The sequence below is a fragment of the Phoxinus phoxinus genome (assembly GCF_949152265.1).
Source record: "Phoxinus phoxinus genome assembly, chromosome: 16".
Taxonomy (NCBI): Eukaryota; Metazoa; Chordata; class Actinopteri; order Cypriniformes; family Leuciscidae; genus Phoxinus; species Phoxinus phoxinus.
The window spans coordinates 25,371,232-25,609,059 of record NC_136891.1 but is presented as its reverse complement, the minus strand read 5'-3'; the positions used below and the strand labels follow the sequence as shown (position 1 = coordinate 25,609,059).

The window sequence follows — 237,828 nt, the reverse complement described above, 5'->3', positions numbered from 1 at the left end:
TTATTTTTGGACCAAAAAGTATTTTCGATGCTTCAAAAAATTCTAACTAACCCACTGATGTCACATGGACTACTTTGATGATCTTTTTATTACCTTTATGGACATGGCCAGTAGACTGTATATACAGTTTCAATGGAGGGACAGAAATCTCTCGGACTAAATCTAAAATATCTTAAACTGTGTTCCGAAGATGAACGGAGGTCTTACGGGCTTAGAACGACATGAGGGTGAGTCATTAATGACATTATTTTCATTTTTGGGTGAACTAACCCTTTAAGTTATGAAAATGTAATTGTTTATGTACTCTGAATGTTTAAAATGAAAAATAAAATGTACAAAATGGGTTTTAAATTCTTGTTTTAGCAAACATTAAGGAAATGTTCGATTTGATTATTCTTCAAACACGTAACTGTGAACGTAATTTTTGAATGTTTTCTGTAATTATATATTTTTTTATACCATCAATAAAATAGCAGGTGTGTCTGTGTGTGTGGGGTGTGGTATTGTGTGTGGGGGGTGGGGGTGGGGGTGGGGGGTTATCAACTTCCAAAATGTATGTTTGTACACTGTGGCTCGTCTGTTTTCTCGTTTAATTTCATACTAATAATAGTAGTGATTCTGGTGATTATCCAGTGGTGATTTTTTTACTGCATGAATCAATGAAAATCTTATTATTAGGATTTCCAACAATAGTCTTTAATAAAGTCCTTTAAAGCTCCAGTTCTGCGGAGTCTTGTTTTTCAAGTGTTACAGTTGTGAGTCATGTGTTGTTAGCTTGACAGCATTCCCGTTAAGCCCGAGGAGCTTTTTCAAAAACAAATTAAATTTTCTCTTTTCACGCTACCAGCTGAAACCTGCCTAACCAGCATTTTTTAAATGCAGTCATAAACCTACCAGCTTTTAACACGAGTCCTCATGCCACAGGGTATGAGCTGAAGAATGAGAATGACAACTTTCCGCAAACATTACTTTGTCACTTATGATTTAAGATCGTGTGAATCACTATGATCAGAGCATGTCTGACAGTTGCAACTATCATGTTCATGTGGTCTCATCAGGAAATATTGAGAAAAAATGAGCCAGTCCAGAAGCATCCTGTCCTTTCAAAGTAAGTTGGCACTTATTCCTGACACAAACACTTTTTTAACTTAAAGCTACACTGTGTGAGATTTTCTCCCATCTAGCGGTGAAATTGTATATGACTACCGACTGAATATTACTTTCTAGCCCCTCCTATTTCAAGGGTTGTATTATTCCAAGATTAACATTGGCTTTCAGTTCGACTTTGTCCATGAGTCTTCATTGACGCGAGGAAAAGTATCCTACCTAGACGTCGTTCTAGCGTTATGCACAACCATATCTATTAATAGTTAGCCAAGCTAAAACTGCGAATTTACACAAATAGGCTGAATTACTAGGCCACTAGTCATCCAGAACCATCTTGACTGTGGATTTAGAATTATGATGGGTAAGCCTATTCACATTTATTGACTTTTGGGGCATATTGTGTGGAGTAGATGTTTGGTGTCACTCCTATTTTTCCACTTGGAGATCTCTTATTTTGCCTTGTAATTGTATTTAACCTTTGGCATTAGACATTACCTGAACTATTGCCTCTATTGGCCAAAAAATTGTGTTGCAAGTGCCAGAGTAGCACACCTGAAATCAATCCAACTATAAGTATTGATTGATTCTGTCTGTTTGTTACAAACACCCTGATGAAGGCCAGTGGGCCGATACGCGTTGGTGTTTTAATGCTTTAGCCCAAAAAATAATAAAGGCTTTTTAACTTTTGCATCCTACTGAGTGCCTGGACTTGGATTTTTTTTCCAATTCTTTCTTATGAACATGTAACCCTTCCAAGAGCACCAGAGGATACAAGGGATACCAGCAGCGCTCCAGCTCCCCTTTGTCTAGGCTGAATAACAAGAAAGCAGGCAACTTCGACGTCCCTCTTAAAATCCTTGCTCCTCGTGAGCTCTTTCCATCTTGGAAAAGCCACTCCAATATTGACTATTAACTTTGGTCTTGATGATTTGCCTGTTGCGTTGTCGTTTTAATTCTTTCTTTCGCTTCCATGGCGACTCCGTTACATGTCCTCGAGAATAGGCATGATCCTCCAAAAAATATATTGATTTTTTTTTTTTATATCTTTTAAAATGAATATAGACTATGTATTTTTGGTAACACTTTACAATAAGGGCGCACTAATACGCATTAATTCATGCTTAACTAATGCACAGATAATACTGAATTAATGTATTACTAATGATTATCTAAGCTATTCATTAATGATTGCCTCATTAGCAACTAATGAAGAGTCTGTCTGGTTAATATATTAGTTCATATATGAATTGTTATGAATTAAATATGTAATTGTGGATTAATTCCATAATCACTTATTTTATTAACTAATAGTGTTCATTAATTTGTTAATTACCATAATGAGCCTAATATGCATTATTATTAATTACAACATTAGTAGTGTGTCAATTACTACCATTATGATAAGTTAATAATAATGTGCCTCAATAAGTAAAGTCACAACATAATGATTGTTAGCTAATGATTAATTAATCATTAATGACCATCACTAGAGTTTATAAAAGCGGTTTATTAAACACTGGTTTCCAAAAACATTGTAGTAATTGACACACTACTAATGCTGTAATTAATAATGTATTAATGCATATTAGTTTACCTGTATTATCTGGAAGTTGAAATATAAGGCTTTGGCTCATTGTGGTAATTAACAAATTAATTAACACTATTAGTTAATAAAATAAGGTATTATGGAATTAATACACACTTACACATTTAATTAATAATTCATATATGAACTAATATATTAACCAGACAGACTCTTCATTAGTTGCTAATGAGGCAATCATTAATGAATAGCTCCTTAGATAATCATTAGTAATACATTAATTCAGTATTATCTGTGCATTAGTTAAGCATGAATTAATGCTTATTAGTGCACCCTTATTGTAAAGTGTTACCGTATTTTTTTCTGCTTTGAAACAATCTGTATTGTGTAACGCGCTATAGAAATAAATAAAAAATAACCCTGGAAAGTAAATTGCATAACCCTATTGGTCCTCGTATGTCGCGGTGGAAAGTCTTATTCATCCTAGTAAATTGGTTAAATAATATTCCTCTCTCTATGTTGCGTTGGAAAGTTCAGTTGATTATAGCGAATCGATTCATTTTAAACCGTGGTCTGTCTCATTGTGTAGCATTGGAACGCATCATCCATATGTAGCACTTTACGGTTCGATTTAGTGAATCGCTTCAGATAATTCATGTAAATCAACAGGTTCAAAATAATTATTCACCTATATTGAACTCTGCACATACTATCGACTTGCCGAAATTTCGATGTTTTTGTTGCGTTTAATGTAAATTTACATGTTGAAATTTGGTATTGTCATACTAATTGACTGAATTCAAAACTCTAATTTTACTACACATCATTATTATAGCTTGTAGTTTGGCAGGCTATAAAGTTTAAAAGCAGCTCCCTAACAAAAATAATCTATTACCATATCCAAATTTCATCAGTGCAATCAAGTTGCACTTTCTGTGCATGAGACAAACAAGCCAGCATTTCGCAGATACAATGGCACCAATTAGATTTATTTAACCTTTTTCCTTCCCCTTGTTTTTTCCTTTTCCTTGATGTGCCTAAATTTGTTTAAAAGAACAATGAGGTTGACTTCTGTATGACCCAACCACGGGCCAGTTGTGAATTTGTTATGAATCTGCTCATAAGCAAAGGAATTCTGCTGTTCTCCACTTATAGATTCAATGCCTTGAGCAATACAGCTACTCATGAAAATATGTTTAAAAAAAACAAGTGTGCACTCGCCTCTCAATGGGTATCTGTACACTTTCTTTGAACTGTTAATAATAATAATAGCTCAGACCCTCAAATTTGTGCTGCCCAGAAATATTTCACCAGTGGGCCTGAATTAAGGTCCTTAAAAAGTAAACAGACAATGAATCAGATCTCATACAGAATGGAGGAACTTTGGGAATTAGCATTCATGAAATGCACAAATTCCAAGGACAGGGGTGCTGTTTAATAGATATGGGCTGATGCCCTTGATTGTTTCCACTGGATTAACCAAATTGTATGGAGTTACTCATTCCCCTGTTTATTTACTGTGTCAACAGGGCGCCTCAGACACCCCCTCGGGTCATCTGATGACAGGGTCGGCAACTGTATAAAGGGCATTTTGGGTGTTATCTCCCACAGTTGTGCTCTAACATGGCTAAAGCAGTGATTTGTGTGCTTCTCCCATCTCTGTTTGCCTTCTGTAGATGTGCTCCAGTGGTAAGTTCAATTGTCTATAGAATAGAGCTACCACAGAAACTGGCACATTTTTTATATTTTTTTATTAGGGCTCAAATAATATTTTAGTATCATTAAAGTAACCAGTTCATTGCTAAGAGAGAAAGAAATTGTATGCAGTCTTACATGTTGTGTGTCACGTATCATATCTTATATGGAGTTCTAACCGCACTCTTAAAAATAAATGACCTTTAACGTCCATTGAATCTTTCTGACTTACTAACGTTTCTTTAAGTGGAAAAGGGATTTTTCAGATTATTAAGATGTTCTTCATACGAAGAGAAAAATTTTACTTTTAAAAACTGAACGTTTGTTGGGGGGAACCAAAAAATGGTTCGTATCGCTGTCAAACTCCCCTTTTGGAACCCTTATTTTTAAGAGTCAACATAAATGGTATTTATTTATTAGTAAAATGTCTCATAGTATCTAACAGTAGCTACATGAGAGGTCACAACTGTCTGTGGCAGCCATAGGCTCTGTTTCAGCTAAATGTGCTGGTTTAAGCTCTTGAGAATAGCCAATCAAAAACGCTTTCTGCCTCATTTTGCATGGCACAGGTCTGCTGACGTCTTTGAAGAGCGTGATTTTGGAAAGAGGCTGTGAAGTTAAATGACAGCACCTTTAAGTTATATTTAACTTGGCATTGCATCAAAATCTATGAAATGTATTTGAAAGATAAAATGTCTCCTAAGTTGGCCCCTTCTGGGTGAGACAAGGTACTTTCTGTTGTTGGACAGGTTAACATAGGTTGCAAGGTTATCTGGACTCTGCCATAGTGCTGCAGTACACTCTATACCTGGAAAACACACATACACAACTGTACGTCCAGGTGGTCACTGACCCAACAAACGGCTCTGTGCTGATACATCTACTTCCATTACATTTTACATGTATTTATTTAGCAGACGCTTTTATCCCAAGCAACTTACAAACAAATTCAACAAGTGGTTCATCTTAAAGGGATAGTTCACTTTGAAATTAATTTTTGACATGTTTTAGCTTACCTCAAGGGCATCCAAGATGTAGGTGTCTTTGTTTCCACAGTATTTTCAATTTTGATATTTTTAGGTCAAACCGTTGTTGTCTGACAGTCATATCATGCAGGTCTATGGGGTCCACCTCAAAGAGCATGCAGAAGTCAAAATTAAACATGATTTAATGACTCGTAAATGTAAGAACACATTGATGCCCTAAGACACGAAACGAGCGGTTTGTGTGAGAAAACGAACAGTATTTATATCGTTTTTACCTCTTGTAACACAGCCACGTCCAAAGTGATCTGAGGGCGCGAGCGCATCCTGGTGTGTGACGTGTGCGCAGACTGGTGCATAGATGTATACACTAGATGTCGCCTTGGCTACGGCAGTTCATTGGAACGAGTGTCTTTAATGCGACATCTAGTATATACATCTATGCACCAGTCTGCGTACACGTCACACAGAAGGAAGCGCCCGCGCCCTCAGATCACTTGGACGTGACTGTGATTACAAGAGGTAAAAACGATATAAATACTGTTCGTTTTCTCACACAAACCGCTCGTTTCGTGTCTTAGGCCATCAATGTGTACTTACATTTACGAGTCATTAAATCATGTTTAATTTTGACTTCTCTGTGCATGCTCTTTGAGGTGGACCCCATAGACCTGCATGATATGACTGTCAGACAACAACGGTTTGACCTAAAAATATCAAAATTGAAAATACTGTGGAAACAAAAGACACCTACATATTGGATGCCCTTGAGGTAAGCTAAAACATATCAAAAATTAATTTCAAAGTGAACTATCCCTTTAAGACGAGATCATTAAAGTAATGATCAACTGAAGCACTAAAATCTGTTTTCAGGCCTAAAACAAAACAAAAAGCATAAAGCCTAACAAAAAAAAAAGACTAAGCACCATGCTTAGACAGAAAAACTAAGGAGCATTTGAATGCTTATCGATTGTGAGCCGCTTTGAATGTGTTCCAGGGTTTTCATGGTGGTTCAGACGCTCACTGCCCCCTGACGGTAAAGATCCTGGATGCAGTGAAGGGGATTCCCGCTGGAAATATTCCTCTGGGTGTGTATCGCCAAGAACAAAGTGGGGCATGGGAAAAGATTGCCAGTGGGTAAGATCACACTAACCAGCATGCTCTATGTTATACTAATTCTAGTATACAATAATAATTTCTATACTATATATAATATAATTAAATCAATAATTTAAAATATTTAATCTGACCTATTAGAACCCAGCGGACAGATGACTGAAACTTTTCACAAATAGTCAGTCATTTTTAACGGGAATGTTGCTTCTATTCTTGCTCAGTTTGACTTCAGCAATGTCCGTTTTGACATTCACATTTTACATTTACATTTAGCAAGGCGCTTTTATGCAAAGCAACTTACAAATGAGAAATTCAAGTCCTTGTAACTCAAGAAGTGCTAGCAAAGCAATTGTGTAACATGTGTAAAGAAAAGAGTGTGAAAATATATACATTTTGATCCATCTTTAATTCAAATGAGAATTCAAAAATGTTTAGTTCCAGTGTTGGCAAAGTTAGTGCATTTTGCCTTTGTAGGAAAGGTCAACACGATCTCATGAAACTGCGCATCTATACCACAAATGTTATTTCTCGTGCCATTTATACACCAAAAATAGTTTTTGCGTAAATACGCACTGAAAACCCTTGGATAGGATTAGGGGTGGGGAGCGCGTGCGTATTACACGCCATAAAGTGCATATTATATGCATGCAAAAACAATTTTTGCCGTATAAATAACATTCGTGGTATAGATAGGCCTACACACTTTCAGGAGATTGGGCTGGAAAGTTTTGCCTGCTCTATTTACTCTGCTCCACATTTTCATTTTAGTCACATCCGCATGGTTCCTCTTGCCGGTTGCTGTCATGCTCTTCCTCTTACACAGGAAAGTGGATATGACTGGTGAGGTGCACAACTTGATCACTGAGCAAGAGTTCACTCCTGGTGTGTATCGGGTGGAGTTTGACACTAAAGCCTACTGGAAGGAAGAGGGTCACACACCATTCCACCAGATGGCTGATGTAAGGGCTGTGATGACACTTCTATATTCATGAGTATTTATTGGTTGCTAAGTGATAGGTTATTGTTGTATCAAGGCACCATTAGGATACAACATTAGGATGACTTGGGATTACTCTATCATTTTTTAATTATCCTTTTTAAGAGCTATCTATAGATTTGCATACACTCTTGCAGCAAATATGTTTAAATGAATACCCCGAATGATTGTCTTGGATGTGAACCAAGAGCTAAATTAACTGTGGGGAGGTAAATATTTAAGGACCTATATCTTGTTTTCTATAGACACAGTAAATGGACGAGTTTTAGATAAGAGGACAGAGCATTCAAGGACAACGCATGCATGCATGAACAGACATACAGAGCACACAGACACTGACATAAAAGAGTCAGTGACGTGCCAGATATACGCATGAGTAAAGACCCTTTTGTCTTTCAGGTGTGTTTGTGTTTGAAGGTGTTTCTCAGTGGCTCTTGTGTGTTTTTGCAGGTGGTGTTTGAGGCTCATGCGGAGGGGCATCGGCATTACACTCTGGCTCTTCTTCTGAGCCCCTTCTCGTACACCACAACAGCTGTGGTCGTCAAAGCACATGATTGACATCACACAGAAAGTTGGTCCACATCAACTTAAACAGAGAAATTACTTTACATCCAGGGTCAAAGATTAACTCCTTGCAACACCTTGTAATGCCAGGTTGAGAAATATTACAAGCGATTAAACTACATTAAAAAAATATATCATAATAATCGATTACTGACGTTTTAGCTTGCACATTTGCGAATATAATTCAAGGAATAATACACACATTTAAAAAACGCCTAGTCCAAAAACGCTTATGCATCCTAGATAAACATTTTAGGCCTATAGTAAAATTCAGTAAGAGTCTGGCAATTATTCAATTCAATTTAAACCATGCATTATGTTGCTGTCTCTTTAATCAAGTTTATTTGTATAGCACTTTTCACAATACACATCGGTTCAACGCGGCTTTACAGAAAGTCGTACTGTTGGGTCAATAATGCCTTTTATTGTATACCATAGAGCAAATTTTAGGGCAGGCGATATGATTATATAAAACGATCACACAACGGATCTATTTAAGATATAGTTATATTGTATTTAAACTAAAGTGTTATATAATGTAGGCTATGTTACAGCACATCAGTGCCACATTGACTCATGTCTGAGCGTTCAAAGGCAAAGGGATAGTTCACCCAAAAATGAAAATTAAGTAAACAATTACCCTGGTGTTCTTCAACTGCCATAAGCCCATTTTTTATGGACCACAAAAGGAGGAAAAAAAGTCCCACTCGCGTTTGACCATATGATGGCAGTGATCAGCAACCAGCATCAAGCTTTTTTAAAAAGATGCGAAAGTATCACGGAATGATCTCATGCGACACATGCCATATATTCCAAGTGTTCTGGGTATTCGAGGTTTCTGAAAAACAAACTAATTGTATGCATTAGCCTATTTAACAAAATTCTTGACCTTGGCCGTAGGTCTTCTGCGCAAGGCTGCAAGACGTGCGAGTTCATGATACTCGCAGTTCACTCCGTTTTGACCAAAAAAGTCACATGTTATGAGAAATCAAGATTAACAAAAACATGTTACTGTGAACTATCCCTTGAAGAGATTTAAATATATGTTTTGCTCAAAGCAAGAGTAAGTGATTTAAAAATATATACTAATTAAAATAAGATTGGATGTTGCAGTTGAAAAGATGCTTGGGAGAATGTAAGGGATTAGAAAAAGGTTGGTTTGTCATTAAGAAGAGTAAACAATTCTCAGAACGCATAAATGAAGATTCAGGTGATCAGGTGTCTTAAGTAAAAATTAGGCAGTTATCAGAGAGTCTAATGTGAGTTTAACATTTTACAAATTTAATTACCAGTAGAAGTCATTTAAGTGGCAATGTTGAAAAATGCAGGGAAATTTTAATTAACATCTCTGATTTCAGGCAGAATTGCTATAACATGATGACGTTCCTTAAGGGGAAGAAAATTACTTAAATCATTGTAAAGACTTTGGTCGAAAATTACTTAATATAAACAGGAAGCTTCTAGAAAATCAACCGTTTTAATCTCTCAGTGAGCAAGCCAGAGGCGACAAGGAATGAACAGAATGAAGAACGAAAAACTCCACTTTGGTGGTACCAGGCTAAACTCTTTATTTTCATTGCATGAGCCGCATGGAATGGAGAGAGCAATCAACATGATTGATATTCAAAATGGTAAGCTTTGTTTAGTTTGTTTATCTGCAGTCCTAGTTTTGGATTCTCTTAATGAATGAAGAATATAGATTATTGATACCGTCTATATATACAGTAATTATTTACTTGCACGCAAATGCAGAACGCACATGCTAGTTGGCAGTCAGCTGTAGTCTTTGCACTCAAGCTCTTTGACATTGTTTAAAGGTTGTGACACACCAAGCCAATGTCAACTTAAACATTAACAAATAATGTCTTTGTGGCTTGCCTGTAATAAAAGCGGATAACTATTTATTCAACAAACAAAAAAAATAACGCATTTGGTGCTTGGCAAGAGTTATTTTGGACCCTGAATACACCCGGTCACCCTTAGACCAATTGAAGATATCAGACTCAGAATAAGTTTTCAACTATAAAGTCTTTTAATGATCATTACAGAGTGAAACGCAGTGAACAGACCGGTACAACAAAAACAAAACAAAAAAGTTGTCTGGAACCATCGTACATGTCAGTCGAAGCAGCTGGCATCTCAAGACATTCTGCTTCTCATACTGGTGTTACAGTTAAAGTGGACCCTCAACATTGGAGATACAAACACGGGAGAAAATCCTCATGTTTTTCAGTTCCCACTGAATGACCAGCAGACATTTTAGATTTATAGACACAGCTCCAGATTTAAATAAAAAACTTAAAGAAAAAATGTAAATGTGCTCCCAATTCTAACTTTAAACACCATCCACACGCAACCCACTGCACATCCCAACAAACAATGCGAAATTGAAGGAAAAAAAGAAAAGAAAAATCAAGGCACAAATATGAATACTGCAAAAATGTAACACTCTACACATATGTAATGTAAATAAATTATCTTTTAAAATTTTCTATCTTTATATTGTTTCTTCTGGATATTTTCGAAAGACAGCTGAACAGGATGAGGCAGCAATGAGAGGGGTCAGTTTGGGCTGGAAAATGAGATGATGAATCTAAATTGGCAGACAAATGACTGCACTGAACAAATCTTCCTTAAAAGCTACAACTGATACCACCAGATCCAAACACACCAGGGCAGTCTGTTTCCCATAATAATAATAATAAAAAAAAAAAAGTTATATCCAAAAAGTAAAAAAAAAAAAAAAAAAAAATCAACTTAACATTACCCACCTCACTTTAAGAACGTTGTGACAAATTTCAGTACCAATCTGTGTAACCAAATAAAAGCATTTTGCAGTGGCACAAAAGCTAATGATTAACACAATCCGTAACAGGCCTACCCGACTTATTGCAGAATAAGACCACTTTTTCACTCTGTTAGCACACTAAAGTGTGGCCTACTGCCTGCAAACAAGAAAACAGTGCACTGTGAAGATGGAATGATACTTCTTTAATTGAGCATTCAGGAAACTAGTACTTGTTAACCACACTTCCCCTCTTCGAAAGCCTATAACCGGTATAAAATGCCTCTATTTCTACATTAAACAACACCTATTAATCCCATTAGCTGCCTCAACACAAACACAGGGCGTAAAACAATAGCTTGGCATCCCATATTAGATGCCAACTTTGCCTAAACTTTGCTTATGTAAATTCGTTGGCCCTGTGCGGTGGAAAAGCGAGGCAAGGGTTTTTTTCAGCCGTGTTCCACTTCAGTCTCTAGCCTACAGCAATCCTCTTACACTAGACTGCATATGACACATACTCATACACAAACTCGCTTCATGTGTACCAAAAAACACACTGGCAGACCTTCAAAGCGACTAGCTCGTAATGTTTAGATTAAGATTAAGTCCTAGAGCTACATTTTACCACACAATGCTGAAAGAGGAAGAGAGTAAAAAGGGAGTGTTTAATGAGAAAAAGCAGACTTTGGCACCAGTAACCTCCATTTAAGTATATTATATTCAGTTCATTTCTGAAATGACAGAATTTTTTAATTCCTCGGAGTTGGTCATATGTTTTTTTGTTTTTGTAACCCGTAACCACATTAAACAGGTCTGATTAGACCCAACTGCTAGTCTGATGGTTTAAGAAGAGACTGTAAACAACAGACTGGGCACTGGAGATCACGTCGGGAACACCATCAATGGGAAGAGACCATACTAGGGTTTCAGGAAATCATCCACTGAAAAAAAGACAAAGCAAGCTGAGGACCTCAGAGATGCCATGGCTCATCTACACTTCAGAGACATGCAGATGGAAAGAACCAACAAAAAGCCTTGAAAGCAGGTGCAATAAAGCGTTTTTGTGAGCTGAGTGTCTCAACTTCAAGTGTCATTAAATCCAGTTAATATCGCAAACCATGCTGCTGACAAAATCTCACCTTCAATGTGTAATTCTGAGTGGACACATATACACACGCACACAGATAGCTATGAGAAGATATGAAATAGCAGTTTTAGGACATTTATATGATAACTTAAAATATACACAAAAAAACCTAAAGCAATGTATGGTACATCGACAACTCAAAAAAAAAAAAAAAAATTATATACAAAAGGCAAACATGTACAGCTTGTAATGCTCAAAACTTTAACAGCATAAAGTCGTCATGGCCCAAGGGTACTCCGAATGCCATTCAAGAGCAACGGCGAAGTCGCTCTCTCATCTCGGCCCTACCGGAGCGCAACATCACCCAGTACTTCACACTGAGAGCTACACACACAAACAGACAAAAACACACAGGTTGAGACACACGCCAAACCCTGCGAAGGGCGTTTTGGCTTTAGCAGCTGCGAACCTGACTGACCTACAGGTCATCCTGCGAACGACCTGTCTCCTAAACACCTTGCTATCATTTCAGTCATTTCTTTTACTACCTTGGAGTGCACTTCAAAAGTGAGACATGAGAATGATTATGCTATTAACAAAAGACAAAAAAAAAAAAAAATCAATACGACAAAAAATATAAATTCTTTAAGACAAAATAATCATTTAACAAAAAATAAATTAAGGCATGCAGCAGGTAATGATATCAGTATTCTGTTTTTGATTCTTTTTTTGCATTCTGCAGTCATCGCTGATATTTTTTTGACTGTCAGTCGTGTCCCACACCATTGAAGAATAAAAAAAATAATTAACAGATGTCAAAAACAACAATTAGCTGCCAAAAAGAAGAGTGTTTCCACTGGAATCACAGGCGTCTTTTGGGGGACAAAGCTAAAGCATTGTTTAAAAGGCCAGTTATTTACAGGGGAGACAGGGTCATGCACGCAACTCGTCACAGCCTTCTGTTTAGCCATGGAATTGGGGGGAAAATAAACTTAACACACCACCAAGGTGAAATGTATATCGTAATACAAGAAAAAAAGTTGAAGTGAAGGACAGATTTAAAATACATCCATTTAAACTGCATTGACGACTTCTAAACAATTTGTCTCTTAAAAAACGATATGTATAAAAAATTATACTAACAGAACATGACAAAATGTCTATTGGCGTCAAGAGTGCTGTTGTAATGTAAAACCAAGCTTTCTACAATGTAAGCACAGATGACTAGATCTAGAGTTTGATAGCCTATAAAATTAAATTAAGGCTTCGCAGTAAACATCTGATTTGTTGACGCTGGCACTCCACACCTTTTTTTAAAAATGTGTTGTGATCTGATTCGCTAAAGCCAGCATGGACATAGGAACATGCAATTAAACGCACGCAGTCACACTAATACACTTTCACAGATATGATCCAGTAATCGTACATACGCACACACACTCACGTCACACAACTAACTGTGCATTAGACAGGCCTTTGCCCTCCTCACTCCTGTTTTTAAGGGCATTTGGCATCGATACATCACATTTTCTGACTCGGGGTCACGCAGAGGGGGCGAAGCCTGTCAGTACTCTGCTATGAGGGCGAGCTCGGGATTCAGATTGACCGTGATGTTCTTATACAGGCTGCTCAAAGAGATCTCCGGAGAGTACTGCAGATTGTTCAAACCGTCCAGATGCTGCCGCTCTTTAGAGTACCTCAGCAACTTGTACCTGAGGGGAGGGCGAGATGAACGTGGGTTAGTGTGTCCTTGAGATAATCTGCTACAATTTGCAGAGATCTATATACGTATGACTGCAAATGTGTTTGTCACACATAGGTCAATCCACTCTAGGCTACATAGCAACAGATGAATGCAACTTTTGTTTAAGGTCAGGTGAAGTGTAAGCAGGTCAGAGGTAAAGATCGAACAGTGCAGTAAAAGAAAGCTATTTTCCACCCTCAAAATCTTAGTTCTTGAAGTCCTAGCCTCCAAAATTGGAGATAAACAGAAAGGAGATTGAGGAAGAAGGTGGAGCAATGACAATTTTCCTTCACAAAGATGCTTCCACAGTGTCGACTTGACCCTCTGCCAAGCATGCAGTTCCTGTTTTTAGGGGCCAAGCCCAGGGGACGTGGGGTCCTATTGTTTTCTAAGGATTCTCATTATTATAATTTTTCTTTCAACCTTTTGGGGGCCTTAACATGCTCAAACTCTTGAAACTTAGCACAAACGTTGGAATTGTCGGCCATTAAAGCTGGGCACAACTTGACATATTCTGGAATCAAATACTTAAGGTCAGGAATCGGATACTGGATATAAAATAAAAATTTCGATTCCTCTTAACACGGTAAGAGAGGCAAGGAGAGTTGAAGTCAGGTCAACTTTATGGTAATGAGCTATGGTTCGGCGGCAACCGGCAGCAACCAATCGGAATGTAGAAGTGCTCTGTTTGAGAGGACTCCAGGGAACGCAGTGTAAACTTTGGTTCCGTAGGGCTGGGTTTCGATTCAAATTTCAAGAATCGATTTGATTCCGATTCTCAAGATCTTGAATCGATTATCATTATTCGATCTGATCCGATCTTATATTTTTAAAATCAAAAGTTTTAACTGTTCATGAACAATCAAGTGTTTGTATTAAATAACATTCACAAACATACATTAATGTTGTAAAAATATATTCTTCACTCAATGTGTTGATGTTAGATCAGGCATTAAGTAATGTTAATGAATGGTATCTTAATGTAGTGTTACCAACTAAACAGGAGATAAAACGTGTTTTATTTGACTTGACTGTCCTTTTATTTAATCCAAAACTGCGTTCATATTTAAAAGGCCTTTTAAACTAGATCCAACCGCACACCATACCACTTTAGGGGCCGTTCACATATCGCTTTTTATGCGTGTGCAAATTCAGTGAGAAGCACTTCAATGCATCTCAATAGGTCATGTGACAAAAACCAGCGGCCTTTCCGTAACATGGAAAGCTCGGCCGAACAGCTGATCATAGCTGTACAGGGCGGCTTTTTATTTCTCATCATCTCAATGAATATATCTAGTAGTAAAGCTAATGCAAGGGCTAGAAATCAATAAATTTTTTGATGATACTTCCTCGTCATCATGGAGAGCGCAGTTGGCACCGCTTTCTCCTCTCCACAAGCGCGTGCTTTCCCGTTGCGTCTGCCGTTGCTATGCAACCATGAACAGAGGCGCGCCTGGAAAACGAATTTGCACGCGCTGTGAACGGCTCTTTCCTCCTTTCTGGTCAACAAGTGATTCAGAGAAACCGCATTAGCAGCACCGCCGGTCGCCATGTCTCAGTGTGTTTATGGGGAAAATGTAGGCCTATTATTAAATCGATCCTCTGAGTTACGGATCGATCTTTAGAAATTAATATGAAAATCGATTCAAATTGGTGAATCGATTTTTTCAACACAGCCCTAGTTCCGACCACATTAGTTCCCAAACAAAACAGAGGAGAGGTTGATCATTTGAATTTGATAAGGCGGCGCTACACTATTTATAGGCAAGATTTTCGTGCTTGAACGCTTGTTTTTCAGCGGGAATGCAAATTAGAATAGCACCTAACCATGAACACAAAAGCCACACCACACAAATGGCTTTAAATTGGTTTATTTCGTTAGCAAACATGTCACTATGTTAAATTCTTCTATCAATTTTCTGCAAAAATAACGATCGACGTGCTTGTTTGCTTTGCGGTCCCTTTAAATAAAGTTGTAAAAAAGACCAAGCATTCGATCTACGTCAGAGCATCAGAATTTTGCCGCTCTCGCCAGCGGCGGTGTGAACGCACGGTTAGTGTACATTTTAACATGACTTTAAACCACAAGACCTGTGCGCTGTTTTCTGTGCTTCACACACATTCAAGGCAAGCTCACATTCAATTGGAATCAAAATTTGGAATCAATCAAAATTAGAACCAATAAGCAGAATCAGAATCATTCAAATTCAAACGATAGCCAACCCTTGTTATGGAAATTTTACATTTAGATGTGTTTCTTTTGCTTTTGTATGGGTACAACTTGTATTAACGTTGAACTTTCATTTACTCATAAGCATTTAAAGGAATATAATCATATAAGCAAAAAGCACATTATTAAAGATATAAAATAAAGCTTTTTTAGAAATGCATAAGGTTAGAACAAGCTTGCAGGAACAATATGTTCTAAGAAGAACTAAGTAGCAAGTGACTTTTTGTACAAGTGTGAAAAGTGTGTGCGCAGCTTTGATCGAAAAGATAGACAAGATGTGTGAACAAGAGCAGCAGCTAAAGAATAGGAAACTTTTGCAGACATGACGTTGCTCAGACCAGTTAGAATTTGGGTTGGACATGAGCTAATGAGCTAAGACATCTCCATTTAAGGTAAACGAGAGACAAATCTTTATGACAAGATGCAACCCACTCAGGGTGTGTTAGGGTATATAAACTTGGCGAAAGGGACTAGCCTTCGCCTTCTCATGTCAGATGCTCTCTGCGTGAGAATGCCATGGGCCTTCTCATACTTAGACACTGTCTGTATGTTGAACGCCTATTTCATGCATGAAATAAAATACTTTGTTTAATCTCTTGAGAATCGACTTTGTCTCCTTCATCCAGGTTTTAATATTGAGGTAATTTTCCACAACAAATGGCGACGAGGATGCGATTGCAAAACCGATGATCGTCGTGAGGGGAACAGTTGACTGGCCATCCCGAGAGAACACTCTACGGCTCAATATCCTCAAGCTTGAGGAAAGAGAATTGTTCAACTCCTCACGACGACCTAGGTGGACGCAATTAAAGAACTCACAGACAGTGAGACTCACAAGACGGTGAGAGAAAATTTAAATTATTCACATGGTGGATAAGAAAATTATTTGCGTATTGAATATTTTTTCTAAAAGGGTCAGAGTTTTGGAATAAGCGTTTCCAAACAGGGTTTGAGAATAAGCCTAAAAGTAAGTTCTCAAATGCCATGTGTTAATTCTTCTCTAAAAGGGCCAGAGTTTTGAGAATAGGTCTGATAGAAAATTTCTCAAACACCAGACAAGGTGCTCGTTCGAAGGTTCGGACATTAGAGGAGGCACTTGTTTGGGAAAGACCTGCATCGACGGAGACAGGCAATTTTGAAAGTCCTAGATTGACGAATTTAGGCATGTCGTGGTGGCCACGCTGAGAGAAGAATTAACACAGTAAATATAGTGCGTGGTGACCACGCGGGGGAAAATGTTTAAATACGCAAATATAAATACTGTTGATTAAGAAGAAGGAACACAGTACCCTTTTGTATGGTTGTATTTGAAGTGCTCTGTAGTGCACCCCTTTACACCTACAGTAAGGGTGAATCCCAATTCTCTGTCTTACCCCTACCCCTTAGTTCACGTTCACATGAGAGTAAGGGCTATCCCAATTCTCGTTTTGATCGAGAGCAAAACTAAGGGGAAGGGGTAAGACAGAGAATTGGGATTCACCTAAACTTCATAGACTAGTGTTTACATACAGTACGTGTGTGTGAACTGACCTGCCCAGGAACTGCACTTCTCCTCGGTGGTGATGGGGAATAGATTTGTATTTGCCAATATCACCTTCTGGCCTGGTCACATTGAAACCTGCATAATGAACCCTGAAAAAAAGAAACCCACCCACATTTCTGTTAAATATGCATCTATTTATTTATGATAACATGACACGTACTTTAGTCATGCACAGAAATATGGTGAAGCAATAAATTGTTACACAAAAGTATACTGGATAGTTATAAATATATATGTGTTATGCTGCTCTTAGAAATCTAATTAAACATAACTGACCTGTTCCAGAGGTCATCGTCCTCTCCGCCCCAGCCCCAGAATGCATTGGGAAAGCCATTGATCTTGAGGAATTGTTCGACAGTAAGTCCACTTACTCCACCGAAAAACTCATTGTAGGGAAGACTGAAAACAGACACACACACACACACACACACACACACACACACACACACACACACACACTTCAAAACCAAGTAAACTAAAGTACCAATATGCAATCACTTGTATGAAATAAAAGAAATAAAAATATCTAAACGATTAAACAAACAAGAGAAGGAGCGGGAAAAAATAAATAAAGAAGAAACAGAAACCTTACCATCAGGAATCACTTGAAAGCAATAGGCAACAAAAAACAAGCCTTTTAATAGCACAGACTATCATGCTACTTCACAAGGTGATGAGGAGATAAAGCACATTTACTTCCTTGCAATCTCCCCACAAAGCATTTTAGTTTCAACCAGAACACGTTCACACGAACAACTGTCCTTAAAACTCAACCAAAGCAAAGCTGAACCACGGGGTCTTAAATCAGTCCTTGGTCACATGCAAAATAAGGGTAAATTCTCCAACTACCCCAAATACTTTTGAGAGACAATTAGAGCTGCGTTTACACCTCATTACACAAATTACATAATCTGCATAACAAACAGTCCTAAAATCACCACGTCCCAAAACCAATTCAGTCTTCTATGAGCTGCTGTGAAAATGCTAAAATGCTGCAGCCCTGCATTTATTTGACCAAACATGTGAGCTGATCTCTCATAAAAAGACACACGTATGCAGAAACAATAGACCAGGAAGTGAACTAAGAATTAAGGGTTTTCAGCCCCTTAACATCTACATGACACAGGTTTCTGGAAGCCCATGAAAATGATTTGGACAGACATTGATCAGATGAATGAGGAAAAAGGGAAATGTTTCAACATTTCTTAAAAATATAGAAGAATATATAAAGAAACGACTCTAAACCATGGCATGAAAGAATGGAGAAAATAATGGTTAAACAAGATTATTTAGGAAACTCAATAGCCACACAAAAAAAAAACATTCAAATCAATGCAAATACACCCTGAATATTAGCCCAAATGTAGCATGAATTTGATGGACTCACACTTTCTCTCAAATTAAAGCTGAAATACAAATGCTAATGTTGAGGAAATCACAAAATGTTTTCTTCATCTAGTTTTGTCTTAACACTAAGCCAGTTAGTTTTGCAAGTAAAAAGGCAGTTCACACGTTTACATCTCATGATCAAGGAAGTGGCAAATCTAAATGGTGAGAAACTATATTGTTTTCACACATTATTTTGTGGCATTCAAGATTAAGCTTTGAACATTCTTGAATAGGTTTGTGAAAACATCCTGGTTTTGATTAAACTATTAAAAAAAAAAAAATCTTTGTTTCAGTGAAAAAGCTAATTTTAGATCTTAATTAGAAAGATAAAACCGCACAAACACCCAACTAACTGTAACTAAACACAAATACATATCCCTTAAAATCCACAAGGGTCTATAGGCGGTGGATAACATCACAACAGTTTATACACTCAAACACGACAATGTTTGTGCTCAAAAACACTAGAATTGTCTAAAATACGCACTTTGAAAAACTGAACTCAACTTATCTGCATTAAAAACCTGGAACATCAAGAGCCGGGCAATAAAGAAAATAAACGTTAAACAATCAGAAAAAAAAGCAGAAAGAGGAGGTTAAAAGTAATGAAAAGAGAGAATAACTAAAGTAAACCTTTCAGACGGATCACTTACATGTACATGTACTTGTCGAGCTTGGCGGCGAAGTGACGAGGCATCTGACCACAGCCGTAGTAATTACGGTCGTTTTCTGGGATGTGATCGACGTCATGAAACACCATACAGTCCCAGTCCAGGTCTTTCATGGCCTCTTTAAAGCCCACGTTAAACAGCATGGCACGGTTAAACGGCTGAGTACCCGCCTGAAACCACAAATGCATGACTGAAAAAATGCACAGACTAGACTAAAAGGCAACTTCAATTTCATCCCATTTACATCCCATATAAATGCCTCTCTGGAAGTCCACATGCTTATTAGGCTAAAAAAAAAAAAAACTTATTGTATGTTATTATTGTTGATTAGCTCACCAGGCAAAATTACAGACAAATATGTAATGGCAATAAAGTTTTGAAGTATTAGAGCACATACCTGTTCAATGACATAAAAGGCAAACTGCAAGCGTTGGCGTTGGAGCATAGGGGCGAGATGCTGAAAGAGGATGGGAAGATGCTCATGTCGATTCCTAAAAGGGATTAGTATGGCCACCTGAGAGAAAGAAAGAGAGAAAGACTAAAGCAGTCACGCTGATGTCCTGATGACCTTTTTTGAATGATGTAACCACAACAGTGACACACCTTCCAGCGTGGTTTGCAATCTTTGGGCTTCCAGTGGCCTCCAAATTTAATGTCCAGACGTTTGAGCCTCACTTCAATCTCCTCTGCAGGAACCTCCGTCATGTTGACTTCCATCTGACCCTCTGCAAGGAAATACAACAGCAAGCAAATAAGAAAACGATATTTTTGAGAATACAATTAAATTTTTGAGAATACAATTTTGTTAAAAACTGTTATTTATTTTTGTTGTTTATACTATTTTTATTTCTATGTTCAATTTCTGGAAAGGTGTTCAATTAGGAGGCCACACACAGCCTCAATCAGAAGTTCTGGAAGTGCATAATTCATGTACAGTAAGGTCTGAAGAGATTCATGTGAACTCATACAGGAGCCAGTCAGTTGAGTTCGTGGCAAAACCTTTTACAGCGCTTATATATTGTTGTCTTTTAATGCATTTGTTAATTCATACTCAAAGTAGAATTGAAATGACATTCATTTTACAAGATTATTAGTTAAAACATTTCTAAATGCACCTGCAGACTATTTTTCCAGTGATGAATTTTGTCATTGAGGATTTAGGCCTACATAAAATAGTGCAAAAATCTTGTCTCGTTCTCGTGAGATAAGTGCGTCGTCACACCCCTAGTGAATACCAGTTAAAAGCTTCTGACAGCCAATTTGATGGGTGTTACTCACAGAGAGACGAATGAGATACAGAGCATACAACTGGGATATCTAGATTAAGAAGCTAACTGGCTAGAAAGTATTTTAGAGAGGCAACAGTCACACTCCTCAAACAGAGGCTGTTTTACAGCAGACTGTAAAAGACTGTTTTTACTAAGACCCTTTAGGATGCATTCATTTGGCCAAAAGAAAAAGGGGCACCACAACCCCATAAAGAACTGCACCAAGTTTAGCACACAAAAAAAAAAAAAAAAAAAAATCCAACAATAATCACAGCAAGAAAAATGTCAATACTGAAAAGTAAGGCAAAGGCTGCATCCAAAATCACATACATTCTCAGGGTAGATGCTTAATTTGAATAAGCAATTACTTCATGACTGTTAAAAAGTATGTTATACTATATTGTATGAATGTAATCCGGAGCCATGTTGGCATTGTTATGTGACCTACAGCATCAGTTGCGTCGCTACCTACACACAAATCCTCTAACGTAGCCTGATGGGATAGTAAAGTGTCCATTGGATGCGCACATCACATATAGCCAGAAATATTTGATTAACCATGTACTTTTTGGCAACTGTTTTATGTTGGGACATTCGTCGCCCTTTCTGTCGAAATGGTCCCACAGAGTAGGCTTCTTTTCGCTTGATTCATTTAGCTTGCTCAGCGAAATATGTCTTTAGGCGCGTGCGGTTGCGCGTGTCGACGCACCCCGTGAGTGAGACAGTGAGTTACCAAATATAGGCTATATACTATTTTTTTTTAACCATGCAGCAAACAAACAACAACAAAAAAGCTAAAAATATATATTTATTTTTTTACTTTTAAACAGTTTAGGCTAACTGATAGTATTAATCTGTCATTTTTTTTTACTTTCGGTTAATGGTTAAACGGTCAATATGAGCATCCCTATGCCTAATCTTAAGCTTCTTCAGAAATGGTGACCAAAAAAAAAAAAAAAAAACTTAACTTTAAAAAGAACGTCTTTTTCGTTAAACGTCATTTAAATAAACAAATATTCGAATATTTGAATTTTATGAGCCCAAATATTCGAATGCAATATTTTTGAAAAATACCCATCCCTAGTGTAAACACACGAGTACCACCCCAAAGTTCCTGCGGTGGAAACACGGCTTTAGTTTATCCTATATGTGCACTTTAGTCAAGAGTATTTGTGTACTTATTTGAGTATCACATATTTGGCTTAGCAACATCTAACTGTTTTCAAATAATTTGAGTCAAGTAGACAAGTTAATTTTTGAACTTACTCATAGAAGGTAACCGTTCAGGACAGGGCAGGTTCTGAGCATATGTGAAGTTCTCAGGGAGGTATGTGGTTGGTTGAGCGATATACTCGCTAGAATTATTTCCATCAGGATAATCTGTCAAAACAAAGACAGAGAAGACATGTTAATGTGAATTGTCGCTCCCATTTTATATATATTCATGAGTGAAAAGGTATTCAATGAGGAAAAGGTATTCAACGAGAAAAAAATGTGCAGCGGCACTTGGTTTTATCCATTGGGAATTGATTGGACAGTGAAAAGAATTGATTTTGTATTTCAGAAGAAGACCAAGTTATTATATTCTGACTTCTGAGATTACAAATACTTTTTTTTTGCCTTGGAACAACATAGTGAACAGACTAGTTCACAGTGAGACCAGGAACATACGGTCAAATTGACTTCATGTTGACCTTGAAGCAGAGGAACAGGATCCACTTAGCCGAAAGTGTACTAACTATCCATGTCAATGTTCCGCTCCAGCTTGTGTGATGTAAATTTCATCATCCGCGCAGTTCTCTGATGTCCGCATAAACACATTTTTTTGTGCACACGGTCAACAACAATACATGAGCAAGTCATTTGAGCGCTCAAAAACAAAGGTCCAGGATGTAGTACGAACTCACTGAGCACATCCATCCGCATTCACGATCAATGGAGTATATTTTGAAAGACTTGCATACTAAACTGTGCGCTACACAAAGCAAAATGCAGAACAGTATACCTGGGCCTTTGCAATAGGGTTCAGTTCAAAGTTCAGCCTGGTCAATGTTATTATGAAGAGAAGTTGTCGTTGACTCTTACCTGTGCCGTTGAGAGTACTGTTCTTATTGGTGTATAGCCTGATCATGTGACCAATGGTCCGCACATTGTCTCGTAACATGATACCCTGAGCCTGTACCATGAAGAAATATGTGTTGACTGAAACAGAGAAAGAGAGGCAGCATTTAAAGCATTTCCCAAATGATGTAAAGAGGAAACAGTGTTCATTTAGTGTGTTAAAAGTGCAATGACCAAGTACCTCGGAGCTGCTGAATTACAAAAAATATGTCATAACAGCAATGTGAAAATATCCGTATTGTAAAACATTTGTAACTGGACAGCAAAACTGAAAGCTTTTCTCCCCTCTTCCTCGCACTGAGAAGCTTTAAGAGCATGAAACTATACACAGCTATCATTGTAAGCATCAATGGCTGTCTGTGGTTTAGCATCAGCTCTTGTCAGTGTAATGTAGTTATGTTTTAGATTAACTACTGCTACAATAAGATTATGTCAGCAGAGCAGCATTCCTGAGTCCAACATTTCCGAGTCCAGATATGAGAAGAAATGAACCGAGATAAGCAGCATGTCAACCATTACGCATCAACTAAGTCTGAAGGGAAGTCTGAACTGAGATTCACATCCTGCTATGGGACAAACTATGTAAGCAGACAAGTATACACTCTTGAAATATAGGCTAGACTAATATCTAAATGACTGAATAATCTTTTAATTACTGCATGCATGTAAAGGACAAGCTCGCTTGCATATATACACATAAATATAAATATTTATTTATATTTAACTGTTTAAAAGTTTGGGGTCAGTAAGATATGTTTTTGAAAAGAAATTAGCCTATTACTTTTGTAAGGAATGTATGCATTAAATTGATTAAAAGTAACAGTAAAGACACTTATGTTTCAAGATTTCCATTCATCAAAGAATCCTGAAAAAAAATCAGAACCAGTATCAGTTTTCTGTATATATCAGATTTCACAAAAATAGTAGCCTAAGCAACAACTGTTTTTTAACATTGATAGTAATAATGAATGCTCCTTGAGCATTAAATCAGCATATGAGAATGATTTCTGAAGGAACTTGTGACTGAAGGCTGGAGAAATTTTTCAGCTTTGCCATCAGATAATTAAATTACATTTTAAAATATAAAAACAGAAAACACTTATTGGGTCATTCTGTGTCAAATCAATCAAATTTCAAAATTTCCCCCAGCTTTTGTGAATCCTTTTTAAGAAGAAAGACAAACATAAATAGTGATGAAAACCAACATTTTAAATGTCATGGCCATGGGTATATTATTTACTGAGTAATTCACTATTTTGAAGAGGGGGGACAAAATTATAATTTTTACCTGAGAGTTGGAGCCAAATTACAGGGGGGTAAAAAATGACTTTAGAAAGATAACATCATCATTATTTTATTTTTACACAGAGATGATGCCAACGGTGATAGTTCAAAAATGGAAAAAAGCATTTGAGTTTTTTTTGCCCAAAGTTGATTCTGCCCGTCAACTTAAAAATAATAAAAAATAAAAATATTGCCAACCCCAAACAATATATAAGCTATAGGCTAGGCCTAATATATTTTAAAATGCACAAAGCTACACAACTTTGACAAGTGTACTAAAGAGGGCCAAAGACAGGCAACAACAATACACTGTACATTTTAGAAAAATACATCAGTTGACATTTGGATAGTTTGAGATTATCAGTATTGGCCGATAACTGCTGTACTGTTTAACAAAAATCATGCAAGCTAAAAATGTCCTGTTCTCTCTCTTTAGTTAATTTAGCTGAAATAGTGTAAAATAAAATAAATGTAATTAATATTATTCATTTATCACATATAAAATCTGTAGGCTATTTCATATTTAAATGAAAATATAGGCCTAGGCCTATATTTAATTAATGTTGAAAGTTTTTTCTTGTTTACCATTTAGCCTAACTTCTATACGATTTATTTATGGACCTCACTAGCAGGGGAATCCTCACCTTGTAAACAAAAAATCTCCATTCCACTATATATGGGTGTAGTCCAAAGAAAAAGTATTTTATATGTAAATTATAACTGGTTGTCCACATAAATGTGTACATGTAGTGTCTAGACAAGACATCAGATTTGCATAATGCAAAACAAATATTGTCCATTATATTCCACATAAAAAAATGTGTTGTAGTATAGGCTAGTCTTGAAATGAAAACAACAGCTTTATTTGGCTGTCATATATATATATATATATATATATTTTTTTTTTATAGCTTTGCTGTATGGAAACTGCACTGCAGCAAGTAGATTACAAAACGCTGATACACATCTTCAAGCCAGAATATAAACAGCAGCCATTAATGGTACCAAAAAATTTAACTCCAAGCCAGCCAAGGGACAAAAAAAAAAAACACATTGAATCTTCCTAACCACACAGAGCTCTTCATATTAGACACAGTCCAGTGAACACTGGTCAAACAACAGTGAGGAAAACATTACCTTTCTTGGGCACTGATTATACAAACACAGCAAGAGCTATTAAACAGGATTTGGTTGTGTGTTGCTGCTGGTGTAGTGCATGTGTTGGAGGGCTGCCTGGAGTTTTAGAGTGAGATTTTATTTTAGTACAGAGACTGAAAAAAGAACTGCAGACTGATGTGTCAAGTCCACAAATCAACACATAGGCCTAACTCTTATTCAAGGCTGTGGATGCCTGCTTTCTTTGAAATTCTAACAGGTCAACAACAGTCAGGCTGATGTTAAATATTACAGCTGGTTAACAGCGACACAAAATGTGTGAGGACAGTAAGTTAAGCAAGTCGAGACAAACTGCAAAGGATTTAAGACACACTTGTGCAAGCATGCCAATACAACTAGTGTAAAGAGAGTACATTAACACGAGTGTTTCTTAACACGCATTGTAGTAATGACAAATCAATGGTTTTGCTTTAAAGTACACTTTAAATCAATATGCTTAATCTTTTGTCATGCTTTAAAGTAGGCTCCACTTATTCTAAATTGACTAACATGCTAAAGCACATGTAAAGTCTACTTGATTCTAATTTTAACTGTAGTGTGTTACTTAATGTTACATTTAACATTGTATGTACTAAATTGCTATTTTACCACTGCTAATTACGAATATATTTAAATACACAAAAACACGTTTAAATAGAAATTACATTAAAGATTACCATAAATACTTGTCAGTATATTTGGCACTTTAACCATTTCAAAGACAATAGAAGTAGGCCTAATTATGAAATTGCATAGTTTACATACATTACAAGATGTACACAAGTCCTACTTGGGTCAGTTCACTTCACCCCAAAATGAAAATGATACCATAATTTACTCACCGTCAAGCTATCCTAGGTATGACTTGCTTCTTTCAGCCAAACACAATCAGAGTTTTATTAAAAATATCCTGTCTCTTCCAAAATTTAGATTGGGAGTGAATGGTACCTTAGATGTTGAGGCCCAAAAAAACTCATCAATCCATCATAAAAGTAATCCATACGACTCCAGTGTTTTTATGCGTTTTTGAAAGAAAAATATTCAGATTTATAACTTTATACTATAATCACTGGCTTCCAGTAACGGCCGTACGGGAGTGTAGGCTAATTCCAGCTGAAGAGTGACCTATGATCCGACACATGATGTAGGATGTTGGCGTAGCCTACGCTTAGGTGAGAGTAAATGCCTCTCGGTGTTCAAACAAACCAGGCAACAAACTCAAGCTCCTCTGACATTTCTCTTTAAAAATTATAATTTTAGACTCTTCTAATTCGTGACTGTTGTTTTGTTTTGCTCTGCACTTCCACATTCGTCAATAAGTAATGCATCAGAGGTCACTCTTCCACCGGAACTAGACTCGCATACACCCGTAACCAGAAGGCAGTGATTATAGTTTATAAAGTTATAATTATGGATATTTGTCTAACAAAATCGCATCGCTTCAGAAGGCCTTTATTAAACCCCTGGAGTAGTATGGATTACTTTTATGATGGATGGATGGATGTGCTTTTTTGGGCTAAAAAATATAAGTTACCATTCACCCCCATTATAAAGCTTGGAAGAGCCAGGATATGTTTTAATATAACTCGTTACTCTGATTGTGTTTGGCTGAAAGAAGAAAGTCATAGGCTACACCTAGGATGGCTTGAGGGTGAGTAAATTATGGGATTTTTTTTTTTTGGGTGAATTGCATTTCATATCCATTTAAACTATACCAATATAGGCCATTTAATTGTAAATATCATAATATCTAAGCTAACCTACCAACCGAATTAGGGGAGGGAATATACTTCCATGTTTGAACTAGGACACCATTGATAGTTTTAAATGCATTAGGTAACGTTATAATAAAATTTAAAAAAAAACTTGTGGATAATGCTCAATGACAAATTAACCTTCCATAGTCATGTGGTTTATGATATGAGCAGGTCCAACAAGAGGCAATTGAGCTTTACATAAACAGATCGTTATTCAATATATTTCAAGGAGGAACATAAACTGAAAGTCAAATCCGAATATACTGTGTTCGCATATGGCATATCTAACACCGTCTGCGTCTCAAAACCTAGTTACTGAGCCGCCTAACTGGGTGGCATTGTTTGGCATTTCTGGGCATCACAGCAATAGCAATTCAATGGCTGATTAGTTAGATAGCAGCTCACTGGGTTGTTATACACATCCTGTCACTAGTGCTTGTTTGAGAGGTGATGATCAGTATCTGGAGTCAGTGATGTATGAAACACGATTAACACGTTTAATCACATCACTCGTGATGCTGGGAGTTATCAGACGGACTCACCTATTCCAGGAGCCGCATAAATGAAGTAGAGGCAGGTCGTGGACATGGAGAAGAAAAAGATGAAGGCCATTAAGGAGCGGTTGGACAACCGCATCAGCCGCCTCCACTTCCACATTTTATCCCGGCTACTAGCTATCCGTCACTCCCATAAAAACACAGAACGGAGAAAAGAGATGCTGTTTGGTGGGGTGAAACGGTCATCCGTGGGAAATGGGGAGATAAATCAGGGTGCTGGTAAAGTCCGCATCGTTCATTCAGTTGGATGCAAGGCCGCAGTGCTCGATCGCTCTCCCAACAAAAGTCAAGAAAATTCCAGATCAAAATAAATAAATAAATAATAAAATGTGCTACATCAAACGGCGTCCGGGCTCGGCGTGCGGTCAACGCGATTCATTTTGTTCGGAGGTGCTGCTGCTGCTGCTGCTGGTGGTTTAGTGTTGCAGTGTGTTTCTAGTGAGCGCAGACACGCCTCGTCGCGTTGATGATGATGATGTTTGGAGATGATGAAGGGAGTGAAAGTGATGGTGATGAGGGACCTGCCCTTCCTCCCACTTCTCCCTCTTCCCCCTCTCTGTAAAATCCCCCCACGCTCCAGCGATCAGTCCTCCGACACGGCGGCGTGAAAAGGCGATCGACCCGCAGAGCAAACCGCGATGAGCGGGATGGGAGAGCCGACAGAAACGTGACGAGGCTCGACCGGGATTCCTTCGATTTCGGTTCTGCTGTCGGTGCAGGTGCAGACACAGTTTCCGGTAGGCGTGACCTACAAAATGGCTGCCAGTGAGAGGCTCACGCATGAGGAATGTTTTCAAAATAAAAGTCTTCACCGGCCGGTTGCTCAAAACCAAACATACAACTTTTATCAAAGGCTAAAAAAAAAGCAGCTTAAAAAAAATCTAAATACAGGAAACATTTAACAAATTTACAATTTCAGCAAATGTACCTATATGATAGAGGTGCTAAAATATTTTACTTATTGGCAGATTTTAAGTTTTATTTTGATAAAAAATGTTTTTGAGCTCCTACTTGGTATCACACAATCTATTTGTATTCAACGTCGCATCTAATGGATGTAGGCCTACAATAAATGCAGATAATACAGAGAAGAGGGCGAATACTGTGCAAATAACACACATTTATATGGCCACTCATGTTTTCAGATTGTGAAGAGGCTTATATATATTTACACTATATGCAGATTTATTTCTGCATGAGATGCTAAGACATACTGCTGAGCAAAAAAGTCCATTGGACATTTTGTCCCCACAATAAGGGCTTAGCAGGACCACACCTCAAACTCAGTAAGGCCACCAAACTCCACACAACTGCTGTGAGATTCATTGCTTTAGTTTGTGTGATTTATTTCATCATATTTTTCAAGTGTTTAAATCAAAACAACACAAGGACCGTTTCAGTTCTGAGTTTAGTATATGGGCCATTCTACAGAATTGGTTCAAACTGCTTTCCAACAACGAAAAACACATTAAAAAAGCATTTAAGTATTTAAATCTTAGATGTTTACTAAGATCATTGAATCCCACAATAATATTAAAAATATCAGTAAGCTTAATGTAAAAAACAACAACTGTTCAGGTAACTGATTACCATATTTGGGCTAGGCCTAAAAGTATCTGAAATTGTCACTGAGTCAAGTCACACACAACAAGCATCTCTAAACTCTGATAGTCTTCACTCTTCAGGCATACAGGACAGAACCAGAGAAGACATGGAATGGGTTATGTTGGCATCCATCTTGTGCAAACCCTGAGACTTAAAGGTGCAGGTGAATTAGAATCAGGGGTCCCAATGAAACAATGTGTTACTGTTTACACCTGCAATAAACCTTATAAAGAGCAAAAATAAAATTTAAAACTATGTCATGTCATAACAGTAAAGCACATTCATCATTCAATAACATTATAAACTCAGAACTTAAACTGTAACCTTGTGTTGTTGTCTCGATTTAAACATCAATCACTGAAGAATCACGCAGCAGTTGTGTGGAAAGAAGAAATAAATAAATCTGATTATAACTGTGTTAAAAAATAATCTAAGTATTAAAAAACTGAAAAATACATTTGAGTTTCCATATTAAAGGTCATGTTTCACATATTTGCCCTGTTCTCTGTGTTTCATATTATATTTAACTCACTGATAGTGGTTGTTACGGAACTGTTCTGCATAAACAAATAGGCTACTGTAGTTTCCTCGTGTGGTCTCTTGAGTGAAAGAGTATTTATTTGAGTATTGATGTATAGGCTATTGTTGAATTTTCTAAAAGATTTACTATAAAGTATGGTCTGTCTTACATTTGTAATTAAATTTTTATTTATTTATGTGTGTTAAATGAGAGAAAAATCAATATGACCTACTGTATTTGTCATTACTTATCCTACTGTATATTACTGTATTTGTTATTTGTCACTGACAAAGAAAATCACTTGACAATAAAGGACAAACAATAAAGGACATCCCCAAAAACATAATAAATTTTTTTGTCTGTGTAAATATTGTAACCACATGACTAATAATTCATTATGAAGTTAAAACTTTTTTTTTATTATGCAAACAAAGACTCTGACACTATTTACATGTGACAAATACTGTCTTTTTTTGTGAAATGGCAGGCCACTCTTTATGATTTGTTTGAGATGTTATCTATTCCTGGAAAATACAAAATAGTAGGCTACTGAAAGAGTAACATTGTACATTAACTCATTGTCTACAACATTTGTAGGCTAATTTACAGAGTAGGCTAGCTAAAATATTTTAATATCTTAAACAGGGCCTTTATGATGTTTTTTCACAACTAGCATGATTAGACAGCTCTTCTCCTTATCTCAACACCCTTCGCACATAAAACAGCTTCAACCACAATCTGCACTCTAATTTGACCGCCATCTGCACTCATCTGGTCTATGGGCGTCATTGGGCGGGTATATGTATGGGTTTTGATCTAATGGGCAAAATGTGCTTGTGCAATACATTTGAACATACGGAAAGCAGCATTCGTTTCTGCTCTGACAGCCGCAAGACCATGCTGAGCTGTGAGTCCGTGTTAAAAAAACAGGAATGGTGAGAGAACATTGTGCTTGTACATTTCAAACCAAACTTGGGTCTTCAGCTGACAAAGTTTAAATCCCGTCTGACTAGCAAGCTTGCAGTAGGCAGAGAGTAGGCCTAGTCATTTGTGCCTGTTTGAACACATTCGACCACATAAAAGTTTACACTAAGAAATTCGGTCGAATGCGTTTTCATCTGGAAGAGGTCGAGAGTGGACAAGCTCAAAATGTTTTAGACCTCATTTACACATGTATTTAGCATCGTCCACTTGTGATCCGATTGACCACACCGCATCTTAATACCAGGTGTAAACAGGGCCTATACATAAAAAAAAACAGCTTGCATCAATATTTTACATTTTAAGTTATGCAAACTTCCAATAAAATTAGGTTCAGCAACAAACTTAATATCTTAATTAAACTTACTAAATATCAAACACAACAGCATTAAAAATAGGTTTTCCCTTTACTAAAAATACGTAAAATTATGCTTCCTTTCAACATTTATTCTCCTTATTTAGTCCTATGCAAAGCATTCTGGGAACTAGAAATCCTGTCCATTTTTTCAAGTCCTGTCCAAGTTATCAAGACTATTTTAAAATATTGAATGAAATCAATAAATTCAGATTTTTAACGTGCAACCATGCATTTGTTTAATTTGTGGCAATAGGTCCCCTGAATTTATTTTTGGAGAGTACATAACTGCTGAAACTAACACTACAGATAACATCTGTGGTGGTAACACATTCATACTAAATAACACAGAGTGCTTTAGTATGACCTCCAACCAGACTTCCTTGCACAGAAACTATTGAAAGGGAGGCTGATCATTCGAAGCAGGACCTCCGTTCATGATCAGATCCCATTTTCATCCAAGGTCGTTCTAAGGTCCTACAAACAGAAGATTTGCTCTAGATTTCATATCTTCATAAACAAAGCTTTATGGCTGCTGGAGGAATGCCAGCCGGCAAAGTGCCTTTAAAAGCAGCTGATGTATCACTGGAGATCAAGGTGAAAACGAAAACCAAAGGACACTGGAGAAATGCCATGATTTTTTATTTATTATGTTTGCGCAAAGGATAGATAGGAAGGGAACAAACATCTAAATTGTGGTTATAACTTCGAAAACGAAGCTTTTGACTAACATGAATAGAAGATCATGTGGGGAGAACATGATAAAACAGGACTGCAATCAACCACTGAACCTATAGCTGGTTCACTACAGCATTCTTGAGGTTACAACATAGTCGTTACAGCACTATAGTTATTTAATATTCTCTGCTGTCTCAAAAAAAAACATGGTTTCTAAAATGCTCAGAACTGGAAAGCAAAACTTCATATTGGTCTGTATGTGTCAACACCTAATGTCATTTTTTGTCATTTTTTGCCTCTTTGGTCAGAAATGACCGATAAAGTTTACGCTGTAAACATTTTTTCATTTTTTTTTTTTGCTTCATCGGAATGGGATGACACTTGATGACACTTTTGTGTGTTAGCAAGTGAACACACAAAAATCATGGACATGATTCGGATAAGGTAAAGGGTAAAAAAGAAGTCACTTGCCTCCTTTGGACCTTCAGAATCGTTGGCCACCAGCCCTGGACCTTCCTCAGAGTTGGCGTTGAGGGTCGAGGCTCGTTTGGACCAAATGGAGCTACGAACTATGTTACTTGGGAACGCCGGAGCCTCACAAGCCAGCGGCGGGGACACGGTCAGCCCTGTTTTCGATCACGAGTCCATGAAGGTGGGTAGAGCTCGGCTTTCCCGGGAGGAGAGAGAGAGGCAGAGGTCCAAAGGACTTTGCCTCTATTGCAGAGCAGCTGGCCATTTCCTGTATTCCTGCCCGTTTTTTTGGATTGGGTCCGGTAGTCAAGATGAGGCTGCTATCGGGTGGGATCTCCACTGAAAGGACCTCATCATCAACTCTCCTCTTGGTAAGACTGCGATGGGCAACCCGGTCACACAGCTGTCACGCTTTATTGCACTCAGGGGTGGGGGGTAATTTTATGGACTTGTCCTTTGCACAAGAACTTCAGATTCACAGGCCTCAATCACAAGATTTCCGTCAACGCTCTTAACGGTCAAGAACTTCCCATCATCTCTTCCACCACCGGACCTATAACACTCATCACATCTGGAAACCACACAGAGACAATATAATTTCTACTTATTGACTCTCCATTGGCACCCATAGTACTCGGTCACCCCTGGCTGGTAAAGCATAATCCCAAGGGTTGAATGGGGCCAGGGTTCTATCTCTATCTAGAGCAATCGTTGTTATGCGTCTTGTCTTATGTCTGCATGTTCATCTGTGTCTGGTTCTGTGTTACAGGAGGAGGCAGTGAATTTGTCTAATGTGCCCCCTGAGTACCTCGACCTGAAGGAAGTGTTCAGTAAGTCCCGTGCTACTTCTCTTCCTCCGCATCGTCCCTATGACTGTGCTATAGATTTACTCCCAGGTAAGTCTCCACCTAAAGGCGAGTTATACTCACTTTCTGCTCTAGAAAGGGAGGTCATGGAGAAATACATTTCTGATTCTCTAGCATCCGAGTTCATCAGTCCTTCTTCTTCTCCAGCAGGGGCGGGGTTCTTTTTTGTCGGGAAGAAGGATGGTTCTCTGCGACCGTGTATTGATTACCGAGAGTTGAACAACATCACGGTAAAGAATACTTACCCTTTGCTGTCGATGTCTTCAGCCTTCGAACGGTTGCAGGGGGCCTCTGTCTTCACGAAATTGGATTTACCCAATGCTTCTCATTTGGTTTGCATCAGGAAGGGGGATGAATGGAAAACCGTGTTTGACACCCCCATGGGCCATTTTGAATATTTATGCTGTTCGGGCTGTCCAACTCCCCAGCGGTTTTCCAGGCACTCGTCAATGACGTGCTGGGAGATATGGTAGACCAGTTAATATATGTCTACCTGGATGACATTTTGATTTTTTTTCTCCTTCTCTCCTCTTCTCCACCGGCTCTGGGTCTGTGCCTTTGTACGGATACCATCGCCACCGGGGTCTCATCGTCCGTCTGTCACCATTCCTCCGCCGCCTGCTATCACAATCCTTTCGTCTTCTCCTCTTACCATCCCTCCACGACCTCCTCTTAAGCCTCCGCCTTCACCTCTTCAAGCCGTGAGATCTCGCCTTCTGGGAGGGTGGGGGGAGTACTGTCACAATCCTCAGTCACCAGACTAGTCACCACAACAAAATACATTTCCCATAATCCCTCCTGGCTCACACCTGCACACACTCATCTAATTTTCACACCTGTTCGTATTTATTTAATCATCTGTGAATTTAGTTCCTCTGTTTTCAGTCTTTGGTTGTCGATTGTTGTTTGTGTATGCTATGTTATGCACACTGTTATGCCTGTCTACCTTTTTGTTTTATTTTATCACGTTTATATTTGTATCCAGTCTTCATCCGTCTTTATCCTCCTTATCCTGTGACAATCACTGTATTGCTGACTTCTGACCTTTAGATGGAGACACTGCACACTTTATGTAATGTAAACATAGTTGAATATAAATGACGGATTATTGTAGTGACTACTGTGTATGACTGTTCATTAGTAGTTACTTCATAGTTATTTTTCTTGAACCTTAATTAATATATAATTAATGGTAGTTCTTCAGGAGGTATGACAGAATTCATTAGTTATTGATTAACTAACTGTTACATAACACAATCAGAAAATTATATTATTAGTTAACACATCTTCCTTAGTACTTAACAGTAGTGAAGAAGTAGTTAATGAAGAATTACCTACTAGTTCTTCAATAATTTCTTATTAGTTATGCAGCAAGTAAGATACAGTATTCTAAAGTGTTACCTAGCAAATCTCTAAGTACTAATTCAATATTGATTTTATAATCTGTTATCTTTTGTTTTCATTTTGATACGTTTTCTGAAGGACCAAAGTGAATCGATGCATCATGCAATGGTCTATCTTTAATAAAAAGAAAGCAAAAATTCAGCTGATGTATAATAATAACCATTCAAGTGCCATGTCACCAGGTTGCCACCAGAGATCACTATAGTATGATTTCTAATGAATCATTGTCACCTATTTCTCATCATCTTTAATTCTCATACTTTTACTTTGCATTCATTGACACATTTTCAAGCCTATCTAGATGACACAGAAGTATGGTATATAGTACTGAATGATACTGTAAAAAAAAAAACGGTTTGAAAAAAGGTGATATGTAGGCTACTTTTAGTTTTAGAATGGTCTTTGTTTTGTTAGTTAAAAGTTTTAACTGATTAAATATTCACTTCTTACAGCACTCTTTTTTTGCTCTCTGTGTTATTAACCCTCCTATTCAAACAGCTTAAAACTGCTTGAACTGCTGGTTATACATTTTTTTTCTTTCTTTAAATTGTGTGACCTTTTCTCATTTAGGGCAATGAATGCATGCAATGTTGACACATTGCTGTTTTGGAAAGGCTGTACAATTTTGGTGACTATGACTGTGTCAGTGTCAAAAGTCAACCCATTCAAAAACAGTAGAGACAGGAAAAAACAGAAAAGCTTTATTGTAGTTTGTCAAAGACTAAAATATGAGAACTTATGAAAGGTAAAGGCTGGGAAAACACCCGGAACAATTATTAGTATATGTATAGGCCTATAAAAATAATTTCTCATGTTTTGTTTCTCATATTTTAATTTCTCATATGTTTTTAGATTTGTTTTTGTGCCATATTGTACATTTTTGGAGAATTGGTCAAAGTGACCCTCAACACAAATACCACATCTTCAACAAAAGAGAGTTCAAATAGGCTACCCAGTTACTGAATGAGAATTCCACTGCAAACGATTCAGTCCGCTCGTGAACTTTCCGAATGATTCAGAGTCAGACTGAAGCAAGCACGAATCAATTCACACTGCTTTGATAAACAGACATGATGATAAAAAAAACTGAAGAATATTAATTTGCGAATCAGTCAGGTTCTGATTTGAATCAGAAAAGACACATGTTGTCAACATGACACTTGAAAGTCTGTTATGAAATATAATAACCTATACACTTTTCTTGATAAGAGACTGGTTATAAAATTGCTTTCGTCAAGTAAATATTTCTCACAAGGGCATGTAAAATTACAAAAAGTTTAAATATCTCAAATCAAAAATCCCTGGCCAACTTTTGCAGGTGTGAAGTAGTTTGAAAGAAGTGTTTAGGACCTTTACTGGTTGCCTCTAGCTCTGCAGTATCAGTTTCACTTTTAATATACAAAACAATTTAATGTTCCAGTTCCCTGAAACCCCACACCCACATCTTTTTCTTGATAAGTGTGATCTACAGAATGCGGAAACTATTCCATCAGCTGAAAGAACCTGCAGTGTAAGTTATTGTTGAGCTGTTGTTTGAGTCTCTCTGACTGAGATCATATGCAGTGAAATGGCAGAAGCCAGTATTTCAGTGGGACAGGACCAGTTCATCTGTCCAGTGTGTCTGGATCTACTGAAGAATCCAGTGACCATTCCGTGTGGACACAGTTACTGCATGATCTGTATAACCGGCTGCTGGAATCAGGAAGATCCGAAGGGAGTTTACAGATGCCCACAGTGCAGAGAGACCTTCACTCCAAGACCTGCCTTATGTAAGAATGTGGTGTTTGCTCAAATGGTTGAAAAACTGAAGACGACTAATCTGCAAGCTACTGGATCTGGAGATGTGGAGTGTGACGTCTGCACTGGAAGAAAACTCAAAGCCGTCAAGTCCTGTCTGGTGTGTCTGGAATCTTACTGTCAAACTCATTTTGAACGTCATGAAGAATTTCGCTCAGGAAATCCACACAAAGTGATCGATGCCACTGGACGACTCCACCAGATGATCTGTCCTCAACATGGTAAACAAATGGAAATCTTCTGCCGCACTGACCAGCGCAGCATTTGTTACCTGTGTACAATGGATGGGCACAAAAACCACGACACTCTAACAGCTATAGCAGAGAGGACAGAGAAACAGGTAAATTACTGTCTTGGAATATATAATTGTTTTTTGTTGCTTCAGTCTTTTTTTTTTTCCTGGTTTAAGAATAATTCATATTTGTGCACCAAGAAGAGGCCGTAATGAAACAGAGGAGGAGGGTAAACTAAAGCTATGGGTCAGTGTGCTAGTGATGACATGACGAAATGGCCCATGCATGAATATTAATAAAGTTATGCACAAAAACATGATTGTTTAATAGGGATAAATAAATATAAAATATTAATCTCGCATAACTTAATATCCTTTACTTTTACATTAGTCGAGTCTTTCAGAATGAGTTATTAAATTATTACTTTACGAAAAGTGGTCTATTTAGATATAAATATCACAACAACATTACACTTATTTACATTTCATATGTCTCTTATAAAATACATGCTCATAGTAAAAATAGTCATAGGAATGCACTGAAATGAAAATACTTGGCCTAAAATTATGAACATATTTTGTTTGTGAATGGCCTGATTTTGAATAATGAATGGCCGAATATCGCTTGCGACTTAGGCTAATTATATGAATAATATATTTAAACTGTATTTGGAGTACTAAAATAAATGTATTTCAAATAAATTTTAGTATATTTTTTTCCTCTACCAGGTGTCTGCCTCAGCCACGTCTAAAAAATGATCCTCAGGTTTTCCCACTCAAAATTATCCTCAGGTTTTCAGATGATGTGTTGTCATATAAACACTACACTGTAAAAACTAACAAGTTCATTCAACTAAGAAATCTATGTTGCCTGACCTACTGGTTAAACGGAGTAGTTGGGCACAGGTAAACTTGATATCTTAAGTACACTCAACATTTTAGTTGAACTGACTTATGAAAATGAGTTGAGGTAGCAAAAGCCTCAAATGTTTTTTTACAGTGTATTACTTGTGAATTCAGAATCTCTAGTGTTCCAATAACTTGCTGCGCAGCAGTAACCACCACAAGACTTCAGACAAAGAATATGCTTTAAATCACGACTGGAGTATCTAAGTAAATCACAGAGACCAAGATATCACAACAGTTTTTATAGAATAGGTGCACGGGCAAAGGGAACATTACACAATTAAATAAATTTTCTCTAAAATAATTGGTTTGATATGTACAATTCAGCAAACTCCCCCATGTTACTGGGCAAAAGCAAATTAGACTTTTGATTAGCTCTGCTTGTTGCCGAGTTAAATATATATTATGTTATGTTAGGTTAAAAATAAATTCAGACAGCCATCTAGTCCATTTAGATCTCAAAAGCATAGAAATATTATTCCTGCAAGAATAATAAAAAATTCCTTCACAACTGTTATTCACAAAAGTCAATATTGTGCAACCACAGACACAGACAAGCGTATATTGAGTGGATAAAAGAAAGAAATGTTTTTTTGTTTATACATATATATAAAAAAACTGATTTCATTCAGAAGGACATTTCTTAGCTTTACTGTCATTTCTTCGTCAACAGAAACATCTGGAACAAACACTAGGAAACTTCCATCAGAAAATCTGTCAGAGAGAGAAATATCTTCAGGAGCTGATAGAGGTTGTGAAGACTTATAAGGTGAGTTTTGGCAACTGGTAGAAAAGTTTCATGGTTTCAAACTCTCCTCCAATCGGTTCACTTCCAGTCTCACTGAAACTCACTGTGTAATGTGTCCTGACAGCACTCTGCACAGACAGCAGTGGAGGACAGTGAGAGGAACTTTACTGAACTGATCCGCTCCATTGAGAGAAGCCGCTCTGAGGTGACACAGCTGATCAGAGATCAGGAGAACGCCGCTGTGAGTCGAGCTGAAGGACTCTTGAAGCAACTGGAGCGAGAGATTGATGACCTGAGGATGAGAAACACTGAGCTGGAGCAGCTTTCACATACAGACGATCACATCCATTTTCTGCTGGTAACTGAGCCTGAGAAAAACATAGGACAATTACTATATGTCTCTTTATCTGTCTACATTTGGTTACACTTTATTTCGATAGTCCACTTCAGACATTCTACTAACTATAAGTTACTTTTCAACTACATGTCAACTAACTCTCATTAGAGTATTAGTAGGCTGTGGTAGACTGTCAGTAGACTGTTAGGGTTAGGGTTAGGGTTAGGGTTAGGGTTAGGGTTAGGGTTAGGGTTAGGGTTAGGGTTAGGGTTAGGAGAATAAGTTGACTTGTAGTTGCCAAGTTACTTATAGTCAGTATAATGTCTTAAGTAGACTATCGAAATAAAATGTTACCCTACATTTTAATGTTGTTTGTGTTTGTATGGCTTTCTGTAGAGTGTCGAGGCTTGCTCTGTTCCTCCTAAAACTACTGCTGTGCCCAGAATCAATGCCAGTGCTCACCTCGTATATGAAGATGTGGGAAAATCTGTCCTTCTGCTAAAAAAGAAACTTGAGTATTTCTGCAAAGAAGAGATAAAAAATACATCTGATAGAGGTACAATAATGGAGATATTCAAAATTAGAGATGCATTATGCAAACAATATTTGCAAAAGGAATCTAAAATTGGTGTTTCTGTAGCACTAAATGTTTATATAATCATTTAAGTCAAATGTTTTTGTAAAGCATCTAGTGAACCTAATACTTTTGAACATACTTTATTTGTGAGCTTTATCAGTTCTCCGTTTACATCAAAAATAATACTTTAAGTGCTGTTTGTTTCCATAGTGGCACACGTTGAGATCGTTTCCACTTCTGAGGAGAGCATTGAATGTAAGTCTTACTAATAAATGCACATACAATTATCTTCGATTCCCCCATTATACTCTTGCAACTCATGCAACATTTTTGTATCAAGTGTTTATTTAAATCCTTGTTTTAAGATGTATACAGATGAAACTCGAAACATTAGAATATCGTGCAAAAGTTAATTCAGTTTATTACTGCTTGACAGTATATTTGCTTTCCTTTACAGTGCCACCACCCAGACCAAACCCAATGCCAAGATCACTTTCCATGCCCTACCAAACGGCAAAAGTTAAGCAGAGATCTCTTACAATACCAGAGCCACAGCCAAGAAGACCCTCCCTGACGAAATCAAAGTACTGGAACTTCCCTTAACCGTGAGTCCCAGGCCAGACTCTCCACAGCACCAAGGTAATGGCCCAGACCACCGCTGACTCCTGCTCACCAAGACAAAGGTTATTTCTTATGCTGATCAATTATGATTTTTAACATAATGATTTTTGTCTGAATAAATACAAAGAAAATTTGTCCTATTATATCTTACAAACATTCGTGATATAGGCTAACCCCATTATTCTTTGGAATTCTGTAATCTCTCCACCATTATGTGTATGTTAGAGAAAGTATTTACCATTTCTTGATTCTTCATGATTTTTAAAATATTAATTAAATGATATAATTTTCTTTATCTGTAATTATGTATCTAAAGATTTGGCAGTTGGGCAGTTTATTAAAACTGTATTTTAATTATTTGTAGCCTATATAAATGGTGTTTTCTTTTGTTGGAATTTTTTGGGTCAATATTGTCTTTATATTTAGATTTTTTTTTTTACTTATTAAAGTTACTGAAGTGCAAATAAAGTTTGGTTAATGTGAATAATAACTTTATTATAATTATAAAGTGTTTGACTTAGTGATAAACCACTGCTAACCATTCAGTCCATGAGTGAACTGTCTGTATGAAGCAAATAATCCATTTACACATGTTGCTAAGCCATTTGACCTAATAAAAATAATAATAAAAACATATATAAATATATATATTTATGGTGCGCTTTTCTAAGAAACACCAAAATAAAAAGATTGGTTTTTAGCAACTTCTTGAAACTGGCTAATGTGGGTGCATTTCTAACAGTAAGAGGAAGTGCATTCTATAACTTGCGTGCAGCGAGAGAAAATGCTCTCCCTCAAATATTTTAATCAAGAGGCTGCTGAAGAGTAAAAGAATCAGAAGAATGAAGAGAATGAGAAGGTGTATATACTGTAAGGGGCTGTTCCATGTACAGCTGATGTTAGAGTAAAAGGTTTAAAATCAATGCGCAACTGAACAGGAAGCCGATGCAGATTGGGAAGCAGGCCTGTGATGTGCTGACATGAGAGACTTTCGCACCGGGTAGTTATAGGAACGTAGACTAGCCACCCGGGTGGTTCCTGGAGAACAAATGGTTCCTTTTAGAACACTTTCCTTTTAGATGAGCAAAATCTGCGCAAAACCAATCAGTGATCGCCGTGAGATGCATGCCGGTAAAAAAATAATTCCGAGTGTGCTCCTCACCCAAACACATAACGCACGCACAGGTTGTGTGTGTCCTCAGGAGTCAAAAACTGGGACTCAGAGTCACACACTACCTGCAAAACTTGTTTGAGTGCTTCTCCATAACAATCGCCTTCAACATGCAATAACATAAACAAATGGTTCCTGAAGACAAAAAAGCCACCCACAGGCACTCCGGTGATATCGTGGACTGTCGTCGGCCAATGAAACTGTCATGTTTACACACATGCTTCAGATACCGATCATGCTGATGGCGTTCACCATAGCGTCAATCCAAGATGTAAAATCTAAAATCCACTATGCAGTTTCTTAACTTTACAGCTTTATCATAAGAGAGATGAGTTTACTTTTAGTTGATAAAAATACACATGTTTATTTTTAGTTAGCTACGGAGTCCTTAACGGTACGTTCACACGGGGCGTCAGCGTCAACGCTTGACGGAAGGCGTGGCTGAAGTTTGGCACGATGCCATGGTCATAGCAGCGTCAGCCAATGAAATTAGACAGGAATGACAGGATGAACGTGATGAACATGATTGGCTGCCGCCTGGCTACTGAATTTGCATAGAGCGATCCTGATTGGCTGACGCTTCCGTCTGCGGCGATTCACTGGCGTTTTAAAAATTCTCAACTTCTGCCGCGAGCAACGCTAGTGAAGCGCCGCCGACGAATCCACAATTCTTTTCGGCAACGCTTGACGTCACCCATTCAAAGTCAATGGGAAGCTTTGACGCTGACGCCCGTGTGAACGTACCGTAAAGGGACATGGTGAAGGAAAAAAAATATGAAATGGAAGAAAAAAAATGTGAGCAAATGCAAAGTTTTTCAGGGAAAAGTTTCTAATTTTTCTTCCATCAACATTACAGTTTAAAATAATTGTTTTCTGTTTTAATATTTTAAAATGTAATTTACTCCTGTGGTGGCAAATATGTGCTACATTTTTTTCAGGATTCTTTGCTGAATAAAAATGTCAGAAGAACAGCATTTGAAATAGAAATTGTAACATGTAAATGTCTTTACTGTCACTTCTGATCCATTTAATGCAACCTTGAATAACTTGAATAATTTCTTTCAAAATAAAATAATCTTATTTTTGAATGGTAGAATAGTTCTGTAAATTATGTAAATGTTTTATCCCAATATATACACTATTGACGTAGAACTACTTCCATGTTATTTATCCAGATCCTTCTGCACCACTTTCTTTCTTCTGCTGAACATAAAATATATTTAGAAAAATGTGTCAGTGTTTGTTTTTATTCATATAATGAATGTCACTGTGCCTTAAGAAGAATGATATTTATTCCTCAGACACCGATTATCACTTCACAACTTCACATCACTTTTTCTGCTTCCCCTGATTTAAACCACAGAGATTATATCTCACATTAAGAGGTAAGATCTCACTTCTGACTTGGGGGATTGCTAGTGTACATTAGGATGACCACACATCTGGACACCTCAGGATGGTTTGTGGTGTTCCCCTATACCAAATCACATACACATAATGTTCAACATGTTCCTTATGTTCTCTTGTACATATTGAATAGTAGCTATTGTACTTTACTGTTCTTGGAATGTGGCTAAGGGTCATCTTAGGTAAAATCATTTTAAATAATTTTCTTATAAAAGACAACATGCCTATAAAAACCACCACAGCACTTCCCTAAACAGCTGTAGTGTTGAAAATAAAAATTGTGGAGAAGAATGATTTGTTGTGATGGAAGTGCAAAGTGGCTCCATATCGACTGTTCCAGTCACAATGAGACTTATTTGTGAAATATACACATGAACTTGTGCATAAAATTACTGCATTGATAAATGATGTTTTATTAACAAGGTTCGGGATGAGCACGTTCAGATAATTAACACAGATAATAAACACAAGTGGAGAGCACTCAGCAATCAATGGTAAGAGGTATATATATACACTCAGCAGTCTCACTTCATTCCATTGACAGTTTTTGCAGCATCCCTCCACCACCCCTTCTCCACGCTTCTAGTCCTAAACACTACATACGGGGGGAGTACTCTGGGTTCGGGCCGAACTCTGAGCTCGGAGCCCTCCCTCCGGACAGCACGCCAAATACGCATTAAACCTTACCCCTTCAAATTATATGTAAGTGTGAACTCGTGAAACAGTGTTATTAACTCTTTAGTAAATAGCATAATTCAGAATTATATGTAAAAAAAAGTTACTTTATATACATCTTATATACATTTTTTTTCCTTCTGTTGACACACATCAACACACACACACACACACACACACACACACACACACACACACACACACACACACACACACACATCAACACACACACACACACACACACACAAACATCAACACACACACACACACACACACACACACACACACACACACACACACAGCAACACACACACACAGCAACACACACACACACACACACACACACACACACACACACACACACAGCAACACACAGCAACACACACACACACACACACACACACACAGCAACACACACAAGTACTGTACCAAACCAAGTACTGAGTACATATGCATGATTATACTTTTCAGAGGGCTGACATTTCTGTATTTAAAATCCTTTTTTTTATTGATTTCATATTCAAATTTTCTGAGATTTTGAATTTGGGGTTTTCATAAGCTGTAAGCCACAATCATCAAAATTATAACAAATAAAGGAGATAAAGAGATAAAAATATCTCACTTTGCATGAAATGAGTCTATATAATATATTAGTTTCACCTTTTAAGTTGAATTACTGAAATAAATGACCTTTTGCACGATATTCTAATTTTTCGATTTTCACCTGTGTATCCTGCAAAATGAAGCACTGCAACCACAACTACATATAGCATTTTCAAAATCAATTTTTTGCACGAAATGGCACACACTTCATTCATATTACCAGATTTGTGTCTAACCAATACACTGCTGGGCATAATGAAAAGCACTCTTATCTTCATGCTTTGCCATAATACTAAAATAGTTCAAATTGTAGAAAATTCTTCAGATTGTTCACATGCACAGAAATATTTGCAGATACACTGTTGAAACATTTTTGTTTTATTTTTTCACCAAACAAGTCAGTGCAAAATATTGTGCACAGCAGATATATTTACATCGGACTCAACACAAATATGCTCACAAAAAAAAAAACAGTAAACTGAAAAAAAATTGCAGAAAAAAATATATATATATAAAAAAAGAGGCAAGAAAAATAATAAAGTGGTCTTTTGATAGTGCTTAATATAATAATAAAGATTGACGTTAACAATTAACCATTGAGGTGTTTGGCCGAGATACCGGGCTTTCGACTACGCGCCTGTGTCTGCCATGTAGCCTACAGAACCCGGTTTTGTAAATGTTCTGATCTTCCTTTGCTCTTTATGTTTTATTTATTATACTTAAAAGAAAATTGTAGGCCTATATTCGTTTATTTAGTTATTTTCTTTTTTCACAAATGTATCTTTTGCAAGTGCAATTTGATTACCATATAGTTTTAATAAAGTTGAATTAACGTTACCTTCTGTAATTTTTACTCTTCACTTGCAATAGGCGTATTTACCATTGCAGTATAGCCTATTGTTAGGACCATGAAATTACTAATAATAATAAGGATAAACAATATTTAAAAAGTATATAATTAGGCTATCTAACATCTAATTAAAAATGTACCTAAAAAACAAAAAGTGTCAGAACGTCGTCTCGCAGTTGCTGAATGTCGCGAAACAACGTTGCGTAACAGCCCTGTAGCGTCTTACACAATTCTACGTTCTTACAATGTTTCGTAGACAGCGACGTTGCCATAGTAGAATTGCAACGTGCCACAGACGTTGCAACAACGTAAATGTGTTTGCTGGGCACATAGCCTCGTGACATCTTGATTTGGTGGTTCTCTTCCATAGTGTGTGTGTGTGTGTGTGTGTGTGTGTGTGTGTGTACTGTTTTGTATTCACTGCTGGTATCTGTCGCCAACAGCCGATCTAAATTTAGCCTCACGTGAGGCAGCAGGAGACGGGGGCAATGCTGCTCTAAAAATATCCCCTGCTTCTACACTTCATTCTTCTCTCCATTCTCTTGAACATTTTTTCATCGTCAATCTTTTTACGTACTTCCCCCCTTCATTCTTTTATTTAATCATTTCACATAGGCTACATGAAATTCACGAATGCATTACTTTTTTACTCAAACATAGGCTATTCTTAAAACTATTTTCAACATCTTCAAATTAAATATTTTGATTGCGGACAGCTTCTTCACCAGATCCACCATCAAGTGAAAGAGACACTATAATATTTGATTGCACGTTCTTGCTTTGCAGTAAATCACTGAGTCATTTCTTTAATGATTCTTCTTCCTTTTTTTTTCTTTTCTTCTGCCAGCGGTGACTATGAGTGGATCGTCACTTCACCATTGTGTATCAGACATGACCGCCTTGTGGAATAAAGGTGAATTGCACTTATTCAGTCATCAAAGATTCAAATTGTTGTGCAGCAAAAATATACTTACACTGTTACACACCTCGGGTCGTTAGCGACCCTAACATTTGTTCTTGTTATATTGTTTAATGAATTGATTGAGGAATAGTAAGAAGGTTGATGTCTAACTTTAGAAAACGAATTAGGAGGAGGGTGGTGAATGACGTCCGGGTTCACTAAAGACCCGAGGTATGCGTTTTAAGGGTTGATTCATGTGGCCTCTCATCTTTAATTAAAATAACTTCCTCTCCCTCTTGCTGCGACAACCCGTCACTCACGACATCAAAGCCAATAACAAACCACAAACGCCCAACGATTCAATACATTTCCATTAAAACAAATCAAGTGCCACTCTACCTGTTTGAGAAACCCTTTCTCTCAGACAGGCCAATACGTCACAATAAGGAAGAAAAAAGTTTCATGCCAACATGACCACCGAGAATCATTAAAGTGAAGAGAAATATTGGCTATTTCATTTCAAATAGGCCTAAAGCCAAAGCCAAAACCTTTTTGCATTGCACATTTTTTGACAGAAACTACCATACATGCTCTCTTGTCATGATATAGGATACAAGTTGCATTAGCAGTCGATGTCAATAGAGTTTTCCATTAGCATGTTGCTAAGATAAGCTTAAACTACTCTCTGATGATGGGCTAAACAATCACTATAGGAATCTGAAGAAACTCATTTACTCTTTTTATACACTTTCTTTTATTTGTAGGCTACTATTCAGTATAAGCTTGCTATCAACATTTCTCTCCATTAGTTGCATTTTTCACAGAGCATGTCATAGTGCATTCTGGGAGTGTATTCTCAGTAAATTACATTTGCAATGCTGCCTTAGATCTTGGCTAAAACAAGGTGTCAATTAGGCTAGCTTTTGGAAAAGCCTTCCTGTCAGCGTCTGACACTCTCTAAGTCAGTTCGTTGATAATTTAAGATACTCAGTGTTGTTAAAATGTCTTGGCCATGAAAAGTCGCTCTATAAACTGAATATGTTCATCTGTGTGGGCTGTGCATTGCCTAGTTTTCCCTCACAGATTTTCTCCTCGGAGTGCATAAGCTGTGCGAGTGTGTGCGAGTGTGTGCATGTGTGGGATGCTCGAGCACGTGCCGCTTGTTGGGAGAATTTTATCAATTGAACCAACTACACATACAGTATTTGGTTAACACACACATTTGCTAACATACAATTACTGTATTTGAGCGCACAAGTCTGCTTTCTCACTGTCAAACACACACTGTAATGATTTGAATGTCTGGGTCTCTCTTCACAGTGTTCGTGTTACATTAAACAGCACTTTAAGAATTTCAATTAATATTGTAATTCATTTAATTTACACACAGGCTATAGACCCTGTAAGATAATAGAGATGTATGTGACCATATGTCAAGGAAATGGTTTGAAATACAAATCAGCAAACAGATTAAATGAGTCCAAACAGATATTATAGATTAGAAATCAAGCTTTGTTGATTATATGGTTAAATCGGGGACTGAATCAGGATTCATATGGGCTTACAGGTTTGTGTTTGCTTGTCGTCTTACTGCATCGGTAAGAAATGCCACATGCTGATAAACAGTATGGTTGCCATGGTGATGATACCTTAAATCCACATGCATAAGTGTCTTTCGATGTTTGCAGGTTCAGATTGTATTTATCATGCCCAATCACACACAATCTGTCCAATGGAAAACTGTATTTGAGGTGCAGAATAAGTTCACTGCCTTGGTGTTATTTAACATCAAAATTGACACCGCTCTCATTCCACATTAACGTTATGCTCTGTCATGAAGGAATGAAAGAGTATCAGGAACTGAAAGCATCTGGCAGGATTAAGTTAATAGCAAGATTACAGTTTTAGAACTTCACAGAGATATTTTCCAGATTTAGAGTATTAAAATGGATACAGTATGTACTATTATATAAAAAAAACCTTATCTTTACTTACCAGCTTTATACAAAAAAATGGCCTTGTCTCACTGGATTTTACTGAAACTCTTTGATTTTGAAGCTTATTGAAATTAATCTATCTGTATTTTGTAAATCTTAAACATGCATGCATGAAACTATCATGTGCATTTTTTGTTTTAAATCTCTCCATATGCGTTTATCCGATCATTTCAGGATCACACTGTTGGCATAATTAGGCTATCATTAATGTCTTCATGATGTAAAAATGCAGAAATGTTGCATTACGGGACAGAACATATTATTCGCTCAGCATGAAAAAAAAAAGTGAATTAGATTGACAGCATGGTTATAAAATATGATCATGGAGAAAATATGCAGTGCTCAAAATGCTCATGGCCACATATATCTTCTGACCCACTCAGCTGAAATTCACACGCAAAAGCACTTTTATTAGCTTTCACATGCATGCTGTCAGTCAACAAACATTGCAGATGAAAAGAACAAAGAAAAGGTTACTAAAATAGCACTTCAAAAGAGTGCGGAAAAAATGATCAAACCAAACACATCCACAAGCACAGAGGTTCACATCAGATTTCCCAAGTCTTAGTTTCTCACTATTTCTTTATCCACATCACATAGAAGTTCATGTACAAAACAGTATGCATTGAATCATTTTTACAATGTACTACTACTGTAAATAACTATTCATTGGCTTTTTAATAAGTTTTAAGTTGAAGTTATTAAAAAGTAAATATTCATTGTTACTCATTGTTTTTTGTATTTCTTATTTGTGTGAAGTGTACCTGCTGTCTGACTGTCACTGGGGGAAAAAAACAGACTGACATTATAACAGTTTACTCTTCTTTTTACCCTATTTTAGTCTTATTTTTTGCAACTGTAATGAGGCTTTATAAATAAATAAATAATAAAAAGCCAAGTTTTAACTGTTCATAAGCAGCACCGATAAGATGGGGCTGATGTAAATTATATTCCTCCAATCATGCAATGCACATCACTCAGATACATTAGCCACATTTAAAGGGTTTTACTTAAATAATTAAGTAACAGTAATAATGATCTTTCAGATTAAGGTTCTTTCCACAGGATATATATACACTTGATCAAAATGCATAAATAAATAAATAATGGAATTTATAAATAAGCAAATGCAGTGAATTTAAATAAATAATCCAAAATACTTTTGATTGGAATAGTAATCAATAGATAATGATATTAATAAATAATAAAAAAGCATATTATATGTGGTACATCTTATTTAAAGACCCTGTTGTTGTTGGTTTAACTTAAAAAAGTAAAATACCTGGTTGCCTTAAAATTTTAAGTTGAGTGAAAAAAGAAGAAGAAAAAGAGTTAATACAATAAAGGAGATTGGTTTAAGAAATAGAAACTCAAAACATGTTTTCTGAATCTCATTAACTAAGTTAATTTGACAAAAGATAAAAAGGTGTGATGAAATCATAATTATTATTTTATTTTTTTACAGTGCAGATCCAGTGCAGCTTTTTGCCACATCTGCCAATAAAAGTGAAAATTCACTGTACATAAATATTTTATATCATTGATTAAAATGTATTTTGCGTGTTTTTTTAATATCAAAAGTATATTTTTGTCCTTTAAACAAAAAAAAAAAATCCTGCATACTGTGACAACCACACAAGTGCCTTTACAGCTTCATATACAAACTGGTCTCCATTGCTGCGTCCGAAATCGCATACTGAACTATATGTAATTTGAGACGTACAATGGTTAAACATTTTCTATATGTGATTGAATGAAATGCGGACTTACTACATCCGTCATATTATCACTCTCATGTGATCTTCAGTTGTGTTGCTTCACTGCCATTCACAAATCATCTCCCGTGGCCTCATGGGATAGTAAAGTGTTCACTGAATGCCATTGAAAGTACTGTTTGCATACTGTTTTATGAATATGAATTCGGACAAATTACTCGGCTCACATGTTTTTCGCATACTGTCTAGTATGGAAGTACGGTTGAAGTACTCAGATGCAGTCCATTTCTCAGTAGAACTGCTTACAGAACTGTGATTTTGTTTATCATTTTCCAGTTTTGGTGGCTTAATGCGAGTAATATGTATTATGTAGCAGTTCTCAATTATTTTATTTATTTATTTTTAAGTGTTTAAGTTTTAAGTTTGGACCCTGTCTGAAAGTCTTTCCAAATTGTCTGGGCCAGATTTTCATATTTCATGTTAAACACTTTCATGTTTAGTTATTTCTATTTGTTCTAGTGATAAAGTACGTTTACAAGGGGTTTAATTAATAACATTTTAATTTTTTCATAAATAAATTTTTCAAAAATCATTAAATAAAACCAAATCCATAAAATTATCCCATTATGGGAACAGGAACACCTAAAAGGTTCTATATATGAAGAGCCTTACAGAGCCATTTCAGGTTCTAGATAAAATATTTTCTTCTAAGAGTGTAGATACTTCATGAGTGTGAATGAATACAAACATGAACGTCAATACAGTCAAAATTTGAAGGATATCTGAAGGAAGTTTCTCCAACACGTACACCTTTATCAAAGCGACTTGTTTGTTCCCTCAGCAGGTAGCTTAGAAGGCATAACACTTCATTTAAAAATTATATGTGCTAAAAAATGCATATATTGTGTCAGTTGTCCATAAGAAACCTCTTTTTACAAAAAAAATAACTTAAAATACCAAAACAATCATTATGTCAATACACACAGAAATTTGTTCAGAAAGAAATTTGTTCTCACCGCCTTAATTGAGCAATATGTGAAAGTCTATTTACTCCCCTCTGAGGCAAGCGAATACACACACACACACTCACCGCACGAGTATAAATACACACCCATGCATAGGCTCAGGTGTTACGGTTTGGTGTTTTTGGCAGCTTTGCAGTGAGCAGGCACTGTTTCCAAGGTGATCTCCAGACTGTCAATCTCGGAGGATTTCCGCCCCCTCACGATCACCCGCACGGACTTCTTACACTCCATTGACTGGCTCTTTGGTTTTACTTGTGTAATCATTCTAGGTTCTTGTTCCGGCTCCAATTCAGGTTCGGTGCTGTCCTGCAGAGACAACTGCACAGTGTTAACTTTGACGGGACAGCGGCGTGGGTACTGTTTAAACTGCTCAAACGGGTCATTGCACCTCTCGCAAGGGCAGTGACATGGACCTACAGGCCCCCCTGTTGAATCTGAGATGGATTGGCCTCGTCGCCGCAGGGGCCGCAGACTGAGGGCCAGTGACGGGCGGGAAAAACACTGGCACAGGCAGTGGTGCACGCAAACCCCTCGCAGGGAGCGCATGTCCTTGCAGAGGAGGTGGCGGAAGTTGGGTTTGAGCAAGAGGTAGATGAGAGGGTTATACAGGGTGGAGGATTTGGCAAAAACCGCAGGGATGGCAAAGGCCATGGGCGGGATGTCCTCAAAACGGCCGAACGCCGCCCACATAGACACCAGTGCGTATGGACTCCATGCAGCAAAGAATCCTATACACACCGCCACACTCAGCTGAGGAAAGACAGAGAAAGACCCGGCATGAAGAACTTACATCATGCGATCATTTTACAGTATTGTAAAGTATTGCAAAGCCAAAAATCTTGATATTTAATTAAAATAATTATTTAGTAATTAATATGGTTTTGAGTGGAAAATGGTTAATTTGCCTAATTGTGTGATGTAGGTATGTAGCTGTCAAGAGTTTTTAAAAGTTTTTGTAAATGCTTGTTAGTAATTGTAAAAAAAAAAAAAAAAAGGATATTACCATCAAAAACCTGCTAAAACCGTAACCTGTGTAAAACAATAAAGACTGCACCTTCACTATGATTGCCTGGATGTTGCCCATGCGTGTCTGCACTGACACGTGCTGCTCCACCGCTCTGCGGGACTCTCGGACCGTGAGCAGTATGCGCGTGTAGGAGACAATGATGATGCCGCACGGCAGCAGGTAACAGGCGATGAAGAGCACAGTGGTGTAGGAGCGGGCAACTGAGTCGTCATTGGACCAGGACCAGTCGATACAGCAGGCCGTCCCGTAGGGTTCGGGACCATACTGCCCCCAGTGGGCGAGAGGAGAGCAAGCGAACACAAGAGCATAGGCCCACGCGCACGCTATTAACACACGGCCGTGCTCATAGCTGAACCTATTACCTACAGAGACACACATATACATTAGAATAGAATAGAATAGAACGAATACAATAATAGGGGGGGTTCAGTTACTATTTTTTTTAAGTGACTATGGCCCTGTCCCAAATGGCACACTTCATGTGAACTCGACAATGTGCGTGTCCATTAAGTCCACAAGACCATAGGGTGTTAACAAACGCCCCCTTTGCGGCCAATATGCACCCTTGATGAAAACGAGTTCACACTTAAAAGCGAGTTCACACTTAAGCCGCGTTTCCACCAAAATTACCCGAAACAATTTGTCCCAGTAACTTTTTTTCCCCCAGACCTGCTGTCTGCGTTTCCATCGTGATTTAAAGTACCGGGAAGATTAGGCAAATTAGTCTGGTGACGTAGGACTGCGCGCTACTTTACAGTTCCCGCTGGATTTCATCCTCTGAATTTAAGATTAATAAAGCCAGAACCTTGTCGTCGGTCCATCTGTCATACTTTTTAAACTCCATTGTTGATTCGAATAGCAAACAACTCTTACTGCACACACCAGTCAACCAATCGAAATGCTGTGCAAACTCAACCAATCAGCATTTTCAGCGCCCATGTCCCCCCCGAAAGTTCCTGAACTTTTAAAAAGTACTACCTCACCAGCAGGGACTTTCTGAGGTGGAAATTGTTACCCGGAACTTCATTTAGACCCTGGTCCCTGCACTCGAAACACACCGAGCACCACCCCAAAGTTCCTAGTTCCTGGGTAAAGTTCCTGCGATGGAAACGCGGCTATACATAATCAAATAGAGTAAAGAGTAGAGGACAGTGAGGAGTGGGGCCTATCTTTAGGGCCATCTTTATTGGGCAAAACATTGAATCGTCCATTCAAATGATTCATTAAAAACTGTGATTCATTGAGGAACAAAACAAGTAAGTGGTTGAATCACTCTCAACTGAAGTGTTCACAAAACGAACGAAAAACAAAAACAAAACGCCAGTACTGTATGTTGATTTGAGACAATAAACCCCCCAAAATTTGTGGACTTTTGGACACCACTGCATTTAAAAACTAGAATGTATAGGGTATGAATACCGTGAAGTGGATAGCAGACTTTGAGGCAGCAAACAGTGCTGAGTATAGTGAGAGTGGTCAGAGAGCAGATCCCGAACAAAACACCACAGAAGGCATAGATCACACATACTGTCTTTCCATAAAGCCACCTGCAAAAAACAGAAACAGCACTCATAAGAAACAGCAAAATAGAGATCAAGATCAAGGATAGATGTTTGATGTAACATTCAGAAGCTATTTCAATATAAAACAAATACAATTCAAAACAAAAGTGAAGATTGCAGTTTTAGAAGAAATGTAATATTTATATAATCTCAAAACCCTGTAACCTCAGCAGGTTGACATAAAAAGTAAGAAAACAGAATCAATGTCATTTACCAACTCCAGACCTATTAAAGGGATGCCCCACCGTTTTTTTCATATTAAAGTCGAAGTGCTCCAAGTGCTATTCCGCCATACATTATAGTTATCCTTTTTAACCCTCTTAGAAAAACGTAACGTTTTATTTTGTGTCACCTTACTTGGTTGTGTAACTACTCGTGTAACTGTATTTAAATAGGGAAAACGTGGAGGTGTTTGGTCGCTTCTAACTTCATCTTTGTTTGGTGCCTATGAATGAACTGGGCTGAGCTAAGCGCTATCAAAATGTCGCGGCGCGCCAGAGCGATTAAGTGCACGCACTGAGACGAGAGAGATATGCATCAACTCGTATTAGTTAAGGGAATGACATAGTTTAATATGAAAAACCTGTGGAGTATCCCTTTAAGCCCCTTTAACACATGGATGTGGCCTAGACCTCCTCAATGAAGGATTTTTTGCTTTTTTCTTGCCAAATCAGCATTTTTTTGCATTGCAAAATGTATAATAAAACCAATATTTTTGCCCTAAAATAAGACATGGCAAGTTTTTTGATATAGCAAAATTTATAGACAGAAGTAATTGAAATGGCTTTATGTATGGATAACCATGATAAGGAGTAATATAAATGTATAAAATCATTTAAGAATAAGGCATATTTAAAAAATAAAGACATTTTCAATTTAAAATGTATTGAAATGAATACAAATAAATGAAAATAACACATTGAAATATAAAATGTTAACAAAATAGAAAACTGAAATTAATTAATATTCTCATGAACTGCATTAACATAACAATTTGTATTTTGTGGGGTTAATGCAGTTCATGATAATACTTATATGGCGTTCCTGTTCTCAAATGAAAGGGCATAGCACTAGGATCAATGCAAAGGTCATGGGTTTGATTCCCAGGAAACACACACACAGGGAAAAATGTAAAAAGCTATGGACATTGAAAAAAATCTGCCAAAGGCATGAATGCAAAGGACATAGACTGAACAGGAAAAGTGATCATTTTGTAAATGCACACAACACAACACAACACAACACAACGTAATGTACCATCTTAACAAACAGGCAGTGTATTGTATCAGTATAATCCACATAACCAAGTGACCGATGAATTTATGCCAAAATATTGATATATATTTGATTGGACGCAAGTCCTCTGATGTCAACAAGTAAAGATAAGGGAAGCATTATTTTCTCCCACTTATTTATTGTGCTATGCACGGCGATTATATGACTAGTTGGCATTTTATCTGCTGTCTTACACACAGCCACCCAACAAATGTGCAATAAATAGTGCATAAAAGGACATTCTCCCCTTGTAATGGATTTAAGTTTATTTGCCTGATGTACAATCCACCACTGCCACAAACCGAGAAATACATAAATAATTTGTTGTGTACATCTCTGACTTGAGTTACATTCCAGCATGAAGTCAAACAAACTAGTAATTGCAATCGTCATTCTTAACCACAGTCTGGAGTTAAGGACAGTTTAACCTTGATGGCTGTGGACTGGATTTGTGTGTGAGAAGTGTTCTGGCTGTGACACAGAGCCGCTCTGTGCAAAAGGAGCCATTGGATTGGGTCTGTCTACTGCATTCTTTACATGGCTGCTTACATCACCATTATCTTTGAGTTTACCGGCCGTTTTCCTGTAACCTCTTTATGGAGCATTGAACTGTATGTATGTGTGTGCCTGTGCCTTTTTGGTTTGGTTTATATGAACCATTTTGCCTTGGTAACATGAAGTACAGTATGCGTGTATGTGACACAGAGAGATGACACCGGAAGAAAAGGAGGAGATAGCAAAGAAAAAAAAAGAAGAAAAAAATCTACCTTTAATTGTTTCTCATGCATACGTGAGGTATTTTCAACATTTACAGGGGATTAGTTTATATTTTATTGCAGTCCGAATACAAAATTGTCTCCCACCACCCATGTAAAAAAAAATCTGCCAAATTACATACTGTTTTTTGTTGTTGTTGTTGGTAATTTACTTGCTGTCCTAATCCCCATCTCTAAATTAGGAGTGGATCAATCCAAAATCCTTTTTCACCATATAAACAAAGTTACCACATTTTTAAAATGGCATCCATCATTTTTAAAAGATAAAATGCAACACAGAAACCCATTTAAACCAATACCGTGTCAATTGTCATGTTCTGGGTTCATAGGACCACAAACTCACACCTCCACCATGAATGTATCTTCATCAAGCATGATTCAGCATGAGTTTTATCACTGAGGAGCCATGTATATTTATTTTTATAGTTGTCCTCATGAGAAACAACTCTTGGTATAGGACTTAAGACCAAATACTAAGAACCCCCAATAAAAAATTAAGGGGTCTCCTGATGTTACCGTTACGCTGCAGCACAGCTTGCACCTTTTTCTATGTTTTTTTTTTTCCATTTATTATTTTTGAGCTTTTCCTTCTTTGTGGTACCTGTGAGCGAAGCTTGAGGTGACCGCGAGGGGATAGAGGCTGAGGGTCATGCCCAGGTCGCTGATGGCCAGGTTAATAATGAAGAACTCGGCTGGTTTTAACAGGTGCTTCTTCTTGTAGGACACATACAGCAGCATACTGTTTCCACATAGTGAACAAACACCTGCAGGACAAAAAAATGTGAGATGAATTTGTGGTATATGATGTGGCAGAAAATCTTACTGAAGCTTCTTCTTTTTTTCTTTTCTTTTTTTTTTATCAACCAACATATTGGACTTAATCCAGAATTTAAAAATTCTTGATAAAAGTAGAACAGTTGCAGAAAAGATATGTCAATTGAGGCATTAGTCCCCAAACCTGATGTTTTAGTGATGAGTTTCTTCAGGAGTTTTTAAAAAGGGCGTTTATGATTTATTATAAAATAACGGTAACGCTTTAGATTACTGCCCGGAAAGTACTGCGTAATTAAGACGAATTTACAGTGTAACTTTCTGTAATTATAGTGTACCTACCTAACTTGCATGCAAGTATAAGGGAACAATATGTAAAGTTTGGGGAATACAGGGGTAACAACCAGGTGAATTAAACATATATTTATACTGTAAGTATTATAACTAAGCGATACTTATTCTAATAAGTACCCCTTATTCTACTATCAAGGTTTCCGAGTCAGTGATATTGGATTGTGTGTATGTATTTTTATTGTACTTACCCTGTAACTACATGGAACAAGAGGGTAACAAGCACCACTACATGAAACAAGAGTATCTTTCACCAATATTTAAGCAAAAGTTGAAATCGTTTTAGTTTTCAGTGCACTTTTGTTAAAAAGATTACTGTATAAATGCATACATGTACCCTGTAATTTTTAAAAAGCCTAGTATTGGTACACCATTATTACAAATAGGTACGGAGTGTGCCTTGGTAACAAGAAGTGACAGCCAAGTACAGTATGCGTGTATGGGACACAGAGAGATGACACCGGAAGAAAAGGAGGAGATAGGAAATGCAAGAAAATGCAGACGGAAGGTATTTTCAACATTTACAAGGGATGAGTTTATATTTTATTGCAGTCCGAATCCAAAATTGTCTCCCACCACCCATGTAAAAAAAATCTGCCAAATTACATTAAATTATGTTTTTTTTGTTGTTGTTGTTGTTGACAACACCAAGGTCATGTAATTTACTTGCTGTCCTAATCCCCATCTCTAAATTAGGAGTAGATCAATCCAAAATCCTTTTTGACCATATAAACAAAGTAACCACATTTTTAAAATGGCACCCATCATTTTGAGAGATAAAATGCAACACAGAAACCCATTTAAACCAATACAGTGTCAATTGTCATGTTCTGGGTTCATAGGACCACAAACTCACACCTCCACCATGAATTTATCTTCATCAAGCATGATTCAGCAAGAGTTTTATCACTGAGGAGCCATGTATATTTATTTTTACAGTTGTCCTCATGAGAAACAACTCTTGGTATAGGACTAAGGTAATTATCTATTGAAATCGTTTTAGTTTTCAGTGCACTTTTGTTAAAAAGATTACTGTATAAATGCATATATGTACCCTGTCATTTTTAAAAAGCCTAGTATTGGTACACCATTATTACAAATAGGTACGGAGTGTATGTTCTTGCTAAATTGGTCCCAAACATGATTGTTGTATCATATTAGTAGGATGTACCCCTTAGTTCTATAATATTTACAGTATTTATTTTTTTCTTCTGGTTGTTACCCCTTTATTCCCCAAACTTTACATGTTGTTCCCTTATACTTACACAAGTACTTTATAGGTACACTATAATTACAGAAAGTTACGCTGTTAAATCGCTTTAATTACACAGTACTTTCCGGGCTGTAATCTAAAGCGGTACCAAAATAACATTATTTAAAAAGACTTTCACGCTTGTTCTGCTACATAAATTACACATACACTGTAAACTAAAAAGTTGCTGCCTTAAATTTTTTAAGTACAATCAACTTAAATGACATTTAACTGGTTTTTAAACATGAGTTGATCTTGTATAACTTATAAAAAAGTATAAAATTGCTTAACTTATTTTGACGAGTTAATGCAATGTAAAAACATGTTGTCATAACTTCTTAATCAAATAATTTTTACAATGTAGGCCTACTTCAAATGTGACGATAAGAAACTTTACAATAAGATCCCATTAGTTAGCTCATGCAAGCTAACATGAATAAAAATGAGCAATGAATTTGTTATAGTATTTTTTTTTTTTTAGGGTTTTACAGTTTTTATTAATAAAGGAAATGGTATTCAATCAGCGATCCAACTTGTGAAGTTGTGGCTCCCGCTGGCTCGTTTAGAGCCTTTAAGATGATGTCACTGTCTGAAATCAAAGAGATTATGTGTACATTAAAAGTCACATCATCTCCAAATTATGTGATTTTAACAAGACTTTTCACTGAAGTTAATTTTTTATACTTTTGGTATATGTATTTTATCAATTATTAACAAAGGTCTGACTCAGGGTTGTGTCCCATCAAGCTTGAGAAAAAAAGAAGAAAAAAAAACTGGTCTGGACCCTTCTGGGCTTCAAAATGTCCATCCTATTTCTAAACATCCTTTCATAGCAAAAATTCTAGAAAAGTTGTATTGTGACAGCTCTCTTCATTCTTAGCCGAGATAAATATCATGGATAAGTTTCAGTCGGGTTTTAAAACCGTCCATAGTACTGAGTTTGCCCTTATTAGGGTGTTACATTTTTTTTTTTTAGAAGCTACCATGGAAACTGTTGGCCTTGTCTTGCTAGACTTGAGTACAGCTTTTGACACGCTGGATCATGTAATTATGTTAGAGTGCCTTGAGCTGTGTGTCGGGGTAAATGAAGTGGCCTTATGTTGGTTTTCTTACATGAAGTGCAGAACATTCAAGATCGGGAACTGTCATTCTTCTTCTGCTCCTATAACTTACGGGGTACCTCAGAGCTTTATTCTAGGGCCGCTATCATATCACTGTTATAAAGATCATACGCAGTTGTATCTTACTTTTAAAGCAGGAAATAATGTTGAAAATACACTGCTGATTGCCTTGAGGATGTGAAATAATGGATGAATTCCAATTACTTAATGTTAAATGATAAAAAAGCAAAAATTGTAATTCACTGCAAAAAATAAATAAATAAATACTTCAGTAAAGTACAGGGGACAGTTCACATCCTGCATTAAAAGTCATGCCACTAATCTAGGGTGTAATTTTTGACTCAGACATCAAATTTGACTCAAATATATATAGTGGTAAATAAAATTCTTTAAATTAAGAAGGATTGCAAAACTGAAAAAGGTTTTATCAGGTAATGATCTTCAAAAAAGTTATACATGTTTTTATATCTTCACAACTGGATTATTGCAATGCTTTACATGCAGTGGTCTGTCAGTTGTCTCTGTCAAGGTTAAAACTTGTTCAAAATGCTGTGCCGAATATAGACGTTTAGAAATCACTGAAGATTCTGCAGACTACATGAACGATTTTGATTCTAGCAAGAAATTAGTATTGTAGTAATTCAATATTTGCTTAGTAATCACAAGAGCTCTCTCTCTATTTTGTTGTACATCATTAAAGCATTATGCTGCCTCAGAAGTCTGTCTGAAATCAGTTTTGTGAGGTAGCTTTGTGCGCAAACACTGTCTGCAAAGTCATTGACAACAAGTCAGCCGCAGTCCTGTGTTTTTGGATGAACATTTATAAAATTTATTAAAAAAAAATATGCTGGGGAATATATTGGTGTCACATGGTAGCCAGATAGTATAAACATTATATTTTTCCATTTTCCAAATGTTAATTTCTTTTTTGAGAAACGCACACCATGCTTCTATCTCAGGTGAAGGCAGATGAATGTAAAAATGCATGTAAAAACATTCCAAGGTAAATTCATTATAAATATTTTAATGGTAATTCATTCACTTATTGATTCAGGTAGAGGTGATATAGCAACAAAAGAGTTAACTACAGTTTTTGCATTTTTTAATTATGTTAAGGCATAAGTTAGACAATTTCTTTAAAGAAAATGGCAAATAAAAATGCGTTGCAATACCACACTTCATTGCAGCACATGTAAGAATAATAAGTAGGCCTAGTTATTTTTTTTCCCACCACTTTATGAGCAAATTTTATGAGAAATCTGTAATTCATTCTGTTGAGAGAATGAATCAAGCTGAGCGGGCAACAGTAAACAAGAGGACGGAGCTAAGTGAAAAGCCAATTATTAAATTCTTGGAAGGGCTGTTGTGTATGAAACTTTGTGGCCAGAAAAAAGCCATTAGAAATAGCTTGGTGCCGTATGTAATTTCCCCGAATTGCGCGCTAACAAGGACACTAAAACACTGCATTCTTTAGTGTCAGTCTCCAGCGCAGGGCAGAGAATTTGACCTGCACAGCTATAGCTGACCTCAGTTACACACGCAATGCAAGAGGGGATGTCTGCAGAAGCAAAGAACAAATAAGATGATGAACGAACAACAAGCACAAAAAAAGAAAGAAAAAAAGTACTTGCAGTACACAAGAGTATATACAAACAAGAGTTGGTTGTTGGTCTCCAGCAGCAGCTCCAGACAAACAAAGACACTCAAAACTGTTCTGTTACTATATTACAACAACAGCATATCTTGGTTCTGTGAAACTGCAAGACCAATGTTACTCACAGAAACAACTAAACCTCCGCGTCTGTTTTCAGGTCTTCCCGCTTAGGTCTATCCAGCATTGGAAAGCTTTTCTAATATTAATGTGGGTCCTAAAGCTCTTGCCTGATTATAACCCTTAATTTTCCAGTGATATTCCTCTCAGCTTTTCTCTTTTGTAATGTCTCTCGGCCATCTCTCTTTCTACAGTCTTTCTTCAAAACTCCCTCTTGCTCTCTCTCCTCCCCCACAATGAGTGGACACACCCCCTGTTGCTGATTGGCTACATGTTTGTTGTGCTGCTTGGTCTGACAACTTTTAAAAAAAAAATCGCTTACTGCACCTTTAATGTTGGTTGATATAAGATTATACTTTTTTGTGTCAAATTTATAAACATTTGGATTGATTTTAGATTACTAAACATATGTTCCAACCATTTACATTATTATAGATTTTATTTAAGGCTTTACGGCTTAACAACAATGATTTGAAGGGATATTCCTTGCCTGTCAGATTTCCGCATTATTAAATCAGCTTTAATCAGATTGGAGAACACAATGCCTCAGCTGGTTAGATTACTTCATAAAATGGAACTTGGAAAAAAAAGAAATTCTATCATAAAATACATTTTCGGTCTATTAAACATTTTGACAGATATGATCAGCAAACCACCTTTAGATCATGAACCATACTGTCAGAAAATCTCATCAAATGTACGCTGATATTGGCTAGCTTCAAATGTGCTCTGAGCTCTTCTGTAAAGGAACAGCAAGCACACAACCGAGTTATTTCATCAATAAAATACACCATGGTAATATTCCCATTACAGGTATCATGTAAATTAACCTGACAGGGTTGTCTTTTATCACCCTGTAAAGTTGTATGATGACAGACTGACTGTACATTATCCCTCTTGGTACAGCTTCTTATCAAATAAATAAATAAGTGGAAATGAAATATGGATTTTAGAATGATTTTGTTACTTGTAAAGTATATAAAAGCTTCCACTAACAGACCTTTTCACATTACTCCACAACTTTCCAAAAGAGCAAGAAAATGCTGAGAGATGGATGGTGGACTTTAGAGAAAAGATTTACAATCAGAATTATAATCAAATTATCAGTCAAAACTACAGAAATTGTTCTAAAACCCTAACACATGATTGTTAGCTATATTATTAGCAACGAGTTTTGGCAAGTGTCCAGATAAACTTGCGCTGTGTGATTGACAGCTTGGGCAATTGGAAAGGGATTGTTCTTTGATCGCTTTCTTCTGTATATATTTTAATAACAGTTTAAATAAGATTATTTTCATCCTACTAAGAGAAACGATGTGAAGTTGATCTTTTAGTCTTTTGTATGTTTGGACCATACAAAACTTTAGGAAGTTGTGTTGGCACATTTCCAGAGAAAATAAAAAAGCAGAGAAAGGGCAGGTAACCTTTCCCCGTATGATTCCAGATTCGCCCATCTGAGCTTTCATTTTCTCTAAGGCGGAGCAGGTTACCCAGGGCTTGGTTGAACTTGCACCCATCACAATCTCTAGCCACTGGGGGACCATAGGTAGCCTTGCTCAGCCCTCCTACGTACTTCCGCTCATTTTCATTTTCCTTCAGAACTACGTCTGGGATTGTGGTATATTCTTGGGTTTTCTCCAGTCAATTTTTTATCGGTCCAATCAGCGAACAGAGGGAGTGGCTGAGAACGATGACGTTGAGGTTGTGCGCTAGTTTGAGTCATCATACGTCACGACCAAACGTTAGCGATTGGTTATGGTAGATCCAGAGTGACTCTGTTAAAACTATTGGATCTGCCCCCGCCTTCGAGGAAGTTAACGCTTGTCAATGGAGAGAGGCCAGACTCTCTGTACAAATGAAATGTATGAGAGTCTGGTAGAACCAGGCTAGACCATATAGGCAGGCTAGGGGAAGTCATATTAATGTTTAAAAAAACCCTCATAAAGTGGAATTTTCATGCCATGGGACCTTTAAGGACTATCTTTTCTTTCTTACTGATTGATGTTTCCTTTGCCTCTTTGTATTTTTTCCTTCCATCTTCCTTTTATGTTCTTTTGTATGTTTCAAATGCAGTCCTTTTTCTTCTTTGCAATCAACAATAAAAGACTCAGATACTCTATACAATGTAGAAAACAATATAGGAGAAGTGATACGAGAAACATTAAACACCAAAGGGATGTTGCCAAGGGCAAATGTAAAATATACAGTTCAACAGTCACTATTCAAGTATTTGATGGTTCAATAGTCAGAATCAAGTACAGATGCAACGAGGGAACAAAAGAGAGCGAGAAGCAAGAGACACCGAAGAAAGGAGAAGGTCAATGCTTTGTATGTCGAATTGCAAAAGCCAATTAGCATTTGGCACTCAAGTATTCTGGCATTCAATCCACCTCCATTGTTTCTGTCCCGAACGCATCAGTAATTATGATGCTAAAAGTGAACACTTTCATCAACCACATGTCTAATTATTTTAATCACGCTGCAATGAACTATGCAAGGAACTGACAAAAAAAAGTAAACAAATAAATAAATCAGTTAGACCAAGAAGGAGGATCGTAAGTTGTTCTGTAGTGCTGAAGCTTTTTCTTTTTCCACTTGTGTACTTGTGTTCAAGCTTTATGTGCAGGCATAGGTGTTACCTTCAATCCAACCATTCATCAAACAGAAAGGATGTTTGCAGAGATCTTTGTTCGAAGAAGAATAGATGACAGAGTTGAGTTTAAATCACATGACTACACACACACACAGCCTACAGAAAGTCATGCACAAGCAAGGGTGAATATGTTGAAAAATCAGCAGTAGAAAAACAGTAGAATAACAGGCTTTAATTCATTTTATAAATGACGTAATTCGCAAAGCACACTAAAGGCCAAGATAATTTAGCAATTGTAGAATGGAAAACCACACTATATGTATTTTAAAATACATATATGCATTGCATGTCTGTGTATGTGTGCTTTTTATCTGTTATGATTTGCCTTACCGCAAATTGCACGGCGTTCAAATTGCGATCAGATTGCGCAAACAGCAATCACAATTTCATTTTAGCGTTCTGATAATCACAAACCTAATCCGTATCACTTACTATCACCTGCATGTACAATCATATACCATACACCTTTTCCATTCACTTATGTTAATTTAAGAGCATAGGATGCCAGAACACAGCCTTGCAATTGCAAGTGCAGTCCACACATTCTCTCAGTGGCAGATGGAAAACCTGTAATTCGGTTATGGTTCATAGAACAAATTTGATGAAAAAATAAACGAATTCTCGCTCTTACCAAAAAGGGAGTAAACCACGCCCACTGTGATGTCAGCAACCACTGGGATGTTAGACTGGAAGCTGCTGTTGTCCAGTCCTCGCATCTGTAAAACAGAGAGAGAGAGAGAGAGAGAGAGAGAGAGAGAGAGAGAGAGAGAGAGAGGAGAGAGAGAGAGGAGAGAGAGAGAGAGAGAGAGAGAGAGAGAGAGAGAGAGAGAGAGAGAGAGAGAGAGAGAGAGAGAGAGAGAGAGAGAGAGAGAGAGAGAGAGAGAGAGAGAGAGAGAGAGAGAGAGAGAGAGAGAGAGAGAGAGAGAGAGGACACATGTCAATTACAGAAGAATGCTACGGGTTTATAATGTATTGCCTCATTCTTTGAATACATTATTTTGATGTATCTGGAAATCATACGTGTCCCCATAACTCACTACTGATATAATTTATAGGATATTGAACTTAGTCTCATTAATGGATGTGACCATTTTTTTTTTTTTTTTTTTTTTTTTTATGCCTTCTGGATTTCAAATAAAATAGCCTACATATGCCACTGCATTTCTGTTTAGCTAAATTAGTACAGCATAGGCTTCATGTAGTGCATGCATTGGATCATGGGTTTGATTCCCAAGGAATGCATGAAAAAATATGTAGCTAAAGCATCTGCCAAATGCATATGCAAATGCAATTAAAGTCGTTACACAGTTCTCAGTTAATCCTGACATCAACCTTGTCATGTTCATGAGACAAGTACGGTATTGTTCGAAGATTTCTAAATAAATGAGTCAAAAGCTCTGAGTCAGATGATCTGGCTCTCAAAACCAGTCTGAATAAAACAAAAGCATGACAAATTGTTCATTTTAACGCCAGCTGTTCCTTTAACCTGTGGTGATTGTCTATATGTAAAAATATGCTGACAGTTCTCTAAGTTATTCTTCTACTTCATAGCCTCCTTATCTTGAACAATCATGGGCATGCTTGCTCAATCCTCCCTATTAATCTTCTTTTTAGTAAATCTGGAGCACATAAATCGTTTCTCTGAATTTTGTTTTATTAAACGTGATGTGCATGTGCTCTAGACCCTTTTAGAAGCACGCTTTGCTGAGAGTAACAGTTGTGCATGATTAATATTAAAAACTGTGTCTATAACCTTTAACTTTCATTAGGCTAATTGCCAGGCTCTTTAAATCACATCTGTATAAATATTCCCTCTTTTTCCTCCCTTCTTCCTTACCTACTTCCCTCAAACGCACACATGCAGCATACTGATCAGTTGTGGAGCGAAAGGCTGAGTCTGCACACACAAACCTCTCCGGAGATTGAAAATCCCAGACCTACACTTCCTCCTTCTACGCAAATTCAAGGGTCTTAAAAAAAAGTCTGATCAGCTAGCAGTCAAGTCAGTCTTAAATTCAAATAAGACTAATCAACCTTTTTATGTAAATATCTATTTCAACCATTAAAAACTGCATAGGGTTCAGGCTCATCCTTTACATGCAATTTACAAGCAATCACAGCATTACTGCATGGCACAAGCTGATTGGTCTCTGCTGATCCTGCAGCCAATGAGAGTGCTTGCTCAAAATTGAAATAGTCCGGATCAGTGTTTGCTGCAAGCCAGTCCCAGCACGCTATCAGAGTTCCTCTGAGACCCTCCACCTCCACCTGCCTAGATCTGTTGCAGGATTTATGCATGTCTATTTATGCAGCAGTAGCATATATTTCATGCTCACATACGTGTTTCTGTGTATTTATTAGCTGTAGCAAGTCCAAACTTGCTCTGCAGTAATATTCAAATATGCCATATTCAATAACATGCCAAAACTATTCCGAGAGTTGTCATGATTGAACTGACTTTAAAAAGTAATTACCAGTCTTTAAAAAAAAAAAAAGATGACTAACTTGCAAGACTATAGTCTAAGGATAAGAAGTTTATACTTTAAAATAAAATGACTGGAAGAATGTTTGCTCAAAAGAATAAATGAGTGCCACCTTTGCCTGTATAAATTACAGATATCATCAACATCTTTTGAAAACTTGCTTCTATTCTCGCTTCATTTCATCTTTGGCGAGTCTCATCACTGCGCTCGAAGTGTTCTTATTAATGCCAAATATTCGCACAGTCGAAGGCTGGTTGGGCTTTACATTCCCCAAACCCCTATGCCAAACGTAATAACCAAGTGAAAGAATTACCAAAACTAGATTCTGCTCCGAAATGACTTTCACTCCACACCTTTACAACAAGATTTTAAAAACACTGCAGCCTGGAGTGTTTAGTCCCAGTGATATATTTCTTATTAAAAACAGCTTCAGAACCACCAAGTGGGCGTGAGTTTGTGAACGCCATTTTATACTGTATAGCCTGCTGGGCAAAGAGCAATATTAATGACAACAGGACACAAAGACAGGCGGAACTGTGTACGCAAGCCTTAGTTTGCCAAGCTCTCAACTTATTAGGCATTAAAAACTCAGAAATAAGCATAATTAATGATGAACGCTCACAGCTCAAATTGTAAAACTCTATGAGGCTACACACTCATCCCAACTCACACACAGACAGTGATAAATCAGAGAATGTCTTTAATTCATCGAAATGAGGATCAGTCAGCCAAACAGTCATCCATTGATCACACACACACAACACATGAATATAGGTATGAATGCAGTGCCGTTCACAAGAGAAAGGTCTGAGGTCTCAGTCTGTGATTTAATAAAAGGAGGGACCACGGGGCTGTCTCCATCAGATTGTTCTGGCGTGGGCAAAGTCTTCATGTCTCCAGATATGCATTCATAACTCAATCTATATGTATTCTAACCCACTCTCAGGGCATGCATTTATATCAGTCAGCCGCAATGATTCAAAATCCATCTGAATTTGAGGTCGATTCCAAGGAGAAAGTGTGGTTTTGTCATTTGTGTTTGCACTGTTGTCACGAATAGACTGAGAAAACATCTTCCTGAATTTACCACGGAATGATGAACAGTTCTGAAGATATTCTCAAAGCTCATTAATGAGGAAAAACAAGTGGTAAATATAAGAAACAAGTCTTGTGAAAGTCATATGATAAGTATGACTTAACCACAGTAGATATTGAGAGAGAGAAAATATTTAGATAAGTGGTCAGCTGGCCTTTCCCACTGGATGAGACTATGATGTCGGGACTTCAGACCCTCTGGGGTCCCGTAAAATTGTTTTGTACATTTTGAATGCATCAGTTCTGGTGCACTTTGAGGACACATTTAAGAGAACTGGTAACACTTTACAATAAGGTTCATTAACATTAGTTAACTACCTTAGTTAACATGAACTAAGAATGAACAATACTTCTTCAGCATTTATTAATCGTAGTTAATATTAATTTCAACATTTACTAATACGTTATTACAATCAAAGGTTGTATTTTTTACATTAGTTAATGGACTGTGAACTAACATGAACAAACAATGAACAGCTGTATTTTTATTAACTATTAACAAAGATGAATAAATACTGTAACAAATGTATTGCTCATTGTTGGTTCATGTTAATTAATACATTAACTAATGTAAAAGGGGTGGTAAAATGCTAAATGTAATATAAACGATTATGTAAAATAAATCTCTGATGTCCCCAGAGTGTTTGTGTGAAGTTTTAGCACAAAATACCCCACAGATATTTTTATATAGCATGTTAAAGTTGTCACTTTTTGAGGGTTTGCAAAAACGCACGCTTTTGTGCCTGGCCCTTTAAATGCAAATGAGCTGCTGCAGAGGGCGGGGTTTCAAGAGCTCGTGTGTTAGCAGCTGCGATTACCTCACACAGACACACTAAAATGACAGAAACTGTTCTGTCTTTAATGTTAAAACGGAGTCAGACAAAGATGGAGAGACTCAAGAAGTGACAACGTGTAGAATGCAACAGGACGTCTCTGAAAGGTTAGTTGATGAATTTATGTTTCTGATGTGGAGTTAACTCTTCAACTATATTCTGTCATGGTAATCTATAAATCGCTCGTATAGGAACTGTTGTGAGATGCACACAGAGTGACTTTCTATTGCATGTGAAAAGATGGATGCTAAAGTTTGAGCTGACTCACACATACAACTTTCCCTCTTCTCTCTGATGTCACTAACCCGGGAGGAATGTCGTGTAGTCCATACCAGCCGTTTGTTGTAGTCCTTTTCTTTAAAAGCAAATATCTTCCTTTGCTTTGAACTTTGAGCGTTGTAACTTTGCAGATGTTGTTTGTGCTCAAACAGCAACATTTCACACTAACTAAAGTTAGAAAAGTGAAATCATCAACCACCCCTTTAACTAATGAACCTCATTACGTGTTACCAGAGAGCCTTTTCAGTGATCAAATTGAACAGTAAAAGAAAAATGTCTTTGCATTCACTTTTGCCTGAGCTTTTTAGTTGAGACAGTCTCAGTCCACATCACATTCACACTGGTTTTATAATTTGACTGAAAAGTCATCATTGAAATATTTATGTAAACACAGAAAATAACTGTTTAAAGTAATTATTAAATTAAATTAAATATTTAACAATTAACTTATCGACTATAAATGTATGTAAACAATTTACAGGCTCCATAATGCATTAAAGGTCACGTTTTTCGTGTGTTTTTGAAGCTTTGATTGTGTTTACAGTGTGCAATATAACATGTATTCATGTTTCGCGTGTAAAAAAAAAAAATGTATTTTTCACTAAATGTACTTATCTGTATACCGCTGTTTTCACTTTCCTAAAAACGGGCTGATTACTTCCTTGTTCTATGAAGTCCATCCTTCAGACATACGTAATGAGTTCTGATTGTGCCAGCGAACGGCTGGCACAAGGCATAAGGAACCCTGTGTTGTGATTCGACAGCAGCTTAGCGCACCTTGCCCGGAAAGGTCACACCTCTTACCATAGTGGAGATGCATGTGCTCAGTGTTATTGTAAGGTGATTTGACTCCGGGATGAAAATAACAGCATCTCGACGACATGGCGACAAACACACTCTACAAACGCAACTCTTCCTCTTCTCTGTAGGAGCGCAAGACCACGCGCCCTTTTTTGTGTATTCCTGTGGGCCTGAGGTTAGTCAAAAAACTGTTCTAGTGACGTCATTAAAGCAGGAAGTAGAGGGATATAGTCCAAACCGGCCGTTCGCTGTAGGCTTTGAAAGGGGACTTCTGTTAAACAAAATATCTCGCTTGGCATTGAACTTTGAGCTTTATAATTTTACAGGTATTATTTATGCTCTAACAGCAACATTACACACTATAGCTAAAGTTAAAAAAATGGAATCACGAAGAACGGGACCTTTAAGACAAGCTTTCAAATATTTTGGACACATTTCACCCATCTATCCCGACAAAACAGTTTATTCCATCCTGATAATAATAGTATTTAAATTATGATTAACCCTAAGACAAAAACATATTACTATTGTAGTACAACTGCACTGTAAAATGAAAAATAAATAGTCAATTACTAGGACAGGAGTAAAATTACAATACTTATGTCTTGATTTCTTCGCTTGCAGCTTTTATTGTAGGGGAAAACTCCAAAGTAATTTCTTTTAGAGCAAGGGTTTTCAGCAGGGGTGCCGTGTTCTGAAAGATTGAAGACCCTTGTTTGAGTGAACTACAAAACCCAACTAAATGCTTACTGTAAGAGTCAATCATTGTGTGAGTATCAAAGCTTGATTTAAGAATTATTACCTGAGTTTAAGATTGACAAGAAACAGACAAAATATCATTAACATTGCGGATTATAATCACACAAACTGATTGCATTAACTGTCTACAGAGGATTTTATATAAAAGGTATTATATGCTTTCCTGGCCGTTTTGATATACCCCACTTACTGGCACTCTCGTGTATTAATCAGAGTAATATACTTCTTAAGTAATATGCTGACCTGTTACATCATCACCATAAGAATACATGTCAATTTACTATATTGATAGGAGGAGGGGCTGCAGTCAGGGACAGGTGAAGGAGGAAAGAAAGCGTCACATGAATCCCTGCTAGAGCTCTTCATCTATGAGTGTTGAGTCTGAGATTAGAACCACAACAGACTCCAGGCTCAGACCACAGGCACAGCTAAAGGCTGTTAACAATGAACTTCAGTGGGAAACGCACTAGTAAACTTCAGATTTAGAAGGAAAGGGCATTAAAGGTGGAATATTTTAAATATGAGCAAAGTAATAACAAAAAATGATCATAGTATGGTTGAAGAAAGTTTCATTGCAGCAGGGAGTGTTGTAACACAGGATGGGAAATGAGCTACAGATGGGGAGAAATCACTATCTCACATGACCTTCATCCCAGGGGACAGTATAAGCTGTAATTCTCTGTGTGAGAAATATAAAGGTTTACAAAAGTAACAAAAGTGGCTTACAATTTGAGATCATGTTGATGGATTTTAAATGACATAACTGGTTACATCTTGTTTAGTTTATAATAGCCTATGTCCACTTCTCATCTCACTGCAAAAAAAAAAATATATATGTTGGTTTAACTTAAAAATATAGTGGTTGACATGAAGGGTTTTAATTATGTACTTCTATACAATGTAAAAAAGCGTAGGATGTCTCAAGTTATGACAACATATGTTTTTACATTGCATTAACTCATCAAAATAAGTTAAGCAATTTTCCATTTTTTAAATACACTATAATAGATCCAACTAATTTAAAAAAAAAAATCAGTTGATTTGACACTTTTACTGAAATTTAAGTTGAAATTACTTAAACACCCAAGTTGATAGTACAAAGTTAAAATTTTAAGTACAGTGTAATGGATCCACAGAGTGTACAAAATGAGACAAAAGGGTGCGCACACACAGGTTTCCATGTTTTGTGGGGACTTCTTTTAGACAATGTTTTTTATACTGTACAAACTGTACCCTACCCATCACAGAAAACTAGTTTATCATTTTTTATTAATATGAAATGAGCTGATGATGCAACGAACATGAGGCAGGTGATAATTATTTTGAAATATTTGATTGCCAGAATAATTTTCATTTGAAAACTGTAAAATGTCCATGTTTATTTGGTGTTACAAACACCCAAGTACAGGGGTTGATTGTAACAGCACTCTTTGTGTTTGACAATCATTTACGCAGTTTATGAATAAGTTACAAGTAGATTTTGAACTTGGCAACATGGAGATTAAATACAATTTGAATCAGTGCAAAATAACACGGAGATACAGACGTTTAAGAACAATGTTACAACACTCCCCGATCTCTATGCGAAGAGAAGCGCAATACTCAGCCAATTAGCGCACAAGACTTCAGCTTCTTTCATTTAGGCTACTAATAAGACCAAAACCAAAGCCTGGGAAAACACCAAATGAGTTTGGATTATAGCCCATCAACAAGTGTATTGGGTAAATGCATGCAGAATAGCATCACTAAACCATACAATTGAAGAGAAAAGCGGAATAATCGCAGACACTCGGGGTTCGGGCGCGCGCGTCTCGGCACCAAACTCTCGCGTCCACACCTGCTCCCTTTGCGCGCTATTGATCTACATGCACCTGCTCGCTAGGACCTATTCGATGTCATCACTCGGCAAATTTCTTTAATGCAAATTGGGTTCAAAGAACCATGACTGCCCTCTTACACTCAACATCCCCAGCATCAACCCCTCTTACCGTGACAGCCGTCAGCCTCGCCTCTCCTCGGGAAACCGAAGGGATTCATTCGCTTTATCCGTGATCAGTTGTCAAAGCTCCTCAGTTCGGACCCACATCGCGGTGGCACGCGCAGTCGTGTGGATGCGCGAGGCGGGAGATCAAAAGCGAGATCAGACCTTCCGGTGATCAGATGAGTTTTTGCGCAAGACTGTGTGCGCGCAAATTCACTTGCAGGTGATTCCGAGTAGTGAGTTGTGAATGACCCCCCCACTATGGTGCGCTCCACGGTTTGGAAATACACATACACATTTGACGACAACAGCCTCTCGTGCCTTTACACACACACACACACACACACACACACACACACACACACACACACACACACACACACATCTGGATTCTCGTACTGGGACAGCAGGTTCACCATTCCCGTTCAAGTGCAAAATTATTAGTGTTTTAAGGCTTCTTTTTTTTTCTGAAGGTATGAATAATTACAATAAGCAAATAATAAAGAAGAAAAGAGAATGCATGGAGAGGAACGGAAAAACACAAACGGATATGAGAAGGAAGGAGATGAAACGGAGGAAGGGACAGAAGAGGAAAGAACGAAACGCAACAAAAGGGAAGAGAAAAGAAAGGGGGGCAAATTAGCATTTAATTTATAAAACATCGGTAAACATTCAGCAAGATATTCAGAGATTAGCTTTAACCTATTAAATCCCACGCACCATTTGTGAGCAAAATTTACTTTTGAGGATAAAGGTCTAAAAAGTAGTAATTAAAATACACAGAGTTATGAGTTAAAATGAAGACAGACGGGCTTTCAATTACGTTTGACGACTTTGTTAAGATACATCAACGTAAAAAAAAAAGAAAAAAAGTTACTGTAACCGTGCTGCGTTTCCTCACACGAGCGCGCACGCACATTAAATTGCACGTGAGCGCTCGCTCAATCTGAAGCGCGTGGATGCAGCGGCGGGAAGCGTGTACACACGGAACATCACCGGGCTGAACAATCCTTCCCTCCAGCGTCATTACGGTTGACAATTTACCTGAACATCTTACAGAAAGACGTATGGACTATGGAGGAGTCAATTTGCAATAATAAAAGTTAGGGAAATGCATATGTGGAATTTTGGAACTATAAAAACCAAGACAAAACAGACATACAGAGAAAACCAAAGGTATATGCTATGAATACAACACTGTGAACATGAACATAATATGTTAAAGGTCTATTTGTAGCCAAGTCTTTATTCAGAATAACTTTACAATTAACGTTAACTGTAATTGAATCATCATCATAGACCATGTGCTTAACAATAACACTCAACTGCGCCATTTAATCTATCTATCTATCTATCTATCTATCTATCTATCTATCTATCTATCTATCTATCTATGAGCATGAAAAAAAGTATAGAGATAAAATAGTAATTTGTGCTATAACAAAGTATGAAGCATTAAGACCAAAATTAAAATACGCAGGTACACCGTTATGTCTATTGCTCTGAAATGTCACATTCCTTTCACTGATGTGTCAGCTGCCTTTGTCCACAGAATGATGTTCAAGCACGTCGATTTTTCCAGGTAGTTTTCGTTTGTTTCAGGGACAAAATGCTAAATATTTTAGACAAACCTAGAGGTTCAAATCAGCTGTCCAGCCTAAATAATAATAAATAAAAGCACAATACCACTGACAGAACCAGCCGCGCTGAATGATTTTAGTCACGAAAAGCATTTCTGGCAAAATTTTGCAGCTCAGTTTTGTGCAACACTTGTTAAAAATTCAAGAAGCTGATAGCCAGGCACACAAAGAAAAATACTGTTATTAAAAACAAATCAAAAACCTCACATTCATCATTTACCACCACATGTTCAATTACATGCTTCCCAGGGATTGCATATTAGAGAAAAAAACTAGCATGTTGTGCTTGGTAAATGGTACTTGCTAAATCAATATACAACTTTTAATATAAAAAATTAACACCTAAGGAGGCAACAGGCAGCCAGGTTCTTGGTTATTGGTTACATTTTATTCTATGTACAGTAATTTGTTATAAATATAATACATCATTTTTTTTCCAGAAAAGCAGTCATGTAGATACATTTAAATAACAGTTTGATCATAGTAGTGGAGATGAAAATGAGAGCTGAGGTGGTGGGAGAGGATGATTGGTTTGTAGAAAATTAAAAATTTCTAGAGAAAACAGCACAGCCCACCCACACAAAGATGCACAAACAAAAATACGCGCTCAAACAGTGATTTTTACCCTCTTGATGTTCTAACAGGTCCTTAAAAGTCTCTGCTGTTTGACTTGGCAACATGGATTCTGCCAATTCCTTACTGGGTTACGAACATTAAGATGGCTTCTCATTGGACTTCGCCAATTCCACTGGCTTCTCATAAGGTGATGTTGAGTTCCACTTAACTCCACATTTGCAGACTAACTGGATTTGGCAGAACATGCCATCCTTTAACAACCGGTTACAGCTCATCAGTTACAGTGTTTCATCTTCTGGTTTCAAGACAGCACTGGAGATGTTTTTTTGTTACTGTGGCAACAGATCACAGTGGGCAACCATGAGACATCCAGCAGGGCAGTATGAGGCAAAGATGCATAGCCATTTACATTACCACATGTTTGGGATCTTGAAAAGAATAGTTCTAAAAACAAAAATATTTCATAAAACAAGCAATAATCTTCAAAATAATACATGGACTGACATGAGAGATAAATTAACATGGGGAGGGAACAAAAAAAACAGATCCAGTCACACTTCAGGTGCATTTAAGACAAAACATCTAGAGTCTGTTTGTGTTTAGCTCACCATGGCAAGCACATCAGATGCAGTGTTAAGTTGAAATATTTGTGTTCAAGTCTTTTTAATTACTTATCTCTCTCAATTAGATTTTGTTTTAGCAAGAAGTAAAAAAAAAAAAAAAAAAAAATCTTGGACTCCGGTCCGTTTCATTTATTAAGGTGGGCAGAGAACAGGGAAATATTGCAGAGTTACCTCAAACGCTGTTGATGATAATAAGTGCTGGCATGGCGCTCTGCTGGCTGGTCTCACACATAGCGCTGGTCTGTGCCAACTTGGCGAAGACACGAGGTGTACCCAAATTATAAACTCCAGCCTGGAAGAAACAGGCTTTCAAGGAAAGCATGTACACCTCTTGAGCTTGGAGTTGTAACTTATATTGGGTCTGGCCCAGCCAGCTAAAGGAACCATGCACTTCCAGTGACTCCGGGCTGCATAAAAAGACAATGAGAGTGTGAGACAAATACCTTCCATATTTATAACATTTGCACCTGAAGGCCCCGATATACTCATGGTGAAGTTCTTTTCATTCTTCGCTTGGGGTAAAAATATGTTCAAAATACGTGACCAAAGGTATACTGTTAGTGAACATCCCAACACCGCCCACACGGCTGAGAGTGACGTTTAGATGAATATGTACATATATGCTGCACACTTTCAATAACAATATAAATACAACAAAAATGACAGCGGTGAGAAAACAGTTAAAAAAGCATCTGATCATAGTGATGTGGATGTTTGCACCAGCTCGGCAATTCGGCACTTCAGTAAAGTCACGTCACATTAATTTATTTAGCCTGTATAGAAATAGATTGTTTAAAGGGGTCATGAATTTGAGCAATCACATTTTCCTTGAGTTTTGGACATATAAGTGGTCATCAAACTATACAAATATCCTGCAAGTTTCAGAACTGAAAACTTCCTTGATTTTATTGTAACCAAGCCCAGAAAACGGCTCATTATTGAATGTCCCCATCTACAGGTGAAAGACCGCCTCTGCAGAAGAAAATCAATGCCTATTGGCCCCTCCCACTAGCGAGAGAAAAGAGATACAGGATCACTGGAGTAAAAATAACATTACCTTCCAAGGGATCCTAATGCTAAGAAAGTGGTTATTTATTTTGAACAATGTGAATGTCTCAGTTGAGCATTATTTATTTGTATGCGGTACATTTCACTGTGGAATCTTTGGTAAATCAGTCGCAATTTCGTTGCAGGCTTTGCAAACAAACTTTTACGATATGGACTCGACAGTAATGCGACAACATGCAAGTAACCGTGTTAATTCTAATGCCTGATTTCTGATATGTAATGATTCATGTAGCAACAGTCAGATGTTCTTTGTGTCAGTAAATCAAACCAGTGACTAAACAGTCAACTTCACAATGTTTCTCTAAGTAGGATGAAAATAACCTGTTATTTAAACTGTGATTAAATGATATATAGAAAGCCATCAAAGAACGCTCCCTTTATAATTGTTGGAGCTGTCAATCAAACAGTGCGAGTTTATCAGTGAAACTCCTGTTATAATCACTTATCTCTTATTTACATCGTGTTTGCACTGTTAGCTATGATGATAGCATTCATGAGAGTGCAGAAATCGGTTACAATGACGAGATCACTGCATTCATGCGCTCAACATGTCTGTAATCTGCTACAATGCTCATCGCTTCAACCTTTCATGCCTTCAACCTTTTATTTTTTTAATTATGACAATTTTTTATGTAAAAATCATACTAACAATATAAGTGAACCACAGGAAACATTATAAAACAATTCAGTTCATGACCCCTTTAAAAGCAAGCAGCTTTACATTATTAAACATGAAAAAGTGTTAGTATCTCTTTCAATTACAAATACATATTTTTTTATTATAAAGCAGCTCCCCAGTGTTCATGTTTTTACTCGCAGATGTCTGACCTCGGCGGATTACAGCGAATAAATTAACCACAGAGGATTTCCACATCAAAGGCGGCGAAGTCTAATTTACAACATTGTCATGGACCAATGGTAGTTTGAAGGCGTTTACCAGCCAGGTCGTACTTTTCTGGAAAGTTCACCTTGGCAAGCGGTTTCGAACTTCCAAAACAAACACCGAACGAACTTCGTTTTGACCTGATTTAGTTTGAAATGACGTCACACCAATTTGTTTTTGTTAAGTATATCAGGGCCTTTAGGGATCAGGAAAAGCAGACATGTACCTGGTCGTTTTATGCCGCAGATCAATGATGACATCTACCTTAGCCAAGGAACAGTTGGACAACGTCAGGGTGACTGGTACCATACATAAACTAGGGGAAAAAAAGGGAAAAAATGTCAAGTACAGCAAGACTTGACAGATGGGTTTCAGATGTAGATGAAATTTCTCCTCTTGACGCAGTGTTTGTGCATCCTCCATAAAAGCAAACCAAATTTAATTGAAAAATGCACTAGAAAACAATTTTTTTTGCCTCTCATGACCACATATCATGAGCCCAAGTTTTCAAGCTAGACAAAATTGATTATTTGATTTTCATCTGGATATTACTTTGATAAATGGTTCTCATAACTTCTGTTAATCTTATACTGGTGCGCAGCAACTTGAAGTCATTTGTCCTGAAGCACAAATATGGATGGACTAACCCTCTGTCCTGAACATTCATCTCATCATGCTACAAAATGTTTAGATGTTTAATTTCCTGGCAAATGTAAGTTCTTTATGTCGATGCTGTTGCGCAGTGGGATGTTTTAAGTTTTTCAGTTATGTTCCCCCACTTTCCTATCTCCCTCCCCATCCTAAATTTAAAAAGAAAATTATTGAAATAATTTAAAATAATTACTTTAAGCGTTTTATGTCAGCATGAAGCCTATATATTTTGTAAAAGCATGTTATAGATCTTTTGAATGATTCATCCATATATGTGTTTCTCTTTTTTCAACCTTGTAACATTTAATCAAAATGTCAATTGGATTTTTCAGTGAAAACAACAGATTTCTGGTTAAGTACTGCAAAACTTCAAGCCATTTGTCTGTTCACACTAAAAGTGACTATGCAGCAATACGTAGTCTATCTTAATAGATCTGATTTGCAGTATACAGTTATGCTGTGTGGGATTTTTGGCCAATCGACTGTGGGCAGGGCCACCCAGCAAAGTGCTGCCAAAATAGAAAGCAAAATGTCCTAACGCTTGTGTTTGGTTTGGTCTAAAACTTGACAGTAAAGAGCTTTTAGTGCTTGACAGTTGGTCAGATTTTATTCGGACACTTTGTAAGGGTTGCTTATAGTATACGTCAATAAATAAACTCAGAATTGCATGATATAAAGTCGCAATTGCGTGTTATAAAGAAAGAATTATGATATAAACTCGCAATTCTGAGGAAAAAAGTTTATTCAGCTCATTCAAAATACTTTATTTCACACAATTCTGAGTTTATAACACACAATTACGACTTTATATCTCGCAATTCTGAGTTTATAACACACAATTACGACTTTATATCTCGCAAATCCGACTATGTAAACTCGCAACTGTGAGATAAAGAGTTTCAATTATCTTTTAAAATGCTTTATGCTGTGGCAGAAACAAGCTTCCATACTTTGTTCCTCACAGAACGACCAAACAAATTTATGTGAGCACATTCGCACAAATCCAAAGCTATGAGTGATGACTGTGCGCTTAGAGTGCCATAACCACGACATGGTCCAGTTTATCTCCATCTTTCACACTTTCATGCGAACACACCTACTTTCCACGCACCACTGCAGAACTAGGCCAGACAAACGCTCCTGTGGGCGTGACTGGGCATTAGTGTACGTCTCTGCAAGTCTTATCACCTCTGAAACACAGTCTGTGGATTTCGGGCAAACTGACTCAGGTCTCTGAGGTTTTCAAGAGTGTTTGTTTGTGTGCGCTTCACCTCTTTTGTGGGAAGGGATGATCATAAGACTCTGGGTAGTGGAGGCAGGTCTTTATGAGGTGGGAAAGCTGTTCCAGCGAGGGCTTGCTTACAGGAGGTGGAACGTCAGGCTTGAACTTCAGAAGCACCATCTCCTGAGTTTCCTAATAGACATAAAGCAGAAGTTTTATTTAATCTGAAAGCTTAAAGGAAACAGCAGAGGAAATTGCTTTTGTTAAGTTTTTCATTCAGTTTAAAGTGCGTGTGTGGCTGAGAGAAGGGAACGGGGTGGATGAGACAGATTGAACTCAAAAGGGAGAAAAACACAAGCTCACGTGAGTGTTTCTATAAAAAGATTTTGAGATCAACATGTGTGATGCCATTCCCTCACGTGAGGGACATCCTTTGCCATGAATGAGTGTTGCTATGCAACGCGTGTAGAGGGAAATTTCAGACTGGATGGATCCATCAGGCCCAACAGTAGGAGGGAAGCAGAGGGGGAAATAAACAACTGACAGAAAAAGGGAATGAATGAAGAACTGAAATGGAGAAGGAACATTTGAAACCAAGAGTTTGAACACTGATGATTTCCAAGGGAAATTGTAAAAATCAGTCCACACACACACACACACGAAGGTCAGAGCCTGTATCTCTGTGCTGTCTGGCTCTCTGACCGTTTAAAGCACCTTAGAATGCATCCATCTTCATAAAGAGCAGGACTCACTTATAATGCTCTCAAAGTCACTTTGCTCTTGCACTCTGTCTCAAATGGAGAAAATAGAAAGTCAAATTATGAGGGGAAGACTTGAGCGAGAGCCAGAGCAGAGGACTCTGTATTTGTCTTGTATTTGAGGGCTGTAGAGTACGCACTTCTCTTATCATGGTGTAGGGATTTCAAGTATATTTATTTAAAATAGAGTAGCATCATACAGCCTAATATGAAGTTAATGTGCAGTACACACTATCTTGCACATTACAGGGAAAAACTATCAAAGCCAGACACCTCACAAGGAAACTGACTGTTCTAATGTGAGAAAAAGAAAGGGATAAAGACAAAGTGCATGGTGCGAGATGGTGAAAAAAAGAGATGCAATGCAAAGGCCAAAAAAGTCCATCTGTGTTGGGTTTGGTGTGTCATATTTGATGTGCTCTAGGTATGTGCATCATATAAAGCAATTGAGTCTTTTCAGAAGACTTGGATTAAACGGCTTGATTCACGTCGATTGCTTTAACCATCTTTTTACTAATGCTTTGAAGTGCCAAAGTGTTGATGGAATGAACTTTCAATGAAAGGACAGAAATCTCTTTAGGTTTAAAGAGATCAATGAAAAATGAACAGTATTATAGTTTCCGTCAATGTAGTGAACTACTTTTTTGGCTTCCACAAGAAGTATCGAGGTCTCTAATAAAACCACACACTATGATGATCCTCAAGGTCTGTTTCCTCCATTTGATCCATCCTTGTGCAGTGAACACCAAAGAAACGTCCTTCCAACCTTTACCCTTCTTCATAAAAAAAGCCAGCGGATTTGTGTACTTTTCCCAAGATTGCAAGGTCAGGACAGGAGACTGAAATTATTTATTTTTTCACATTCTTCAAAGTGCCTTTATAACCACACATGCACTTCAAAACCATCAAGGCTCTGATGCACTCCTGACACAAAGCATAAAAAAAAAAATATGACTTGAAGCGAAAGTGTCAACAAATGCCTTAACAATTCTGACTTCCATTACTTCTTCTATTTACTAATTACGTCCATTACTGCAATTTTGAGTTAACAGTATGCCAGTCGGTGATGAATTGACTCACTAAATTTTAATTCCAACCCTACTTTATGAGACAGACGTTCTAGAAAGGTGTGTTTGACTACCGCAGGTTCCGTAAGACACTTTTCTTGCAGTGTCAGAAGACAAGACATTAAAATTGAAGGCCAAACATTTTACTAAAAATTATAATTTTAATGTCTTCTGGCGATGCAAGAAACATCTGTATAACGTATGATAGAGTTCTGAGGAGTGTCACATTGAGTTCACTCACCAATTCTCTTTGAAAAGATATAGTGGTCTCCTGCACTACAGGAAGTATATTCTTTATAGAGTGAATCTATATTTATGTACATTAATAAAGCTCCCACGTGAAGAGCCGAATAGCAAAAGCGTGTCATTGTAAGATATTGTGTTCTGTATGTGTCGTACCTCTTTCTGCGAGAGCGAGCAGGCCTCTTTGCCAATGGTTTGCAGTGCAACATGAAGCTGCCCCTCTAAAATGAGCTGTTTGTTATCCTCCACAACATATGCCTAAAATAAAACACCATATGATTAATACGATGACATTCTGACCTCAAAACATAAAGCATCAATACTGTCACCAAGCATTATTCACGTCAAAAGTTCTTTGAAATAAAGGAGCCAATTTTGTATTGACAGAAAAAGTCATCAACACCAGTAGTGTTAAACTCTAGTGCATCGATCCAAAACCAACACTAGCAAAGTGCAAAATAGTCAAGTCACTTACTGGTAGTTTGGCTGGTAATATTTTTAGGAATCGTCTTCTAATATAGGGTTTAAATTTCCCGGGGGCCAGTTGAACAGTTAAAGTGCTTGCAAACATTTGTTATAACTACACGATTGGTACAGTTACTGATGGAAGGTGACAATATGTAATAAATAAGGTAACAATTCTAATCACTATTGGAGGAATAAAAACTATATGCAGATTTGGACTGTACTTCTTATGCTGCGTTCACACTGGCGACATGCAGCCATAAAGTAGTACTGGTAGTGTGAACGCAGCTTTACGGTTAAAAAGCAGTTAACAGAATAAAATAATCATTATTAAATCTCATGAATTCTAAACAGTCTTTAGGAAACAGAAAGAATAAGAAAGTCATATCAAATTTGGTAAATGCGTTATTGTGCTATTTGGTAAATGGTAAATTACTGCCTTAGACATATCTTAGGCTAACATGTTCACTTTGATAGTACTAATAATAATTGATTTATAAACAAAAAAAATTACCTGACCCCCGCTCCAAATATAAATATATATATATATATATATATATATATATATATATATATATATATATATAAAAAAATATATAAAAATGTATATTATAAATAAAATATATTTAATAAAATATATTTTTACAATTTCTCAGCAACTGGTAGGAGTTACCTTCCAAAGGATGATGATGTCAAGCTCTACTTCGCTGCATTTTCTGACGATGTTTGTAAGACCTTCATCAGTCCCGTTCTGATGCGCGAGGCTGTGTCTCCGCATTTGACTAGCACCGCCTGCAGACACGCCTCCTCTCCTGGGTTCAGCGGGCAGACTCCTCCGGAAGAAAAAATCAGCACATGGAGTGGTAGAGCTGACAATCTAATTGAAGAGGAAAAGCCAAAGAGAGAGAAATATGTTAAGGACAGTTGAGAAGCTGAATGAGGATGACAGTCAGACTCAATCAGAAAATCATTCACGAAAAGCGTGCCTTTAGTAGGCACTTCAGTGCTCAAGTGCATTATCTTGAGTTAACCATCTGCCAGACAGGATGAATCAAACGGTGATTAATCGAGTCACTAAAATTCAACAAAATTTTATTCGAGTCAGTATCACTGAAATAGTAGTGAGAACAAAAGGGCTTTCTTACTTGTTCATTGCCAAGGTTGAGGTCAGCAAAGGTGTATTTTTTTGCTGCATCTGAGGTAGCTTAGACGTTGAGAAAAAAAAAAGTCAGCATGTTCAAACATCAATATGTTAACCACAGTTTGCTGCATTTTAATTGGCTGAGAGCAGCTGTGATTGTGGATTGAAAGTCACATCTAGGAATATATTTGGTAAACGTGATTGTAAGTTTATGCACGTCGTCTTAGAACAATGAGCAAATAGTTTTTAATGTGCATTTCAGAATTTGAGGCTGTGAAGCCTTACCTTCCTCTGTTCTGCATCTTGTGGCTTTGAAGCACAGCTTTCCCCTCTCCCTGCTCGCCAGCTTAGAGTCTGCAAACATAACACGAATTGAAGGAAAAGACAAGAAAGAAGATGAGTGTTCATCCACTTATTCTTCGAAAATCTTTATTTTTGATTCTCCTACATCACTGAACCCCATACACACAAACAGTTTAGATGCCAAGGCCAGTTAATCAAGCACGTTAAAGTCAAATAATTTCAAAGTAGATTGATGAATGCAGGGCACTTTAAAAGTTGTCCTTGTTTCTTTATTATTGCTTCAAAGGACAAGTTTTAATGAACCATTATTAAAGAACCATCTTGAAGAACATATTCAGCCTTTTTGTATGCATCTTTTTAATATCCGGAAAAGTGAAAGAGATCTAAAAGATGCAGAACATTTTCAGTGTATAATAACTCAAATTCTCACACAGACACATTGTGCTCCACATTGAAAATAAGTAAAGAGGGATTGAAACAATTAAGCTGAACAAATGATGACTGAATGCCTATTTTTGAGTTAAATGTTAAAGGATTAGTTCACCAAAAATGAAAATGTTATCATTATTTACTCACCCTCATGCCATTCAAAACTCATAAGACTTTCTTTCATCTTCAGAACACAAAATGAAGATGATTTTAAAATTCTTTCATCATTTTTGTTAACAAACCTCATTGGTTCTCAAGTATCAAGCAAGCATGTTTGAGCCTCTGTTTACTATATATGATGTGCTCTATACATGTCCAAAAATGAGAATAAAAGTGTACCGGTAAATTAAATCTGTTCGTCATATAAAGTGATCATGTCTCTTCAGGAGACTTTGTAAAAGTAATCCATATGAGTTTTACTCCAATGTCTTTATGTACTTTTTAAAGTGTCAACATTTTGGTAAAATGTACTTTAAATGGAGGGACACAAGTCTTCATTTGTGTTTCGAAGATGAACCAGTCTTATAGGTTCTGAATGACACAAGCATGAGTAAATGACGACAGAATTTTCATTTTTTGGGGAACTAACAATTTAAGTGTGAGAAGCAAACAAGAGTATGCAGCTATTGTGATAAACAGATCAAACGTTCAGATTAGATCTTCAGAACTCAAGATCTTTCAATCCCATGATGCCTGGTGTGCTTTCATGTCTTAATTCTTTTTTTTCTTTCTAAAATAAAAGTATTCAAAGACTAACAACATGGCAGTATTCATTATTTGTTTGTAGCTGTAGGTCCGTCCTCCATCTCCTCAGGTTAAAGTCACTCTGTTCCAGAAGACATATATTAATTAAAACTACTGAATTAATAAACTTACAAAAGGCGATGCAGCGTAAACACAAATACTGCTAAACAACAAGCCGCTGGGCTTCATTGAAAGACTTTGAGAGTTCACACACCTAACAAGCACAAGCAGGAAACTGCTTTAGCCTTGGAAGTTTTGCACTCGGTAAAAGATGCATTGTTTAGAACCCATGAATTCTTATCCATATTTTCACATTACATTTATTTACCCATCTGAAGCTGACACTACGAAACAAGCGCACACGCGATTCAATTTGCAATTTAGTGAGCCACTAAAATGCATGCGCCTGCATGTTTCACACACTCAGCACAATTTGAACGTGACCTAATTTCATCTCAGCATTTCAGAGTTGCTGCATCACTCTCTGCAGGGTGTGTAGGAGCACACGTTTCTCGCACGTAGGGTATCAGTGCACCCGTCCAGATGACTCCACACAAACACAATGTGAACCATTTTCAAAGGGCCACTAAGGGCTGTCGTCACGGAGTGCATCATCGTGTGTTTGTTCCCGTTCCCAGCTTCTTTTGATACTCTGCCCGCTTTTCTGGCAAGCAATCAAGTTCCTCTCCGTCAATATTCACAGTGCTGCCGGTATGTATGGATTTATGTAGGCAGGTCGCTCTTTAAACGGCACTTTAAAGAAAGATCCGTGTGATGTTTCAAAGGAACTACAAATGTGCAAACTAGTAAAACCGACTATAGAGTTGTCAAAAGTACCGACTTCGGTACCAAATCGGTACTGAAATTTTAAAAAAAAATGTGACAATACCAGCATTTCCCCCTAGCATTTTGAGCGCTGTTGAACGGATTCTTAAACGCCTCTGATTGGCCAACATATATTTCTCTGATTGGCCACATTTTAAAATTTCACCCACCCACCAACAAGTCGGTACTTTTTGACAACTCTAACCGACTAGTTGGTGGGTTGTACATTTTTGAAGCCACGGTTCTTCAAACATGATGATTTCCCCCTTTCTAATAATAACCAGCTATATAATATTTACAAGTAAAGAAACCTATTTGTGGAAAAAATCCTAAATGTTTTTAGGCTGTAATTGGGAAATGTGTGCAACGTGTGTCAGCACATTTGATAACCTTTCAATTTCATTCTACTATTTTATAAAAAATTGTATGGCAATATGAGATTAATGGCAGTTATTTTGTCCTGCTGGAGGCAGCACATTTTTTTGACCAGTCAGAAAAAGAAAACAAATTTGCATAAAAAAAATCTATAAATTAGTCAGTTTCTGGATGACCATTCTGCCAACCATTGGAAGAAATATCTACACAAATCATACACACAGACCAAATTTCCCAACCACCACCATCATCATTATCTCAGCCAGAAGGACCAGTCATTTTCACCACCTGAATGGAGTCACTGTATCCATAGTAACTATAAAAAAATCAAAATGATTATACTTATGATTATACTGAACACCATATGAGACAAGAGGAAAGGACAAAAGACTCAAAACACATATAATTTATGAAGGACCACCATTATTCGTTTTTGGACATTCCTAGTGTGGACATTTTGCAACATTTCCTTTCGTGTTGGATGGAACCAAATTCGATGTTTGGATGAAATACTTCACACAGTTGCTGTTAATATTGAGTACCTATAGAGTAGTATTGCATCCTTCATATCTGCAAAGAGTCTTTAGTTTTATCAGATTTATAAAAGACAGATACGCTGTACCGATTCTTTCCGAAAACAGCCGAGCTCATGGAGGCGTGCCGTGGCCGGAGCAAAAGAGTCACGCACTATCCTTGGATAACTTTTGATTCAACATACGTTCGTTTTGTTTACATTTTATGCACTTGCGCTCCAATTGCCAACAAAACAGATATTTTATGTTACTGACCGCCTGCGATTCCGACTCATGACCGGGATATTTTAGCGCTGGTGTCTTCTTTTTATTTGAGCGCTATTCTAGCCGACGGCTTCCGTAAGCCGAACGAAGGGCGTTGATGGGCGTCGCTCTCGCTCTGGTTGATGAGTGCACGCGCTCTTCCAGGAGAAGTGCCCATACAAGGAAATACGCCCTTTATGATGCCAAACTGGGAAAAAAATTCCGAAACTTGAAACTCAGTCTTGAAGGAGTGTATTTGGCACAGAAATGTATGTCCAACTATTTTTTTTGAAACGTTGGCCATGTTTAGCATGAGAATCCAACTCTTTAACAGTGTAAATAAGACAAAATGCATGAAATAGCATTAGACATCCCCTTTAAAGGAGCGATCCGCAGTCTAATAAGCAATGTTGAGACTTAACCACCCCAGGTGGCTGAGGGAGGAATAAAAGGAACTGAAAAGCGACTAAGTGCATGTTTCCAAAGCATTCTAGAGGGTTCATACCTTTCTCTCCCACAGGGTTGATGCACTTGTGCAGCCTCCATTGCCGACTGCTGCTAGACACCTGAACTATGTGGAATTCACGAACACCTGCTTCACTCTGAGAGCACGAGAGAAAAAGAAGATTCGAATACACACAAAAAAAATCACCTCAGATTACAGAGGAATGGGTGGGAACTGTGCAAACACCAATCATTTGGGCGGTCAAAATAATATGACAATATACTAATGTAAAAGACAGTAATATACAGATATATACTAATGTAGTATATCATATAATATAATACTATTCTCATTTTTTTGAAATGTCTATTCAATGCTTTACCTCATATTCCACAATAACGTAATGCATTTTAATATGATACAGTTGACACGATTAATTGTACTGTATTAATATTTATTAATTTTGAAATCAGCTGACAGCGCTTATGTTTATCTTAACCTGTATGGGAAAAGTAGTTAACTATAAAAATATGAATGTGTTAAAGCGTGTCAAAATAAGTTATTGGTCAATATTAGACTTTTGTTTATCTGTACGAGCAGGTATTGAGTATTTACTAGTGTGTGCTCAATTACCTTATTTTAAAATGTAGATTACCTCTGCTGTCATCTAACGCTCGCTTGAAGATTAAATTGAAAACAAATTTGTGTGTAGATATATGTGTATATATATATATATATATACACACACACACTGTATATACACGCAGATATATTATATGAACAAAAACTTTTATGTTAGATGCGATTTGACAGCACTATAATTTTAATATCTGTGCATCCTTAATGCCATAGTGCAAAAAGAGAAAGTATTATTATAAAAAAGACACAGCAGCTCTGCATGAGTCGTCCATGTGTGGGAAAGAGCTCACCGTGTTAATGTTCTCCACGTCTACAAAGACCAGCATGTTGCCGTTCTTCTCCTCCCTTCCTCTGCCCTCTTCTTTCTCTCTCTCTCCGCCGTGCAGCGTGTTGCTGCGGCTGGCCGTGGCTCTGACGCTGAGAGAGCGACTTGCGCAGATGAAAACCGTGTGTCGAAGAACTCTGTGACTAAAAGTTTCAGAGAAAGATGAGTCACTGGAAGTCGTGTGGTAATTTTCAAACACTAAATGATGTAGCAGTTCAATTAGTCCCCTTTAAACTTCTGACAGCAAATTTCCAAATGTCTGCGCTCATGCTCATCAGCCACTTAACAGAATTGCTCAGCATCAACAGTAGCCAATGAAAGGAAATGAAACTCTTTCAATCTGACACAAACACAAAATTAAACAACATCATAACTTTTTCTTTAATCTTTAACACTCTATAATATGCAGAATAAGTAATATTGTTAAATACTTTTTATTAGATGGTACAGTCAAGGAGATAGAGGGATGGGGTGGAGAAAGGACCACAAACCGCGACTCGAACTTATGTTGCCCGTACTGTTGCGCTATATGTTGACACACTACCCACAAAGCTATGTCTTCAACTGACCAATATTTCTTACTGATATTTAAAAATGTCTTCTTAGTTATACATTTTTTAATACCAATAAATGCTGCCATTTGGGGAGTCCCTAAAAAAATGGCACCCTTTTAACAAGAAACAACAGGATTCACAGGTAAAGTATCTTACTTACGGAACATATTGTTTGTTTAAGTACTTTTTAGATTAGAGCAGGGGTGTCCAAAGTCCAACGCTTGTCTATTAAATACATTGCATGTGGACCGCCACGTATATTCTACAAATCATGCAGTTTCACAGTGTCAACACAAGGTGACAGCACTAGATTTTAGGCCAGGAGTTGCACTAAACCATGAGTAAAACAAAATTTGATAACTGAAAAGCACTGCCATTTCTGTTGCTTATGAGAAACACTGAAAAGCGGAACGCTGACCGGTCTCCAGCACGTGACCACAACACTGCGCAATGTGATCCAGTGAAAAGCGTTCGAGTTTGGCGCAAAGATCTCCGATACAAACCTCAAATGTCTCTGTGATTTAAACTAGTTTAAAGCTGAATGGAAACAGCTGTGATATTCTCAGCAACACTGACGCGGAAAACAAAAGAAACATTGAGCCAAAACTAATACTTTTCAATCCACAAATTACCAACATTTACCATGGATTTACTAGACGTGGGATATTCATATATAATTGTATTAGATAATGTAGACATGTTTTAAATATTAAAGGAGAAATGAAAAAATAGGGCAAATGACAGAAACCAATGGTTAACTTTAATAAAAGTAGTAAGAATAAATAAAAATTAGGCTGTTAAAATTTTAATCAGTGTTATGAAATATATTTACGGTACATAAGTGTCTCAACTCAAGCTACTGTCGGACGGACGGATGGAATCTTTCTAAAAATACCTCTTTTGAACCCATAAATCCAAGTGCAAGTAGTAAATCAATGACAGTCCAACAATATTTTCCAAAATGACAATTGAGTGAATACAGCCGAAAAAGCTGCACTTGCCTAAGTAAACCTTCTCAAACAAACCCAGTTCATTGTATTGTCTATTATTAATAAATAAGTAAATGGCCACGCACCTGAGTTTGGCAGTCTTCTCTGTACTTTCATAGTAAAACAGGAAGTTGATTTCATGCACACCCTCTAGTTCAGGCCCCCTCAGCCACAGCGGGATCTGTAACACCTCCCCTGGTCCCAGCACACCTCGTGACAAGGGAATCTCCGCCACCATCGGCCGGTCACCGCTGGTGACCCCGAACGCTGCTGGTGACACGAGCGACACTGTGGCCACTGACGGGGGCATGGACACAGTCTTGTAGGCGGAACAGTGCTCTGCTGCTGTGGGGGTCACTGGGGTGAGGTCAGAGGCGGCACTCCCGAATGTGAAGAACTCTGGGTGTGTGGACGCCACCCGAAGACCAGTAAGAGGAACTGCACTCACGTTCACAAACTCCACCCACGCTTTTCGGATCTCACCACACAATAAACCAGTGGGGAAGTTAATAAAAAACACCTGAGAGGAAAAGGAAAGAAAAATAGTGATTACATGCTTTGTCTCACAGAGGACTGACTACTTGCATAAAGTCTGGTCCACACGTAGGTTGTTCTCGCCAAGAGCCGCCACTTAACCCTTTTAGGCGCAGAGAGAAACTGCCAGTTTATTTAGTTACCCCTTATATATATATATATATATATATATATATATATATATATATATATATATATATACACAATCAAAAATCATCTGGTCCTTAGTAGGTCTTAAAATTACGTAATACAACCTCAGATGAACAACATCACATAACATATTACACTATGTCATTATTTATTTAACAAAAACTAGGCCAGAATGGAACCCTTACTGCTTCCATAGGAATTAAGAGTGTGAGTAGCAGTCAGACGCTGCTAATCAACTGTCTTTGATTAATTGATCATCAGCAAGTGTGATCACCTCTATAAAGCAGAAGTTTTGGCAGTTTGCCGGTCTGGAGCATTCAGGTGTGTGTTAACAATGCCAAGGAAGACATCAGTAATGATCTTAGAGAGGCAATTATAGCTGCTATCAATCTGAGAAGGGTTATGTGGCCAGATTATTCACAAGTGGAAAAAATTCAAGACAGTTGGCAATCTTCCAAAAATTCACCCCAATGTCAGACCGTACAATGCTCAGAGAAATCACAAAACACCCAATAACTTCAACTGAGACTCTACAGGCCCTAACATGTTAAATGTTAAAGTTCATGGTAGTACAATTTGAAAAAGACGGGACAAGTATGGCATGTTTGGAAGGGTTGCCAGGAAAAGCTTCTTCTCTGTAAAAAGAACATGACGGCACGGCTTAGTTGCATTTGAACAAACCTCAAGAGTTCTGAAACAATGTCCTTTGGACAGATGAGACCAAAGTAGAGATGTTTCGCCATAATGGCCAGCGCCAAGTTACGTGTAAATAAATGATGATTTTTGGCTTGTTTTGCAGCCACAGGACCTGGGCAACCTGCAGTCATAGAGTCAACCATGAACTCCTCTTTGCATACCAATGTATTATAGAGTCAAATGTGAGGCCATCTGTCTGACAGCTAAAGCTTGGCCGATATTGGGTCATGCAACCGGACAATGATCCCAAGCTCACCAGCAAATCTACAACAGAATGGCTGAAGACCTCAACCCGACTGAATTACTCTGGCGGAACCCTTAAGAGAGCTGTGCATAAACAGTTGCCCACAAAACTCAATGAACTGAAGAAACATTGTAAAGAAGAGCAGGCAAAAATTCCTCCAGAACGATGTGAGAGACTGACATGGTCATACAGAAAATGATTCCAACTTATTGTGGCTAAAAGTGGCTCTACAAGCAATTGAATCATAGGGTGTACTTAGTTTGTCACCCATGGCTTTTCAAAGATTGGCTGTATTTTTGTTAAATAAATAATGAGTGTAATTTGTTGTTGCTCATTTGAGGTTGTATTTACTTAATTTTAAGACCGGCTAAAGACCAGATGATTTTATTATGTGCTGATATGTAAAACCATTAAATTCTAAAGGGTGTCCTTTCTATTACACATGACTGTGTGTGTATACTATCTATTTATGATGTAATTTTTTAAAGCAACCTCACTATACAACATTTTAAGTGCCTAAAACTTTTCACAGTACTGTAACTTAGCAGGTAGGTTTCTTCAAGAGTATTTAAATCACTGCAATATTTACACCATAGAATCATTTATATATACACCACCATCTAAATCATTCTCAATATATTGTGAATATTCAATATATCCCAGACTTGGAGTGCAATCTGAGCACTGCAAATCATTAAACGGTCTTGATTTAACTGTGACTAATGCTTTTATACTAAATCTGCTCTTAGTTCTCAGGACCAGGTTAAGTTCTATAGCTTATTAAAGTCAGCATGAAATCAAATTGTCAAATCTTATTTGTTTTTTAATTCATGTGCAGTAAATCTTTAATCAAAATAACTTCCCCTCCATCTTTCAGCAACATCTCTTCTCTGATGATAACCTGTCACTCACTTGACATCACAGCAAGAGCAAACCACAACCATCCAATCAATTCCTGATTCACAAAATCAAGTTCACCCAACATTTTTTTATTGTTCAAGCAGTAGTTTCACTTGGATATACTCCACAACTTGGGAAAAAAAAAGACTATGCCGTCTTTAAAAATTAAAGTGCCCCTATTATGCTTTTTCGGATATTACGTTTTATGTAGTGTGTAATATTTGTGGCACTTCAAAAGAGTCCACACATTCCACAAAAGACGTCAAAAAGTGAGATAAAGTCTGCTTTTACTGAGAAAAAAGGCAAACGGTTCGGTCACATGCGACCTTTCTCAATGCCAAACTTTGAGTTTGCCTTTTTTTCTCAGTAAAAGCACTTGACTTTATCTCGCTTGTTGACGTCTTTCGTCTTTTGTGGAGTGTGTGGACTCTTTTGAAGTGCCTCTGTTATTGGATTTTTTTGTCTATGCACCTCATATGGACTAATTTGAAGGCGCTGTGAGTTCCTAGCTACCCATATAACCGTTTGTGAAAGGTCTGCAAAGTTTACAAATTTAAAGTGCACAATAAATGGAGTTATTGCCTCCCAAAAGAAATTCTGAACTGCCAGATCGACAGTAATTCAAGCCTCACTTCCTGCACAAATTTGCATAATGGCAGCCTATTGTTTTCACTGCCTGCCTGCGAACAACGTCTACTTTGACCTTCAGACACTGTACTTGTAGCTGAGGCCTGGAAGAGTTTGGTTCATGTTGTTGACATGATGAACAGAAGCTGTTTTCTGCACTGCGAAAGCAAATCAAGCCAAGGCAAATCAGAACTCAAGCTCGAAATGATACAGTAAAACTGACACCATTGGTACGGTTCGTACCATCGTGTATCAAGTGCTCCAAGGCTGAAATTTAGATACGGCAATTGGAGTTTCAATTCTGATGCGCTGTAAGCAGTTGACCAATCTCAACAGACTGGGCCACCTGACCAATCAGAGTAGAGTCGGCTTTCAGAAATAAGAGGTTAAGAGAAAATGAATGCTTTATCGAACCAATTCAGACACAGTGAGAAAATAGGTGATGCTTGCCAGACACTTTATTAGGTACACCTTTTCAACTGCTTGTTAACGCAAATATCTAATCAGCCAATCAAATGGCAGCAACTCAACGCATTTAGGCATGTAGCCAAACATGATCAACTTTGAATGTGGCATTGTTGTTGGTGACGGGCTGGTCTGAGCATTTCAGAAACTGGGGTTCTACTGGAATATTCATGCACAACCCTCTCTGGGGTTTACAGAGAATGGTCTGAAAGAGAAACCATCCAGTGAGCAGCAGATCTGTGGGTAAAAATGCCTAGTTGATGCCAGAGGTCAGAGGTGAATGGCCAGACTGGTTCGAGCTGATAGAAAGGCAACTGTAACTTAACCACTCGTTACAACCGAGGTCTGCAGAAGAGCATCTCTGAACTAGGGCTGCAACAACGAATCGATAAAAATCGATTATCAAAATAGTTGGCAACGAATTTCATTATCGATTCGTTGTGTCGCGCGACGGGGAGATGTTTAAAAAATAAATCAAATAAAAAAATTTAGTTTAGCGCAGAGCTATGAGGCCAGAGCTATGAGGCAAGAGAGGCCGAGTGTGTCCGAGAGCGCGCGATATAGGGTGTGTTTGCGCGCGAGTGTGTCTGCGCGCGAGAGAGATCGAGTGCATCTGAGAGCGCGCGATAGAGACCGAGTCTTTTTGCGCGCAAGAGAGACCGAGTGTGTCCGAGCAGCACTGAATTTTTCATTCTTTACTCTAAGTCTAAATGACTCTTCACTATATGGTCGGAAAGGATGAGCTGCAAAATACACACCATACGAGGTGGTCAATCCATTGTATTTTTTTGTGAGTGTGTGCGTCTGTGAGTGTGAGAATTTGTGCATCTGTGAGTGTGTGCGTCTGTGAGTGTAGTGTGGAGAACAAGTTCTGACGTTTAAATAAATCCTGTTAAGTTTTCTGATTTGTATTTTTATTTATTTTTAACAAATTATTTATTGTTCTGACAGCTCAGGTCCCTTAAACAAAAATATACATCTTTTTGTGCACTTTATTTAAAAAAAAAGTCATATATATTTGGCAGATGTAAAGCACATGTGTATGTTTTTTGTGTTAGTCAATTAAAAAAAAAAATATTACTTTAACAGCTCAGGGATTTTCAAGGAGCGACCTGTTTGTGCACTTTCTGAAGATTTTTTTGCACTGTGAATTTGCACTGTCAGTTCTGTTTTTGAATAAAGGGTTGGAAATGAATGCTTTTTTATTTTTTATCCGATTAATCGAAAAAATAATCGACAGATTAATCGATTATTAAAATAATCGTCAGTTGCAGCCCTACTCTGAACGCACAACACGTCAAATCTTGAATCAGATGGGCTACAGCAGCAGAACACAACAGAAAGTGTCTGCCAAGGACAGGAATCTGAGGGTACAATTTGCATGGGCTCACCAAAGTTGGACAATAGAAGATTGAAATATTGCCGGGTCAGAATTTGGTGTAATCAACATAAAAGCATGGATCCATCCCTCCTTGCATCAACAGTTCAGGCTGCTGGAGGTGTAATGGTGGGGGGGGGGGATATTATCTTGGCACACTCTGGTCCCCTAAGTAACAAATGAGGATCGTTTAAACGCCACAGCCTTCCTGAGTATTGTTGCTGAACATGTCCATCCCTTTATGACCACAGTGTACACATCTTCTGATGGCTACTTGTAACACATAACACACCATGTCACAAAGCTCAAATCATCTCAAACTGGTTTCTAGAACCAGGGTTCCCACACCTTTGGTTAACCTCAAATTCAAGGACCTTTCAAGGACTATCCAGGTCCAATAGCCTAAAATTCAAGGACTTAACCCTCTGGTCATCTTCATTTAGGGGTCACACTTGGCTCTGTCACGGTCAAAATTGACCGAAGCCTTGACATGCGACTTCTTTTTTCCCCCCAGGAAAACCAATGTAATATATTTTTGGTCAATAATATTTTTTGATTATTTAGAATTTTGAAGGGATTTTATGATACTACGCAATATTTATAAAAAATGTATGAGCAATTTTTTTTCCATTTGAACTAATATATATATAAAAAATAATTTTTTATTTTCACATTTCACATTAAAAGTGGAAGCCTTTAAAAAAATGTTTGAAGTGAGAAAAGTGCCATTTGGAGGTGTTAAAAAAATTAAAACTTGTAATGTCCAGTAACCAACTATAGCTCCCTATATAAAGGCTAGGGTGGCTTGAGGAGAAGTAAATCATGGGCTAACTTTCATTTTCAAGTGAACTTCTCTTTTAACGAAGCGCGTAAATGCACGTAACTAACGTAAATCAAGCAAGCTAGTACGTATAGGCCACAAAGTGTTGCCGAAGTAACACATTAGCGGAGCGGAGGGAATAATATGGATTTTTTTCCAGAAAACTTCTTGCACAAAATAAATTCAAGCACTTTCAAGGACTTGTATCTATTATGATCGTTTTCAAAAACTTTCCAGGGCCTTGAAATCTTTTTTTCCGATTCACAAACTTTCAAGGATTTCAAGTACCCGTGGGAACCCTGTAGAACATGCCAATGAGTTCACTATCCTCAAATGGCCTCCACAGTCACCAGATCTCAGTCCAATAGTGCACCTTTGGGATGTGGTGAAACAGGAGATTCACTTCATGGATGTGCAGCCGACAAATCAGCAGCAACTACTTGATGCTATGAATTAATGTCAATATGGACCAAAATCTTGGAGGAATGTTTCAAGTACCTTGTTGAATCTATGCCACGAAGAATTAATGCAGTTGTGAAGGCAAAAAGGGGTCAAACCCAGTACTAGCAAGGTGTACCTAATAAAGAGGCCGGTGAAGGCATATCATGAGAAAATACCTTGGATACATGTAAACCTATTGTAGGAGACATTAAGACAATATATATATATATATATATATATATATATATATATATATATATATATATATATATATATATATATATATATATATATATATATATATATATTGGGGCACATTAAAGTCAAGCTTTGATTGACAAACACACCTCTAGTGAGGGCATTGAAGGGGTGATAATGGGGTCAAGGCGGCGGTCTGGTCCATATTTGACTGAAGTCTTTTCTTCTTTGGTTACATTGAGTCTAGGCCCCTGGATCTCCAGATTCTGCTGTCCACGCACACACATTAGATCACCAGGCAGTGAACCTGCAGCACAAACCGACCGCATCTACAGTTAGTGTCACATTACATAAATCACATTAACTGATTGTTTTATTGTTTACATGCGTGTCAAAGAATGTATGTTTGTTTTACACCTTCACTGTTGCCCACTTCTCCAGTGTCCAGGTTGTACACCACACCGAGAACATGTAACTCTCCTGTCTTACGAGGAAGCAGCTTCAAACGAGCCTGAGAAAGTGGGAGAGAGAGACAATAAAAAGCCAATTCAGTTAAAGCAACGGAAAAAAAAGAGAGAGTAGAAGGGGAGAGAGAGAAGAGAAAAAGGTGCTCGAACCACTTTGGTCTCCTCTGGACTTATGTTGAACTCTGGAATGACTTGCGTTTCAATGATGTCATTGAGGGCCGTGGTCTGGAACGGATTCAAATGCAGTGAAGTTAATCAAACTGATGAAAAAACCCAAACCTGGATGCCTTAGGCATGATGAACCAAAAGAGGACTAACAGCCTTACTTCTTTTAAAGACGCTGCCTCTTTCTCATTGGTGAGGGTTTCTCCGGTTGTGCCACCCTGAGAGCCTGAGAAGTCTTTCAGAGTAAACTTCCACAGCAGAGACAGAGCCGACAGAGCCAAGGGAACCTTCAAGGGGTTACGGAAAACCACCTCCACAATAATGGGTTCTGTGACGCAAAATGATAAAGAAGCCATTGTATTAATAGCAAACGACATGACAGAAAAGGATGAGGAGAACAAAACATGACTCAGGATGTACCAGGTGAGCTGATACTGTGAAAATGCAAAAGGCTCAATAAATCAAAGTATCCTGAAGCTTGATAAATCAAATAAAAATACATAACTATACACACATATACTTGAAAATGTATTACAATAGGTTTTTGTTGAGAATTGTTTTGTTTATTTTCAAAGTAGTTAAATACCATGTTCTGTAAATAATTAGTAAATGATCTTAATAAATGATAAAAAATCTACAAACATCTCATTTGTAGTTTAGGCCTACATGATGACTTATACACTACAATTTCAAATATACACTACAAAAGTTTGGGGTCAGTTAGATAAAAAAACAAAAATTGAGGATTATTTGACCAAAAATTCCAGTAAAATAGCAATATTGCACAAAATAACAATAAATATATCTTAAATATCTTAATAAAAATATCTTAAAATGTAATTGTTATGGCCACTTTGTTTTTTTTGTCATTTTGCCCTGAATAAACGGAGTTATTGATATTATAATTATGATACATATTAATTTATTTGTATTATTTACTTTTGTATTTTGTGTATATTTCTATTCCGACATTTCAATGGATCCTCGACACACTTGGAACTTGAAACAGGTGGATTTGAAACTATGGCTTGCTTCGGTTTGTGAGTACAGAGAAAATTAAGATATTAAAACATTATTGTATTGAGAGAGCTGAATGGACTGTTGCCGAAACCTGGTATGTTATGAGTGAAGGATGCCTCAAGAATGTGACGCCTATGTGGACAATAAATGAGATTGCGTTTAACATAGGAAAGGAAGTAAACAAATGTGCAATAATTATAAATAATAAGACTGCATAATTAAGATGATAGAAGGAGAGGATCAATCACTTGTTGAGATGAATGAACAAAAACTGTTAAAACTAATAGGCTCTCGTAGAGCAAGACTGGGCACTTTAACGAGAAAGGTAAATTAGCTTCAGAGTTTTATAAAGAAAGGAAATTCAGAAAACGTTTTAAAAGGTGTTGATGAATTCAACGAAACACTAAATGAACAATGATTTGCATTGCACAGAGGCTTTGCTTCCAGAAGATGAGAAAAATGCTGATCAGGTGGATTTGGTATGAGCCAACATTTCATCGCTTTATTGATTTTCAAAGGGAATCGGATAAATGGGTGGATAATATGAGCTCATTAAATGTACCACCCCAGCCACAAGCTCAAACAGATATTGTGCAGGCTCAGTCTAATAACACTGGTGCAGTTGATTTACATGAGAGACCAAAGACTGTATCAGCCGCTTCCAGCAAAGCATCTAATACTGGGTACACACCAAAAGATTTTTTTACATCTTATACGATTTTCAAAATGTGATAGACCACAAATATGAGGACAAAAAATCCTAGATTTAACCGTTTTGCTCCTATACTGTGTGGTGTGCCATGATGTGACAAAGACAGCACACCACACACTAACAGATTTTCAACCAGTCTCGACTATGCACACAGGAAATCTTGCAAAATCTCACGAGACTTCAGAATAAGCACGGCAGGAAGAAATTGCGATGAGTGTTTTGAAAGATTTTCACAGAAAAATCACGGGGGAAAAAAACATTGTACCCAGCATTATATAGAACCTTTTATACAGAAAGATATTCATTCTCTATTGTCTTTATTCTTTATTGGATTTATTGTCTCTTAATCAAACCCGACAGGTATAAATCGGCCCAAAATCAGCCCGATTATCTTTTGGCGTGTACCCAGCATAAGTGTACTTCATCTGCCTGTGCACAAGCTGAGGCTGAAGCTGAGAAAGCTGCAATAAATGGCACAAGCCGCTGCCTTAGATGAGAAACATGCCCAAGTTAAAGGTGATTAAACAGTTCAAAATATCAACTCAAGTTCGTCCTAATGTGCCTAGGGATGGCATGCATGCTTCAAATGTATGAACCAAGCTCACATTTGACAACACCCCAACTTCCAGTAAGTCATATTCGTAAAGGACTCCGGAAGCAGTTCAACGAGCTCAAGTGAATTTTGCGATCCTGTTCTAACTGGAGTTTTGAAAAATAATTGTTGACTTAATTGCAAAGCAACAGAGTATCTTCACTTCCAGTAAGGAGTAATGCCAGTAATGCCAGTGTTTGATGGCAATCCACTTAAGTATTCTATGTTTCCTTTATAAAAGCCTTTGAACACAGAATTGAGGAAAAGACTGACAATGCCAAGGATAACTATATGTCTTAGAGCAGTATACATCTGGTAGACCAAAAGTGCTGGTACAAAGCTGTCTGTACATGGATCCTAAGAAAAGATTCCTTGAGTGATAAAGGCTTCTTAAATGGCACTTTGGCAATGAGGTCAAAGTGGCTACTGCATATATTGATAAAAGGCATTGCACTGGACTGTTATTAAGTCAGAGGATGGAATTGCTCTGCACAATTACGCACTATTTTTGAGAGCTTCTCTGAATGATATAAAAGACACTGAAGTGGACACTTCAACCAACATCAGAACCATAGTCTCTAAACTTCTATTCAAGCTGAGAGTGGAGAAGGATAAGTGGAGAAGCTGTGCATGTGATCTGTATGATAAGCAGAACAAAAGAGCAAAGTTTAATGACCCAGTGGAATTTGTAGAAAAGCAGGCAAGAATAAGTCTGGATCCAGTTTATGGAAATATTATAGATCCTGTGCAGAAACACAGCAACCTCAGTGCGAATCCGGGTCAAGCCTCCAGAATGACGCCTCAAGCATCAAAGAGCAAAGGCAATCCAAAATTGCATCCACAAATAGAGAAAGTAGTTTTGCCACAGCAATTCAACTGCCTCATGATGTTTCAGCAACAGTCTTCATTTAGTATATATATATATATTAAAAAAAGGAAAACTGGCCATTCAAAGTGGTACCCCTCCGAACCGTTACCTTAAATTCCTGTTAGGAGTGCACTTGTTTCCAATTTGCTTTGAATGGGCCTGGAAGACTGTAAATTGGCTATTTTACCAGTAAATGTGGAATTCCGAACATTTGTATAGATAGATGAATGAATGGACCATAATTTCTCACTAACTATGAGCTGGAATGGCCTAGTTCATCAGAGAAGGTATAACATCTCTGCCAGGATGATCCTGAATTGAAAATGGAAGTTACCGTAAATAGCATTATTTACAGAACCCCAATGTCAGATTTCTCACCTATTATTCAGACTGAAATCGTATTAGAAGGGGAGTCGCTTGGATTTATAGGCAGAACACTTAAATCAAAGTAAAGGTATAGAAAACAGATGAATCCTAATATACCTAAGGTAAGATCTGATATCATTCCTCAGTGCCTTTCAGTCGAATATATATTATAAGCAGAGAAAGCTATCATTACCATATGAAAGAAACCGATACTTTAAAGACGAACTGACCAATTTAAACCTGGGAAACTCCTTTAAAACGAGCGCTGTGTACAATTTGGATGCTCAAATTGACCATGGAATCATGAGGGAAGGAGGCAGGCTCATTAAAACGGCAATGCCAATAGAAATGAAACATCCAATCATACTACCTAAAGAAAGCCACATATCCCACTTGATTCTAAAAGACATCCACTCATGACATGTAGGCAGAAATTACATACTTCATAGAAAATACTGGATTCCATCCACTAATGCTCTGGCCAGAACGCTCATAAAACACTGCATCATTGGTCTCAGACACCAAAGTCCTCTAACCGAACAAAAGGCGGCTGATTTGCCTTCTGACAGTCACACCTGATCTTCCACCATCACTTCAGTTGGTGTCGATTATTTTGTCCCCATCACGGTAAAAAGAGGTTGCGGCAGAGCCAAGAGGTATGGTGTGATATCCACTTGCATGGCTGTTCATCAAGAGACGGCATACTTGCTTGATACCGATATTTGTAGGTGTACAAGATGTAGAAGATGTATCTGCAGAAGAGGCCAAGTTCCTACCATGCGATCAGAAAATAGCACTTAATTTCATAAGTGCAGAAAGAGAATAAAAAGGAGTAGTTCACTTTAAAATTAAAATTACCCCAAGATTTACATCCTAGGTGAATATGACTTTCTTCTTTCAGACAAATACAATCTAGAGTTATATTAAGAAACATCCTGGCTCTTCCAAGCCTGATAATGGCAGTGAATTGCAACCAACAGTTTGAAGCTTAAAAAAGTGAATCCATCCATCAGAATTGATCTCCGCATGGCTCCAAGGGGTTAATAAAGTTTGTGTAAGAAAAATATTAATATTTAAAACTTTATAAAGTAAAATAACTAGCTTCAGGCCAAACGAAGTGGTGTTTTAAGTGGTGTTTGGCTCGAGGTCATGGTGGAAAGGACCCTAGGTTGATTTTTACTCCGGACAAAAAAAATCCCTTTAACAATCTCTTTTAACCTCAATGACCTTAAACCTTTAACACGCAACCATCTGCTTCTTCTGAAAGAAAAACCTATAATGCCAACTGGCCTGTTTAATAAAAATGATATGTACTGCAGGAGGAGATGGAAGCAGGTTAAATACATATTTATTCTGGGAACGGTGGGTATGCGAATACCTCCCACTTAAGCAGCTACGACAAATGTGGATGTATTGTTCTAATTGCAGACAACACTGCAGTCATCGCAAATTAGCAAGGTGATTGAAATATTTCCAGACAGAGGAAATACTGGACTGCTAGTTTGATACTATAGCCTCCGACGGAGAAGCCAAAGCTTACTGATCTGATGTTTCAACAGGCATTTATTCCTGTGTTGACAAAGCTGAATTTTCAGCCTCATTACTCCAGTCTGCAGCATCACATGATGCTTCAGAAATCATTCTAATATGCTGATCTACTGCTCAAGAAACATTATTTCTTATTATTTATTTGAAATAGAAATTTTTTGTAACATTACAAATGTCTTTAATGTAACTTTTGATCAATTTTATTTGTACCTACTGAATAAAACTTTTGAACGCAAAATGGCTATAGTTACCGGTACTCAACTACAAAAAAACAACATGGTGTAACAATATAGTGTGTAATATTCTAAAAATAACAATAAATTGTTTTGTTTTAACTACAGAAAAGTGTGCACTTCATTAGTTAAATATTTTTAACGGATTCAAACCCTATATTAAATTTATAGCAGATTCATTTTTTTCAATAAGCTACGTTTTTACTGAGCATTTAAAAGAATGAAAGCGCTTATATTTTTCCTTGTCGCCTGTATTTCACATCAGGAATGCTATCGGACAGCTTTCTCCAGGTATTGCAGACTTCCTTGTCTAAACCACATCAGAAATAGGCAGAGAGGGTCAAACCTGTGCAACAACCAAATAACTACTTGATCTCACATAAAATCTATTGAACCCTGATGTTTACAAATAGTATGGTTTATTTTATGTGCTTTGCAGCTGAAATATTTGCTAATAAGGAATACAAATCAATAGGAACATGGCAACATCACCAAAGGGTGTTTGTTTGCATGTTCTTCCAGTTCCTCTATAATCTTCCCCTACGAGGTGTTGAGAGGTGAATGTTCATGCATTATGATAACTAATTAAATTCTACAATCACTACTAGTCTCACTTGCACTACTGAATATTCAAACAGGTCAAATTCAGGTAAGGGTCTCTCTGCTTCATTGGTTCTCTCATAGGAACAGTCAGTTTATACAGATTTCATGAAATAAAGAGGAAAGCAAATGGGAAATAATTGATTTCAGCCCAATTAAAAATTCACTAATAAACCAAAAACGCAGCCACGGAAGGCATCAAACGGAATAATGAAGACCCTTAAGTGCATCAACACCTCAACAGAAACCAAGAGTTTGTGTCAAAGGAGCAATCAAAGGAATGGAGGAATTAAAATTGGGAAGACCAGATATACAGCACAAATAAAACTGCTTAATAAGCAGATGGAGGGGGGACACGTACCCTCCACCACGGCGAGGGGGTATCTGAGGTTATCCGTCTGGCTGTTCAGGCAGCACTGGGAGGGCTGGAAGGTGGCGGGAACCGTCCCTCTGTTCGCCACAGCCACGACCCGCTCCTCCAACTCCCTCCACATATGGGAAAGAGCAAGGTCAAACTCCTGGTCCAAAGAGACGTGTGTTGCGGCCTGTTTCTCACCTGTTGGAAAACAAGTCAGAGATGCACAATGCCAATGATTACATTCTGATGACATGGGCATAAATATCTAGAATTTAAGATCAAATTGGCATAGATGTGTACATAAAAGTTTATATTTTAATAGCGGTCATTGGCCATTAATATTAATCACTAACTTGTTTAAAGGCCTGTATTCATAAAAAATATTCCATGTTGTCTGCATGTATAACTGTACAAGAAAAAATATATAGGTTTAAAATATTTTGATTAAATTGATTAGTAGTCAAGATAACAATAAAAAAGGAAATAAAAAAAACTCTTAATCCGCAAGGATGCGTTAAATTGATCAAAAGTGACAGAAATCTTTTCTAACAATATAAAAAATCTTGAAATAAATGCTGTTCTTTTGAACTTTCATCAAAGAATCCTGAAGAAAAAAAACTGTTTTCAACATTGATAAGAAGAAGAAATGTTTCTTGAGCACCAGATCAGCACATTAGAATGATTTCAGCAATAAATTACATTTTTAAAGTATTAAAATAGAAAACAGTTATTTTAAATTGTACGACGATGTGCTGAATCACACTAAAAATCTGGGATTTAAAACTCAGAAATAAGCAGGACATTTTAGGATTAAAAAACAAAGCAACATTACAGTATGACATAAATAGTGAAGAATCTTAAATGTTTCTTCATTCATTTTATAGGTTGCTATTCAAATAAGTAAATTTGTGACATTGATTATGTGACACTTTACAGACGAGCAGATGCTCTTCTTCCACTGAAGCTCAAGACACTCTTTGGATCAGTCCAAAGATTATGGAGAATATGATCATCAGGTAACCTCACACATTTCATCTCTCCTTACAAATATGACTGACAAATTTATGGCAGTGAAAAAATTATATTTTGGGAATTAACCATATATAAACTCAACAGCCTTATGTCCGTTCAGCCGGTGTCTCAGAGGACATTTGGGATTCAGAGCCTAAGGCAAGCAAGGCATTGGAACAGACAACAGTTACGTTTATTTATCATTCAACAGACACCAGTACATCCCCGCTCCCCTTTCAGTGCGAGATCCGGGCAAAGACTTTAATTAAATAGGTTTTCACACCTCCTCGGGCCTGTTCTCTTCACTCCAACATTCAATTCCCTGCTTCGTTTTTTTTTTTTACACGCATCTGAGTTTTGTGATATTCCTGAAATTAGGCTTTTTGTTTGCTTCTCTTTAATTGAAGCGAAGCTCATAGCAGATATCGAATGTGGTAGTCCATGTTCTTTCTCTTATTTTAAAATGTAATTTATTCTGTGATGTAAGGAGCAGCTTCTCAGCACTGATCTTCTCTTTTGAAGTTTTCACTGGAAATTACTTTTTTATCAGAGTACATAAATGGTGCTGTGTTCATCTTCATTTAACTGTGGGTATGATGGGAGAAAGGTCATCACAACTTAATGTGGATGTCAAAATGTCATTCGTAACAGTTGCGCTGTGCTGTGTTTATTCATTCAATTCACATTTATTTGTATAGCGCTTTTCACAATACATATCGTTTCAAAGCAGCTTTACAGAAAAATACAAGAGATTACTAAAATTGTGTTTGTATTATACAGAAAAGCTTGGAATATACACCACCGTTCAGATGTTTGTGAAATTTTAATTCACTATTTTAAAATGTAATTGTTATTATTAATTCTTACACAAAGCGTTGGTATTATTGACCCATCTTTCAGAATGGATGACCCATCACCATAATGGATTGACCAATCACAGAATACACACCGTGTATACACATCCGTGTTCAAACACCTTATAAAAGTGGATTTTGCATAATGTACCCTTTAAGACTTCATACTGGTTATCTTAGCAGCATGAAACACAAAACGGTTAATCAAACTGGGAATAAATTACATACAGAGAGCGAGCAAAGAACGTTCCCCATCAGTGAAGCAGTCAATGACTTCAGTTCAGCGCAAGTCCTGCACACTCAAAAACTCCCATTATGATCAATGAAGCGGTCTACACTGCAAAATCAATCTCTAACTTCCAATGTATCGGCATTTTGTTAAGATGAGAGAATTCACGAGCGTTCAGAATTGCAGTGTGAGTGTTTTCAGCAGGATTTCTTCAACGGGATGCTCTAGACACTCAACAGAAGTGCGTAAGATTGGCTGTAATGCACAATGGTGCAAAAAAAAAAAATGTGAAAATTATACTTTGATCAGATATGCACTGATCTCATACATGACCTCTCTGCACGCCAACTGATATAAATTTGTTGCAATGATGAATAACTTTAATCCCTGATAGCGAGTAACTGACACTTTTATTTCTGGTGATCTCTCCCTTCCTTGTGTCTGTGAATGAGAAAGACACACAGAGGGTTCTTACCTTCGGCGAGTCTGCGTTCATGGCCGAAGAAGACGCGTGTTTGTGAGCTGTGTAGGCAGGGCAGAGGCAGCTGCGGGAGGGAGCTCTCACCGGTCACCTGATTCATGCTCTGAGGGCAAAAGGTCAAAGGGTCATAAATATCAACATCCTTTGAAGAACGCCTCTTCTTTTCACCTACAATTTGTACTCAGTCATCCACAGAAGACCCTTCAATGGATGTCTTCTGATTGGCAAACAAAGGTCATGTGATCCCGAAAATATAAAAATAAAAGCTAATTCAAATATTAATATATACTAATAAATAATAAACTAAATGCTAATGTATAAACACTAAAATACCCAATCCCAGTCTCATTTAATTATGCAAATTCGTAACAAAAAGTCACATACGGTATCAGTTAACTGAACAGATAACAGCCGTTTATATGAGAGACTGATTTTTTTACACGACTGTTCCTGGAGTGGTAGATCGGCACCATAAAACTCCCACTAAGAAACGAGGCAAAGCAAAATGTTGTAATTTCCTCTTGTTACGTATTCAGGCGCAGTGCTTGAAGTTGATGGAGTGCTGTGGACCAGAACCACCCAAGGACAAAGCGCTGATGAGACAGACTCAACCAAACGATGACGAAAGAGCAGTCTCGCGCAGACACAGACAGTTAAACTCAGGGCTAAAGTCTGATTGTGGTGGGGAAAAAACTGGGTCAGGGGCCGGAATGTGACACTATCAGAGTCTAGCTGCTTTCTGAGAGCAATAGAAGAAAATGTAGCCTGGTTCAATGTGAAAACTGCTCTTATCCTATGACTGAATGGGTAAATGGTAAAAATGGCATGTGGGGAAATTTTTTTATCTTTTTCCTTACAAACATGTGTACACAATTCATTTTAGAAAAGTTTTTGAATACGCACTACTGTTTTTTTTTTTTGTTTTTTTTTAAGAAGTCTCTTATGCTCACCAAGGTTGCATATTTTTGATTAAAAATAAAGTAAAACCAATAACATTGAGAAATATTATTACAGTTTAAAAAAAATATTTTAAAACATTCAATAGAAAATAGTTAATTCCTGTGATGCAAAGTTGAGTTGATCATTACTCCAGTCTTCAGTGTCACATGATCCTTCAGAAATCATTCTAATATGCTGATTTGCTGCTCAAGAAACATTTATTATTATTATCAATGTTGAAAACAGTTATGCTGCTTAACATTTTCATGGAAGGTGTTTGGATGACTTTTTTCAGGATTCTTTGATGAATAGAAAGTTCATAAGAGCAATATTTATTTGAAAAAGAAAACTTGTAACATTATAAATGCATTTACTGTTACTTTGGATAAACTTAACGCATCCTTGATGATTAAAAGTGTTATTTTCTTAAAAAAAAAAAAAAAAAAGAAAGTCTTCTGTACAAATATCATTAATTAGTAATTCAGAAATATCATTAAGCTTTGTTGGTTGCACTACATGACTTTGATTTGCTAGACAAAAACTTCTTATCTTATTATTATATTCTACCTAAGGTTTTCTTTTCAACAATGTCATCCTTTTAATTAAACTCAAAGACCTTGTGAGACCATCAAAGAGGATGTACCATCCTAACATTTTTTACTTCATGAATTGTGAACAGATTACTATAAAAAGCTGATTTTAATATACATTTAAAGTCAATATAAATATTTAATTTTTAAGTAATGTGATACGTGTGTGTTTCTTACCTAGTAATATGACACCTGTGTATGTGTGTTTGTGTGTTTCTAACCTAGTAATGTGATACGTGTGTGTGTGTGTGTGTGTGTGTGTGTGTGTGTGTGTGTGTGTGTGTGTGTGTGCGTGGCTAACCTTGTACACATAGAGGTATTCCCTGAGGAAAGCAGCCTGCTGTACTGCCGACTGTTTGCTGTCGTTGATGAGAATGTGCCGGAAAGCAGCCACAGCGTTTTCCGGCTGCCGCAGAGTGAAGGACTGCCGGCCGATGGTGAAGTTGATGTGATCTTCAGCCAGTGTCCAACCTTTACCTTTATACACCTGCAAAGCCTGGCAGTAGCACCTCAATGCATGTCTCTTCTGTAACAGAGAGAGAGAGAGAGAGTGTGAGTGAGTGAGTACAGACACATTTAAAGAATACCTCCATCCATGAGCGCCATCATGTTACGTCCAATAGCTTTCACAGCTGTTCAAGCAGCATCAGCTTCCAGGTGAAAATTGATAGCCTGACCATATCTGACCCATTCCAGCAACATTTGACTCTCAGGACGAGGTCTAGCATCATGGTCACATGATAGAGCAAGGATATTTCGGTTTCCTCATATCCGCAAAGTCACTTTTAGGGTTTACTTACTAAAAGTAAGTAACTGCATTTAAGCCCTGACCATGACTGACTAATGGCAGAGATGATTGGGTGTAATGACTTTAAATACTTAGAAAGTGATAAATCTATAGTCTAATGCGGGTTTCATCCACTTTGAAGAAGTTATAACTAACCATAATGGCAATTTTAGCAGATGGCAGGTCTCCGATAAATTTAGATTAAAATTTTCTCAACACTTGATCAATTTAATGCAGTGGTTCTCAACCTTTATGGCTCCAACAATAGGTGTAATTAAACTTTAAATAAAGTTTTGTTGAATTTTTTTTCAATCTCATGTTAGTGTTTTACCTTATCCATAAATGTATAATATCCAAGTATATTATATTGAACTATTTTATTCATAATGCATACTTTTAACTTTCTAGTATATTGGTAATACTAGTTATTACATACTTTATATTTGTTTCCCGGTACAGTTTTTCCATGTCTGTTTATTATATTGCATTTTTAAGGGGCTTGTTTACTTTATTTGTGATTTCTGGCAACCCATGGAGCTTTAATGAAGACAGGGAAGAGTTCAGAAGAGAGTAGAAGGAGAGCAGCGGTATGCAAACTGAACAGCAGCTACTGTTAGTGGAGTTATTTAATATGGTAGTTTAAATTCTACACATCTTGTAACCACATTATTATTTGACTGAAACGCCGTCGCTGCTTAGCCTTTCATATTCGCCTCTCACAGCATGAGTATGCTGTGTTGCATCTTTTGCATCATTAAAATGTGTGATTATCAGCTGGTTCTGATCAGTGGCCGATCTTTTGAAGTTAGAAAAATATAATATGCGCAGTTGCATCTTAATATTTAGCGATTTAGCCTCAGATACAGGATATGTTCATTTGCTTTTACAAGCAGGCATTTAAAAGACAACACCACTCATGTTTATGTGACACAAGCACAAAAAAAAAAACAATGTCTTACATTACATCTACATGCAACCCAACAAAACTGAAAAAGAAAAAAATATTCTTTCATCAAGTCTCTGACGCTGTTCACGTGAGCACCACGACGCAGTATCCGGCCAATACTGAGACGGAGTTCTGACGTAGAACCCGGAAGCGCTGCACTGTTTAACGTGAACAGCGTCAAGAGACTGACACGAAAGAGAAGAAATTGTTGAATAAATTTGTTATTTTTTTGCGCACAAAAAGTATTCTAGTCGCTTCATAACATTAAGGATGAACCACTGGAGTCACATGGACTATTTTAACGATGACTTTACTACATTTCTGGGCCTTTGAAGTGGTAATTACGTTGCAGTATGGGGGTCAGAAAGCTCTCGGATTTCATCAAAAAGATCTTCATTTGGTCTTACGGGTTTGAAACGACATGATGGTGAGTAATTAATGACAGAATTTTCATTTTTGGGTCAACAAATGACAGTTGTTGAGGGAACAAACTAAACTGAGAAATATGATTTCAGCTTTATCTTGATTTTTTTGCGGTTTTATTTAGACCTTGTTTTGTCTTATTTTAAATTATTTTAAGCCATCTTGTGGCCTACTTGTTATTCAAGTTCAAGTTCATTTTATTTACATAGCACATTTACAACAGTCACTAAGACCAAAGTGCTTTACAGAACAACCACATAAGAAAATAAAACACATAAAACAAATAAAAGCAGCAAAGCTAAGAGCAACCTTAAAACAGGAGTAACAAAAAAGTATCAGACTCAAATATAAAATAGTAAAACAGAAGTGACAAAGCAGTATCAGACTCAAATATAGAATGGGAAAACAGGAATGGCAGGTAGGTTTTTAACAGAGACTTGAAAACAGACAGGGTAGGGGCCGTTCTAATCTCTAGAGGCAGTGTGTTCCAGAGTCGTGGCCCTGTAAAATCTGTTCTCTGTCGAACTGGCAGCCAGCGTAGAGATTTGAGAATCGGAGAGATGTGGTCTTATTTGCGACACTTATGAAGTGGATTTTGGACTAACTGAAGACGGGCAATTTGAGAACTTGATATACCGCAATATTAGGAATTGCATTAATCTAACCAACACGTAATAAATGCATGAACAGCCATTTCCAGAGTTTTCGGAGTGAGAAAGCCTTTGATTTTAGACAGTAGACGAAGTTGGTAGAAACTGGAACTGATTACGGATGAAATGCGTTTATCAAATTTTAAAGACTGGTCAACAAGAACACCTGAGTTCCGCACTCCTGGGGATTTAAAAGCAGATAGACTCTCTAAATCAGGACTTCTACACTGAGAATTTTCATTTGGGCCTAAAACAATGACCTCAGTCTTATCTTCATTTAGAAAGAGGAAATGTTGGGCTACTCATGCTTTCACCTCCTCCAAGCATAGCAGAAGAGAATGTAACGCTACAGGGTTGTTTCTCTTGATTGGAATATAAATTTGGGTGTCGTCCGCATAAAAATGAAATGATACACCGCGTTTCCTTAGAATAGCGCCCAGAGGTAACATGTAGAGAGAAAATAGAGAAGGAGCCAAAATAGAGCCCTGTGGAAGATCACAGGTGCCATAGAGCTGGAGATTTTACCCATCTTTACTAAAACCTTTCTGTCAGACAGGTATAGTGCCATACTTGTAATGTTCCAGGGCCCATCGAGAGACCAGTGATTTAAAGTAATGGTGATGAAGACAATTGTGTGTATTTTAGGACAGTGTGTTCCCTGAATCTGCAAACATACCTGTCCAGCTTTACTGTAACGATGGCCAGCCAGTATCATGTGGAAGGCAAACTTCCTCACCATTGGGCTGCGCATATTCATGAAGCAGTGAGCCGCCTGCTCCAATAGGAGTGCACTCCGCAGGTCAGAGTCCTATTAGAGAGGGAAACAAGAAGTTTGAACTGAATTAGGTTAATGTGAGCAGCATGACACAGAAACAACAGATCAGCCAATAGTGTGAGTTTGGGCGGGACCACCTGTTTGCCTCAGGGTTTGTGCAGATACTGTAAAATGAAATTGAAAGACTTAAGGACTTTGAAGTCCTTGAAAACCAAAAAGTACTGCTTAATCAAGAGATCTCACTTATCAAACATTATCACGACGCTAAATGTCATGATCGACGTTCGATCAATCCGCTGAAGTGCCGACAATCCGCTGAAGTGCCCGTTGAAAATGAGTGAGCAAATCAGCGCCAGATCTCATTCAAGTCCCATGCCTTTGTTGAAGCAGAAAAGTCCAGTTTGCCATGATTACGTTAATGTTTGTTCGGTGGTTTCCGAGTCAACACACTTTCAGGTTTGTTCATCGTTGTTGCTGATGTATTACTGCACTGTTAGTTCTGTCTGAGAGAATGCACAGTTTCAGCGCTAGTACTCAAGTCTCGTATTAAATGCAGGTGTGTGCGAGTGACCGATCTTTGTGCTACATGCGGATAACCTGAGACAAACGGGGTGTGTTGTATAATTTAACCACTCGGTGAGACTTTGAATGCTTGATTTATCTTTAATTGTCATCTCTTAATTTTTTACAAGTCTACTGAATGTTGACCTTACAAATCAATCGCAAAAATCTTTGGAACAACGGTAGATAGCACTTTTCTGTGTTAGTTAGTTATAGAGTAATTGCCTTCAATTGTATTTTCTGGTTTAAGTCAGCGTAGTTTGTTTACGGCGTCGTATACGTTGAAGATCTGTTTTGTGTCTGCTTTATTCTTTTGGTAGGAAGTTTAGAGGCTTGGGATAATGGTTATGGGGATTTTGTTTTGATTATTTCGGTGATTTTCCGACACTTGTTTTCTTGGTTTTCGGTTTCTTCTTATGTTTCTAATCTCTTTTTGTAACCACATTGCACCTCTTCTAATAAAACATACTTAAAGCTAGGGTAGGTAATCCTGTTCAGAAACATTTTTTTTTTATACTGGGTGAAATGGTCCTTCCATTCTGATAGTAGTCAATACATTATGTGTTCAGAAAAAGGAATGAAAAAAATCTGACCTATGTAGCAGCTGTAGGACAGTAAAGCACTGACGGAGGGGGCGGCACTGTTTGGACGGAGCACTGACAGGAGGGGGCGGAGCTTAGAAGAGGTGCCACTTTCAAATCTGGCTAGCTCTCCAACATTACCGACCCTAGCTTTAACGTTAGCTGTACTTTGTTTGTTGGCTGTCTCTGCAACTTGTACACACTGCAACAGTTAAATCTCACTTAAATGTTGCGCTATCATCTCATCCTTTTTATATCAAGCATGTAACATTTGCAAACAGGGAAATAATTTTCACTTTGAACAACACCTTATAAGGCGCAACCAACAAGCAAAGCGGCTCCAGGGTGAAGATATCAATTGACCAGCACTGTCCAAGTAATTGGAAATCTCCTTAACCCAGTTAAGTTTTTGGTCACGCCCCCCTTTAAACCTTTAAAAAATATGGTGCTTGTCTATGGCATGCAACTTTTTGGGCTTGTTCAAACAATGACAAGCCAACGGTCTGAAGAAGAACGATTCAGTGGAATTGGCGTTCGGTGCCGCTTTATAAAGGCAGAGCTCCAACCGACATTCACGCTGTTGCGACTTTTTTTTTTTTTTCAGATTGATTTTAACAAGTCAAATTCAATTACTTCAAGCCATTTAAGCACCTTGTATTAACCCTGTTGACTGATTACTGGGTGATAATGGTGAAGAAATTACTAAATATTTGGTACAGTCTTCAGATGTAGATGTGTCAATGGGGACTTGAGCTTACCTCACTGGTCATCTTGATCAGAAGTGTGGCAGCATCGGAGTATTTGGTTTGACTCTTCAAAATCTCAGCACTTAAAAGACAACACCGCTCAGCCAAAAGCATGTTTCTGTGACACAAGCACAAAAAATAAATAAAAAGTCTTACACATGTTATATACATGCAAAATGTTTTCATTAAAAAAATTTATATAATATATATAATATATATATATATATATATATATATATATATATATATATATATATATATATATATATATATATATATATCCTTTCATCAAGTGCTCAAGTATTAAAGCAGCATATACTGTCTGGCCTAAAAACAGAAGCAACAACTAAAATTTGATTTATTTTTTATTTAAAATACATATTCTATATATATATATATATATATATATATATAAAGGGATAGTTCACCCAAAAATGAATATTTTCCCAAGATTTACTCACCCTCAAGCCATCCTAAGTATATATGAAGATATACAAAAATAAATAAATAAATAATGATAACCAGCTTCTGACAAAAATCTGTATGCAAGTCAACTTACGGCGGAAGCGTAACCTCTGACGTGATGTATGATGTAGGAATGGGTGAGAATAGACGTCACTCGCAGTTCAAACAAATAGGCCTGGGCAACAAACTCAAACTCCTCTTCTCGTATATAAAAATCCTCTGAAATTTCCTTTTTAAAAATTATCGTTTTAGACTTCTAATTCATGACTCTGCATTTCCGCTCTCGTCATTATGTCATGTGTCGTGTCAGAGGATCCGCTTCCGCAGGAAGTTAAATTTGTTTGAATGATCTCAAGGTCATTAAAAGGAAATGAAGGAAACTCATGTAATGTTATTATTTCACTTTAAGTTGAAATGCAGCCATGAAGCTGAATGGTTTAGAATGGAACCATTTAGAAAAATGGTTGACAGAACGTCAGGCTTGTGGATTTTGAGGTTCATTTTTTAGAAACAACGTTGTGTTGTCAGCAAGCTGTCTTTTACCTTTCCAACACTGTTAAACCATCAATACCATTATTTTAAAATCAATATATATATATATATATATATATATATAATAGCTCTGCAACCATTATAAATAATAATGGTGAGCTACCACATCCCTGACGAATCTAATATTATTATGGATTGACCTTCCTCCCAAAAACCCTGGTTGTGTCTCACTAATTATAGTAGAAATCTCTTTTTTTCAGCCTAGCAGAGATAGCTCCAGAATTTTTTTTTTATAATCGGTGTTAAGAAAAGTGATAGGCCTAAGATGGTCTAAAACTCTTTTATCTTTACCAGCTTTGGGAATCAATGTAATCAAGACTTGCTTCATACATTCTATCAACTCTTTCTTTTCAATACCTTTTAGGGCACAGAATAATAGATTTCTCAAATCTATTTTTAACAAATTATTAGTGAGCCCATCTGACCCTGGGGATTTGTTTAAAGGCATCTTCTCCACAAATGAATCCAATTATTCAATCCTAATATCTGAATTACATAAAAAATGAAAAGAGTTCTCAATACGTAAATTAGAATATTGTTCTGGATTTTAGCAACAACAAAAAAAGAGAGATCCGACTCATCTGAAGAGAAATCAGAAGAATTTAGTTTAGAATAGAACTGAAACAGTTCTTTTTAGATTCTTCCAAGATCTTGATCATAAAACTACTGATAGAGTTAATTTGCTGTCTATTTTTTCTAAATTACTGACATATGAAGAGTTATTTTCACCTTCCTCAATCCACTTGGCACACAATCTTCTAAAAGCACCCTGTGCCCTCAATATACAAATGATCTAATTTACTTTGAAGGTCCACCATCACCCTATAATTTGCATAATTATTTAAAACTGGTTTGTTACAGCACTGTCTGACATTTCACAAATTAAATTCCTTTCATACTCCATTTTTTCTTTGTTTAGTTTCTTAGAGAAACCCATCAAAAAAGAAATTTTAGAAATTCACATTTACTTATATTACAATCAAAAGAATCATTTATCTCTATTGCCCTTATTAATTCCTTAATTTTTATTGCAAAATTCTTCATTTGTTAAGAGAAATGCATTGAACTTCCAAAAACCTTTGTTTCTAAATTGCTTAAATGTGGGATCTAAAACGAGATCTATAATGCAATGATCTGTTAACGGCGCTTTAGAAATTGTAGATTGTGAAGCATATTTTAGAATGTTCTCACTAACCATCCAATAATCAATTCCAGATTTGCTCTCCCCATTACGTTCAAACTACGAAAAACATTTAGGATTTAAATATCGCTAAACATCTTAAATCTGGGAGGCCATCTATCTTTCCACTCGTCTGGAACCTTCCAGTCCCCTCCTACTAAAATATTATCAGATGAGTACAGCACTTTAGTTTCTGATTGCCATCACAAATATCTTCTGGTTTTGAGCTGCATCGTTAAAGCCATAAATATGAATTAAAATGAAAAAAGACCATCAATGTTCAGTACCACCATCAACCAAGGGCCGTTTCCATCAGCTTTATCCATCACTTCACCCGTCAAAAGCGATGTCGTCCTTCTATGAAACCATATGGACCGCGATAAAAGTAAGCTTTCCTGCCTCCTTGCTTGTTCGATTTGAGGCCACAGCTTTCGTCCGTCTTCCAAATCCTCTCGAGGAAGCAATCCTTCCGCCTTGCAAATAGGAGAATATTATGCTTCGACGCCAGATTTCACCCTTCACCCGCCTTTGAGTGAACAGCACGATCCTTCTTCCCAGCCTATGGATGATGTCAACAGCCTCTTCCATCTTTCCCTCCATCTCAGGTGCAATCTTACTGAGGATCTGAATAACATGTGATCTGATAACTTGATCTTTTTTTCTTTGATCCAGGGACACCACCTCATTCTATATCTTTCTTGTTCTCTCACCCTCTCCTTAAGATCATAGTTCTTATTGTGAAGATGCTCATGTAGGATCTCCAAGTCCTTGACTCTTCTTCTTGCACTCATTTACCTCTTTCGAGTTTTCGATTTCGATCCCCTCAACCAGTTTTCTGAATTGCCTTCTTTAAGCTTGCAATCATAGCGCTGCTTTGCTTGGATTGCTCACGTAAATCGGCCAGCTTCTCATCCACCCTTCCTTTCTAGTTTTAAAATTGCCTTCAAAGTTGTTTAGTTGGAGATTTCAGCCTTCTCTCTTTCAACTGTTGGCTTAACACTTTTTATCCACAGGAGTTTTACTTGCCGTTGAAGGAAGGGAGCCATCTCAGCGTTCTCTTTTCCTGTGCACAGAAACCTCCATTGCGTAGTCGTGCTCCGTTTCTTTGGCCTCATCTTTCTTTTCAGTATTAGGCGATAAATCTTTCCCTGTGAGGCCTAGTTTTAGTTTGACAGGTTTAATCAGTTTTTATGAAGACATCTTGAGAAAAAAACAGTTGGAATTACTCTTCAAGCAAACTTTTGGGAATAACTATTCATGAGCATCGGAAAACACGACTGATCAAGCAGTCAACTTCACACAGCCGCCGTAAGTCGACTTGCGTACAAATGTTTACCAGAAGCTGGTTATTATAGTTTATAAAGTTTTAAACACAGATATTTTTCTTACAAAAACCCATCGCTTCAGAAGGCCTTTATTAACCTCCTGGAGTCGTATGATACTTTTATGATGGATGGATGCACTTTTTCAGGCTTCAAAATCGTGAGCGCCATTTACTACCATTATAAATCTTGTATTTTTTTATAAACCATGATTGTATTCATCTGAAAAAAAAAGATTGAGTAAATTAGTAAACTATCCCTTTAAAATACTGAACTATATTTTAAAAGCCACAAACACATCTGGCCAAATAAGAAAACGCATTCTTAAATTTTATTTTAATAATAATAGCGCTGTTTCCGACAAAAGATTTTTCTAGTCATTTAAGCCATTAGTTGACTGATCGCACATTAATATTAATTTACTAATATACTGAACCATAATGATTTCAATATACTATACAGGCGTAATATAAAGCCTATTCCACGCTCAAGCACACAGAGAGACCACATCCGGTCTTCTTTGGCCAGTGGATAATGGCTTGAGCCATTACAACTTGTGACATGTGCCCATGGATTGTGTCATGTGCCACTGACATTATTGCGGAAAGTTGCCATTCGTTGTGGCTGGCTCCTCCAGTAGTGACTGACAGAGGGGTTGAGCAGATTTACTGACATAATTGTGACAAAATCCTACATAAATAGCCTAATTTAGTGATATTTTAATAAATGTCAATTAAACACATTCAAGTCAGTAATATTGTTTCAGTTTGTGGCACATCTGTATAGGAGTCTCATGTGCTCATGTGTTCTGTAATATCCTATGAGTGCTATTGTATGTTGCTTATCACATGATCTGCCCATCCTCGCAAACACAAGGAATAAATCTATCATAGGTTTACTACGAATACTGTCGCATCCGTTACTGTAAACCTTTATTTTTGCACGATGCAGCATGCACGCCAGTAGGTGTCAGTATAAGTGTAACATTAGTCAGCGCAAGATTCTCATATATGGCTTTAATATTTCAAATAGAATTTTATGGAACGTCCCAACATCTCCAAGACGCTTGAAGAAACCTACCTCCAAAGCTACAGTACTGTGAAAGTTGTAGGCACTTGTGTAAAAATGCTGTAAAGTGAGGATGCTTTCAAAAATAACGTCAAAAATAGATTTTGTTTATCAATTAACTTCTATTACCTAAATCAAATCAATATTTGGTGTGAGCACCCTTTGCATTTAAAACAAGTTTTGTCCTCTAACATTTGCGCATAGTTTTTCAGGTAGCTTTGCTGGTAGGTTTCTTCAAGCTTCTTGGAGACGTTGCCACAGTTCTTTATTTAGTCTGTCTCAGTTTTTTTTTTCTGTTTCTTCATGTAATCACAAACAGACTCGATGCTGGTGAGATCAGATCTCCGTCTGGATCATACCGGCTGTTGTCAGACTCCAAATACAAAAATTACAAAAAATGGGAATGTTTGGAAATGTAAACTGATATTTCCCACTGACACACTACAACAAAAGACATAACTGGCTTAAAACCATTTTTGGGTGAAAATACTAACATGCCTAAGACATGTTAACATGCCAAGTATTTTCTTACTTGCACACGTCTCTGTAGGTCTGAATGGCCGTGTCCATGTAGTGTGCAGGGTACGGCCTCGCTACCCCGCTCTGCAGAAATGCAGCGACAGCAGCCATCTCCTGTAGAGACAGAGACACCAGGCAATCCCTCTGAGGCATGTTCAGACAGTATTACTCTTTATAACCACAGAAACAATGCCGGTGTCCCTATCTGTGGAGCTTTTTTCAAGCAGCAGCTTGGTGTGTGTCTCACCAGCGATCCCGCGGCATACAGCATGGCCTGGTCGGAGAGGAAGTCCTTCTTGGCAGTGTGGTAGCAGTTGTAGGCCAGCTCATAGTGCTGAACTAGGAAGCAGAGGTCGGCCATCTTCCTGATCTGAAGCTCTGGAGCCTCTGAGGGATAGCTGATATCACAAAGGGTCAATGATCAGATGAGATGTATAAAAGAACAACAAAAACGTTTAAATTCGTACTTACAGCAGCCCTGCAGTGTTCTTTAGCTCAGCAATACTCTTCTCTGGGACCTTCCCTCCACCAAACAACTTCTTAGTGGCGGAGAAAAGTGATCGGCTCAGACCTTTTCTCGAGACAAGCTATGGGAAATAAAGAAAAATGAAGGCAAGATGAAAGAAAAGCTCAAAAGCTGTGCAGAACTTTTGGAACTAAAAAAATATTTTTTTTTCATCACTGTCAAAAGTTTTAAATATTAACAGATCCTCGGTTTGTACTCTTAGGTAATTTAAGCCTATTAGATTTATTTGAAAGTATGAAAACCGATTTATTATATAATAATGCAGCCAAGATATGCATATTTAAAAAACAGCCAATAAATCAACAGCAAAACAATGAAATAATACTAAACGGCCAACAAGAATGAATTATAAAAGGTATATATATAATGTAAAAAAAAAGATGCTGGACGCAATAGTAAACCATGATTTTTTTGAGTGATTTTAATGTAGAGAGGGATTATAAAATAAATATTATGCAGTGTACTGTACAATTTAAACAAGACAGATGTGGTTTAGCTTCTGTTTTTTTTTTTTTGCTCTGTAAATTTTATCACAACCGATTATTTTGTATGACAAAAAAACAAATTACAAAATTATATATATATATAAACAATTTTACATAATACAATTTTAAAATATTTTATTATTTTGTCAAGAAAATATATATATATACTACCAGAAGTTCATTATCAATTTTCATTTCAAAATAAATGCAGTTGTTTTTCAAACTTTCTATTCATGAAAGATCATAGGAGCACAACTGTTTTGAATATTGATAATAAATTAATAATAATAAATGTTTCTTGAAGGATCATGTGACACTGAAGACTGCAGTAATGATGCTGAATTATGCTGTGATCATTCATAATGCTGTGAAGCTTTGCATCACATAAATCAATTACATTTTAAAATATATTAAAATAGAAAACAGTTATTTTAAATTGTAATACTATTTCTCAATATTTTACAGTATTTTTGATCAAATAAATGCAGTTTTAGTGATTTTTTTTTTTTTTTTTTTTAAATCTTACAGACCTCAAACTTGGTATTTCCACCAAACATAAGTCTAAATTTACACAAATACCTGAAAAAATCATAAAAGAAAGTCAATCAATACAGACACTTGAGATTAATTAGATCTAACATATAATTTGTGTGCGTTTATGTACCTGGTCATTTAGTTGCCGTATGTTTTTCTCGATGTGTGGCAGTAATCCTCTGAAAGTGAACTCCTGGATGAACTGCCGGATGTGGTCGTGGTCATTCAGGGTCAGGCAGGTTCCACGAGGGGTCGGGGTGGAGTGAGAGGTCAAGCTGGCCTTCGTCACATCCACGCTGTTTATAGGGTTGTTGCTAGGGTAACTGGCATCAGCGGGCTGGTCCAGCTGCAGAGGATGAGACTCTGAGATGCTGTCTGTGTCTGCAAAAATGAGTGGAACATCTAATTAACATTAGACCAATATTTCTCATCAATATGAGGTTTAGAACCAAACTCAGTTGGAATGGACTAACCTCTAACTGAAGGATCAAGACCATCTTCCTCTGCACCAATGTTGTTTTCAACCGCATTATTCACTGCACATTCTTCATACAGCTCCTATTAAACATCACCAGGGTTGGGGAACATTTAATTTTTGCAGAACAAATTAAATTTTTTAAATCCAACATAGTCACACAACAGTAATTCCATTAGGGCAACACATTTTTCCACAAAAACTAAGAACAATTTTAATCATTACATCATACATTTTTCAGATAACTCTCAAACATCAATATTGTAAAAGAGTTAACATAGCAATCAAAATTGATTTTAGATTTACCAATAGTTCACCACACTGCTTTCAGATACATTTATAAAAAATAAAGACTGAGATAATTCATTAGAGGAAATAATAGTAAATTAAAGTATTATATTATATTATATTATATTATATTATTATATTATATTATAGCAGGATTTCCCAAATGGGGGTCTGATGAAAATCAATGAAAAGCAATTCATTCTTTATTAAGATATAAAATTAAATAAATAAATCGTTTTAAAATAAAAAACTAATAAAAAAAAATTGTTAAAAAAGTAATGAGAATGTATTTTTAAATGATTAAAATGTACTACTTCAAGAAAATGTTTAATTATAAAGATAATTATAATTCAATCATTATAACAAAAAATTTGTAACATTTAATTACTAATTTTAAGGACCATGGTGGGAGAACACTATAAAAGTGTACATTATTATGTATAATATTTATTTTAGTAATATAATAAAATATTTAAGTGTTCTTCCACCAGGAACCATAAAATTAACTTATAAATAAAAAAATAAAAAAATATTACATTACTTGTACCCTGGATTTGCAAGGTTTATGCCATAGACTGTAAAAAAATAAAAATCGTTAAGTCAAAACAGTCATCGAGGATGAGGATATTGGGCCCTCAGAGCCATAGCAGTGCTGAGAATTTTTCTATAAACAAATTAAAATATTCAATCAGTTAAGCAAGCCCAATTAGATGCGAACATTAAAAGGTAAGATCAGATGTTTTATCAGGATATAATTATTTTCACATTTAAATACATATGCAAGGAAGAAGGCCATGTGACTGAATGGGGGTTCAGGGTTTTCCTTTTGAAGTCTGGACCATTTTTATATTTTGCTTAAAATAAGTATCTACTAAAAACAAACATCATGAAAAATACTAAAACCTCCCTCATCATGAGCAGAAAACAAAGTTAACTAGTAATTTCAAAGTTTAAGTTGTCTTTTCTTGCCATCTACAAATATTTTTCCCAATTATAACATTGTTTATTATGAAATGCTTTTAACATGCTGATTAATAATGTTAAATTAAGAATTAAAAACATGGCTTGAACGGTCAGAGTCATATGACAGATTAAAAAAAAACTATATTTGCTGCATTCTCATTTTTGGCAGTGTTTTAGCGTATTAATCTATTTTGCTGCTCACTGTGTTTCTGCAACTGTTGTTAAAATAACCAAAGTTTGGCTTTAGATAAAAATATCAGGGGATTTAGCGCAGAAAGATTATTACCATAACAACCCTGAATACTTCTTGGTGTGAACCGCTCAGTTGTTCAGATGCGCTGCTAACTGTAATGTACGGTAAAACGGTGCTACCGTTGTCATACGTCTAGTGGTCCAGTTGGAACCAAGCTGGAATCCGGAACCAGACCACGGTTGAGGATGCCTTGTATATGCCATTAAAACTTTTTTGGCTCTTGGTCAGAAAACAATGCAAAGTGGACCAGACTTTAGGACGATAATCAGAAGTTTATGATTTGCATGGTCAGTGCCTGCAGTGAGGTTGTGGCACTCACAGGGTTGTGTACGCTGGTCTTGTGCAAGTACTGACTCCAGGGGTCCGGCATCTGTTCGTCCGCACCAGTGCTACCGCTCCGGGAGTTTATCTTGAGCAGATAGCAGCCCTGAGTACCATACCGCTGTTTCATGTCCTCGTACACCGAGTCCGCCCTGAGAGACACCGAGATAGACATTAATAGTTGTTCTATACCATCATAAATATATGTGACAGCCTAATCCTTCTCCCCACAGTCAAGTTATCTTATTCATCAGACCTTGAGGCTGCAGGCTGCGCACGATTACCGTGATTGGCAACTTATCTACATGCAGTAAGTGGAAAGGAAAGCAAGCATGCCTGTCGCTCAGCTGATAGATATTCAATATTCATAGAAAAGCACATTGCAAATGCAGTTCGTGTTGGCTTAAATGCTCATTTTATTCTACTCATGCTACTTCCTCTAATTAAATGTACACAATTGCAAAAGAAAAGCAGAAATGTTTTCTCCTGACATCACTTTCGTTTTAATCCCTGAGGCAGGGTTGGATACATGCTTCCAGTGTTAATCAACTCTTTTCGTTTAATTGGAGAATCAGAACAAGCAGTGGGAATATCAGAGGCTTTGAACGGCACATGGAATAAAGAGCATTTATGACTCACTCGGCACTGGACATTTAACTTTAAAAAAAAAAATACAACATTAAGTATGAGCACAGTTCAGCTAGAAGCAGTTTAATTAATAAACGTATTTCAGTAACAGTAATAAATTATGAATTGGGAGTGAACAGTCTTCATGAATGTAGATCTATTTTCCTGTTTCCTTTTGATTTCTAGCTTAGACAATTAAAGTAGAATCTAATTAAGCACCTTACAAATTTAAAAACTGCCTATAGCAAGGAAACCCCAATTATTTGAAAGAATGTGCATGTATTTCTGTGCATATTTTTTGAATTGCCCTCGTCATATGTAACGACTGGAACGATCAAACACACCATTGTTCCACTTAATCTTCACAAGCGCTCACCCAGGAAGACTGCGTGATGTCTGGTTTCGCCACCGAGAATGATCATTATACCCACTCAAAGACACTTGGGACATTGATTGTTCTCAATAACAGAGAACCGTACCGGCCACAAGAAACAGACATGCAGTCCCTTAGAAATGGAATTATCTCCACTAATCCATTGACAAATCTGTCTAATGAATGAACATGCATTTCCCCAGTACTACATTTTGTTTATTATTACTTTTTGTATATTATCTTTTCATATTGTATAGTGTTATGTATGCCTGATGATAAAACTACAAGTTAAATGTAGCCCCATCTAGGTGGTGTCTCCTATCAAAATATTACTTGATTAATGACTCACACTTTGGTGGACCTCACCTTCTCATAGAATCCAGTGTGTGTTGTTGCAAACAGAGGAACTTTCCTGCTTGAGAATTGCACCTTTTTCATTGGTCAAGCCAAAAGTCAAAGGTGTCACCTCCGTGCGCTTGCAGTATTTCTGGGATAATATGAAAATTTGTAACATAGAAATAATGATACCGTGTGGCTGAAAAGACTATTTGTGAAGCTGTTTCATAACCTAACTGCTCTCTCTGGGTCAGTGTCAGCGCGAATTTAAATGTTCCGCTGTGTTTGTTCTTGAGAAAAGTTTAATAGACATGGCAGAATTGTTGTCATGTTGGAATGAGATCGTGTGAGTGTTTGAATTGAGATCACAATCTCTTAACGATTACTCGTGCAGCTCTAGTTTATAGTGATCATATGTGGGAGCTCTAGTTAAAAATTAGTTAGTTAAAAATCAGAAAGCTCTCGGATTTTTCAAAAATATCTTAATTTGTGTTCCAAAGATGAACGAAGGTCTTACGGGTTTGGAACGACATGAGGGTGAGTAATTAATGACAGAAATGTAATTTTTGGGTGAATTACCCCCTTTAAGGATGTTAAGTTGTTAAAGGTGGGTAAGCGGTATTTGAAAAACGCTGTTTCGAAGTTAGTCAGACCGAAACACGAACAAACAACAACAAATGCATGTAGCCAATCGGCATTAAGGGGCGTATGACGGTGGAGAAAAGAGAACGAGCAAGAGGGAGATTTGAAGAAAGACTGCAGAAATAGAGATGAGACAAAATAAAAGAGAAAAGCTCAGAAGAAATCACAGGAAAACGAAGGGTTATGACTGGGCAAGAGCTTTACGACCCGCGTTAATATTAGAAAAGCTTTCCAGTGCTGGAGAGACCTAAGCGGGAAGACCTAAAAACAGACGTGGAGGTTGCTTTGATTTGGGTCCAAATGTGAGTAACACTGGGTTTGAGTGTCATTGTTTGTCTGGAGCTGTTGGCAACTAACAACCAACTTCTTGTTTGCAATTATTATTGTGTACTGTACTGTGCGTTCATTCATTCATTCATTGTGCTTCCTTGTCATTCGTTCATCATCTACGCTTTATTTTTCATGAAGCATTATTTTGTTGTGCTTCTGCTATGATAAACAGACATCCACTCTTGGATTGTGTGCGTAACGGAGGCCAGCTAGAGAGAGTCACCCTGATGACTGCTAGAGAATGTGGTGTTTAGGGTCATTGTTAATGCACTCGTCTCGCATACCGTGGGATTGGGGTTCGAGACCAACTCGGAGCAGGGCGGTTAGGATTGGAGGGTGAGTTTTGGAGGCGGAGCAATGAAGAGAGGGGTGTGTTTGTTTGGGTTGATTTCAAATATCAAAAATGTTCAACAGCGTTTTTTGAAATACCGCTTACCCCATCTTTAAGCAATTTCCTTTAAGCAATTTAAGGTTCATTCTGTGTGTTTTATATAATGATGACCACTAGGAGATGCTTGAGGCATGTTTTTTTTAAATTGGTTTTCCCTGAAGAGATATACGTTGTTGTTGAAACTGAAAGTTATCCACGTTCTTTGCGTTTTATCGTGAACCGATAGCTCTGTGTCATTATTAAAATGAACACATTAATGATTTCTCTCACATCCATCCGCGACCCACCCGCTATTAATTGGAATGTTATTTTTTAATACTTGGCCCACCTGAGCCGCGTATTATCAGCAGACATAACCGCATCACTAATTCACACAATTTAAGCGTGAGAGCTTGATTAAGCACGGGGAGAGTGCCAAGCTCAAGAAATGCTGAGACAAGTGTGTGGCAAAGAATATAAACATTTTAAAGTTTTGCTGGTGCTCCTAACTTTTTGAAGTTGTGAGCACAAGCGCTACTAAGTAAAAAAGTTAATTTCGAACCCTGTACAAGGAGAAAACTTGAGACTGACGTGCACACACACACACAAACCTCTGCTCGTCTCCGTCACTGATATCGTGAAGCAGCACGTAATATTTGAGCGTGTTGGGGATGAACCATTTGGGGTGGGTGTATTCTCCACTGTGCTGGATTCTGTGCTGTTCCTGGGACAGCTTGAGGAACTGCTCCGTCGGCACCGCCTCATGGGACGACACCACCAACATACCTGCAGCCGAGTTCAGGAGATCTCTCACAATACAGATGGAGGGAAGAGCAAAACAGAGACCGAGAGAAAAAAAAAAGTGGAGGAGGAGAAGAGCGCTAAATACAAGAGTGACAAAATATATATTCTTGCCCGAAACCAACAGAGTCAAAAATCTGGATAGACTGGGCAAGTAAGGATATTAGAATTATGTGAAATGTAATAATATTTCACAGTATTACTATTTTTACTGTAGTTATGATCAAATAATAGCAACCGTGGTGAGCATAGGAGACATCTTGGTTATTCTAGACTTTTGAACGGAAGTATATATATATATAGCCTTTTTTTTGTATCAATGGACATCCATAACTATAATTTATAATTAGATTAAATTTATACTTAATCAAATAATAGAAACAAATACTTTGACATTTTATAGCATTCTTGGCAGAAAGTTTTATACAGTCAAAATTTCGGTGTGTCCCTTGTGGTAAAGAAAGAATACGAGCATAAAAAGAAGCAAGCAAGGTCGAGTTATTAGGAGAGGGGCAAAGAGAGTAGTTCTGTGTTTTGAAGGATACAGGCCAGGTAGTGGCTGAGGAACTCGTGCTCTGATGCCGGCATGGACTGCAGGAAGTTCTCGCGGTAAGTCTCAAACCATGGTGTTGTGGCTGTAAGATAAACACACACACACAGAAATATTATCTTGTTTCAGAAGCAAGATTAATACAGGCCAGTGAGGCCACATGACCAACCCTCCAGGCGGAATAGGAGAGAAGCACATTATGAAAGGCAGGACGAATAGGGGGGGAAATGACATTTGATATTCAATAGAAGCTTAACAGATTACATTTTTAGTCTTTTACAGCAAAATAACAGATTGAAAACTACCTAATAATTTTCCAATAATTTGTTCAAATGTAAATTCAGCTCTTCAATCAAATGGCACTTTTAAAGCATAAAGGTCCGGTCACATTAGCAAAATTTCAGTTAAATTTTGAGGGCAAAAAAGGTCCATTGTTTATTGTCAATAGTTTAATGATGTCTGAAGCACAGCTCACACAGAAGTTAAACCAAGCAGCTTTCTGTTGGTCAACTTAAAACCACTGGGAAATCTGTGTGGGGAAATCTTTCATCTGCACGTGAAATTCCCAATCGTGTGTATTCCTCCTCAAATTACTCGATTTCGCCCACAAAAAAATAAACAAAATTCACCAAAAGACGGAAAATGTGACCATACCTTAAATCGAGATTACAGCACCTAACATCACTTTGAAACCCTTTATGATATCATTTAGATTCAACCTAATTTTGCTTAAAGAAAAGCAGGATGTTCAAAACAGGTTGTTTTGAACGCACGCATCACGCATGATCAATTTCCCCCTTTTAGTCTATCCAGCACTGAGGGAAGATGAGGTTGAACTGATTTTTATGCAACAGATTCATTAGTTCAGTTCCTTGACATTTCGTCTCAATCAATGGTCCACTCTGAATCATTCATGACAATAAGCAGACGGCATGATGCACTCCACTCTGGCAGCCTCACGATCAATTCTTTATCTGAATCTTAACAGAGAGGGTAGAGCTGAAACACCATGCCGACACTGCAATACAACAAACCATATCTAGCACACTATAATCAATGAAGCACATCACTTGTTTGCGGTGTAGCTCTGAGTATTACAATGGCAACTTTCTAGTGAGAAGAACTAGACTAATTTACCCGTTTCTTCATTTATTTATATATATATATATATATATATATATATATATATATATATATATATATTATGATTATTATGTGTGCTTTAAAACAGGAGCTTTTAACTTTTATCAGTCCAAGGACCCCCTGATGGTTTTATAGGGACCCCCTGTTGCATACTGTGTAAAACAGACTGTGAAATTATGGCCTGGACAATTAAACATTTAGCTGAACTTTAGCTGTGGTTACATGAATTTTTGCATAATGAACATTTTAATTTGTTTTCAAACTATAATTAGCACACCCCCTGCAGTAATGCTGTGTATCCCATTGAAGCCCCATGCTAAGAAGACTGTGTTAATGTCGCGATAAAGGCTAATCATAATTACAAATATTGTAAGTAATTTCCATAAATAATATAAATTTAGTATATCTCCTGGTGTCTGATTTTGTCTCATGAACAAAACATTAAACAAGTCTATTATATAAGCTTCTTACTAGTTCAGAAAAACCACAAGGCATTTTTGAAAATGTGTTTTGCATATTCTAAATCCAAAAGTTTAAATAATATTAAGCTAACTTTTTACTTGTCTGAGAGCATTAGTGTATTGATAGACTGTAGAAATATCTGTAATGTGTACAGAAAGTATATAAATACCGGTATATGCAAGAGTAAAAACCTGTTAACTGCAAGATAACCTTGCCATATACGATGAAAATCTGTAAAGGTTTTAACATTGCATTATATGAAATTTCACTAAAATAAAATACTGTTCTGTGTTTTTTGAAAGTAAAAACTATGAATTAACATACAAACCCAAATCCAGAAACGTTTTGACATTTTGTAAAATGCAAGAATCTGTGATCGTTAATTCTCTTTACCCTTTATTTAACTGACAAACGTACAAAGAGAAGATTTTCAAAGTTTTCACTGCCGAGTGATGGTGAAAGACATAAATTCTTTGCAACTTGCATTGAGAAATGTGATATTTGAATTGTTTGAAAATTATCTCATGATATTTGGCACAAAGTGGTGAGCCGTGACCCATCTTTGCTTGCCAAGACTGAGATGCACATTTTACACCCAAACAAAATACCATCACCTATTACCAATTCACCTGCTCATTGTGGACTCTTTCAAGAGTTTAACTTTAAGCTTTTCACTTTTATTTTGCCTCTGTCCCAACTTTTTTGGAGTGTTGCAGCCATCAAAATCAAAATGTGTTTATATTTGCAAAATATACTCAAGTTGGTCTGCAAAACACTTCAAATATTTTCTTTGTACTTTTGTCATTAGTCTCCCTGTAGTAAATAATTGTATCCCTTAAAACTCATCTTTGATCTCCAAAATTACATAATTTTTTTTATTCATGCCTTAAAATAGCTTGAATGTAGCTCTACACTCGTGCCTTGTTTAGTATATGCGGTTCTATTAATATGCAAATTAGCCCCGCCTCCACTCACTCCAGCACAGTGATCCACTCGACGATCACACGTTGACCTGATTGGTTACAAGGTAGTTTGTGACATCAGAAACAACAGCGATTTCTTTAGCCCTATTCGGACGGTAATTGTTTATCATGTGGACGTCTGTAAAAATACATTTGCATGGCACCTCAGTGATAAAACTAATGCATTCGTTTATTCTATAAACCTGGAAACGCACTGCTCATTTGGTCAGTCGCATGATTGTCCGTTATAAATAAAATGTCAAATGCTTGAAATAAAAATAATAAATTCATATTTCATTTTATAATAAAATAGCTTAATGTCCTATTTATTGTTTGATTATTTAAATCTGATGTTTAAACATAGGAAGATATCCGCACTAGTTAAAATGATTGTCTGTATTGTAATTTACCTCAAAATGATGGATGTCATTTTAAAAATGTGAAAATGAGCGGAAATAAGTTAATAAAGCATCTTATTTACATGAGGTAAAAACATTTTTTTATGTATATAATTGCTGCCATAATAAAGGCCCAATTTAAATTTTTACTTGCTTTTCTTCTCTTTCTCTTTTGAGCAGTGATGAAATATTGTTCTTGTTAATACTTTTCAGCATTTCAGTAACAAGTGGAAGCTAGATCTTTAAAATGCATATAAACTAGTTGCAAAGCGCAACAGTTATTGAACGGTGCTTGGCACTGGTGAAAAATGATTTAAACAGTGAATTTTGAAGTGATCTCTTCTTGTAAACTCAGAGATGTGGATTCGGGCAGCAATTAAATGACCAAACGCCCTTGGTGTTTAAAAAAAAAAACAGTAGGTAATTCGGCCGGGGATTTTCAAGCGGGTAGTGGGAGAAAAACACTTACATTCTGTATTTGGACCGCAATAAAAATCACAGACTAGCCCCTGTAAATGATGAAAATACCTCACGACCCCATGAGAAACTATTACCGTCTGAATAGGGCTTTTGGTTCACTGCAGTTAAGGAAAAAAAAATGAGTACTGGTGTTGACATGTTTACACATGGTTTGTCTTAAAGCATATTAAAACCACTGGTCACATAGACAAACAATATTAAAACCTTGATTTCTACCACAGGGGGGACTTTAAATAAAGTTTAAAGAGAACTAACAAATCACAGATCCTTGATTTTATTGCATTTTACAAAGTCACAACTTTTCTGTATTTAGAGTTGGAAAACTTATGTTAAAAAAAAAACAGCATTCCTAGAAGTCTTTGATTGACTCATCATATATGATTATATTTTATATAAATACTTTACAGGTTATTCTCCTTTTCAGTATCAGTGATGTTCATTGGGGTGTTTTGAGTTACATTTTCTGTTATTCAGTTAATGATTATTGCATTATTTTAGGGCCGAGTGTTTCCCAGATGGTTTTTGGCCAAGTTTAATGAACAAACCACTTACAATGAACCCTGATTCGTCATGTGGCTTTCTAGCTTACCACCTGTTCATATTATTGGTGCATCAGTACACTAAGGTAAAAATCTGATTTTAGTAGTTCAAGTTGATTGGTTTATTAATATCACTTAATGAAATATAGGGTTATAAGTTGTTAACTATACAGGCATCAATATGCCATCCTGTAATACCTGAAACATTGTCATTTCCAGCAACCACAGCTGCCAGTATTTTACAGAAAATTTGACAGGATATATCTTACAGTGTAGAACAAGACAGATACCAATATTTCACATCAAATCAAACTGATTTGTAAAAAGTGCATGTAAAGTCAATCTCTACTTCACAGCAACAGGAACAGTGGATCTACAGAGAGGAGGAGACACGAGACTAGAAAGTGAAATGGATTAAATGACTCATTGAGCTGAAAATCGTACAAAAGACGGTCGAAACGATCATTAAATATAGTCTGACTCTCAACTGGAACACAAACTGATTGGATATAATGAAGAAATCGCTAAGCCATTATATGACAGTTTCAGCACAATGAGTCATTTCCCTTGGATCTATCTCAAACACACACAAGAAGCTATAGGACCACCACCAACATCCTGAGAAAAAGGAGGAAGCTGGATTGGAAAGAGGAAAGGAGATTTAGCGGCAGGTGTGCTACGGAGCGAGCTAGGCCAGGAAATGATTTGGAGAAGGCGTCTGAGGAAAGCCCTCTCACGCACTCCCAGCACGGGAAGGACGGGAATACCTGTGTAGTACTTGGACGAGCTCAGTTGGGTGAGTGTTTCTTTCCAGTCAGAGTACCAGGGAACGCTCGCTTTGACCGTGCGGTCTGAGAGGAGAAGAGACAGGCAGTCTGGTTAAAGCTCACTGACAGGAACCACAAAAGCGTAACACATCCAAAACCAAAAACACAAGACACAGCCAGCAATGTGCATTCATCTACGCTCATTCAGTTAAAAGGAATGAGCCGGCTGGTGTAGTTTGGTGTGTTAGTGTCAGGGGTTTGTCGGGGCTTTAAGCCCACCTAAGTGATTGGTGTAGCAGGGGGGCTACGTGAGGGGACGGGCTCTACTGGCAGCCTATGATCTGAATGGGGACCAAACACATCACACTCATTGTTTAAAGGGTTAACAGCATAGCACAGCACACGTGTGTGAGACCTGGCATACACACACTGAAGGAGAGCATGTGTATGACAGTCAGAGCTCTTACCAAAAATACATCCACGAGAGAAGTGTTGGGGGGGGGGGAGGGGGAGAAAATGTGAAAAATTAAAAACAAGATCAAAAACTGATAAATCATAAATGTCTAATGCAAACCAAACCCTTTAATTTCATGGACAATTATGATATTGGATTCTCACTCTTTTCCTCAAGGGCTCTGCTGCCCTCATCAGGTGCTGATATGAGACACTACTATGAAACGAGTTCCATAAAATAAAAAAAGTTGATATTATAAAACGGCTCATGAGTCAAACATTTTTTTTCCTTTTTTTTCATTTAGAGAAGTCAACCTTTTTCTGTGTAACACATTCTGCAAAATCATAAATGTCTGTAAAAAACAATAAACCAGTATAAATTTGCAAAACATGTTACCGGTAGTTACAAATTAGGGGGAAAACATATTGAACAGACATATATAAAACAATATAGCATTAATTTATTTGCAAAGCCCTTTCACTACAGTGTTCATGACTATTTAAATAGTATACATTTTGTATTAATTCTATAAAATCTAAATTTAACACATTTTTGATAAGTCTACCATTACTTTGCCTTTCTGATCTGATATGTGACAAAAGGCGGATTCGAACTCGAGTCATTTTGCGTCAAAACTTTCTACCACACGTCTTGCCCTATTGCTGCTGTTAAAAATTGTAATTTTGTCTGACCCAACCAAACGTCAGCCTCTGCCAACAAATAATATATTATTTTGAAAAGTGTAAATGAGGCGGAAAACAAAATTACTTAATTTTACCTCAGACCTTGCATGCGTTTGTTTTCTCCATGTCATTAAGCAGGCTATTTCAAATGGATCACTGAAAAGAGACCGTTTTCTTAGACAACTCGGTTACAAAATTTCAGTTTAACATTACGGCAATTTGTCATGACATCCCTAATTTCCATAAAGAACGTGTATATTGTGATATACATTGTCATCAACCAAAAGGAAGCATATTGTGATATGATGCTTGTTTGTATTGCCCAGATTCACTTATGGCTACTGAAAAAAGGCAACAAATAACCACATATAGATTCTGCAAGGGCTATGTAAACGTATGAGTAGAACTGTAAATATGTTGCATTAGGAAACAATCTGTCAGTTCCAGTTTCTGTTCACTTTAGGCCATTCCACTTTCCTCCTTTAAAAAACGTGGCAGTAACATAATCAGGTCCTCTACGGATTTCCCCAACGTGAACAGAAAACTCTCCACAAGCACTTACCGCTTATGTTGAGGTCGTAGTCTCCAGCCGAGATGACGTTGGCAGGCGAGCCTTCAGGAGGCTGGCAGACAGAAACCGCCTGGCTGAGGAGCCTTTCCAGCTCTGGGGTTTGTGGAGGACGTGTGTTGACCCCAGTCACGCTGATCCGGAGACCCTTCACCACAACCACCTGGTTGTTGGGATCACGCAAATGACCTACAGTTCAGTAACGGGGGGAAAAAAAGGAAGAAGGGAGAGAAAGAGGAAGTTTGTCAGTTGAACAAGCTGATGCCAAATTTATAATAGTACTGTCATTTAATTTTCTTGTAGCTGAAGCTTTTATCCTAGCCAACTTAGTGTCCGGCAGAATCCAAAATTGGTTGTTCCTGGACCATCAGTTTGTTATCAAAACATTTATTTTAATATATACATTTAAGTTTCCTGTTTGTAATATATTTTAAAATGCAATTTATTCCTGTGATGCAAAGCTGGATTTTCAGCATTATTACTCCAGCCTTCAATGTCACATGATCCTTCAGAAATCATTCTAACATGCTGATTTGATGTGCAGGAAACATTTCTTATCAATGTTGAAAACAGTTGTGCTGCTTAATATTTTCATATAAATACCCACATACACAAGAAACACGATCACATGGAAAAGAATCACTTCAATGTTTCTGACTCTAGTTGATTCACATGGAACACTGAAAAACATTTGATTTATTTACATATTTATTTAAACCTTTGCGATTTTGTATAACAATATAATATAATATATAAACGTACTTAATGTTGATATTGATTAATGTTTTGATTACTAATATTGCTGATATTTATGTTAAGGTACAGCTCTGAAAAGGTACTATTCTATTTTTTGTATGCTTTTGAAATTATATTAATACAAGTGCTATACAAATGTAATTAATTATTAGCAGTGGACAAACTTTGGAGAGAGTATTTAGGAAATAAATGGTCAAGGTTAAGGAATGCCACAACACAGCTGGGTTTCTAAACTTATGACATCTGCCCACCTCTAGACCTCACCTCATCCCTCTTCATCCACCCTTCCCTGTTCAAATATGTTGCCTTGCCACCCCTTCATGTTCACACCCTCTTCTGAACACTTTCCAATAATGCGCCCGTGTTTTCTCGCTCCACACTTCACATGATAAGCATAACATGCAGAATAAAGATGAGACTTTGCTCCTCTGCTCCCAAGGCATTCCTGAATAAATCCAATCACATTACCGAGGGACAAACACACACACACACACACACACACACACACAGACAGAGAGGACTGTGTTCATTTGGGTCACCCTAACTGTGTTAATATCATTTCTACGAATCCACAGCTCACTCCAACATATGAATAGAAGAAATTGTTCTTAGTGTCTGAAAGAGTTATCTGATAATAACAGACAACAAGTGAATCGGAGCAATAATGACTGACTATGAGCTACAGCAAACCATGCGTCATATTTTCCCACAATTCCTAAATGGCCGATATTCTGTGTGTGATGTCGTAGCTCAGACAGGGATTTAAAAGCTGTTCAACAATGACCAGAAGAAACCGAAAAAAAACACGAATAAAACTCTTCCAATTGTTCCAGACTACATGCTGGTAACCAGCTAGTAATGTTATTTTGTTACAATAATTTTTCATTAAATCAAATAATTTGTTGCAGTAAGCAGAATTACACCCCGTCCGGTCTGCAAATATTTGTATTGCCCATCATGTCTCCTTCTGAGGGGTTCATGTGTCCAGTGTCGACAGATTCTGAAGCAAAAAGGTGATTCAGTCCTAATCGGGTTGATATTTGGAAAGAAGGCCAAAGATCACAAAAATATATTTTCTGCACATTTTGTTTCTAATCCCTGGGGCTAATAGGAATACTTGAGCGACTGACATTTTTTAATGAACCATTTAAAATGGCATCTGTGGTCAAGTGTACACTACCTTTCTTTCTTTTTTTAAGAAATAAGGTAACTAATAATTGTATTCTGCAAGGATATTAAATTGATCAAAAGTGACATTAAAGACATGTATAACATTACAAACAATTTATATTTCAAACAAATATTATGTCAAACTTTCTATTCATCAATGAATCCTGGAAAGAATCCTAAAGTATTATGGTTGCCACAAAAATTAAGCAGCACAACTGTTTGTTTTCAACATTGATAATAATAAGAAATGTTTCTTGAGCATCAAATCCGCATATTAGAATGATTTCTGAAGGATCATGTGGCACTGAAGACTGGAGTAGTGATGCTGAAAATTCAGCTTTACCAGCACAGGAATAAATTTCAAACATTTGAAAAATATTTTCAAATAGAAAGCAGTTATTTTAAATTAAAATATTTCACAATATTACCGTTTCCCTGTATTTTGATGAGCATAAAATGCTTCTTTAAAAAAAGCATTAAAAAAATCTTCCCGACCCTAAACTTTTAAGCAGTAGCGTACATCAGTATTGCGTTGCGATTTAACAGCAACATTACTATCACAGACTAGTACGCTAATGTAAACAACCGCAGTCTTCATAAGTTGAGCCAGTTGATCTGATCGCCTGCCTCTTTAGGATTATCCCATATACTTTATATAGGCTGGTGATTAACAGCACAGGCCTTTATTTGAGTGGTAATCTTACCCTCACCAACTGAGGAATCTGATCTGTGGTGTGTCTGTCTGAGTCTCTGGTCACTAAATGCTCAGATGAGCGGAAATCAGATCCGATTTCAGGTTGTGTGAGTGTGACCCTTTCCTGTCATTTGACTCAGACTCAGGGCTGGATTATACTTACAAAGGAAACACTAAGGACATCTAGCGCAGGGGTTCCCAAATTTTTTTTGTCAGCTGAACCTCATAGATGTTGTTTACTTGAAGAACCCCCTGAGATTTTAAATTACTATCTCAATAATTTTATAAAACATTGACATGTTCATGATGCTGGTTAATGGTCACATGACATGCAAATACATAGATAAAATGAATCTTCTGTTAGTAAGTGTTTATATAATATATATATATATATATATATATATATATATATATATATATATATATATATATATATTGTTTTTTAATCTAATTATAAAAATGAAGATATAAATATATTACTTTTGTAAATTACAATTGTCCTGTGAAATAAAATAAAAATATTATTTGATAATTGTAGTCTTTAAAAAACAATTTTTTTACACTGCAATGCTAATATTTATGCCTTAAATTCTTCACTTTCAAACGTTCAGATATTTGCATTGTTGTTTTGCTTTGAAATGCTGTAAACGTCTGTCCACAGAAATGCTGGAAATGAAAGCGCACATTGTGTTTCCAAAATGCACGTTAAACTCACTGCACATGCAACGAACTGAGAAGCAGCATTTACTGTGAACTGAGCTGAAATCACTGTAAGATGTAATACAGTGCTGAGCTTTATTCTAATATAAAACATGCAGCACAACAACAGACTATACATATTTAATCAAATTGCAGCCTTTGAGTTGATAATCACACTAACTTATCATATAATCATGTCAACCATATCATGGCCAGTGATGCCCCAGGGACTCAAGGCACAGAAAGCTCCAAATTTATAAACACACACAGCATTTGCCCAAAGGGCCCCAGGACCCTCAGAATACAGTGCAATATAGGGCCAAGAAAACCATACAACTAATGCCATCAACCAAAACATGACCTTTTCACTTAAAGAAAGGGGTCTGCCACTATGATTGACAGTGGCTGGGGAACCTCCAATGACGTCTGTCCAGGGGCCTCACCGGACAAAGATCTGGCCCTAAAAATCTATGGAGCTGCCAACCTAGACAGCATTTTCGGGATGTCTCTCTCAACACTTAGTGACCCACCTATTTAGCATTTCGGGGCGTGTGACTAAAAATCCAGTGAGCGGTCTATCTAAACAGCATTTTAGGGCGTGTGTCTCAAAACCTACTGAGCTGCCTGCTTCCTAGACATCATTTACAGTGTCTCTCAAATCCTAGTAAGCTGCTATCCAAGAAAGTATTTTAGGCATGTCGCACAAACTCTACCGAGCTGCCTCTCAAAGCATATAACTAAGTTGTAATTGCACCTAGTCAATTTTAGGCAATGTAGCATAGGCAGACAGCTCACTAGGTTTTGTGAAAGTGTAGAATGCGTGTATGTATAACACACAGCCTGAGTGTGTGTGTGTGTGTGTGTATATAACAGCCGTCTTCTCGAGTGATAAGCAGTTGTGATGTGTGATCCGCGGTTGTCTGCTCAGCTGGGTTCTTACCCTCGGACGTCAGGCGGCAGAAAGGCCGCAGCAGCTCGGGGAAAGTCAGGTTGTTTTTGCGGGTCACTCTCTCCGCATCCTCGCTGCACAGGACGGCCACCATCGGCACGAACGAGTCCTGGATGAACTCCTGCACTGACTGCACACACTGAGCCATGAGCGCGGCCTCGTCTGTTCTTCACCGAGCTCACGGGTCTGCTGTTGACTTGAAAACAAATACCTCCTTTACTGACAGCCGACGGCAGACATGTTGAAATCCACTGCTGCCTGCTGATCGATTTTGCCCAAGAAGCTTAGCGGCGGTCAGGTGATTTCACTTCCGCAATGAAATAAAAGCTCTAAGTTACTTCTTCCATAATAAAAGCCCCGTTACCCGTAAATAACCTTTTACTTTCGGTATTTATGACAGACTGGCAGATGTGTAATACATGGTGTTGAATAAACACAACATTTGTGTAAAAAAAAGTGTGACATTAAAACTGAGTAGTGTGAAACTCTTTTCCAACACGAAAAAAAAAGACTTTCCTCCCCCTCAGAAATCCGAGTTATAAACTCGGAAAGGCTAGAAATAAATTCAGAATTGCGAGATATAAATTCAAAATTACAAGAAGTAAACTTTTGAGGCAGAAACAAACAATAGTGGACATACCGGTAGGCTATAAACGAACCTGAACATAATCAATGTTGATTGTTGATACATACTAATGGGTGTTAATTTGACATTGACGATTTTGCGTTTTAGACAGAAAGGTATAGACACTTAACACACGGATAGACAGACAGACATGTAAAGAAAAGTTACAATGTCCCAGGATTTGTGAAGGTGAGTCCGCAATAGAACGGTAGCCTAGCCTACACTCTTTAAAATAAAGGTTTTTTTTTTTTTGCACTGATGCAGGGTTCCATGAAGAACCTTTCACATCCATTGAATCTTTCCATTTCAAAAAAAGGTTATAGAAAAGTTCTTTAGAATAAAATGTTCTTCACACTAAGAAAAACATGGTTCTGATCACTAAAGGTTATTTGAAGAACCAAAAATGTTTCTTTTATGGAATCACTGCAAAAAAAAAAAAAAAAAACTTTGGGAACTATTATTTTTTAGAGTGTATCAACTCTGTCAATATAAGATGCGGCAGATGAATTAAGTCATATTGGATAAACGTGCCTGTTAAATGGCATAATTGTTTTTTTATTTTTTTTTATTGCATGTCCAGTGTAATGTAATTCATCAACAAAACTCACTTCTCCTATCAATTTATTAGTGTGTTGCTTTCATTCAAAAATGTTCATTAACTATAGACAGATTTTGAATTGCATAAAAAGCTTAAAAGATATGCCTATAGGCCTACACATTTCTTTCACAGTCTCTGAGTCACGTCACTTTATTTAGAAGATGAGTTCCGGTAAAGGCGGTCTCATATTTATCACCAAGAAAAAAGAAAGGAAGCTGACGTTACAGAATACACTCCCTCTTTATGCAAATAAGGAAGTTGACTGTATAAGCAACTGCAATCTGAAAGTGAAGATATCAACAGACTAGACTGCCAGCACAGCAGACAGCTGACAATTTGGACATGTCAGCTTCAGAGGAAGTGTGTCCTGTGTGCAGAGGGAATATAAGTAATCCTTCTCAACCTTCACCATGCTGTGGAAAGGTGTAAGTGTGATTTATATTTCAAATAGTGATTTTGGTGCCTTCATGTGGCCACTTCAAACTGACAAACTTAGATCAATCTTGTACGTTTTTTTAAAACGTATTGAACATAACTTAACGTGCCAAATATTTTGTCATTTTATACAGAAATGTCTTGTATATATAAATATATATATATTTGTAGAACTGATAATCGCAGTAACTCATTGAAAAGCCTTTGTATTTGGAAACAGTGTTTATGGTGGAAATTTCTGTTATTTATTTTATAACTCTTTTTTCATGTGCTATACATTTACATTATTTCCTCCACATAGCTATAAATATAATTTCTGATAAACAACCTGAGCAAAAGTGAAAGGATTTCTAAAGGGAAATTCCATCACATGACGTCTTGACTATGGTTACCTCTATTGACAGCCACTTTTGTCTTCTTCCTGGTAATAGTTGATTATTTTACTTTCTCACACACACTCTTTGTCTTTCTCTGTACTTCTAGATTTTGTCAGAGATGCCTCAATCAATCTTTTCGATACAGGATTCATTGCCCATACTGCAGAGGCAGTGTTTCTGCAAATAATTCATTGGTAATAAATTGCCCTGCATGTGATAAATTAATACCAGTATTTCTGTAAGTGGAGTTCATTAAAGACCGAATGCTTATTAATATTTTTCTCGCAGCCTCCTAGTAGAAGGCATCTGCGCCAAATCCTGCCAGGGAATTTTCATGCAGTTAATTCAAGAAGACCTGTAGGCTCAAACATACATACGTAAGTCTCAGGCAAATTTCAACATTTAGTGCCTTTTCTGTCGAACTCGAAATAATTTACCATGCTTTTAAACCAACAGTCTCATCAGCCAACTTCAAGATTCACTGGCACAAGAGACAAACACTGCCGCTCCAGTCAGTCTGCCCAATCAGGCTTCCCTGGCACCTGCCCCACAAAACCAAGCCCGTCCTCTTTTAATTCCTGCCACACGGCCCGTTCCAATGCCCCGGATTCGAGTTCAACCTGCAAATGTAGCAACCTTTAATGCTGCCCCAGGGGGTCTTTTCCAAGTCACCCAAAGACCTGCCCCAGCTCCACTGCTGCCAAACCTCGCCCCACTGCTGCCAAACCCCATCCCATGGCTGCCAAACCTCGCCCCATTCCCGCTAAACCCTGCCCCGCCCCGGGAAAATTTGCAGGCGGTGCTTGATGATTGGTAAGTCCCATCAAGAGGATCATCGTTTGATTGACTTATATGGCTTGGCTAACTCATATTTTGCTTCATTCACAGGCCATGGCAAACGGAGATCACTCTAATGGAAAATAATCTTCGACCTCAAGGGTGAGGACATCTGTATTTATACTTCCTTATACACTCCTTTTCATAAACAGATGCACTGCACTGCCAAAAGCATGTGAAAAACCCCTTCCAATGAACCCCTCTGACTATTCCAGTAATTCAACAAATCCTACACGTACAGCATACAATGACATTCTAGAGCAGGGGTTTTCTTTTAGATGCCAAATATGTTTATTGCCAAAAAAGTGTTTATTTCTACTCATAATAGCTAGTACTATATATTATTTAATTATTTATTTTATTTTTCATCAATTTTTTTAGTATTTATTTTAATCTACTTTTTTATTTTAAGACATTTTTAATATTCTATTTATTTTAATAAAATATCATAACAATCTAATTTTATTAATTTATTTAAATCAAATCTGTGTATCACTCCACTAATGTGCACGATTTTGCTACCTCTTGTTATAGCCTAAGTTAGTGCTCATTTTATAGAACATTTTTCTGATTTTTCTTGTCGGCAAAAATTTTGGCCAAATAATGCGCCATTGGGCTACATAATTCTAAAAATAGGGTTATTTCAAATTTAAATGCATTTAGGATCATTTCGGCATTTAATATCAGAACGAACATCAATCATTTTTATTATACTCTTAAAAATAAGGTTATAGTTAAGGTTCTTTATTGGCATCTTTGGTTCCATTAAGAACCTATAACATTATATTGCACAAAAGGTTCAGATTAATAACATGTTTTTCCACACTAAGAAAAAAAAAGGTTCGTTCAGGAACCCAAAACGGTTCTTGAGTGGCATTGTTTCATACAGAAAAAAGAAAAATGCATAATAGGCTATAGGCCTACATAATATAGGCTACTTCGGTCTGCTAAATTTATTTTTAGCAGACTTGAAGCATTATGCTATAAAATAAAATAAAAACGTAAAAGTATTTTACTCTTACTAAATTTCGCGATTGTTTTTCTCTCTCTATCTCTCAGTTTAACTGCGAGGATATTTGTGTGTCCATACTGCCAGGATAATGGACTGGATGAACTCGGTCTACGCGATCACTGCAATAACCGTCATGTCAATGACAGCAGACGTGTGGTCAGTCAGGGTTCATAGAGTGATTCTAATATCCAATGTGTTGAATTAAACTTGCAGCGCATTCATTTGAAACATTAACTTCCTTTTCAGTCATATTTATCTGCGCAATCTAATTTGAGAAAGTATTTTAACTACACCCTTCTTCAGTTTGAAATGACTCAGCAGTGCTGACTGCTACACACTCAAGATTGTTGTGTGTCCTCTGGCGCCCTCTAGGTGTGTCCAGTGTGTGTGGCGACACCTCACGGTGATCCGCAGTACTACAGCCGCGACTTCGTTGCCCACCTCAACATGCGCCACTGCTACTACATGGACGATATAACTGTAAGTCATATACACGTACACAAGTCAAAGAACTTTCCCCAATAAATATATATTCACACACACACACTGTCAATGTTTAACTGTAATCCTTTATTTCTCTGATCCAGAACCTGCACCAAACCGATGAGATGAACCTTCAGTGTGCAATTCTAGCATCATATAGCCTATGAAAAACATTTAGAGCTAATTTTCAGAAACATAACATGAACAACACTGTTCTCTGGGGTTTTTTCTGGACAGCATCTAAAATAAGTTTGTATTCAAGAGTATGGCATAATCGTGAATAGTTGAGAAGTGAAGAAGTTGAAGATATGATATTGAAATTAATTTACAAAAAAGGCTGTGGTTAGAAATTTTGAATGAACTGCTATTAAAGCAGAAAAAAGTTGATTATATGATTAAGATGTATTTTAAGCTGTGTTGTGTTTTCATATGACACCATTTCATCATATAAATTGAAGTTATTTTCATTTTCATAGCCTATATTGATCATGCCTTTAACAAGATTCATCAGCTGAAAACATTTTGCACAATTTAGCTGTTCTTGCACTTTCATTTTAGATATAAGATATATAGTGTGCAATACACACTTTTTGTTAGATTTAGGATGTATTTTTTGAATGTCTTCAGGGTCTGCATCCCACTGTAATATATAGGCCTATATATTTGTGAAATAAAAGTTTCTACTAAACAACATACTGTGGAATTGTTTTCATCGCAGACTTCAGGAAGTGTGTGTTTATAATTTATATAGTGTGCAATTAAACCTCAAACTCTTAGCCATGTCATTATCAATAACTACTTGTATCATGTAATATCATGGTGACCATCAGTGTTATAAATCTGATCCTATCAGCTGCAGGCTCTTATCGTTGCAGACTAAGCTCTTTTTGTTCTATAAATTGGTTCATACACACACACACTGATATTTTGAAGAGAAGTAAAGTGATCATGGCATTTCTCCATACATTCCTCATTTTATTCTTATGTACCGCAGTCCTGGGTTTGGTAAGTCCAGAATTCAGTACTTTCAGTCATAGAAAACAATTTTGTGATCATATAATAAACAAAAGGAAATTATTTTAGACCACAGCTACTTTGTTATTTGGAATTGGTTATTTCATACAATATCAAGGCTTGCACTGTCATTATTTGTTGATGTAAACACCACCTTTGACACTTTCCTCAAATGTTTTCTTTCAAAGCCAACATCTTCACTGTCAGGCGAGTCATTATAATCACATTCTTTCAAAATAACATTTGATTTGAAAAGCATTTTATACTCTATGCTCTGAACTTTGACTTCTTTTTTTTATGTAGGCAAAACAGAGATTGATGTAGATAATGGAAAAGACCAGGATATATTTGAAATAAATGAAGGTTTGTGGAAACGTCATAAATCTAGCATTATTTCGATTATACTTTTGCAGTAACCGCTGTGTTGTTCAACAGAGGCAGGAATTCACCTGGTGGAAGGAGACATTCTGATAGAGAAGGTCAGTGTTTTAGAAAACAGGTTCTCGTGGTACTTTCCACGAACAGGGTACAAAATAGGACCAAACAAATATATTTTAGGAAATGCTTAACCTTTTAGAAAATGTGTAACAAACCTCAGGATGTCAAACTAGTTTGTTTAACCATTCATTTTTTTATGAGGTCTGTAACTACAATTTAGGACGTGTAAATACAGTTTGTGTAATAAACAAACTTCAAAATTAAATAAAAAATTAGGAGATGCTTATCTGGAACGAGGATCCATCTGCAGTTTTATTAAAAAGTTATGCAGTAAAAGTGCAGTCTACAGCAATGACAGCGTAAACAGAAACAAACAGTAGTCCGGGAAGGCAGCAAACGTACAGAGTCCAAACAACAGGCAAGGGTCAAGGCAGGCGGGCCGAGGCGGCATATCAAATCAGAACAGTCCAAATAAAATCAAACACGGGTATAACAATACACAATGAATGCATGCTCAGAAAAGATCACCGAGGCAAATCAAGACTTCGCAAAGTGATCTGCTTAAGAAATGTGTGTGTGATGAAATGCAGGTGAGAGTGCAATCAGTCCCAGGAACGAGGGCCTATGGGAAATTAAGTCCAAATGAGAAAGTCAATATTCGGGTGATGGCTCCATCTAACGGTGCGAAGGAGCCTCGCTTGTAACAATAACATTCAGAAAATGTCAAACTAAATAAATTACGTGAGCTGTTTTCTATGAGGTTAGTAACTAAAATCTAGGACATCTGAAAAAAATATTGCTTTTGAATTTTAAGCAATAAACATGACAAAACATAAAAATTACTAAATAATTTTAGTAGATGCTTAACCTTCAGAAAATGCTTAAACCTCAGAATGTCAAACTCAATATTATTTGACGTTGTTGTTGTCGTTCATTTTCTATGAGGTTTGTAAATAAAATATGGACATGTGTAAATGTTCTCATTTTTCAAAAGCCATATATATATATATATATATACGAATAACTTGCCTATGAAATAACAGGGATGTGTAAATGAAGCTAAATCCATGTTTGGTTTGTGTTTAACAGGGAGAAGGCAGAAACACTATTCTGGGTGAACAGTATCGCTGGCCTACCACTGTGCCGTACTTTCTTGACAGCAGCCTTGGTAGATGAATCTATAAAATTATTGATTCGGTTCAGTTGAATTATTGCTTTGATCTTTATCTGACATTTATTCACTTTAACTTAATATTTTAAAATCTCTCGCTCACTGTCTTTCTCTCTTTTACATGCTCTTTCACTCGTTCTTATGTCATTTTCAACAGAGATCAATGCCAAAGGCGTGATACTGAAAGCATTTGAGCAATACAGACTCAAGACCTGTATTGACTTCAAACCCTGGGGTGGAGAGCCAAACTACATTTTTGTGTTTAAAGGCAGCGGGTGAGGAAACTTCAAACATTAAACTCCAACTCTATCCACGTTCATATTAATGGATGTAACATATTGTGCTCTGACATTTTTGCAATACAAAATCCTTTTTATACATATACTTTTTTGGATTTAAGTAATTAAAAATGTAACAATTTAAAAAGTACCAAATAATATTTGGTAACACTATTTTGATGGTCCACTTTATGCAACTTTGCAACAAAAAGTGTTAGCAGATATTAAGCAAACAGTCTACTAATTCTAATGACGGGTAGTTGACATGTACATGCAAAGACAGGCCAGTAAACGTCTAAAGTCGACCTTCGAAATAAAGTGTTACCTAATATTTTATGCCAGTAATAGCATTTTAAAACATTACAGGCATGTGCAAGCTGCAACAGTACGAGGGACTTTTTCTTTCCCCCTTGCACTGACTGAATCCGAAGGGGTGTTTACTTTTGCAACAACGTGAAATTCAGGATTTTTCTCTGTTCCAGATGTTACTCGAAGGTGGGGAATCGACAGATGGGGAAACAGGACTTGTCGATTGGTGCAAACTGTGACAGTTTAGGAACAGTGGAGCATGAGTTTCTGCATGCGCTGGGTTTGTGGCACGAGCAATCCAGAACTGACAGAGACGACTACGTCACCATAGTGTGGGACCAGATTGAAGAGGGTAATAACTGAATTCATAAACATGTTTCATGCCATTGAATAATAAATCGATTTTTAGTGATATCATTCTATCATGCCAAACTCTTTACTTTATATATTCTATTACATGCAACTGTTTCCTGGTTTAATTCTCACTTAGGTAAAGAGCACAACTTCAATTTATATGATGAAACTGTGTCAAGCTCTCTCGGTGTGCCCTATGATTACGCTTCGGTCATGCACTACAGTAAGACGTCCTTCAACAAAGGCCAAGAGCCAACCATCGTTACCAAGATACCAGAATTCTTGGATGTGATTGGTCAACGCATGGAGTTCAGTGATAGCGACCTGCTCAAGCTAAACAGGCTATACAATTGTAGTAAGTTTAGGATTATAATTTATAACACTCTCTGTGGGAGACTGGTTGACCTTGATTGGTTAAATAATCCATTATTTTTTATAAATATAATTCAATTAGTCTGACTGGTTAGATAAAGACTACTTGCTCAACTAATACTTGGCTTCTCTCACTAATCTCCTTCTAAAATATCTTTCAAAATTCTTCCAGCTACAACCTCGAGTTTTCTGGACTCTTGCCACTTTGAGGAACCGAACATCTGTGGTATGATCCAGGGAGATGGTGGAAATGCCAAGTGGGCTCGTGTACAAACTGTAGAGGGCGGTCCAAAGACGGACTACACCACTCTGGGTCAATGTCAAGGTATGGACACCCCTAAACACAAAAAGCAGGATTCAACCCGACATTGTTTTGCATTGAAAATGTTCCTTTTTTTTTTAGCCACAGAACTGTTGGTGACGAAACTTCATGAGTGAGCTAACAGATGCTAACAGAGCTAGCATGCATCCCCGCCCATTGTGAAATCTCATTGGTCCAAAATCCCCATAACATAACCTCAAATTATTATTGTTAATATTTTCTTATTGGTTGTGATTAGTTGCGTCAAAAATCGCATAATGTCTAGTTGGTACTAGTTTTCTAAGTTTATAGTTGAAACTTACTTGGCGATCATTTACGTCGCTTCACTGCTATTCATAAATCCTCTCCTGTGGCCTCATGGGATAGTAAAGTGTTCATCACATGAACTTTTGAATGTTCAGTGAAGATTCAGAAACAACGTTTTCATTACTTAATGGGAATGTTAGCAACAACAACAAAAAAATTATATTTTTGTTAGCTGGGGTTTCACGTGAATAACACTCACATAGCAAATATTTTCGCACAATTTATTTAAAAATATTTAAAAAATGTCAGTTGACCTATTTGCATCTTTTTTTCAAGATTATTAAACAAAGTATAATGTTAGGAATGTACATTATTGTAAGATATTTAAAATATATATATATATATATATTTTATATATATCTTATATATTTTATATATATCTTATATATTTTATATATATATATATATATATATATATATATATATATATATATATATATATATATATATATATAGCCTATCTGATTAACGATGCGTGAAAAATTTGTCTTATCATATCATACCTAGTTAGGCCAAAGATTCTCTTAAATGGGACAGTATCATGTGGAAACCATATTTGTTTATTAAATGTTGTCTGTTCACTGGTATACCACCACTGTGTAAAAAGTTTAATAATTCAAAGTCCATAATCCTGCAGTGATTACTCTTTTATGATATTATTATGGTGGCACTTTGGTCTTCATGATAAACATATTTTACCGACACAATAAGGAGATCTCATTATTTGACCTTATCTAGACTCTTCTTGTCAAGGGTTGCTATATCACATGCAAAATTATCTCCATCCTAAGGTTCAAAGAGGTGTGAGAAAGTGACAAGATTGGCTTAGTATCTTATTATCTGATAAAATTTATGCTTTTACAGGGGTTGGGTTCTTCATGCATTTCAGCACAGCCACGGGTACCCAAGGAAACATGGCTTACTTGGAAAGTCGCCTGTTTTATCCCAAAAGACGCTCCCAATGCCTGCAGTTCTATCATTACAGCAGTGGGGGCGCCGATGACCAGCTAAACATCTGGGTGCGCGAATACACCGCTGAAAATCCCAAAGGAGACCTGAGACTCATTAAGAAGATCAGTGGTAATAAATCCAATTATTTAAAATCCCAAATCAATAATTATTTACTGTGAAAGTTGGAGTCACATGTAGCCTACCGTTGCTCAGAGAAAATTCGCAGACAAAATCCAGTCGTTCCAAAAGGAATCTGGTTGATTGGGAATTTCGTGTGAGTGCAAAAAAGTTCCCCATGCACGCAGTGTTCAAGTTGGCCACGTAAATTCAACGTATTGACCAACAGAAAGCTGCTTGGCTTGAAAGAGACTTCTGTGTGAGCTGCTTTATAGCAAAACCTGATTTTACCAAGTACAACATGTTCCTGGATCAACGTCTTTGTTGATCCTGGAACAACATTCCAATCAAACAATCAGATTTGAAGGAGAGTTTACAGTTTGTGTCAAGTTTAGGGTTAAAACCAGGGTTAGGTGCTTATACATCAGTGTTATTCACCTATAATTTCCCTCTGATTTTAGGGATAACTTATGGGTAGGAATACATAAGGAATACATTTTTGGACAGGAATGTTGTTCCAGGATCAACAAAGCTGTTGATCCAAGAACCTGTTGTACTTGGTGAAATCACATTCTGCGCTTTAGCACATCTCTCACTATTGACAGTGGACATTTTTAAATTTGACTAAAGTGACCACGCCTTAAAAGTGCAGTCACATTTATCGTTGCGGTGAAATCTAGTCGTTCCAATCGGGATCTACAAGTTTGGGAGTTTTGTGTGGGGGCGACAAAGTTCCCCACAAATTTATCGCTCGTGTCCAAGTTGGTTACATGAATTTGACGCACTGACCAACAGAAAGCTGCTTGATTTGAAAGTGACTTCTGCGAAATTTAGTGACCATACCTTAAAGGAACGCTCCACTTATTTTGGAAATAGGCTCATTTTCCAACTCCCCTAGAGTTAGACAGTTGAGTTTTACCTTTTCGAATCCATTCAGCCGATCTCCGGGTCTGGCTGTAGCACTTTTAGCATAGATCATTGAAACTGATTAGACCGTAAGCATCTCTCTCAAAAAACTTGACTCTTCTGTAGTTACATCGTGTAGCCCACTAAGACCGACGGAAAATTAAAAGTTGTGATTTTATAGGCCAATATGCAATGATATTACAAACTTAGTGTCGGTCACGTTGGAAGTTACCAAGCTGGGGACTATTTTCAGGCGCTGCGTACTATCATTACGCCTGCTGGTATGGCAGCACAGATCCTTGATTATTATTATGCAGGAATGAGAGTATAGTTCCTAGTCATAATTTTCTGTCGGTCTTAATACACGATGTAACTACAGAAGAGTCAAGTTTTAAATAGGAAAAATATCGAAATTCTTTGGACATTTTTTTGAGAGAGATGTTAACGGTCTAATCAGATTCAATTATCTATTCTAAGCTATGCTAAAAGTGTATCACCAGACTCGGAGATCGGCTGAATGGATTTGAAAACGGTAAAACTCAACTGTCTAACTCTAGGGCAGTTGGAAAATGAGCCTATTTCCAAAAAAAGTGGAGTATTCCTTTAAGGATAAATTTTTATGCTATGGGTAATGTATACTTGTGCTATTTAGGTGGACTTAAAGACTCCTGGGAACTATACCATGTGACACTAGATGTCTCTGATAAATTCAGAGTGGTGTTTGAAGGAGTTAAAGGAAGAGATGCATCAAAGGGTGGTCTTTCTCTGGACGACATCAACCTCTCAGAGACCCAGTGTCCTCAGTTCACTTGGCGTATTCGAGATTTTACCACTCTTCTGGCTACAACTGCTATCGGCGCCAAAACCTACAGCCCCCGCTTCCTAACCCCAGATGGTTACTCATTTCAGATTGGTTTGTACATTAATGGCTTGAAGAATAGCCCAGATAAAATGGCAATTTACCTCCACTTGACCTCCGGACCTTATGATGACAATCTCCAATGGCCGTGTCCATGGCGACAAGCATCCATGGAGATGATGGACCAGAATCCAGACATCCAACACCGCATGAACAACATGAGGATGATCACTACTGATCCAACCAAGACCTCCACTGACTGTAAGATATAAACAGAGTTAGGGAGGAAAGAAAGCAGCCGATACTAGGCATTTTAATGAGCCATAAATGCTTCAACAGATACAGTACGTTGTTCCAGATTATTTAGTATACATTAATTTGGATGTTTGTAAACTGCGTATTCATTTCCAAATACTCTCCATCCACACTAGCGTTTTCAAACATTTTCCATGAGTTTCTCATAGACTGTAAAAAATATGGACGACACCTTCACTCTAGTAGAAATTGTAGAAAAGTGAAGCAGCCAATGTCCAAATATGGTCACTACCTGATTGCCTAATCTAACCCCACCCCTAATCCTAACCCCTCTCCTAATCCTAACCCCTCTCCCACAATCCTAAACCTACCAATACTAGGGGGGTAATAATGTGGCAGGGGTCCAGTATAACCATATCTACTATGTACTGTGGGTAAAATAATGCATCACATGACAAAAACATCCATAATATCCATCCAAAACATAAAGAAAAACATCTATCTGGATTAACGTAGACGTAGCCTTAGAGATAAATGACAAAAGACGTTTTATAAATAGTATATTCTCTCTTTTATGCAGCCATGGGTAATGTGGAGTATTTCTGGGATGACCCACGAAAAGTAGGCAGTCGCGTCACTGACACAGACGGCAGTTCATTCTACCGGGGACCCGGTTATGGTACCAGCAATTACATCACACATGATCGGCTGAAGAGTCGGAGCTTCATTAAAGGAGATGATGTCATCTTCCTCCTCTCCCTTGAAGGTTTGTGAGCAGCAATTTGGTATTCCATTCCTGTGAAATTCCTATGAAATATGACAGAAGTTGAATGTGTAACTTCGTCAATAGATGTGACTGGACTTTTGGAGCCTCAGTCGAGAGAGTTTTGGAGACCGGAATTCAGAGATCAGCGATTACAGATTGAGGACTCCAGTAGAAGCTCTACAACAACGGTGGCAGTAAGCGTTTTTGTGGGTGTTGCCATGTTCCTTGGTCTTGTTGCGAGTGTATTGTTCTACGTGCAAAGGAGAAGACGACAGATGGAAAGAGAGATTGAGCCAGAGAGGACAGACGGTTGTGAGTGTCCATTTACCCAATTCAGTTCTCTCATTCCACACCTGATAACTGAACTATTAAATGCATTAACTCCTATTATACTGAATTTTCTCTTACAGAACCCCAAATGTCCACAGTGGACAGTGGACTAAAAGGCAGGCCCTAAGGACATCATGAATTCAGAATATATCATGAAGCCTCAACGGAGAAAAAAAAAAAAATTCCTTGATCTATGGAATAATAACTTGCCTTTAAAATGCATAAAACTCAAAAACCTAAAATAAAAAAGAGAAAAAAAATACATAAAAAGAATGGAATAAAATGCAATCAAAAAAGCACAACCATTAATGCTCACACAATTTATTAGTCATTTGTTACAAAGTGCTGGCATATAAATATCTGCAATGTTATCTACATTTCTGAATTTGCAAAAGCTGCAGCGGTCTATTGGCAATCCTTCAGATGAGAAACACCACATCCTCTGAGAGCATGACCTGGTTGTCATCCTGCATGCGCTCCAGCAGAAGGTTAATCTCGTTCTGGTCAAACTCCTCATCCTGGTCTTTGTTAATGTGAGTCAGGAGATCAGGCACTGTCACAGACTGAGTCCGGGTCACCTTAAAGGCCTTCAGTAGAGCCGCCTTGAAGACTTTCAATCTAAAAATGTTGCAAAAGGTCACATGAATGTCAAAAAACAGTCTCCATATCTAATGTCCAAATAGTTGAATTGATCAAAAAAAAAAAAAAAAAAAGAGGAAAAAGAAAAAAGGGGAGGAACCAACCCAATTATAATTTATTATTAACGTCTTCATGTTGGACAGAGATCAATGTCAAGGAGCAGAAAATATTTTTCATACTTTATTTAAAAAGCAAAATTGTAGGAACACCCATATAAACTATAATTTTTACAGTTTTCCACAGTGGATTTGGGGGAGAGAATGAGAGATTCCAAGTGTAATCTGGTGGAGAATAATCGTATCAATGTAGTGGAAACTAGTAGTGGAAGAATAATGTGTGAATAAAAAACAATACATTCACATTATTGGCATAGGCAAGAATCTGACATGTGAAATTGAAGAAGACTGTTGTACCTGTCCTGACTGATGTCAACCTTCTTCCTCTGACTGCTCCTCTGAGACACTGGCTTGCTCTTCTGACTCGGCTGAGCTGTCGTCATTAACATCATCATCAACATCATCATCACATTTGGGCCAATTTCAAATATATAATGCCTCAATATATTCAAAATAATAACCCTGCAAAGCCTGACATATGAAAGTCTGGGACAAACTGAACAAAAATCTGCGAAATTTGGTACTGTTGCGGATATTGTATGGCCAAAAAGAAAGATGAATTTATGATTGATTGTAATGCAAATCAATAAAATATTTATAACAGTATACTTGCACAAACAACAGTAGACTAATTGCATAAAACATTTCAGTTATCCTTCTATATATCCTAAATAATGTCTTAGATGATATCTAAATGCTTTGTTATATGATTAAAGATCTGTAGTTTTTATTGTTTAGGGCAATTCAATACAATGACGTTTGAGAGATCTACAAATATACGATGACATTTTTCTAAAAATGTATATGGATAATCAAGTAAACCCAAGTTGCTTGAGTCCAGCAAATATTCACCTTAAAGTATTGCTAGCAAAATAAGAGTTATTCTTTACGTTTAGTTTTGAAGCTCAAAAAGACTGTCTATGAAGGGAGTGTAATTAGAATTAGACTAAAGGCCTTTTACTTTATAATTTTTTTATACTATCAATCAGAGGCATGTAGAACAGTTTTTGTTTTCAACATTTTTATCATGTTGAAAGCTTGGAAGTCTTATAATTTTACGTAACAGATATGATACAGTATAGGCTTTATAGGGTTAAATTCAGTGTAGAGAAAAAAAATTGAATAGCCTTGACATTTGTGACCCTGGACCACAAAACCAGTCACAAGGGTCAATTTTAGTTGAGACGTATACATCATATGAAAGTTGAATAAATAAGCTTTCTATTGATGTATGGTTTGTTAGGATAGGACAATATTTGGCCGAGATACAACTATCTGAAAATCTGGAGAAAAAAACTAAACATTAAGAAAAATCACCTTTAAAGTTGTCCATTTATGTTCGCGATTCTGCTGCATTCACCTCACAAAAATTAACTTTTTATACATTTACGTTAGGAAATTTACAATATATCTTCATGGAACATGATCTTTATTTAATATCCTAATGATTTTTGGCATAAAAGAAAAATCTATAATTTTGACCCATACAATGTATTGTTGGCTATTGCCACAAACATACCCGTGCGACTTGTTCAATTGTTGTACTAAATGTGACCCTGGACCACAAAACCAGTCACAAGAACCTGCATTGGTTTCTAGCAAAGCGAACTAAGAAAGTCAAACTGAATCAGTTGACCTACTGTTTTCCTCTTCGGTGAAATCATAAGGGTCAGAGTCTTCTCCTTCTTGAGTCATTTCCACATCATCATCTTTAGAGATGCGAGAACGCTTCCTGTAGACAGAGTCAGCTCACACCTGCTCCTAAAACACTTTTACTGCAACGTCAACCTCCCATTCACACTGACCTGAGGTTCCTTTGACTCTCCGTCTCTTGGCTCTGAGAGACGTCCATCTCCGAGTCCTCGGGTACCTTCCTCTTCTTATCCTTCTCCAGAATCTAAAAAAGTAATACCAAATTGCATTAAGCACAAATGACAACGAACTACTATCAGTTCTAGATGTGAACAGTCACGTACCTTTTTGAAATATGCGAACTGCATGAGTTCAAGTGCAGCTTCTGCATCTCCCAGATCGATGGTTTTACTCATGCGGGCCTTGGCGTGGGCTGTGGACAATCGAATCATGGTCTCCAGAGCTCGAGCAGTCACAGGCATCGTCTGTGGGAATGGACACAGTTGGTCTACACCAAACCAAGCAATTCCAGAGTAACAGTAGTATGCTGCCTAATATAAACATCCATGCATGTACAAAACGTTGTTGTGTGATGTGATGCTCTACAGACCCTGGCCGAGTCACTGTTGACATGGTCATGGCTCCGGAGTCTGGAATACTCCTCTGCTATGTAGTCCGACGCCTCCTGTGTGAGGACGGGCTTCACCTGCTTCGCAACATGGATGTACTTCCTGATGAACTCCATGGTAACAATCTTCTCCCTTTCAAAAATGATGATGAGCACCACAAAAACACAATGGATTATGGTAGACTGACAATGTTACACAGCTTTCTAAGGAAACGTGTAAAGAAACATGTACTTTTTCTTCCTGTGGCCATGCAGGACGTTGTCTTTTTTCTCATAGATCTGTAGCTCCTGCTCGGCTGCTTCTGTGATGTTTGGGTCTTCCGTGGCGAATACATCTACTGTACTTCCCAGTGGCATTGCTGTTGGTATAGACATGACAGAATGAGAGCAACAGCTGACTAAAGCGCCTAAAGATGAACTGAAGAGTGTAGATCTCAAACAATAAATGTAATACAATGTAATGTATGTGTGCGTGCGTGCCTGTAGAGAGAAATAATGTAAATGAAAGAAAATTAAATATTTGACTGTCTATACACGTGTACATACAATATTTTACATAATATATTGCTCTCATTAGATGCACGTATACAGTATATAATGACATTTATTTTACATATTTTTTATACTCTCTCTATTTACATACACAAGTACATATGAAAAAAAGTTTTATTTTACATTATTATATTTTCTTTCTCCCTCTCATATTCATATATATATATATATATATATATATATGCAAACACACATGTGGAAACACATGATATGAAAAAATAGCATTTAAAATGCTATATTTTCATAATGCGTGTTTGCATACGTGTGTATGTGTGTGTATACGTGTGTGTTTGTGTGTGTGTGTGTGTGTGTGTGTGTGTGTTCTGACGCCAGATAACATTGGTGGTAAAAGTGTATGGGTGCATTTTTATTTCAGTTTTAAAGGCAAGAATTCTAGAAATAATTCATAGGCTATGTTATTCTATTTTAGCATATTTGAAATGCTTTAATTAGTTTCAGTTTTCGTTAAAACCATAACATTGAATCAAACAGGTTTATTTTATTTCGAATCAAATAACGACACACAAATATTCAATCATGCCCCTTGTCGTTTATTTGTGACATTTGGAGAAACATTTACGTATTACCAAATGTTTACTTCATATTTCTTTAGAAAGTAAGGTAATTTCTATTCATTCTCCAGGCGAGTCTGCCCCCCCTCAAGCTACGCCCGTGAGCCTCACCCGTTCCCTCCGGCTCTCCCGGCGTTCTGTACCGATGCATCCGCAGCACATGCTCCGAGATCTCCCGATCGCTATCTGCATCCATCTGATCCAGAACAATGAAGAGCAGATCAAATCTGGAAAGCAAGGAATCCTGGAGCCCGATGTTCTCCATTGGGGTTTTATACTGGTCATACTGTGTGAAGAACAAAGTAGGATTATTAGAAACTAAAGCAAAGCAACTACCGCCATGTATTTTAACCAATAGTCATATTTACCCTTCCATATACTGGGTTAGCAGCAGCTAACACGCTGCAGCGAGCATTTAGCCTGGCCTGAATACCAGCTTTGGAAATGGTGACCCTTCCCTGCTCCATCACCTCATGGATGGCTGTCCGGTCCATGTCAGACATCTTATCAAATTCATCAATGCACACCACACCTCTGTCAGCAAGAACCATGGCTCCGGCCTCCAAACGACGCTCACCTGGATTAGCCAGATAAAACGCACTTTAAAGTTTTTAGCTTCATAATGCCAATTTTAAGATGCCATTGTCAGATTTGAATTTATGATTTTGACAATTAAATCCTGAAAAAGTGGAATACTTGCAGGAATAGAAAATGACTACTCCGGGGCATTTCCACTATACACAATGAGTGAAATGATTTGACTTCACTTAATGTCTGCTTTTTTGGGTGAACAACACATGTGTACTTGTCAACAAATGTTAAAAGCGTTACCCGTCTCTTGATCAGTTGTGACCGCTGCCGTCAGACCCACCCCGGATGAGCCTCGTCCAGTGGTGGGAATCGCCCTTGGTGCCGTGAACAAAACATAGCGCAGCAACTGAGACTTTGCTACTGAAGGATCACCTGAAAACAGTCAAATGAAAAACACTGCACTTATGGAGCCAGAAATTACTTGAAAATAAATACAAAGTTTTTATAGAAGCAAATAAAATTCATGAATTCAATATAAAAGTTTAATCTATTTACATAATAAAGGTTTCATTTATATAAATATATACAGTGTTGACTCCAGTGTTTCTTAACATGATTAATAGATACTTGACATTAGGAGCTTTATGGTGGTTATTTAAGTGCATTTATTTAATTATATATTCATATAAATTAAATATTATACATTTAATCTAGGTTTAATGCATTTATACAAATGTAATATATTTATATAAATGTATTATTTATGAATAATTTATTCCATAAATTAAATTAAAATACAATTAAATAATATATAATAAAACAATGTATTGATTAAATGTATAAGAGATTTTATTTAAAAACTATATAGGATTAAATGTCAATAAAATTCATAAATAATAAAATGGATGTATATAAATGGATTACATTTTTGTAGATTAAACTTAATCTACTAAACTTAAATAGATTGAATTTAGAATTGTTTTACATAAATAGATTAAAAACAAATTCATACAAATAAATTCACATAAGTACAATTATATAAATATAATACATTTGTATAAATAGATGACTCTTAAAGATTAAATTTATAATAAATATTGAAATATATATATATATAATAAAATAACACTCGATATAGCACCAGAAACTCATTTAAAATAAACGCTGCACAAGTCTAGACTTTTAACTAGATAAATATAATTTTATACATTTTCACAAAACACACAAAAAAAGCATATCACTGGCAGATTGCTCAAAGTGTGTGCTCGTCCAAAAATAACTTATAATGTTAACTTATAAATAAGTCAGCACACCTTAGCTCCAAAAAATAGACGTTTATTAACAGACTCTGACAAAGGTGGCATTTCGAGCACACAGGCTCTTCATCAGAAACGTCACCTTTGTGAGAATCTGGTAATAAACTTCAATATTCTTGGAGCTGAGGTATGACAACTTTTTTTCTGTTATACATTTTCACAAAACCATAAACATCACAAACCTATGAGCAGAATATTGATGTCTCCTCTGATGCGTGTCCCATTCTCCAGGTTGGTCTCATTGCCTCCCAACAGTAGACACAGAATAGCTTTCTTTATGTACTCATGGCCATGGATACTAGGAGCCAAAGAATGACTCAGTTGCTCAAAGACATCCTGAAACATAACAATAATTTTACCTTGCACAGCAAAGATGAAACCGATCAGGGCTGCGTTTCACAAAAACATGGCAAGCCTAAGCACTTTGTAGAAACCATCAACTCTATGGTCTAATTTGAGAATTGCAGCCAAGTTTAGAATAAATCACATATGGGTCTCTCTTACTTTAGAATGAGCTTTGCAAAACTTCTTGATCTTGCCAACATCATCTGCAGAGAACGTCGGCACAATCTCTTTACTCATAAGCTTCACATTGTTAGCCAACATGATTGTTCTGCAAAGAATCAAGAGGTTCATCTGAGGACATGACCTTCCAACCTGATCACAAGTTCAAATATACACACACCTGAAGGTCCCAGAGGTGAAGCCACCCTGTTTCGCAGGCAAGCAACGGTAGACCCCTACAATCTGCACACGGTCACCTGGTTTCACCCGGTCAACGAGGTCATCATTGGCGATGATGTCGACAGATCGTGGCAGCTGTCCCGCAGGGGCTTTCTCAGGCATCTCCTGAATGGTCAGCGTCTGGTGGTCCTTATAGCAGCACAGCCCAAACTCCGTCTCCAGAGGATTGTTTTCTTCATCCTACAAATGCAAGATTTATTTTGATTCGTGTCATCACAATACCGGTACTAAATTAGTGGTTATCATGGCATGATCATTTACCGTGATTTGGTCAACTAGCTCCTGAATAAACATCCATGTTTCAATGATAAGAATGGATTACAGGAGCTAACTAAAGATGTTGATCCAGGAACACAACTTTCTACATTGTGTAAAGTTTCATAAATGGTTTAATAGATTATATTAATAAGTAGTTAAATAAAATAACAACAAAACAAAAAAAGTTAAAGGTTAAATAGAATATACAAAATATAACTTACTTTGGTTGGATAGATGGCACTGGAAGGAAAAGCATCCAATGAGGTAAGATCAGTGTATTTTCGTTCCAGGGTTTTCTTGGTGGCTGGACAATAATGGACACTACGCATAATCTTGGGCCTGACCAAGGAACCTAGAGATCACATGAAAATACAAATTAGAAAAGACAACTTCACCTGGTTTCACAAGAAAGGCTTAAGCCTACACTAAACAAACACGTAGTAACAGTTCTTTAGTACCGTATATCTTCCTGAAGAACCCTTTATATGCTGAAATGGCTCTTTGTGTTAGTTTAGGGTTCTTTATTCCCGCCTTTTTGTTTTTCAAATCTGTAACTGTCAAAGCCACCTCATTACTGTTTTCTGTAGTTCAGCTATACAACTACAGTTACTACACAGACCGTCAACATACTCTCAACGGGTAAATTATTTATTTCTTAAAATGTCCAAAAATTATAACTTTAAAAATTGTAACAATCATTTCCTAACAATCATGTATTTTTCTCTTTTTAGTAAAACAGAACATGTAAGTGTTCTCTTCTCCACAGAGATATGGAATTTATGATCCAAAAATACCCAGTCACAAAAAAACATTAAAGCTATACCATGAGTTTATCTCACTTTTTCCTTTTAACATGGTAAAGGGCTCACTGTCCATTTTTGCTAATTTTAGCCTTCATGGACATAATTGTTTTTACATAATCAAACGGAAGAGACACAATGTGACTCTAAACTCAATTGTGCATTTCAGATGCTATCACGCATCATAACCATCATCTGCAGAGAGAAACTGCCCAGAATGCACATATAAGGACATAAAGACATCATAGGGGATTGTGAAGATATTTCACTGGAACTTGGTCTTCATAATTTGGTGTTCAATGTCAATTGTTATTTATTAATGCATTCAGCTAACCTCTGTTGTTAGAGCACTGTCATTTTTGACAATCTTCCATCCAATAAAAAAAAATAAAAGTACATAATTGACACAACATGCTGTTTTATTTTTATTTTGATGTAAAACCCAATTAGAAGCACCAATATATATAAGACTTGGCAGATAGAGGGTTAAATAATAATAATAAATAATAATATTAATACATTTACAAAAAATGATAGTAAATTAGTAATATTAATAATATGAATATACTAATATTAATGAAAATAAATATAATTGAAAAGGTTATTTAGAACACCATCAAGGTCCTATATAGCACTTTCAAAGCATGGTTATTTATGGAAACTTATAAAAAGGGTTCTGTTTAGCACCAAAACGGATTCTGCTATTGTTACAAGCCGAAGAACCCTAATTTGGTACTGTTTAGAACCACTTTTCTTAAGAGTAGTCCAAGACTGAAATGCATGTTTGAGTGGTTTTAACTGAAAGCAACTTGCACTTATATAATCTCAAAATATGTCAATGCCATTGTTTTGTCTCAAGATGCACACCAGTAATGTTTTTTTTTTTCTGAGGCACATTTGTAAAAGCCACTTAAATGTAATTGAACTAAGGCCTAACCCTGGCTTAATCTTAACCATGTCTCTGAAACCGGGCCCTTGTGCTCAACTTAATATAATGCATGACCATGAGGTGAAAAAATACACATCCACATCACTATAGATCTAAGTGCGAATCTAATAGCTCTGACCTAAACACGTCAATCTAAAAATCAGAGTCTGAAATTCAGAACACAATTGTGTTTTTAACTATTTGAAAAGAATAGTTAAATCTAACAATAATGATTTGTAAAATTAAGTAAATCCTACTCACACTTGGTCACGATTCCTTCCACACACACAAGATTTCCTAGAAAGCGTGCACTTAGGGTACGTGGAGACACATGTTTGTTCCCGAAGCTGCCCTCAAAACCAACGTGGAACTCTTCAAACTGCTTCGCGTAAGTGGCGTCTATTGAAGCCACAAGGTCCTTTAGGGCTTTCTGGAACGCCACCAGCTCAGCAAAAGCATTCTTCAGTAATCTATTGATTAATCAGATCAGTGTCAGAAGATTCAGGGATCAATTCATAGTCAAAGTACTTCATGATATGAGAAAAGGGTGAGATATGAGAAATTAATTTTTTAAATAATGCTCACTCTTTAGCTCTTTTTTCACTTTTTCGTCGCAGGTCATTAATGTTAACAATGAGGCGACACTGGCCCTCAGACACCATACTCCTGACCTTCTCATGATAAATACCCTGGTCTTGCTGTAAATGACAAAATGATTTAGTGTTTGCACAAAAAAAAAAACAGGTCAATAAAACAGAAAGACACAGAATAAAATACTTCACATCATCATCCAAAAAGTCCAGATACTCCCTCTGCGACTCTCTCAGCTCAAGGTCCTCAACCCCAGAATCCATTTCTACATCACCCGTGTCAGCATCCACATTACAAAAAACTACAATATCGAATCACTTAGAATTCAAGATGAAAAACCAAACACACAAACATAAAACACAATCAAACGTCTGTCTTGGAAACCAGGTGGAACCACAGGCCTGCCAATCAATTATGTTAATTAGGAGGATTGAACCTATCCAGAGCCTCTGATTACAACAGAGACCTATCTGCTTACAACTATCTGTTGAACATAAAGATGAATTTGATAAAAGTGTCTTCTTTTTAAAGATCCAAAGTCACTGGACACTGAGGACAATACATGTAAGCCGTTCATCTCTTTAAAGTGCACCGCTTGCTTGAACCAAAACAATGGCAGAGCAGATGAATGTGGTCCGAAATACCAAATCACACACAGTCTTTTTGTAACCACCCCCACAGAATTAATTCATTCTTTTATACTGTATTTGACAAAGTCAGTGAATCCGAGACATTTACATGCATTCTTAATAGGAACCCATAAAGACTTTACAGTGTATTAATCTGACAATGACTTATTCATTGAGTTTATTTCGTATTGCTGGATATTTACAGTTGACACTGACACAGTTGCATAATGCGCATATAAATGACCTAATGTTATTTTATTACGACATTCCAGAAGGAAGGCCTTAGGCAACAACCCATTTCAAGCTGTGTTTATTGCTGCATCCGAAATCGCACTTTCCTACTATATAGGTAAAAAACAGTATGTGACAAAAGAAGTATGTCTGAATTCCGTACTCATAAAAGAGTAGGTAAAAAGTAACCGAATTACCTACTACTTCTGGCGAGATTATGAAGTGTGCATAAAATGGACACTTTACTATCTCATGAGGCCACGGGCGAGTATTTAGGATGCGACACTGGGTGCTTCTCAAACGGAAGGTGTCACGTCTCGGCTGCCACGTCATCAAACGTCGCTGAAGGCCATCTCAATTTGAAGGATCCTTGGAAGGCAGCCTTCGTTTCGCGTCCTTCTTTCGGCCTGTTTTTGAAGGATGCATCGGATGTATCCTTCGTGGCCTTAAATCACCCACTTTGCACACATTTAAATTCATGAAAATAAACTGACGGAAAACGAGTCGGTACTGAGCTCGTCTGCAATTATTATGAATTTTTTAACAGTACAATTATAGATGTTATCTTTTGTTTTGCTGTACATTAATCACTTAACACTAAATTGTCAATAATGTAAGACACTGGGAGACCACAGACGCTTGTCATTCACTGCATTGCATCAATAGAAAGCCAGTTAATGTAAAGATATGTAATACAAAGTATTTTTCCAAAATTAAGTTAAAATAGTATTTTCGTGACGTGACTGCGGGGGCGGAAATATTTATGATGTAGCCACGCGCACTTACTAGACCGTGTCATTTTATCGTTTAATGCGGAGGAGATTAGACTACAAGTCTTACGAATGAAGGACTGAACTAAAGGGACACAGTCTCGGTAGGATGCAGCCTTCACATGACAACATGGCGGATGTAGTCCGTCCAGATTACATTTATACTACACTCACTGATTCATACCCTGATAGTAGCCTACATCTTGGAGAGGTCTATATGAAGTCTGCTAGATGTATTTTTTAGAGTGTTTGCTCATCTGCAATACGTCAACGTTTCAGTTAGATATGTCATATAAACAATTTAGAAGAAGTCTTTAAGATGTTGTGTTTTTACACAGCAGATGATTTCCAAATTAACATATTTAATAGACATCTTGCTATCTGGGTATAGAACATGCTTTTTTAGCGGTCGTGAAGTAGGCTATACTTATTCAAAATTAAGTAGGCCTATTCAAGAGAGCATGCTATTTCGGACTCAGCCTATCGTTCTTGTGATGCAGATGCAGCGTTTTGAACGAATCTGTTAAGTGATCAAGTCTTTCTTCGCATTGCAGACTCTATTGAAGCGTCTGTGTTCGTTCCTGTCTGTCTTCAGTATTTAAATGCTTGGACCTGCTGAACTAACACGCCCTCTTGCAGTTGAAGCAGCTGGATGAACGTCTCCTCAGTGTGTAGCTACGAGTTGGTATGTCGTTCGTTGCGATTGACATTCTAAAAAAAAGCTTCTTCTTTTTTTAAAGAATAATTTGTCAATGATTAGTGACTCATTCATAACAAAAAGACACTCACTTATCACCATTCACTCGCGTAATGATGAGGTGATCTTGAGATCGCGCCACAGTTCGAGTCAGTACAAACAAAACGGAGACCACAGGTAGTTTCGGGTTCGGTAACCCGGTCCGCAGCCGGGTCATCATGAGTCATGACAGGTTTCACATTAGCAAATATTAAAAAAAAATCATGGGAACCGTGCCCCGTTTTGAAACTTGTCAGTGTACTGTGCACCCTCACTGATCAACTCAGTGAATGAATCTTTTTAGTGAACTGATTCAAAAGAATCGAGTCGATGGGATGAATCAAACCCCATGGATTCGTCTTCACTTGCGTAGGTTCCAAGCTACTTCTGTTGCCGACACACAACCTATGATCTCAGACGGCGGTCTGCCGTGACCCTTGCTCCCGTTATCACGGATTGGATCTTTTAGGACAGATCGAATAAGCGACCACACAGATAACGTTAACGAGCTTTGACAGTGCGTTTCAGAGTAGCCGCGTCTGCATGTGTATCACCTGCTCAACCCCACCCATTCTACAGGTAATAATCGCGAGATTTCATTGACGGGTTTCGGTCTCGTGTCTATGGGAAGTGGAGTTTTGATTTGGAAAACAAAACAAATGTGATCGGTGCCTTTTAAGCAAGTAAGTTATCTTTCTGCGGTGTTTACAAACATTGTTTGGTATATTTGTTAAGAAAAAACGAAAGTGTAATGTTGTTCTTGCTGATGTCAACCGAAACAAAAGACAGGTGAAATATCGATACTGACGCTGAGGCAGAGAGTTGAAACTGGTTAATTTTCGTAAGGGGTTCTTTTAACACTAAGTAGCCTACATTTGTAGTAACCATGTTTTTTTTGCGGATTGATTACTGTTTGTATAACCATCACAGTTTTACTACAAATGTCATCGTTAAACAAAACAACGGTTAGTGTAGATATTAACCATGTTTTTGGTTTTATTTGTCGTAAAACCATGGTTACGGTAATTTTCGTTGTGATTATAATATGATTGTCAGTCTAATATTTTTTTTAAATACAGTCCACTGAAAAATGTAGGCCTATCCCTTTTTGTTAATGATATAAAATAGAAATTTTACTCTATAAATCCAAAGTGCACGAACCCCTGGATGTTGGTGAGTCTGTGGCGGATAAATCATTCATAGGCTATAAAAACGTATAGACATATACTTAATAAATACATAAATAATGCATGTGTATGTCATTAACGAAAAGTATTATCCCTTTTTATATTGGGATAACTCGATTCCCTCAAAGTCTGGCCGGGGTCCCCTGGTTTTTTAACATTTGAAAACCTCTGCTATAAACATATAATACACCAAAGCATCTTTCCCTCATGAAGCAATGAGCCAGCCGTCCAGAAACCAGCGTGCACAGAGAGAGAGAAATGGTGATAATAGAGACAGAGATCCCCGCAGCCGACGGGATGGTCCTAATGACCGGCGATCAGGCAGTGAGAGGTGAGATGACACACTAACTGTTCAAACAAACAACACACAAATATTCACCAGAGAAAAGGAAGTCATTTTTTGCTTTGTATATTGTACGTCATTACAAGCCATTGTTTTAAAGCATGTATGCTATGTCTGACCCAGGTCTTCCAGCCAGCCCCCGTTCTACCCCAGAAATGCTCAGAGATCTGTGAGGAGCGCTCCTCCAGAGCAGCGCCGGGAGTCAAAGTGCGCTCACATCTGTTCCAGGACAGGTAGGCATTCACAGACGGACAGAACTATCAATGGGTGGGAGACAAATGTTGCAGTGTGTAACTTCTGTACGTTGGAATGCAACCAATGCATCTAAAAAACTGCGTCAAAGAGTCTAAACCTGTTTCAAGTAATTCTCTGAATTTGGGTTTCAAACATGATCTCACACAGGTCTGGTTTTACTCTAGCTCAAGCCACACCTTCTGACATGACACTATGCATTCACTCCTTACCTCATCTCAGCTGGTCTAACCGGTTTAGCTTTTTTTAAAGCTTGTTGATGCTAATCTTTCAAACGTTTACTGTTTTCCACCTAGCAGACGTATGCAACATTTTATCCTCACTCTTGTTTAAACAAACGCATAAATCGGGTATAGCATATCTCTGTTTATGTGAACTCTAACATTGTGTCAGATTGTTATAAAATTATGTTGTTAATATTATAAATATAACATTTTATTAAGTTATATTCTTTTGTTATATTTATATATATATATATATTTTTTTTATTATATGTTTTTTAAATATAAAAAATATTTTGATATTTTGTAAGCTGGTGACCTTTACGCCCATTTCACACATACTCCGTTTGCGGTGCGTATTTTTTTCGTACCCATGTTAACAGGTTAGAGCTTTCACACTGCACACGGATGTGGTCCGGCAATCCGTTCCAGTTGCGGTGCATATACAGCAGTGTAGCAATCGTTTACGCACAGAGTCTATTTTCTGCTGTGCTGCACCGCACTGCAGCATGTTCACATTGAAATAAACATAGATTGACAAGAAACTGTAATAATTTGATCATATACTCATAATTACAGTTAATGTGTTCTACATTTACTAAATTACAGGATAAAAAAATAAATAAAATCAGTATAGTCCCAAGAGTTGCAAAATGCGATCAGATATGACTTTTCCCCGTCAAGAAATACATGATATGGGGGAGGGGAGGGGGGCACTAGCATCACAGCAGACAATCACGTGAGAGGCTGGTGGAGAGAAAAGTTACTCAAAAACAAGGTGACAGTGACATGGATGACAATCGTCTCATTGTGGAGGTGGAAAAATTCACAATTCTGTATGATCCACAGAATATGTTGTATAAAGATTTAAATGCCAAAGAAAGGGCATGGGAAGCAATTTCCTCGGCTATTGGTGTCGATGGTAGCCTAAGTTTTAAAATGTTTGTTTCACGTGCGATGTTTATAGGCCTTTAGTTGACTAATGAATACAAAAAGTTATTTATATGATTATTGGTTTTAAACGAGAATATAAATATATATTATTGCTGCATGTTGTTCTATTTAAACACGAATATGTACTGTGTTTCCCTTTTTATTTATTTTGTTTATCGTCACATTCAACCTTCATGTCATGCGAATTTATTAAATGTAAATGAACATCAGAATATGTAGTTGTAGCCTATATCTGAATTCATTCAGTAGCGCTCTGCAAACGCAGCATATGTGAAAGCACTATAGCGCGTGCTGCTCCAGTACCGCACACACACTGCAACACGCACCGCAAACGGAGTATGTGTGAAACGGGCGTTAGAGTGCAAGAGCGTCTGGCCCTCTTTTTCAGCAGCGCCGGTTTCCGGAAGTATTTTTTCCATTGATTTTTACCACAAGGATTTTAAAAAAGTCGTCACTAAAGAGTTTTAAGCCATGAACATAGCCAATCAGTGACGAGGTGAAACACCACACTACAAACTTTGATTTGAAGCAAAAAAAAAAAAAAAAACGGCTTTAGTGAGGGAAAGAACTACAATCCCATCAAGCATTGCAAACAGCATAAAATAAAATAAAACCTATGGAGGAATATAAAACTACTCATGACTAAAACTACAAATGTTGCTTTTATATTTAGCGTGTGTGTGTGTGTGCGTACACATACAGAAACATTTAAATTTGTAGTACTTGATGAGAGTGCTCAGAGCTAAAGAACTATTTTGGCGTGATGCTTTTTTTCAACTCTGATTGGTGTATTTTTCTGTACAGCATCATGGGTACTGTAGTTTTTCACTGCTAAATAATTATTTAAAAAATAATAAGCTGAAGTAATGTGGGCTGATGGCTTTAGCAGAAGCAAATGATTTAATTTAGCAAGTTAGCAACCATTTTTATGATTCTGCTTTTACTATTTTTCTCACACAGTGTAAACATGTCTGTGTACTTGAAAACATATAGCTGCATTTCATTTTTCGGAAGAGGGTCCCTCACCAGATGATCATCATATTTGGGGGTTTTAGGCATTAACAAGTTAGAAAACCCCTGCTCTAAAGATTGCAAGATTGCAGTTTCTTATGTGGTTGCATGTGTTTCTGTGTGTGTTTCAGGTATCGTGTTGTTATGTTCCATCCTGACCAATGCGTTGGTGCTCGTCTGCGTGGTGGCTGCTCACATGTCCCAGATGGGAATGTCTGCGATGAGTATGAGTGGCGGAAACTTTATCGACGCCATGATTCCTTTTGAGGGGACGGAGCTTCAGAAGGTGCGTGAACTTGACATGCAGTTCAGCCAAATGAGATCACCTCTAGTCTATGGAGGCGTCGCCTTCAGCCTCACGTTTGGCGTTCTTTCACTCCTGTTCGTTGTGTCCGGCAACAAACCCCCCCACAGGCTTCCACGGAAGATCCTGATTGGACAGTTTGCATTCCAGATCATTGGTGCAGTGGCTTACGTGATTGCTATAGGTTTGTACCTGCATTTCGTGATCTATGTGAACTCAACCGACATGTGCCTTCAACGTGAACGACTGTATGCTCGTAACGGATATACCTGGATGAACTGTAGCGTAAATGGGGGGGATGCATCCGTCGCACTGTTTGGAATCATAACCGCAGTTCTGTATGGTGCTGGCACCTTTTTAACGGGAAAAACAATCCAGGAAGTCAGAAGTTACTTTAAGGAGCGTGACCAATACAATGCCGAACGAAGAGAAGAAAGCAGAGGTCCCCAAGAAAGAACTGTGAATTCTGACCTCTATGTCTGAGTTGTGCTGCAGAAATGTGGACTGAAACCTTCTCGACTGGATGTACATAAACCGGGTTTAATATCTTTTATTTTTTTTACATTTTCTAAAATTTTTGACTGTGAGAAACCTGTTTTTATTAGTGGAATAAGTTGTGTTTTAGTAAATATTTCAGTAAATATTGAATAAATCCTGCTTAAAATAAAAATGAATCTGTGGCATTTAACCTCATGAATAAAACAAATTGTAAAAATAAGTGAATACAAAAATGTATATATACTGTTTTAATGAAAAAGTTAAATTTTATTAGATATTAGTAGAATTATGTCATTTTTGAATATGAAATTTCAAATTTGGCATTGAATATTGAGTTATGCTGAATATTTTTAAGGGGATGGTTCACCCAAAAAATGAAAATTCTGTCATAATTTACTCACAAACCTGTATAACGTTCACAAAAGAAGATATTTTGAAGAATCGACAATGGTTCGTTTGGTTACTATTGACTTCCATTGTAGGATAAAAAAAAGCTTAGACATTTCTCAAAATATCTTCTTTTATGTTCCCCAGAAGAAAGAAACTCAAAACAAATGATGGAATGATTCATTTGGAATAATGTGTCTAAATAAATGATTTTGGCTGAACTAAATTAATCATATATGGCTGATTGTCCAATAGGGGGCAGCAGATAGACGTGCAATTCTGGCCTCTAAGTCTGACCTCACATTTACTTGTCCTTGAATAGCATTACAGCTTAAAATGACTTTAACATTTATGAAGCAATCTTTTTTTTTCTTTCACTGCGACAAATGTAATCTTTTTCTTGATGTTATTAAACAAATATTTTGAAGATTCCTTATGGATATACAGTTGTTTGAAATTATATAGTAGATATATTTATAAGCAATAACAGGAAGAACCTCAAAATAAATGTGTGTTTCCTCTGTTTAGCGGTCACACTCTTGGAGCTGTGTGTGATTGACAGGCATAATATCGCAGCTCTAGATAAAGCAGGAATGTAGAATGCACATGCTGGTAATATTTAACCATTATGACCCAGTTACAGTCAAAGCATGGAAAAAAACATATGTGGGCTCACATCATTTAAATTATTTAGAAATCAATGGATCACTATGATAAATTTAGTATTTTACTTGTTTTGTATCAGGTCTGGCCTTTCCAACACGCAAAGAAAAAAGAAGTGCCCAGTATTACTACATCATATGTCCATTGTGTGACTCAGGGCTTTTTCTTTGTAATAGGGAGGTGTGTTCCCTTGGTAGAGTTTCTTTACTCATGCTTGCTACACAACAAGTGCTGACAACGGGTGAACACACGCACATGCGTAACAACGGCCAAAGTACATGTGAGCTCAGTCACGGACCAGACAAAGCCTTTTGCTACCTTTCTTTTCTCTTTCCGTATTTCGCAGACGTTTTCTGAGAGGAGATTTCAGCCAGACAGAAGGGTGAGTTCTTTCAGCTGGTTTCTATATATAGTATTTCAATGAAGACAGCACTCAGGTGAGCGATAATTTGTGTTTTGCTTCTTTTTCTTAACGGATCTAGTTCGAGGTTGAAGGTTAAACAGGTTGCGGATTAAACATACTGTAGATAAGTGACCAGTCGAACGTCCGCATGGCACACATGGTGTAGGTGTGCAGTGCTGAAAGGGAAGGTGGATGAACTTTAAGAAATCTAATCTGGTGTGAACAGGGAACAAGGTGAGCAGATCAGTCGTGTAAGCCTTTATACACAATCTAAAGTTATATTATTCTCCATTTGGCAGTAAATTGACAAAAAAAAAACTTTGCTAGAAGTGGAGAATGTTCGGAAGTAGGCATTTATACTGAGACATAAATGGAAGCGAGAATTGAAATCATTGTGAAGCCCTTTTTGTCTCTGTGTTGTCAATAGGTGTGTGCACTTTTTGTCAGGTCAACTCAAAAGAAGTGTGTTCTGATTGGCTAATTTTGAGTCTCACTTCAGTTCAGTGGATCTGTTTAGCCTCTCCACCATCACATGACAGGGGTCAGACAAATGTAATGTAAGAGACTCGCTGGCTGTCATGTGTTTATGTATTGGAAGCTGTGTAGTTTTATGTGTTAGAGGTCTTCTTTTTTTTTATTAATTTGGACTTTATAAAAGCATTATTTCTGACACTGATCCAATATATTGTAGCCTGAAGTGAAGTAGTAATATGAGCCAAGCTGGTCTTTTCTTTTTCTAGAGGAAGAAAGATACTGAATGAAAAGAATAGAGGAAGCATCCTTGGTGTAAAAGAGAGAATGTGTCTAAGCAAAAGATTGATTTTTATCTCATGACTCTTAGTCCTCAATGAGGGAACTGTGGTTGCTTATTCAGACTGGTTTCAGTTTCATTTATGCATGTATTTTTAAATGCTACTTTTCAAATGTCCGTTCTGTACTCTACCGTTCATTTGGGGCCCGTAACATTTTCTTTACTCTTCTTTTCTTCTTTTTACTTTTATTCTGCAAGGATGGATTAAATTAAAGTGTCATTAAAAGTGACAGACATTTAGATAAAAAAAAGCCATTTAAATTGTTACAAAAATATATTTACTGTTCTTTTGAACTTTTTAATAAGAACATTGAAAAAAACTAATATCAGTTTCCAAAAACCCAAGATGAATTGATACTGTATTGGTTGAAAAAGACGGCTCTACACCATACTAATAAATTATTGTGGTTTAAAACCAGGCTTTTCACCTTCATTGTCCAACTCTCAGAACCTACAGATTTCCATATATTAGTTACATTTTAAAATGAAGATTTTAATGGAAATTAAATTATGCAAAAAGCTCTGCGTGGGCTTGACAAAGCTCAACCGCTACTGTATTTTCCCTGTCTTTCCAACCAGTGCCGTTCTTCCATGGATCCTTGCAGATTTGCTCATCCCTACATGCCAAAATTGTAAAGAGTCCTGCACATTAATGAACTGAATCCAGTCTCATCCTCTCTGCAGATCTCCTCATATGAGGGAACACCACTGTGATGGCGGAGGGATATGAATTTGACCTGAACTACGTTACGGAGCGCATCATTGGCGTCACATTCCACCAATCCTGCGCAGAGCAGACGTACCAGCACAACCTGCGCAGCATCACGCAGATGCTGCAGTCCAAGCATGCTGATCAATACATGGTGAGAAAAGCAAACGCATCACATGTCTCTGTGTGTCTGTTGACTGAGTGTTACTCTTGGGGACACGTGGAACAAAATCTTTATTTTCCTGCACGCAGGTCATCAACTTATCCGAACACAGTGATGATCTCAGCAGGATGAATCGCAGGGTAAAGTTAAAATGTGTCATGTGACTGATGTTACAGATGTGGTGTCATGGAAAGTGCACTGCCATTCAAAACTTTGGGGTCAAGTTTTTATGCTCACCAAGGCTGAAACTTATTTTAAACAAATAACTTTTAAACTTACAATTTAAAATAAATGTTCTATTTAAATATTTTTTTAAATGTAATTTATTTCTGTGATCAAAGCTGAATTTTCAGCATCATTACTCCTGTCTTCAGAGTCACATGATCCTTCAGAAATCACTCTAATATGCTGATTCGCTGCTGAAGAAATTTCTTCTCATCAGCGTTGAAAACTCAAACTGACCCCAAACATTTGAACGGTAGTATATGTATAACTGTTGGCTCACATCTCTGACTGTTAGGTGGTGGATTTGGGCTGGCCGGAGTGTCACGCGCCATCACTCCATCTGCTGTGTTCTCTGTGCAAAAACATGAACAGCTGGCTTAGCGCACATCCTGAAAATGTGCTGCTGCTGCACTGCAAAGTGAGATAGAAGTTATCTGCACTTTATTCTCAGGTTAAAAGTCCATTATTTGTGCGTCCTTTAGGAATGTCACACTTGGTTAACTTTTTCCTGTCTCTTTCATATAGGGCAGCAAAGACAGGGTGGGTGTGGTAATATCCTCTTACATCCAACTATCTAATGTTTCCACCAGGTACATCTTAATTCATATCCTTTGTTAACAAGTCAAAATATATTTAAGACTATTGCCTTCTCAGACAAGCTGCTTAAAGGGATAGTTCACCACAAAAATGACAATTGTTACTATTAGGATTTACTCACCGTCATGTCGTTCCAAACCTGTTTGATTTTCTGTGTGATTATAATAAATGGCCACTGGAGCTTTCAAGCTTTGAAAAACACTCAAATGCACAATAAAAAGTAGTCTATATGGATTATAGCCTATGGGCCAGATTTACTAATAGCTTACCCTCTTTTGGCGTAAAAAAAAAAAACTACTGTCAGGATTTACTAAAGACACAGCATTTTTGCAGCTGACCTTATTGCATTTGTAGGAGTTTCCCTTCAAGATGCAAAATGTATGGGAGGAGACTATTTAAATGGATCATGCAAGGTGATTTACTAAGGTTTGCGCTCGTCAATTTACTGTTGTTCGCGCCGTCATTTACTGCCCAAAAAGCATGTCTTAAACCAGACTCTAATTTGCGTTGCTCTTGGTAGATTGTGTTGGTCATTATGGAAATGATCTGTCTGTGTTCTTTAATTTGTGTCATCAGTAGATCACGTGCAGAACTTTCCACTCCCATCTGCGCTTTTTTGGAATTGCTTTCATGAGCAATGTCCAGTTTTTTTACCAAATCATTGTTATGATTTGGATCTTTTCAATGAATTGGTTGAACCAGTTCACAAATCCAGTCTGAATGATTTGGTCAGTTATCCAGTCGCAGAGGTTCTCAAGTTAAAAACTCACTGGTGGGGAAGGATTTTAAGAGCAACCATTCTTCGTAGTTTCTATTTCGTGTTCAAAGGAGGAACCAAAGTCATATGGGTTTAAATTAGAACAACGTGACAGAACTTTCTTTTTTGGGAGGACTGTCACTCCCTTGAAGACCTTTAATAAGAGCCCTCTCTATAGAGGCTGATTGTTAGACTTAGAATACTGTCAAAAAGCAGAAGTGTATCATAATAGCTCCCTTTCGCATCAGTCAATATTTAATGTTTAAAAATATGAAAGTGTTGTGAATTTATTTTGAAAGGCATTTTGTGGCATCTACTGTATGTTAATTGATTGCACAAATGGCTAAAAAAATATATTTTATAGGTTTGTACATTGATGTGTGACCTGTTTCATGTTCTCTTTTACCTAGTGAGGAACATGCATTAGATCTCTACTCCATGAAGAAGTTCTGCAGTGATAAAATGGTTGACATCATGACTCCATCTCAGAAAAGGCAAGGCTCATTTGTTTATGCATTAACTTTATTTTTCCCCCCTATTCCAGTACACAGAAGGGGAGAGTTGGGTATAAAAATAAATGAACAAGAACCATTTGATACACTTAACCCTACTGCTACTATATTGGGAAACATTCTTAATTTAATAATTCATAATTTGCCAAATTATTGTTTGTGATCAGTAAAATTATTATTTTATTTTAAATTAGAATTGAATACTTTATTTTATTTTGCAAGGATGCATTAAATGTTACAAAAGATTTATATTTAAAATAAATGCTGATCTTTTGATCTTGAAAAATTTGTTAAGGTTTCCACAAAAATATATAAAAAGTTGCACAACTGTTTTCAAAAATGTAAAGAATGAGGACATTTTCTTATTAGCGTGATTTCGGATTATTCTAATTATGAAATTCTATGTCTGATCATTCAAATCAGGGTTACTACTTGTTACATGTTGCATGTAGTTACTATAGTAATTACTATAAATTGTGCATTTGTACAATTGTTAAATTGGACAATTGTGCAATGCACAAAGATGCAGTAAAAAAATTATATGATCTATTCGTTGACAACGTGCTTTTACATTGCATTGCTTTAACTCATCAAAGTTTAAGTTAAGCAATTTTCTACTTTTTTATAATTTATACAAGATTCAACTCATTTTAAGTCAGTTTAATGTAATTTAAGTTGAAATTACTTAAACATCCAAGTTGATTTTACTTAATTTAAGTCAGCAACTTTTTTTACTGTATAACTTTAACCATGCCCTAATCCTAACCCTATATAGTAAGTACATGTAGTTAACTATTATTACTCAGTACTTAAATGTATAATTACACTGTAACATGGACACCTTAAGATAAAGTGTAACCCAAATAATTATACTAGAGTGATTTCTGAAGGATCATGTGACACTGAAGACTGGAGTAATGATACTGAAAATTCAGCTTGGTCATCACAGGAATAAATTTATTTTTTAAAATGTATTCAAATAGAATAATTGCAATAATTTTTCCCAATATTACTGTATTTTTGATACTTGGTGAGCATATAAGAGACTTCTTTCAAAAACATTGAAATATTGACTTAATGGCTTAAATATTGACATATATGGTCATGTGGAAAATATTGCACTTGCTTTTGACACATGCTTACCACATGATCCATCTTCTCCCCCTACTTTATACGCATTTCCATTGTGAAGAAGTGTTACAAATGAAATCTGTTGCTTGTCTTCTTAAAACATACTGAGGTGTTGGTTTTGGACACTCGGTCTGTCATGAGTGAAGGTTTCACTCTGGACAGTGGTTCAGGGTCACACACGAGACGAGAGGAAATCCCCCTATGCAGTCTGGACGTCCTGACATTATCCCCACTTCCCTTTTCTCTGAAACATCTTAATTTACACTTTGGTACTGTCTTTTTAAAAAAAAAAATATATATACATCATCCTAAAAGCCAGCACCCGTCATCACCCCTCACGCACGTGCAAACTGAGGAAGAGTTTTTACTCTAAACTCCTTTCCCTGTATTTTAGTGTATTTTCATTTCCCTTGCCTTATGCTCACCCATCTCTATTGACTCTAGAAACACTTTTCAGTAAAATGAGTGATTGTAAAGCTTTAAAAATCGCAACATAAATATTCAGCTCTGATCTGTTGCTGGAACAACACAGAGAAGATGTTTTTGGCAACGCTGTAAAGAAGCTATGTATTCTCTTTGATAATATGGCACACCCAGAATAGCAGTAAATCATGTTAAGAAATGTTTTTTTCTTTTCTTCAGGTTTCAGGATCAGTAACACTTTTCACACCTTCATCTTGTTTGGTTTAAAGGGTTAGTTCACCCAAAAAGGAAAATTCTGTCATTAATTACTCACCCTCATGTGGTTCCAAACCCGTAAGACTTTCATTCATTTTCAGAACACAAATGAAGATCTTTTTGATGAGATCTGAGAGCTTTCCGTCCCTCCATTGACAGCTACGCAACTACCACTTTCAAGCCCTAGAACGAAAGACATCATTAAAGTAACCCATGTGATTCCAGTCGTTTAACCTCAATTTTATGAAGCGACACGAGTGCCTTGGGCAAAAAAACTGCACACAATTTATCACTGTATTTACAAAATATTAATCTACAACACGTCAACACAACTCGCATGTGCCGTGGTGCTCTCGTGAACACGTTGGCGATTAATATTGTGTAAATACAGTGGTAAATCATGTTTTTTTTGCGCAAAGCACTCCCATCGCTTTATAAAATTGAGGTTAAACCACTGGAGTCACATGGATTACTTGTATATGCTTAGTTAATAATGTCTTTACTACCTTTCTGGGGCTTGGAAGTAATAGTTGCGTAGCTGTCAATGGAGGGACAGAAAGCTCTCAGATTTCATTAAAATACCTTCATTTGTAACCGAAGATGAATGAAAGTCTTACAGGTTTGGAAAGACATGAAGGTGAGTAATTAATGGCAGAGTTCTCATTTTTGGGTGAAATAACCCTTTAAAATATTCATGCATTCTTTCTTCCGCCTAAATCCTTTTGTTTTTAAATGCTGATAATTGCCAATTAAGACCAGGCTGATGCTTTTTTGCAGTTTTATTTTCAACATCTGAAGTTGTTGTGGTGTTGTGAGGCTTGATTTATTATTGTCTGGTGTCAGTATGAGTGACTGAGGTGTTTGTGGATGGTTCAGGTATGTGCAGGTGTTTGGCAGGCTGCTTGCTCACCAGATCCACATAAACCCTTCCCCTCTCTTCATCCACCGCGTTCATATCCATCCCATTCCTGACTTCCACCCTACAGGTTAGGAAAACGCCAATATCTTACATCCAGTCATTTAAGTTATAAGTGAAATAGTGTTTTTAGTTTCCAAATAATATTTAATATCTTAAATATTTCTCATGAAACTTAATAGAGTTCAAATTCTTCTAAAATTCTTCTCTTCAGAAAAATACATCAGTAATCTTGATTATTAGTTCACCCAAAAAGGAAAATTCTGTCATCATTTACTCACTCATGTTGTTCCAAACCTGCGTGACGTTCTTTCTTCTGTCGAACACAAAATATATTTAAAACAAGATCATTAACAAAAATATCTTAAAAATATCTTCTTAAAGGTTTGGAGTGAATTCAGCAAATGTGTGTAAATGATGACAGACTTTTCAGAACTTTTTTGGAAATGAATGTTGTTTATTGAATGTTGTTTATTAACATTAATACTATTTTAAGCAGTTTTTTGAAAAAGTATTTTTTTTAACTTAAAATGTTAAAAAATTTTTTACCTAACTTGAACTATTAAACAAGTGTAATACATTTTTTTGTCTGGGTTTGTTTGTTTTCAGTGTGTCAGCTGTTTATCAGAGTGTATCATGGCACGCAGACAATATACACATCAGGAGTGCAGTAAGACACTGGATATTATATATAAATACAATATTAAAAAGTATATTTTTTTAGGGCTGTCAAAAGATTAATCACGATTAATCGCATCCTAAATAAAAGTTTGTGTTTACATAATATATTTGTGTGTACTGTGTATAATTATTTATATATATAAAAACACACACAATCATGTATATATGTAAGACAAATTGGTTATATTTATATATAAAATATTTATATATAATATAAATTATATAAATGTATATACAGTATACCTATAAATGCAATTATTCCTTAAATATATACATGAATGTGTGTGTATTTATACATAATAATTCTACACAGTATACACGCATATATTATGTAAACACAAACTTTTATTTTGGATGTGATTAATCACTATTAATCTTTTGACAGCCCTAATATTTTTTAAATGCTGTGTGTATTGTGTATCATCATGTTCATCCATGTGATTCTATTTAGAATATGTGTATATTTAGTGCTTGTGTATAACTCTCAGTCAGGTTGCCGTAGGTCAGACGGACAGTGTGTGCTTTATTCTGGAACCCCCACAGATGATCAATGGTGATTTCATGGTGAGACCACTCACTCACTCACTCACTCACTCACTCACTCACTCACTCACTCACTCACTCACTCACTCACTCACTCACTCACTCACTCACTCACTCACTCACTCACTCACTCACTCACTCACTCACTCACTCACTCGTTGTGTTTTCATATTTTATGGACATGAATTGTCCATAGACAATTATTTTTATACTTTACAAACTGTATATTATATCCCCTTACACTAACCCTACCCATCACAGAAAACTTTCTGCATTTTGACATTTAAAAAAAAAACATCAAGTATGTGTATTAATCCATTTCCCTCAAGAGCGTGAACAGGGGTTGGCGCCCTGTGCCTTTATAAAGCGGCACTGAACGGCAATTACACTGAATCTTTCTTTTTTAACTTGTCACCGTCTGAAAAAAAGAAAGAAAAGCACCCCTTCAGCGAATTGCATAACAAGCTGCTACAGCCACTGATTATATATTTAGTATATATATTTAAATATATTAATTTGTATTTATTTATTTGAATTACAAGTTATGTTCTGATCTATTATTCTCTCTTACTGTTATATTTTTCAATGACATTACAAAGTGAAACTATTGCAGGTGTTTTTCATTACACCTTTTTCAATTTAAAACATCTTTCAAGGTGTTTATCATTTTTGAGAAATTATTTTGTAGTTAGAGGTTTAAAGGGGGGCGTGACCAAAAAAGTTTGAGAACCACTGACCTAACCTGACCCCTATTCCTAAACTACAGAAACAAGTGCAAAACACTAGATCCAGATCCCCTAAAAAAAGCCTTTTGGCTATACTTGTGAGGGCCAAATGTCCTCACTTATATAGTGAAATATTATGATAACCACTTAGTGAGGACATTTACTTTGTCCTCACTAGTTCAAAAGGCTTATAAGTCCTCCAAAACATGTTTTTTTTTTAACACTAATCTTATGAAAACTGCATACTGTATCATCTTCATTTCTTCTTTCTCTGCAGATTGCGTGTTATCATAAAAATGTTTCCGTGAGGACTAATGAGACAGTGTTTCGTGTGCAGTTTCACACCGGCGCTCTGTCTGGAGACCAACTTTCCTTGCAGAAACAAGACCTTGATCATGCCAGCAAAGGTACCCAAATTGTTTTTGGCACACAAAGCTGGCCCAAAAATATTTGAAGATAAAAATCTAAGAAAGTATTTGCATTAGCAAAATAACAAACCAAATGACGTTTATCTTGTATGTAGCACAAAAATTGTCAGTCAAAAGGCAAAAAGGTCATGCTTTATATTAGGTACAATGTAATTATTGTGTTCATGTTGTATTGCAAAACACTTTTGCTGCTATTGAGGTAGGATACGGGTTTGGTGGTATGTTTAAGGTTAAAGGTTGGTTAAAGGGTAAGGCAAAGGTCAACAGTGTAATTATAGATGTAATAACAGACGTTAAATAGAGCTGTAATTACATGCAGGTTTTGTAAAAACATGTAAGCAATAAGTGCGTTCTATCAAATTGTTATTTTTTATGTTCGTACATGGTAGATAAAGACACTTTATCTAAAGTGGGACTGATAAAATAATAGATACTTTGTTCAAATTGATTACTGAGAGTATTTGTAATCTGGTTGACAAATGTTGTTGGAAAATGTTCATAGTTAGTTCAATGTTGGCTCTGAGAAAAGGTCTAGCAGCTGTATTTGTATTCCATACGGGTTGGGGCCAACATATGTTTGTACTTCATTATTTTGAATGCAGGTTGGTGTTTCCTAGTGTGTGTGAGTGTGCGTGATTGAGCATGTGAGCGAGCCGAATGTTTTTGGTAAATAATGACAGGCAAGACGCATGGTGGCTCAAGGAGATCTGAGAAACAGACAGACAACTCTTTACACAAACACTTCTGCAATTTTGGTCCTTACACAATGGGAAACCTTACACAATCAAGACAACCGTAATGTAGATGGACAGAAGAGAAAACGGTCACATGGCTGTGGCGAGCGTGCTTACAAGTCACGGATACACACATCATCTGTCATTGAACTCATGTGTGTTGATGTTCCCACATTGCTGTGCGGAGTAGTTTTTTCCATCCCTTTTAAGTCATCATTTGCTTTTTGTGTCCATTCAAGACCCAAGATTCCCAGAGGACGGTGTGGTGGAGGTGCTTTTTTCAGAAATTGCGGAGAAAGATCCATCCTTTGCTTCAGGTAGCTTTACATTTTTCTGCAATGGAAGATGTTTTATAGGTCTTTGTGAATTTGTATGATCCAATTGACCGTTCGCAAAGACCCACCCCCTTTAGTTACTGTTGCTATGTCCGACAAGCCACGCCACTCTCACTCTACACACCATGTTCTCACGCTGTGAAAAATACACCGCGGAGCAGAGAGGACACTGACAACGCACTGACAGACACAAACCAGGTTACTTTTAATATGAAACAAAGTCTCAACATTCATATTTGGTCATCTTTTAAAGAAATGTAAACAATAAATACCGTTTTGTGGCTCTTTAATGTGTCTGACAGATCGATGTAGAGCCTCAGTTAAAGCTGCTCGTGAACCGATCATCTCTTCTGGTTCATTTATAGCATCAAATAAACATGAATGAACATAAGAAGGAATGTTGTTTTAACCGTGGAAAGACGTCAGTACACTGCGTTTTTCAAGTTCAAATCCTCCCATGTTAATCTACTAACTCTCCTGACTGCTTTGTCGGACAAAAATGGTGGATTATGATTGGTTAGATCGCCTGTCAATCAAACTTCTTTGCGAAGGGTCAATTTGGCTGGTTTAGGTACTAATACATTTATTTATAAATTATCACACTGTGTTTCTTCAAGACTGTGGCTACTGGAGGAACAGTTCAGCCGTTGTCATTGAAAATGACCCTCTGGATTCACTTCAGACTCAATGGGACTTCAGTGAAAATTTTACAGCAACAGGTAACACTGGAAACACCTATTAAGTTATTCATAATGTCTAGAGTTTTCCAATAGCTGATTCTGATATCTAGCAAACTATAAATGTGTATATACAGGGAAGAAGCAAGGCATGTTGTCACAGATGTTCAAAAGTTTGGGGTCAAGAATACTTTTATTCAGCAAGAATGCATTCAATTGTTCAAACGTAACATTAAAAACATTTATAATTTTACAAAAGATTTCTCTTTCAAATAAATGTTATTTTGAACTTTCTATTTATCAAAGAATCCTGAAAAAAAGCATCACGGTTTCCACAAAAGTACTGTTTTTAACATTGATAATTATAAGAAATGTTTCTTGAGCACTAAATTGGCATATTAAAATGATATACTGAATGAAGGATCATGTGACACTGAAGACTGGAGTAATGATGCTGAAAATTCCGATTTGCATCACAGAAATAAACGATGTTTTAATGTACTGTATATTCAAATAGAAGACAGTTATTTTAAATTGTCCGAATATTTAACAAGATTACTGATTTTACTGTATTTTTGATCGAATAAATGCTGCTGTGGTGAGCATAAGAGACTTCTCAAAATCATTAAAAAGTCTTAATGACCCCAAACTTTTGAAAGGTAGTTTAATTCAGCAAATGTATTGAAATATAAAATGCTTTATGAAGTTACAATATTCTATTGGTAATTTAATAGCTTTTCAGAAGTATTGAAACAGTAAAACAGTAATGAAGAAGCACAAAACAATGTATAAAACTGCAAAAATTGAAAACATATATATATAGCAAACGAGATGTGTGCTAAATTGCTAAAATGATTGAAAAAAAAATATTCCCTCAAACTGTTGGTCCGTTTAGGAAAACCACAAGGGAAAAGTTCTGCTTATTGGTAAAGTGATTATGAATATTGGTCAAAAAGCCCAAATATTAGACGATTATCACTAGTCTACAATAATTTGTTGTACACTAAGTTTTTCAAATCTCTCTTTTTTCTTTCCTTATGAATCGCATGTTATGAATTACCATGACTCACAGTTAGTTTATCTTTCTTTTCTTTTCTTTTTTACACATATCTATTTTGGTTTTTGGAGTGTTGTGTAGGCATGTTTCAAATAGACAAGTCCATATACACTTTGTCTTTATTAACATACAACAAGCGTACTAAATCTGGCTTTGGATTCACTAATTCGGAACGTGTTTTCATAGTACTTCATAGGCCTCTTGGGGGACTTCGGTGGTGAAACCATGGGATTGTGGATATTTATTTTTAGTAGAGGAAAACAAAAGCATGAATGCACATGTAAGCCGTGTTTATTCCAGGATGCAAAGAATAGTTTTCCCGAGACATGAAGTCTCTGTAATGGTCTAGTAATTGTCAAGTAACGGTCTGCTACAGGAAACACGCTTTAACTCTAATGCCGTTATTAAGCCTGGGCACTGTTTGCTGAGGTTAATTGGAACATATGAGACTGTGCGGGACTGTTCAGGGTGGGTGGAAAAGCTTAACCTCCTATACAATAATAGTAAAAATTCTTGTATTTGACCCCAATCTAATCTTGTTTGGTCTGAGGCCTCCAGACCATAATGACCTGCCAGTTACCGTAGTACCACCACAGTGCTCCATTGCCTTGGCTGTTTCCCTTTGAGGGTTTGTAATTACTGTAAATGTTAAGAGTGGGATAACATTTACTACCGGTTTTAGTTTAGTTGTCTTCTACACAAAGATAAATGAGGCAGAGAAGAAAATATGTTGAATTTCTACGAATGTAAAGTGTGATATAGTATATAATTGAAAGCAGTATTTAGCTTGTAAAAATCTTCCTCTTCCTCAAAAATAAAGAAACATTTAAGGCTTAAAATAATGGGAACAATATGGTAAACTTTTAATGTTTTTTAAAGACACAAAATGAACACAGTTCATAATTTTGTAACATATTGCAGTTTAAAATAACTCTATTACATCTTAATATATTAAAAAAAAAAAAAAAAAATTATCTGATGCATCATTACTCCAGTCTTCAGTGTAACATGATCCTTCAGAAATCACTCTAATATGATGATTTGGTGCTCAAAACAGATTTCTTATTATTATCAACGTTGAACAGTTGTGTTGCTTAATATTTTTATTATAATAATATAATATTAAAATAATATTAAATATATATAATATAATAATAATAATGATTTTTTTTCAGATTTTCAAAGTTAAACAGCTTTTGGTAAATTTAATGCATCCTTACTTTTCTTTAAAAAAAAAACTTTTGATGAGTACTGTATAGATTAACATTAAAAAATGTGGGGTTGCTGGCACATCTTACCCCATCTTCCCCTACACTGAAGTAAATCCGCTTCTGGGAGCGGAACATGGTGAGTGATTACATTTATGAAAATGAACTTTGTTCTCCTTGTCCAGTTAAAGTTCAGTGATCAGAGAACTATTACCATAAGTTACACTTGTTATGGTGGCCCTTTGCACAAGAATCGGAAATTCCAGGGCCGGATATTTAAAGGCGTGGAGCTTCTTTTCACAACTGCAAAAAAATAAAAATCCCAACAGCTAAATGTGTGTGTGCATGTGTGTGTCATATGGGACTGAGTCTTGATGCACATCTGGTTGTGTGATTCCGTCCCAAGCAGCCGTGTAATTTAGAGATGCCTCATGGTTGGTGCACAAACAGCCTTTACAATTTAGAATACATAAGCTCAAATATAGAATTACACACGCTCACAAACACACACTTGTGTGTCTGTAATTATTGCCAGTCGCAGCAACAAACAGTCTGAAGGAATGCTACTGCCAGTCGCCCAAAGTTTCATACTGTTTTTTTCTCTCTCTCCTGTTATCTTTCTTTTGCTTTCTTTCAATCTTTCTTTCATCATTTTGTGTTTCTTTTTACCTGGCGCTCTTGTTCTTTAGTACATCAATACCTCTCTTATCTCGCTCTCTTTCGCTCTGTGTGTCTCTTTGCGCTCTATCTCTCCACCCACTCATAACTCCGCCCTTGTGTTTACATTCCCCACTCCATATTTGGAGGGCTCAAGGTCCTCGGAGCGTCCATGCGCGCTCTACAACAAGCATATATGTGTGTGTGTGTGTGTGTACAGCTGTATTCCGAGGAGCATTGGCTGGTTCAAGCGGAATAATGCTTCCCAAGCCAGGATTTTCCCGTACACCCATGAGGGGCACCTGAAAGGGGTTACCTGTGTGTGGAGGTGGAGAGAGAGAGAGAGAGACAGAGAGAGAGACGGGGAGAGCGAGCAGCACTGTAAGAGAAAAGGGAGGAGGGAAAACGGGGGAAAGGGAGGAAAAAGATTGACTGAGAGAAAGAAAAAGTAGAAGAGGAAAGAAAAGGAGACCCAGGGGAGCTGTTATCACCTTATTGGAAAGAATGCAAGCTGCCTGTCTGTTTAAAACTGCATGAGGAGAGAAGGACAGAAAGAGAGAGCATGCAGGACAAAATGGGAACAGTCGCGTGCAGGATAAACACGGTCAGGACTGCTTGCCTTTCCCCCCCTTTCTTTATTCATTCAAGGAATATTTTTTTTCTTTTTTGTGTATTGTATGATCTCTCTTTTCACTTGTGACTCTATCAGATGTCTCTTTCTCTTGCTCTTTGTTATCGTTTCTATGGTCGAAGTCATCTGTTGTCCTCTCCGATACCTTTGGGGTCTGATTCGAGAGGATGTTTCTGGAAAGCATTAGGGCTGTCCCGCTCCGTGCGTTTTTGAAGCGGTGCGAGGTGGTGGGATACACTTTCAACAGCAAAACGGTTGATTTGTTTTGTGAGCTGTTGAAAGCTCTTGTGACAAATGAATGCAGTTGTGCTTCATTTTGTCAGGAAAAGTTGGCGCATAAGTCACCTTTGAAGTACTTTTGAGAGTTTCCCGTTTTGCTTTTGATGTAGTCCAAAAGCGCTTTGCTGAAACATGGGCAGACTATTAAGAAATATGACCAAGAAAGGACTTTTTGTTAGATTCAAAGTCAAATTGAAAGTCAAAGTCAAGTATGTCGTTAATGCATTGGTCCGTTTGAGGCTTTGAGCCTGTTAGTTTTGATCAAGTGGTCTAGTATATATTTATTTTAGATTATGATAAAGTGTGTATGATAGTATGGTGACTATTGAATCACAGTTGTTGTGTGTGTGCGTGTGTGTGAGAGAGTTGCCAGCTGTGGCGTTTTATCATGCATGCTTGGTATTTGGATTTCAGCCTCTTGAGACTAGAGAAGCTTTACTGGTTTAGTTAAAAAGAGTCTGTTTTTCACCAGTTTACATACTGACCAGTTTTGCCATTTTCTGATCTGTCTAGGTGTGTTTAACTATATACTTAGGTACAGTGTTCTTAATGTGTTCATGTTGTATTGCAAAACACTTTTGCTGCTATTGAGGTGGGGTACAGGTATGAAACGGGACAGGTTTGGTCGTATGTTTAGGTTAAAAGGTTGGTTAAGGGGTAGGGTCAACTGTATAATTGCAGAAAACATATGTAAAAAAATATGTACACATTCAGTGCATTATAACAAATTATGAACTTATATTTTAGGACTTAAAATAAGCTCTGTGAACACAAGTTTGTTGTTTATGACTTAAATGTTTTGTTCATGTAATCTTCACAAATGAAACATTTCATGGATTTTGAAGCCTACATACAATCAGCAGAAGTAAAACAACTCTTTCTGTCTTATTTAAAAACACTTTTACCATGAACGTTTGAGCTAGAATCTTTTGCAAAAATGTGATTATAAACACTATGAGGCTGTGAAAGGGGACTAGTGAGTAAGTGCGTTTACACATCTGTTCGTTATGATGACGTTTCAATTCTCCGACAACCTCTTCAGTCCCATTTAGCCACTTGCTAGCAATCACCTTTTTCAAGACAACTAAAAGCTTTAACAAATCACAAGGGGGTGTTATGAAATATGTTATGTCGTAGAATAAAACATGAAAATGTCTTGAGCGTGTGTACACCACAGACCTTATTTCAGGCATTTGACCAAAAACTCATTGAGTTCAGGACGATGCAACCGGTAGTGCTACAATATAAACTCGTTTCCTGGTTTTGGCCTATAAAAATACTTCATTTCCTGCAGCTCCCAAATGTCAAAATTGATCATAGCGTGTTGCGTGATGCTAAATGTCGGTGTTTACGTGCATTTGCACAGCCTGCATGTGTGATGCTGCCTGCTGGCTTCATGTTGAACGGTAGATATGTGTTATCAGTCATGATCAATGCGAGTGTGTGTGAGTGTGGCTTGACACACGATGCTATCTGCCGGGATCTGTGTTCAGCTGCCGCTGGCTGACTGATGTGTCTTTGCTAGAACACACACAACGACCACACAAAGACATCTAGACCTGTGTATTTGTGTGATGACTAAAGTGTCTGACTCTCGCAAGAGACGTGTTAACATCACCACCGTATCCCAGACTATGACACACAGGGATAAATGGAGGAAGAGTGGGTGAAGATAAGTACTTCTGATAAACATGTTTAAAATGAAATGCATTCACATATCAGAGATGCCAACTGCGAAAATCTCTACAATCGCATCTGTTGCCGAAATCTTTTGCTTTTGCATGATGTTTCATCCACTCAAATGGGTATACATTTATATAGGTATAAAGTTATATAGGCCAGAGAGTGATACACGTAGATACATAAATTACTTAAAGTGTTAGTTCACCCAAAAATGAAAATCCTGTCATCGTGATTTATATTTAATGCGCAGCTTGTCAGTGAAGCACGGCTCTGTGTTCAGTAGAAATTCTGCTCCATTGTGAGTTTGAGTCGTGCATTTGAAAAAGCAACACGCATCAAATCTTTCCAAACATGAGAAGTATTTATGATAGACAACAATAGACAACATTTAATAACATGTTTTTACTCCCAACTCAATTCATAATGTCAGTTGAATGTTTGAAAACATCCTTCTGTGAGATGATGTGGCTTCTTATACAGAATAAGGCACACAACATATTATTTCATAGTATTCTATACAGTGATAAAGGCTATGTCGATTAGCATTGAAGTATATATATACTTTATCATCATGAAAATCCCCAAGAAGAAGTCAGACTAACTGTCGTAGTCATGCGTTTATGAGTCATGTTTAATCAATCAAAGCGTTTCAATCTTCTGTTAATTCAGCTACTGATAGCAAGAAGCTCAAAGGGATTTCATAGAATGATGTGCATTATCTACTTCTGCGGGGCATGTGGAGTTTCTGCGTGAGAGCGCCCTCTGGCTTTCAGATGGAGCAGCATTTACTACTGATCACAGAGCCTTGCTGCACTGACAAGCTGCGCATAAAATAATCGCAGCATTTGCCAAATCCCGTGCGGTTTAATTCCGATTAATCGTGCAGCCCTAACTTTGACACTTTAAAAAGTTCATAAAGAGATCGTAAAAGTAATCCATAGGAATTGAGTGGTTTAGTCCAAATTTAATGAAGAGACACAATCGCTATATGCTGAACAGATTTATTTTAGGATTTTATTCCTTCGATAAAAACTGAAAGAATTTGTCGGAAGCTTATTGGTGGTGATGTTCAGGTCATGTGACCGTGGTGTAGTTAGTTTAGAAGCTACATTTAGATTTTTACTTCATGCGATTGTATTTAGACATCAAAATGAACAAAAGCTGTTTATGTGTGAAAATTATCTTGATGGACAAAACGTGTAAGTATTAAACTTTTGTTGAAAAAACTTATTTTTTGCAATAAGGAATAACCCTATTTGGGTTTTTGTCGAGGGAACCAGTGTGATGCTAACTTCCGGGTTGGCCTACAAATTTATGTCATCCCTCCCTGATTCCCACTTTATTGTCCTGATTCTTTTCGTTCTTTCTTCCACAGCCAAGCCAAATGAAGGCGACCATTCTCTGAGCAGCGACTCTGGACTCTCCAGCTCCTCCCAGTGGACTGGAGGACAAGCCTCCGGGCTCACGATCAGCTACAGCTCTGAGGAGCATACTCAGCTCCACAGAGGTAATCCTGGGCTCAGAATGGAGGAGGAACAACCTTCTGTAGGCATCCCGAGACATGACCCTACAGCCAGTCAAGCTGCATTTGATCATTCCAGTCATTTAAACGGTAAAGCTATGTTCATAGAGCGGGAGACGGACATTATAGATGATGACGACGACATCACTACCCCTAATGATGCCATTGCCGCTGTTTCAGACTCTAAAGACACTCTATCTTCAAAGGAACTGTCTGGTTTGTCTTCAGGTGAATGTCAGAACTCTGTCCAATCAGATCATTGTCAAACTGGAGCTCCTCCTGCCATATTTAGAGATAATGTGAGTTCCTCAAACACACTCACACACTCATCAGTACCTGCTGAATATCAGACACATATGTGGGTGAAACAGCAGCAGTCGGTGTCGCAGTCCACCTCTTACACACACACTCCATCAAACAGACTGGAACACAAGGAGGAGACGGATCTCCAAAGAGGTGCAAGCAAACCTTCACTACCAGACAACGGCTTTCCAGAGGCGCAGGCAGAGCCTGAGAAGGACGATGAGTTTGCAACACTGGCTTTGGATATAGATCAATCAATCGAACAGCTCAATCAGCTGATCCTGGACCTTGACCCTGACTTTGAGCCAATCCCCACACAGGCAAGGAGTCACATGACCCGCACAGTCTCGCTTCACACCAATGGAAAGACGCACTTAGGTGGAAGGGCCAAATCCCACTTATCAGGTAAGAGCAAATCCTAATACATTCACCAATGCTAAATCTATTTACTGATTTCAACTGACCAGCAATCCACCAACAGTCACTTTCAACGTCCGGTGTAGACACAGTGTTCATTTTATATATATATATATATATATGTTGTTGTTGTTGTTTTTTCTACACCTAAAACCCATAGCATGCTGTCAGTTTACATCAAATACTTTTAATTAAATTAATTGCTCATCATTTCATTGTGGTTATGGTTGTAAAATTAATTCAATATAAAAGTAACTGTAAAAAAAAAAGATTTCATAGTGCTTCCAACAATATGGTGTTTATTATATTTAAGCTACAGTTAAAACGAAGGGGATCAGTAAGGTGTTTGTCATTCAATTGATCAAAAGTGACAGTAAGCACATTTAAAATGTTACAAAATATATTTTTTTATCTAAAATAATGCTGCTATTTTGAACATTCAAAATAACAGTGTGAAAAAGAATCCTGAAAAAAAAAATAGTTAAGGAGCAGTTGTTTTCAACATTGGTAATAATAAGAAATGTTTTTTGGTCATCAGATCAGCCTATAATAGAATGATTTCTGAAGGATCATGTGACACTGAAGACTGGAGTAATGATGCTGAAAACTTTCATTTGTAATATTATACAATATTACTGTTTTCATTGTAATTTTAATCAAATAAACACAGCCTTGGTGAGCATAACTTACTTTCAAATTCTGTCAAAAACAACTTAAGGTAGGCCTAGTGTGTATGTTTATAAGCATATATATTACCATCACATTTCAATTATATATATGCATTTTTGTAGCTTTCAGTGGCATTTTTGTCTTGTTCACTGGTTCATTTCTGAGCCTGCAGTCTAGTGACTTTGAGCTGATGTTTCCATTGAGGTTTCTATTGGCAGGGGCCTAAATTATGTTAATAAATGCACACAAGTAACATACAATGGTTCTCTATGTGCAGCTCCTGACAGGTTTTCTAAAGAAAATAAAGTCCTGCCTTTCATTTCAGTGAGTATGTGTGCGCGTGTGTGTAAGTGTGACTGTGTTTGAATGTATAAACATCCAGGTCTACCTTTTTGCTGCCTTTTTGTGTAAAATTTGACATAATCATATTTCTAGTGGTGTATTAACACTGCCGTTGACAACTATTTAGTGACTTCCTAATAATGTTATATTGACTGCTGCTCTTTACCAAACACATCTGTGATGCAGTCTCCACATGAACTCAATACTCTAGCTTCTTTGACCTCAGCAGACTGAACGGGTCTTGTTGCTTTTGAAGTGTGTCCCCTGCCTTGCATGTGTCTCCTGTCTATTCTTTTAGAAGATCCTTTTAGCAGGATCAACCCATGTCAGAGCAGCTCTGGCACCTGGAGTAGAGTCCTTTAGTTGAATGGTGAATTCATCCTGTTGAACAGATATCTATGCGGAGTGTTATTATTACTATAGTATGTCACAAGATATATGCCCTGTGGTGTGTGTGTGTGTCTGTGTGTGTGTTTGAATACACATGTGTAAGGGCTGAGGAATGCGTTTGAAGTGACCGTCTCCTGACACACAAAACATGTTGTCTTTCCCCATCGCTGAGTCTTGAAGATTTTTAAAGTGATAGTCAACAGAGCCTGCACTGTTGGCCATTTGTAATCAATTATTACCATGTTTTATAGTCATTATAAAAAAACTGGGATCCAAAGTAGTAGTTTTTTTTTTTTTTTTTTTACCTGAAAATAATCAAAGTTTAGGATTAAAAAGTTTAGATAACCAAGAAATGTTATGTAAAATGAATAGGACTTTTTTAAAGACTCTCTGGATTGTCACTTATCAAATAATCAAATTCGTGTTATTGATAATATGAGTCTTTGTACAGACAGTCAGATTTTTTTGCTTCCACTGAAGCTCAAGATTCACTCTGGATTTCAAACAATTCTAGAGAAGATGATTCATTCGTTTTCTTTTTCATACATCTTTTTCATTTGGTGCTGCTATTAAAGCAAAATACAGAAACTAAAACAAGTTTTGGTCATACTGTTATGTGATCAAACAATTTCCATCATAAATTGCATTAAATGCTTCCGGTTTGCATATTTGTTTACTGGTAGTCAAATTTAACCACCTATACTGTATACAACAGTTTATTTTGAATACTAAAAGTCTCATGTATGTATGCATTTACTTGTTTATTTAAATGTATTTATTTTATTTTAATATTTATTTAATATGAGTTTAATACTTATTTAATGATTATTTGCTTATTTAATATCTATTTATTTGTATTTATAAAATTTTATACATTTCATGTTTATTTATTGTGGAATGTATTTTCTTACAGCCCTGACGTAAATGGCTTCTCCTCATGGATCTTATCAAAACAAGCATTGTATAAGAACATTCTATTTTAGGCCATGCTGTATGAAACGCATTAACTTTGTTAGATGTTGTTAGAAAATAATGAATAAGAGTGAGATTTCTGAATGACTGGTCACAGTCAAATGTGAACTGCCATTCAGTGAAAATCAGTTGTGAATGCCTACTAAATGACTCTTTCTTTGTCTCTCTCTCGGTCCAGGTTGGAGACAGAAACAGCTCAGTGATGTCTCTGAATACTCTGTGCTGCGGAGTCCGGGTGGTGATCAAATCCAGAACATCCAGAGATTCGTCTTTGACACACCATCTCCGGTATAAATATACACATATTTATACCTGCACAATTACTTCATAAGTGTATAGCCTCAAAACTAGTGCAATTCAATCGCTCACCACCCCTGTAAAAACTTCTGCCCAGTCAACTAAAATACAAGTTAAACTTGTATTGAACCCGGAACATTCCTACAACAATGCCTTGTGTGTTTTTGTCTGTTCCAGAGAGGTCTATATCACACTGACACTGTTGACTTTGGTGACCACCCTCCAGAGGTTGACAGCCCACTGTGGGTGGGTCTTAATCAAGTTCCGCCCACACCGGCATTTCCTGTGACACCCCCCACTCCATATTGTAAGTCTGACACAGTGTTTAATGTTTGTTATGTGAGTTTGAAATTGTGAGGCATATGCAGCCTTTCACAGTCTTATTACCCTCTGCTCATGTCATCTTTTTAGTATAGTCTTTTTAAAGACATCATAGCATACGTTATACCATATACATTACTATGGAATATATCAAATCATCTGACATAATCATACAATAATCAGCCCTTTCCAGCAGATAAGTTAAACAATATAAACATTCACATACACAGACACGTTAAAACCTGTTAGAAGCCATACTAAAAAAATACGCATCCAAACGCAATTTAAAAACATCCACTGTTGGATAAAATGTAATATGCAATCGAAAATAATTCCATAAACAGGGATCAACAACAGAAAAAGCCATATCACCCTTTTGATTTGAATCTAGTTTTATAAACAAAGAGCACCATCTAATTTTGCATTTTGTTGAAAAACCAGAAGGTCAGGATGGGTTAATTGGCACTGAGAAATACCTAATTAAACAATATGTGATGAGACAAATGCATGAATTACGGTATCCGTGTCTGTAGTAGTAGGAATCGATTTCAATTAGGAGATAAGTCGGTAGAAGCCAGCCTTAACAACACTGGTAACCTGCTTATGAGGTACTAATGCAAGAGTCTAGAATAACACCCAGGTTCTTAACACGATCAGAAACGCTTGACGAAATAGAGGCTTAGTCTCCTTAGTGGCTGAAAGAGATCCAAAAACAACACACTCTGTCTTATTAGGGTTAAGATGGAGAAAATGACTGGCAACCAGGCTTTGTACTTGTGAACATAATTGAGACCCACTTGGATGGAGTGAAATGTATAGTTGTGTATCATCAACATACAAAATGTTGTATTTGTGAAAAATTGAGCTGAATGGACATAAATATACAATGAAAATAAAATTGGTCCAAGGATAGAACCCTGTGGCACAACACGGTGGCTTAATGTGCTTAACTGTCACTTTCTCCTCACAGTGAAGAGTGCACATGACTTCATCCCTTCAAGACCCGGTTCTCAAACCAGTAGACACTACATGAGCTCTCCAATATGGCAAGGTAATCAGCTACCATAGTGGCTACATCCTTATGCTACTTCCTTTTACTTTAGCAAAATGATGTCTGCATCCACATGAGAGTATGAGAATGTGTGCGCATATCGTTTTGTGTATGTCTTTGGTCAATCCATTCAAGGAGAGACTTCAACTGTATTTTGCACAAATTTGACATTTAAAAACGGTCCCCTGTAGCAAAGTTTATCTTGCTGCTGTCACAAAATCTGTGCTGCTCAAAATAACTCTGCTACAGGATGTGGCCCTCTGGGTCAGGATGCATACTTCCTGTAAACCTGGCCATTCAGTGCTTTGGGAACTTGGAACTGGGTGCTTAGAATTAACCCCAAATTATGCTTCAGTTTTGACGCAAAAGCTTACAGTGTGCATACATGTAAACACACAGCCTTTTAAAGTACATTCCATTTCATATTGTGCACAAACACAGATGCTCTCAACACGTACACTAGAAAGTTTCATCCTTGTCTATTGTTTACATGATTTATTTTCAGAAGTTAGAGATAAAAATGTTACTGCTATCTCTTAACACCCTCACACAATACTTAATCGTGTATTGTTTTTGCGATCTCCAGTAGCTTGTTGTTCTGTCTCATCCGTTTCTTTTTTCACTGTGAAACGACTGCCCTTTGTCGAGCAACTAATAAGTGCAAAAAAAATAAAAATAATGTCAAATACTTGAGCCAAGCGTCTGATGGCGAAATGTGGACTCAGTTAAGATATACCGTAGCATAAACATAAAAATGAAAGGAAGCTTTTTTTTTACCAGTCAACTCCATATTTGTTAAACTTATGTAAAAAAACACAAAGATAAATATTAAGCATAGTCGAAAACATCATTATTTTCACATAAACCCAGACAAAGATTCAAATATCAGTCATAAAAAAATCAGTCCATCAGTCAGTTATGTGACTTTTAATGAGGGAAATACTATTGCCTGATTAAATCTTAATGAGGAGGCACAGGAAACCATGGGAATAAAGATAGATTGCAAGAGCAATGGAGACCACATTATGTCACATTATATTACAACATGCATCACAGATCCAAAAATACTATTTTATTTGCGTATTTTTGTTGCCCCTTTTTATACTATACATTTTTACTTTTTACTGTATAAATAACATTGATAGATGGACATTCTCAGCTACAAACTGAAGTCATTAAATGTTTTTACAATAAAATAAATATAATCTTTAAGTCAGAGTACTGTCTAATAGTCCAATTTTGGTCAACAAGATTCCTTAATGTTTTTATTATTTTCATGTAAAATACTAAACAGTGATAATAAAATTAATTAGTTTCATTATACAATGTTTAGCACATCCGGCCTTCAGCAAGTTGGCCCAGAGGACAGAGGATGTTGTATATTTTAATTTCCTGATGTAGGAAGATTTAAAGGTTATGTAACTTCAGTCCATCTATGTTGTAGTGTCTAAATAAACAGGAGAAAATAGAAGCTCTCACAGCCAAACTCTCACTGACAGACAAATGCAAATATTTACACAGATTTTGAGGGGGAAGGAAGGAAAAAGCACTGCCCCTTTAAATGTATTTATGTGCTACAGTGGCTGAGGTCACATTAGGTATGCTACAGTCTGATAAAGGGGAAACAGGAAACGTATTTTTTCATTACAGAAATCTAAATATGAATAATTTCCTTAGCAATTGAATTTAGATATAGGGCCCTATTTTGCACCCAGCGCAATTGACTTTGTACACCGATGCATGTATTATTCCTATTTTGCACCCGCGCACAGCGGACTTTTCCCTCCACAGACGCATGTCGGTAAATTAGGGAATGAACTTGCGTTCGCGGGGGCGGTTCGGCGAAAAGAGGAGGCGTGTTCTGGCGCAAACGCTCCCTGGTGCTATTTTGCAGTTTTAGAAAACAATTCCGCCACTGACCAGGAAAAACCTAGTCTAAAGACAGTGGCGCGTTGCGCGTTAGTCATATGCTATTTTAAGGGTGCGTGCTTGGCCATAATGTAGCGTGTGAACAACGCTCATACACTTTGATTCTCTAATCTAAACAGACGCAGCAGTTTTCATTTTTGCAAATCATACATTATTACAAGGAAATATATTAACACACGAGGGAAATCATTGTTGTGTCCATGAAGATGTGAAAAAAATTGGCATAAATCTAAGCTTACACATATTATACGCCTGTTTAACCGAAGCTAATTTGGGTGGGTTTCTCCCATCCTCATACAATGTAATTTCTCTGTCTTTTACGGCCCTGACGAGAACGTCGGTCTCCTTGGCTGTGAACCGCTCCCTGTGTGCGCCTGGCAAATCCGCCATTATAATAGCAATCCGCCATGGGACATGCGCGCCTGCTCTTAAAGGGAATGTGAGAGGACGCTCTGATTGGTTTATTTCACGTTACGCCCAAACCACACCTATGAATAATGAAGCTACTTCAGACCAACCCATTTTAGATTTGTGTCGGGGCGCAAGAGTAATTTATCCCGCCGGTATAATAGCAACAGCGCCGGGATCCGCCCACAAAGTTACTTGCGTTTCGTGTTTGATACTTGCGTTGGCCCATAAAGTTAAATTTAGCTGTGAAATTTGTCTAATTTTGTCTTTTTTCCCCTTTATGTGTTCTTGTGAGCTGTTTGAAAATGTTATTTATTTATTTTTAGATATACTACTGTTAAAAAAGTTTTTAAGTGTCTTTGAAAAAAATCTCTTATGCTCACCAAAGCTGCATTAAAAATACCCCAAAACAGAATTCTTTTTTTTTCAATATTAGATAAATAGAGAGTTCATTTAAAAAAAAATGCATTTATTTAAAATATAAATCTTTTGTAAGAATGTAAACATCTTCACAGTGAATTTTGATCGATTTAATGCATCCTTGATGAATAATTCTTACTGAGCCGAACTTTTGATCAGTAGTGTATGAAATCTAGGACCCCCCCCCCATACCCCCCCCCCCCCCATTTTTTTTTTTGAAGCACAGACCTCATTCAATTAAATTTGATTGACATTTAAACATGTAACATTTTCTGCCAAAGGAACAAAGTCATAATATAAGTAGTCTTTGTCATGTAAAGATAAGCTTGCATGTTTTTATTCCAAAACAAGCCCAAAATACAGATGAGGAAAATGACTGTTTTGCATAGAAGCAGATGTTGTGCGCTGTTGAACATAAGGGAGTCCATAAAAGGACGTCCTCACCCCTGACCCCAGCGCTGCCGTTTGGTTAGGTGAAACAGACTGTGAGAGTCTGCGGAGAACAATGCTTCAATGGCCTATCAAAGGCAGGAGAGCACTCATGAACTCATATGCTAATGAAGCCATGGGGGTCTTTCACTGCCTTGCTGCCTCATGCCAGTTGGGGGCAGTCGTCCTCCCTCCCTCCCTCCCTCTTCCTTTCCTTCAGCCCTCCCCCTTCCCTCCTCAAGGCTGGAGTCAGTCAACCAGTCGTGCTGGAAGAATGACGTGAAGTAGTTTTCCATCTGGGGTTTAACAGAATTCCAAAATCTCAATGACTTCATTCAGGCTAGACGCAAATGAGTAGAGAGAAAGAGAGAGAGAGGAAGGGGACAGAGTTGGACAGAACAGCAACTGTGTGACGTGCAGCCCATGATTCAGTGTTTGTGCCGGGAAACAGAGAGAGAGAGAGAGAGGGAGAGAATGTGAGGTGGAATAAGTGACAAAGCAGGCAACGGTACAGACTGGGGCCATGAAAGAGTGACACTGGGAAACAAAGTAAGCGTGCAGGAGTGACCGGCAAGTCCAGCTAATCTTCTGTGGATGAGTCTCTTATGAGGAACACTTCAGCATGACTGCTTCTCTAGGTATGCAGGAAAAGATTTTGTAATTTTTACCCAACTTTCTGACTCACCTAGTGAGTGTGAGTGTGAGTGTGAGTGTGAGTGTGAGTGTGAGTGTGAGTGTGAGTGTGAGTGTGAGTGTGAGTGTGAGTGTGAGTGTGAGTGTGAGAGTGAGAGTGAGAGTGTGAGTGTGAGTGTGAGTGTGTGAGTGTGAGTGTGTGAGTGTGTGAGTGTGTGAGTGTGTGAGTGTGAGTGTGAGTGTGAGTGTGAGTGTGAGTGTGAGTGTGAGTGTGAGTGTGTGTGTGTGTGTGTGTGTGTGTGTGTGTGTGTGTGTGTGTGTGTGTGTGTGTGAGCATTTGCCTGTGTGTTTATATGCTAATACCTTAGCCATTTGCTGTATCCATCTCTGGCAGACTTGAATTGTCTTCTTGTCAGCATGAAGTCTATGTGTGAACATCCCCCTCACTATGGAGTAGACTTTCTCTTCTCTTCCTATCTCTTCTCTATTTTTTATTATATCTTTAGTTCACTGAAAATCATTGTTTATTAATATATCAGTCTTGATTTATAGTAAAAACATGTAAATATCCTCTTTTATGGAAATTGTATTTATGACATGAAGAATTGTTTTCAGAGAAAGTGTCTTTATCAAGCAAAGCAGATTTCTCGTTTCATCATATAGTATTAAATGCAATCAAAAGTGTATGCTTAACAAATGAAAGACATCTGCCAATACCCAGCACCTGGGTAAAAATAACCAGTGAAATGACCAAATGAACTTGAATTGATCTTCTTATGTGGATGTTTAGGTATTTCTACTGGACAACGAGACAGAGATTCTGATTACAAAAATGCAATTTAATGTGTTTGTGTGTGTTTTTTGATTCAGCTGGCCCTTGGACACTGTGTCTGAAGACCTTAATTGGTTATTTGCAGTGCAAAAACTTTACTGATAAAGGCAAACACATTTAAAGCCCCAATATTTGTGCTGGGACGACCCTATATTTTGTTGGTTCTGTCAGTGTTTGGCATTCCTCGTGCTTTCTCACAAACAGCAGAGCACTACTTTACCAGTGGGGTGTTTTGTGGAAAACATCTTGCTTTCACTCTTTTCTAAAGCTCATTTACACTTGACTTGTCCTGTAATTTACCTCAGATTGGTGATGTTAAGCTTTGCCACTTTCTCATCAGGCCTAGCAGATTTATCAAGCAACCGTGGGAGGTACTAAAACAAAAAGAGATGGATGTGGTGCTCTTGTCGTGAGTGGATGTGTGTGTGAGCACTTTGATGGAGATGGAGTGGAGACAGTGGACGCTATTCTTCTCTCTGTCTCTGGACAAAAGACAGTTTTGTGTGGGCCTGTGTCCAAATGAATGTGGACGAGGAAAGAATGTGTTGCGTAATCGGGTCAGTTTGAACTGAAATTCATTTAATTAGAGCCTGACAATGAAAAGCATCCAACCAAATTATCTAAAGCAAACATTTTGGTTTGTTTATTACTGTTCTTTTACTCGGATATGACACAATTTGACAAAGATTAGGAAAAAAGGCTTACATGGCAACACTGAATGGAGCAACAAAACATTTCAAATACTGCATAAACCGCAGCATAATCAGTAAAGTGTGCTTATGTTACAAAAGTTACAAATGTAATAAAAAAGGGGATAAAAATAGTGAAGAAACTAAAAGAAAAGGTGGCCAGTTATAGATATGACACCTCCATTACATAATTAAATAAAAAATGTAAAAGACAGAATCTAAAATACTTAACCTTAAATTATTACAAAAATATTGAATTTTAATATTTAAATAGCAATATTCTTTTCCTTTATTTTAGCTTATTATAAAAATAAGCAGAAAATATGTAAAAATAATACAGCAAATACTATTAAATACTTTACCTTAATTGCAATGTAAAATTATTCATATACATTAAAATAATAATTCAATATTAAAACCAATATGTTATATAACATTTATTTTTGTTATATAAAACTTTATTTTGTTTATATTATAAAATAATAACAACACTGTAAAAAGTTGTGAGATCAATAATTTGGCAACATAATGTTTGACTTAAACATATATAAGTTGATTATATAAAGATTTAAGGCAGCAACCTTTTTTTTGTACAGTGAATATTTAAAAATGAACATTCATATAAATGCATGATTTCAGAAAACAAAAGATTAATGTCATGTCTTGACATTACTTGACATGATTTATGAAATGATCAATTTGGATTCACACAAGTTCAGCAGATCTCTGAATACTTTTCACAGAGTCACAGATGAATGGCTGTTAGTTCAATCCTCCAGCCGTTTATTTGATTGCATGTGTTGAGTGTGTATATTGCCACATTAAGACCACAAATGGACTGAAACCCTCCTTAGCTATTTTAATGTCCTGAATACCTACGCAGTGAAAAAGTGTTATTTTTGGTCTGTGTGTTTTGACGCTGTTGTGCAGAATGTCTATAGTGGACGAGTCTTTAATACAGCAAAGCAATCGTGCGCATGTGGTCATGAAGGCAGGAAGCCCAGGTGTCACATATAAAGCACAAATAAGAGCTAAATCTTACTACAGACATGTTTAAGACCGTGTATCATAGAGCTGAAATAATGCCTTTGACTGGAAAGTATTTAATTCTCCTGTGTTTGATTCTCTTCTCTTTTTTTTCCTCCACACATTCTCTATCTAGTTCAGCTTTGCAGCTTTGATCAAAACAGCTGGACATTTTTCAACTGTGTGTGTGTGTGTGTGTGTGTGTGTGTGTGTGTGTGTGTGTGTGTGTGTGTGTGTGTGTGTGTGGTGTGTGTGGTGTGTGTGGTGTGTGTGGTGTGTGTGGTGTGTGTGGTGTGTGTGGTGTGTGTGGTGTGTGGTGTGTGTTGTGTGTGCTGTGTGTGCTGTGTGTGCTGTGTGTGCTGTGTGTGTGTGTGTGCATTCCTCCTTTGAATGGCGAGTTTGTTAAGTCCGTAAAACTGAAGTCGTCCTTTGTCTCACTGGCATGCGGGAGATTTAATCCTGAAAGAACAGACATACACATAAACACGCTTAGACACACTTTTATCGCCCTTCTCTTTCATTTGCCAGCCAAATTCCCAACTCCCAACTGTAAGATGCTGATATGACTGCATTTAATGTTAAACAGTCTGATGATACTTTTTTTTTTTTACTCTCTCTCTCTCTCTTGTACTCTTCATTCATTTGGAGGTAGTGAAAATGTTTTGTATGAGTTTTCATTAATTTGTCACATTGCATTACTAATTAAGTGAACTGCAAAAATAGTGAAAACTTTAAAGAAATGGTGACCAATTATAGCATCTGTGAAACGCGTCCCTTAAATAATTTAATCAAAAATATATAATATCAAAAATGCTAAAGCATCTAATATTAAATATTGCCTAAAATAATTACATTATAAAATAAAACACAGCATTAATATTAAATTAATTTATTATGTTAATAATTACATTAAAAATAATAATATTAAAGAAAATAGCTTAAAATAATACTGCATCTAATATTTAATGAGACACTTTTTGGCTCTTTAAAACTGTTTTGTGATGACATGTTGTACCCTCTCCTTTCATCCCAGAGTACTGAGCTGGTCTCCGTTATCTTTCCAATGCCGAACAGGGACGTCTGATGTATTAAATTCAGTGCTGCGTCATTTTAGACCCTCAGACCTCTTTCTTCTCTCTGGAAGGGTCATCCAGATCTTCTTTTCTCTTCTCTTTGAAGGACCGGTGTAGTTCAACAGATCATTGACCTCTTGGCCCACCGGATGGTGCAATCCTCATGTGACCCTGACATCTGTTGATCATGTCGTCCGCTTTCGGGAGAGTCATTCTGGGATGCCTTTCTGCTTCATTTGAATCCATTTTCTGTACTTTTCATGCAAGTCCAGGCCGGTTTTGTGCTGATCTTGCTGGTGAACTATGCTTTTTCAATCAGAAAAGTTAACTAGGAGGCTGGTGGAAATGGTTCTTCCAGCTGAAGTTGATTGATAAAGGAAGCCTTGCTGGTTAAGCTTGTTATGAAGCCTGGTGGGACACCAGAAAACCAGCATCCCATGCTGACCACCTGCATCTAGAACACATGTGCTGGTGACCAGTTTCCATCAGGGACAAGCAGACCAGATGAATCTCTGGGAAGTAATTTTGGAATTCCTGCGTCTTGGGAATGAGTTTTTAGGGTTTTCGCGGTGGGTCACAATGTCTATTTTGGGAACGCTTTAGACTCCTCTGCCTCCAGATGTTGTTTGTGTATTTGTTTATGTGTTTATGTATTCTTGGTTACATTTTCAAAGACAGCATCTCCTTGACAACCTGTCGTATGATGTGGTTAGGGGTGTGGTCATGGCTGAAGAAGAAGCTAGCATGATGCTTCGGTAAATGTTTGATTAGTATATGTCTGTTGAAAGAAAATATTCATGGGGAATCCAACATAAAAGTCTGTAGCTAACGGCATTTTGTGTAATTATGGAATGGATACTTGCTTGGGACTGTTGAGTCAATTTGCAAAACATCAGCTCTGCTTCTCTGTTGGAGTTACATAAAGTATTACCTCAAGGACCAATACGCTCTGCCATTTTTTTTTAGTTTTCCATCTCATGAACTGCTCGTCTTTTTTACCAACATCTTTGAAGATCATTTTATGAGTCTGTAAAATTGAAATACAGTAGTCAACGTTTGAAGTGGATCAAAACCTCGTCTTAGGAAAACTTTGATTCACTTTTTTGATCCACTTCAAATGTTGACTACTGTAGATTTGTTGTTTTCTTGAATCTAGAAATTAAAAAATAAGACCCTCCAATAAGGATTTTTTTCTGCAAACCCAATTTTACTGGCCCAATTTTACAATTTTACTTTTTTTTTTTTTCTTCTTCTTTTTTTAGCAACAATAAATTATCATTTGTATAATGGTTGTTGTTTTTTAATATTTTTATTTTGATATCTGGTAACAAAAAAAACGTTAATTATGTTTCTTTCCAGGAAATGCTAGACTTAAATTTTCAAAAAGAGAAATAAAATGAAATTCCATGATAGCTGAAAATTTCATATTGAAAATACACTTCATTTTCTAACTTGTGATTGTTGTGGTGAACAACAATGTGATGAAGTTTTGAACACATACCTCCTAAATCTAGTCATTTCTCTGGGAACAATGGTTAAAAAAAAATATGAATGCACAGGTATTCATGTTGAGCGTCAATATTACAGATGAAACTATGCTCTATTTCATCTGCCTATAGTCTCTTAATTTTGATTCTGCTAACTGCTTCTTGAAAGTATACATTATCATTATTATTTTTTGTTCATATTTAACTACAGGTAAGGTCAAAGAGGATTTACCACAGACTTAATTTGATTATATCCAGCCAGTTTCCAGACAGAGAGGGAGGGAGCAGGAGACAAACAGAGAAATTCCTTCAGGGTCCCTCCCCTGTGGTTTGTTATGTGCACAATCTGAAGAATGCGTGTGTATGGGCTTCTGCCAAACCCACAATCCCAGCTCCCATGCAATGCTCTATCCAATAATACCACTTGATTTATTACCTGGATTTGGCAACTAGTAGCAGGTCGCACAGCGCAGGTCTTCAAATATTTTGTGGGCGTGCAATAAGACATTGTTCATATGGAATGGAATCTTCTAGAAGAAACTTGGTGAAGGTGTGAGTTTCAAGTATACCCAATGTTATGGGGACAGAAAGATGGCAATACAATGTGATGGTTAGTGTAAGAGGAAAACATGAAAACCGTGTGTGTGTGTGTGGGTGTGTGGGTGCGTGTGCACTCTTAGTCTTGGAATTGTGTTCAGGTCTTAAAAAAACCTTTATTTTTATTGTATTTTTTTAAGAGTCAAGAGGATACGTCGACAGCATGACGCACACATCTATGTCATCCGATGGAGAGCTCTTCCACTCTGATGTCACAGGAAGTCCCGCCTCCTGTCAGAGGATGTTTGGATCTATGCACTCTATCTCCACCCCCAGCCCATTGGTCAACACAGACAGGTAATGACTGTCAATCAACAACAGGAACCAATAGGGATGCATCAGTACAATATTGGTTATTGGATATTTAATTGTGCATGTTCATTTCCCCAATTTCACGTTTGGATTACTCACTCAAAGTTATTATATTAAAATGCTCGAAATGTATTCATGCTGTTAAATGTAATCTTAAACCATCTTAAAAACCATCCCATTTTGCATACTGTACCATCACAGATCACACCATTATAATGTAGTGTACTCCCACACACAAACAAACAAACACATACTTGGCCAATCAGTATCAGTCAGAATTGTATTATTGCTACATTTTGTAACAGCCAAATCAAAACTTCTGTTACACAATCAAAGTAAATTCTGACATTTCTGTTGCATGTTTGGTCACATTATTGTGCATCTAGTCTATATTTAACAATCAGTGCTTGACATTAAAGCTGCCGTCGGCAACATTTTTTTGATCAAATTCAGTGAAATTGACACTATAATCCGACAGAACAACATAAATAAGGTGGTTTTAGAAAAAAACCCAAGCTTCTAACTCCACCTGGAGCGTGTTATTTTGTTTTGCAAAAATCTACCGCTCCCGGATCATCGGGTCTAATCAGCGCAGGGGTGTGTGAGATCTGACTGTCAATCACAGGTCGTGCACAAATCACAGATCCCCCTCCCTCGCGCAGACGCGGACGTTACAATATCACATGCACACGACACGCCTGAAGTTCGCCTGAAGATTGTACGAAGCGTGATGGCAGAGAGAAAATCTAATAACAAGCTTCCAATTCCTCGGTTATTGCTATCTATGGATAGATTAGCCAGGGCAGCCTACCTCCGAGTCTATGGTGTTGATCGATGCTGAAGAGACGGACGCGTTCACAGAAAATCAGGTACACACGCACTGACGATGGGCGGGTGCTTGTTGGTAGTGGGGGAGGGGCAAACGAGTTGTAAACATTCAAAATTTTGTCTAAATCCACTCAATCTGCCAGACTTGCCGACGGCAGCTTTAACTTTTTTGCTCACCAGCCACTGTGGCTAGTGGTTTTCAAAAGTTACTAGCTATTCAGCATTTTCACTGGCCACAATTTTTCATCGATACCATAGGTTAAAAAAAACTGCCATATACAGTAGTCAACATTTGAAGTGGATCAAAACCTTTCATCAAAGTTATACTTGCATTTTGAACAATACCCGTTCTTGTCTTAGGACAGCTTTGATGAACTTTTTTGATCCACTTCAAACGTTGACTACTGTAGATATTTTTTACATTATCTCATTATCTTGTCTCATTGGCAACCGGTATATTAGGCTACTGTCACTTGAAGACCTAACACACAAACCCATTATACTGTTTTATATAGCCAATATACTTGTCTTTATGTGCACGCACTTTGGGTGTGAGCACAAAATCTGCGGTAATGAGTAAAATTATGCTAAACACGTGCAATCCCTTGCTGAAATTCAAGCCCTGTAACACCAACAATATTCATACGGAGCAAATTAAACAAGTGAGTAAAGGGACACGGGTTTGTGTGTCAACTCGCTGTCGAAGAGATTAGCAAGCGAGAACGCGCACCTGATATTGTGTATCCTGCCGAAGAGTTTCAGATATTTCAGTATCGATATGTATTGAAGAATTAATATTTTTAACAACACTAGATAGTTTATTATTTCAGATGCCTTTTTAAAAGACTACAATTGATAAATGCATATTATATAAAAATCAACCCGCTAAAGTGGCTAGTAGAAGTGACTGCGTTACACGCCACCACTGAAATTCACCCGCATTTGGCGGGTGTTAATGTCAAGCCCTGTTAACAGTACATAAACACACGGTAGTGTCTATGTACATGATATGTAAAAGATAACCCTGTGCCGTGTTCTCTTCTCCTTGCAGCCCAACTCCAGCTCATTGCTGGTTAGAAGGGGGATCCAGCACCCCCTTGAGTCACTACACACCCCAACCCTCCCCACCTCTCACCCTCTCGGCACCCAACTCCCACAGCTCCCCTCGGGGACCTGCCCGCAGCCTGACCTTCTCTCTGGATGTGGGAGGACTGGAGAGCAGCCTGCTGGAGGCTGTGGAGGGTCTTGAGGCTCTGGGTCTGGATGTGGCTCTACCTCCACACCTGCCCCTGAAGAGACATGGGACGGAGGGCTCGGAGACCATGTTGAGTTTCCCGCTCAGCAGGAGTACAGTCAGCACGTCCTATGCCAGTCACAACTCCTCGCCCACCAGATCTACACCGAGTCCAGGTGAGTGGCGTGGCTGTCTGCAAGCGCACACACACCGCCAGATTCAGCTTTAAAATATAATGTGGTGATATTCTTATTTGCAGATTTCATGGCCAGTAAACCGGAAAACGTGAAGTTTGTTCAGGATACATCAAAGTTCTGGTACAAGCCGGATATCTCGAGAGACCAAGGTAACAATATTAGATGATCAGTCAGTAGGACTTAGTTGAAGGTAGAAGTCATGTTAAATATGAGTTGAACAAAATTGAGACTGAGGCATATGCATTACCATTCACAAGTTTGAAAGTAGTCTCTTATGCTCACTGCATTTACAGTATGTGATCAAAAATACAGTAAATCTGTTTTCTATTTAAATATATATTATAGTATGCAATTTTAAGATGGATTTTCACCATCATTACTCCAGTCTTCAGTGTCACATGATCCTTGAGAAATTATTCTAATATAATGATTTGCTGCTCAAGAAAAAAATTATTACTACTTTTGATCAATTTAATGCATCCTTGCTGAATAAACCAAAAATTACCAAACAGCACCAAGCTTTTGAACGATGGTGTAAGTACAATCTGTTTAATATTGCATACACTCTTAAGGGCATAGATCACTTCTTACGTTGTCTAGAGTTGACCACTGACAATGTGTAGAAAGATGATTTTCAACGTTTGTTTGCTGAATGATATGAACACTGAAGTTACTTCTGTCCCTGACAGCCTTGTTTTTACTTGCCACTTTTCTTATGCAGACTGAAAGTCTGACAGATGTTTTCAATCATATTAAGCAATGGAAATTCCTTTTTAATTCCTTCTAGTAAATCAATTGGTTCAGATGGTTAATTTATTAAAAAATGAAATAGTAAAACATTCACCAATTCATTCGACTCCTTGCACAGATGTAAACGCAGCATTTGCTTTTTGCAGCATTATAAATATTGATTTTTGACAAAAATATTTCTGACTGTTTTTTTTTTAAACAATATAATATTTAGTCAAATGTGTCATATCACAATGTCTTCTGTGAAAGAATTGGAGTTTTCTGTTTTTTAGGGTGTTATATGTAAATTGATCAATTGATTACTCTCAAAGTCTCTTAATGTGGATCTCAAAGTAGCTTCCATCACTGCAGTGTCCTGGTTTATAAGCGTTACATCCTCTTTGCTTCTAATATGACTGAATAATGCATCTGTGTTTTATTTGTTTTGTTTGTTTTTTTGCTGTAGCTATTGGCATTCTCAAGGATAAAGAGCCGGGCTCCTTCATCATCAGAGACAGTCACTCGTTCAGAGGAGCTTACGGATTGGCCATGAAGGTGGCCACGCCCCCACCTTCTGTTCTACAGCAAAGCAAGAAAAGTAAGAGAATGCTGCACATTTCTTTTTATGACGACTTAAGCTGAACGATGACGCAATTGACTGAACAAACGCAAAATCTGCCCATAAACTATACAAGTTTTAAAACCATATTGTATGTATCTTATAGGGGTTGATTATGGTTTCACTTTTCTAACTTTAGTTAGTGTGTAATGTTGCTGTTTGAGCATAAACAACATCTGCAAAGTTACGACGCTCAAAGTTCAAAGCAAAGGGAGATATTTTCTTTTTAAAGAAATTGCTTTTTAACGACTACAACAAACGGCTGGTATGGACTACACGACATTCCTCTGGGGTTAGTGACATCACCAACCCTTAAATTTACGTAAACCCCGCCCCCGGAACATGAATTATCGATTATCAAGACAGAATATGCTAATCAATGACTAGAAGATAGTTAACTCCACATAAGCTACATAAATTCATCAACTAACCATTTAGAAATTTCCTGTTGCATTCTACATGTTGTCACTTCTTGAGTCTCTCCATCATTGTCTGACTCTGGTTTGAACATAAAAGGCTAAACGTTTTTGAACTTTTCAGTGCATGTGAGGTAAAAGGACATGAGTTGTGGAAGCTCTGCCTTCTTTGCTGGGAGCAGCAGCTCATTTGCATTTAAAGGGACACACACAAAAACGGTGCGTTTTTGCTCACCCTTAAAAAGTGATGATTTTAACATGCTATATAAAGATATCTGTTGGGTAGTTTGAGCTAAAACTTCACATACACACTCTGGGGACATCAAATACTTATTTTGCATCTTGTGAAAAGTGCATTATACCACACCCCTTTAACAAGTACTTGGTGTGGAGAATATCTGACCCCGGTTCCTGGTTTGACAATTCTCTTTTTATTGCAATATGTATTATAACTGATTTATCCTGCACATCACAATTTTTTTTAAATTCATGTGCATCTTAAATAAAATGACAATCTCTTGCAATGACATCTCTTCTCTTTGACTACGTGTTTTTCGGGCAGGAAAACTTGTCACTCACATGACATCACAGCAATAGCAAACCACAATCATCCAATGATCTATTGACTAAATCAAGTCCCGCCCTACATTTTTTCTTGTTTGATAAACTGTTTCACGCTGATATATGTGACAATAGGGAAGAAAAGCCAATCACAACTCCTGTTTCATGCTAACTTTAAACACTTTATCTGTGTAAAACAGGTAAATATGAACTGTCCATTGTTGTGGAAATTTATCAATATTCAAACCTGGATGAAGGAGACAAAGTCGATTCTCAAAAGATTAAACAAAGTATTTTATTTCTTGCAAGAAATAAGACGTTCAACATACAGACAGCGTCTGATATGAGAAGGTCTATGGCATTCTCACACAGAGAGCATCTGACATGAGAAGGCGAAGGCTAGTCCCTTTCGCCAAGGTTATATACCCTAACACACCCTGTGTAAAAAATCCTTTGTTACCTTAAAGGGAGATGTCTTAGCTCATTATCTCATGTCCAACCCAAATTCTAACTGGTCTGAGCAACGTCATGTCTGCAAAAGTTTCCTGTTCTTAGCTGCTGCTCTTGTTCACACATCTTGTCTATCTTTAGTTCGATCAAAGCTGCACACACACACATAGTCTTCACACTTGGAGTACAAAGGTCACTTGCTACTTAGTTCTTCTTAGAACATATTGTTCCTGCAAGCCTTGTTCTAACTCATACATTTATAAAAACTTAGTTTTATATCTTTAATAATGTGCCTTTGATTATATTCTTTTAAATGCTTATGAGTAAAAATGAATCTTCATCGTTAATAAAAGTTGTACCCATCTAAATGTAAAATTTCCATAACAATCCCCCATATGTTCATTCAAAGAACATACACACAATTTTACATTTACTCTTCCATAATCATAGTAATTCACAACAGGTAAATTTTTCCATGGTTACTTAATTTCCTAGTCAAACTCATGTTCGCTCTTGTTCTCATAATCCTCATCATCATCAGCCACTAACACCTTAACTTCACCTCTGGTGCTCTACTTATCACTGTTGTGTATTCCCCTGGACTCATTCTCATACTCATCATTGTTACAGTCACTGCCTTAGCCGTGATTCTAGAAATACAATTCATTAAACATGGAATCATCAAAAGAAAAATCAAAATCAAACATCCGATTGGCATAATGGTACTTATTAACAATTTCGTCCACCCCTGCAGGCCCAAGAACCAATTATCTAGTGAAGATGACATTTCATCTGGAGTGGCTACGGCCATTTTCATGTGTTCTATTATGTCTGATACTTTTGAAAGACGTCAGTCAAATTAAAACAACAAGAGGTTCCTAACATTTTGCATATTTTCGAATAAACCTCCTACATCTAAAAGTCCTGGATAACAGCACCCCATCCATTTCTTAGGAAGGGTGTGCACATACTGTTCAAGCTGTTGTCTCTCCGAGGTCATCGTCGTCACCTGGACATGTGATATTTGTACCATTAGATGTTATACATTTGTTATTATTCATGATTATCGTAGTTTTACAGTGTGCTGTACCAGCCATTATTGCCCCTTGTTGGGTCCCTAATTTACATAAACATACATCGCCTAATTGTGGTTTCACTGCCCATACATTGTCAAAGTCTCTAGTGCTGTGTTCTGATGGGTTCTGACTTTTGACTTTCTTTGAAGATATTGATTTGATTTCTACAGAATTTTCACATTCAGTAATTTCTACATCGTACATGGAATTAACCCTATTAATTCTCCTAAATTTTCAGTGATTTCTTCTAATTCCAAAAACTCTGGCATCATTCTAATGTAACGACCCTGAAGTGAGACATACCCCGCCTTGGTCAATAGACCCTCTCTGATAGCATCCTGATTACCTCCGTACACATATTGCCATTGACATGGATCCTTACAAAATACATGGTCTTACCCCATTTTCCCTTTGTCATTTTCACCTCTATATGCTATCATCTCGTGCTAGGCTTACAGCCACACTAATTAAGAGGATAAGATTTAGTGACCTATTGCCACACATTACAACCTTGTCAGGCGAGAAAATGTTCTTGTTTGAACGATATCAGTCCCGTTTCTCGATGTATTTTTGGTCTCAGGGCAGGTCTAGTTGATATGATCAGACAGGTTATTTCAATGCCCACGCCGTTAAAGTTCCACAAAGTCCTTGATACAGTTCTGACCACTCCTGAAATTGCACAATCGTCTCTTACTATTGATTCGTCTGCTCTCCAGTGACGGTGGTTTTCAAATTGGTAACCTACGGGATGACACGTCTCTGGTTAGTCTGATCTCTGTTTGGCCCTCGTTAGCTGTGAATGGGATTCTTCTTCTAGGAGCTGGCACTTTTCGACAGTGGGTCCCATGGATCCACGGAAGTCCTCTCCTCGACTTTCACCGCAGTGTGAGTTGTCAGCAAAACCTGGAATGGCCCCTGCCACCTTTTCGCCTTCCAATGCTTTCGTCTCAGATCCTTTATCAACACGAACTCTCCTCGGATGCTGTGCAGGGCCGTCTCAGCTGGCTCTGGAACTGCTGCTTGGACCTGTTTTGAGATATCACAGAACACCTTATCCCGTTCAACACAATATTGCAACATGTCATTTTTACACAGAGTGGTGTCAGGCAATGTTTGAGGATTTTGTGCCTCCCAGTCCATCTTTCTCATTCTCATGTAAGTTAGTTCCTCCTGATTCCGGATGTACCCAGGAATGCTTCAAACTAAAATTGCACTGTTTACAAAATGTGAACTTTTGTCACTTAATAATTTTTCAGGATTTGAAATTCCCATGGTGGGATAATTTCTTGTAGGAATAGTTTTGCCATTCCTTTTTTAATCTGCCTTTGTTGTTGGCATGGCTTCTACCCATTCTGAAAACATGTCGACTGCCACTATGCAGTATCTCTTTTTGTCAGATTTTGATAATTCAATATAATCGAGCATTACATTTGAGAATGGTCTCTGCGGCCTGGGATGCCCCCCTGTCTCATTGCCTGACCCCTGCCCACATTGTTAATACCACAAATCAAACATCTGCTGCAAAAATCTGCTGCCACTGTGGAAAAAACTTTGGTAAATCAGTTATTTTGCATAATAGTAAACATCTCCCTTTGTTTCTGGGGCCCCATTGTCCATTTTTATATTCACGGCCTGCCTTCTTCCATTTCTCTTTATCATTGGCAGAAGCGTGTTGTTTCATCGCTTCTGTCACCTAGTTCCTCATTCAGCCGTATTGCTATGGTTATCCGAACAGGAAGTCGAGCTACAGCCTTCGCTGCTAAACTCTGACACCCTGTTTTCCTTAGAAACGTCATCACTACCTGAAGTATGAGCCTGGCACTTACAAACTGCCACTTCCTTTTTAGTGGATACTGCATTTTATTTTGCCTATTTTCAGATTTAGGCTTTATTTGAATCGGCTCACAATCTGCAACCGGACCTACATCATTTTTTATCAGTAGCCCATAAACATTTTGGAAACTCTCTCCAACCCGTCTGTTATGACAGGGAGTTGTGTTAAACTTAGTCTGTTCAGTTTCACTTCCTCATCCAACACTGTGACTGCTCTCAAACCTCTCAGTGTCCTATGACATGGCTGTTTTTGGTACCTTCATTTTGGCAGATCATTCTTTTTTTTTTATCTATTATGACCCAGTCGGTCAGTTCATGGCACCTGGCCATGAAGGGACCCGCGTCACGCCATTCAGCCTTCACTGGTTTGGCCAGCGATATGAGGCTTGTGCATTTTCCATGTCATAAAACACTGTCTGTTTGTCAGTCAATTTCACATTCAAAACACACCATTGGTCAGTCCAATACACATAGTCAGTCGTCACAATTTCTATGTCAACATTAAATCATCGCTGCGCATATTCATCATCATGATCAGTGCTTACATGAGAAGTGCAATGTAAATCTGAGTCTCTCATAGATTCAGAAGATGGCAACACTCTGTCATGAGCCGCTTTGTGGTCAGACATGTGTCAGAAATTTGCCATTCATATACAAACAGAGAAAAATCCTCTGTGCTTTCAGTTTCATGCGTCATTCTCATGTCAGCTGATAAGCCCTGATCACCACAGTAAACAAAAACACCCTACTTACAAAGTAAATCCCTTCGCATTAAATTCACTGGGCATAACTTAGTAATTAAAAAACAATGCTTAATTTTTTATTCTATTTTTCCCCTTCAATTGAACACTCAAGGGTTTTCGAATATGGTTCTATGGCCACATGACCAGTTGCACCTCTGTAAGAAGTCGTCTTACCAGAGAGTGGAATTGGTTTTTCAAACTCTGTGGCTTTAATTACAAAATTGGAAGCTCCCGTGTCAAAGCAGAAATAGCAAAGATGCGTCATTAACATTCATTTCTATCAAGGGTAAAGAAATATGAGTCTTATAGAAAACCCTAGCAAGCAAGTCTTCATTGCATAGAGCAGAAATCAGAAAATAAAGGTAAATTATACTCATCAGTTGGAGAGACAGGAACCCCGTCGCTCACCCCTCCTCCTCCTTTCAATCCGCCTGATTCCCGCCTTTGCCGTGTGGGCATTCATCACGCCAATGTCCTTTTCGTCCACAATTAAAACATTTGTCATAGGGCTCTTTGCGTTGTTGTTGAAATGGTTGACTGTTTCGTCCTTTTCCCCGACCACGTCCTCTCCTCTTCCTCTGCCATTGCCTCTCTGGTTCATTTGGTGATGGTTGGAGTTGTTGTTGCCCATATACACACCTTGCATTGTCACCAGGGCCAACATGAGGTCTTTGTCTTTCTTGGCTGTGTTGATTTTCCGCTGCACTTTCATGATGTCTTGCGTGTTGTCTCATTTCTACTGTGGAGGCCAGTTGCCATCCGACACAGCTCTTTTGAATTGCTTTTGAACTATCACTGTCCAATCCATCCAAGAACAAAGTCTTTACTTTCATTTTCTGGAGGGTTGCAGAGTGGTGGCATGGTTCTTTGTGTGGTGCGTTAGGAACTGCTTGACCCCGTCCTTCTGCGGCGGCTGGAATCTGGTTAGGATTGCGAGGAGTTGGAAGATGAGCCGGATGCGTCCTGTCCTCCTCTCTTATTCTCACAAAACAAAAACAAAACAAAACAAAAATCGCCATAATAGGGAGAAGAAGAAACAATGTCAGATCCGTCATTTTCAAGATTGCTATGTGTCTTGTCTTTCTTCTTGACAACGTGAGTCGACCAATTTGCTTTAGTCTTAGTCAAATGTGACACACTTAAACCCCCATTAACCCATATTGCATTTTGCATGAACCTTTCGAGAAATCAACATGTTCTTCATCTTTCCTTTTTGAATTTTCATTACCCATTTTTACTTTTACAATTTTGTTTGTTCAATTTCCCTATAATACTTAATTTTGTTTTGTTAATTTATATTTGCGTATTTTTATTTATTCTTTTATTACTTTATATTTATCTATCAATTTTCCTCGCGCAGCCACCCACGCTCTCCTCTACGTATTAACTTTTCCCTGGCGCAGCCACCCCACGCCCTGCCTTCATCCGTCGATGCAGGTCTTTCCAAATTGCCTTTATTCGTCAATATAGGTCTTTCCCAGACCAGTGCTTCTGTCTGGTGTTTGAGAAATTATTTCCAGGCCTATTCTCAAAACCCTGGCTCTTTAGGGAAATTTTAATACGTTTTGTGGTCTTATCCCAGACCTGTTTGGGAACTTGCTATCAGGTCTATCCCAAACGTGACTCTTTAGGAAAAAATATTCAATACGCAAATATCAATCAACCAAATTTGTCTTATTTGTTACATAAGAAATTTCCTCTCACCGTCTTGTGAGTCTCACTGTCTGTGAGTTCTTTAATTGCGTCCACCTAGGTCGTCGTGAGGAGTTGAACAATTCTCTTCCCTTAAACTTGAGGATTTCGAGCCGTAGAGTGTTCTCTCGGGATGGCCAGTCAACTGTTCCCCTCACGACGATCATCGGTTTTGCAATCCCATCCTCGTCGCCATTTGTTGTGGAAATTTATCAATATTCAAACCTGGATGAAGGAGACAAAGTCGATTCTCAAAAGATTAAACAAAGTATTTTATTTCTTGCAAGAAATAAGACGTTCAACATACAGACAGCGTCTGATATGAGAAGGTCTATGGCATTCTCACACAGAGAGCATCTGACATGAGAAGGCGAAGGCTAGTCCCTTTCGCCAAGGTTATATACCCTAACACACCCTGTGTAAAAAATCCTTTGTTACCTTAAAGGGAGATGTCTTAGCTCATTATCTCATGTCCAACCCAAATTCTAACTGGTCTGAGCAACGTCATGTCTGCAAAAGTTTCCTGTTCTTAGCTGCTGCTCTTGTTCACACATCTTGTCTATCTTTAGTTCGATCAAAGCTGCACACACACACATAGTCTTCACACTTGGAGTACAAAGGTCACTTGCTACTTAGTTCTTCTTAGAACATATTGTTCCTGCAAGCCTTGTTCTAACTCATACATTTATAAAAACTTAGTTTTATATCTTTAATAATGTGCCTTTGATTATATTCTTTTAAATGCTTATGAGTAAAAATGAATCTTCATCGTTAATAAAAGTTGTACCCATCTAAATGTAAAATTTCCATAACACCATAGATTCTCAGGCTCTGTTTTCAACTGGTATTGAGATGCGTTTTGGTCGATTGTATCACAAGTGGACGACGCTAATTACAGTTGTAAACTTGGTCTAAAAAGTTTTGAGCTTGTCCACTCTCGACCACTTCCAGAGCTAGTCGAAAACGCATTCGACCGGATTGCTTTCGTAGTGTAAACGCTCATGTGGTTGAATGTGTTCAAACATCCACAAGTGACCGCCTACTTTAAACATTATGTGAAGTGCGCTAGCCAGATGGGATTTAAACTTTGTCATTTGGGGAACAAAGTTTGGTTTGAAGATGAAAAATGTAAAGCACAATGTTCTCTCACCATTTACCCGCCCATAGTCCCTCCCCTTGAAGAAATCAGGACAAGTGGTCGAAAGTGGACAAAAGAGTCGAATTAAAACACCAGGTGTAAACAGGAATGTGTCTCCCTCGTCTACTTGTGATCCAATCGACCAAAACGCATCTTAATACCAGGTTTTAAACGGCCTGAATGTACAGGGCAACTCCTTGAATGAACCGCAGGGAAATATTTGATAGACTTTAAGACCCTGAAAGAGCTGGACGTCCCAACACTATTGTGTGAGGAACAGCTGAATGAGTGTGAACACAGCTGGAGCGTTCATATCCAGAGACCCTCTGTAAACATGGTGTGTCTCTCAATCAGAGGAAGGAAGACACACACACACACACACACACACACACACACACACACACACACACACACTGTCCATCTCCATCTGATTGTCATAGTTCTAGATGTCTTTGTAAGAGGGGGTTTCATACAGTATTATGATGCTGTTTTTTAATTGTTTTTTCGTATAATGAGCAATGGCATTTTGAGATAGTTTATTGTACCAAACTAACTCTGATTTCTCAACGTCTGTCTATATCCTCAACATCAGTTACGCTTGTTCGGTGTTCAGAAACTTGGCCTGCCCAGTCCGAATGAGGTATTAAGGAGGAAGTAGGATACGTACTGTTGTTCCTAAACTCCTGATTAGAGTAAAATGCAGGAAAGTCTGTCCTTGTGCTGTTGCTGCTCCCATAGATCCTTCTGAAGGATCTCAAAGTTAGAAACAAGCAGTTGAAATTCTCTTTATAACAAGATCCCTGATCATTTCAGAGCTACTTTCTCTGTTTGTACGACACATTTCAGTGCATTTCCTATTGCTACTACAACATACATGTAATTGCTTTGATAATTAAAAATAATTTTACACATGGCATCATTTCCTGTCTCTTTGCACAGTGGGTGATCTGTCCAATGAGCTTGTGCGGCATTTCCTGATCGAGTGCACACCGAAAGGTGTGCGGTTAAAAGGCTGCCCCAACGAACCCTACTTTGGTAAGTATCTGTTGATGTCATTGTCTGCATGAATGTCTTGAGTGCTGCTATTTAAAGCCTTATAATTTGCATGGTCAAGATCTCCCTCTAGTGGCCGTAATCAGGAGCGTCATGCAACTATTTGTTTCCATTTTCTTTTCACTCATTTGGTCAGTGTATCAGTAGGTTTTTCATTTTGAAAGAAATTAATACTTCTGTGCAGTAGAATGATCAAATGTGACATTAACGACTTCTATATTGTTAAAAAAAAATATTTTTCAAATAAATGCTGCTTTTTTTAACTTTGTATTTTTTTATTTTTTTTACATTCTCAAAAAATATCACACTTTCCACAAAAACATTAAACGGAACCACTGATTTAAACATTTATGATAATACGAAATGTGTTTTGAGCATCAAATCAGCATATTAGAATGATTTCTGAAGGGTCATGTGACACTGAAGACTGGAGTAATGATGCTGCAATGATTCAGCTATGCCATCACAGGAATAAATTGCATTTTAAAATATATTAAAATAGAAAACAACTGTTGTCGACTGTAATAATATTTCACAATATACTGTAGCATAACAGACTCCTAAAAGCATTTAAAAAACGTTTGACTCCAAAGATTTTAACAGTAGTACATATCCTTTCAAATAAGCAAAATTGCAAAACAGTGCATTGTTGTTGTATGAAAAAATATTATTGTAAAACATTTAGCTAAACTAATTAAAACCGTTTCCTGCATGTACAGGAAGTCTCACAGCTTTGGTGTGTCAACATTCAATCACACCCTTGGCTTTACCGTGCAGACTTATCATCCCAGGCAGAGGTAAGTAAAGTTATTAGTGTGTCTGGATGTGCTTTTTTTTCTTTCTTCTAGTGTTTGTGTACTAACTGGATAGGCCCTTTTTCTTTTAGACCCTGTAGAAGAGTTAAATGAATCTCCAGCACAAACATCTACAAACTCTGCAGCAGAGCTACTTAAACAGGGAGCAGGTACAGTAACTGAATATATGTGTGTGCATGTAGAATTTGATCACTGTATAGGAACTGTGTTTCATGTGCTAATGTGTATGTGTGTTGTTCAGCGTGTAACGTGTGGTTCCTGGGCAGTGTGGAGCTGGAGTCTCTGACTGGAGTTCAGGGTGTTCAGAAGGCCACCACTGTGATTTTCAGTATGGATCCACCAACCACATCCACTGTTGTTCACTTTAAAGTGTCTGCACAGGGAATCACCCTCACAGACAACCAGAGGAAGTGAGTCTCTCTCTCTTTATGTTTCTGTTTCTGTTTCTCAATTCATTTTTCATGGTCAGGTGTGTATTTAGTGATAATGTAATGCCATAATTTAGATCAAATGAAATGGCACATTTAGTGACATTTCGGCTTCAACATTATTCAGAGATGATTGCTATTTTGAAAACGAATCTAGGTTATGCTGTGTGAAATGTTTTGTCCCATGTCTCATAATCAGCTGTTGTTTTGTGTATAATTTGTTTTTGTAATTTTTGTAACTTTTTTTTTTTTGAAAGACTCTTACGCTCACCAAGGCTGCAATTATTTGATCAAAAATACAGTAAAACAGTAATATTGTGAAATATCAGAATTTAAAATATAACTGTTGTTTTATGAATAGAAAGTTCAAAAGAACAGCATTTATTTGAAATATAAATATTTTGTAATATTATAAATGCCTTTACTGTCACTTTTGCTTAATTTAAATGCATCCCTAACCCTAAAGGGATGTGGTTAGGGAGTAAATTTTCGGAACAAAACATGTTGACCTTGGAACATCCTACTTGGCAAAATCACGGTGACCAATGACCATACATGTAGTATATACATATATACAATTAAGTTTTTTAATTACTTTGTGTTTCCAGATTGTTCTTCAGAAGACACTATGCTGTCAACACAGTGATATTCTGTGCCCTGGATCCTCAGGACAGGAAGTATGTAACACATACACACACACACACACGTTGTGCTTCCATGTTTTACGGGGACTTTCCATAGACATAATGATTTTTATACTGTACAAACTGTATTTTTTACGTTTTCAAAAACTTCACTTAGTATGATTTATAAGCTGTTTTATAAATTGTTTAGTATGTTTATTTAGCGATTTGAATTCATTTAATTTAATTCAATTCAACATTAATTTTTTTAATGGATTTTTGTGGGGTTATCTGACATTATACTGATCTGTTCACAGATGGACACGAGACGGCTGCACAGCAGCAAAGTGAGTCCCAATCTTAGTTTTGAAGTAGTGCTAGTGTATTTGAGTAAATGTGCTCATTGGACATGTATTCATTGTTGTGCGTGTGTGTGTGTGTAACAGGATCTTTGGCTTTATTGCGAGGAAAAGCGGAAGCAGCACAGAGAATGTGTGTCACCTGTTCGCCGAACACGACCCCGAGCAGCCCGCCAGCGCCATTGTCAACTTTGTGTCCAAGGTGATGATAGGCTCTCCGAAGACCAAATAGAAAAAATATACACAGCGATTCTGGCAGATGGAACAGAGTCACATCAACACTGAGAGAACATCCTCGACTTCAAATGTAGAAGACCAAAACATATTCAGTTCCGCTACAGTTATGTGATAACTGTGTTAGTATCGCTTGCTGATGGTGTTGAGACAAGATGAAACATCAGTATTGTAATGGATGAAACTTCTCCCTGTTATTTGGACAAAATGGGGCATCGCTAAACTTCACGGGGACCAGGAACAAATGTATTGGTGGACCTTAATTGCCGACCCCTTTCACAAGTCCCAGGATAACATTCCTGATGACCGTTCTGAGGATGATTTCATTTTCCACAGGACTTCTTTTAAATCCATTCAGTACTGTTGCATCACGTGACACGTCCAGTAGGGGGCGCCACACTTCTTTAACTCGCTCTCGCACTGACACAAACAGAGTCTCAAAGCAGTTGAAGGCCTAAGGGGGAAAATGACTTAATAGTTGTTGTTTTTTATTATTATTCTTATTTTAGCTGCCTAGAAGACTTTTTTGCAGTATTTTGGAGGTCCCTGGTTTCTTTTGTAAATAATAATGATGGAGGTGAAACTAGATTAATTTGTGTCTGGGCACATACGTACATCCACAAGATGCAGACCAAAGGACATTTTGCATATCAATTTACAAAACTTCAATGTTTTCGATTTTATAAATATATTTGTGTATATCAAATACCACTTTAATGTTTTTATAGCTCAAAATATTCAGTACATTTGTTGTTTATCAGTGTTTTTGTTTATAATGTTATAATTTGTCAATGACAAGTGGTTTCCTTAAAAAGCACGTTGGCTTAACTTTGTTTATATATTTGGAAATATTTATCATATAACTCATATTCTGTGTATATTCATCTCTTACTCGTCTATGCGGCATGATTGTTAAAACGTCTTATTTGATAAATCACCCGTATTCGAGGTAAGCAGCATTACTCATGTAAACTCAGTACTTCTGACATATTATTTTTTACTGAACACGTGTGTAAATGCTTGATCAAAGAGGATTTTGGGCTAAAAGTTTCACTTGGAATAAATCTGAATCAGACATAAATATTACAAAAACTGTTATTTTCTTGGACTGTAACTCTTTTTGGTTTATTTGTAAACTATTTTATGGACTCTATACATGCACAGAATACAATAAAGATATTGTATGGTACTAAATTGAGACAGTGTTTGTCATGAAAGGACATCTATCATGAGTTCTGTTGACATGCTACTTGGTTCACTTGCAGGTTAAGCCACAAACATGTACAAAAATGCTAATGCTAGTTACACTGACTTATTTTCTTTCCTTATTATGGCTGTAACAAACTTCAAGAGTTAGGTAGTTTTCTTTAAAATGGTTGTGCTATATGAAGTGTTATATTGTGATATTTTGTATAGCTATCTATCGAGCTACAAACATGTTAGCTGCCCCCAAAATCATGTATTACATAGTAGGAACTACTTTTGGTTTGGAACTTACTTTGCGACCATTAAAAGATGTTATGTATAGGCTATAGTATGAATGTGTGTAAAAGTAATTTGGACATCTACAACAGCTGTCATGTTGTCTTGTGACCTACCAGCTTGTTGCGTCGCCCATCACAAAACCTCTTCAGTGGCCTCATGGGATAGTAAATATTCCAATTGGACCTGAAGTAGTATAGGTCATCCAGCTAGGCTACTTTTCGTCTACTGTTTTATGAATACTATGAATTCTGACATAATACTTAGCTCACATTCTGTTTTTCACCTACTATATAGATACGTATGCATTCAGACATAAGGCTTAACCTTTTTTTTTTTTACTGATGCCATGTTCACACCAAGAATGAGAACTATAATGATATTAGCATCCACACTAATGCACAATATTTTTCTGTTTATTATAAGCGTTCACTGCATTTATGGTGTCTGCTGCTTAAAGCTCTTTGAAGTCAGATGGATTATTCTGATTGGCTGCCAATTTTTTTATAAATTATCAGCTGGATAAAAATTATAATACTATTGTTCTTCTCTGTCATTATCGTTATGTTTGTGGTGTTGAATTCTCCGAGTTTAATCAAAGTTTAGTCATTGTTAGTTTCTCATTGAATGTCATTCATAACTGCGTATTCTGACTAAACTAGTATTTATTATTATTATTTTTACAACAAAAGGGTATGATATAGTGATGAAATAGACGTATGTGTTGTCTGCAGAAAAAAAGTTCTTAACATGATCAGTCACATGACATTTAGGAATGAGGTGATTGGCTCAAAAAAAATCCTCATGAAGCATTGATGGCAGGATCCACGTTATGTATTTCCTGCACTGCCGAGCAACTGCCATTGAGATGAATGAGAATGCTAGCGGCTAGCTTTTTTTACAGGTATGTTACAACTCACATAAACGGGATGAAATTAGTTTGAACACTGGTTTATTAGGACACTTCTATCAGGTAGCAAGGACATTGTATGTGTAGTAGGGCAAGAAAAGCTTTAATATTACAACATGACACTTTCAAAGACACTGATTCAGCATCATGTGGTAGACTGCTGGTGGCATGAGCTCACTATTCTCTGGAGAGAGAGAGAGAGAGAGAGAGAGAGAGGCTTAACAAGACTTTATTATTTACATAATAAAAACATTATTCACAACATCAAATACTCATCAAATAAAATAAATTAAAAATTAAGAACCAACTGGTCCTCATCAATTACACACAAAACATTTTTAAGACACCAAATATCATCAAAACACCCCTCATTCTTTATAAGATTATAATATACAAACTCTATATTTAACCTTCCAGCTACAAGGTTCTTGAACATTAATTCAGCATCAGTACTAAGAAGATTCAGCCCTTCATTCTTTCTCGTCTTCCAAATTGCTAATTTTGCAGTTCCGATCAAGTAGTTTAACAAACACGCTTTCCTTCTGATTAAGAATCTGTATATCACACCCCCAATAAACACTTCTTCTGAGAATGTTTCATCAAACGCTTGAAACCATCTATCAAGAAGACTAAAAAGACCTTTCAACCTATCACATCTTAAAAACAAATGTTCCAAGTTTTCTACCATTCCACAAAACCTACACTGTTCACCCACTGCCGGATTCAGGTGCGCCACGTGTCTGTCCGTAGCTATCGCCCCGTGAATAAGCCTCCACTGCAGATCAGCCGTGCGCTTCTCTATGGGAGGCTTATACAGGGCTCTCCACCTGTCCCTCAGGAGGAAGTCTGGCTTCAACAAACCTGGCCACTTCGAGGCTTTTTGTCCTTTAAGAGAGTCCTGGTGCAAAACTTTGACTGTAGAGTAATATATTGCTTTTTTGGATGCAGACTCAAAATGTTCCAGCTGCGGGGTTTTAAAAGATAGAATTGACCCCACACCATCATCTTCATTTTCCGTCTTTATGAGATGAGAGATTTTAATTCCTGGGAGTTCCCGTTCATTCGTCATGTCCATCAAAGCTCCTCTCCCAATGTACTCTCTGTAACTACCTGGTAAGACATTGACAATCTCCTCCAACAACTTTTCTGTCAAGCGTGAAGATCTTAAACCAGTCATTTCTTTAAGTTCCTCCAGCGGCTTCCATCCATCTCCATTCAAGAGGTGTCCCAGCTTGACAATTCCATTTCTCTGTAAGCATGCACTCACACTCACAGAAGACAAAAGTCTTGTTCGAGTCATTGGATTAAAAAACAATGGTTCCTCCAGAACCCAGTTCCCAGGTTCATCAACCTCTCTTTCAACTTTAAAAACAGCTCTCCATGAATGCAACATTGTCCGGTAAAAGTGTGAAAGCTCAGACATGTTTATCTTCTCCAGGTTCATTAAAAATAAATGTCTATCCAATCCAAGACCCCCAGCTTTTTGAAGACTCGCCTTCGCAGTCTGAGACCAAACCAAGTTCTTATGGTAGAGAAGTCTCTGTGCTGCTTGGATTCTGAAAGCACAGATTCTGCTCCTCACGTCCACCAGACCTTGGCCTCCTTCTTGAACTGGAAGATAAAGTGCTGCTGCGCGAATCCAGTGTTCTCCACTCCAGAAGAAGTTCACAAAAGTCCTTTGTATCCTGCAGATCAAGTCATCAGGTGGCTCCAGTACCACAAGTCTATGCCACAAGGTAGAGGCAGCCAGGTTGTTTACCACCAGAACTCTCCCCCTGTACGACAAATGTGGTAATAGACATTTCCATCTAGACAACCGAGCATTCACCTTTTCCAGCATTCCCTCCCAATTTTTCCCTTTAAATGCTGCATTTCCTAAAAAAACACCTAAAAATTTTAACCCTTCTCTTACCCACAGCAATCCACCCGGTAATATTGGAGGTCCTAACCCTCCCCACTGACCAATAATCAGCCCTTCACTTTTTCCCCAGTTCATTTTTGCTGAAGATGCCCTCTCATATTTTTTTATAATTCCCGTTAAAACGTCAACCTCATTTTGGCTTGTGATAAAGACTGTAATATCGTCCGCATAGGCAGATAATGACACCCTACTAGTACTATTTATGCCAGGAAGTAAAATTCCATTCAGATCTCTCCTTATCCTACACAACAAAGGCTCAATAGCGAGGCTATACAGTTGTCCAGAAAGCGGGCAACCCTGCCTAATACCCCTTGATACCGGTATTGGTGCACTCAATCCTCCACCAGCTTTAACCATCACAAAAACATTTGAATATAACAACTTAATATAAGATATAAAATTCTCTCCAAATCCAAAATGCTTTAAAACCTTAAGAAGATACACATGGTCAACCCGATCGAATGCTTTCTCTTGGTCCAAACAAAGAATACCCAGGTTGAAATTATTAAATTGGTTAAAATCAATTACATCCCTTAATAAAAAGAGGTTATCCATGATTGACCTTTTGGGAATACAATACGTCTGGTCATTTTGAACCAATAATTCTAAATAACACTTTAGCCTATTTGCTAAACACTTTGACAGTATTTTATAGTCCAAACACAATAGAGAAACTGGTCTCCAATTCTTTAGAAGACCTAGATTTCCTTTTTTTGGAAGCAAAGACAGTACAGCTCTTCGGCAGCTTATAGGAAGTGTTCCACTTTTGATGCTTTGAATGAGTACTTCATACAGATCTTGTCCTAATATATTCCAAAAAGCTTGGTAAAACTCAACTGGCAGTCCATCAATTCCCGGAGAACGTCCAGAAGATAACTGTTTCATTGCTTCTGTAATCTCCTGAAAAGTTATTTGACTGTCTAGTGATTTTTTCCCCTCATCCTCCACCTGAGGTAAATCACTCAGCAAATCAGAAGCACTCTCAGCTTCACAGTCCTCAGCATCATACAGTTCTTTGTAAAAGTTAACTGCCAGCGTCTTTATTTCCACCGGGTCTGACGTTATAGTCCCATCCGGCCGTTGAAGATGATATATTTGTTTTTGTTGGGAGCTTTTCTTTTCAAGATTGAAAAAGAATGATGTAGGAGCATCCATGTCTTTAATGGAACAGATTCTCGCCCTTACAATTGCTCCTTTCACTTGCTCCTGTAATAACGAGCCAAGTTCTTTCTTTTTCTTATTCAACAGCTCACTCTGCCCAGTTCCATTATTAAAAATAGTACTTTCAATTCTTTGAATGTCTTTCTCCAAGCTTTTTACTAGAGGTCGACCGATTCATCGGTTTTGCCGATTAATCGGCACCGATTGTTGACTGGTGGAACTATCGTTATCGGCAAAAATATATACCGATAGTTTTTCCTGGTTGCGTCCATTGCTGGAGCGGCTGAGAAGCGCACGCTGTCATTCAGTACACAGTGTAAGAGCTGAGAAGGGTCTGCTGGCACGATGCAGTACAAGAGCGGCCTCTAGAGGTGTAATAAAAACTTGTGCCTCGTGTTGTTTATTTCGACACGTGATTCTGTGTGCTGCGCGGAGAGCACATGCTGCGTGGAGAGCGCTGACATCAGATGCGCGTTTAAAGCACCGACAGCTCAAATGTATGTAGCCTATACAGTACATTTTGTCATATCATTATAAAGTGATTAATTTGTTGACTAAATGCTGCATTAGTAGAGACAGTAGGCGTTTGTTTGCCTTCGAGGCTGAGAGGACGCTAACATTAGTAGTACCTCAAGCGGTTAAAACACTGACAAACATAAACGTAAGTCCGACCCGAATGTTTAATGTCACAATTGTTACCTCTATTTGCATTAGTTCATATCCAGCTGGTCACTTTTATGCATTACATATGCAGATAAGTTGCATATTTAAAGCTAGAGACGTAAGCAAAATGATATGTTCATACAGCCGACAGAAACATAAACGAATCAGAAAAGCATTCGATTTCGGTTATTTATTTTTTTCATCTTCACTTTAATACAAATTTAGTTACTTTTTAATTAATGGCTTGAAAAGAACAGTTAAATAGTTACATTTTGAATGTAACTGGTTTTATTTGTTATTTAGAGTATTACTTTTTGTTTCAGTTTGAATGAATGTCTTTTATTGACTTAAATATTTATTCACATTTATATATTTATTTCATTTAGCATGTTTTCATGGTTCAATACAGTTTTTTTATTTTTATAATAAAGTTCAGCACTGTTTTACTTGGAGTGTTATGTTTGTTTTTATCCAGTATCAATTTTAAAAACTATCGGTTCATTAATCGGTTATCGGCAAGTATGGCCCAACCTAGCTATCGTTATCGGTAAAATCCACTATCGGTCGACCTCTACTTTTTACTGCAAACTTCACCCTTGATGTATTATGTGAACTGTAATTTTGGCAAAATATTCTTATATTTACTTTGCCAACATCCCACCACTGACACATGTTTTCAAAAGAATCTTTCCGCATTTTCCATTTATTCCAGAATAATTTAAAACTATCACAAAATAAAGCATCTTGTAATAATTTAACATTAAAATGCCAAAAATAATTTGGCTTCGTAATTGTCTTCATGTTTAAATCAAATAAAACCAAGTGGTGATCTGAAAACCCAACAGGTAAAATAACAGCATTCATCACCTTATTATTCCATGTTTTATCAATATAAAATCTGTCTAGTCTTGCCCCACTAACTCTATTCTCAGACGCTTTAAGCCATGTATATTGTCTAATCCCTATATTTCTTTTCCTCCAAATATCAATCAAATTAAGCTCTTTTATGATTTTTGATAATACCACACTTGACTCATTATGAGGTTCTTCCCCATTCCTATCAAGTATAAAATCCACAGTGCAGTTCCAGTCACCTCCAATGATAACACACACCTGATCTCCAATTTTTTGGACAGCATTTTTTAGTTTCATAAAAACCTCCACTCGCTCAGGCCCAATATTTGGTGCATAAACATTTATAAGCACAAACACAGTTCCCTTAAATTCTATATGCATTAGTAATACTCTTCCCTTCACAACTTCTTCTACAACTAAAATATTTACATTTATATTTTTTGAGAATAATATGGCCACACCAGAACTCAAATTTGTCCCATGGCTTAGCACACATTTTCCTTCCCACCATCTATCCCATTCCGACTCATTTTCTGTATTGGAATGTGTCTCTTGTAAAAAAACAATATCCACCTTCTTAATTCTAAATAATTCTGACACCATTGCTAACTTATTTCCATCCCTACCCCCATTTATATTTAAGGAGCCTGCTCTCAAAAACTCCATAAAAAGGGAAAAATATAAAGAGGACAGAAACAGAGTGAAAAGACAAAGAATAGCCGACACCCTGTGTGTTCTAATCATTTTGTGAAGCGTTTGCCCTACTCTTTCTTAACTTCGTTAAGATCTTCCTTAGCCGAAATCTTTTCTGCTTGCTAAGAACATCATGACTAACGTTTCTTTGTAACAAAGTCACCGATACTATAAATTTCCCTATGTCTGGGAAGAAATCTTTGACTTCCACAGTCTTTCCAAAAGTTGTATCAAGAAAGTCATTTATTTCTTGCAGTGTGTATGTGTCCTCCATGATTTGTGAACCAAATTCTGAAATTTCAGGGAAAATATCATCATCTCCCATTTCAGAATCAGTACACATTTCAACACTGTTAGATACTTCCGAATCGTCAATTTGAGCAATTGCAACATTTATTTTTCCTTTGTTGACATCATCAGTCATCACACTACTTTCCCCCATTTTAGATGCATTATTTTGTCCAATAGAACCCTCGTTTTCATCAACATCATCTTTCTGATCATTACTGTCAATCAAATCAGCATTAACAACTTTCCTTCCCTCTGTAATCTGAGTTGGTACTTTCTCAAAATTTGTTTCATCAGTATTATTCTGTACATCGTCATTTTTTTCCTGAACAACCTCAACAGCAGCACTATGTTCAGCTACCTCCTCCTCCTGCCTATCCTGGGCCTTATGTGGGCACGCCATCCTCTTATGCCCAATATCCCCACACTCAAAGCACTTCATGCTACCAGTATTAGCGTAAACCACATAGGTTTTTCCCTCGTGGCCAACTCTAAACGATACATCCAGCTCTGGCTGATTCAAAAACATAAACACTTGCCGCCTGAACGACATAACGTGCTTCAAAGCTTCGTTTCTACACCTCAGTGGAATCGTTCTAATCCCACTTGCAAACTTTCCATATCTCGCCAACGCCCTTTCAATTTCATCATTATGAATGAAAGGGGGGACATTAGACACGGTTATACGGGTCGTCGGCGTTACCAGCGGTGAAACGGTAAGAAAATCTCCACCTACCACAATTCCATCGCTTATCAACCGATTTGCCTGTTCTTCCTTCTTTACAAACACCACTACCGCCTTATTCATCCTCGACGCCGAAGAAATGTTTTCAAATCCGATTAGTTCTCCAACCACCAGTAACACATCTTCCACCGTCACGCCTTGTGCAGGCACACACCTGACGCCTTGACGGAGCGACACAGGTGACGCCAGCACCTCCGCGGCCGCGGGGTGAGACGCCATCTCGATGCCGCCACAAAAGTTTCCAAATAAACAGTCTTTGCTCCTCTAGTCAAAAAGTATTCCCCTTCTAATACATTCTAATTAATGTGCAATAGAAAAAAGAAATACGAAAAATTCTCCTGCACTCCCCGTGAAACCCTCACGCACAACCCAAACACTCCCAGCATGCACCGAGAGAGAGAGAGAGAGAGAGAGAGAGAGAGAGAGAGAGAGAGAGAGGTTAGTATAATGGTTTGCTTATTTGGGTCTGGTTGGATATAAAGATAGTGTCTCACTTGTTCAGATGTGATTACTGATTAAACAAACTGCCCTTTATACAGGCTTGGGTCAAGGGGGTGGATGTGGAAATTAAACAAGAAAGAATGAGACAAAGAAAGTTTCACTGAGTTTTCTGAGTCAGTTAAGCTGAGCGCCCCCTTCTGGCACACCTTCCCAAATACACCAAGCTCCGAGAGTGTGTTCTCTTTCTTTTTTGTTTCTTTAACCTTCTCACTATGGGCTTCAGTATGATTGAGAGGAATGCCAGTCATGCAACTCTCCAGACACACACACACACACACACACAATTCATCTCAACACCCCGCAGGTCTCCACATGTCTCCACATGTTTGCGTAAACGCACACATTGGAAAAGAGTCACAGTCGGGAGAGTTTGATTAAGCGCTGTGAGTGTATTACACATCTCTTAAACAAAGACCTGTGTGTGTGTACATCTGGAGAGGTGTGTGTGTCAGCCATTCCTCTTCATCAGACTCATGGTCACAACTGTGAGCTCTGTGTTTTTTGTTTAGTTTTGCACGTTTTCGCTTGTCGTTGAGTTCCAACATTACACTGGGAGTGTGAGCTTTGGTCATAAAGGCACATTATTAGGGGAGACTGTGTCAGAAGTGTGGCTCTAGGGTGGTATTTTCTGTATGGATGCAGACTTTGACCCTGAGCTTAATTATTTTTTGGGATAAGGGTGCAAAAGGTCACTGAAAATTTGTATTTGAATGAAATGATAGACAGGGGTACGTGCAGTTCGTGGTTGGATGCAGGGTTATAATAGTTCAACTAAAACTAGAACCATAAAAAAGTTAGCCTACTTAAACATGTTTTATTTCAGAGATATCTAGCTAAATAAAACATATCTAATTTTTATTTAGTTTAACTTGATGTACCAAAAAAATTTGTATATAGATGACACTAAAAACAAATATAAATATATATTATATACTGGTGTGTATAAATTATATATATATATATTATATATGTGTATAAATTTTATATATATATATATATATATATATATATATATATATATATATATATATATAATAAATTGGTTTTTGTGCGTGCAGTACATTAAATGCAATGCATATGCTGAATTTACTTTTTCTATCATATGTGTATAATGTTTTAGCAAAACATCTTATTAATATTTGAAAAACTTAATATTTGTCCATCAAGTCATGTGGTCTGGCCAATCTGCAAAAAATAAAACAAAACCATAAAACAGGAAATGACCCCTGATAGAGAGGATCCTGCTGACCATCTGTGTGTCAAGTTCAGTAAGTTTCCTAAAATATCAGGTAATTTGACCTTTTTCGGTTAGTTCAGGTTTTAAGTTGTCATGTGGTACAACCCCCCAAAAAACGTAAGATTTATTATTTAGTAATTAATGATATTTGTAACACAACAACACAATATACTATATATTACCTTCAAAAACATGTTAAGAATGTTTTTGAAAATAATGATTAAGATGTGTACACATGTATTCTATAGGTGTAAGGAAAATGCTATTACTTTTTGTTTTGCTTTATGGTTACACCATATGACATTTTTAGAGTCATTAAATTGAATCATTGCTTAAAAAGTATATAAAGGTTTTCAAATCTCACAATGAACACAAAAGGTTTATTTCGAAGTACTTACAATTTTTTTCAAATTAGATTAATCCTTTATCGTGGACACTCTCTTCAGTATTACCACAAAAGCCTCACGTGACATTCATCGTGCAATCATATGTGTGCCTACACAAACAGCCTAAAAGCCAAGACCTTGTTGTATACCTCCTTCCTGTGTGTGTGTGTGTTTGTGCGTGTGTGTGTGAGTGAGTGAAACAGATCTGGTGGGGTGGGGGGGTGGTTGAAGGGATGACCTCATCAGGAAAGGAAACTTTCCCACAGTCTGTACACAAAGCCTGCTGTCAAAAGGTGAACTGAAAGAGAAAGAGAATAAATTTAACACACTGGATAAAAAAAAGGCATAATCTCAATATACAACCTCTCTATAAAAGACATCTCGGCTCAAATATTTAGCAGAAAATAAATAGTGGCTCTCGCTCATGTCGAATTTGTTCCAGAAAAGATTCTTGAGACGATGATGAGGTGCCATTTTGTCTTGTCACATTGCCAAGCTCTTAACAGCCATCGTGGGGGGGTGGGGTGGGGGGTCAGCGGTTTATCGAACAAACAGATATTTTCTTAATGACTGTCAATGTACAATATATGACACATGCCTTTCTTAAACACTCTTGACATGTTTAATTCGGCAGCTGGAACACGCTTTCAGTCGTAGGCGGTGGCGATTAGATGAGGCATGTGATATATACATGCGCGGGTGATAATTACAGATGGCGGCCAAGCGCAGGAGTTATGCCTCTGCGACAGAACACTGGACTGATGATGTTTTGCTATTAATCTTCCAAGTGTTTTTGTCTGGCTCGTAGATTGCAGCGGTTTCTAAATTAACCAAATGAGCGTCTTTCCTGGAAATGGTGTTTTATGCTTTTGCACACAACCTTCTCATGAAATATGACAGAGCCACATTCTTGGACCTCCTCTCAGATGAGCCACATGCTGCACAAAAACCATAAAAGTGTGTGAATGTTACCATATGAAATATGAAAATGCTCGATGACATGCTGTATGAGGGATTGATGTCTGGTTGAGTCAAATTCAGTGGCACTGGTACAATGGCGAGGAGGACATCTGAGAATAGTGTAATTTCCAGTGGCTTAAATGCCGCAGTATTTCGGAATGGAATTTTTTCATTTTGTTTGAAACATCTGTCTTATTTAATGAATTTTCTTGCTAGTCCGGGCTGGTTTACACGAGTTATGTTTACATGCACCCAAATAATCTGTTAGTAATCGGATTGATGGCTTAATTGGATTGTAAACACCTCAATTGATCCGATAAAACTCCATCAAACCGAATGAGAGTTTTGGTTGCACCGTAAGAGTCTCTTATAGAATCAAAGTGCTTGGTTTAATTTAAAGTCATATATGGTTTTTTTTCCCATTTCATATAAATTTGCTAATATGAAATGTATAGGTAAATTTAGACTTAAATGTATTGCCGCCTTAGAGCATAATGCACTAGCGATGGTAAGATCGTGGATCCAACTGACAGGGAACTGATAAAGAAAAATGAACTGAAAACACCTTGAATGCATTTGGATAAAAGTGTCGAACAAATTCATAAATATTGATTTTAAATGTTATTTTTTATTCATATGTTGCTTACAAAAAAAAAATCAGGATAAATGGTCAATTTGTAATGGCTGTCAGTAGAAAAATATTATTTTTGAATGTGAATGGTGTAATATTAACCAAATATGTTCTAATTTTAATACCTTTTAATATCTTTCTGCTATTACAAACACTTCAGGAAGTCAAATATGTGTGCTTCAGATGAGTGCATAAATGTTGACCTGGGTCTTTGGGTGGCAAGATACCCTGGGGCTTCTGCTTTGAAGTGAACAGTCCACACATGCCCATGCCCAATTTTCAGGACATTCCCTTCGCAGCGCCCTGTCTCTCTTGAGACAATGAGCTCAGCAATTTCTCTTCTCCTTGCTCAGAAACCGGAGTGCCATTCGCTCGCTCTCACGTTCCCTTTCAACTGTAGCCTACGTGCTGTAAAGCACATGCTCAGTACACTTTTGTGATCTGATCCCTCAGTGTATTGACTGTGAATTGAAATACACACATACACAGTCACACAGATTTAATGAACCTGTATGTGGGTGATCACACTCACTTCTCAGCCAAAAAGAGGCCAACAGATTCATTTTCATGACATCAGCATTTATGCAATACACTTAAATACTTCACCGATTAGCATTAAGCTTTGTATCAGTAGAAAACCTGTAGTATTTTGGAATTACCATGCTTCCCCCCTCATGTCCCCATGAGATGAGAGATTTATGTATTTTTTGTCTAGAAAAAATCTTCCTTTGACGCAAAAAATCGTCATTTTGCGTCATCGGAATATTTCCTGGCCAGAGGCTAAAAACAGCCAGCCAGTAGAAGGAGCTAGTTCCTCATGTTTTCAACCCGCCCATATAGTGGGTGGGATCTCACTCAAACAGAATGTATAAACAGTGTCAGCCATCTTTTTTTTAAGCTAAGCTAAGAGGCTCTTGCTCTGTGGAGAAAGCTGAGTAGTAGGGGTGACCATACATCCTCTTTTTCCCGGACATGTCCGGCCATGACTGCCCGGGCTCTTCCTCCCGACCGCCAAGCAGGACTTGCTCCTCCGCTGCTGCAGCTGCTCCGGCCGCCTCCCGCTCCCCCACCATCCGTGCATCGGACCTCGAGATCGCCCAAAATGTCCGGGACTCGGCTCCTACTTTCCACAGTCGCCATTCACTACGCCTACATTATTACATTATTTGACACTGACACGTACGTGCCAGGTTTGCAGGTCATGCATTCTGCTTCACAATGCTAATACGCACATCAACCAATCACTTGTTTAGCGTTCTTGTAAACACTACATTCAGATTCACTAATCGGAATGAATTCAGTCCGATTGAAACAAAAGGCGTGCATGTAAACATAATGAATGGCGACCACAGAAACCAAAAGCCGAATGCCGGACATCCCGAAATCCGGCGAGCGAATCCGAAGCCACAACGCAGCGAGGAACAGCCGCGGACGATGGAGGAACCAGAGGCGGCCGGAGCAGCCGCTGCAGCAGAGAAGCGAGACCCGCCCGTCGGTCAGGAGGAAGAGCCCAGGCAGACTCGTCATGGAGAATTACGATAATTACGGCGTCTTTTCAGTTTCGAGTCAACTAGTAGCCTATAGACCCCTTTTCAGTTAGTAAACATGGTGATGTTTTTTTTGTGGGCGGAGCTTAGTTGGTTGCAGAAAGATCCCTCTGGCCGCTTCACTAAAGTTAGTTTAACAGTTTTGTTAGCTTGTTTTTTAACAATGACTGGAGAAAATCCAATTTTATCTTATTGTGCAAGGTCACTCACTGTCCAGGTTGTTGTTTGGAAAAGTTAATTTTAACGGACGGAACCAGATTGGCTGACCCGTACACGCTCAGTCAATGGGACGATCTGACAGGATTAACGTTAACGCTAAGTTACCTCCGGTTGAGAAGCCTGACATCTACACCTTACCTACCCGATAGAGAAACTGAGCGTAAAAAGAGAAACTGAGGGCATTTACATCTTCCGATGCCTATAACTATGTCCTGAATGGTCACGTACAAGACTTGTGGTACGATCCAAAGTTCTGCCTAGCCAAAGCCAAGGCCAGAAGACGACAATGTAAAGAGTGACATTACGGTGCAATTTTAATTATGTGAATATTTTCTAGAAATAAAAATTCCAGATACAGCATATACATTTTTTAACTATGTATTTGATTACCCTTTCTTACCAGGTTCTTCAAAAAGTCTAGTCACAACCAATCAAAACAACAATCATAGATGATTCACAAATAATGACAATAATTTAGAAAACATTGCGATAAAATGTAAAATTGTAGCCTGTACTCCGTTGATTCTAGAACCCAACAATACAACAAGATGACATTTAATAATAATAACAGTAATTTAAGCTCCTTATGTAGTCGAATCTGTGCTGGTTTGTATTGGCCGCCTCCAGTTTTCACTCTGTTTTGCAACCAGCTAGCGCCGTGACGTAACTATGACGTCGGCGCAAAAGGGATCTATTTGTATCAATTCTTCCGATACTGGCCTCTGTAACCGGTAGGCGTGGCCTCGTAGGGCATTGAAGCAAGTGCATTCTAGGAGTTGTTGTCTTTTATATAAAAAATAAATTTTCTGGCTTTTCTCAGTCTAGAAGGCACTAACTTCAAAAATAATTTCACATTTCAACTACATAAATGATCCAATTTAAATAATACACATTCATATTTCCAGCGGTGAAGTATCCCTTTAATGAGGGAGTCCCTGTGCGCGTGTGTGTGTGTGTTTTGGACGAAAGAGAGTGAATTACTGTCTGTTTTTGTTTATACACTTTTGTAACATTTAGTTTTGGAATTATTGGATGTAGTTCATCACATATTAGGAATATAATTCTGGTATGTTTGGATCTGTGAGGAAGAAATCGGATAGTGTCAAGGTATGTGATTTAGTCATGATGTCAGTGTTGGTTGGATTAGCTCTGTTCCAAAACTGAGTTGCCTTGCTTTCTGCTGCCTTCTAAGGCAACATCACACCTTAAATAGAATATCATTCATAACTGACATGTTTGAAACTTTATGTAGGAAGTTTCCTGCCTGCAATATAAACAGTTAGTGGTCCTCAAGTGAAGCACAAGAGACTATAATTGAGTTTGCCGTTAGCAGATATTGCTAAGCTAATGACAAGATAAGCATAAACGCATAGCACACACACAATTGGATTAACTAATTTAACTATTTGTTACAGTGCTGCTTGAAAGTTTGTGAACCCCTTGAAAACTTTTGAACAAGATGAAGATGTCAACATTTTTCTTAGTTTGTTTAATTGTGTTATTTAATAATGTTTAAACAAAAAATATTTAGTACTGCTCTTCGGATGCAATAGAAGATACTTACTTGCATGTTTCCCGGAAGACAAATGAAATGCAATTTACCTTGATCTTCAAATTCAAAAAGTTTTCACCCATTGTCACTCATTGTTCACGCCACGGTTTAATGCATTATCTTTGCTTCTGGAGCATCAGTGAATGTTTGAACCTTTTTTAATAGTTGTGTTTGAGTCCCTCACTTGTCCTCTGTATGATTTTTGAGATCCATCTTTTCACACTGTCACCGCTGGAAAGGGTTCAAATATGCAAAAGATGTTGGAAAAATGAAGAGTTTTCGGTACCTGGAGGATTTTTCTGAAGAACATTGGTCAGTTTAACTGCTCAGGACAAACAAGGGACTCAAAAACAACCATCACCAAAAAACAATCGTGGATCATCCAGGTAACGACACAGTATTAAGAACCAAGGGTGTGTAAACTTTTGAACAGGGTCATTTATAAATTCAGCTATTTTTTAGTCTTGTGGACTATATGTAAATATATTGTATGTAAAATATCTTATTCAGGACAGTACTAAATAAAAATAACATGCATTTTGTATGATCCATCTTATTTTGTTTAAATTATTAACATTTTCATATATATATTTGATCCAGTCATATTTATATATCAGTCAAGAAACTTAAAAATGATAATCTTTTGACCAGAACTTCACAATCACAAACACATTCACAATCACACTTAAACTACGACAACTTGGCATATCCATTCAACCTTACCTGCATGTCTTTAGACTGTGGGGGAAACCGGAGCACCCGGAGAATCCCACACTGACACGGGGAGAACATGCAAACTTCACACAGAAAGGCCTCCTGGCTCAGCCGGGGCTCAAAACCAGGGTGTATATATATATATATATATATATATATATAGTAATTAAGAAATATACAGTATAACCGGTCAACAGTTTGGAATAATTAAGTTTTTGTATTTTTAAATTAGTATTGCATTGCATTGTATTGTCCTGGTTTTAAACTGGCTGTAAGCAGCTTTATAAAGAATATCTCACATATTATGGTCAGGTAGAGTTATGCATAAATTTGACCAGGTCCTGCTGTTTAGTAAACTAAATAGGATGATTTATGTTATGTCACATTTTGTTCTGTCTATAATGGTAATTACATTACTGGATTACCTTGGCAGTAGAGTTCGAGCTAAATAGCTCTATAATCATTGTTTTGTCACTACTGATTTATAGTTGATGAAAATCTAATATCAACCTCAGCGCTGGTCCAACACTAGCCCTTGATCCAGAGCAGCTGTGAGTTCTGACCCAGATTCCAATGGCTTGGAAGGAGCATAGAATCCAGCTAATCAGGCAGTAAAGGAGAGGATAGAGGGAGACTGAGAGAAAGAGAGAGAGAGGAAAATGAAGAGATCAGGAAGGAAGACGCGAGAGAGAGAGAGAGAGAGAGAGAGAGAGAGAGAGAGAGAGAGAGAGAGAGAGAGAGAGAGAGAGAGAGAGGAGGTGCATGAGACAGATGAGGTGCGTTTAAAAATACCCTTAAGGTCGTTTGGGATAACAGCATTGTCACAGGTCAAAAGTACTGTCGCCAAGGGCAACCACTCATTCCCACACACTTAAGAAAGTGTCAAAACTGTCCACTGGGATATCTAGAGTTAAATGGAGAGCAGAGAAACCATAATTTAGGATTACAATTGCACTTGGAAATTTTAGTTTATGTTGTGCTATATATCATATGGCACATGTCTTTTACTTACTGACACCTAGTTGTATGATTTTAATATCATGCAAAGGTTTTCGGTGGCATTGTAGAAATGTTTTATATGCAGTCAGACATGATTAATTTATTCTGTTAACCAAAATGTCACATAACAGTGATTACGAGTAGTATCCGGGCTGTTCCCATAATCAAATATGACAGCAAATACATTTATAACAGGTGGATGCTGTACAGTGGTGGTTGTTGAGGAGATCTCCCCCTCCCATATGTAAAGTGCTTTTGAGTTCTCAGAAAAGCGCTATATAAATGTAACGGATTTATTTATTATATAATTATATTATAATTATAATGTTATAAAAGATTTCTAATAGATGGGTATCTAACAGAATAAGAGGTTTAGGTGCTGCAGTTGGATGATAGGGAGATTTGGAATATATTAAGTTATGATATTGCTAAGGTATGTAGGGGCAAAACCATAAGGACATTTCAAAAATGAAGACAGCATTATTTATGCACAGATGATTGGAAGCGTGTTCTGATTGTGATGATTGTGCTGTAAATGCACAAGCAAAACTGATTTCCCTTAATAGTGGGAGAATCCGTGACCCCCGAGGTCAGAGGTCAAGACCCCCAGACAGGCCCACGAGAGTTTGCCTTTTAAAAGCAACCTCATCTCACTCGAAACCCCTTGGCTGGGGGCATTACATCATCCTTTTCCCATCATTATCAGGGTAAAGAGACTGACTCTCTGTCTTTGTGCGCACGGGGGTCAGTGGGTGAGAGATGGAGATGTCCAAGAACAGAAAGGGATAAAGAGATAGGATAGAAAAGTGGAACACAGAGATTCTATTTAAGTGACGAGAAACTGGTCTGTGCAGTCTGTGACCCAGCACACACTCTCTCTCCCCAATACACACACACACACACACACTCACACGCTCCATAGGAACAAAATGGCACTCTTGGTTTAGCCCAACAATGTCAGTGACACTCTAGTACCGGCTTATGGGTTTTATTGTTAGCGTACAATCCTCTTGGCATTGTGCTTAACAATGCCCTCAGTTAATGGGCAGTCTAACCTACTTGCATTGTCTCTAATTGGTCTCTCTGGAGCAGGAATAGAGAAAGAGAAGGACCAGGTTGGAGAGGGGAAGGAGCCGGGCTAAATCATTGCTTTAGTGCAGAGTCAGGGAACAGGCTTGGACAAAGAAGCTTTTGTGGCACCCGGGCCCAGAGTTCAGGAAATGCACCTGGTCCCCCCTCTCCAGCTGATAAGAGCTCTCACTAGCCATTACCTCATCTCTCTCTCTCTCTCTCTCTCTCTCTCTCTCTCTCTCTCTCTCTCTCTCTCTCTCTCTCTCTCTCTCTCTCTCTCAGAATGCTTTATTGGCATGACAAAAAAAACCCAATACATACACAAAAATACAATCTTTCTCTCACACGTTGCGTTTCCATGTTTTATGGCAACCTTGTATAGACACTTTATTTTTATACTGTATAAACTGCATATTCTAACCCCAAACCTACTCATCACTCAAAAAAAAAAAAAAAAAAAATAATAATAATAATAATTTTTTTTATTTGTATAGGCTGTTTTGCTCATGGGACCAAAAATGTGCCCTGAAGGACAAGTATTTTAGATATTGGCTTCTTTGTGGAGATATTTTGTCCCCCATAATGTAGGGTATATCTGAACCACACACACAAACAAACACAAACACACACAAACACAGGGAACATCAGGGAAAATGAAATAGGAAGTAAAGATGTAGATCCAAGTGCAGGGGTTTTATTAAAACGTACAATAAACACAAGAACTGGAAACCAGGAAACACAGGGAACTGAAACATGCACTATCTTAAAGGACAAGTTTGGTATATTACACTTAAAGCCCTGTTTTCAGGGTTAAAGCGAAATAAACCGAAAATTCTCGGGACAGCATTGTCCAAATTTTAATCTGAACCGTTCTATTTCATCAGAAACAATCTGAAAACAGGGCTTTAAGTGTAAAATACCAAACTTGTCCTTTAAGACATCCACAGCAAACATCGACTGATAACGGAACAAGGGAAACACAAGGGCTATATATACACAAGGAGTAACGAGCTAACAAGACACACTTGGAAACAATCAGACAAATCAACTGGGAAATCTACAACAAACTGCAAACATGACACAAGAAGCAGGAAATTCAACAAAAAGATGGCTTCCAGATGCTTCATGGCCAACAAAACCCTGAAATAAAAGTCCAGGTGGGTGGTGGAGTGGAGGCACACCAGGGGGAGGGATGGAGGGCCAGGCCCATGAGGTGAACCTGGAAACCAAGGTGGCGCCGGCAGTTCAGGGAGGAGATGAATGCCACAAAGGAGGAGCAGAAGGAGCAGGTGGAGATGAATGCCACCAAGGTGGAGCAGAAGGAGCAAGAGACAACCAGGGCAGAGCAGGTGGGGCTGAAGACCACCAAGGCAGTTGACCACGGTGGAGTAGGCGGGGCTAGGAACCACCATGGTGTAGCCGGCAGATCTGGGCACCATGACAGAGCAGAGACAGAAAGTTCGGTAGCAGCCTCCTTGGCTGTGACAGAGAGCTCCATAATGGAGCTGTCAGGGGACACAGACATTTCTTAGACGGCTCCATGGCCGTGGTGGAAGCCACCTCGGGGGAAGTGTGTGCAGCCCAGAGACACAAAATGATGGTTGCCATCACGGGGAGCCCCCAGGAAAGACTGCCTGGCTAGACAGCGCTGAGAGTGCTGGGATGGCCCGGCTAGAGAGAGCTGGGACCACTTAGCAAAAGAGCGCTGGGACCGCCCGGCTGGAGGCTGGTACCGCCCGGCTAGAAAGAGCTGGGACCGCCCAGCTAAAGAACGCTGGGGCCGCCCAGCTAGAGAACGATGGAGCCGCCCGGCTAGAGAACGATGGGGCCGCCCGGCTAGAGAACGCTGGGACCGGCAAGCTGAGTGCTGGGCCCACCCAGGGTAGAGAGCGCTGGGGCCGCCTGGCTAGAGAGAGCTGTGACCGACAAGCTAGAGAGTCCTGGGACCGCCCGGCTAGAGAGTACTGGGACCGCCCGGATAGAGAGCGCTGGGACCGCCTGGCTAGAGAGAGCTGGGACCGCCCGGCTAGATAACGCTGGATAAAGCTAGAGAGTGCTGGAACCGCCCGGGTAGAGAGCGCTGGGGCTGCTTGGCTAGAGAGAGCTGTGACCGTCAAGCTAGAGACCGCCAGGACCGCCAAGCTAGAGAGCGCTGGAACCGCCTGGGTAGAGAACACTGGGACCGCCAAGCTAGAGAGCACTGGGACCGCCAAGCTAGAGAGTGCTGGGACCTCCCAGCTAGAGAGCACTGGAACCGCCCGGGTAGAGAGCACTGGGACCGCCAAGCTAGAGAGTGCTGGGACCGCCCAGCTAGAGAGCGCTGGAACCGCCAAGCTAGAGAGCACTGGTACCGCCCGGATAGAGAGCGCTGGGACCGCCTGGCTAGAGAGAGCTGGGACCGCCCGGCTAGATAACGCTGGATAAAGCTAGAGAGTGCTGGAACCGCCCGGGTAGAGAGCGCTGGGGCTGCTTGGCTAGACAGAGCTGTGACCGTCAAGCTAGAGACCGCCAGGACCGCCAAGCTAGAGAGCGCTGGAACCGCCCGGGTAGAGAACACTGGGACCGCCAAGCTAGAGAGCACTGGGACTGCCAAGCTAGAGAGTGCTGGGACCTCCCAGCTAGAGAGCACTGGAACCGCCCGGGTAGAGAACACTGGTACCGCCAAGCTAGAGAGCACTGGGACCGCCAAGCTAGAGAGTGCTGGGACCTCCCAGCTGGAGAGCACTGGAACCGCCCGGGTAGAGAGCACTGGGACCGCCCAGCTAGAGAGCGCTGGAACCGCCAAGCTAGAGAGCACTGGTACCGCTCGAGTAGAGAGCACTGGGACGGCCCAGCTAGAGAGCGCTGGAACCGGCAAGCTAGAGAGTACTGGTACCGCCAAGCTAGAGAGTGCTGGGCCCGCCCGGCTAGAGAGTGCTGGGACCGTCCGGCTAGAGAGCGCCAGGACCGACCAAGCTAGAGAGCGCCAGGACCGACCAAGCTAGAGAGCGCTGGAACCGCCCGGGTAGAGAGCACTGGAACCACCAAGCTAGAAAGCACTGGGACCATCCAGCTAGAGAGCGCTGGAACCGCCAAGCTAGTGAGCACTGGTATCGCCCGGCTAGAGAGTGTTGGGACCGCCCGGCTAGACAGCGCCGGGACCGACCAAGCTAGAGAGCGCCGGAACCGCCCGGGTAGAGAGCGCTGGGACCGCCAAGCTAGAGAGTGCTGGGTCCACCCAGCTAGAGAGTGCTGGGACCGCCCGGGTAGAGAGCGCCGGGACCACCCGGCTAGAGAGTGCCGGGACCGACCAAGCTAGAGAGCACTGGAACCGCCTGAGTAAAGAGCACTGGAACCAGCAAGCTAGAAAGCACTGGGACCGCCAAGCTAGAGAGTGCCGGGACCACCCAGCTAGAGAGCACTGGAACCTTCCGGGTAGAGAGCACTGGGACCGCCAAGCTAGAGAGTGCTGGGACCATCCAGCTAGAGAGCGCTGGAACCACCAAGCTAGTGAGCACTGGAACCGCCAAGCTAGTGAGCACTGGTACTGCCCGGCTAGAGAGCGCCAGGACCACCCGGCTAGAGAGCGCTGGAACCGCCCGAGTAGAGAGCATTGGAACCAGCAAGCTAGAAAGCAATGGGACGGCCAAGCTAGAGAGTGCCGGGACCACCCAGCTAGAGAGCACTGGAACCTCCCGGGTAGAGAGCACTGGGACCGCCAAGCTAGAGAGTGCTGGGACCATCCAGCTAGAGAGCGCTGGAACCACCAAGCTAGTGAGCACTGGAACCGCCAAGCTAGTGAGCACTGGTACCGCCCGGCTAGAGAGCGCGGGGACCGCCCGGCTAGAGAGTGCCAGGACCGACCGGCTAGAGAGCGCCGGAACCGCCCGGGTAGAGAGCACTGGGGCCGCCCAGCTAGAGAGCGCTGGAACCGCCCGGGTAGAGAGCGCTGGGACTGCCGTGCTAGAGATGCTCGGCCCTCACACCAATATCAGTAGTGTATAAATACTCTATTGGAACAATGAAGGATTTCCAACATGTATACAGTACAAAATCCTATAATGATCCACAAAAAGCAGCACAGAACAACTAAAATGCCAAAACACAGTGTCAGTGTCAGAAAAGTTATATAGTCACACCTGGACTTCCTTTCCAAACTTTGTTCTAATAGACACATGATATAGCCAGACAATGTCAAAATAAGTCATCCATATTGTCATAAATTCATAATCAAAACCATAATATATTATCCAATAATATAAAATCCATTATAAAAACAATAAGTTTTACAATTCATTAGTCAATAATTAATGCAATATTCTTAAGTAAACAAACAAATCAATTTAAAGTGTATTGTCTCCAACATTATGCCTTATATGATTTATTCCCTCTCTTCCTCTGGCTTTTTCTATGTCTTCCTCTAATTAGATGTTCCTGGCACACTCTCTCTTTCTTCCTGTCTATCTTTTTATGGCCATGCCAGATATCCTCTTTTACACTGGCCTACTTTTCTCTCACGGCGAGGTGCTCTCCTATGGATGGAGTTGGCTCTGAAAGAGGAAGTGGTTCAAGGCCAACAAGTGATTTCTCTTGAGGGGCTTTTATGAAAAAGAAAATGTGAGGAATCGTGTTGGTGGCATCAATGGTTTTCAAATCTGTACAAAGGTTCATGCATCAGATACACACACACACACACACACACACACACACACACACACACACACACACACACACACACACACACACACACACACAAATGCATATACTTACTTTTTAGCATCAGAAGCAACAGGAATGAGGAGAGGGAACACTCTCTGGTATTTGGACTGTTTTGTAATCATCAGTCACACATGGTTTGTCAAAATAAAGGCCATATTGAAACACAGTGTAAAAGTATGCTTTCTAATGTTTAGAAACCCAGACAGACATTCCAAGACACCCAGGAAAATGTTAAAAGAAGGCCAAAACAGCGATATCAAATTTAAAGTTTGCATTTAAGGAATTACATCACAGATAATCAGTCTTGTTAAATGCATCAGTGTTTGCAAAGCTGTACAACATCCACAGTCACGGTTGGTATCTATGTCTTGCAGTTCTCCCAGATCATAACTTTAGACTTGGCATTGCTGGGATACATGGTAAGGGAAGGCATCTGGTGAAGAATAATATAGATAACATTATATGGTCTGTACAGTTTGTGAGTCTGTGTGTTTGTGAATTTGGATATGTTGTGCATGAGCGGGGGCTGCTAAAATCTGCTATACAGAGATTTGGTCTATGAATACACTCCGGGGTACTTTACTTTTTCTCTTTTGATAGCTCAGATTGAGACTTAAATACCTGGTGAGTTGGACTTTGTGAGGTTTTTCCCATATGAAGCAGGGTAGAGAGATGAAGACGGATAAAAACACAGGTACATTGCTAGTCAACAAAGAAACTTTGTATATTATAAAAATAGAAAAGAGAGATAGCAGAAGTTTAAAAGGCAAAGACAGAAAGTAGGGGAGAAAGAGAGATAGCAATGCATTGGCACTTTTAAATAGACTTCATGGAACACCAAATCCCTTCTACCAAATCAGCTGATGCCTCATCATTTGCCAAGGGGGCGAGGAAAAGACATAAGTGGATATGAGGGGGACAGGGGTGGAGGCGAAAGATGAGCATCATTGACAGATCAGAAGCTTCACACATTCACTGTGTAAGAGAAAGAGTGGTCTTCTACATTTAACAATTACTATTGACCTACCGTTATTTTACTATATTTCACTTTGTGCAATTCTCATTGCTTGCAGTTGTGCTGCACATGTTTTGCAATACAAATGTACAAAGTTTTAGTCATGCTAGTCACCCAAACACAAAGGCAGAAAGGGATTTTCCTATCGTGATTTGCGGATGGAAAGCGTTGCATGTCCAGCTCTAATCACTGAGCAGGAAGTGAATGTGAGCACACAGAGACAACCCTTGTGAAAAAGAAGGTCACTTTAGCATACTTTTTAAAAGAAACTGAAAAGAGTACATGAAAATGTAATATAGTTAACATTTATATTAAATTCAATTAGTTGAACCAAATACTTATGTATAGACCCACTTGAGTAGGACTTTAATACATCTCTATATGTAATTTTTATTTGAATTAGTTCTATAGTTTTTGAAATATGGCTAAAGTGTACAAAGTTACATTTATCATGAAAAAATATATACTTCGATGTAATTTATACTGAAATTTGGTGTTTTAAGAAACAGTCATGAAAATGTACTCTCTTTAAGCACACTTACTTAAGTGACCTTTCGGTAGCACTTTATTTTACAGTGTTGTTGTTACTTATGTTACATGTAGTTAATAACACTAAATTATGCATAATTACATGCAACGAACCAACCCTAAACCAAACCCTAATCCTTCCTAACCTTATAGTAAGTACATGATAGCGATGCATTGTTTTACAGACTAATATTACTCAGTACTTAAATGTATAATAACACTGTAACAAAAACACCTTAAAATAGTTTGTAACCACCCTTTTCATTAATAATTTATTATCCAAATTCTGTGCCACAGTTTCCTAGAATTCTTGTGTTTATGAGGGAAGCAGGCCCTGAAGCTGAAGCAGCACTTCTCAGAACATTTCTCAGAACTATATATAACAGAGTAAATGTGTGTGTGTGTGTGTGTGTGTGTGTGTGTGTGTGTGTGTGTGTGTGTGTGTGTGTGTGTGTGTGTGTGTGTGTGTGTGTGTGTGTGTGTGTGTGTGTGTGTGTGTGTGTGTTAGAGCTCCTCTGTGTATAAC

At 37.6% G+C, this 237,828-nt stretch overlaps 10 protein-coding genes across 22 annotated transcripts; 6 read left to right on the top strand and 4 right to left on the bottom strand.

Moving 5' to 3' along the window:
• Positions 1-4,216: 4,216 nt before the first annotated feature.
• Positions 4,217-8,127, top strand: ttr (transthyretin (prealbumin, amyloidosis type I)). The gene is made up of 4 exons (XM_079584568.1): positions 4,217-4,339; positions 6,326-6,465; positions 7,268-7,403; positions 7,892-8,127. Exons 1-4 carry the CDS (start codon positions 4,274-4,276, stop codon positions 7,997-7,999), a joined length of 450 nt encoding a protein of 149 aa, XP_079440694.1. The 5' UTR covers positions 4,217-4,273; the 3' UTR covers positions 8,000-8,127.
• Positions 8,128-10,015: 1,888 nt separating this feature from the next.
• On the bottom strand, positions 10,016-28,340 carry b4galt6 (UDP-Gal:betaGlcNAc beta 1,4- galactosyltransferase, polypeptide 6). The gene is made up of 9 exons (XM_079583852.1): positions 27,585-28,340; positions 22,811-22,927; positions 21,992-22,105; positions 20,061-20,182; positions 19,855-19,971; positions 19,440-19,627; positions 17,674-17,796; positions 17,385-17,486; positions 10,016-13,592 (listed from the first exon to the last, which is right to left on the bottom strand). Exons 1-9 carry the CDS (start codon positions 27,697-27,699, stop codon positions 13,445-13,447), a joined length of 1,146 nt encoding a protein of 381 aa, XP_079439978.1. The 5' UTR covers positions 27,700-28,340; the 3' UTR covers positions 10,016-13,444.
• Positions 28,341-35,961: 7,621 nt separating this feature from the next.
• On the top strand, positions 35,962-42,677 carry ftr63 (finTRIM family, member 63). 2 transcript variants are annotated; one of them, XM_079583416.1, is made up of 7 exons: positions 35,963-36,616; positions 38,088-38,183; positions 38,287-38,520; positions 38,896-39,055; positions 39,287-39,331; positions 39,534-39,715; positions 42,232-42,677. In XM_079583416.1, the coding sequence occupies exons 1-6, from the start codon at positions 36,047-36,049 to the stop codon at positions 39,677-39,679; spliced, it is 1,251 nt and encodes a 416-aa protein (XP_079439542.1). In that variant the 5' UTR covers positions 35,963-36,046; the 3' UTR covers positions 39,680-39,715; positions 42,232-42,677. The 2 variants fall into 2 exon arrangements, with proteins under 2 accessions (XP_079439541.1, XP_079439542.1); XM_079583415.1 differs by lacking the exon at positions 42,232-42,677 and having other exon boundaries at positions 35,962-36,616; positions 39,534-40,309.
• A 7,469-nt stretch (positions 42,678-50,146) lies between these two features.
• opn7a (opsin 7, group member a) lies at positions 50,147-63,316 on the bottom strand (the record flags this gene model as incomplete). The annotated part of the gene is made up of 5 exons (XM_079583414.1): positions 50,147-50,791; positions 51,096-51,430; positions 52,488-52,615; positions 55,283-55,445; positions 63,232-63,316. 5 exons carry the CDS (start codon positions 63,314-63,316, stop codon positions 50,147-50,149), a joined length of 1,356 nt encoding a protein of 451 aa, XP_079439540.1.
• A 9,517-nt stretch (positions 63,317-72,833) lies between these two features.
• On the bottom strand, positions 72,834-134,527 carry trappc8 (trafficking protein particle complex subunit 8). Of its 3 annotated transcripts, XM_079639838.1 has the most exons (31): positions 134,223-134,527; positions 129,958-130,152; positions 128,259-128,342; positions 123,503-123,592; positions 122,768-122,942; positions 119,477-119,630; positions 117,652-117,736; positions 117,309-117,559; positions 116,105-116,220; positions 115,881-116,031; positions 115,647-115,747; positions 110,540-110,645; positions 108,541-108,672; positions 105,360-105,584; positions 103,524-103,632; positions 100,958-101,152; positions 94,819-94,985; positions 94,643-94,717; positions 94,443-94,536; positions 94,175-94,332; positions 87,659-88,092; positions 85,995-86,172; positions 85,126-85,222; positions 81,454-81,522; positions 81,173-81,231; positions 80,701-80,904; positions 79,719-79,820; positions 77,544-77,686; positions 75,848-75,937; positions 73,842-74,077; positions 72,843-73,491 (listed from the first exon to the last, which is right to left on the bottom strand). In XM_079639838.1, the coding sequence occupies exons 1-30, from the start codon at positions 134,377-134,379 to the stop codon at positions 73,843-73,845; spliced, it is 4,431 nt and encodes a 1,476-aa protein (XP_079495964.1). In that variant the 5' UTR covers positions 134,380-134,527; the 3' UTR covers positions 72,843-73,491; position 73,842. The 3 variants fall into 3 exon arrangements, with proteins under 3 accessions (XP_079495965.1, XP_079495964.1, XP_079495966.1); XM_079639839.1 differs by having other exon boundaries at positions 72,834-74,077; positions 128,259-128,327; XM_079639840.1 differs by lacking the exon at positions 128,259-128,342.
• A 408-nt stretch (positions 134,528-134,935) lies between these two features.
• Positions 134,936-139,299, top strand: rnf125 (ring finger protein 125, E3 ubiquitin protein ligase). Of its 3 annotated transcripts, none has more exons than XM_079583418.1 (9): positions 134,936-135,045; positions 135,758-135,879; positions 136,373-136,460; positions 136,555-136,643; positions 136,723-137,079; positions 137,155-137,205; positions 138,163-138,271; positions 138,488-138,595; positions 138,703-139,299. In XM_079583418.1, the coding sequence occupies exons 2-9, from the start codon at positions 135,797-135,799 to the stop codon at positions 138,763-138,765; spliced, it is 948 nt and encodes a 315-aa protein (XP_079439544.1). In that variant the 5' UTR covers positions 134,936-135,045; positions 135,758-135,796; the 3' UTR covers positions 138,766-139,299. The 3 variants fall into 3 exon arrangements, with proteins under 3 accessions (XP_079439544.1, XP_079439545.1, XP_079439543.1); XM_079583417.1 differs by having other exon boundaries at positions 134,950-135,045; positions 135,587-135,879; XM_079583419.1 differs by lacking the exon at positions 135,758-135,879.
• A 175-nt stretch (positions 139,300-139,474) lies between these two features.
• On the top strand, positions 139,475-147,584 carry mep1ba (meprin A subunit beta a). The gene is made up of 14 exons (XM_079583409.1): positions 139,475-139,603; positions 139,801-139,819; positions 139,916-139,975; positions 140,048-140,091; positions 141,140-141,218; positions 141,379-141,496; positions 141,982-142,160; positions 142,299-142,517; positions 142,707-142,859; positions 144,027-144,242; positions 145,789-146,256; positions 146,831-147,016; positions 147,101-147,328; positions 147,427-147,584. Coding segments are annotated over exons 1-14 (2,028 nt in total). The 5' UTR covers positions 139,475-139,546; the 3' UTR covers positions 147,429-147,584.
• Positions 147,585-147,630: 46 nt separating this feature from the next.
• mcm3l (MCM3 minichromosome maintenance deficient 3, like) lies at positions 147,631-167,477 on the bottom strand. 5 transcript variants are annotated; one of them, XM_079583404.1, is made up of 18 exons: positions 159,073-159,594; positions 156,845-156,954; positions 156,648-156,760; positions 156,324-156,532; positions 154,556-154,686; positions 154,018-154,256; positions 153,837-153,945; positions 153,515-153,668; positions 152,317-152,448; positions 151,854-152,062; positions 151,597-151,771; positions 150,594-150,720; positions 150,344-150,494; positions 150,078-150,218; positions 149,907-149,998; positions 149,742-149,833; positions 148,399-148,474; positions 147,631-147,964 (listed from the first exon to the last, which is right to left on the bottom strand). In XM_079583404.1, exons 1-18 carry the CDS (start codon positions 159,080-159,082, stop codon positions 147,766-147,768), a joined length of 2,469 nt encoding a protein of 822 aa, XP_079439530.1. In that variant the 5' UTR covers positions 159,083-159,594; the 3' UTR covers positions 147,631-147,765. The 5 variants fall into 5 exon arrangements, with proteins under 5 accessions (XP_079439530.1, XP_079439533.1, XP_079439532.1 ...); XM_079583407.1 differs by lacking the exons at positions 156,845-156,954; positions 159,073-159,594 and adding an exon at positions 167,431-167,477 and having other exon boundaries at positions 147,648-147,964; XM_079583406.1 differs by lacking the exon at positions 156,845-156,954 and having other exon boundaries at positions 147,648-147,964; positions 159,073-159,596.
• LOC306983232 (MARVEL domain-containing protein 3) lies at positions 158,300-165,221 on the top strand. 3 transcript variants are annotated; one of them, XM_079583426.1, is made up of 5 exons: positions 158,300-158,387; positions 158,838-158,968; positions 160,420-160,537; positions 160,673-160,782; positions 163,119-165,221. In XM_079583426.1, the coding sequence occupies exons 3-5, from the start codon at positions 160,422-160,424 to the stop codon at positions 163,772-163,774; spliced, it is 882 nt and encodes a 293-aa protein (XP_079439552.1). In that variant the 5' UTR covers positions 158,300-158,387; positions 158,838-158,968; positions 160,420-160,421; the 3' UTR covers positions 163,775-165,221. The 3 variants fall into 3 exon arrangements, with proteins under 3 accessions (XP_079439552.1, XP_079439553.1, XP_079439551.1); XM_079583427.1 differs by having other exon boundaries at positions 158,382-158,494; XM_079583425.1 differs by lacking the exons at positions 158,300-158,387; positions 158,838-158,968 and adding an exon at positions 159,265-159,702.
• tns3.2 (tensin 3, tandem duplicate 2) lies at positions 165,059-213,723 on the top strand. Of its 2 annotated transcripts, none has more exons than XM_079583401.1 (27): positions 165,059-165,221; positions 166,738-166,916; positions 167,015-167,065; positions 167,446-167,568; positions 167,676-167,740; positions 168,915-168,998; positions 171,702-171,811; positions 172,351-172,411; positions 172,911-172,986; positions 173,968-174,097; positions 175,092-175,169; positions 175,805-175,906; positions 182,755-183,609; positions 186,173-186,282; positions 186,469-186,598; positions 187,583-187,663; positions 197,327-197,483; positions 199,378-199,736; positions 199,820-199,906; positions 200,953-201,084; positions 209,954-210,049; positions 210,787-210,864; positions 210,954-211,031; positions 211,124-211,292; positions 211,919-211,987; positions 212,251-212,280; positions 212,380-213,723. In XM_079583401.1, the coding sequence occupies exons 2-27, from the start codon at positions 166,767-166,769 to the stop codon at positions 212,522-212,524; spliced, it is 3,606 nt and encodes a 1,201-aa protein (XP_079439527.1). In that variant the 5' UTR covers positions 165,059-165,221; positions 166,738-166,766; the 3' UTR covers positions 212,525-213,723. The 2 variants fall into 2 exon arrangements, with proteins under 2 accessions (XP_079439527.1, XP_079439528.1); XM_079583402.1 differs by lacking the exon at positions 165,059-165,221 and adding an exon at positions 165,322-165,476.
• Positions 213,724-237,828: the final 24,105 nt, after the last annotated feature.

What these genes read in the sequence shown, in the direction of transcription:
- b4galt6 (XM_079583852.1), bottom strand. Translation starts at nt 27,699, where the DNA reads ATGTGGAAGTGGAGGCGGCTGATGCGGTTGTCCAACCGCTCCTTAATG. An exon ending in CCTTTTATGTCATTGAACAG is followed by an intron (nt 19,628 to 19,854) that starts GTATGTGCTCTA and finishes TTGTGGTTTCAG; the next exon opens with GCGGGTACTCAGCCGTTTAA. An exon ending in GAAGTGCAGTTCCTGGGCAG is followed by an intron (nt 13,593 to 17,384) that starts GTCAGTTCACAC and finishes CCCTCCCCTCAG; the next exon opens with GTACAAGTTGCTGAGGTACT.
- ttr (XM_079584568.1), top strand. Translation starts at nt 4,274, where the DNA reads ATGGCTAAAGCAGTGATTTGTGTGCTTCTCCCATCTCTGTTTGCCTTC. An exon ending in TCTGTAGATGTGCTCCAGTG is followed by an intron (nt 4,340 to 6,325) that starts GTAAGTTCAATT and finishes AATGTGTTCCAG; the next exon opens with GGTTTTCATGGTGGTTCAGA. An exon ending in TGGGAAAAGATTGCCAGTGG is followed by an intron (nt 6,466 to 7,267) that starts GTAAGATCACAC and finishes CCTCTTACACAG; the next exon opens with GAAAGTGGATATGACTGGTG.
- trappc8 (XM_079639838.1), bottom strand. Translation starts at nt 134,379, where the DNA reads ATGGCTCAGTGTGTGCAGTCAGTGCAGGAGTTCATCCAGGACTCGTTC. An exon ending in TACGGCAACTAAATGACCAG is followed by an intron (nt 116,221 to 117,308) that starts GTACATAAACGC and finishes TATTTCCCATAG; the next exon opens with CTTGTCTCGAGAAAAGGTCT. An exon ending in CCCCCTCGCCGTGGTGGAGG is followed by an intron (nt 94,986 to 100,957) that starts GTACGTGTCCCC and finishes TTTGCGTCACAG; the next exon opens with AACCCATTATTGTGGAGGTG.
- tns3.2 (XM_079583401.1), top strand. Translation starts at nt 166,767, where the DNA reads ATGGCGGAGGGATATGAATTTGACCTGAACTACGTTACGGAGCGCATC. An exon ending in ATATACACATCAGGAGTGCA is followed by an intron (nt 172,412 to 172,910) that starts GTAAGACACTGG and finishes TATAACTCTCAG; the next exon opens with TCAGGTTGCCGTAGGTCAGA. An exon ending in TCTTTGACACACCATCTCCG is followed by an intron (nt 186,283 to 186,468) that starts GTATAAATATAC and finishes TGTCTGTTCCAG; the next exon opens with AGAGGTCTATATCACACTGA.
- mcm3l (XM_079583404.1), bottom strand. An exon ending in TTTGCAAAGCTCATTCTAAA is followed by an intron (nt 153,669 to 153,836) that starts GTAAGAGAGACC and finishes GTTATGTTTCAG; the next exon opens with GATGTCTTTGAGCAACTGAG. An exon ending in CATCAATATTCTGCTCATAG is followed by an intron (nt 152,449 to 153,514) that starts GTTTGTGATGTT and finishes GACTGTTTTCAG; the next exon opens with GTGATCCTTCAGTAGCAAAG.
- rnf125 (XM_079583418.1), top strand. Translation starts at nt 135,797, where the DNA reads ATGTCAGCTTCAGAGGAAGTGTGTCCTGTGTGCAGAGGGAATATAAGT. An exon ending in AATAATCTTCGACCTCAAGG is followed by an intron (nt 137,206 to 138,162) that starts GTGAGGACATCT and finishes TCTATCTCTCAG; the next exon opens with TTTAACTGCGAGGATATTTG. An exon ending in TCAATGACAGCAGACGTGTG is followed by an intron (nt 138,272 to 138,487) that starts GTCAGTCAGGGT and finishes GGCGCCCTCTAG; the next exon opens with GTGTGTCCAGTGTGTGTGGC.
- ftr63 (XM_079583416.1), top strand. Translation starts at nt 36,047, where the DNA reads ATGGCAGAAGCCAGTATTTCAGTGGGACAGGACCAGTTCATCTGTCCA. An exon ending in CAGAGAGGACAGAGAAACAG is followed by an intron (nt 36,617 to 38,087) that starts GTAAATTACTGT and finishes CTTCGTCAACAG; the next exon opens with AAACATCTGGAACAAACACT. An exon ending in ATCACATCCATTTTCTGCTG is followed by an intron (nt 38,521 to 38,895) that starts GTAACTGAGCCT and finishes GGCTTTCTGTAG; the next exon opens with AGTGTCGAGGCTTGCTCTGT.
- LOC306983232 (XM_079583426.1), top strand. Translation starts at nt 160,422, where the DNA reads ATGAGCCAGCCGTCCAGAAACCAGCGTGCACAGAGAGAGAGAAATGGT. An exon ending in CGGCGATCAGGCAGTGAGAG is followed by an intron (nt 160,538 to 160,672) that starts GTGAGATGACAC and finishes TGTCTGACCCAG; the next exon opens with GTCTTCCAGCCAGCCCCCGT. An exon ending in TCACATCTGTTCCAGGACAG is followed by an intron (nt 160,783 to 163,118) that starts GTAGGCATTCAC and finishes TGTGTGTTTCAG; the next exon opens with GTATCGTGTTGTTATGTTCC.
- mep1ba (XM_079583409.1), top strand. Translation starts at nt 139,547, where the DNA reads ATGGCATTTCTCCATACATTCCTCATTTTATTCTTATGTACCGCAGTC. An exon ending in GTGGGACCAGATTGAAGAGG is followed by an intron (nt 142,161 to 142,298) that starts GTAATAACTGAA and finishes ATTCTCACTTAG; the next exon opens with GTAAAGAGCACAACTTCAAT. An exon ending in CTTCCTCCTCTCCCTTGAAG is followed by an intron (nt 147,017 to 147,100) that starts GTTTGTGAGCAG and finishes CTTCGTCAATAG; the next exon opens with ATGTGACTGGACTTTTGGAG.